The sequence below is a fragment of the Peromyscus eremicus genome, chromosome 4, assembly GCF_949786415.1.
Source record: "Peromyscus eremicus chromosome 4, PerEre_H2_v1, whole genome shotgun sequence".
Taxonomy (NCBI): Eukaryota; Metazoa; Chordata; class Mammalia; order Rodentia; family Cricetidae; genus Peromyscus; species Peromyscus eremicus.
This window is the reverse complement of record NC_081419.1, coordinates 132038824-132292546: the sequence shown is the minus strand read 5'-3', so window position 1 is coordinate 132292546 and position 253723 is coordinate 132038824. Positions and strand designations below refer to the sequence as shown.

The window sequence follows — 253723 nt, the reverse complement described above, 5'->3', positions numbered from 1 at the left end:
GGCTGTTTGATCAATCCTGCTGGGGGTCAGTGATATTTCCTCCCAGGCCCCCCCTGCCCTGCCCTGCCTCCCCTCCGCACCTGATGAACAGCGTGCCCCTGGACCGCTGATCACCTATTGATTTTCCAGCCAGAGGCTGCCTCGGCCGCCAGCTGCCATCTCCAGCCCTGTCACAGGGACCACTTGGTGACTAACTGATCCCTGGGTCCCTCCTAATTCCCCCGCCCCTCACTGCAGGCCCAGATTCCACAGCATTGCCCAGGCTTAGGCTTCTAGTTGAGTACAATTCTGCCCTCTCTCCAGGGCTCTGTATTGGGCTGTGGGTACCAATCAAGGCCTTTCCCAGTGACTGTTCCCACTCTGCCTTGGATACCCAACTTCATGACCTCGGACAAGTTACTTTAACCACTACTTTAGTTCCTCACATGCAAACCTGGGACAATGTAAGAATCCACCCATCTTGGCCAGTAAAATGACTCATTGGATAAAGGTACCCTTTTCCAAGCCTAATGACCCAAGTTCAATCCCTAGGACCCCCATACTGGAAATTGAGAACCGATTCCCACAAGTTATCCTTAGACCTCCACATGCACAACATTGTGTACATCACCCCCCACTCCCACTCAAAATAAATAAAAACACTGTAACTAAGCCAGGCGTGGTAGCACACACCTGTAGTTCCAGCACTCAGAAGGCAGAGGCAAGGGGATCTGTGAGTTCCAGGCCAGTCAGGGCTACATGGTGAGTAAAAAAACAAAAAGGTACTGAAAAAATATTAAATAAAAGAATCTACCCAGCTTGTACATAAAGCAGAAGCTCCCAAAGCCTGCTCTGGGTGATTCTGGGGATACAGAGCCCATTCCAGATACTGAATTTCTCTGTCTCTCTCTCTCCCTCTGTCTCTGTGTCTCCTTCTCTGTCTCTCTCTATCTCTCTCTGTCTCTCCCTCTCTGTCTCTTCTCTCTCCTCTTTCTGAAAACAGAATGTTTGAACTCTCAGTGGGCTGTCCCAGGAGCATGTGAAAGCACCTAACTTCGGCTGCAGAAGCAGATATGAAAGCCTAGCTGTCTTCTGCAGCAGTGTGGTGCAGCCACACTTCCTCCTGCATTTTGTGTGGGAAAATATAGATGCATCGTAAAAATGTTATTTGTGCTCATATGCATTTATTATTGCTCCTTTAAATAAATTACAAACGAGGATCATTAAACTTTCTATCTTAATTCCTAAAACAGTAATAGTGAGAGATACAAACAGCACTCGACAGAAGCCCACTGAGGTAGCTGGGGGTGGGGAGGTGGGGCGGGGGGGGGGGGGGGGGCAGGCACATGCAGACACGTGTGTGCAGACACCTGAGCTCACGTATGCATTCCACTACGGATGCCAGGGATCAAACTCGGTTGTCATCCCACAAGGGCCATCCACCCTGTTTTTCTAGACTGAGTCTCTTCTTGGGACCTGGGACTTGTCAATCGAGCTAGGCTGTCTGCTCAGTGAGTTCTAGGGATCTGTTTCTGTCTCCTCAGGGCTGGAATTACAAGCATGCCCCATCACTGCCAGCCTTTTGTATAGGGGGTGGGACCCAAACTCAGGTCATGTGCTGGTCTCAGACAGGATTTCTACTGCTATGAAAAATATCATAACCAAAAGCAACTTGATGAGGAAAGGGCTCATTTTAGCTTCCAGTTCCACACAGTCCATCGCTGAAGGAGGTCTGAGCAGGAACTTGGAGGGAGGGCTGATGCAGAGGCCATGCAGGAGTAGTGCTCACTGTATTACTCCCCTGACTTGCTCAACCTGCTTTCATATAGCACCCAAGACCACCAGCCCAGGGGTGGTACTTCCCACAGTGAACTGAGCCCTTCCACTTCAATCCTCAATCAAGAAAATGTACCACAGCCTTGCCCACAGGCCAATCTGGTGGGAGCATTTTCTCAATCAGTTACTTCCTGGCCTCCACACAGAGGGAAGCCTGGATCAGGCTGGAGCTCTAATCTTACAGTTATTTTTTTTCAAGATTTAAAAAGAAATATTCTTAATGATGTGTTCAGTATGTGCAGATAGCCATGGAGGCTCCCGCCTAGAGCTAGAGTGACAGGCAGTCGTGACCGTGGATGCTGGGAATTTAAGTTGGGTCCTCTGGAAGAGCAATACATGCTCTTAACCGCTGACCTCTCTCTCCAGCCTCCAATCACATTAAGCAGGACTCCTGGGCAGGTTCCCCTGCCTCCTGTTGCTCGGCCACTCCCTCAATTCCCTACTCAAGGCTACAGGAGGAATGTCTGTGGAGGACAGAAACCCTAGCTAGACCTGGAATGGTCTCAACATCCCACTGACTCTCAGATTTCCACATCCTACCTGCTTCTCCTTGTGCTGTGGCAGGTCCAGCCACTAACTCTGGAAATGCTTGCTGGCAGTCTTAGATTTCTGTCGTGATTATCACAAAATGGGGTGTAAAATGAGGGGATGTATGCATTCCTCTTGGAGGTGCTGAAGGTTAAGTTCATGGGCAATGTAATGTGCTAGGACTCCTCACTAGAGGAGCAAGCCTTAACTCTGGGGCAGCAATCCAAGTCTGGTTTCTACCGTGTGCTGTTTCAGATACACAAACATGGAGCGCCAGCGACCCCTGCTGGCCTGTAGGTGCAGCGCATGCCCCGAGCTTCAGCCGCCTCTTCTGTGTTGCAGACAGGCCAGACTTCGAGGTTGTGTATCTCCAGAAGCCCTGGACTCTAATAAGGGTCTGACCCTGCCCCACATAGGGAATGCAGGCTTACCCATCGATGTGGACAGCCTTGACTGGAGCTGCACCTGTCCTGAGTTGTCTGAGCCTCAGTACCCCTAACAGGGACCAAGCCAGGCAGGGACTCTCCCTCACCATCCTCGGTACACCTGCACCCTTGTCCTCGACCACGCCACACACTTTAACACCCCCTAGTCCCACACATGTGGACATTTCCTGCAACTCCAGATGCCAGGGTGTCGCTCTGACCTGGAAGAGCCTTCAGAGGTCACAGAATCTCAGGCTTTCACATCATCGTGAACTTGGCTTGTGAAGACTGACCTCTCAAAAGGTGCCTATGAATCACCCCGGAGCTGCACCTCCCCAGAGCAGCAGAGTTCTGAAGGTAACCCCTGGTTCCAGGTCCAGTGTCCTACACCAGCATGATGGCGCTCACTACAGCTGCCTCACACTGCACTGCAAAACTAGGAGACATACATTTTATCATAGTCACAGATGGGCAGGAACGGGCAACAGGACGGTTTTGCCTCTGCCCCTGCCCGCTGAGGATCAATCAGGCTGGGTTTGGAAGGGCTGGGGTGGGGAAGGACTGCCACTTCCACGGTGGCATTCTAGCTCCTAGGCAGGAAGGATGGTTAAGGTTGGGATCTTCTGGGACTTTTGTCCAGACCAGTCCATGGTCTTGCCAACGTTCTGGTATTACACCACTGGCCTGCTCAGAGGCAGCTCAGTGTCCCAGCAATGGCCTTTTGTGGCCCTGCCGAATGACAGCATCACTTCACATTCCTCCATGAATCAAGACAGGCACAAGCCTGAAAGACCCAAAGAAGGGTGATGGACCGAATTCTACCTTTTCATGGGAAGAGCACTGGGAAGTCTGTAGCTGTTCTTCAGAACACAGCATGTGGCCGGGCGGTGGTAGAGACATCTTTAATCCCAGCACTCAGGAGGCAGGTAGATCTCCAAGTTAGAAGCCAGCCCGGTCTACAGAGTGAGTTCCAAGACAGCCAGGACTGTACAGAGAAACCCTGTCTGGAAAAACCAAACAGCATGCTCAGGCACCAGCCCAGCTCTCCATTCTGGCCATGTGGCCTGAACAAGATGGCTCCTGGAACTTGTGCCCAGTTCCCACCTCCGAGTCCTGGTGCTCCCTTCTGAGCACAGAATTGGTTTTTCTGGGTCTGTGGGGGGGAAATGTCACTGAGAAATGCCCTGGACCAGATACAACAGTGGAGGGCTGTAAAGGAAGTGCAGCAGAAAGGGAGATGCTTGAAGAGTCAATGTGATTTGACTCGGCCCCAGGTTCTTGCATGTATGTCCACATGTGAGTAGGTACACATGGAGGACAGAGGGCAACCTCCGGTGTCATCCTCAGAATGCTGCCCACCTCCTTTGAGACAGTCTCTCAGGAACCTGGAGCTAACCAATCAGGCTAGATTGGCTGGCTAGTGAGCCTAGGCGTTTCCAACATCTGGAATTACAAGCCATGTGCCACACCTAGCATTTTCACACAGGTTTGGGGATGGACTCAGATCATCACACTGACAAACCTCCCACTTCTAAATCCAAGTACTTACAGACAAGGAAGGGGTGTCAAGGGCATGAACAGAATAAAGGGGAAATAGTTCTTCAGCTGCCTCTGTCCCTCAGTATCTGCTCAGAAAAGTAACCAAAACATGTCAGCCAAGACACACTTGACGACTACTGGCCAGCAGAGGGCACCACAGTGCCACTGAGCAGCATTAGAAGCTGAGCCAGCGGACAAGATTGGACAGGAGTTGGGGTGAATCAGAACCTTCACATTTCAGGTAAGGATGGGTTGCAGCCTGACTCACCACGTGAATGCCATGGGGGCAGGGGCTGTATCATATTGACTGTTATATTTCTCAGGCCATTTTATCTGAACGTTGGGATGAGTGTATGTGTAGTTATATCCCATATACGAGGCACTCGGTGTTCTAAATATCCGTGTGTCTGACCAGATAGGGTTTGAGGGTGTCTATACATCAGGCTTGTTCCTGGGGGCTTACAGTATTGTGTGTCTGTGAGAGGATCTGTCCTGAAACTACCGCTTGGCTCAGGTGGCCAGCAGCCCCATTTGGATGTGCTCCCCACGGAAGACCTGGTATCCTAATCACCAGGACCAGAGGGCCCCACTCTGGACCCCTGAGAATCCCTCCCAGACATACCCCTCTCCCTACTCGGCCCTGGCTAGCTCTAGCTTCTGCCCATTTAGATGGCCCATCATTGCTCCTGATTCTTTCCTGGATGTCCTATCTCCATATCTAATGTCCATCTTGGAGGAGACAGGCAGATCCTGTCACCAGGGAGTATGGGTTAGGTAATGGAAGAGAGGCAGGGGTAGTCTTCTAGGACACAGTTGGACTTAGAGCTTTAGAGCTAGCAGGGAGTCTTACCCACTGAACAACCTCAAGACTAGGGCTTCTGAAACTCAAGCTAGCACCAGTGTGGGGGGGGGGGGGGGGGGGGGGGGGGGGGGGCTTATTCCAAGTCATCACCCTCACTTGACAGAGAAGAAACCTGATCCAAAGATAATTGTGTGGAACCGCAATTCACACAGTAACTGTCCAGGTGGCCTTAAACCATGGACTTCTCACTGCAAAACTCTCCTTGCTGTGATAAAACACCATACAAAAGCAACATAGGCCAAGGCATGACTCACAGCCCATGGGTGAAGGCATGTCAGTAGGAGCAAGACACATCCTGTCATGAAGTGGAGAGATGAACACTCACACTTAGCACCCTTTCTCCTTTTTATTCAGTCTGGAACCCCATTCCAGGGGACAGTGCCACCCTCATTCAGGGTGTGTCTACCTTCCTCAGCTAAACCCTTCTGGAAATGCTCTTGAAGCCATAAGGCCGGTCTAAGTGACTCTCAATCTAGTCAAGCTGACCATGGAGAAAACCAACCTAGGCATGGGAGAGGTAATACTCCATTTATTAGGAAATCCTAGGGGGAAAAAAATGAATCCACAGGACTAAAACCAGAACCGTGGCACCAGAAACAGGGCACTATGACTACAGAAGATCCCCAAGAAACGTTTTAGGTGCCAATACTGCTACCTGATTCTTATAACCAGTGGCATGCACTATGTCAAAACAACCCAGTGGCTACCCAATGAAATGGGTGTTTATTATACGTAATTCTCCCTCATTAAAGGTCGGGGCTTGGAGCCAGCAAGACAGAAGGCTGGGTGTCTACCCGGGATGAAAGCATCACTTCCACCTTGAAGCTGCCATCCATTTTACTGCCTCCTGTTTTGGAAATACATACGGAGAAGCTGGACCCACAGAAATGGCACAAGCTCCCATCAATGCCAGTGATCTGTTTCCTGTGAGCTCACTCCTACCCAGGGGGTAGTGCCAGCCCCGCTGCTGTTACTGGCTTTCCAAGTGCAGGTGGAAACTAACCCCACCCTGGTGGCGCAGAGCAAGGAAACGAGGTCTCCCTAGGCCTGTAAACGCTTGCCAGCTCTTCCATCCATGGGCGATGCAACTCCTGCCAAGCTAAACTGTGATTCGGGAGCACACTACCGAGGCCAGTTCCATGATCCACAGGAGCCACCAGTAAACACCTCTGAACGCTTGGGTTAGAAGGATTGCGTCCCCAAATGCCGATCGACTTCCAGGGATTGGGGAACCTTTTGTCTGTACTCTGGTTTGTGGACAAGTGTGTGTATGGGTGTGTGCCCACATGTATCGCTGTATGCACATAGGCCAGAGAAGGTAACTCCAGGCAGTCAGTAAACACTAGCAATCCTGTCTGCACCCCACGCAGCACAGGGGTTGCAGGCCCATGTACAGCCATGCCTAGCTTTTTATGTGGTGCTGGGATCTAAACTCAGGCGCTTAGTCAGTGAGCCAACTCTCCAGCCCCAAGAGGCTTCTTCTTTCCCACATTTTTTGGTCTCAGCATTTCTATCACAGGACTTGGTTCCCCCTGCTTTGTCCATGCTTCTACAATCTGGGCACCACCCTTGTTAGGCCTGTGTTTTCAGTCTCAGCAAACAATAGTCACATCTGTTTCTCACTTACTGTATGTGGCATGCCGTACTTTACAGCACACTTCATGTCATCCTCCACATAGCCCCTGCACCCCCTCCACCCAATCCCCTGGAGAGGGGGCGCTGCCACATACCTGCTGTGGACTTGGGGAGGATATGGCAGGAATGCATCAGAAGCAGAAATCTGGGCCGTGGGGCATGCCCTTGTTGTGATGAGCTGATGAGTCCTCGACTCCAGTGCAGTGGCCTCCACTCAGCCAACCTCCTACTACCCACGGTCTGCTCATGGACCACGCGACGGGACGTGTGATTGCTGTTTCAGCGCGTTTCTCTGACGGTGGCCTGAACCTCTTGTTCACCCCTTTACCCGGTTTCCTACTGAGGTAGTCTTCCATTGCTGACTTGAAGGGTGCTTTGTGCCCTGACACCTAACCCTCAGCTGGTGTCACCCCACTGCAGACGCCATCTTCCAGCTCCCACACACATTCAGGCCCCTGCCAACTCCCAGAGCAAAGTCAGCTAAGATATGACAAGAGAATAAAGAAAAATGGAAGGTGAACTGCTTGTTCAAATCCAACATATTAAATGGAACAAAATATTTACAGAGCCATGAAAAAAAACTATATAAGCTCTTTTTGTACTTTAGTGTTCTAAACAAAAGAAATAAATGAATATAGAAAAGATCAACAAACTAAAATAACTGTTAAGGAAAATATTTGTTAAAACAGTATAAAATAAAAAAAAATAACCCATGTTCTTTTATTAAGAACTTCATGCTTTGGGGAAACGACACAGGGTCAGGTAGAGAGTAAAGGGCACAGCCCAGAGCAAGTCCAAATGGCAGCCAAGGGGCAGATCAAACACTACATGAGCCTAAGACTGTGCCTTAAAGCAGAGTGCTGGGGGCTGGGGAGATGGCTCAGCAGCTAAAACCATTCGCCCTGGAAGTGTGTGGACTTGAGTCCAGATCCCCTGAGCCCACAGAGAGCTGGACAGGGTAGCACACATGTGTAATCCCAGCACTCCTACAGGGAGATGAGCTGGGACAAGAGAATCCCTAGAGCCTTACGGGCCACCTAGCCTGACATACACATCAGAGAGCAAGGTAAGAGCCAACCCCTAAAGTTACCCTCTGACCTCGATGTGTATGTGCAGCGCGCGTGTGTGTGCGCGCGCGCACACACGCGCGCGCACACACACACACACACACACAGAGTAAAAACAAAGAACCAGATGAAAATGGGGTGAGAGAGCAATCAAGAACAAGGCTAAAGTATGCAGACGGCGGCCTGTTAAGTTCCTATCAGCCAATACTGCTCCTAGGGCCCCTCGTGTCCCGATCGATGCAGGGGCCACGTCAGGGTCACCAAGCTGAGACCAGCAAAGAGCAGGACCTTTGTATTCAAAGCCAGTGACTGCCGCATTATCAACAGACAAGGCCTCAGAAGCCTGAAGCAGGAGCCAGAACTGGGTCTTCACTTGGCTGCGGAGACTCCTGGGATTAACCACTAGTTAATCTAGTCTCCCACATCCCTACTCCCTCCAGTAGAGACTGCCAGCAGTAGAATGCATATGCAGAAGCAGAATGCTTAGGGGACCTGTTGTACTGGTGGCCACTTAAGCAGGCAAGGAGAAAGCTGGCCTGAACACGTTCAAACCATCCAAGAGCACCAGGTATCTCCACAATTCACCCCACCTTAGCCCCACTCCCTGGAGAAAGCAATGACTGAGGACCTGGGGGCAGTCCTCTCCGAGCTATCTATCAGGCAAACCCCAGCTACCCCATCAAATATGTCTGGCTTCCTTCCAGTTCCCATGACTTAAGAAACTCCAACAGAAAGCTAATCTGAGTTCCATTATCTGCTTCATCCTGAGTTGGAAACTGAGGAAATCCAGTTATGGCACTGAAGAGTGAGAAATGTTTGATCTAAAGGATCAGGCCCAGGACCAGGTAACATGAACTCCTCTAGGAGGAACAGACAGTCCCACACTGCTGGAAACCCATTTGCTCAGCGCTGGGACTACGTTCCAGGAGTGGTGGTGCTCAGTGTCCATGCCAGCTGGCCCACAGTCCACACAGCCCACACCCAGCAGTTTCCAGGCTCTGGGATTTCACTGTGTTTTTGTTTGCATTTTTTATTGGGTTTTAATTGGTTGGCTGATGTAAGACTGTTGGTATTTGTTTTTCCCCAAGAATGTTCTAAAAGAATAACAAAATAAATATAAAAATAATCACCATTCAGTATCACCATCATCCTACCTCCCTCCTGGTCCACTCCACAGCCTTTTGCTGACAAGCATCTCCACTCTCAAACCCATACCATGCACACAGTCCAAGGGCTCAAACAACATGTGTTGACTGACCCACAAAGCAGGCCAAAGCAAGGGTTCCAATCCACAGCAAAATCATCCGCAGAACAGGACCACAGGCCCATGCAGGTCACACACGGAAATGCATGAAGGACTCTGGGCCACGGTCTCCGATTCCGTACTTGCAGATCTCCTGATGGTGAGAAAGGCTATAATGCAGGGTCGTGTAGGACACAAAGCTGGAAGGCAGCTCTCAGTTGTCTGGATGGGGAGGTACAGAGATGACTATGTACTTGGGACCACACATGCAAAGACAGATACAGCAAAAGAAGGTGGTTTGTTTCCATCTACTCCCCTCTGGAGTACACAGCCTCCCATTTGAGATCTGTGGCCTCGAATTTGAGCGTATGACTCCTCTAGCCCTTTCCCCTCCCACTACAACATAACCTTTAAAAAACTATCAGGCTTTAACTTGCTGCTCTTGCAGAGGACCCAAGTCCAGTTCCCAGCACTCACATGGCAGCTCACAACCATCAGTTCCAATGGATCTGGCAACCTCTTCTGAACTCTGTGGTCACCAGGCATGCTCATATGCAAATACACATGCAGGCAAAACACATGAGATACAAATAAAATTAAAAAGTCTTTAAAATAAAAAAATAACAGAAAGGAGCTGGCAAGACGGCTCTTTGGTCAAGTACTTACCACACAACACAAGGACCTGAGTCTCAGTCCACAAAATCATGTAAAAAGCTAGGTGTGGCGGTGCACACTTGTAATCCTAACCCTAAGGAGGCAGAGAGGGGGAACCCTGGAGCTCACTGGCAGCCAGTCTAATTGAATGGGTGAACCCCAGACCCCATTGAGAGACTCTGTCTCAAAAATAAGGTGGCCTGTATCTGGGAAATGACACCTGAGGTTCACCTCTGGCTGCCAGATGTGTCCACATGGACACTACGGTTTGCCCGCACACACCAACAAAATATAATACTAAAACAGCATGCAGACCCCAGCTGACAAGAATGAGAATCTCTTCAGATCATCCTTTAAACAATGCCCCACACTTTGCTCTAAAAAGGTCTGAGAGCAGCCGGGCACACAGCGTGCACTATGGGGCTCTGGGTCGATGTGCACCCCACCCCGCCCCCAGATGCTTTACATGGCGGCATCAGGTATCTTAGCCACTTTCAGGCCTCACCTAGAATAATGAACTGACCCATCTTAAAATACAAACCGCAAGATCCACAGACAGGAGAGACACGTCCCCTCAGGTACAAAGATTTACTATGATTAACAAGTTACCACTGCTATTTACACATTTATAAAATGGAAATAAAAAGGACATAGGTTTGGTGCCAAAAGTGGCACATCCAAACTAAGACCAGTACAAAAATAAACTTTTAAGCTACGCTTTTAAAATAAACATCATTGAAACAGTAAGGGGAGAAGTCTATCTTGCCATGTGCTGAAGTGCCATCACTGTCACAGCAAAGCAGCCCTGGCTGGGCAGTGTGAACAGTGCCCAGGGGAGCTGCCTATGTTCTTGCAAGAATGCAAGCAAACGAACCAAGATAAATATACAAGAGTTATATTCCTGAGCTACACAAGTTTAGGGCATCTAAACTGTAGTGAATTCCTGCTAAAGAGGAGCCCCGTGGGGTCGAGGTTGATGAACTTTCCCTGGTGCCCAGACACTGGCACCAGAACATGGCATCGTGCTCTGGAGAAAGCTAAGCCCACTTGCAAAGGCAGTGGCTACCAGAGACGGGGGCTGTGGGTCCCGCATGGCCCACCACAGTGGCCCTAAGTTTCCTGCTCAGATGAGCATGGACATGGGCAGAGGAAAGGAAGAAGCTGCTTGGTTTGGGGCCCCTGTGCCTGACAGACCAGACTTTTGGTGATCTTGGCGGAAAAGCCCAGCATTTCCTTTTGTACTTACTGCACAGAGCAGCAGTGGACCTCAGCAGGCAAACACAGGCACCCAGAAAGCCCTGTCTACACAGGCCTTCAGTCCTCAGCGCTCCACTCTCCTCACCACGGAGCAGGACCAGGACTGTGCCTGCTGGAGTAGTGGGCTGGCTACTGAGAGTGAGCACTGAGCCCAGAGCACAGCTGAGCCAACTCTTGCTTGGCCTAGGTGCAGTGCAGCAGAACACTGGCCATGCTCAGACTCCTCTGGGGTCCCAGTAAGGATGGTAAATGCTGAGGGGAGCAGGAAGAGGGAGCTAATGCGCAGGATGCAGGCCACACCAGATCGACTGCCTGTTCCACCTGAGCTGGTGCCGGAAACCACACGAAGGAAGAATGCCAAGCCGTCCCTGCAGCCATTGCTGAGCTCCAATCACGGGTCCTGGACCTTGGCCCTCTTGGCTTTCAGGGACAGGTGCTGCAAGAGAAGAGACATCAATGGGGCTGTGAGACTGAGAAAGCTGACTCCAGCAGGTTCCAGTCAAATCCTCACCCGGGCCCACACCATCCCCAGGAATGCTGTGCCCCCTGGAAAGCTGTCTGCAGGCAAAAAGACCAGGTATAAGTAACACAAGAAGCTTCCTCACATCGCCATGGGCATCAGTTCACAAGACTGAGGGGTAAAAACACACCTTACGGTAAAGCCAAATTACTATAAATTCTCAAATGTGTATTTGAAGCAGAATGTATGAACAGAAGCTTCTAATCAGGGACCTCTCCTCACCAACTGAGGGGTACCTGACATCCTATCAATAACATAAGCCAACGAGGCACAGACCCCTCAGCTGAGCCACGCTAGCACCCAGAAGCTCTTCCCAAGAGGATGCTGCCCTCCCAACTGCTAGTGCCCAAACCCCACGTCCTAGCAAATCCAACATGACCTCACAACACCCCGGAGAACTGCCAGCCCTGAAAGAAAGCAGCACACTACCAACGACAACACGAGCTGACAGACCAGCAGGCCCCAGGCCTAACAAAGTGGCCAGATGCCAGGCTTTCTACACACTTGTGCCTGAGAGAGGAGAGCGCGGGTCCTCGAACAGTGAGGCCAGACACTCTCCCTAGATCACAAGGGTCTCTCTGAGGCAAATCTCTGTGGGCATGCTCGTGAGTTTGCTGCTTCTCTGAATTCTTTCCTCTCTGTCCTTCACCAGCCACGACCCTAAACTAATCCTGCACATGTGTGGCCTTATCCAGGGGTAGCCAATGACGCCACCTGCCTGTGGTGTGCCATTACTAGTGTGCTTTACTGAAAAGATCGCCAAGTATAAACAGAGTCGACTTTGAGCCATTTCAGGCTCTGCAGAGAGAAAGCAACTCTGAAAAACAAGCGATGGAAAGTCACCGGAGGCGCCAGGAAGAGCACGCTGACAGCCTGTGGGCTGTGCACGGCCCGGAGGCTCTGCACCGCGTCCAAGGCAGCAGACCTGCCCTGCATGGCAGCCCTGGGGAACCTGGCGTGACCCTGAAGAAATGGCTCCGACTTGGACCTCGATCAGAAGAGACACCAAGCTGCCAGGAAGGAGCTTTGGGGACCCCTGTCATACAGCGAGGATGTCCTGGGGGGTTTCTAAAGGCCCGGCTCTCCCCAACACTCTCACCATGTTGCAGGTGACGGGCTGAAAGGCAGACATTCTGAGAGAAGAATTGTCATTTTCCTCAACCTGCTGAAGCAATGTGCCCCTTAACTTTGTGGGTCTGACACAAAGAAACTAACTTTGAGCTGAGAAGGAAACTAACTCAGCTTGTCGGCCAGTTCTTCTCTCCAGGAGCCTCGCAGCCAGGGCAGTGCAGGGCCGCCTCCCTCAGCATCCTGCCACTGTAACAGGCCCTCTGCAGCACACCCGCTCTCCACTCACAGCCGGCCTCTCTAACCATGTCTTTGGCCTCCTGAAGGCTGCTGTTTCCAGATGAGATTTAGATGGAAGAGACTTTCTTCCACTCCAGCTAACCTGTTCAACCCAACAGAGCCGAGACACACTGTGCACCCAGCGGTCCGTGTAGTTTCTAGTTGAAATACCTGGGTCAGGACATGTAAAGAACGGTAACGGTTTCAACCACTTTTGACACTTTGGCATAAGAATTGAATACCGCAAGGGTTCAGAGGGCAACTTCCTTAGCTTCACAAAGAAAGAGGGATCGTTCTCCATGAGTGAAGCAACACACAGAATGGGTCTGTGGCACCTCAAAAGTGTCACCAAGTGCAGGCAGCCACTGCTCAACCCCTGCTGACCGCAACCACAAAGGGGTGAAATAAGGCCCACTTCACACACAGGACGGCCTAAGGATGGCCACTGGCCTCTCAGAGACACCGCACCCCAGATGGCAACAGGACTCGTTACAGTGTTAAGAGGAAAAACAACAACAGAATTCATTCAAGGCAGAAGAATCACACAGAGGAAAACTATCCTTCAGAAATAAAAACCAAACAATATGCTTGCAAATGAACAGGGGGGGGGGGGGGTGTTCCACCGCCAGACAGCACCAAATACACACTAAAAGACGTTCTTCAGGCAGGGGTCCACAGTGACAGTGGGAAACAGAAATGCTCTGCTTTTCAATCTGTTGAAGATGCAATTAACTGTTTAAAAATAATAACAACATAGTACCGAGCATAAACACGTGCAGAAATAAAATACTGACCAGCAACAGCACCAAGGATGCTTGTTAACAAACAAGACCCTGGTGTAGGCTTCTTACATTACAGCTAAGCAATGTGATACTAAGATCAACCATGGAGTCCCGAGTGTAAAAGGCCACAAAAAAATAAAACACACTACTAAAAAAATCATTAACTGAAAAGCAGTAAAATAAGTTTTAAGAAAGGAACAAACAAAAATTGACTAACCAGAAATAATTTCAAGGCAGCATGCTTAAAACAATCACCAGTAATCACTAGGTTCGATTTTCACCAACACACACACACACACACACACACACACACACACAAATAATTCCACTAACTAACTTACCACCCAATTAAAGCACACTGCAGACTTAATAGTATGTGGGCCTCATCCAGCCAGGAGGCCTGTGGACCCAGTTGCCGGACCCTCCTGTCTTCCAAACATGATCAACCATCTTTCAATCAAGTCATGTTAGAAGGATGCATGGACTTGGGGGGCAATGAATGGACTATTTTTGCAAAAATGAAGAATAAATCTGTTTTCCAAAGTGTAAGTGGCCTGCTATGGCGGCAAGGGCAAGTAGTTGACTGCTCAGAGGGTTTTAACCACCTTAGGCCTTTTCTTATGGAGTTGCAGGATGTGCTTTTAACTGTACTTCTCTATGAAGGTAATGAAAGTGGTTTCACTAGGAGGTTCTGGGCATGCGGTATGGTCTTACCTGTGTACTGTGTGTGTGTGGGGGCGGGGGGTAGGAATAATCTAGGGTACTGAGACGGAGCACACAGACAACACTATGAAGAGGCTGCTGTCTGCCTGGGGCCAGGTTCCATCCACTCCTACCGTTCCTTGTTGATAAAAGTGCGGAGCCAGCTCCAGCAGCCAAGCAGATTCTATGGCAGTCACGTCTCGCATGTAATACTTGGAGGTCTGGATAACTTCGTTGTAGATAACCCTGAAACAAAGAACAAAGAGAAACACATGCTGGCAAGTCGTCTCTGCTCTCACCATAGCAGGTGTAACTGTCTGCGTATGGCTCTACACACGGGCCCCGTGGCGGCTCACTCAGCCTCCTGACCCAAGTGGTTAGTCATTGTGTTTCACAGATGCGACTCTACATCCTACATGATTTCCAGGCTCTCCAGTTATCCACAAAGGACCCTTCCAGATCATGCCCTGCATTTGCAGAGCTCTGAATAGAACTTAAAAACTTAATTACAAAGTACAGAAATGGACTCAGTCTTGATTGTTCTAAAGGGACTGGAAAATGACTATAAAGACATACAAAAGAACCTTCTAGAGTGACAAAAATATTTTAAATGTAACTTTGCATGCAAGTTACACCTCTGTCAAAACCCATCTTTTACTGTCACAAATTATGTCTTAAGAGGAAAAAGACTTATCTAGGATTGAGGAAACACAGCCAAAGAGCAAGGAACACGTTCTCTAAGCCCTGGACTTCAGGAGTTCACAGAGTAAACACAAGTTTCTGAACTATGGAAAGAATTAACTCGGGGCATCCTTAACAACTACACACCTATAAATACAAAAGCCACATGGAGTTCGTCTCTCAAACACCAATAAATGAATCTCAGCAGACAGGAAGAAGAGGAGGGGCTGGGAATGTAACAGGTGCTTACCATACTCACAGCTTGGACGTCCATCCCTAACACAGGAAGAGAGGAAAAAAGAAAGGGAAAACGGAAGAAGAGAGAGGGGAGAGCAGGGAGAGAAGAGAAGATGGGAGAGGACAGGAGGGAAAAGGGGAAATGAATGGAGAGGAAAAGGGGCACACATCTAAGTCTGGGTTCCCTCTTGGACATCTATATACTCAGGGTGGCAGGGAAACAGCTATAAATCAAGCACTAGAGTCACACTCCACCTAGGAAGCTTCTAGATCTTCACTGGTTACAGCATGGTTTAATTCCTTGGTGAATTTAAATGCTCATCAGAAACACCACCAGACCTCGTTTTAACAGCGGGCCCTGCCCCAGGTTCTGATTCAGGAGGGCTGGGTGGGGCCAAGAACCTGCATTTCCAATATGGTTCCAGGTGATGCTGCTGCCGGCAGAGCAGGGTACTACTGGGGCCTGACACCAGGGCTCCCAGCCTCCAACCCTATCACTGCACTTTGCAACTTCTCGCCACGTGCTCCTGTCTGCCCCAGAGCCTAGTTCTTTCAATCAATTGGTAAAAGGCCAAGTGTTAGTGTCTTTAAAATCTCTAATCCTTTGTCAATCCATATTCTTGTAGAATACAGTATAAATAAACTAGAAATAGGAAATAAATAGAAAATACAAGCCCAACTTTGCACTGACCTGGGAAGACACAGTGTGACTTGTGAGAACACCATAAAAACACCTGCTGTCTCACAGTGCTGCACCTGCCTGTCTTCCAAGTCGGTGCTGTGGGCTGGAACCTCCCTTTGGTCACCCTTGACCAGCTCACTGCTCATCCCCACAGACACGTGCTTCCTCCATGTTGCCACAGCTTTGCCACCCGGTCTCCTAGGTATAACTGTCCTTTGAGTCCTTCCCTGCCTAAAAATGCCAGTCACTAGGTCGACAGCAAGGGTTAGCTTCTCCACGAAGCCAGCCTGGCTGTCCGGCACCTTCAGTGCCAACCCCAGCACTGCACACAGCCCTTTGGAAAAGCCACCTCCTACAGGAAGTCCATCTGTTTGCCTGTTAAAGAGTATGGCTGGGATCCAAGTCCTCTCTGCACCCCGTGTCTCGGACAGTAAGCCTTTAGTCAGTGGGTCAAAGTGAGCACCTATTGGGAGGATGAGTGAGGAGACAAACTGCAGTTTGCTTAAAGAGGTTTTTTTTTTGGGTTTTTCGAGACAGGGTTTCTCTATGTAGCTTTGCGCCTTTCCTGGAACTCACTTGGTAGCCCAGGCTGGCCTCAAACTCACAGAGATCCGCCTGGCTCTGCCTCCCGAGTGCTGGGATTAAAGGCGTGCGCCACCACCGCCCAGCGAGGTATTTTTTTTAAAGAATATTTTATTGAGTACAGTGCAAGGGAGCTGGGTAGTCACTGGAGTACTGTCTACCTTTAGGGGATCCCTGATAGAGCAGAATCCTGGCAACCTAGCACACCAAAGTTGCAAGCCTAGGCCAAGCCTTGGGACCCATAGATGAGCAAGACCATGCAGATGGGAGGGGCTTACCAGCGGGGTGGCTTCTCTGCATAGAGGACTGAGGCAGGGTGGATGTGCAGCTCGTGATCATCACGGATAGTCCTATGAGACACAAGAATTCAGCATGAAGCACACTGCATGCACTTACTATAAGACTTTGTCATACTTTACATATTTAAGCACCTTTCCACAAATGGGTTTATATCAACCCCCCAGGTGCATGCAGATTGGATTTCACATGGACAAGACACTACTCTCTCAGCACACCTCCACCATCACTACCACCCTAGGAACCATGAATAAATCAGGCAAGAAAAGGAAGAGGGCTGGGCATGGTAAGCACAGCTGTAATCCCAGCTATCTGGGATACTGAGTAGGAAGGATGTGGGTTGGGGGCAACTTGTGCAACTTAGCAAGACCCTTCTCTTTCTAAATACAAAGGTGTGAGTTAGCTCAGCAGCACAGTGCTTGCCTATCGTGCACAAGGCCCTGGACTAAATCCCAGTACCGAGGGAGGGGGAAGGGGGGCGTGGTGCAACTGTGGACACTGAGAACAAATCACAGGAAGAGAATGTTCTATCCACATTTATGTTTGTGTCTATCCCCCACAGATTCCCTTTCAAACAATCCCTTCCCAACAGAAACTGGGGTTCCACAGACTTCCTACTGCAGTTAAACTCTGACGACAGGCTACGGCAGGAGGCACTGTAACCAGCAAAGAAACAACTGAGGACTCCAAAGACACAGAACGCAGCCCCATGTGCCAGCCCATGTCTTACAGCCCTCGAGGACACAGAATGCAGCCCCATGTGCCAGCCCATGTCTTACAGCCCTCGAGGACACAATGAACAGCCCACTGGGGAAAGTGGCTTCTCTAGAGCACACCACTGTGAACGCTTCCCGCCATACTGAAATGCAGGTACCTGTGTACAGATGCACTGGGTATTAGGACTCTCCCAGAGAGCAAAGAAAATCTGCTGAAAGCTGGAGAGCCAACCTCAGTTTTGGAAGGATCCCTGATGTCAGTTAAAAGCTGCTTGATTTTTATCCCTGCACAGCTTTCTGCTGTCCTTCTCCAAGGAGCTTCAGAGTCTCGTTACCTGTATGCTCCAGAGGAGTGAAACCGTGCTGCATTTGCAAAGAACCCCGACACGATGCACCGCAGGACAGGGTCTGGATCACCTACACAAGGCAGCAACAGAATAAGAGTCAGCACCCCGGCCCCATGTCCCACATGCTGAGGCCTGGGTTATGATGCACAGAATCCAGGCCTAGCCCCTCCCCGATGCTCTGGCCACCTGAAACCATCTCTGAGCACACTCGGCCCTGTGCTCCCAGGTCTGACAGCTGCCCAGCAGCTTTAAGAACAAGGGAAAACTGCTCCCATAACTAGGACGTCTCCAACCAGCCGCAGGCCACAAAGGACTGGACCTGAGACAGCTGCTCCACAGACTGAGCAGTGAGCTCGGAGCACTGTGGAAAATGCTTTCTTCCCTAAGACACACACTGTGAAAGCACACTGTCCCGTCTCTGGCCGTCAGCAAGTTTGCAGTTCTCCACCTTCCACACATTCTGTTCCTTCTTAACTGACATTTCCATTGCTACAGCAAACACATCTTTCGTGAATAAAGCATCTCCACTCACTAGCTCACAGCCATGAGATGAATTCTAAATTACCATGCAGGGAATCATCATGTTTTAATGGCTGAAGATATCCCCTACTTCATCAGTTCTAAGCCATTTTAACTCACTCAAATCAAGACACAATTACAGCGGCAGCCATTCTTTTCTTAGTGATACATAAAATAATGATGGATACATATCTTAGCTCTGATGAAGAACAGTACGTGGGCAAACAGGTCCCTACAGGTGGTAGCCTTACAGGGCTCTCCAAACCATTTTACTGAATTCTTTACAGCAGGTTTTGGCAAGGAGAAGGGGCTATGCTACATCTTTTTATTTTTCATAAATTAAATTACTACTTGTGTGTTTTTATTTCTTCTTGGTGAATTTTGTACTCTACTCCTTTGTTTAACCCACCAAACAGGCTCAATAAAGTCACTCTATAATACACGTCGTTTTTAACTGTGTAACTGCGAGAATACATTCACTACTCTCCAGGCTCCCAGATGTGTTGTAATTTACGTGCAACTGCTTGTCCTGTCTGCCCGCTGGTACTGTTCCCAGAGACGCTAGCCTCAAGCCCGCATTCTGCCCACCACCCATCCAGATGCAGTCCCTCTCTCCAGATGGCCAGAATCCCCATGTACAGCATGCTTTGTTCTCAGGGCTTATTTCAAAAGGGGTAGACATTCCTGTAATAACAGTTGTGACCCTCAAAACTCAGCTTCATAAAATCATTCCTCAGCACTCCATCCCTCTTATTAGGAAGAATTTTAATTCAACATACCCCTCCCCCTGGGCAGCGGGTGATAATGACAGGTGAAGACACAGATGCAGAGGTGAGGCTGTCATTTATCTGCCAGGCGACAGGACCCCAGTGGGCAGATGCTCTCCAGGTGGCAGCCCTTGTAAGTGTCTTGTTTCAGCCCATGACATCAACATGGAACCCTGGGCAAGCTCTGGTGGATTTCTCCTTCCCTAGATTTATTTCTGCTACTTGCCACTGTCACCCATGGTTACTAGAGTGTCTACACTGTCACTTCTACAAGGCCCTATAGCCTAACACTACAGTCTGTCTGTCTCCATGACACCTCTCTTCACCACACTGGACTCTCCATGAACCAAGTTTCCGTCATTTTTCCATCACTTGTTATTGGTATAAAAGCAAACAGAACTTCCCAGGTCCTGACTCTAACAAGTTTCCTTTAGCCTAGGGGCCTCATTATTTTCCTTCCATACATGAGATAAAAGCAGCACACGTCTTCCGGAGTGCTGAGTGCATGGTGTGCATTCACACACAACATACTCAGACTGCTGCCCGGCCCAGCAGACACTGTCAGGAAGTGTCCACAGGTGCTTGTACAGGCACAGCAGGCTGCAAGACTGCTAAATGAGCTCAGTGTGTCACTTCCTACAAGACGGATCCTGGCCCTTTGGCTCTGTGGGCTACAAGCTATGTCATCCTGAGGGTCATGTGATTCCTCCCAGGACTCCTGGTTCCGCTGTAAACTAAGGACACCATCATACAGTGGAAGACAGAGAGAATGCAGAGACCGACATGGTGAAACCTACTGTGGACTCCACAAATGGGCACCTCAGTCACTGCTACAAGCCAGAACGTCTGGTACAGCCATGTCCTGCCTTACCCTTGGTGAATGCCTACACTAAACACAGTGTCTACTTTAATAACACTTGCATCTGAGAAGAAAATGCAAATTTTATGTAATACTACCTAAGAATTTCATCCATCTAAAAGTAACAATTTGGGGCTGTCAAGATGGCTCAGCAGGTAAAGGCCCTTACAGACAATACCTGAGTTCAGTACATTGTAGAAGAAAAGATCCAACTCTCTGTGCCCACCCAACACACACACACACACACACACACACACACACACACACACACACAATCCTAGCACTTTTGGAGGCAGGAGGATCAGAAGTTCAAGGTCATCCTCAGCTATAGTTAAGTCTGAGGTCAGCATGTGCTACATGAGACACTATCTCAAAAAAATGCAAATTTTTGCAACAATCATTATATTAATTATATGCGCAATGATGTGGAAGTTAACAATCCTTAAGCATTTTCATAAGCTGTAGAAGTCTGGGGGAGGGGTGACAGCCCAGAGAAATAAGAATGGATCTATCCACAAAGACACCCAGTCTAACTTTCACTACTGAAAGGGTGTATGTAGGCAGCTCAGAATGTGAAGTTGGCTGCAGATACACGGCCTCCTATCAGCCCAGCATAAGAACTTGAAGAATGCAACTGTGTGGAGCAGAGAGGGAAGCCACGGGCAGGGACAAGCCACACTCACCTTCGCTGGACATCTTGGGCACCTGGAACTTGACGAGGAGCTTTTTCAACTGTTCTCTCACGGTGGCAGCTCTGACAAGACCCTTGTAATTCAGGAAATGCTCCTGACACCACTGGGAGCTCTTGTTGTGCTGCGGAAGGGACACCCAGAGGAGACATTGCCTAGTCAGAGACGGCCCGGTCGAAGCATACCGTCAGCAGGGCTACTTTCTCTCCCCGACTTGTTGGTCTGATGAGACCTGCTCAACTCTATCTCTAAAGCAACCTGCCTGCTGCCCCACAGCCCCACTCTTCACACCAGCAAGCTCAGGAGAACTGAAGGACAAGGTCCATCTAAATATACCACAGGAGTCAGCCCCACCTCCCCATGGCTCTCGGTAAGTCTGTTAACGTCCCCCTCCGGTGGACTTACCTCTTTATTAACTATAGGGAGCAGCACAACCCGTGCAGAAATCATTTTCAAATCCCTATCTGCCCTCAAAGTGGGACTTTTTCTACCAATAGTGCCTTATTTTCTATATTCTTGAGTCCAATCATTACATCATGTGTTAAGTTTTTGCTAAGGAAATATACCTCTAAGATTACATTTTAAGCCAGGAAGGAAAGTTTTTCAAATAAACCTTTAACATAATAACATTTTTAAATGTAATTCACACAGGATTATTCCAGAAGGCAACCAGAGAATATCCAATGCAGATCTATGGATGCATCCTTCTGTAGTCAAATTCATCTTGGGATGGCACACTGTACCTACATCTTTAATTTTAACTAACTTAATCTGCATCTCATTTATTGAGTAATCACCCTCAAATCTCTGGTAAAATAACTTTGGTATTTCTCTTTTTAAAATGTTAAATTACTGAAAATATGAACTATTATCCCCTTTCGTTTATATTACTTTTTAAAGCTTTCTATCACTGTTTAGCTTTTAAGTGAGAATTTTAAGTCCTATTAATTGCTTTTAGTCCCATGGAGTACTCAGAATGGAAATCAGCACTGCCCATGGCTAACCAAGAAGAGAATATGTGGATACACGCAAGCCTCATTGAACATATTCTTGTGGAAGCTGGGATGCCTTTCAAGACTCAACCCACACAGTTGTGGTTCTCAGTCCAGTCTGGAAGAATTCCCATTCAAATGTTGCCCTTCTTTCCTTGTCCAGTGCATGTGGGACTCGGAGGTCAAGCTGTCAGCCAGCCTCAAGTGCAGCACACAGCCAGACAAAGAAAAGCAACATCCCTTAGCCTTCCCAGCAATATGGTCTCTTCAGTGGGAGGCTAGCAGTCCACCTAACTAGAAAACAGAGGGGTCTCTTGACCAGGTATTTATGAACTAACTTCTGACCTTGCTTCTAGGTCATCAGAGAGAGAGAGAGAGAGAGAGAGAGAGAGAGAGAGAGAGAGAGTGTGTGTGTGTAGGGTCCTCTCAGTGTGGCCATGCTTACTTTGATAAATGCTTCATATACATTGAGCATGGTGAGATGATCACCCTCCTCCACAGCAAATTTCCGGTGCACTCGAGTCTATAAAAGATAAAGTTCCATTGAGAAGTTGACTTCCACGAGCCTCTGTGCTGAGGGACACGGTATACTTGAGAAGGGCTGACAGCTTGACGTTCCCACGTCCTACAACCACACACCGTTCACCACCTCTTCCCTCTTCTTAGGCACCCTTAGACCCCATCCTTGAATTCTTCTTTCTGTGGCAAAGATCCTGAATAATGCCACTTGTTCCCTGGGGCTGAGGAGCTTCAGATACAATATATATAGCAAAGACACAAATCATTTACTTCAGAACTTTGTCCTTGAACCAAATGCCACATAATCAAACTACCTCCCTGCTTCCTTCCCTCCCCACAACAGACTTTTATCAAGTGCCTCTGTCGATGAAGCGCTGTTCTGAGCACACGGATGCAATCATGAACAAATGGTGGAAGAGAAACATTAAACTACATAAAAAGCAGAACTCATAATGTCCTAGAGGTAAGAAGCATGGCGGAGGCAGGGAAGGGCTGCGAGAGGAGACTCTGCCATGTTAGACAAAGGGTTTTACACTTCCACTCTGAGTCACCTGCATGAGGTGGGTCTTGAAAGGTTAACTAAAGAGACAACAGACAAAGCCACTCGGGTGTGGGTGACAGAATCTACCTCCACAGTGTATAGGAAGATATATAACGATGCTTGTGAACTCTTCCCACAATACACAGCATACTCACTCAACTACAGTCTCGAATCTTTTATACAACTGTCTTCAGCGGTTTCTAGGTGAGTTTTGACAAAAATGTGCAAGAGAGCAGTGTGAAGAGCTTGGGAGAAGCTGGACTTACTGCCTGAGATTTCTGGTTTGAGGGGAACACAAAGACATTCTGGATCTGCATCATGGCAGCGATGCTCAGAACCTCCTGAGAACAGCCGAAGTTCCCTAGAACATAAAAGGCGTGTTTGCAAACACCATGGCGATCTCAGGACCTCCTGAGAACAGCCCAAGTTCCCTAGAACATGAAAGGTATGTCTGCAAACAGACAGTGTAGCAACAAGGAGTGAAGGGCACTTCCCAATGCCTTCCTTGTACCGTGTTGTAAAATGTAAAATAAGATCATATTTTATAGTTCTTTCTTCAAGCCCCTAGCATACAAGTACTTACCATGCCATGAATGGCCCCATGTGTCCCAACTGAGGATTATTCCCTGCAGCGCTAAGGCTGAGGGCTCTTGATCCAGCCAGGGCGAGGCTACATTGGCCTGCACCAAGGGCAGGTCAGTGGCATGCCTGCTCCCTGCCTGCTATGTGGACAGCTTGAGTCCAGGTAAAAGCACAGAGGAAAAGGGGAGGATGTGTAGGGCTGTGTTCCTCCTACCGTCCTTCCACCCTACCGTCCTCCCACTCCTGGCCCATCTGTGGGGTGGCCGGCCTCTCCCAAGTACTCCTCTGCTCTGGGCACAAGCCTGTAGCACAGGCAACCAGGGCGGCATCCTGAGCTGCTGCTGCCTCCTGAGAACAGATTCTGCAGGAGCTCATCAACCAGGGCACTGGACAAAGTACTCCTGCCTGGCACCCACTGCTGCCTACCTGAAGCATAATGGATTCTGCTCTTGCTGCATTTAGAATCTGTTTCTCAGGGAAGGGGGCCTCTTAGAGCTAACTTTCACCATGCTACCTTTCAAACATGCCTCCATAAACTGCCACTTGTTATAACAGACAAAGGCATAAAATATTAACAGCACCGTTCCCAGGGAGCGGGGACAGCTCCTGTACCACCAAGATGTTTGTAACTAGAAAAACAGACTGTGCCCTAGTTCACATCCTCACAAAAATCGACAGAGAAACTGGAACTAACTCTGTATGCTGCTTCAGAATATAAAGTCACACAGCCACTGTGGCACACAGTGTGATGATTTCTCAGACAGTTGAAGTTAGCACAGCCATTCCGGAAAATACATGATGTTCCTCAGAAACCTAAAACAGAATGGCCACATGATACAGCAACCCTGCTTCTGCACATGCTCCAAAGAACTGAAATTGGTGTGTGGAAGGAAAACCACACTCTGGTGCCCACTGCAGAGAACACAAATGCACAAGTCGAGGAGGAATGGGGAAAGACAACACGATACATACAATGGGATACTTCTTACACACTCTTTAAGAAAAAGTAAACTCTGTCATTCAAGACAATGCGGATGGCAGTGGAGCACGTTGGGTGCAGTGAAGTCTGCCAGGCCCAGGGCACAAATGCACACTTCAGTTACACATGGGAACAGAGTGGAAAGCAGCTGCTGGAGGCTAGGGGGAAAGGGAGCAGTGATCAAGACTGGAGACGTTGCTTGCTTAAGGGATGCAGTTTCAGGCTGGAGGAGTGAGTTGTAGTGATCACCACGTTGTGATGTTCAGTTCAAATTGCTAAGGGGAAGTGTAAAATGTAATGATGAGCTAATTACCTGGACAGAGGCTTTCCAGGATAGGCATCAAATATTACACTGTCTTATAAACACACGTTCCATCTTTAGTCAAAAATAAATACTTTACTGCTGTTGTCACTTTTTAAACCATAATCAGCCCTTCTTCCTTTGGTGTACAGAATTCAGGGAAACGAGTTCTTTGGAAACGAAAATAAAGTCAAAAGGAGCTGTCAGGCTCCACCCACCTGATTCCAACAGCATCTTGGCAAACATGGGGTTCAGAGGAAACTCTGCGATTCTCATGCCGAGCGGCTCAGTTAGGCGGCAATCTTTGTCCAGGCCTGTTAGAACGGAAGAATCAGAAGGCATGTACCACTGTGCTGGAAGAGGAACGGTAGCTGTGAGAATAAAGGATGACTCATTGCTACTAAACCCAGCCTGACACAGGCGCCGTTACATTCAAAGAGAAGGGTCACACTGAGCTCAATGCCCAGTTTCAACAGCTGCTGCTTCTAACGAACTCTACTGGAGGACTTCATTACAGGCAGCAGCCTGCACTTCCTCCTGCTCCCTCTCTCTCCACCCCACAGGATGCTCCAGAGACCTCCCTCAGTGGGAACTGACAACTGGGAACACAAACATGGCCTCTGTCCGCCTCCAGCAGCAACTGTCACTGCTGACCACCTTCTCCTCACTACTCTCCCCCAGTCCCCATGACATGAGCCCCACTTTCTCACCTTCTGGATCTTACTCCCTAGCTAAGACCTGATATGCCACACATCTTCTAAGACAGTGCCTCAAAATCCTGCAAGTTTGGCACTCAGAATCTCAACTCTGGCCCTGACTCTCTCCCACTTGAACTAGACAGACTCCTCCATACTTCACCACTACCCCACCGCCACCTTCCCCATGGACCTCTCTACCAATCCCCAGTATCAGGCCCAGGATTCCAAGGTAGAGATGACCATTTCACCCATCAAAATAACTGCTCTGAAAGCTTGGAAGGAGCCAGAAAAGTTATGTCCTTTCTGCTCCAATACAATTGTCTTTTGTGAAACTGGGGCTTCCCCAACACGCTCCAGAGTGTTTACACTGTGAAGACAGTCTGCCCACTGTTCTACTTTCAGAACAACCCTTGCAGAGGATAAATGACACATAACCAGCATTCCTTGCTCCTCAGTACACACAGCCCCTGTCATACACTGAGAGCTGGGGACACAAACCCAACAAGACATACACTCTGAGCTAATGTCTGTGGCCCAAGCAGAAGACCTTTTGTCAGTGGAGAGCTTTTAAAGTCACAACTGACTATTCCTTCACAGAGAAAGAAGAAACCATAATAAATGAAAATGGACACACACACTAACCAGAACAGATCGCAGACTTAAGTACAAGGGTTAAAACTCCAAAAACACTTGTAAGTAAAACACAAGGAATATCAGCAGTGGCATTTCTATTCGGTTGTCTGGCTGGTGCTTGGAATACTAGCTGATGCACTAAAGGTCTCAAACACACCAAACACATGTTCTACAAGTGAGCGAGGACCCCAGCCTCACAGCAGTGTGTCCTTGACACAAGGACAAAGGCACAAGTGACAAAGAAAAGCAGGTGACAAGTCAAAACTGTGAATTACACAGGACACCTCCGAGAAAATGGGGCAAGCACTTACAATGACAAGGGGATCTATAATCAGAACATGTGAAGAACTCCAACTCAGTACTAAAAAGAGCACAAACACACACCAGCAAGCAAGCTGAACTAACAAACTGCTGAGCACTATACAGTGAATCTCCGTGTCTACGGATTCCATACCCTTAGATTCAACCAATTTCCACTGGAAATATTTGAGAAAACAACTGTCTGAACAATCACACCCACTCTTCTACTGCCATGGTTCCCGGAACAATACAGTAGAATAAACACTGACAGGGTATGCACACGGGGGTAGGTATAAGCCACCTAGAGACAGTTGAAAGCATATGGGAAGATGTGTGAGTTATGTCCAAACACTACATCGTTTTACACGAGACTTGAGTATCGCTAGATTTCAGGTATCTGAAGTAAGTCCTGGAAGGAAATCCCCATGGATACAAAAGGACTAGAGACACTAGTCTTGCAAACTGATTTGCTAACAAGCAGGAAGGTTCTCAATACCATAAGTCATCAGACATGCAATGAAATGAGACATGCAAATGAAAACTACCAGAAACCATTTCATATCCACTAGGTCCGCTGTGATTCAAAAAGACAGACAATAACAAGTGTTGGCAACAGTGTAGAGAAAGTGGTGGGGGATGTCCATCAAAGACTCACACGCTCACGCTGATGTTCATGGCAGCCTTATTTATACTGACCAAAAAGAAACAACTCACAACACCCACTAGCTAAAGAATAGAAAAAAATCATTATATGGTATGTCCATACACTGGAATATTATTTAGCAGTAAAAATAAATGTTATACTGATACTTGCTACAAGTGATACATGGATAACCCTGGAAAGAGCTAAGTGAAAGAATCCAGTCACCAAAGACAACCTGAGATCCCATTCTAAGCAATGTTTAAACGAGGCAAATCCATAGAGACAGCAGGTTAGAGGCTGCCTGGAGCCGAGGAGGACAGGAATGGAGAGAGAGCACTAAAAGACACACACTTCTTTTTGGAATGATGAAATGTTCTACAGCTGGATTGTACTGAAGACAAGATGACACTGTGACACCAGAAGCTCTCGAACAATAAGTTACATATTAATGAACTGTACAGTATATGATGTGTGCCTTAATAAAGCAATTTTTAAAATACTGAAGACAAATCTCAGGGCAAAGGCCTGAACTAAAACTTCCTGACAAACTCAATCCCCCACTCACAGCACCTCCCAAGAGGACACCACTCACAGGGCACAGAGCACAGAAGAGATGGTACCTCCCAAGAGGACACCACTCACAGGGCACAGAGTGTAGAAGAGATGGTACCTCCCAAGAGGACACCACTCACAGGGCACAGAGTGTAGAAGAGATGGTACCTCCCAAGAGGACACCATTTGCTCTAACTTAAGGCACATACTGTGCTTTCAAATGAACCAACAGGGCTTCCTCCACAAACAGGGTGCTCTTGCCCTAACAATACCACTCTGCCGTATTCCCACAGGGAACTCAGGGCTGAAATGAAGGGGGTTTCAGGATGGGGCTGGGAAAGAAATAGGGGCCTGAGAATGAGAACTGGGGTTCATAGAGATCTGCCAGTCTCTGGGTGTCTCTTAAGTGTGCCCTGGTGATGGCTGAAGGCACTCTAGCCAGCCCCAGCCTGGCAAACATGGCTCTAGCAGACCTTGCCTTTCTCCCCCATTCCCTCTGCCTTGCTAAAAACCATTAATTACAGTCCTGAAGCTAGCCCCCAAGGTCTATTCCTTTATTTGGCCACTTCCTCCTCTTGAGGCTGACTACCAAAGTCTAGCTATCAAGGTACTGAAGCCCAGCAATCAAAATCCCCCTTTGGCTCACCTAATTAACATGCCCAATTAAAATGAAACACCTCATCCTAACACAGGGTTTCCCCTTGTGCCATTATAAACCTCCATTTACCTGTGGGCCACATCTGTCTCCTCTCCATCCAGAGGCAGTCCTTTGTCCCCTGGGGACAAATATCCCTTCCCCCTCTCCCTTGTTCCCCTTCCTCCCCCTTCCCCCAATCTCCTGTCTTTGTCTCTTATTCCCTGCCTCTGGGGCAAATACATCTCCTTTGTGCTGGGAACTTGGTCTTAGAGGTCCTGAGCCATCCTTTTGACAGCCATCCACAGTTTCTGCCACACTTTATAAATTACCATATTGGCCATGAGTTACTTTTGTCTAATTTCTATTCCAACAGAGTAAATGTCACTAAAGAGATTATTCACAAGGGGAGAGCCAATCCCATTCCTAAAGACTCTAAAAATTCTAATGTGAATCCAGCTACCTATGCTGTGGACTATTAGTTAAAGATATGTTGTATTTGGTTATGCTGGAAACATTTATTTAAAGATGCAAAGTGGTGCTGCATTCTTTTATGTTACATTTGTTTAACTCTGTGTTACTTTGCCTGTCTAAAACACCTGATTGGTCTAGTAAAGAGCTGAACAGCCAATAGCTAAGCAGGACAAAGGATAGGTGGGGCTGGCAGGCAGAAAAAATAAATAGGAGGAGAAATCTGGTAAGAAAGAATGAAAGAGTGAGCAAGAGGAGAAGGAGAGGAGGATGTCAGGGGCCAGCTACCCAGCTACACAGCCATGGAGTAAGAAGCAAAGAATGGTATACAGAAATAGAGAAAGGTAAACCCCAGAGGCAAAGGTAGATGGATAATTTAAGAAAAGCTGGCTAGAAACAAGCCAAGCTAAGGCCGGGCATTCATAGAAAGAATAAGCCTCCGTGTGATTATTATAGAGCTGGGTGGTGGGCCCCCAAAAGGGTAAAAAGAACCAACAACATACCTATTATCATACAAGAGAACACATGAGAAATGGGCATACCTCCGAGAGCGTAGAGTAATTCCAAGGCTTGAACCATCGACTGTGCTGGCGGAGGCTGAAAAACACACGAAAGTCCTCCTAGATTAGTTTCTTTGACAAGGAGCTGAGAAAACGTGACCACTCTGGGTCACTCTCCCTCTATCACGCCTATCCACCCAGTCTCCACGCTGCCGGTACCTAAAACTTTGCCTCCCACCTCTGCAGCATCCTTGGTAGCGCTTTCTCCAAGACTTAACTGCTTTTCAAGCCGCCCTCCCTCACCCCCACTCCATCAGTGGAGACAGCCCCCTATTCTAAACCACCCCTTCACTACCTTAAGCTCCCTTCAGCTTTCTCCTGTACTGGGAGCTACAAATCCTGCAGCACAGGGAGAGTACTAAGTTCTACTGCCCAGGTCTTGCCAAAGACGAGCTAGTAACATGTTCAAATTGCTGAAAATACAGAGAACGTTAATACTGCAAAGTGTAGCAAGGCTCACACTGTGCCCTTCAATGGGTGCTCTGACACCTCTTTCCCTCTCTTAAAATGCTCGCTGAGAACCTTTGCATGCCAGGCATCAGTGGTCCCTTCTAGGGACTCAATTCCTAGTAAAGCAGCTAACAAGATCAGTACCTTTCCAGACTGCTCTGCCTCTCTTCTGAATTTGCAGAGCAGCAAATGTGCTTTAACTCCATTTCACAGATGAGGAAAGTACTGGTAAGAAAAGGTCATCTGAACAAGGCTTTGCAGCCCTTTGACGGCAGGGTCAGAAGCTAAACTGAGGCCTTTTTGTTGTTGTTTGCCAAAGAACAAAGTCAGCCTTTAAAAGATCTAGTGACCGACTAAATAGTCTTTACAGTGTGGGACTGATTGACTACACACAGGAGAGCCAAGGAATCACTGGGTGAAAGTCATGCAGCTTGTGAACCAAGCTTCCCTCAGCTATCACTGAATTCTTCAGAGAGGCAATGTACACACCAGCTCAGCCATCTGGAGATCTACTGTGAGAAAGTAACGGAACAGCAAGGCACCATGTTAGTGCATCCAGGTTCCTGTGGGCACACACGGTCTTGTTCTGTGTTCTCCTGCTCTGTCTCTTGCACTCACAGAAGCTCCAGGGTAATTACTTTGGATCACTACACAATACTCCACTAGTGTCATACTCTATAAAGAAGTCAATTCTTCTATAAGTCGGCAGATGACAAATACTCTCAGAAATTACTAACAAACATTAACAGACAAGTAAGCTTAAAAATTTATATGAAATATAAAGTGACCAATAAACTTTAAAAAAATCTACCATATGAGAAACAACCAAAAGAATGGATATAACATCTTTGCCACTGACCCACCATTACATCTGTGCACCCGAGAGAGAACGATGAGTGTAGTGAGAGCATCCAGGCCAGGCTGCACATGCCGCTGAGACCCTAGCAGAGCCAGGCAGCCGTGCATCAGGGGTCTACAGAAGGCCAATGACTCCACCCCTATAACCTGCCTTAGAAAACCATCATAGATACCGTGAGCCACAGGGTCCCTCCCAAAGCCTTGAGTTCCCTCAGCCTTAATACTCTACAGCTAGGCCCATTCACACCCTCTGGGTCTGATGATAGCTCACATAGGAGGAACGAACGGGCTGGAGGCCCCTTCCTTTGTCTCTCTGAGCACTGGTCAAGCTGCCCTGTGACTACTCACTCACTCATCTCTCCCCTAGAACAAAGGTCAGGAGCTACAGAGGAAGAAGAACTCTGGCTCTCCAGGCCGCCAGTTTGCCCCACACCCTGCACAGGACCAAGTGGCATATGGTGTTTCAGCTGAGGGGAAAGAAGATGATGGCATATCTTCACACCATAACCCTATGAGCTCCTCAGCCAGCAGCAGGACTTACAGACATGAAGTGGAACCTGAGGACATTGTCGATCCCTAGGGCTTTCAGCTGCAGGATGACGGGGGCCAAATTGCTGCGCTGCATCTCAGGGACAGTGGACTGAGGTAACTGGTCAAAGGCATCCTCTAAGAACAGGATCAGAAAGGGATCAAATGGGACACTCACATGTACCATATGCCAGAGTCTTCCTTTTCTGCCTTGAGCCAGAGCTCTGTGATTCTGGGACCAGGTACACAACATTATGATACAAAGTTGTTTTTACATTCTACTTCAAAAATATATTGAAAAATATACTTAAATATATACATACATACATACACACACACACACACATATATATAAATACACACTTATATTTATGTATGAAAATATACCCCAATAAAAAACAGGTTATTTTACTTCAGAATGATAATTTTCAAATGTCTTTTCATCAGTGAAATACAAAGCAGCAAGTATGTGCATAATCACTATCAGGCCCAGTTACTGTTAACTCTGCTTAGGGTAGGGTACATGAAGGAAGCAAGAACAGCACAAATAAGCAAAAAACAACATAAAAATAAATCACTAAAACTGCCACCAGAATCTGACGAAGGATCTAATTACAAAGAGCAAAAATTGTACAAATACAGCTTTTAAATCAAGGAGCCAAACGCAGCGTCACACCCAGGATCCTGTCCTTGCACATCCCACAGGAACAAAGGGAAACCTCAAACAGGAGAAAGCACCCCAAGGCAGAGAGGTAGGGGTGGAGGGAGGAAGACAGGAGTCAGTGGAGGACTTTAAGAAACCAGAACAAAGGGTGGGGAGAAGGAGGGCATGAAATCATTTCTGTGTATATCAGAAAGACCAGGGATTATACACGCCAAATCCTCCCGCCTAAGTCAACACTATACAGATGCACACCCTTCCTAAACACCAGCATCGCCCGCCCAGCCTCCATTTAGACCAGAAAGCTACAGCTAACTAGAGAGGAAATAAGCACACCAGAGTCTCCTGGAGAAACACTACTATCAACAGAACTTCAAAAGGGTTGTCTCTAAGAAAAAAGACAGCCAATATTCCGGACTGTAAACATAAACTGCCAAATGCATGGGTCTAGCTGGAAGATTCTAGATGGCAGACAACAGAAGGAAAGGAAAGTCCTTATTTATAAGAACACTGTGGATACAATACTGTTACCAGGACAACCACATTCCCCAAGTACACCACTGACCAGGGCAGAAACAAGTCATTAGCTGAGAGGCTGGCCCTACTGAGAAGATGCTGAGGGAAGCAGGTATTGATGCTCAGAGATGAAGACGTGATGGCACTCAGAAGCTACAAAGGCCCGGAGCACAGGCAATGCCCCGGGGAGTGTCAGAGGTAGGAAGGACCTGGATCAAGACCAGAAAACAGGCCCTACAAGGAGCAAATGCTCCTCCCATGAACCACTGGAGGTCAGGAAGGAGGACAGCAGCGACTGGGGGAAAGGCTCTACAGGGGCTGCTGTGAGCATCAGGAGGATCTGCTGGGCAAGGCATCAAAGGTATGAATGGAAGAAGTGGGAAACAGAGGGCATGTCTAAGAACAGAGTACAGCTGAGAACCAGTAGAATATAAGTGAGAACAGAGGAGCTGAGGAAAAGCTCGAAGATTCTGGAAAACGAAATGATCTGCACCATCTGAAAACTCAGCTAAGATCTGAAGGCTGGGCACTAACACACTGCTACTACCCCTGGCCCTTCCCAACTACACTCATGCTAAAGCAGCTACAGCTAAGGAAGGTTACTCAGTAACCTTCCACCCAAATGCACCTGCCCAGCTTTGGTCCATGTCCTATCACATGATTTCTTTGACACATGAGATGCTGGTACCCATTTCCACTTTAAAAATAATTTGAGTTGGAATTGGAGAGATGGGTCAGTGGTTAAGAGCACTGGCCGCATTTGCAAAGGACCCAGGTTCAGCTCCCTAGCACCCATGTGGTGGGACAGAATCACCTGTAATTCCAAGTCTAGGACATGCAACGCCCTCTTCTGACCTCCTCAGGTACCAGGCATACATGTGGTGCACAGACACACATTAAGGCAAAAAAACACAAACTAAAATTACACAAAACTAAAAGTAATAACTTGAGTTGTTGGGAATGGTGGCACACATCTTTAAATCCCAGCACTTGTGAGGCAAAGGTAGGGGAATCTCTGAGTCTGAGGCCAGCCTGGGCTACACAGAGAGACTCTGCCTCAAAAATAAATAAATAAAACAACTTGAGTTCCTTTAAAAGTTAAACACACAATTACTTTATCTACAACTCTGCAGTTCCTCAAAGAATAAAGGTTTTTCTGCATGTCTCAAGTCCACGCACACACTTATCCCCAGCACCACTAACCCCTAAAGCCTAAGAGAAACAGCGTAAATAATGAATGGACAGATTGTGTGCATGTACATAATGGACTGTTACTCAGTCATCCCATTCCCTCTCCCTACTGTTCTGAAACCAGTCTCTGGGGCCCTACCCCCTCCACTTGGACAGCCTGGGCTGCCAGTAAGAACGGGCTCAAACACTACATGGGCTGTGAGGCACTCCCTGCTCCCCAACTCCCAGCAGGGGAAAATGCACCCTCTCTGCTTCGATGGCCTCCTTTCCTCTACAGCCACTTATCACACCAGGGCATGTTGCTCTTTTCCTGGGTCTGCTTCTACCATCATACCATCTACAATGTAGCCACGGCACATGGCTTACTGAGCCCTAGGAGCCCAGGCCCCGATGACATGCTGGGGAAAAAGGAGGGCTAGGTGTGAAGGTCAAGGTGTAGTGATATTCTGAGTTCCACACCCCACGGAGGAAAAGAGAGAGGAGGACAGGCAGATACACATCAATGACTGTACAAGGATGATGGAAACAGGGAAGAAAGATAGATACCTGGCAGTGCTTAGCTCTCAGATTCTTAAGCAACTGCAGGTGGATACTGGATAGAGGAAGGACTAATGACTGGAAAATTCCATCTGCACACCAGGAAGACATGTGCAGAGGCGAGGGGTGGGGGTAGGGTCTCAGTACCACTCCCAGTGAAAGAGACACACAGAGAAACAGCAGCTCTGGAGCATCACAGTACCTGTGCTTCCCAGTATCAGCAGGCTGAGAGGAAAGCTCGTTAAGGGCCAGGACTGTGCCCTCAGAACCTAGCATGGCTCAGAGTGATCTGTTGTCTGTGAATGAGTCTCAGAACAACTCAGGAAAGACAAACAGGGGTGTGATGTGAGCGGCCACTGGATTCAGGAGTCTCAGGGTAAGAAGACAGCACATTAGACAGAACAGACGGGAGGAAGACAGCACTTGATGCACAAAGTCAGCTGGGGGTCTGACACGGGGCCCAACACAGGTTAAAACAGATGTGGCAGGTAGGCAGTGGTTCACTGAGCTAGCCTTGGCCAACCGGGAGTCCTAGCAAAGAAGACAAGAAGTGGTGGGGGCCCTGGGAGGGAGAGCTGGATTTTATGGTAAGTTCTGCCACAAGGGACAAATGTCTGCCCTATGATCCAAAGCCCAGGCTATGATAAGAAAATGCAAAGTTGTTAAGAAACACCATACATACCTGTATAAAGGCGGTAACACTTTCCAGAGCGGTTGCGCCCACCACGTCCTGCCCTCTGGTTGGCTGACGCCTGAGACACTGGTACCACCACCAAGCATTCAATAGCTGTCCTGGGGTTGTAGGCTCGGAGCTTCATAAAGCCACAGTCAATCACATACACAATGCCACTGATTGTGATGGAAGTTTCTGCCACATTGGTGGCCACAATCACCTACCAAGAAGAGAAAGAAAGCTAGTTGGTTCTTTCCACTTTAAATAAGCTTAAAAATCCGACAGATATTTTGATATTTCAAACATCATGATGTGAGGCAGGAGTTAAAGAACCAGGATACCGGGTGGAAATGGTCCAGTTCTACAACCACACACAGCTCCCTCAAGCTCCTGAGCCCCTCCTTCCTCATCTACATAATATGACCACCGCCTCCCCAGGGTTGTCGAGGGGAGAAGATCCAAACACAAAGAGATCAGAACCTAACATTGAGCACATGGTGAGTTCTTCATGTCTGTTTTCTCTTTCGCACAACCAGCCATCTCGTACAGCCATGTTCATCTACCTACTCACTATCTCTATGGCTCTGCATTTGACCAAGCGCTGTTGAAGGTGCTAGGAATGTTCAATGGAGGAGAGAGAGCCCTGCTCTCCAGAGTTCAAGTTCTAGTCTAGTGTGTCTACAGTGGAAGCACCTCTAACAGGCTGATAACTTCAGAGAGCAGCAGGTACCAGGGAGAAAGCACAACCCAGTAAGAGTATATGCTGTGCCACTATATGCTAAGAGCACACATTACACATTATATGTTATAATAAAGTGTCCCCTTCACATTGCTGTCTAGAGAAAACATCACTGAAAGATGAATGTGAGCTGAGGCCTACCATCATGAACTGGCCAGCCCTACAGAGACCAGAGAGAAGAGCCACAGGAAGGAGATACTGCCAACACAGCCACTGTGCAGAGCTTAGGGACAAAGGAGGCCGAGCTAGTGCAGCAGTCTCGGCTACCGCGCATACCTGCCAGCTGTCTTTGCCAGGTTTGACGCAGATGGGGACAGGTATATAAAACACACACAACTTTTTTTCAAACACTTCACATTTTATAAAATCATTTTATGAAAATCTTCCTACTTTTATATAATAGAGGGTTACAATTTTACACTTACTACAAAGCCTTCTATCTAAAAGCTGTTGCTGAGACAGGTGAGCTGGCTCAGTGGGTAAGGGAACCCTGCTGTCAAACCTGACAACCTGAGTTCAATCCCTGAGACCCACATGGTGGAAGAAAAGAATTGACTCCCATAAGTACACTCTGACCTCCGTATGTGCCATGGCACATATATGCCTGGTCCCACCCCACATAAATAAATGTAATAAAAATTTTAATTACATGTTCTACAGCTAGGAACTCTTGAGACCAGAAGCTAAGTAACTTAGGGCAAGGCACACAGCAACTCAAGATTAAAACCTGGCCTGTAGATTGGCTGACCACAGTTTGTGTGTGACTGGGCAGGTTCAGACTATTCCATGCCAAATGGTCTGAAGCTGGGAGTGGGTCCTCAGACCCAGACCATCCCTCACCTACTTCACCGGCCATATACTCCACATCTAGGAAGGAGAAAGGAGAGGAGGAGGGGCAGAAATCAAGCTCCTGGTTCCTCCCATCTAGTGCTTCTTGCTACCACACCCATCCTCAACCTAATTTCAAAGCTAGATATTTAAGTGACTTAAACTTGACTCTAAAAGCAAACTGGATTAGGAACCACTGCTAGTAACTTTATCTAGTTCTGACTGACCACAATCCACCACTGACGGTCTCTGAGGCTAAGGCAATAACGTGTCAAGAAAAATATTAGGCAGACAAAGAAAAGCTACAAGAAGTGAGCTGCTCTGGTAATTACTGTCCAAGTGGCCTTTCTCAGGGCAGGTTTGGAAATCCTCACAGCACACTACCTACTATGCATTTTTAGATCTACTGTATAGAAACACGGATCTCAGGTTTGAAAGAAAAGTCCTGCTTAGCAAAGTTCACTTTGATTAAAAAAATAAAACAGGTGAAGGGATAGAGAAATGGCTCAGCAGTTAGGAGTACTAACTGCTCTTCCAAAGGACCTGGGTTCAATTCCCAGCACTCATGTGGCAGCTCACAACTGTCTGCACCTCCAAGATCTGACACTCTCACACACAGAGACATACATGCAGGCCAAACACCAATGCACATAAAGTGAAAATAAATACATTATAAAAATAAAACACGGTCTGGGAGATGGCTCAGAGGGCAAAGTGCTGGCTGGGCAAGTGTGGGGCCCTGAGTCCCCAGAACCCACACAAAGCCAGGTAGGGTAGCATGCGTCTGTAATCCCAGAACTCACACAGTGAGAGGAGGCAGAGAGAGAAGAACCCCAGCATCTGTGGGCCTCCTAGCCTGGCAGACGCAGTAGCAAGCAGCAGAGACTGTCTCCATCAAGGCTGTCCTCTGACCTCAACATATGCACTGTGGCATATGCCCACGCTTACGCACATGAATACTCTCACACACACACACACACACACACACACACACACACACACACACACACGAGCACACATTAATACAAACACATACCAAAAACAACTTTGTGGTACACGACAAAGGGGAGCCAATGTGATTACAATGGCTGCAAACACCACTGGTCAGTAGGAGTCTCACCTTTCTGACGCTGTGTGACACCCTCTCAAACACCTTCATCTGCTCAAAAGAAGGCAGTCCTGCATACATGGGGAGAACCCGGAGGTGTTTCTTCATCCCCGTGCGAGCCAGAGCCCGTGCCTGCTCGATCAGCATGGATACAACGGTTTCTACTTCTTCCTAAACACAGAACCAGAAGCCAGAGAAGCTGTTCACGCCATCACACTGAAAGAACAAACGCTGACACATGGGCTTTAACTCTGGTCACTGCAGCAACCGCAGTGCTGCCATGTCCCACTCAGGACGGCAGCCAATCAAACGCTACCAAATAACAGTATCAAAGGCGAGAAACTGTAACTGTACAATTAATCGGTAAAACTAAACCTTCTGGAGTTAAGAGATGAGTTCCCATAAATAAACAATGAGGAAGTGGAGAGACGGCTCAGTGGTAAAGTGTGTACTGCTCTTGCAGAGGACCCGAGTTCAGTTCCCATCGCCCACGTGACTCAGGCAGCTTACTCTGCCTGTGACTCCAGCTCCAGGGTATCCCAACCCCTCTTCAGGCCTCCACACAGGCATCTGCACTCACTGCACATAGATCTACACAAATACATAATTCTTAAATGACTATTTTTACACAGCTTTTATGGACCGAGGCAAACAGCATTCCAAGTGGACGGACATGCTGAGCATTCTGTGCATGTGGACAAGCTGCAGCCTATGACGTCATGGTAAGCTTTCCTAAGAGAAGATTACTAACTATGGGAAAGTTTGGCAGTGGAAAAGGCTGCAGCTGGACGTAGTTCTGAGAAGAGCTATAACCATAAGAGAGTATTCTGGCTCATTCAGTTGTTTTCCACTATGTGGCCACTGGCCACTGCACAATGAGCTGGAAAGATGTCCAAATTAAAGGACCCACTCCTAACGTCAGGCCACTTAGGAAAGGGTACCCAACTTTTTGACCACAGGTTGGGATTGAAACATGCACAAAGTACAATGTACCTAGTGCAATATCCAACACTGGCAAACAAAACAGCCCATTTGATGTAAAACCTAATTTATTCTGAAATCACTGTAATACATTTAAAATATGGGGACAGGAGAGATGGTTCAGAGGTTAAGAGTATTCGCTGCTCTTTTTAGAGGACCTGGGTTCAGTTCCCACCACAGGCATAACCACCTGTAACTCCAGTTCCAATTGATCTGACACCCTCTTGTGTCCTCCATGGGCACATGCACTCACATGGTGATACACAAAGGCTCACACACATACACAAAAAATAAAATTAAAATAAAAAATGCAATTAACCCTCTATGGACAGAATAGGGAGGAGTTAATGACCCTCTGACAATCTAGATGGTAGACAATGACATCAAACCAACAATTTTTTATGCAATTTAGCAACTACAAAATGCAATTAAACATGACACAAGGGACTGGAGAGATGGCTCAGTAATTAAAAGCACTGACTACTCTTCCAGAGGACCTATGCTTAATTCCTAGCACCCACATGGCAGCTCACAATCATCTGTAACTCCAATTCCAGGCTACCTGACACTGTTTTCTGATCTCCTCAGGCACCAAGCATGCAGGCAAAACAGCCACACATACTTAAAAAAGAAAAAAAAAAAAAAAAAAGAAAGAGAGGAAAAGAAACAAATGGCTAAGAACAGAGCTCTATGTTAATTCTGGTATTGCTCTAACATGTCTATGCAGAGGGACTGGGTGGAGTTACCTGACCAGTAAGAAAGGCTAGTATATCTCCATCTCCCTCTGTCTGGTGAATTTTCACCACAGTGTCCACAGTTGCCTTGATATAATCTGGAACAGGACTGGAAAAAATACATGAGGAAAAAGATCATCACTGGAACAAGCTCATTAATCACAGATCCAATTACACTAATAACCTGGCAGCAAAACCTCATCAGAGTTAGTTTGGGCCAGCCCAGCAGGTAATTAGCATATGGATAAGTAAAATAAATGTGCACTCCTTTTTTTCAAATGCAGTAATCAAGAACTGATGGTGTATCTCAATGGTACAGCACTTGCCTAACATCTGTAAGGTCCTAGGTTCAATTCCCAGCACAAGAAAGAAAAAAAAATGACATTAAATGCAGCACTTCTGTACATAATTACATGTAAACAATGGTTTTCAGCTATATTTGCTAAGAAATAAAGACTATTCTGGAAGACAGAAAGTTCTGGAAGCATCACTGCTGAATTCAGTCTTGACTCTCCTGTACAAATTTATATGTATCTGTAGCCATCAGCTCAGCTGGAGAGATTAACGCAGTAAGAGGCTAGTAGGAGGCACATGCACATTATTTATCTTCAGCTTGCAAAGATGCCAAGGGCTTCAGCCCCTGCAGAACTCCATTGTCTTGGCTAGGGTATTCTATTCTGTGATGAAACATCATGACAAAAAGCAAGTTGGGGAGGAATCATGGAAGGAAGTCAGGAAAGGAACTCAAAACAGGGCAGGATCCTGGAGGCAGGAGCTGATGCAGAGGCCATGGAGGAGTGCTGCTTGCTAACTTCTCCTCATGGCTTGCTCAGCCCACTTTCTTACAGAACCTAGGACCACCAGCCCAGGGGTGGCCTCACCCACAATGGGCTGGGTCCCCTCCCATCAATCACTAATTAAGAAACCACCGTACAGCCCGAGCTTAGGGAGGCATTTTCTCTACTGAGGCTCCCCACTCTCTGATAACTCTAGCTTGTGTCAAACTGACAAAAACCAGCCAGCACAGCAAACCCATCATCTCCTGGCCAGGAACTATGGGTTGAGTGAAGGGAAATGGCAGACACTCCCTCCAGCTTGAAGGACTCAAAGATAAAGTTTACAACTCTCTGGATTTATCAGGCACCAGAAGAGGCCTAGTAACTAGGTACAGCAATTAGGATGGCCCCTTTCTTACTAGGGACATCTCCCAAAAGTGTAGGCCTTCTTGTAAGGACGTAGACAACAAAAGACGGGACTCGGCAGTGCTTCCTTACTGACGGCACCCTGGAAACCCCCAGTTCAGAAAACTGCCAAACTACCTCCCATCAGCCTACTATGGCTTTACTCTCTCCAGCTGAGCTGATGGCCACAGATGCATGTAAATTTGCACAGGCGAGTCAAGACTAAATTCAGCAGTGATGCTGGTCCAGCTTCCAGAACATTCTATGGATAACAGGCGCTGCACCATACCCCTCTCCACACCGCAGGCAGATGGCATTCTCTAATATTCTGCATGATAGGCGAGGTCCCATATCATCATCATCAAGAATCAAGCATTACCAAACCTTTGAAGGTAAAAGATATCCACTGGAAATGTCCGCCCTTCCACTGTAAGAGTCACACAGGTATCCCTGGCTGGGTCACTGGTTTCATTCTGGTTAAAGAAATCTCGAAATTTCTGAAAATAAATAAATACATAAAGATTACCCACATTTATCTCAAAAAAAAAAAAAAGAAAAAAGAAAAGAAAAAAGGATGGTTCATAGTAACCCACAGAAATAAAATATAAAACCGGCAGAGGTATGTGAGACAGTAGAATTAGACATATACAATGAAAATTACACTCGGAGGAATAGCTTATTTTATTTTAGAGACAGGATCCCATGTAGCCTAACTAGCCTCAAACTCACTACACAGCTGAGGCTGGCCTTGAACTCCTGATCCTCCTGCCTCCACTTCTTGAGTGCTGGGATTATGTATGTGCTATCACACCACACAAAGTGATTTTCTAAATTTACAATTTTCTTTTCTTTTACAGATCCACCAAGCAATCTCCCCAGGAACCAGCTTCAGTCTGTTGACACAGGGTCTTGAGACTCAGCTCAGACAGACCTAAAATGTAGCCCAGGCTAGACTCAAACTCAGGATCATCCTGCCTCTGCCTCCTGGATGCTGGAATTACAGGCCTATGCCACCACATTCAGTGAAATTTACTTTTCTCTTACTGAAACTGAAGGGAAATTTTCTTTTTTTCTTTTAATTATTTCTTTTATTTTAAAAAAATGTTTTATTCATTTTACATACCAACCACAGATCCCTCTCTCATCCCTCCTCCTGTTCCCCCCACCCCTCATCCTCTTCTCCAAAAGGGTAAGTTCTCCCATGGGGGGACAGCAAAGCAGGGAAATTTTCAATGACAGATTCTAAAGGTTTGATTACAAATAAGGGTTAAAATTCAATGACTCCAAGCTGCCACCCTCTGTGTTTTATTTAGCTGACAATCAGGTGTGACTCAGTTTGGTACAGGTTAAACCAGGCTGGTGGACAGCTCTAATCTGGAGAGCACATATCTGATAGCACAAGGTTGTCGATTCCTAAAGGGTTCCCTCTTGATGGTAGGTGTGTCTCTGATATGTAGTTACTGTAACTTCCCACCTTACTGTAATGTCAGGCCATCTGAGAGCATCAACAGTGTCTTCTCCAATCGTGTGCACATGCATGCTGACACAGGACAGGACAGGACAGAACCACTTCTTAATCAATGAAGGAACTGCCTCGCAGTGGAGATCTTGGGCCTGAATCACTATGACTATGAGAAAGAGGCTGGGACAGAACTGTACAGAACCAGCCAGGGCCAGGTTTAAACATTTCAGGCAGCTCAGAGACAGCAAAGGGGGACACAAGCAACATGGTCAAGACTGTCGCCAACACCCAGTGTCAGCTGAGCCGGGGGCCAAGGACGGACTGGATAGCCTTGAGGAAAAAGAGTGGAGATCCAAGACCCCGAGGACGGAGTGAGTGAGGAGGCAGGAAGAGTGGGGACAGCAGGGCCCAGGGCTGCAGGAGGAGGACTTTAAGAAGGGCTTGCTGGACACAGATACCACCAGGACTCGCAGAACAGTGAGAGAGGTGAAGCTGTGACAACCATACTGGATGGTATGGATGACTGGTCTCCAGATGTTGGAAGTGCTGACCCAGAGCTACTCCTTAAAGAACACTCCCCACATATTGAGAGACACAGAGTCTGTCTCGAGTTTTATCCGGTATCTTCATGAGGAATGTACAGAGAAAACCCAAAAACTCAGGCTAGAGAGAAGGCTCAGTGGTTAAGAGCTGCTCTTCCAGAGGACCCAGATTCAATTCCCAGTACCCACATGGTGGCCCCCAACTGCCTAAAACTCCAGTTACAGGAAGTTTGATGCCCCTTCCTGACCTCCATGGGTACACAGATAGATATATATAGATATATATAGATATATATAGATATATATAGATATATATATACAATATATATATACATATATACACATATGTGTGTGTGTGTGTGTGTGTGTGTGGGTATATACCAGACAAAATCCCCATACACATAAAATAAACAGTAATAATAAATTGTTTTCCTAAAAGGTCAATAACCTATTTCTCCAGAATACATGAATCCTGAGGCAGAATCAAGGAGACATGAAGTGAAGCAAGCCCCTCACCTGGAAAAATCTGAGTACGGTTCAAGAGGTGGGGCCACAATGACATGAGCAGAGAGTAGAAATGGAACAAGATGGAGAGGAAGGGGGACAGTCTGTGAGAGAAAATGGAAATAATGTGGACCTCTGCTGGGCCATCGGCCAGCTCACTCCAGCTTCCTGTCCTGGAGCTGCTCCCACCTGGCCTACACTAGAGAGCTCCCAGCACCCATGTCCATGCCCTCCCTAATCCCCACCCAAGTCAACAAGACTGATCTATGCAAACCAGTCCAATGTGAGAATCTGACCTCAGAGGACTCAGGATCCTTCACCAGGACTCATCAAAGAGAGAAATTAATTTCTCTACAAGTAATTAGACCTCTGACAAAACAACTGGAAAGGTCTGCAAGCCTTGAGTCTGTCAAGTGGACAGGCTCAAGTAGAATGCGATACAAAGGTAAAGGAACACTCTGCCGTCACACCTGCTGTGTGTGTAACTGCTCACCTAATCAAGCTTCTACAAACAGGACAACTCAACCGATCAAGGCAACTATCTGATCAGCCTCCAGCCTCTCAGCCACTTCCCTGCTGCAGACATTGGTGTCCTGTCTACAGGCTGGGCCACCCACCCAAGCGAAACCACAGCAGGTGGCCTGTCAGCAGTATTACACATCTGGGCAGTTGACATTAAGTTTGTCACCTATAGACATAGCAACTTGGGCCAGAAGATGAGTCTAGGGCATCCTTGGGCCTCCAGATCCAAATGCTAGGTAAGCCACACCTTGCCCTTGCTCACTTCCATGAAGTGGTCCTCTCTCCAGGACTCTTCAGCCCACTAACATCCTCTTCCTCTCACTTAAGAATACACACCCACGGCCGGGCGGTGGTGGCGCACGCCTTTAATCCCAGCACTCGGGAGGCAGAGCCAGGCGGATCTCTGTGAGTTCGAGGCCAGCCTGGGCTACCAAGTGAGTTCCAGGACAGGCGCAAAGCTACACAGAGAAACCCTGTCTCGAAAAACAAACAAACAAACAAACAAACAAAAAAAAGAATACACACCCACATGGAGCCACATCTACCCACAGCAGGCCCTAAGCCAGGAGACCCCATACCTGGCTGTCTCCCTTCAATGCTCCCCTCGGGGATGTTCGGGGAGGAAGAAAAAGAGGAATAAATAGCCTACAGCTGACCCTGGGCCCGGGTGAGTAGTGCTAAGTTCCAGCATGCCCTACACAGAACACACCATGCAATGACTAATCTGGACTCCGCCTTCCAACTCACAAAAGATTTCAGGAGAGGGCGGCAGTGGCGCATGCCTTTAATCCCAGCACTCGGAGGCAGAGCCAGGCAGATCTCTGTGAGTTCGAGGCCAGCCTGATCTACAGAGTGAGATCCAGGACAGGCACCAAAACTATACAGAGAAACCCTGTGTCAAGGAAAAAAAAAAAAAAAGATTTCAGGAAATTATCTACATCACCTACTACAGACAGAACTGAATGAGGCAATGTTTTCTAGTCTCTATGCCATACTAAGAGCCAATCTGTACCTAAGGTTCAGGGAACACTGTGGAAGAGGGAGAGGATTGTGGGAGCCCGTTTTCGGGTTCCTTGTGGCTTTACCCAGCAGGTCAGCATAGAGGATGATTAGGACCACGGGCCTGAGTGCAGGTGTCTGAGATGGTCTGCACTTGGCTGTGCTGGGGGAGGAGGTCTTTTGCTCCACCCCTTGGCGGCTCTATAAATACCCTGGGGCAGAGACAGTCGGGGCGTTGAAAAAGGTTCCAGGCCCTCTCGAGGCTATCCTTTATTTTCTATCTGTTTATCTCCACAATATTCTCCGCAATAAATCCTTCTATCTAATATTTCCTGCTGCTCACACTCAAGAAAACTCTGGGGAGCTGTGGGGTTGGTGGGTAAACGCCCCACAGAGGATCAGGGAGTTTTCTGTGAGACAGAAGCTACACCTACAGTCTCACCAACATGAATGCCTAACAAGGACAACAGCGGACATGCTAACATGGACAGGGAAAGACCGAGAGGCTTCAACTCTACACAATGAACTACAGGCAACTGAAGAATACCGAGAGAAAGACAAATAAGTCTTCTCTAGGGAAAAGCACACCAACTGATTTTCTAATCCAAAGGGTCAGTCCTGAAAACAAACATACAAGAAATAATATACAGACTAAGCAGGTTATATTTAGAAATATATGTGCATATTCACAGATGCATGTAACAATTAACAAAGGTCATGAATTTGGAAGAGAGAAAGGAGGATATATGGGAGGGTTAAGAGAAAGAAAAGGGAAGGGGGAAATGGTGTAAGTATATTATAGTATCAAAAAGAAAAGAAAAAAGGACAATGCAAGGTAGCAAGTAGTTCATAGTTACCAATTAGCAATGAGCCCACGGGGGTGGGAGGTGATGACTTGGACATTATACTTTTCACCACAACTAAGCCTGTTTAGGTCAATTTTTCAGTTTATAATTTTTAAGAGAGAAAGAAGGAAGAAAAAGATAATAGAGATCTGTACAATTGGCCCACAAAGGAGAGAACCAGGGCGGGTCAGACTCCTCCTGTAATGGTTCCCTTGACACAGTCTACAGTCACCTGGGAAGAAAGAGACTCAATGAGTGACAGTCTAGATCAGGTCAGCCTGTGGACATGTCTGTCACGAGGGGAGGGAGTGTCTTGGTTATGTTAACTGATGTGAGAAGACTCAAGCCCACCATGAGCAGCACCATTCTAACTGTACTATAAGTGGAAAAAAGGTAGGGCCAGCAAGATGGCTCACAGGTTAAGAGCACTGGCTTACGTGAGTTAAGAGGACCAGGGTTCAATTCCCAGCACCCATATGGCAGCTCACAACCAACTGCTACTCCACTCCCAGGGATCCGATGCCCTCTCCTGGCTTCCAAGGGCACTGAACACACATGATGCAGACATACATGCAGGCAAAACACCCATCTGCATAAAAGCAAATGTTTTTTCATTAATAAGTGTTTAAAAGAGTAAGGAAAAGATGAGCTGAAGTGAGCATATGTGCATTTATTTCTCCCTGAGAACTAAAATAAACACTTTCATTCCTAGCTGTTGTTTGTCAAGATATGTTATCACAGCATCAGAAATGCAATTACAGCACCTCCAGAGGACATTCCAGCAGACATCACAGTGACAGAGATGACAAGGAGCAGTTCAAACCCAGAGGTGATCATGGGCAGCCAAGAGCTCCAACAGCTTGTCAACAAGCTAGCCTGGGTACACAGGCAGACACCTTTTACCAAGTGAGTCTGCATTCTTCCACTCATAGGGAGACAGAGGAACAAGCCAGGGGCCAGCCCTCACATCTCAGCTGTGATACAGAGCTCCTGGCTGGCATTTCCATAACTATTCCCTATGTCTCTACACAACACAAGAATGATCTTCCTGAGTCCCAAATATGAGCAAGTCACTGCCCTACTTACTACACTGTGTAAGGCAAGAGGGTAAAATCATGAGTAAGACAGAGTCCCAATCTTCAAGGATTCAAGCAATTCCTGAACATGCATCTAAAATCAGTGCACCTGAAACACACACAAAGCAGTACAAGAGGACAGAAGCAGCAGGGGTGAGGCCTTAGGGGAAAGCCTCTCTGAGGTGGTGAGGTTTTCCTGGACCAGAGTAAGATGCTGGCAGAGCCATAGGGATGTCTGGAAGAAAAACTGACTGGAAGAACCCTCCCTCATCCCAAGGAGAAGCCTGGTTCTCTCAGAAGAATAGAAGGGGCCAGTGCGGCTGGTACACAAAGAACACTAGACAGAGGAGAAAGGAGATGAAGTCAGGACAGTAGCTGAGGATGGAGCACCCCTGAGGATGGAGTACCCACGGATGGGACACCCTGAAGATGGGGCATGCCTGGGGATGGAGTACCCCTGAAAATGGAGCACCTGAGAATGGAGCACCCCTGAGAATGGGGCACCCCTGATAATGGGACACCCTGAGGATGTTATCTCAAACCCTGCTAAAATGTGACCTCCTTAGTGACAAGTTCCTAAACTAAAAAGCAGCCTTCTAGGTTACCTTAACACACTGACACCTATTTATGCACCTCCTTCTCTGGACTCGGAGGATATATGGATCACCTGTAGTTAGCAGGGGCCTTAGCATACAGACTATATAAACAGCAAGCGGCCAAAAGAATGAGATAAATTGAACTGTGTTCTTCAAATAAAATACTAGTCATCAAGAGAGTAAATCAGCCATATAAAAACACAGGACCAAAGAGATGACTTGGTTGGTAAAGATGCCTACTGCCAAGCCTGATAATCTTGATCCCTGGGACCCACATGGTGGAAGGTCAGAACTGATTCCTCCAAGCTGTTCCAACCTCCACCATGGCATGTTTGCCCCCCACCACACATACAAAAAAATTAAAAAATCTTTTAATTAAAAAAGAAAAAAGAACCACTTAACATGAAAACTACTACATTACAGGAAAAACTTCCAATTGCATCAAAAACATTAAAATAAGAGTGTAATTTTCATAAATAAATTCAAGAAATATAGCCTCACACTGAAAAGTAACTAAAAAAAAACCTGCCTGTGTCAGGAGGAGGACAGCAGAGACAGAGACAAGGCAAGTGGGTAGTCATCAGCTCTCTTGGTTAATTACAGGCTAATTTCTACTCACAATTGAGAAGGAGCATCGTGTGGCATCCAGGGCACCAGATGGCCCCCAAATGAGGCAGGTCACTCTGCCAAAGACATGCTTTGGCTGGAGGTTTGTTCCTAAGGATGTCTGACAATTCCACTGTTTACACAGAAGAGGGAGAAGAGAGATGCCCTTACCTCTGCGTCCAGAGTGGCTGAGGCCACAATCAAGCGAAGATCCCCTCGTTTTTTCTGAATCTGAAAAAGAAGGCATCAGGAAACAATGGTGACAGTGGAACAGTGTACAATTCCTAGCCAGACTCGGTGACCCAGGCCTGCAAATTCCAGCAAGCAGGAGACCAGGGAAGGAGGGTCACTCACAAGTTTAAGACAGCAAGACCCTGTCTCCAAACAAAGAGGAGGCACATCAGTGAGACAAGAATGCTACAAACAACTGGCTGCTAATCTCACTGTGAGGTAGACCATTCTCCTGATTTTGAAAATATACAAAATTTTCTCAGTTATGACCTAATAAAAATTTTATACAAAATATAAAGGGAATTTAAAACTTTAACCATAACCCTACCCCACTGTCTAACTCTAACCCTAAATTTAAGGATTGAATTTGAAATTATTAAAAATAAACACTTTCCCTTACATGTGGGTTCTGGGGTAGTGTAAATGTATATATTCAAAGTCAGAAGTATGAAAGAGTACATTAAAATCAAGAAATAACAAATTGTGACACCAAGATAACAATATGGGCATTAATGGTTATTCAAAGAAAGTGGTCACTGGGCACAGTTCAGCTGCCATACTCAGGAGCGGCTGTGTGAGGCTCCTCAACACTGGCAAAGCCTGCACAGAACTGCCCTCGATCACACTATCCCCAGGTGGGGATAACCGAGTGGGAAAACTCCTCATTCGTATCAGAAAGTCGGATCATCAGCCCAGATAAAACAACAACGGCAAAAGCAGTAAGGTATTCCCAGTCATGTACCACTTCAGGGCTACACAAAGACACAAGGCTGAGGGGGTGGCGAGTGTCTGATCCTAAACCACCTTCCCTCACCCCACTGTGGACAGACACAGTCCCAGAGAACATCCTTTTCTCATCTGCACAAAGGTAAACGTATGGCATCATCTTAAGATCTGTGCTGCCTTATTTAAGCCTCACGACAAATTACAATGTCCAGCAAGTCTGCCCAGCAGACTTCCCCATGACGCAGGTCCTGGTCTGCCCTTGTCCAGGCAGCAGCCACTACCCACAAGTGGCTATGCAGAGCCTTTGAAATATACTAGCATGATGAAAAGATTAAATTGTTATTGTATTCCCCTTTCAATAATTCAAATCTAAACACCCACAGGTGGCTAATAATGGTTATAGTTACAATATAGGCTCATACCCACACGGACACAGAGATACTGGTTTAGAGATGGGTAAGTTTAGCAGTCAAAATTCAAACCCAAACAGTGAGTTCTTGGTCATCCCAGTCTACCATTTCTTTCTAAACTCTTGTCATTAAGGATATGTATAGAGAAAACAACAAATAAAAAAAAAAAATTCAATAATGTTAAGGGTAGGAACCAGAGAGTGGAGGTAACAGCTAAAACTAAACAATGAACAAGAAAGGTCATCATAAATACCTCTATCCTGACATACGTTTGAAATATTTTGAAGTGTTAAAAAGAGAAAAGAAACAGAAGTGCAATACATCTAACTTCAGGGTGCTCACTGCCACAAGACCTGACATACACTTAGACACACACATGCCTGACAGTGCAGGAAGAATATGGTAGACACCAGGAGCCACTGTGTAGCCACTGAAAACACTGTCTTCCGGGGCTTGGAGGTGGCTCTGTGGTTAAGAGCGAGCACTGGTTGTTCTTACAGAGGTTCTGCTCCCAGCACCCATAGCAGGCAGCTCACAACCACCTGTTACTCCACTTCTCGGGGACCTGACTCCCTCTTCTGGCCTCTGCAGGCACTTGCACACATGTGGTACACAGACATACACAAAGGCACATACATATTCATAACATAAATACAAATATTTAAAATAATAACAGCAATAACAATGTCATCAAAGACTATTTCACAATAAAGAGCAATGATCTTGATGTAATACTAAACGTGCAAGATACAAAATAGCACACATTATCCTATCCCACTGTGTCAAGACATATGTACAGGCAGGCAAACACAGACAGAGAAGAAAACACACCAATATTCGCCTCATGTTTTTCTCTGAATGGATGGATAGGACAATGGATAACTTTTTCCCTTTGTATTTGTTGGATTTTCCAAATTGCTATATTACTTTCCTAACCAGGGAGCGATATAAAAAGAAAACGCACAAAGCAAAATACTGACAGTGGAGTCATACCTTCTTCAGCAAGCCAATGGCAATGTCCGTATATAAGGTCCTCTCGTGGGCTTCGTCCAGCATGATGACACTAAGAATTAGAGAGACACTCTCAGTGAGCATTGGAGCAACACCCCACAAAATCCCACCCCAGCCACCAAAGAGACCTCTGGGTACTCAGCCATCATGTAATGATACCAAATCAAGAGAAAACCCAAGTCATACTTTACCAGTGAGGTCATTCCTAATCTCTAGAAACATGATTTCAACAACCTTTGTGAGAATGATGACAACACACTATTTGCAAAGACCTTCACCAGTCACCATGGATTCCAAAAGAATTTAATAGCTGGTTCTAACTGGTATGCACGACCTATAACCCCACAGAACACATTCAATAACAAAACCCAGCTACCTCAAAGATGTTAAGCCATGAGAACAGCCAAAGAGGGATGACAGATTTATGAAACACATGTGCCAAGGAGTGGAACAGGACATCATCTCTCAAATACCAAAGCTGCAGGGCAACACTAGTGCTCCCAGTGATGGCCAAAGACACACAGAGATAAGTCCTCAGCTGGACTTTATACACTGCATTCACCAGAACACTGGCCAGAGGGCAGAAGCCGAACACTTGCCTAACGTGTAGGCCCCAAGTCCCATCCCCAGCAGCTGGCTGGTCACTTCCCTGGCTGGGTTGTGGTTCTGCAGTTACTCCAATTCCTGGAGTATCTCACAGGCAAGATAAACACAGACAAGCCAGCAGGCAGACTAGTGACAGATGTCCGTGGGCCCACTTTTGTTCATGGTTTTGTTTGTATGCTTTATGTACTCACTGTTGCTGCCTGTAAGAGGCACCACTATCAAAATCTTGAAAAACTCCCAAGGGCAGAAAGAGCCACCATCAGGAAAGAGGACAGTTGAGAGAAGCTGAGCAGACCCGAATCTCAGCTGCTAACCCAACTGCTTCCCAGTGTACAAGTGAGCTTTGGAAACCTTAGAAAGTTAGACAGGAAATCACATTTACCTATATTTTGTTAACAATGGATCAACCATCATTTCCCTGACCAGCATCCCATCCGTAAGGAACTAAAAAGTGAAAATACAAAGATAGAGAAATTTATTTACACTGATGATTCAAGTTCAAGTATAATCTCTGTTCCTGTGTAAGAACAACCCAGGCAGCACAGTAAGGACAACACCCCAGCAGCTTTATTCATCTAGCAATGGAACGCTTTGCAAAAAAAAAAAATCCCACACAGGGCAGCAGACCTTTCAACTCCATCTCTGTGTGTGTTACCTGGCCTAGTTGCTAATGTTAATTAGCATCAACAGCAACCTGTGTATAATCAACAGTGAATCTCCCACTTATCATTATTTACTATGTGAATGCATTGAGTCTGGGCTGACTCCTCAGCATGTTCTCAACCTCCACTGACAGAGCCACAGTTCTAAGAGCATGGGCTCCAGAGACACCCTGCTTGAGTTCAGAGACCAGCACTACTGTTACCTGCTGTAAATACCCAGGTCAAGAGCTTATCATCTCTGAGCCTCATTCTTCACTTGCCAACTGCTTCCCAATTGAGGTGATATAATGACTGCAATGAATTACAGTGCAAACCAAGTAGGATTAGTGAACACTAACAAAACGCTTCAGAAAGGAGCAGTTAGCAAGTGGGTGCCATTATTCTCACCCCAAAACCAAGCCGGTGCATGAACAAGCTCTCCTTATCTCACTTTGACTTTTAAGAGTGGAATGTGTTTCTAACAATTTGCTCGGCCCTGGTTCCAGCTCTGTCTCTGTCTCTGTCTGTCTCTGTCTGTCTGTCTGTCTGTCTGTCTGTCTCTCTCTCTCTCTCACACACACACACACACACACACACAGAATGGAAAGTTCTATCAATGACAGTCTCAGCAGACAGAGCTTCTCATGGACCCAAAAACAGCCACATGACTACAATAACTGGTCTACATATAATTGAAGGCATAAACACATTCTCTTTACCTGACAATATGGGTAGCAAAAATTTGGAAAACAAAGCCTACTGGCTAATTTTATGTCAGCCTGGCACACACTAGAGTTATGTAGGAAGAGGAACCTCAAGTGAGAAAATTCCCTCACCAAGTTGGCCACTGGGCAAGTCTGTGGTTATTTTCTTGATTGAAGATTGATGGGGAAGGCCCAACTCACTTTGGGCACAGCCACCCCTAGACAGTAGTCCTGGCTGGTAAGAAAGCAAGCTGAGCAAGTCAGGAAGAGTAAGCCAGTAAGTGTTGCGGAATGTTTGTTTAACTACGCAAAGATGTGCTGCATTTGTTTAACTATGTAAAGATGTGCTGCATTTGTTTAACTATGTAAAGATGTGCTGCATTTGTTTAACTATGTAAAGATGTGTTGCATTTGTTTAATTACATAAAGTTACATTACGGTTTTATCTTGCCTGCCTAAGGCAACTGAATGGTCTAATAAAAAGCCGAACGACCAATAGTGAGGGATGAGGTATAGGTGGAACTTCTTGGCAGGGAGAGTAAGTAGGAGGAGGAATTTAGGTTCACGAAAGAAAAAAAAGAGAGACAGGGAGACATCAGGGGCCAGAAAGACAGACATGGAGGAGGCAGGAAAGTAGGACATAAAGAATGAAAAAAAGTAAAAAGCCCGAAGGCAAAAAGTAGATGAATAGAAACAGGTTAAATTAAGTTATAAGGGCACAAGGCTAAGCTACCGAGCATTCACAATTAATAGTAAGTCTCTGTGTCTTTGAGAGCTGGTTGGAGGCCCAAAGAAAATTCCAACTACAAGTAAGCAGCACTCCTCCATGGCCCCTGCTTCAGTTCCTGCCTTGAGCTACTGCCCTGATTTCCCTGGATGATGAACTAAAAGCTGTAAACTGAAATAAATGCACTCCTCGCCAAGTTGCTTCTGGTCGTGGTGTTTTATCATAGCAATAGAAATCCTAACTAATCAAGATCCATTTTCTTACAAATGGCTACAGTGTTCGCCTGGCTCATCTGAACAGTTTTAATTCCTGTGTTCCAATCTGCAAGGCACCTGGTCTAAGGACCTAGCTTCATGTCATCAGAGCACCTTACTCACAGCTCTGTTCAACACTGGTTCTAGCAGAGCAGGAAACAGTTCTCCGCTGAACTGATTATCACCAATTACCACTATGCTGATTACTTTATTATTAGCCACTAGGTCAATTACCACTGAGACAGAATCCATTACATTAGATGGTTCTAACTAGCCAACCACTGTGAATTCCACACTGTACCAGTTTATACCAGTTCACACCAGTTCACCCCGTGTTTGTCTGTACAGCTTTGTTTCTCAGCATGAGAGTCAGTAGAAAAAGCCAAGCACGTGTAAGAAAGGCAACTCTGCATCCTTAGACTGTCACCAGCGGACACAAAACGGATGAGCCGCTGACCTCCCAAGCCTCAGCACTGTCAGCTGTAGACCAGGGATAAATCTTACTTCTGTGTTCTTTTCTGGGCGAAGATTCAAGGACTCTTTCAAACTGCTCTGGTCTTCACAGAAGATGAATGTCCCCAAGGGACCTTGCTGCCCTGGCCTGCACACGCTTTACTTCCCCAAGCAATGCTCTCCCTCATCCACACTGGAAGTCACTCTAAGCACTTCACCTTAATTCTCGTCGCCAGCGGGTCGGTGCAGTCATCGAAGCGGATGCAGTAGCCCACCTCGTGGCCCAGCACTGCCCCCCTTTCATCAGCTACTCTCCCTGCAACCTTTGAGAAGAAAGAGCATGCTGAAAATAGAGACACAGGAATTACTGCACAGAGCACCCACTACAGAGAATCTATAGGTCATATTAAACAGCACGTGAACAATGAGAAGAGAAGGGACAGGTCATCAGAGAGCAGGGAATACTGACTGATCAACTGATAGAGCTCTCCATTCTCTCATGGTCTTGAGACAACTTAAAACAGCATACAAGGGCTGGGCATGGTGGAACAAGTCTTTAATCCCAGCACTGGGAGATAGAGGCAGGAGGATCTCTGTGAGTTTGAATCCAGCCTGATCCATACAGCAGTCTGAGGCCAGCTAGAGGTACACAGTGAGACCCTGTTTCAAAATCAAAACAAAGCAGAAAGCACACAAAATAAAAGAAAAATCACACAATGATCTTACAGCTCGGTACTGAGGAAACGGGGCTGAGTGTGCAGTTCAGTGGTAGAGTATTTACCTATTGGTGTGCAAGGCCCCTGAGTTAAATGACCAGCACCAGAGGAAAAAAAGGAAAAGAAAGAAGGAAACCAAAGAAACGACATGTAAAATTGTAAACCACAGATTCAAAGCTAAAGAGCTACCTCAGCGGTGGCGCAGTACCACAAGACCCAGGGGGGAGGTGGGGGGTGGGGACGACGGACCAGGATGACTAAACACAGAAGTGGGCCAAGTTCATCTTCTCTTTGGAGTCAAGCATGTACCAAAGGCCAGACATCTAACACAATTTTCAACCATACTTCAGCTCCAACACTCCTGAAATCAATGAAAACAAGAACTCGGTTTTGAAAACCGACAGGCCAGTGTCAGAAAAGACTAATGAAGGATCCACATGACCATAACAAAGCACAGGAGAAAACAAAATGCTGCAGTATGAGGACTACCCTATTACACCACAAAGGAAGGAAGGACTATGGTATATGCTGGAAACCCCTTGGGAAGCGGAGGCAGGAGAATAAAAAATTCAAAGTCAGCCTGGGATACACAGCAAGACTATCTCTAAAATGGGGAGGGGAAGCTGACGAGATGGCCTGGTGCTTTCCTTGCAAGCATAAGGTCCCACATTCAGAGCCTGGAATAGAGTATTATAACCCCAGCATGGGAGGTGGGTGGATTCCTAAGGCTCAGTGGCCAGCCAAGTGGCCTCCCAGTGAGCTCCAGGCCAAGGACAGACCCTGTCTCCAAAAGACAAGGTAGACCTGAGGAATGACACCTGGGGCTCTCTTCTAGCCTCTACACCCACATGTACACACACGTGAGCCTGCGCACAAATACACACACACACACACACACACACACACACACACACACACACACACACGAATATAGGAAAATTTTTTAAAAAATCCATCTAGCCAGATCCCTAACTATCTCAAAAAGACCATTTAAAGTTTACTAACTAATAGAAAATATCGGAACTAAAACCCAGGCAGTGGCTCATGCCTGTAAAACCAGCTACTTGGAGATGAGAGGATTCAAGGACACGGCCAGCCTGGACAACTTCAGAAGTCTCTCCCACCACCTCAAAAAAACCAGCATAAAGGGGCAGATACATTTACTAGTTGCTTTTTCAAAGAGTTTCAAATCTGCTATCTAAACATCCTGACTGAAAAGAACAAAGCTAAGCCATGAGGTTCCATGGCTCAGCACAGGCAGTCCGAGAAAGCAGGTGTGTGTGTCACCCTCCTTCCAGTCCAGGCAGCCCCAGACCCCACAGTCACTAGTGAGTTTGGAAAGCTGTTGCTCCAAGAAGGGTCTGAGGCGGCCCAGACTCAGGAGCACAGACTCCCTGCACTCAGCCATCCCCACCATCAGTGTGCAAAAGAAACTGACAAGCAGACAGAGATCAGAAGCAGCTCCGCCCAGTGCCTTGAAATTACAGATCTGACAAGATCCACTCCGATCAATCATCAAGAAGTCAGTCCATACCACGCAGTCTTTCAAAATGTCTTAGGAAACCAGAGATGCACCCTGCTTGGCTCTGCCTCTGGAGGGTGCATTTCCCAGGAGGCTTAGTTATCATGGCTGTTCTGAGCTAATCCTCCACACATCACATCTCAGAAAAAGGTACAGAGAATCTGTGTAGAGAAGCTGGGAACCTACAGGGAAAACAGGCTGGAAGAATGAGAACAAATGAGCCAAGCTCTTCATAAAACATTCATTTTGTGGGTATAAAAGTAAAGCCAAACTCTTCTGCTCTTGCTAGTTCACTATTTGTATAAGTATGCATTTTAAAAGTGTGTGTGTGTGCGTGTATGTGTGTGTGTGTGTGTGTGTGAGTGTGCGCACACGTTTGATCTGGAGAGATGGCTCAGAGATTAAGAGCATGTACTGTTCTTGCAGAAGACCAGAGTTCAGTTCCCAGCACCCATGTTCAGTGACTCACAACTGCCTCTAATTCTAACTCCAAGGGGACAAAAGCCTCTGACCTTCTTGGGAACCAGCAGCCACATATACACACACAATAAAAATAATAATTTTTTTTTCTTAATGTTTTAACTAAGTGTAATGGCACACATCTATAATAGCAACACCCAGGAGGCTGAAGCAGGAGGTCTGCCAGTTCCAGCCAGGCTGGGCTATGGGCACAAGTCCTCATCTTCAAATAAATACATAGATATATTAGCTATGTACATAAGATTTATTCTCAAACTTTTGTTTCACCATTTATAATTATACAGAGTTGTAGTCTGCTGGCTTTATTTATTTGCTTATTTGTTTTCTTATTTATCTATTATTTATGTGTAGTATGTGAGTATGTGTAGATATGTAGGTGCCTGTGCCACAACTTGTGGGAGACAGTTCTCTCCTTCCACTATGTGGGAATCAAACTCAGATCATCAGGCTTGGCAGCAAGCGCCAAGCTGCTAAGCAATCTGGCTGACCCTCTATTGGTTTTTTAACAGATTTTTACCTCTACTGTTTCTACACTGTGTTCTCCGCAACTCCATCCAATTCAACAGATCCCAATCACTGAACGACTGCTCCATGGCAAGTTAGACCTGAGTTCTCATGCAGCACGAAGGAAAGATACAGCAGCACTCTCTCGTGTCTGCAAACACACGGGTTCCACGGCTCCAATCCTAGCAGAGGAGGGCCAGTGGTCCTCCTTTCCCACTGCCTCTCACAGAGACCCAACTTCTGCAGTCTGTCCTCGGGCTCAGTCTGTGCACACAGCACGTCTCTGAAATGTGCCATTTTAATCGTGGCCGCTCACTGTCCCTCAGGGCTAATGTAATCATTCTCTGTTCTGTCCAGAGAAAGCCTGCAGTGGCACAGGATGTTACCTGTAGCTACAAACGTGGAGCTAAAATGCAAACTGGTTAAGAGCTGGGACTTCAAACCACACACAGGGAAAATTGCTCCAATTTTTAGCTGAGTCCTCTTTCAGTGACATAAAGAGTTAACTCAATGCAGATTCCAAACAATATATTCTCTTTCTTAAATTCTCTCTCTCCATCCTCATTCTCTCCCCCACCTAGTAATCCCAGCACTCCAGAAGTACAAGCAAGAGGATCAAGAGCACTAAGGCCAGCCTGAGTTACATAAAGACCCTGTCTCTAACGATAAAGTCTAATGGCTAGCGTGGCCAGAGGACAGGGACACACTGCTCAGCCACAGAAAGCTACTGTGGAGCAAAGTCAAAGGCAAGTTAGGGAGAAGCATCTCAGGTGCACAGGCAGGAGCCAGACTTCACAGCTGACTAGACCCACAGAAACTACTAACACTGTGCAGAGTCACAGGAAGTCCAAGAGAAGAGCACACAACTCTGGGGACAATACTCAAACAGACCAAGACACACTTACAAAGTGTGTTCAGAAAAGACATACAACAATTAGAACACAACAGTATACCATAATAAAACACAGAGAGCTGAGCCTGGAGATTAAGAGTTTATCCACACCTGGGGGAAAATAATCCATATTGTTTCTGAAAAGAAACCCATTACAGTAGGCAAAGCAGCCAGGAAGGTGGGGACACCCTACTGGACCTCAGTACCAACAGACGAAAGAGCAAAGTCTGCAATTTCCAGGAAACAAGAGATGAATCAAGAATTTCATGCAGGGACTGGGCATGTAGCTAGTGGTAGAGGGCTTTGCCTAGCAAGTCCTGGGCTCTGTCCCCAGCACAGAAATTGGGGGGGCGGGGGGGAATGGAAGGAAGGAAATAAAGAACTGTATATTAGGACCACATTCAAATATTCTCAAACAAGTTTTTTAGAAAATTACTAAATGTGGGGCTGGAAAGATGGCTCAGTGGTCAAGAGGACTGGCTACTCAACCAGAGGACCTGAGTTCAAATGTAAAACACCCATACACATAAGATAATAAGGGGATTTTTTAAAATGTGAATCTTAAAATGAAAACCACGGTGCTGCATCAAGGAAGGGAGGGAGAGAGTCCATCTCCTCCTCTCTCGTAACATACATTTAAAAAATAGGCCAGGCACAGCATCGCACATCTGTCTGGTTGTTTGGTGGTTGGTTTTTTTTTTTGACACAAGTGTCACTATGTATCCTTAGCTAGTCTGGAACTAGCAATGTAGATCAGGCTGGCCCCAAACTCATAGATCAGCCTGCCTCTGCCTCCTGAGTGCTGGGATTTAAGATGTGCACCACCACTTTTAGTACTCAAGACACTTAGGCCAAAGGATTGCTTAGTTTGAGGCTAGCATCAGCTTCATGAGACCCTATCTCAAAAAGAAAACAAGAGGGAAAAATTACTGTGAAAACAAAGGTTTTTTTGTTTTCTGTTTTCAAGCTTTAATAAACTCTCTCATGATAAGAAAATGTTTATCTAGAGTTTGAAGCCGCCCCATTTTACTATTTCAGTTTTCTCTTTTGTTATATTTAATACATGTAAACATGGTCATAACCCCACGCTTCTAAAGTGTTCTTATCTAACCACTCCTTATTTTGGACAGAAGCGTGGAGTGACCCTCACAAACTTTCACAAGGCTTCTGCTGGCTGATTTGTGCTTTACACAAATATTTTTACTTCTATTCCCAAATACTTTATTACTAAACAGTTCGTAACATACAGGCATCAATTCTGAGAAATTTCCAATCAGAGCTCTCTCTAAGCTAAATTCTTGAGGAGTAACCTCTACTCCTCAGAATTTTTTCAGGAAGTAAGAAAGGAGGTGATGAGGGAAACAGAAGGGGCAGGCAGGCACAGTCACAAACAAAGAGAGACTCACTGTCACAGCGGCCACTCTTCGAGGCTGGGTCACTCCAACCACTCGTCCTTCGGCTGTCCAGCCAGCTTCTGCCAGGTACTGCAAGGAGAACCACAGAAGGATTCATAGCTGACACCGCTCTCCCAGACAACCCTCCCTCCAGGTGACCCTGCACTGTGCTAAGTCACCAAGAAAGGTCACACTGCAGTGTGACAGATGACAGAGCTCAGGCTTGTTAACGTTAGGAAATCCCATTCACAGAGAAGCTGACGGAAGAACCAAGAGACAGACTGAGCATGAGGACTCCTCAGTCCTACAAATGTCTACGTGTTATACCTGCACCAAGGAAAAGAAACCATCCAGTCATGAGAACAGCACTCAATCTACAGAACAGAGAATTCTAAAGTACACAGAGAGGGCTAAACAGGAAGAATCAACCATTCAGCACATCTTAGTCAAGTGCCGGGCAGTGGTGATGCATGCCTTTAATCCCACCACGCAGGAGGCGGAGGCAAGTGGATCTCTGTGAGTTCGAGGCCAGCCTGGGCTACAGAGTTCCAGGAAAGGCACAAAGCTACACAGAGAAACCCTGTCTTGAAAAAACAAAAACAAACAAACAAAAAAAAAAACCCATCTTAGTCAAGTTAAATAATAACAATTGTTCACAACTATACATAAATATATACCATTAGAATATATTAGTAGATACAACTTGATTAAATATGTTTTCTGTGTATGTATTTGATTTGAATCGATTAAAACTCAACACGAACAACAGGTTATCAGACTTAATTTTCTTTTTATAAAACAGTGAATATATTACTTCTATAATAGAAAATATTACAATTGGAATTTCATATAAATATTCATTGGTTCAAAAGAAACAAAGATAATAGCCAGTGTGGTGGTGCATGCCTTTAATCCCAGCACTCAGGAGCCAGAGGCAGGCAAATCTGTGAATCGAAGCCAGCCTGGTCTATAGAGCAAGTTCTAGGACAGCCAGGGCTACACAGAGAAACTCCGTCTCAAAAAAAGAAATGAAAAACAAAAAGTTTAAAAGAAAAAAAATAGAAAGAAATTAAAGAGAATGGCTGTCTGTAGGGGTTAGGTAGCAAAGAGATGGGGGAAAGAGCAGTTGAAAGGGGGAGACAGGGATGAAGAGGGTATAAGAGCTCTGGATGGATCATCTCTGACACAGAACCCACTGTGTTCCATGTACTCTTCAAAAATCCAACAGCCTAAACCAGTCAAGACCTGGGGGAAAACAGAAAGAAAAACAAACACTACCAGATTACTCTCTGCACAGATGATAATGCAAACCCAGAAACACAGGTGGAGAGTGGTACCCTCACTCACCAGGCTGAGTGATGATGGAGAGTGGTACCCTCACTCACCAGGCTGAGTGATGATGGAGAGTGGCACCCTCAATGACCAGGCTGAGTGATGATGGAGAGTGGTACCCTCAATGACCAGGCTGAGTGATGATGGAGAGTGGTACCCTCACTCACCAGGCTGAGTGATGATAGAGAGTGGTACCCTCACTCACCAGGCTGAGTGATGATGGAGAGTGGTACCCTCAATGACCAGGCTAAGTGATGGAGAGTGGTACCTTCACTCACCAGGCTGAGTGATGATAGAGAGTGGTACCCTCAATGACCAGGCTGAGTGATGATGGAGAGTGGTACCCTCACTGATGCCAGAAGGCTGGACAGAAACTACCCTCAGTAATGCTGTGATCCCGTGGGTAAATATTGGTAAAATCCAGATGGGGGTAGGAAGCTGCAATTCTACAACTGTTATGTGGACATTGGAATCTAACAAACACGTAAACAAGCCCATGGTGACTGATCTTGACTCAGAGTGATCCATGCATGAGTTCATACCCAAAGGCATCCTGCTGAGATGCAGTGATGATACCTCAGCAGCAATAAGCACCTAAGCAGTGGATCCTGACTTCTCTAATACAAGGAAACAAAGCTCACACACAGACCACAGAAGATGAGCCACGTCTTGTGGATCTAGGAGGTTCAGTACTGGTCAAAAAAGGATGAAAACTTTTAGACAGAAAAAGCTTCTCACAGTCAAACGTGGAAGAATTTAAGCAGGAAGATAAACATGGTACACTGTGAAAATACAGCTATTCATGAATTATATGACTGCATGTAAGTAATCAAATAAGTAAATAGGAGAGAGATGAACAGTGCTTCTCAAAGAAGATTCCCTCTGAAGAAGTACAGAGAAAGAGGGACGTGTCACAGCTGCAGACAGGGCCTACAGGAGACATTAAAATTAGAAGGTCAAAGTTTAAACAGAAGAAGCTCTGCACCCTGATATTCCTCCTCCCAAGATATTTATCAACTGAGAAGGGACAGAAAATAGCTTTACAGGTGACAGCTGGCACCTTAACCAAAGTTGGAATCATCACTGACAAGATAGATCATGAAGCTTTGATACGATGTGCTCCACTATTTCTGTTGTTTTCTTGCAAAAAATGCACATGCTTCTAACAGAAGAAAGCCATTCTAATACAGAAATGAGAAATACTCTACGACAGTGTGATAGACACGAGAGGTGAAGGAAGTGAGGACCTCCCACTAGCTAAGAGGACTAGAGAGGAACAGTAACAGGATGCAGTGTAGGATCCTGGAACTGAAAAAGAAACCACTGGGGGACCTGGCAGGGATTTAAACACAGCCTACAGTTTAGCACCTACTGCCCGCTGCTAACGCCTGCGGTCTGTGACCGTGCTGTGAGTAACATGGGGAGCAGAGTGCACTATGTTAGCTTTGAGGACTTCACTCCTAATCTAAAACTAGTTAAAAACCAAGCTTAAAAGTGACAGTAAGGAACAAAGTGTTGTATATAATGTAAGTTTTTCACTATAAAAATTGTAGTGTCTCATAGTGGTCACATAGCACAAATACTGCCAACCACTCCAACCCACAAATACAGGCAGAATTGCAAGGACACAGCTGGAGTCCACTGAGTGAGTGCCTTATGCACATTCCCACATGACTAACTCTGCAAGGAAGACAGCAGAAGCATCAACAACATTCAGATGATGGAATACAGAGGTCCAGAACTTGTCTGAGGAAACAGACAAAAACCCAAGAGCTGGAGTTCAAGGCCAGCAAATCAAAGCCTTGAACACAGTCTGAAACTCTATAATCCAAATGTACAGAGACACACACAAGGTGTCTCTCAGCAGCCATGCTACATGAATGACACAAGTTTCCAAGAAAATAACCTGTCCATGAAGCTAGTCATCTCAATATACCATGCAATTTAAATTTAGATTCCAATGGAGGCAGAGGTGGAAGGGTCTCTGTGAGTTCAAGACCAGCATAGTCTACATAGCAAGCTCTTGCTATGAGCTAGCTCAGCCAGGGCTACTGAGACCCTGTCTCAAAAAAGCAAAAATATATACATATTTATAGTGTTCACTTACGTGTTCTCTATATATAATATGCTAAATACATTATAATAACATAATTACTAATGAATGGTGTTAGAAGCTGGAATGGAGTTCCCCTGCCTGTGTGTGAGCGGCAAGTAGACTATAGGGGCCACAGAAGGCTCCTGGAGTTCTGTTGTGTGTGTCTTCAACTGAGTGCTAGTAACAAACGTTATCCCCTTGTAAAAATGCTGTACACTCACTATAAAATCAGGATGTACACACTTTGCCGTGTACATTTTATACTTCAGGGGAAGAAAAGCCTGCACAGACTCTTGATCCTGGTCACTTGTCATTCTTCACCTGTCAAGCAAGGCCTTTCTGACCTCACAGCACACTTGTCCACCTGAGTGTCACAGCAGACATTCTTCCAATAAGACAAGTTCCATCCACAGCGATGTGTGATAACAGCCAACTTTACTTACTGTTCTAGCAGTATTCAACTGTGATTCATCAGAGACAGAGCTACGTAGTGCACATCTCTGCATGTGTCCCTACTGTTCTTTCAGAGAATGGCCACTCTTACAATTTTGGGAGTATAATAAATTGAAAACAATTACTAACTTTGTAATTAATAAAAAATCCTAAGTTCAATTTAACAAAAAATACCCGAGAAGAGTGTTTCTTAAGGAGCCCCTGATTGTGGGATGACAGGAAAGAGTGCTCCCAAGTTACAAAGTCCTCCAACTAAAATCTGCGTGGAAGTATATTAATGCACACTCACCTGTGGAATCTGGGTGCTCTTCCCACATCCCGTTTCTCCAACAATCACAACAGTCTGATAGCTTTCTACCAAGTACAAAATGTGGTTCCTAAGCTGGGAGTTAAGAAGACATTGTAAGCAACCATATTTTGTCTCAAAAAACCCAAGCAAACATACTTAAACTCTGTGAAATAAACTGTTTCCAGAGGAAGGTGAATTTTAAAAAGAACTCATAAAACGTGGCTCCAGTTCTCAGGGGCCACTGGTGTCAGCGTGAGCCAAGATGAGTACAAAACGATTGTGGAGTACGTTAGTACTCTCAAGTCTCCAGTTAAAGACTGCCACCTATAAGAAGTAATACTGTAGGCATACCAACATGCATACACACCAAAATAGAAGAAGTAATACTGTAAGCATATACATGAAATATATAGAATATACAAATTCACAGATACAGAAAGATTAGTCATTATCTCAAGATGGAGAAGAAAGGAATATGGAGCAATGATTTCCTAAGTACAGAGTTTCTGTTTTGTGTGATGGAAAAGTCCCACAAATGGACAATGGTATCAGGACATAATATCACAAATGTAATAAATCATATCATAAATATAGTTATTGAATGAATACCATGAATGTAATCAATGAATACCACAAATGTAATTAATATCATGAGTATAATTAATATCATGAGTATAATTAATATCTTGAATGTAACTCATGCCACTGAATTGTGAACTTAAAAAATAGTTAAAATTGCAAATATTATGTTCATTTAAAAAAATAAGGTGGAATGTAATCACCATACATTATATGTGTGTATGAAATTAAAGACAGAGATGTTCTAAAATTTAAAAAAAAAAAAATTTAAATAAACATTGGATTCCAGAATCCTAGCATGAAGAGAGTATTAAGATAGTTCAATATTCCTTTTACATGTTGATTACATGGTAACTGATACTTTTGGATATATTGGATTAAAGCATTGTTACATTTTTTAAAAAGTAATAATGTAGGCATATTAATACATGCACGCACACACAAGAAAATGTATTAAAAAAACCAAGCATGGTGGTACACGCCTGTAATCTCAGGACTTACGAAGTCGAGACAAGAGGATCAGGAGTTCAAGGTCATTTTTCAGCTACATCACAAGTCCAAGGCCAAACTAGACTTCATGAGACCCCGACTCAAAAACACAACAAAAAAGTATATAAACCACATTTGTTCCAGAATTGTCTATTATAGCCAAAACTTCCAACAACCTAAATGTTCATCACAACAGGTATGTGGTTAAATCAGTTATGAAATACTCAATAATGGTTGTTTAGAAGAACAAATGTCTACAAGATACACTAAGAAAAGAAAGCAAGGAACATACTAGTGTGAATGGCATAGATGTGTGTGCACAGTGTATGCACATGTGGGGGGTATGCAGAACAATTCACATGTGCAGAAGGACGGCAGGTGTCCTGCTCCATCACTCTGTACCTTATTCCCTTGAGACAGGTCTCTCACTGATCCTATAACAAGGCTGGCAGCCAGCAAGCCCCAGCCATCCCTCTGTCTCTATTCCCCCCCCCCCCCCGTGACACTTGAGCATAGGCACCGCTGTGCACACTTGTTCTGTGAACACACTGGATCTGAACTCAAGTCCTCATGCTTGTTCAGCAGGAGCTTCTTCCCACTGAGCATCTCCCAGGGCTGCAGTACTTGTACTTTAAAGGAGGTAACAGTGCTACATCCAAGGGGGGTAAAATGGTGAGGAAAGGGATGTGAAGAACTCTGGGTTTCATACAACACTTATGCATGACCTAACTAAAAATTAGATTTTACTCATTAGCATGGGAATATATGAAAACAAAATTCACAATAAAACATCTACAGGTAACTGAGCCTCCTGTGACCGCTCAGTGGGAGCAGGCTTGACCACTAAAAAAGCCCCAGAAATCCTAGTGTCCCATTTGCTTAGCTTCAGAAGGCATTTTAAAGCTCGTGGCTGATTACAGGGGTTTCATCACATCTCATTTGGAAGGAAACCTGCCTGAGGCTCCCTCTCTGATCAGGCTTCAGGTCATCTGTTGCCACACCACTGAGGCGTTTGGTGGGGCTAAGAAGTGGGATGCTGACAGATTCCATCTAGCAAACAAGGTCCTGGTTATTTGGGGCTTCTGAATTTGTTATGCCTGGATGTATATATGCAGTCCTCGGGCTTTAATGGGAAAGTCTTCTCGGAACATTTGTTAAAACTGAAGATTCCTAGCTCTACCATTCAGGTTTCTAAACAGTAGAGCCAGGTAGAACCCAGGAACCTGCATGTCCACATACAAATAAATAAATAAAATGCAATGATTTAATTAACAAAAAAAAAAAAAAAAAAAAAAAGCTGGGTAGCAGTAGCACATGCCTTTAATCCCAGCACTTGAGAGGCAGGGCCAGGCAGATCTCTGTGAGTTTGAGGCCAGCCTGGTCTACAGAGCAAGATCCAGGACAGGCACCAAAGCTACACAGAGAAACCCTGTCTCAAAAAACAAAAAAAAAAAAAAAAACCAAAAATAAATAAATAGAAGAGGAAGGAGGAGGAGGAGGAGGAGGAGGAGGAGGAGGAGGAGGAGGAAAGGAAGGAAGGAAGGAAGGAAGGAAGGAAGGAAGGAAGGAAGGAAGGAAGGAAGGAAGGAAGGAAAGAAAGAAAGCTTTGTGTGATGGCACATATCTTTAATCCCAGCACTAGGGAGGCAGAAGATGCTGGTGGATTTCTGAGTTTGAGACCAGCCAGGTCTACAGAACAAGTTCCAGGACAGCTAAGGCTACAGAGAAACCACATCTCAAAAGAAAAAAATCAAAAGGAAGGAAGGAGGGAGGGAGGGAGGGACGGAGGGAGGGCGGACGAACACTACTGGAGAGGACCTATGAAGAGCCCGTGCATCGAGGTGTGATGGCATGCACCTGTAATCCCAACACTTGGGAGAGAGACCATTGGTCCAGGTGTGGTTTAGCATTGAGTTGAAAGATGAACAGTTAGCTCTTCAGTGTGAGTGGCCTTGGATACAAAGCTAGAGGCTGGACACGGCCTAGGAGGCTCAGGAGGGTGCCGCATTTGAAGAAGATCAGACGCAGCATAGCGCTGTCCTGGACAGGAAGGAACCAAAGGCAATAACTCCAGCTTCCTGTGCTTTAGCCCAACATGGACAGACAGGACAAGAAGACGGCTAGTGTGGAGACAGGAAGAGACAGGGAAGTACTGTCACCAGGCTTAGCGACACTGGGAACGCCAGTGAGGACAGGTGTGAACTTCAGACAAGGGAGCTGGCAGACATAAGACAGACATCTTTCACAGCAGTGCCTATCTCAAAGAGAACTACGGCTACAGAGGGAAGTCAAGGGGAGGCTGCCTTGGAAACGGCCTGGGGAGTGACTGTGGCTGCTTCGGTAGGTCAACTGTTCACCGTGGCTGTGGCAATGCTGGGATCAAGGCCAGGATCTCACCACACTTCATAAAGCCACCTTTCCATTTGATCTGAACGGGAGAAAAGGTGAAGAACACTGTCCTTCTCACCTTCTAGACCTATCCCTACTATCTCACAGGAGTGCAGCAGCACTTGGGCTCTGCTTCGCCTTTTATCAGTAACACATTCTTCTCTTCATCTCTCGGTAGGCTCAACTTGTTTTTATTTAGGTTTCATTTCATTTATTAGAAAATGATGGGCAGTCAAGAAAGGTCAACATTTAAATACTCAGTAAACAGACACTTCCTTATTCTTGGGTATTGGTGTCAGGTACCTTATAAACACTGCACCAGTGACCTCGTCCAGGCCTCATAGCAATCCTACAAGGCAGGTACTATTACCCCATAGCACAGATAAGGAAATGGAAGCTTACAATAGTGAAGCAAGGTCACCCAGCACATGGTGAAACTGGGTGGGACCCTGAAGTCTACTCCAGGATCCGGACACTTCATCGTGGCTCAAAAATGGTGCCCTTCAGTGTCGAGGAAGCAATGGTAAGCCTATCATCTCATGTCCTGAGGGTCCCACCCATATATCTCTGTCACATGCAATGGATAATGCCAGTCACCTGAGGAAAAAGCTCAGACACTATCAGAAAGACTAAAATGTTTAAGGTCACCTAAAACACCAACCAAAGCAAATCTTAGCTAGATTAAGAAGGCTTCTGTTTTATGTCTACGTAGAGAAAGAACACATTAGTGGAAGGAATTACCAGCAGTATCTGAGTGAAAGGAAGCCCCAAGTCTAAGAACTCACTGTCTTAGTAGGGCTGGTGGGACAAGCTATTTTATTTTATTTTATTTTATTATTTTGGTTTTTCGAGACAGGGTTTCTCTGTGTAGCTTTGCGCCTTTCCTGGAACTCGCTTTGGAGACCAGGCTGGCCTCGAACTCAACAGAGATCCACCTGCCTCTGCCTCCCGAGTGCTGGGATTAAAGGCGTGCGCCACCACCGCGGACTTCCCAGTCTTAAAGGGTGAGTGTCCTCTCCCCGTCTCTAACTCTCCCTCCCCCAAACGCAAACACACACTTGCACGCATGCACGCACGTGCCCACACACACACTAGAATGGGGTGAGGCTCCTCCGGCTCCCTATGACTTATAGAACCATTCTATGGCAGTCCCCTTCCTTCAGCGACAAGCTCATGATGTGGGCCACAGACACACCATACCTTGAACACAGGCAGCTTCTGCCGCTGCTGCTCTATGGAAAGGGCAGCATAGGGGTTGTAAATGATGGTTGTCCCCGAGTTCTCAGTGACACTCTGTCTCTCTTCAGAGATGCTGACACCAGGCCCTTCTGTACCTGTGGCAGAAATGTTTTTTTCAGATTCTGATGTAGTAAACAAAAAAGGGTGTATAAAAGACAGATAAACAAAAGAAACAATGCTTTTGGTTTCAAACTACTAAAAAGTATTAAACTTTGGCATTTCAGAGTTTTAAAAAAGGGAAAAAAAAAAAAAGCTAGGGAGGTGCCTGTCAGAAATCAAAACTCATGCCGAAAGCTTCAGTGCAGAGTCTAGAACAAAGAAGACAGCAGTCCTGCTGGGCTATCCAGAAGTGGGTCCTATAAATTCTAAACAGAAGTGAAAGAAACCCAGTGGAACTCTGCCAAGGCCAAGGCCAAGGCCTGGTACTGACCGACAGCAAAACTCAGAGACAACAGGAACCAGGGGCTCAGGTTGCCACGGCTTCCCCCACACACACACCTCACCTCTGCACCTCTTGACAAGTTCAGAACCTTCCGGCCATGGGGTGGTTTCTCCACAGGCTGCTGATGGCCCAGAGCTCAGCCCACAGCTGACCACCAGTTATCCAGGCACCCAAGAACAAGACACACCGTGCAAATGCTCCCTGGCGGGCACTGCTCTAAGCACTAGAACCCAGCCCTGAACAACACAGGGGCAGGCTGACCCTGATGGATTCAATGCCTCACGTGCTGCCTCCCAGTAGAATGTAACCGGGTACAAGAGTGACAGGGAAGTGCCATGGAGTGAAATGAAAGGGACTTCCAGGGCCACGTGTATGATGTACAGGTAGTGAGGGGAGTTCTTTATACTGGACCATGGGGACTCGCTTCCCTCTTTGGTGCAAGGCCTAACATGATCCAACTATCCCAGCTGACAGAAAGGGATACAGTGATAGCAGCTGCATGTGAACCATAACTAGGGTAGTTACATGGAAAATGACCATCCCCAAAACACTGCAGGGCAGACTGAAAAGCAGACAGCCATAGCATCTAGCTCTGAAGAATGACAAATCGAGACGGCAGATCCCAGGACAAGTATGGGTTCCATACGATCAGCTTCTATTGCTTTTCATGCCAACTGGTCTGTGTGAGCCAAGGACAGAACTAGATTAAGATACAAGTGAGGCTGGAGAGTTGGCTCAGCAGTTAAGAGCACTGGCTGCTCTTGCAGAGGACCCAGGTTCAGTTCCCAGCACCCATAGTGGCTCATGACCATCCATAACTCCAGTTCCACAGGATCTGACACCAGGCATGCACATGGTGCACAGATACATACAGTCAAAACTCACACACACAAAAATAAAACTAATCTACAAACTAAATAAATAAAACAACAGGAAGGGGCTGGAGAAATGGCTCAGTGGTTAAAAGCAGTTGCTCCTCTTGCAAGGGACCTGGGTTCAGTTCCCAGCACACAAAAGATGACTCACAACCAACTGTCCATTAACTCCAGTTCCAGAAGCTCTAACGCCCTCTTCTGGCTCCACGAGAACTAGGCACATGCATAGTGCACATAATACATGCGGGCAAACACTCAAACATACAAAATAAAAATAAATCTTTTTAAAGAAAGTAAGATATGAATTAAATGACAGAGTTGAGAATTCAGCTCAACATAAGGAAAGCAGCTCTAAATGTCAGAGCTGTCCAGCCACAGAGTGTGCTGTCTTGTGAATTAGGAAAACCCCGAGTTCAGCCACCTGCACGGCCCCTATTGGGGGCATCTCAGAGACAACCACCAGCCTGCTGATCTCAGAACCTGCAAAGCCACTGAAAGATGGGAGCTTTGTGGTAAGGGTAAGCCCAGCGACTCCATCTGATTTATGTTTACATTTTGGTTTTTTAAGACAGGGTCTCCTTACATATCCCAGGATGGCCTTGAACTCCCAATCCTGCATCAGCACCAAGTTTTAGGATTAACAGGCATGTGCTACCACACCCAGCTCAACTCTACATTTGTGAAGGGCTCCAGATCTCCTTGACAGTCGGATGAAGGGTATGAACTCTCCTCCTGAAGAAAACATGCAAGAATAGAATCCATCGGAACAGAAGCTCCTGGGTCTGCAGACTCCTAGAACCAACTTCAGAGCTCCAGCAGCTTCATCTCCAGCCCTGTTTCCAGTTCTTCCAGGAACACAGCTGCCAAAGAGCAGGTAAGTGGGGCACTGATGCCTGTTTCTGCCAAAAGGCTAACCTTCCTTTCAAAGGGGAAAAAAGACAGAGCGGGGCCTGGACCAAAGCCTGGGCTAGAGAGGCAGGTTTCCGGTCCTCCTCTTACCACTGCTATGCCCCGACTTCTGAACTCTTTTTTTTTTTTTTTTTTTTTTTTGGTTTTTCGAGACAGGGTTTCTCTGTGTAGCTTTGTGCCTTTCCTGGAACTCACTTGGTAGCCCAGGCTGGCCTCGAACTCACAGAGATCCACCTGGCTCTGCCTCCTGAGTGCTGGGATTAAAGGCGTACACCACCACAGCCCAGCGACTTCTGAACTCTTAAACAAGAAAACTACGGCAGAGAATAGTGTACCCCCTTCTGCCCTGTTTTTGTTCAGAATAACCCCTTTCTTGAAACATTTAAACCATGCCATTATGTCTAGAGTATCTGAACACTCTCCCACACACTGGCTCACAGCCCCCAGGGCTTGGTCCCTCCGCCTCTAACCTACAGCTGTTAGGAACTTTTACAGGAACAGCTGCTGTCAATCTAGGGCCTTTTCTTCTTCTTACAAAAGACTTCATTCAGCCAAACAAGAACCCCAAGGCTGCTTTCCATTTATAAGGCCATTCTGTTTATGGCTGTTTTTAAATTGGGAGTGTGTGCCATGCTTCAGGGAGTAGGCTTTTTGCAATTTTCGCAAACCATTAATGCTTGGTTTTCTCCATCTGTAAAACAAGGCTCACAACAGCACCCAGTTGGAATCCCTTCAACCTAGGAAGCCAGAACGTGCTGGGTCCCCTAGAGCTAAAGTCATAGGCAGTTGTGAGCCACACAGCATGGGTGATGGGAACTAAACTCGGGTACTCAGGTACTCTACAAGAACAGCAAATGCTCTCTGAACCACTGAGCCACTTCTGCACTACACCACAATTCTTACCATGAATCAAGTCAAAACAAAAACAAAAATAAAACCCTCCAAGCAGCTCAATAAAGCTTTTGCAAGGCACAAGGTCAGACACCATTAAGTACTTGTTGAGTGAGTAAACAAAACTGGACGGGGTCCTTCCGACCCATTCATGTGTGCCAGCAAATAAAGTGAACATTTTTTTTCTAAGAAAAACCCTCAGGCGAGTCACAAAAGGATAGTTAGAGATCAAAAAATAGTAGTTTAAGGTCTCCATTCACACCACCAGGAAATGTTTCAAATGGTCATTGTTGTTGATCTAAGAGATGTTTCTTGTCAGTTTGGTTTTATTAGATGGGAGTCTTGTTATGTAGCTGAGGATAGCCTGAAACTCACTATGTAGCCCAGGCTAGCCTTGAGTGCTCAATCCTCATGCCTCAGCCTTCCAAGTGTTGGAATTACAGGCATGTACTACTACATGCAGAAAATATTTCTTTTTTTTTTGGTTTTTCGAGACAGGGTTTCTCTGTGTAGCTTTGCGCCTTTCCTGGGACTCACTCGGTAGCCCAGGCTGGCCTCGAACTCACAGAGATCCACCTGGCTCTACCTCCTGAGTGCTGGGATTAAAGGTGTGCGCCACCACCGCCCGGCTTAAGGTTGATGTTTTAAATGAAATATTTTCTGGCCGGGCGGTGGTGGCGCACGCCTTTAATCCCAGCACTCGGGAGGCAGAGCCAGGTGGATCTCTGTGAGTTCGAGGCCAGCCTGGTCTACAGAGTGAGTTCCAGGACAGGCTCCAAAGCTACACAGAGAAATCCTGTCTCAAAAAAACAAATAACAAAATACAAATAAAACATCAATCTTTATTTTCCTATTTGGGAGCCAAACTTAGGCATGGGTCTGTAATCCCACCTACTCAGAAGGCACAGCACGAGGATCACAGGCTAAGAGAGAATTCAATGCTAGCCTAGGCAACTGAGGAAGACCCTGTCTTTCAAAAAAAAAAAAAAATCTGGCAACTCTGAGCCCATATGATAACAACCAGGTGAGTGTGGTATCACATATGCAAGTTCGATGGCTCATCTCCACAGTACATTCAAAACCCTTCAATCCCATCACATATTATTCCATTACACACTTCCCCTTATGCAGTTTGTCTAAAAAGCTCCTGTAGTTATCTGAACCTGTGACTTTGGGCATAGAGGACATGCTCATGATTCCACGATTTAGCCTTATACTCAGTTCCAACCACCTCCCTGACCTGCCTTTCCCACAATCCAGTTCGTATCTTGAACCTGAGTTTGTTCATCTGTGAGAATACCAACTCATCAGAGATGTTGTTACTAGTTGATAAGATGTTGTAAATGAAAGTGACTGGCCCAGGGCTCAGAACCCACCGAGCTACTCAAATCTCTGTGAATGAAAACAGTCTACCTGACCCGGTGGGTCCCCAACTTTGATGCATGCTAGAAGCCCCCCAAATGTTTAAAACATACGTCTGCCCAGTTCCTGATTTCCTGACAACAGTAAAAGACACCAGAGGGTTCTGGTTTTCAGTTTTTTTATTTTGTTTTTTAGTTTTCTAAGTGATTCAATTATACAGCAAAACTTGAGACCCACTTACCCTAGGCCATCACCCCATTCACAACGCAAGGAGGTTATTACTGTCTTCACCTTCTCTTCTCTTTACCTCTAAAATGACTGATGGCCCCTCCTGTCATCTCCCAGGCTAGAATTAAGGTTCAACATCCATCCTGGATTTCAGTAGCAACCTCTCTTAAGAGTGGTCATGTTCACTATATTACTGCCAGGTTAAACTTTCCAAAGGAAATCTGGGTAATTTCCTGCTTAAAAGCAAGGAGCCCAATATTTATTTATTTGTTTATTTGTTATTTAGTGTGAGTGTGAGTGAGTGTGTGTGTGTGTGTGTGTGTGTGTGTGTGTGTCCACACACATGTATGGGCATGCATGCCAGGGTACATGCATGGAGGTCAAAGGACAACTCTTTAGAGTCAATTCTCTCCATCCACCCTTGCATGAGTTACAGGTATTAAGCCTGCTGAGCCATTTCACTGGCCAAGAAGCTTGCCAAAGACATTTCAAGATGAGGTACCTTCCTACCTTTCCAGCATCATCTCCTGTTAATACATCACAGTACTCCATTATTGGGGGCTTGGGGACATCCTTAAGATACAAATCCTACTTTCAATGTCCTGGAGAGCCATAAACAAACCATAACAAACTTCTTCACCCTTCAGAGTTCACTCCAAAAAATCACCATCTCCATGACGCGGTCAATTCTTCACACTCAGCCTTCCGTCCCTCTCTTATTCTTCTATACAATTATAATAGCTTTGCATCTAGTGCCAAGAGGTTTTCTTATGCATTGTTCTCATGTAATCCCCACAGCAATCCTCATATGACAAATCACAGATAAGGTAACAGGGACTCAGTAAGTGACAGGCAGGGAAGACACTGCCATCCAGTGCTGGAGCCCATCTTCTTCCTCACCACCTCTTCTGCCTTCCCTAGAACCTCTTCCAAAGGACATGTAACTTCAGAGTCAATTGTGAGACTACATCTTGAGAGCCGGGCCACAGGCATGTGTACTTGACCTCCTGACTACAGGAATGTACTCTCCATGAACTAAACAATGGGACAGACTCTTTAAGAGTAATTCCAGGCTCTTTAACCAAAATGGTACCCTGGTACCACATGATAAACTCTTGAACAAGTAAATGGTAACTCATTACTTAATGGGATGGACAATCAGCTGATGCCTGGAAAAGCTAAATCATCTGAGTGTCACCAAGATATAGATATATATAGATATAGATATTTGGTTGGTTGGGTTTTTTTGGTTTTTGGGGGGTTGTTGTTGTTGTTTTGTTGAGACAAAGTCTCTCTTTGTAGCCCTAGGTGTCCTGAAATGTATACCAGACTGGCCTCAAACTCAGAGATCCTCCAGCCTCTACCTCCCAAGTGCTTAAATTAGTCATAGACCACTATGACCAGTTCAGGTGGTTTGGGTTTTTTGTTTGTTTTAAGAATTAAGTGTGTCAATTGCTTGGATTTATTTTTCTAACACTCTGGCACATGGTCAGAATTCTGGAGACCACCTAAGACATCCTTTAAAAGCTGTTCCCTGTGCTTTTTCTGTCTCATATCATTCTCGTCACAATATAATGTATACATTCAGACCTTTTGTGGTGCATGTGGAGGAAAAAAAGAAAAATATATAATAAAAAGTAAGGGCAGGGGCTGATACCGATTAAGAAAGTGGGTTTTTTTTTGTTTGTTTTTATAAGCGGCATGGACAAAAGGAAGTACCCTACATGAGCATGGTCTGGTACGTATAACTCAATAAAAACCTGGTCCACGAGAAAAATGAAAAAACAAAGGATCCTGTGAAGGTAACTTATTAGCCTGCGAGACAAAAAGATGACAGCCACCAGGAAAGAGGATGTGCACTTTATGGTAAACATTCAGAGTCGGCAAGCCCTCAGCTAAAACACTGGAACACATTTTCCCTTTTATGAGCTATTAAGTCCGACCATGTCCTCCTGACTCCACGCCCACGGGACAGGTGTTTGTATCCGCCCACTTCACAGGTGAGCAGCTGAACGCATCGCTCAAGGTCCTCCGTCTACTGCTGCAAGGCAAAGCGGCAGACTTGAACCTGGCCAGACACTCTGACTCCTCAACCCACGCTTCTAAGGCCTTGAGCTGCACCGCCTGTGGATCCCCAGGGCAGCAGCAAGACACGCGTGGGCGCTTCGCGACTCCGCATCAGGACGTGCCAAGGAGGCTGAGAGGCTCGAACAAGGTCACCCGGAGCTTCCTCCCCAAGGTTGGGGAGGCCTTGACTTCCTCGGGACCACCGTGGGCTGCAGCATCCACGCTCGCGGAGGGGTGGTGCCCAGCCCTCCCCGGTCAGGCCCACGGCGGGTCCCCAGGCCCAAAGTCACGTCGCCGAATCTACCCAGGTTTCCTTCCGTGCCTTACCGGGTTTCCAGAACTTCACTGGTCCCAAGGGCGCAGCCATGCTGGGGTGAAAGGTCACGAAGAAGACTCCGCCTCGCTGAACGCACGCGAGTCCCTCGGGGCTCAAGGGGCGTGGCCCGCGAGCAATCGCTGCCTAGTCGGCTTGGGAGGTGAAGCCACGCCCCCTCGGTGCCCCGCCCACGTGACCCGTGGCTTCTTTAGGGCGGTATTTGGGCTCCTCCCCTTGGGCCACGTAATGCTGCGCGGCCATGTTGGCATGGCGCGGAGGTTAGCTGCCCTATCCTGCTAAGATGCCCTGGGCGCTTCTAGGAATTCGCTGTGGTGTTCCCGGGCTGCCGCAGCTCAGCAGCCAAGAGTGCGCGGAGGCAGTGCTTCCGTGGTGAACTGAGAGATGCTCATGTTTACACGCTATCGCAGCCGCGTCTCTTTTAGTCTCCGTATTTTCGTACGGAGATACAATGGTATTTGCCTCCAGCGCCTGATGACTCCGTTAGTATTTGTGTGTTCCCACGGACTGTAGTTTGTTTCCCAGGCGGGGGTAGAGCTGGCATGAACTGTAAGTGAATAAACGCTGGGTAAACAGTAGAATGATGCTTACTATCATCAAGTAAAACTGAAATGTTACAAGCATCTTCCGATCTTAAGAGAACTGTCAGTAAATGGGAACCGAGGAGCTTATTGGGTTGGAAGATGAGACTAGAAATGAGATCAGTCAGGCCTGGGCATTCGCCCAGTGTTTCCTCAGGTCGACTTTCTCTAATCAAATGCTTTTTTATAATTGCCCATCCAATCCCCAATCTACAGAGACAAAACCCAGTAACATGCATTTTAGGATGCTCCCAAATTCCCAAGTCCAGAAGCAAGCTTGGGAAAGATTATACATTTAATACAAAGGATAGCTAACTATTGCTCAACTGGAAATACAAGGGAGCCACAATTAAGAGGTTTTAGAATCTGTACATTTTTAGAGCTCTGAAGGAAATGGTATGCTTCGTTATTTGAGGAAAATGGCAAATTATGGAAAGCTTTGGAGAAAGCAAGTAGCCCTGATTCAGAATCCTAACCTTGACCATCATCACCTGGCTCCTGGCCGACATTTAATCTCAGTTGTAAAATGAGCTTTAAAGGAGTATTAAATGAGATGAGGTACAGAGTACCTAACATAATTCGAGACATTGCAGGCACCAGATCAATGTTCGCTCTCATTAGCTCAACTCCTAGAGCAAATACACCAAGAGAACAGAGTCTTCAGTTTACCTCACGTTTTGATTTGTTTCCTTAATAATTGAATGAAATTCAACACATGCTAATCCTTTTGTGGAGAATTCTCCGTCCATGCTTTAAAACCTTCAGATCCTTGAAGGACCCTCCTATATTCACTATCAAACATGCCCCCTGTGGACTCAGGACTTGCATGCCCACTTTTACTATATATATATATATTTTTTTGTTTAGTTGTACTAAAGTTAATCTGCCTCTTTTTTATGCTGGGAACTTCTTTTTTAAAAATTTTAAGTTATTTTATGTATATGGGTTTCGCCAGCTGTGTGTCTCTGTAGCAAGTGTGTGTGTGTGTGTGTGTCTCTGGAGGCCAGAAGAGGGTGTTGGATCCCCTGGAACTGGAGTTACAGACAGTTTTGAGCCACCAAGTGGGTGCTGGGAATCAAATCTGGATGCTCTGGAAACCTTCTGAATCAACTCCCCAGTCCAATGCTGAGAACTTCTTGAGGACAGGGCCTTGTCATACTTTCTGTATGTGTGTTTCCAATTTCTCAAAGCGACTATTGAGCAAATACATATTTTGAACACTGTGTCTCTAAGTTATTATAGCAATATTGGTGAGATACAGCAGTCTCACCCAGAACCTTATACCACTGAACTATAATCTAACACAGGCCCTCTACCATTGAGCTATAATCCCAACATCGATTCTTTTTATCTTTTCATTAAAGTCCTACATACAGAAAATAAGATTTATATATGAAAAATGCCACTCTGTAAATGTTTTTTTCCAACCCATGCCTTTGGGGGTTGTTTCTTTTGTTTTTAAAGGCTGCTTCCTGGGAGGATTAGATACCTCAGCTCATTAAGGATTCTTGCCATGCAATCCTAGCAACCTGAGTTTGATCCCCAGAACCCAAATGAAGGTGAAAGAAGAGCATGGACTCCACAAACTTGTCCTCTGATCTACATACCACATGTACCTACATGTCACATCACACAAACAAGTAATAAAATTAAATACTTCATAAACTTAAAAACATTAAAAAAAAATTCTGCTTTCCAAGTCTGGAACTCAACCAATCCTCCCGCCTCAGCCTCCTGAAGTAGCTAGGAGCACAGGTATGTATCACCAAGCCCAGCTTTATTTCCATGCCTTTGTTTTACTTATGGCTTTCAAAGAAATCTTCCTGTTTAAAAAGAGACAGCAGATTGGAAGTGCCCAGATTATTAGGTCGCAATCTTGAAGCTGGAGAATTTAGTCAACAGCTACCCTAATCTTAACATAGAAAATTGAGGTTCATGGAGGTTAAGAAAACTTAGGCAGAATCAGTGAGGGACTCTGTGTGTGTGTGTGTGTGTGTGTGTGTGTGTGTGTGTGTGTGTGTGTGTGTTGTGTGTTTGAGACCAACTCTCACTCTGAAGCCCTGGCTGGAACTCACTGTGTTGCCCAGGATGGTCTTGAACCACATAATTCAGGATGGCAATCCTGCCTCAGCCTCCTTACAGATGTGAACCTGATCACAGGTTGGTTTTTTCAACCACAAAGTGGCCATTTAGAACCATTAGAGCTAAACTCACCTACATGTGAATTTACCTGCCTCAGAATGTTCTCAGGGTCCCACCGTTCCCCAGGTGGATTGTTTCACTTCCACAGACTTCTACTGAGTAATACTGTCCACTCTGATGTTGTGGTTTTGTTGGTCTCAATAATCTTTCTGGTTAACTTTTTCAGGAAGAATGGCCTAAAATAGCTACTCTAAAAGTTAAGCGCTTTTTTTTTTTTAAAGACTCTCTCATTATGTTCTCATTAAGACATGCTCTTCCTGGATTGCCCCAAAATCATAAGCCTCCCGCCTAAACTTCTCAAATGCATTTCATACCTGCCAAGAACAGCTGTTTCTAAACAGAAAATCCAGAACTGATTTGATTCATTGCCAATAACACACAAATTTGATCATTTTGTCATATGGAGGAATATTTTGCAACTTCCAGGTGGCAGATTTTTCCAAAAAGATGTTTCCCACACATGGCGATCCCTTCAGTAGATTTTGTTTCACAGACAATGTCAACCTTTCAGACCAACTCTACCTTAAAACTAATCTCTATCTGAAACCGTCACAAGGAAATGAAACGACTGAATTTGAACACTGAGAAAAATGTATTGTTTGAGCACATGAAAGACAGGTTTCTGTGCCTGTAGTAATGTACTCTCGGCTCTGAAATACTTCTGGATTACTACTTCTGCATTGCCTGTGTTTGAGAAACATAGGGTTTAAGGGTTTGAAACTTTGTAGCAGTTGTGGATGCAAGTGATAGAAAACCCAGCTCATGACTTTTTGGAACCTATTCCCCATGCAGGGATGCCTCGTCCAGCCTTGATGCAGGAGCTTGGTCCTGCCTCAACTGATATGGCATGCTTTGTTTGACTCCCATGGGAAGCCTGCCCCTTTCTGAATAGAGGAGGAGTGGATGGGCGGGATAGACAGGAGGTGGGGGAGGAAACAGGAAGAGAGGAGGGAGGGGAAACTGTGGTTGGTATGTAAAACAAATGAAAATATTTAATAAAAAAAAAAAAAAGGAAAACCCAGCTCATCATCACTTCAGCAAAAATGGTTCATGCAACTGGACATGGTGGCACACACCCGCAACCCTAGCACTTGGAAGGCTAAGGCAGGAGGATTCCCAAGAATTTAAGGCCAGGTTGGGCTACATAGTGAGATCCTGGTCAACCTGGGCTACAGAGTGAGACCGTGTCTCAGAAGTGAATAAAAGCAGTTCATAGGTACTAAAGTCCAAGAGTATCTGACTTAAAGACATGGCTTCACCAGGACACATGTGGCACAGCCAGAACTGTGTTCTGCCAGCTTTGCACTCAGATGAAATGTGGTGACAAGATGGCCGTATCAATGTCCAAAATCCTTTTAAGCATTCCAGAAGGAAATTCCCTACCAAAAAAGTATCTCTAGCTGCCCTATGTATCCATCCCTGAATTAATCAGAGTGTCTAGGGAATAGGATGGACTGATTTGCTTAGGACTAGATCACATGACCCATCCCCAGGGTCAAGTGCAGGCAACTTCTCTAGAACCACACAGAGCACTGGGGACAGAATGGTTTTTAGAGAGAAATCTTGGCATGAGATTATCAAAGGATCAATTAATAAAGCCAAAATAATCTATGTCTACCACATCCATTTTGCTTGCACTACATCTTCAGCTTCTCAAGAAGCCAGACCAGAGAGATGTCCCCTAGAGAGATCTTTCATAGAATTGTTTTACACAATTGCACTGTACCAGGATTTCCTGTTGAGAGTCTGAAGTGTGTCTTCTGCAAAAAAAAATGTGGTACCATATTCAAATGTGCCAGGTTTGCTGGCTTTGCACACCAGCGATGATGTTCACATTGGTATTACTATAAGCAAAAGTGTTCACCCACTTCAAGGATCTGAATGCAGAGTTGTGGAGAGATCCACAGGAAAGACACTCAGCAACCAACCACATGGGTCTATATTGTGCTATGTGGGGGCTAGTCTTGTGTCAACACAAGCTAGAGAGGGAACATCAATAAGATCTGGCTAGATGCCATTCTCTTAATTTCTGATTGATGGAGAGGGCCCAGCCCATTGTGTGTGGAGCCATCCCTGGGCTGGTGGTCTTGGGTTTTGTAAAAAAGCAGGCTGAGCAAGCCATGAGGAGCAAGCCAGTAAGCAGTACCTCTGCATCAGCTCCTGCTTTCAGGTTCCTGCCCTGTTTCAGTTCTTGCCCTGACCTCCTTCAGTGATGAACAGTGATGTGGAATTCTCCCCAAGTTGCTTTGGTCATGGTGTTTCATGGAAGCCATAGAAACCCTAAGACATGATGGCTTTAGGAGCCTGTGATTCTGGGAGTTGGATGGGTTGGGAAGGCCTCCTTAGGACTGCAAGATACTTTCTGGCTAGCCTCAAAACTGGGACACTCCTGAGACTGAAAGGGAGTGTTAGAGAGATGGGATCTGGGGATAAGAGGCAATACTGGCAGTGCCAGGCTAACTGGGGCACCTATATAGGTTTGTAGCCCAGTGAAACCAGGCTTACCTAAATGCACTCAGCATAAAGTACATTCGTAAAGAGCCTTTCCAAATACATTCACCTCAAAGCTTCAAAAAAATAACCCTTTTGGAGTTCAGAATTAACTTTTTTGTTTGAGACAGGATCTCATGTATCCCAGGCTGGTCTCCGACTCACTATGTAGCCAATAATGAACTTGAGCTCCCTATTCTCCTTCCTTTACCCCCCATGTGCAGGAATAACAGGTGTGCACCACCACACTGGCTTTACAGTGCTGGGAATCAAACCCAGGTTTCATTAGATGAGCACTCTACCAGCTGAACATTTCCAGCCTCCACAGCAATGTTTTAATGAGAATATCCTTGTAAGAAATACATGTGTTCCCTTAGTAGCAGGAATAATTGTTTTCTTCACCTTGTGGACATTGAGTGGTGTTTCTAAACCACCTTCCTGTGTCTTGGCTACTAGAAAGTATCAATTTACATATTGCCCTACATGAATCTTGCATGTCCTAGCATGCACTGTTAGCTTCACGCATGATTCTAATTTGTATCTGTAACCTTGACTCTTTCATGAAATTTTTGATTTACACAAGGCTGTAGCTTAGGTTTTAATTGTTTTAAAGTTTTTGTTTTGTTTATTTTGTTTGTTTTGATTTTTCGAGACAGGGTTTCCCTGTATCATTTTGGTGCCTGTCCTGGATCTCACTATGTAGACCAGGCAGACCTCAAACTCACAGAGATCTGCCTGGCTCTGCCTCCCAGGTACTGGGACAAAAGGCATGCGCCACCACCGCCCAGCCAGGTTTTAATTTTAAAATTACATTTCTTTCTTTACTGGAGGCAAGCACATTTGTGCCATGGTGAATGTGCCATGGCATTCCAGCAGACGGTAGAGGACAAATTGTGGAAGTTGGTGGGTCCCTGGAATCAAACTCAGGTAGTCAGACTGGCCAGCAAGCACCTTTATCCACTGAGCCATCTTGCCCACCTGGCTTTTGGTTTTCTTGTTAGCCACTTTAAGTCCCTTCAGTAAAAAGTAACTCTCTAGCCACACTGCCCACATATAAACACAAGTTATAGCTTAATTGGTAAAGTTAATTGGCTTCTGAGAAATAGCAGTTAGGGTTGCTAAGGTGGAGTAGCCATCTCTTCAAAGGATTCCATGTTTTGAGAGGATGTCAACCCTGCAGATTGGGTCTAAAAACTATGTATATGGAGCTCTAACTCAAAGAAATCATCAGCAAGGAAAAGAAATAATGCTGTATTTAAGCATTGAACATCTGATGATAGAGAAAATTTTATTACTATTGCTTAGGTATAATAGTCGTAGTATGGTTATGTCTTTGAAGGTATTTTAGATTTATTTTGTTATGTATGAGTGTTTTGGTGGCATATATGTATATGTACCATGTGGCTGCCTGTGGAGATCAAGAGACATTAGATTCCCTGGAACTGGAGTTAAGGATGGTTGTGAATCCCAATGTTGATGCTAAGAACCAAATCTGGGTCCTCTAACAGCAAGTTCTCTAACCTCTGAGCCATGCCATTTTTTGTTTTTTTTAGTAAGTAGAGCTAAATGCTGGCGGAAATTTAGCTCCATGTTAGGCCATTTGCCTGTCATGTGTGACTTCTGGTTTGACCCTAGCACTGAGGGAAATATTTTGAATATTTACAGCTCAGTCTGTAGCTGAGTACGGCATCAAATGGATGGACAATTCTCACCCAGTCGTCAGCTATTGTGGGAGGGGAGTGCATGCAGGCTACTGAACCAAGGGTCTTGCACATGCTCTATCACTGAACTGTACACCATCCCTAAGTAGGCCAGCAGACGGATGCAGGTGGTTCAGATCTCACTTGGAGAAGCAGCTCTAGTGGTACTTTCCAGACTGAAGTTTGAGAAAGACTTGGTTCATCCTGAGACAGGACTATTTACCTCTTTTTTTTTTTTTTTTTTTTTTTTGGAGGCGGGGGTGGGGAGGGAGGAGCTTGAAACAGGGTTTCTCTGTGTAGCCCTGGCCATCCCGGAACTCATTATGTAGACCAGACTGGCCTCGAACACAGAGATCTGTCTCCTGAGTGCTGGGATTAAAGACGTGCACCACCACCACCACCACCACCTGGCTTCCATCTATCTTTTGTTCCTATTTCTAATTGTTGACAACACTTTCAGAGAATGATGATTGACTCTTGCCCAGAGAGAGGACAGTGTGGTCAAGTGTATGACAGGCCATGGACTCACCCTTCAGATTCACTGACACTTCACATGGGTAGTCTGAATAAACTTTTCAATTTATTGGTTTACAGATTTCTCAAAAACATGTGTGAGGGGGTGCATTTATGCACAGGTGCATTTGTGTGTAGGTGTAGATGAGTGAACAACCCTAACTGCTATTTCCCAGAAGCCATCTTTTTTTTTTTTTTTTTTGAGACAGGGTGAGGCCTGAAATTCAAGTGGTCTAGGCTGGCCGGCCAGTAAGCCTCAGGACCCACCTATTTCTGCCTCCTCAACACTGGGATCTCATGATCCCATCATGACATTTTTGTGGGTTGTGGGGATTGAAATCAGTGATTGCAAAGCAAGCACTTTACCAACTGAGCTATAACTTGTGTTTATATGTTGTGTGTACATGTTCATGTGCGTTTATACATTCATGGGGGAGGCGGAGATCAATGTCAGGTAACTTCCTCACTTTCTATTTTTAAAATCTTCTATTTTTGGTTCGTGTGTGCACACATATGCCACAGCACCTGTGTGGGAATCAGACACACTGCAGGAGTCCATTGTCTCCTCCCACCACATGGGGCCCAGGGGTCAAACTCCAGTCGCCAGGCTTGTCAGCAAGTGCTTTGACCTGCTGAGCCTTCTTGACAGATCCATCCACCTTATTTTAGAGACTGGACCAGTCACTGGATCTGATTAGGGTTAGACCAGCTGGCTAGCAAGCCCCAGGCAGCCTCCTGCTGTCTCCACCTCCCCAGCACTGGGATTACAGGTGCATGCCATCATGTCAGGCTTTTTTATACCAGTCTTCATGCTTATACAGCACTTTACCAAATAAGCCATCTCCAAGTCTATAATGTCTTAAGTGAAGGTCTATTAATAATCCTGTACAACACGGATTTAAAATTCCAATGGAATTTAAATGCATGATCACAATCAGGGCTTTGTACCTACATTTCTTCACGTGGCTGTTTCTGCATTAACTCCCACTACACAAGCAACAGGCTCGAAGGCCTTTATACTTAAACAATCATACAATAGAGGATCTGGACACCTGTCTTTAAGTTCTTACACCATCTTATACCAGCTTTATGATCTTGAGTAGGCTATTTAATTTCAGCCTGTTTCTACATCTGAAAATGGGATGCCAGCTGTCTAACCTTAGTCACTAGATAGCATGAGGATTTAAGGCAGCACATAAAATGATCTAAGTTTGCAAAATGTATACTCAAGGATTAGCCAGAGGGTTGACAGCCAGGCACGCGCCCGTGTCTTAACATGCTTGACAGCCACAGACTACAGCACTAACCCAGCAGATAACTTGGTCATGAGAGGAGTCCTGGAACACTCATGAAAATCTGCAGGAACATTCCGGATCTGCATGCATCAGCATTCTCCTTGAAGACAACACCCTACTTATTGTAGACTTCTGGGTTAGCAAGCCAGGAGGAAGCCACAGTTTAACTCTTTCCTTTTGTGTGTTTTTTATGAATGAGACTGACAAAACCAGGATTCCACAGCCATACCAATCCTGATTAGCAGGATATAGGAACCAGTTACATTGCCTGACACTGGACCAGGAATCTGGGATAATTGTCAGTGTCCTTTCTTGCCCCTACTCTAGGATATAGGATTGCTAAATCATTGACAATACACCCATCTGATGAAATTGGACCCATTGGGGCCACTAGAGTGAATGTGAACCCAGGAATGCACACCCAGGACTCCTTTGGTAGATAGCCAAGGTCCTCACTGAAGCAGCTCAGGCTTTTTCTTTGAAAACACAAAAGCAGAGGCACACACAAAGGCCTGCTATGCTGGCAAGACTCCTCAGGTGCACAGTAATGTCCGTTTTCACCATCCCAAGGATGGTTTGACCCCAATACCAACTCAAAGTCTTTTAACTTTTTTAATGCTTTGTTTTCTGGACAGTGTTTCCTTGAATAGATCATATTGGCTTCAAACTCAGACCCTTCTGTCTTGGCTTAAGTGCTGAGATCGGAGGCATGCGCCACCATACTAAGCTTTCTTCCCTCTCTTTTTTCTTTCTTTTTTTTTTTTTTTTCAAGACAAAGTTTCTCTGTGTAGCTCTGGCTGTCCTTGACCTCACTCTGTAGACCAGGCCGGCCTTGAACACAGAGATCCACTTGCCTCCGACTCACAAGTGCTGGGATTAAAGGTGTGCACCACCACTGCCTGTTTTCTTCTAATTCTTAAGTGAATACATTGTCCCCTTTACAATCTAGATCATTTACTTCTTTATCCAAGACTGTTTAAAAAAAAAAAAAGAAAAAAAAGAGAGGCTGGAGAGATGGCTCAGTGGTTAAGAGTACTGACTACTCTTTCAAAGGACCAGGGTTCAATTCCCAGAACTCCATATGGCACACTCACAACTGTCTGTAACTCTAATTCCAGGGGACCTGGCATCATCATACAGACATACATGCAGGCAAAACCCCAAGGTACATAATAAATAAATCTTTCAAAAACAAACAAACAAAAGAATCACACAAATACCTATATGGTACATTTATTTATGACATACCCTTAAAGATAAAGAAAAGGGTTCTAGAAAGAAAAAACAAACCCAGGCAAACATAAAGTTGTCTATACTTATTTAATGCTAAGAACATAGATATTCAAGAGAAAGTCAGTTAAGAAACAATGTTGTTTAACTTTTAAATATAAATCTGACCCTAAAAAGTAGTGATTCAAAGCACTAAGACAGCGCGCGCGCGCGCACACACACACACACACACACACACACACACACACACACACACAAACAGTATTTTATCTCTCAAACCAACCTTAAAATACCTATGTAGTCTTAAGATATAATATTAAAATAGTGCAAAAGGGAAAAAAAGTACCCATAGTGTTTAAACCAACAGATGGTTTCTACAGAACAAAAATAAAAATATCAGACAACGTGTAGTCTCAAACTCAAAGGTGACTCGGTGTCAGGTGAAAGAGGGTGGCTGGGGACACATGGCGCTTGGTGGAGCAGGAGGCTCTGCTGGCCTCGAGAGGGCTGGCTGAACCCAGCAGTCACTGATAGGGAGGATAAAGTGCTATGTCCCTAACAGAAACCAGGTTCATGGAAGCTCTAGTAAAGCTTCCAGGACTGTAGCTGAGGTAGTGTTCTGAGAAGAGTGTTCTCCTTGACAGCACGGTCAGCATCTGGTTGAGCCGAGACCTGATGCCAGTGAAGTGCACCTGCCGCTCTTTACTTAAATTTCTGAATGAGTCCCTCAGGCACAGATCCAGGTGGGGGGTGCCCAGACCCAGGTACTTGGGGTATCCAGGAGTGCGGATATCAGGGGCTGTTAGGGAAACATGGGAACTGACAGAGCTTGCCAGTGAGCCCTGGGAAGACATAGAAGAGGATGACCTCAAACTAGAAGATCTCGACACTGACATCCTGGATGCAGGTGACCCTTCTTTAGACTGGGCACCCTGAGGAAGGAAGCTCTCATCAGCTTCAGTCTGTGTGGTGGTGGACTTGGACCACACTGTGGCCTGGGAGCTTGCTGCCCTTGTGACTACTGTGGTTTGGATCCCAACACAGGCCACACTGGGACTGGTCTGTGTCCCCACCTCACTCAGGCTTACTGCAGGTATCTCTTCACCTGGCTCTGTTTGGGTAGCAGCATCAACTACCTTGCTATCCTCTAGTTGATCCTTGTGGCTGTAGAAATAGTCTTCATCGCTGATGGTAGAAGCCTCAGAGTCATGGCGCTGGGTTTTGGCTCTGTCTTCTGGCGGCACTTCTGGGCCCAGGTTGGTGTTCTTGGGCGTACTTGAGAGTCTGGTCAGCCGGATGCGCAGCAGGTTGCCCAGTGTGGGCTCCTTCGAATGTGGCTTTCGGTCAGCCAGATGGTCAAACTTGCCACTGATCTGGAAGTTGGGCAGGAGTTTGGAGCTGATGGGCTTTGACTGGGCGTACAGGATCCGGAACTCCAGATCAAAATGTTCAACCACTTGGCCAGACAGAATGACCAAGTTACTGCTATTTAATTTGCCATCGGTCCATGTGAAACTGAAGGGTTAAAAACACACAAACTGGTAAAGATAAAGGATCTCAATTTACGTTTTCTCAGTAGCTGCTATGTAAGAGTGACAACTTTGAAGTTAGCATGCTGTCCATGAAATAACAAATCCATGTGTCAGAAACAAAGGAGACAGGCTATAGTTTAACTGACACACACAAAAATACACTCCTCAGGCTCAGTTTTAGTCTAGTAAGAAGGTACACAATATTTAGGCCAGCAGCCTTGTTTTAAAGATTAGATAATCATCTGGAGATGCCAAAGTGGGAAGCTAGTGGCACTTCTTCCAGTTTCTCAAGTGGAGATGGCTACTCCACCAAGATGCCGGTACTCAGCACATTTTGTAGCTGATTAGTCTGGTATTCTTGACTGTCCAGCATCTTTTCCTCTTCCTCTGGAAACAGAACCTACACTTGTCTCTACCCACAAAATCTTACATGCCTACCCTTGCTCTAGTCTCAATGTGGTAGGAATATGGTCCAGGATGGCCAGTGTCTGATCCCTGGGATTCATCCACAGTGCATCATCTGTGACCCTACAAGGGCCAAGTAAGTTTTCAGAGATTTTTGTCCCTGCTTCAGGAGTCTCTCCCTTTGGGAAACAGCTGCTGGAGGTTGGGTAAGTAAGCAGGTCTTTGCCTTCAAAGGAAGAGGCTATCTAAGAACAAAGAGCAAGGCAGTAGTAGGAGACAGTGTTCTAATCAACACCCTCCAGGCCCAGGGGAGCTATAGTCAGCTGCACCTTCTCACCCTAACACCTCCATGAGCTGCTGCCTCACTCTGCACTCTGAGTTAGCCTCCTTCCACTGAGCTTTGGACCAGAAGCAAGCAGCTTTAATGGGAGACCCTGAAACTCAGTTTCAACTACTTCTTGCAACTAAGAACCATGACTAATACACATGTTGCCTGAGAACTGCTTTGGACCCCAAGAGTCTTTGGAATACCACAATGGGGTAACAGAAACAAGGGAGCTACCTGACCCCAGGGCTGTAGCATGTCACAACACATGGGCGTATTACTGTCATTGGTGGTAGGACAGTGCTTTTGTAGAGGGCAGTTTTTATATTGATAGGTTTTCAAACAGCCAAAAACCATTCAGAGCCAAGTTTCTTCGGTATAAATAAATCCACCTTGGGAGAGAGTGTAAGGCCCCTTGGTATTTATAAGTGCCTCGTAGAAGGAAGTCTTAAGAGCATGTTGTGCTCAGGTCTGAACAATGGTGCTACTGTGTGAAAAGGAAGGTTCCTCGAGCTACTTATCTCACTACCTCACCTGGCCCAAAACCTCTAAGGGATGTACACTCTACAAAACTGAGGTTTGTTTTTCCCCAAACTCTATACCTTGCACGTACCATTGGGCAATGTAATAGAGAGATAGCCAAGCACACAGCATGACACAGTGTGAGTAAGAATGGTACAACTTCCAGAGATTAGCATTACCAACTGTTACCTCAACCCTTCAGCCATCTTCCTGCTCTCCACCCAAAGATGCTATTGGCAAAGTGGGACTTCCACGGTGGGCCTGGAATATGCCCGGTGTTTTCTAGACTAAAGTATTCATTACAAGGCTTGTAGCAACCTAACAGTTAAGTATAAATGAGCAGCTTCAGTTCACCTATAACATTTGAAAATGTCCTTACCTTCAAGTAAGCAGGGTAGGTGGGGTCCAAGTCCCCAGGAAACCAGCATTTGAGGCCAATTAGCCTCCAGTTTTTCCCCAAAGGCCCAGGCCAAGACTTGAATGCAGGTCTCTAACTATGAAGTCTCAAGCTTAGTTTAACTTTTATTTTAGTTTTGTGGACCACTGGGAAAAGAAAATGACTCTTATCCCATCTTCATCCAACAAAAGATGACTGCGATGAACCAACTCGCACACACACAGGTCTGCACGCGGGTGGGGGTGGGTACTCTGTCAGAAGGGCTCTTATTGGCAGGAGCAAGCAAGCACTCACTCCTCTAAAGGGTTTGGACTAACTGGTGAGGCACCTGTTCAAAACATACCTGTAAGAGCCTGTGGCCACCCGAATGCCGTCAATCAGTGTGAACTTTTCATGAACCTTCCCAACAACCTTTGTTCCTGACCTTGCATAGTAGATACTTCCTGTAATAGTCCGCACTGTCATCAGCTGTTGGGCAGGGAGTGGGAGGGAAAAAAAATTAATGACCAACTCAGTGACACTATCCAGTGGGCTGAGCTTACTATTCCCAAACACACCTGGCTTAGCACGGGGTCACCATTTAGTGACAGCACACATGATACACTAGTCAGACATTGTTCAAGTAATGTTACTTCTGCATCTAGTCCATCTTTTCATATGTCCAGGCTGGTCTGGGACATGCAATCCCCTCGCCCCAGCCTCCCAAGTGCTGGGATTACAGGCCTGCACCACCACAGTTGGTTTATATTTAGAGACTCTTAGCTCATGTGGGTATGTACTATAAAGAACATTTGCTCTCTGGAAGAAACCAATAGAATCCAAAAACTGATTTTGAAACAAAGCATGAGAGAGAAGATAATCAAAGAAAGTATGTTAGTAATGACTAACACTCGGCAAGGGTTGAAGAACTCCCTGGCACTCCTACTTTTTGTTCCACTGCATCGATCTGGAGTAACAGCCCACTTCACTGACCTCTGCACGGGAAGGGTTTTGAAGCTGTAATCAGAGGGCAAGCCTCTAACACACCATGCGGGGATTAATCAGTCAGTTCACATTTCCTACAGGTACACAGTAACCAAAAACGTACACTATGTACACATGGATGCATAATTACTCCCATAAAGATGACACATACAAATACATACATAATAGCATGCAAAATATGAAGACAATCTAGAGCAGACTAGAAGTTATATATCATTATAAATCTTAAAGTGTTTGCCATGCAAGCCTGACAAGCTAAGTTCAATCCCTGGAACCCACATAAAGATAGAAGGAGAGACCTGACACACAAAGTTGTCCTCTGACCTCATGTGTATGCACACACACATCACACACATAATAATAATACATTTTACATTTTAAGTAAATGTTTAGGGTCATCTGAATCTTATTCATTCTATAAAAGGAGAGCCTCTCCCATGCACCACGCTAAACAGCAGAGGTACAGAGTTTATTTCTTTCCCTCAAAGACTAGAGAAAAAAGTAACTAACAACTGAAAACCTAAGCAAGACACCACATGGAGCAGAGGAAGGAGACTCTAACATCTGGACATATGATCATGTCTTTGGTATTCTTATCAAAATGCATGGGAACTGAACCACAGGAAGTATCTGATAAATACCAATTTACAGAGCAATGACTAGTGTTCTCCAAAAGTGTCAGATGCCAAACCACAAAGATGGTGGTTATAAGAGCCAGGGAGACTTCACTAGTGAATGCAAGGTGCCCTGCTGGACTGGATCTTGGGCTAGAGAAGGGGCAGTTGTGAAACACAGCTGATATTTATGAAGTGTGGAGATGAGATAGTGCTATACCAAACTGATTTTGGGGGGAAAGGAGAGGTTGAGATTAGTCCTGGCCATCCTGGAACTCACTCTGTAGACCAGACTGGCCCTGAACTCAGAGATCCGCCTGTCTCTGTCTCCCTAGTGCTGGGATTAAAGGCGTGCGCCACCACTGCCCAGCTGCTCCAAGTTGATTTTGTTATGTGTACTGAAGATATTAACATTTGAAGAATTTGGACACAGAACATTCAGGAATTCCTTATATTATTTCTGTAACTTCTTTTTAAGTATTTTAAAAATGATTTTTAAAAAATTTAAATTATGAGTATCTGTGTGTAAGTATACGCACATGAATATGTCAGATACTCTAGAGCTAGAATTACATGCGCTTATGAGACATGCATGTTGGGAACCAAACTCAGATACTCATCTCTATAGCCCTTCATAAATCTTAATTTCAAGGTAAAGTTTTTCTTTAAAAAAACTGGAATATTTCATAGATGAGCACATGGAATGTGCCAGATGGAGCAGGTGATGACTCCCAGATAAGTCAACACACAATAAGCATAAAAACAGCCTACCTGTAGGGCTAGGGATGGCTGTGTCCTTCCCTTTAACACATCTGAATGTTGTGGAAGCCTGTAATTGTGGACACAGCACTTTTCCACACCTGCCCAATAATATGCAGTCAGATTCTTGTAGACAGGATGATTCAAAATTCTGAACCACTCAGAGCCTAGGGCAGGGGCTGCCCCTGCGAAGGGCATAGACCCACAACACAGACAAGTCTAGGAGGGAACCTGGTGCCTACCTAGGAAGGAGATAACCCACTATAAAGACAAACTGTCTTTAAACTTCCTGCAGAGGCTCTGGACCACCATGAAGGCAGCAGCCAACAAAGTCAGCAATCATTCCTGGGTTTCCGCCTTGATGACGAAGCAGACCAAATGGCTTTGTCAAAGCTGGGGCAGTTCTGTCACTTTTCTGCTTCTGAAACTCAGCCTAATTACCCAAGAGAACCTTGAAATTATACCCTGGCACCTTCCACACTTCCCAAGAGCAGTTGTGGCCTAAATACCTGGCTAGATGGCAGTGCTCTTTACCATGCCCAGCTGGCATTTGCCTTGAGTCCTCCTAGACTCATATTCAAGTTGACTGCTGGGTCACATGGCTGTCCCATTTCAGTCTCAAAGCCCCACTCCCACCTCTATCATGAATTTGTGTCTTGTGGCACAAATGACAAGCTAGTAATGACCTTATTCAGCCCAAGCCTTGATTTGCTCATTAGGAAAAGCAGCCAGCAGGAACTCTGAAGGAACACTAAAGAGATGGAATTCTGTAAACCTCTCTGCCTGTTTACAGGGCACTAAGTCAGCCTCTCGGAGAGCATAGAGGGGCAAATGCGGACTTCTCTGCTGAATGCTGCATCCCTCATGCCAACAAGTGCCTGGGAGTATGGTGACAAATTAGGTTCTGACCTTCACAGCTTGCTCCATTCTTTAAAACGTGAATTCTATAACAAATGTCTCTCTTACCTCATTCCCGAAGAGACTAAGCCAACGCTGTGGCCTTTATTGAGATACTGACTTACTTTCATGCCAGAGAAAAAGACATCAACTCTGGTTCTGTCATGAGAAGTAAGCAGCAGTGGGTGACAGCAAGGACTCACATGGGGGTAAGAGGAAGGAGGACTCAGTCCAAGCCGGCCTCTCGGTCTCACCATGTCCCGACCCAAAGCATCAGGACCACTAACCTGACCGGGCCACCATGAGAGTTAGTGATGTCACATCTGTCAGAGCAGTGAGCAGTGCCAAGGACAGAACAGCAGCTCCAAAATGGCCACTGTGGCTAAAAGTGGAGCCATGGCGGCAGGTGGCAGCAGCCTCCAAGCCCTGGCTTGGGTATGAGCTGGTCTGTATTCACTGCTGGGAAACCTGGCAGCCATTTTGCCTTTTCTATTCAATGCTTAGTGGAGATGTAATTCATACATACACCACAAAATTCACCTGCTTAGTGTGCAAATCTGGACGTTTTATGAGTATACAGAACCATTTTTACAGTTGTAGAATGTTCTCATTACATTAAAAAAAAAAAAAAAAAGAGCCTGTACCCCTTTAGCTACAAACTTACCCATCCCTCTATCACATGGCCCTGAACCCAATGCTAATCTACCTTCTGTCTCTACAGCCAGCCCTGTTCTGGTCTTTCGTATACATGGGATCACATTGCATGTGATCATTTCTGTATGCTTCCCACACTTAAAATGTTTTCAGGTTCACCCATGTGGTGGCATGTGTCAGTACTTCAATCCTTTTGAAGGGTGGATAATATTCTATTGTTCTGAAGCGACAGTGTGTTATTTATCCACTTATTAGCTGATGAAACTTCCAACATCTATAAACAGACACGTCGTTGTGTGGACACGTCTTTCATTACCTAGGAATGGAACTGCAAGGTCACAGGTGGTGTTCATTTTCTGTGAGAATTCAGTTCCGTCACTTGTCAGTGGGGAGCCCCCACCACCACCACACTGTAGATCATGGGTACTCTGCCACATTGCTGACAGGGAGGAAACTGGAAATGGTGTCCCACAAACCTTTTCCTGCTCAGGATGAACTTTCAGATCCATACACATGTCCAAAAAGTGGGAGAGCAGAGCCTGGTCCAGAAGAATGTACACAGCCACCCCCCGTTTCTGACAGATCTCCTGTAGGTCTCGGAAGATGTCGATGTCTGAGAAAACGTCCATTACCACAGCAATCACCTATGAGATGAGGCAGAAGGAAGAGTAAGGAACTCCAGATAGCATCCTCAGACACTTCCTTCCTCAGCAGTGTGGGTCTCCCCGTCACCATTAGCTCTTTTCCACCCCCAAAGACACCCAGGCACCCATATCTTACACGTCTTAGCCTGGCCCAGCTAACTAAGGCTCCCCAGTGTCCCCCACCCAGCCCACTCCACACTGGCAAACTTCTCATTTAACGTCTATGCCATCACTAAACCCCACCTTCCAGGTTCAGTCTGACTAGCAAGCGGTCTAGGGTCTCAAACCAACACACTGGAATCTGGAGCACGCTGCTTTCCCAGTCAGGCTTCAGTTTTCTTTTCTTTTCTTTTTTTTTTTTTTTTTTTTTTGGTTTTTCGAGACAGGGTTTCTCTGTGTAGCTTTGCGCCTTTCCTGGGACTCACTTGGTAGCCCAGGCTGGCCTCGAACTCACAGAGATCCGCCTGTCTCTGCCTCCCGAGTGCTGGGATTAAAGGCGTGCGCCACCACTGCCTGGTCAGGCTTCAGTTTTCTATGTCTATAAGGTTGATACATAAAATCTCGGGGCTCGCAAGATGGCTCAGCTAGCAAAGGCACTTGCTACCAAGCCAGATGACCTGTATTCAATCCCCAGAACTCACATGGTGGAGGAGAAAACCAGCTCCTGCAAGCTGTTCTGATCTCCACAGGTACACCATACCACATGTATATGCACACACTTATAAATAAATGCAAAGAAAAACCCACCTCAGATTCTCTATGAAGCCCTTTTTTGGCTATTAATATTCAAGTCCATGGTTTTTTGGGGTTTTTTTACTATTGTCTGATTTTGGATCACGGTCTCTGAGTATTTTTACCTTGTTTTAGAAAGACTCCATCCATTACCAATTCATTGCTTGAAATGATCAGATGAGGCTCACAGCACCCTCCCCCTCTTCTGTTCCCGACACCACATACTCCCCATCAGTCAGGACAAGAATGGAAATATTTCCTGAAGATTCTGACCTTTGGCTCAGCTCTGTTCTTGCTTCTCCCCAGCCATGTGTGCCTCTTGATAAGAATTGATTTTCCATACCCCGCCCAGACCACAGCTAAGAGCCGACGCTCAGCCAAGTGTCCATGGGCAGAGTATCACTGTTTGGGGGTCTGCTTCCTAAGCTACAAAACAGGCCTGCTGTAAAACCTAAACAACGACACAAGTGCAGGGTCCAAGAGGCCCTCGGTGTCTCTCAACCACCCACGTTACCAGTGTGAGCTGCAGCTGCCTGGACAGCCCCTCACAAGGGAGGCACTGGCAGCCCCGAGCTTCCCTCCCTCATTTACAGAGGCTGTTACAGCTGGAAGAAGCAGAGCCTCACATCACCTATTTCAAGGGCCTGCAGAAACTCCGGGCAGGGAGGCAGGGCTGTAAAAACACCCAGGCTTAGAACAAGTCCCTACAAAGAGAGTCAGGAAGCCAGCATTTGGGAGCTGTTTTGCAACTGGGAGTGGTCAGGGCTTCTCCATCTCCTAGCTTCAATAGTAAAAGATCCCTTGTCTCTGAATCACATTAACCCTTTTGCTGAGCATTATGATTACTTTGAAATCTCGCCACCCCTTCCTTCTACTTCAGCAGAAGCCCTCAAATGGGATATTCATCTCCATGGTGGAGATCTTGGGACAGTAAGTAACTGGCAGTCTTTACCCCTTAACCCTTTAGGGTTAAAAAGAAACACAGAAGCCAGGTATACATAAGTACAAGCATATAATTCCAGCACTCAGGAGGCTGAGGTCAGCCTGGAAGAGTAAAAGTCTATCTTAAGAAACAAACTAAGAGAGGAAGAAATGCAGAGGCAATAGGACACTGCTGCTACCTTTCTAACTCCAGGGTTCCATCTGCTCAGATGAGTGACTTTGAAATGCTAGCTCCCAGAGAAGCAAGTGCCATCTGGGATGATCCAATATCTCTCTGGCTGCCTCCATCCCACTCCCTGCCTGACCTTCATAAAACCTCCTGAACAGTGAGTAGAACAAAAGATGCATTTTAGAATTGGTGGCATCTTCAGAAGCTTATTGGCTCCGATGGCTTTCACATGTTGTTTTGAAAGTCATGCCTACCCCGTTCACTTGGGGCCTGTAACAGGGTTTAAGGCAAAAGCCAGGGCACAGAGCTCAGCATGGCCCTCTGGAAGGTTTGGATAACAACAGCACAGAGTGGCAGGACTGCTGTGATGGTTAAGTAAGTGGCAGTCCGGAATGGGCTTAGCTCAGTTAGGCAGCTGGTGCCTGAGCCACTGCAGGCTGATCCTACCTGGGCACAGAGATGGCTACACAGGGCTGACAGAACATGGGATGAGGAAAGCAAAATGATGCATTCTGTGGGGAGCAGTAAGTTAGCTCCCTTGTGAGGGCAGGCACCTATAGACACAAAGAGACAGGAGGGAGGCTTCCTGGGAGAGGGAACATCTGAGCTGAACCACAGACAAGAATAAGATATGGAGCCATGCCTGGCTGCACAGATCTGTAATCTCAGCTCCTTGAGAAGTTGAGGCAGGAAGATCCCAAGTTCAAGGCCTGCCTGGGACAAGAAGCCATTGGAGAAGTGAAGGGCCCTCCGACAGGAAACCATGTGATGACAGAAGAGGCTGGGAAGGACAGGGTGCATACCAGTGTGGCTGGAACGTACAGTATGCAGGAAAGGGAGCCATGGGATGTGACTGGCAAAGAGGGATGTATAAGATGGTAGAAGGCTATGGAATCCATGTCAGTCCTTACCCCACATTGCCTCCATAGGTAGAGCATACCGAGAGATGAATCCAGAAGCTGGGAGAGATGCTCCTGCTGCAGAGTAGAGACCTGAACCTACTTCCTCTAACTCAAGACCAGGAGCCTCTGTGTCTGCAACCTGTCGGGATGGGGATCTTTGGGGCTAATAAATTTCTGCAGCTATTTGGAAGACTAGGGACTGAAAGAGGAAAGTCCCAGCCAGAAGCTCTGAGGCTCTAGGGGAGCAAAAGGAGCCATGGGAGAGCCCAGCAATGGGCACAGGGGCCACAGAAATACATACAAGCTGGTGAGAGATCTTTGAGCCTGACTCAGAGGTAGCAGTAAAACTTCCAGAGTGAGCTTGAATCCAAGGTGCCAGAATTGGAATAGAGCTCCTGGGGAAAGGCCAGAGAAAACTATGCAGACCTGCTGGCCTCTCTGGTGGTCAGTGGAGCCCCTGTGAGCGACATAAAGCTAGGTAATGGGCTGGTCCCCATGGTGAGAAGCTAGTCAAATGGGAAAGGAGGAGAACCCAGATGACGCAGAGTGATGGCCAACGAAAACACCCTAGGGGCTACTGAAACAGGGACTAGGAACCCAGCCCAGTTGGCAGGGTTGGAGAGGGCCACCAGAGGCAGAATGGGAGCAGGGCCCAGAGCACAAAGGCCTGCCAAACAGTTCTTGATTGCCCAATTAATAAAACAGGTGTACAAGCAACACTTTTGTTAGCTGATGAGTACTAATTTGCAGTTTAGTTCATCTTTAGTTTTAAAGCCTTAACCTTTCCCACAGGCTAAATATGAAGGCCTGTCTTACTCAGGGTATCTGAGAGCAAAGGGATGTTTTCCTTTCCTGACTCTCCAGCATCTAGCACATCCTCCTTTCTTACTAAAGTAGGACCCTTGAAGACTTGCCTTATCAGGAGACCAGTACTCCTGTGGCAACCTTCAGTAGGAAGCTCTTCCTCCTTCAAGGCCTGCCCTCCCTAGGCCCTTATGCATACCCGTTCTAGCCCTGCCTTCAGACACCCAAGTCCTACACAGCTGGAGCAGGCCTGCAGCTTCTTGCCTCTTAGAAGGGACAGTCCTTTACAGACCTGGTTGACCTAGCCTGTTTCACCAGTCCTGTCCTGCTTTCCAGGTGGACATTTCCACAGCAAAAGTTAAACTGATTAGTGCGTCTTGTTTCCCCAGGATTTTTAGGCTGGTGTCAGATTGCCATGTGGTGGGTTCCAGTCTGCAGGGAATGGTAGTCATGCACAGCACCTCCTTTGGCCTAAGTGTTCATGCTGCAGCATGCTGAGCCCCAGCAGAACACCTGGACTAGAAAAACAGCCCAGACGCCTGCCACTGAACCCACTCTCCCTTTAGGGGGTAGCTAGCCCACCCCCACCAAGTGCCCACAGCCACCCTAGGCACCACCTTCTCTAAGCCTGAGTTGCATGGAGCCGGCCCCTTCTCTCAGGGTTAGAAGTGTGGTGACTTCTGAGAGTCTATTATAGGCTCACGCCAATCTGCCAGATACCCATGGAGGAAGAAGCATCCAGCTGGCCAGAAGCTGGGGAAGAGGGGCATTCATACCACACTACCTGTGTTTCCTCAAGCCAGCACATCTAGAGGGGTCACCCATGTGTCCAGTCCCCTATCTTCAGCTTGAGTGACAAACCACAAGCCTATCTATCAGTTCCTTAGAAGAACCCCCCTTTCATCAACAGACCAGCGCCCACAAGTCGGAAGAACAGAGGTCACAGATCCTCAGAAAAAGCGTAGAGCCCACTCACACTACTCATTAGGCACAACTGGAATCTCTGCCTCTGCCACTTAGCCCAAAGCTCAAAAAAACTAGAGATTTCAAGGCCCCATTAACCATCACCCCCAGCTTACAAACTTGGAAAGGCTGGATAACAGACTCAAGGGATAATGGATTCAGTGCAAGGGTTGAAATGTCAACCCGGGTCTTTGTGCCCCAAAGCCCACCATTAGAAACATGCTAAGCTAAATATTGTTCCAGACAAGTCTAATGTGTGGGTCTCACAATTACTAAGAACTTACAGTAATCCTGAGGGAATCAGTAGAGTATCTCACAAAGGACAACTTATAACAAGATAATTGTCAAGGAAGGTTACAACTCCCCAGCATGCCGAGTGCCCTCTCTCTTCTGCAGTTCTGCTGACAAAGCCAGAGCTAGACCGAATAGGGGACCAGGTGAAGCTCAGCTGGCATGTAAACATGCTGGAGAACCAACCTGGACTTGGGTCCAGGCTCCTCCACTCTGCAGAACCAGGTGTGTGGTACATGTTAGGTCTTACTGGCTTCTAGAATATGCAAATAACACCTTTGCATAAAATCTCATACCCTTTGGTGACTCAGCCAATGAGAGAACCCACTACAGTTCCTGACTCACAGAAAAACCTCAGTGGTAGCCACTCATAGTCTTAGGCCTGATTCTGCCACTATGCCCGGACAAGACATTTTACCTGAGGGTTAGTGTCCTTGAAACAAGGCCTGCTCTGCTGTCACACACCCTTCATAAAGCTTCTCAGGCCTCTGACCAGGCACATGTACAGCCTGACGGGACCACTCATGGCCAGTCATTCCTGTTCCCATTCTAACAGGAAGCACACGTCAATCACCCCTTTCCTGTGTGCCTCAATTTCTCTCCCTTCCCACCCAGAGTCATAAAGGCAGATAAGGTGTACAGAATGCTTGGAATTCAGCCAAAGCTTTGTATACATTCAGCAATGTGTCAGTCTGGACAGCCTGGAAGCCTGGCCACTGCATTCTCTATGCTGAGCACATCACCGTCAATCACCTACTGACTTTCTTGCTAAAAACATCAAGCATACCGTTTCCTCCAGTGTGTTTCATGTTTTGTTTTGAGATAGGTCTTGGTATTGGCTCAGGCTAGTCTCAAATTGAAGGTACTCCTGCTTCAGATAATTACAGGCAGGAGCCGCCACTTGTTACATGTTTTAATGGGACTAAAACTGCTCATTGAAATTAAAAAAAAAAAAAAAAATTATTTGAAGCACAGTGGTGGTAACACACACCTTTAATCCCAGTACTCGGGAGGCAGAGGCAGGTGGATCTTTGAGTCTGAGGCTAGCCTGGTCTACAGGGGTTCCAGGACAGCCAGGGCTACACAGAGAAACCCTGTCTCAAATAACTGCTTTGATATAATCTTCTGGGTTTAAAAAAACAAGAGAATGCAATTTCCATAGCAAAAGTTAAACTTATTAGTGTGTACTGTTTCCCCCAGGATTTATAGGCTGGTATCCGATTGCTATGTGGTGGGTTTGAGTCTGCAGGGAATGGTAGTCAAGCACAGCGCCTCTCTTGGAGGTCAGTGGGGCAGGAAGCAATTTTTCACTCAATTCCACTTGGCTGTACTTCTTCACTATTGTTCCAGCCTGGGAAACAGTGGGAAAACCATGCAGCTTTCTTTCTCTTTCTTTTCTTTTGAGTTGGGGGATGGGGTTTGTTTCTGAGCTTTAAGTTTTTAACTATGTAAAGCATTTTCCTGTTCCAAAATGAAATCTATAAAATAAGGTATGCTCCCTCCTATTTTTCCTTTCCTTCTCTCTCCATTAAGGTAATAACTCCAATGATCTGTTTTTAGGTTATTCCATTTTTAGTATAAACAAGTATATGTAGGAATATACAGCATTGTGTGTTCACATCATCCATAGAGAAAAGGACGTACAGTGGTACATGCTGCTCTGGACAGTGTTATCCAAGAGAACCTGAGATGACAGAGGAGTTAAGTTTTCAATTTAGCTTTAATTTATACAAACTTAAATGACCACATGCAGTTAATAGCACTCAAATTGGTCCATGCAGCTCTGAACACTTTGGATCAGAGTATAGAGCTTGCCTTCATTTGTCTTGAGAGCCACAGGCTCCTCCATGGTGTACACATCCTAATTTCTTCCCTGTCCTCTACTGTGATATGCTGGGCCTTTCCTATGACCAGAGCTACAACAACCAGTATGACCTCGACTCCTGTTTGAGCCAGTGTTTCTGTGGAGCAGACACAAAAGTGGAACAATTAGGTCCATGGAGACGACAACAAAAACCTTCCTTCTAGAGGCTGATATCATTTACATCAGGACCTCTTTTGCTTGTTTTTTCAAGACAAGGTCCTACTGTATCCTCAGGCTAACCTCCAATTCTGGATCCTCCTGTCTCAGCCCTCAAGAGCTAGAATAACAGGCATGTACCACTATACCCAGCACATCAAGGCTGTTTAAAGCCAGTATACCCACTATATTCTGTTTGTATGGTGTTTGCTTTTTCTGAGAGAAATGAACCCACATATATAAATGGCTCAGAGAATAATCCTGCAGCTTCCTTACTGACTGATGGATGCTTAGCAAAAAGAATAAAGAAAGCCAGGCATGGTGGCACACTTAGGAGGTAGAGGTAAATAGATTTCTGTGAGTTTAAGACCAGCCTGATCTACATGACAAGTTCTAGGCCAGTCATGGCTACATAGTGAGACCTTGTCTCAAATACCCCTCCCAAAATTAATAAGAATAAACAAATGAAATGGCCGACAAGGAATAGTGGGGGACTATGGAATTACTGTTTAAAGGTAGTACTCAATACATTCACAATGCTGTTCAACCATTGCTACTGTTTCCAAACTTTTTTGCCAGCAGAATGGAAATTCTGACGATTAAGCAGTAACTTCTTTTTTTTTTTTTTTTTTTTTTTTTTTTTCCCCCGAGACAGGGTTTCTCTGTGTAGCTTTGCGCCTTTTTCTGGAACTCACCTGGTAGCCCAGGCTGGCCTCGAATTCACAGAGATCCGCCTGGCTCTGCCTCCCGAGTGCTGGGATTAAAGGCGTGCGCCACCACTGCCTGGCAGCAGTAACTTCTTACTGTCCCTTTGCAGACAAGTTTTGAAGGTCATGACTACTTGAAGGAGAGAGATGCTACTAGTGTCTAGTAAGTGGGGACAGAGATGCTCAATGTCTTACAGTGAACAGGACAGTGCCCCCAGGACAAAGAACCATCCACTCCAAATACCAACAGTGGCAAGGTTGAGAAAGCCTGTCAGGTTGATCCAGGCATCTGGAACAGGAACTGATCCCACAGCACAGGTTCTATCGTAACACAGGGGAGGGTTGAGCAAGCTCAGGAGAGTTCAGTCCTTCAGAACATCCTCATACATGCCAGGGGCCTCCAGCAGATTCCTTAGCTACTATTCCTCCTGGCTGGACTCTTCCGCGATGCAAAGAGTGCCATCACTAACGCTCTGGTCATTTGGTCAAAAGGATGCCCAAAGGTGTGGTCACCAAAAAAGTGGCCTCTTTGGACCAAAAGCACATAAGGAATGGCAGCTAGTAAGAATGACAAGTATGAGTGTGAAATCTGGGAGGATGAGTTTGGCCTATGAACTCCCATCCAGGAGCCGGAAATATCTGGGCACCAGAACATATTACTGCGTGGGAGGCTGAGGCAGGAGGATCTCAAGTTCGAGGCCAGATTGGGCTACACGTCAAAACCATCTCAACAGGAGGGAGTGGGGGGAGAGAAGGCAGGGAGATGGGAAGAAGAACAAGCAGCACCCTGGGAGAGCTGAACAAGCACATTAGAAGCACCTGACTGGGACACTTCCGGACCATAGCTCTGCCAAGTACTAGCTGGCAGAAAGAATCACCTAAACTACTTAGTTTACCTTTCTACCTCTCCATTCCCCCTCCCCCAAAATCATGAGGCTGAATGAACAAAAGACCAAAATTACTGAACACCAACTATGTGTCAGATGCCCAGGGTGACTCTATATGGTCAGAGAGCTGCTGGGAAAACCCATCCCAGAGCCGTCCATTCAGAAAGATAATCCTGACATTTGGCAAATGCCCCTGGCATCCTAGGCTGTATGCTGATCACAGAACCTGGCATCTAGGCTCCTTTCAGACCCACCACAGAGAATGCAGGCAGGTGCTCAGATCTCCTCACTGAGGGCAAATAAAGCTGCAGAGAGACAGCAACTAGACCTGACCCCAGTCCAGTGCAGCCTGGTCCCCACCTCTGGGCTCACTACATGGGACCTTCCACGTGAAATTCAAACTTCCTTCATTCACCCACCAGATTTCTACATTTGTTTCAGATACTAGAAATACTTGCTTGGGTCTGTCTTGCCCAAGACAGGCAAATGCATAGTAATTTATAAAATCTAAACATCAGGAACCTATGTTGTCTTAAGGTCATGAACCACCTTCCCCAGTGGGTCTCTGCTGTGTTGATTCCTCCTCCCCTTGAAACAAGCCACCCTAGTCTTCCTTTCCACAATTAAAACAAACATTTGTTTGTTTATTTGTTTGTTTATGTGTGTCACTGCTCACAGCTCCACTGCTCACAAGTGGCCTGGAGGCAAGCATCTACACCTGCTGAAACATCTCCTCGGCCCCAAGCATCCATCTTCTAAAACAGCCAGCTCTTGCCATCATCATTTTCCTTTTATAAGAGATGCAACATGGGAACTCGGAGTACAAATCTTCAGAAAACTGTTTAAAGCCTCCAGCCTGCTGGGAAGCAGGAGGCTGTGGAGAGTAGCGATTAAATGTGGGTCCTATGTGTGGCATGGTGGCACACCCCAGCCCTCCAGAAGCTGAGGGAGGAGGAGGGTGAGTTTAATGCGAGTCTCATCTCACATAGACCCTGTCTCAAAAAAGAAAAACAAACGAGCAAGCACAGTGTGGGCCCTGGAGCCAGGTAGACTGTAGCCTGAACGCAGCTCTGCCTCACAATGGTCTCCGACAAGCTACTTGACCTAGATGCAACTGCTCTGTCCTTAAGTGCAACCTCCTCTGGCCACTGGGCGGACTTCAAGGTAATCTGGTAAAGGACTCAATTAGAGCCTCCAATGCTTGCCATCAGCAGATGGCATACAGACGAGGCATCTGAAAACACCTGACATGCCCCGTCACAGCCCTCCCTATCACGAGTAATGCACTTCAGAGGACATGGCCAAAGTGACACAGCCACTCCCAGTACCCATGCACGTCTTTACAGGCAGCAATTATTGGACGGCCAGCAAATTAGCCCTCTAATCCCTCTCGTACCCATAGTCTCCCTCCACCTGGGGACAGGACACAGTAGTTAGAACGGTTAGAGTAGGCCGGGCAGTGGTGGCACACGCCTTTAATCCCAGCACTCGGGAGGCACAGGCAGGCGGATCTCAGTGAGTTCGAGGCCAGCCTGGTCTCCAAAGCGAGTTCCAGGAAAGGCGCAAAGCTACACAGAGAAACTCTGTCTCAAAAAAACAAAACAAAACAAAAAAGAAGGGTGAGAGTCTGCCTTGGGCAGAGAGGCCTGGCTCCATCACTCCCTGGAGGCAACCTAGCTTCTCCACACTTTAGTTCATCCTCCGTAAAGAGGACAGAATACTCACAACTATTTGAAGACTACTAGAAATATTGTCGGGCAAAGAGGAAGCCAGTTTTTTTGTTTGAGACAAGGTCTCGACATGTAGCTTTGGTTGGCCTGGAACTTGGCAATGTAGGACCAAGCTGCCCTCAAACTCATAGAAATCTGCCTGCCTCTGCCTGCTGGGATTAAAGGGGTGTACCACCATGCCCAGCTGAGAAAACCATTTTTATTGACTGATTTTTTTTTTTAAGAGATGGTCTCCAAACTTCAAATTCATTGTGCCTCGAATTAAACCTAACTCACATCCACAACACTCAGTCTCCACCTTATTTTCCTTCCTGTATTCCAGCGTAGTATCATCACTGCCTGTCCAGACTAATAGGTCTCAGCCCCAGCCAGCGTGGTAGAGCACACCTTCAATCCCAGCACTCAAAGGCAGAGAGAGGCAGGCTGATCTCTGAGAACTAGGAGGCAGAGGTATCAACTTCCTTCACTTGTGTTTCTTCCCCTTGCCCCCTCTGTGTGTACTTGAACCCAGGACCTCAAGCATGCTAAGACAAGCATTCTATCACTGGGCTACACCTCCAGCCTCCAGTCTTCCTCGTGTTCATACACCTTCCTCTCTTGACTTTGCATTCCAGTTCATCATATCTCAAATGCAAACAACTGCCTAAAACTCTCTTCCTGCCTACCCTGCCTTAATACAGGCTCTTTTCTCTCACAAAGATATCTCTGGCCTCCTTGCGACCTCAGCCCTCTTAAACCTACACTCCTTAGTGTCTGAATTACTGCTGGGGACACAAATCTGACCATCACTTTCCACTTGTGGTCTAGTCCCTAGCCTTTCCATAGGCTAGTTCCACCCTGCTGGGTCCAACTAAGTTACCATCACTCCAGATTTTCTTCTAGCCCCTTTCTCATTACCCACAGCAATCTCCCCATCCCCCATCCCTCACAAGCTAAGAACCAGCTAACGACCACACCTCTACCCCTGTGGCCTCAGCCCTGGCAGTGTGTCAACCGGGAGGTTCTATGTAAGCATGCAATTTGGCATACATACTAAAAACGCTCATTGGATTTAAAGTAACATAGCACCTTTAAAGTAGCACAGCACAGCACAGCTTCCAAATACAGAATCTAGGCGAGGGTGTAAAGGAACTAGGTACAGAGGAAAGCAGAAGGCCCTACCCAGGAATGTGCTCCAGATTGCCGGAAAGATAGGGAAGTCTCATCTGCAGCCATGATCCCTTTTAAGGCAAGTCTGTCTTCTGACCTCTGGCTCTAGTGTCCCTTTGCCCAAGCCGGCAAAGGGTTAGAGCAACCCACATCTCTGCCCTTCCTGGAGACCAGTTCTGTCCTTTTCAAGGTGTCCCAAGTGCTCCAGTTCTCTTCGCAGAGGAGAGCTTTAGGCATGCACACTTAGTTCACAAATGAGCCTCTTCCAAAAGCTTTATAAGCTTTGTACTGAACCCACAAGGAAAATGTCATCAGCATCAAAAGGATCCTCAGCCCACCCAAAGTTACACAAGCTTGACACTACTCTAGTCAGAGCCATACCATGGCCCAAACAGCAAAGTTTGGGGGGGGGGGGGGGGTCGGGAAACAGTATCAGAACATTGGCTTCAGCACTAGGAAGGCCAAGGCAGGGGGATTGCCTGGAATTGAGGCCAGCTTGAGCTACATAGTGAGTTCCAGGTAAGCCTGGCTAGAGACCTTGTCTTGAAAAGAGAAAAAGAGAGCACAGACTTGCTCCTAGACTTGGCAGTTCCAACCTGATCTTCACCCGGACATATAGCGGTACCAGGCCTACCAAGTCTTGACACGGCCTGGGGTTTTGCCTACTGTGTTCCTGGCACAGCCACAAAGTCTGAATTGAGCAGTGCTCACCAGCATGCAAACTTGTAGCCACACCCTCCCAAGTGCAGCCTTCTTCCTCCCTGATCCCACTGCAGCGGTTTCAGTATGGCAGGCTTGACTCTTTACCCCCCACCCCTACCACACCAGGCCACTCAGGCAGTTGGCGTTAGCTAAGATAAAAATCCATTGTAAACAGACGCTTATCTAATGCAGAAGTATTTGCATTTTGGGTTAAAGCAACCTGGAACAGTCCCAGGCATTGGGGGGAGAGGGCGGGTGGGAGGCGGAACACATATCTCCCACCAGACTCACTCACAGAAGAATAAGGAGTCAACGGCCTGGGCTCGAATTTATCCGCCTACAACATTAAGACGCGTGGGAGTGAGTGGCAGTAACCGATTCCCAATGTTTTCTGGGTACGATCTTTTGGGTAAAGCGACTCTTTAGTAACGCGTGTCTTAAGAAGCTCCTGAAAGTGCAATCTATTTACCAGCTAACGTCCCGGGTATTCTGCAATCCACTTTGGTCTGAAGTAACAGTCAGAAGTGGGCCCTGTTCCAGGGGTACGAATATTAGGACTTAGAACTACGACACGACTCCAACTTCTGAAGGCCCAAGTTCCTCCCCTACTTCCCCCGTAAGGGTAGCTGGGGGTCCGGTATTCAGCTCCAAAAGAGGCGAGTCCCCTCCAAAAGAGGGGACAACCGGGGGCCGCTCACCTCTCGGGCGGAGCGCAGCTGCTGGCGCAGCGCATCCTTGCAGCCGTACGGGCCACCCGCGCCAGCGCCGCGGGGCTGGAAATGCGCCTCGACGCGCGTGACACCACGGTAAGCGCCCCGGTAGAAGGCGGGCCAGCCGAGCTCCAACGCCGGCGGCTCCAGGTCCGACTGCTCGGGGAAGTAGGTGCCCGACGAGCAGTCGTGAGAGGAGCCGAACGAGTCCTCGGCCACCGCCGCGCCGTCCTCGCCCGGCCGCTCGGCGGCACTCAGAACGGCTCGCACCTCATCGGCGTTGAGGAAGCGGCCCAGCCGCTCGCGCCGCAGGAAGGCGGCCCAGGCGTTGGGGCCGCCGGCCAGCAGCTGCTCGAGAGCCAGGCGCCGCGCCTCGCTGAACAGCTCCGCGGGGTTGGGCGGTCCGCACGGCGACAGGCAGGCCGCGGGAAGCTCGTCCAGCAGCTCACAGCGAGCGGCCATGGCGGCGCTCAGCGAGGGTCCACGGGTGTGCGATGGTCGCCCGAGATTTTTATAGGCACCTTTGAATCAAACCAGCCCGCGCTATTGGCTCGCCGCCCCGCCCCGGATCTCCCATTGGCTGTCTGCCTGCCAGGCAACCCAAAGGCTCCGCCCCCTTGTTGCTATTGGTTGCTCTCTGAAAACTGACCTGCCCACCCCTCCGCTCTCACTGCTTGATGGCTGAGCGAAATTTAAATCTGAGCTTACCCCGCCCTAGAACGGTCCCAACAGGAGACAGAGCCCGGCACTGTCCCAGCGCGCCCCCTGCCGGCTTCCCCACAACGTGCGCTCCAAGGCCCAGGACTTGAGGCTGGGACTTGCTCCTTCCTGGACATGCTTCTGTGTGGTCAACTATATTGCCATCCTACCCTGCATCTAATCATTCATTTATTCATTTAAAAAAAAAATGGAGACTGGAGAGATGGTTCAGCAGTTAAGAGCACTTCCGGAGGATCTGGGTTTGGCTCTCATCTTGCTTGATGACCTGTAATTGTTCCAGCGGATCCGATGCCTTTTCTGGTATCCACAGATACTGTATGCACACGTGGTGCAGAAACATACTCATTAAATAAATAAAAGTAAATGTTTTTCCAATGGTGCAAAGCCGGGGGTGGTGGCACACTCCTAGCACATGGACGGTTGGGGCAGGAAGATCTGGAGTTCAAAGACACCTTGTGCTGCAATGCCAAATTCAAGTTCATCCTAAGCTACGTAAGACCTTGTGAGCATACACATATAGATCTATATATGTATGTGCACACACATATGCACACACGTATACATCTATATACTAATCCACTTTGGTACTCACTCCCTCACTGATGGTCTTCCTTTTCTATTTTTTTCTTCTTATTTCATGGTTTTTCGCAGCAACACCTCAACCCCACTTAAATCCCACTTTCCACTTGCATCCAGACAACAACCATAGAGAGAGAGAGAAGGAGGGAAAAGGTGGGACTGGGGTTGTTGACTGACTGTACTTCACATTCATGACCTGAAGCATGATTTTAAAATTAGCTACTAATGTAATCATACTATAATAATAGGTTGTTGGTCTTTTTTTCTACTCTTTTTTTTTGGGGGGGGGAGATACCACCCAGCTCCCAAATAAATCACACATGGAGACTTATTCTTAATTATGAATGCTCGGGCCTTAGCTTGGCTTATTTCTTGCCAGCTTTTCTTAAATTAACCCATCTGTCTTTTGCTGGTGGGCTCTTACTTTTCTCTATTTCTATACATCTTTCTTTCTTACTTGTTGCTGGTTGTGTAGCTGGGTGACTGGCCCCCTAAAAGAGCAATAAAAAAGCTAACAACACTTTGGCATACCAATGTGAGGTTCTCAAATTTCCATAAGGCCTAAGAAAGCTTGAAAAGAAAAAAAAAAAAAAAGGAGGATACAGCTCCTTTGAGAGTTTCTGCCTGCTGGTGAGCCCTTGATCAGTCAGTAGGTTAAGTAGGAACAAAACACTAAGTAAAAATTTTGGATTTACTAAGAAAGGATAGATTATGGAGTATTTTCTTTAAATTTACCAGACACAAATGAATTGGAATTCAGCACATTGTGAATTTAATCTTTACTTGATAGTTGTTTTTATTGTATACAGTCTTACTATGTTAAAGTTAAAACCTTTCATTTTTGTTTAAAAAAAAAAGGAGGAAATGTTGGTGAATATTATTTTAAGGTGTGTTGCTTTTGTTTATGGTACCCACTCCCTCACTGATGGTTGCATTTGTTTCTCTGCAAAGCTGTGTTGCTGTACTTGTCTAAAACACCTGGTGGTCTAATAAAGAACTAAATGGCCAATTTCAAGGCAGGAGAAAGAATAGGCGTGACTGGCAGGCAGAGAGAATATATAGAAGGAGAAACCTGGCAGAAAGAGGAGCACTCCAGGGGCAAGCCACCCAGCTACACAGCAAGCCACAGAGTAAGAGTGAGATTTTACAGAAGTAAGAGAACAGGAAAAACCCAGAGGCAAAAGACAGACAGGACAATTTAAGTTAAGGAAAGCTGGCAAGAAACAAGCCAAGCTAAGGCCGGGCATTTATAAGTAAGAGTAAGCCTCCCTGTGATTTATTTGAGATCTGGGTGGTGGGCCCCCCAAAAGAGAAAAAACAAACAACAACAAATATACATGTACAAAAATGTCATAACAAACCCATTATTTTATATGCTAACTAAAAATAATAAAAAAGAAGAAATGCCTGTTGCCCTTCGTTTCTGTCCTTCATGACCTTTTCCTGTGTCCTTTCTCTCCTATTTCACTGAGAAAATATTTTTACAGGACATAAAGTCATAAAAGAACGTCCACAGGTGGTCATCATGTTTCTCTCCTGTTTGCATGGGTATGCTATGCCAGACTCTGACCAACCTTTCTGCCTGGGCAATAACTTTCAACCCTTCTACCACTGCCCTGTAGATCTCCAGCAATTCCTTCCTCTCTCCCACACCATCGTTTTTCCTGCTAAAATACTGCTTATTTTGAGACAAGGTTTCATATGGTGATATTTTATTTTGTACTAAAATATTATTTGTATGTTAATAAATAAAGTTGCCCAGGGGTCAGAGCTATTAGCAAGTGGTGGTGGCGCACGTCTTTAATCCCAGCACTTGGTAGGCAGAGCTAGGTAAGTCTCTGTGTGTTCAGGGATACAGCCAGCATTGGAGACACACACCTTTAATCTCAATACCAACCATAGAAGATCTGGAGGTCTGTACAGAAAGGCAGTGACGAGGCAGTCATGTGGTTGGGTTTACAACCAATGAGAAGGCAGAACCGAAAGTCTTTATAAAGACTTTAACACAGGAAGTAGCTCTCTTTTGGAGAGGTAGGACCACCTCAGGAGGAAGGGTAAGGTTTTAGCCTTTAGCTCTGACCTCTTGGCTTTCTTCTTTGCATTGGTTCTGTTTCTTATTTAATAAGACGGTTGGTTACATCTACAGTTTCACTTTGTTGCCCAGGCAGTCCTTGAATTCTTTTGTTGTTGTTGTTTTTGTTTTTGTTTTTGAAGACAGGGTTTCTCTGTAAAACAGTCAGTTTTCTCAGTTCTTTCCTCAACTCTCTCTAAGCAGATTCATGCCACAATTGCTGTACCCAAACCCCTGACAGGGGTCAACAAGAGTATCACTGTGCCAAATCCAGCCGACAACTTTGTGCAAATAAGAAAGCATTGGTACCGCTACAAAGCACTATAAAATGTGATCTTTGTTTATCTTTTGATTCAAGGCTTCATGTAGCCTAGACTGGCCTCAAATTCACCTTGGAGCAGAGGAGGACCTTGCCTTTCTAATCCACTGCCTATACCTCAGTAAACTTAAAACAAATGAATGCTGTTGTTAATATCTCTCTCTCTCTCTCTCTCTCTCTCTCTCTCTCTCTCTCTCTCTCTCTCTCTCTCTCTCTCTCTCTCCATCCTTTCCCAGCCCCAACCTACTCAAGAAAGTTATTCAAGCCCAAGTGTGGGGCCTTCAGTGTGTCCCTACTCTGGCATCCAATGTCCAAAGGCTACAAGAGAGCAACCTTCACGACATCAGCTCTTGCATGTAATAAGGACAGGGGCCATGGCCTGGGGCTGTACAACCACACAGTGTATCTTTGCCTCTATTTCCTGGGTTAAAAGTGAGAAGAATCAGAGTTTACCTGCGGTCCTGTTGAATGAGGTAGAGCTTCATCATTGTTCTCCACTATAAGCTAAATGAGAAAGCCCAGAGGGAAGCATGGAAAAGTCCAGGACAAGCCAGTGTGTCCCGAGTACGGAACAGAGGACGGGGGCACCCTGGTAACATATAAATTTGTCACCAATCAAACTGTAAAATATATGCTGCTGTAGGGCATCATGTAATTTCAAAGAGGATGTTTGGCAGAATAAAGCCCAATGCTAACCACCTGGAATTCATAAGTTCTCACCATCTCCCAATTGAGAAAGCCCTTCAGCTCCACCTATGAATCCCCAAAGCTCTTCCTGTCCTGGGGACCTCCCGGGAGAGCCTTCTGGGTGCAGGAAGGTCTGGGAGCCCCCCTGGCCCCATCTCTTGTAGAACTCAAGTCATCCCTAGACAAGTGAGCGCACAGCAATAACCACAGTCAGACCAACAGGTGTTATTAAAAGGAATTTAATAATCTTAATTAAAAATCCATAACAGCGAATTCCGTCACAGGCCTTGGCAGCTGGAAGTAACTCCAGGGGCACAAGCCCCTTGGGGATATGGTCAGATCCCATCTTGGAGGCATGGAGCTACTTTAATACAATATCAAAGATCCATGAGAATTTTTTTTAAAAAAAGTTTTAAATATATTAGACTCTTTTGATTGCCATTTTTACACAAAGCTGCTGATACAGTATACAGAGTTTTAACTTTTTTCACATAAAATACATTTTTTTTTTCTTAAGTGTTCTCTGTACATCAGTGGCTTCTGGTCTGGTGAGTTATTGCGGAGGGCTGGGTGTCTGCAGACTTTTCCTGGGTGCGCAGAGCCAGGCCCCGCACAGTGGCACGTTAAAGGGCCCGCAAGAAGCAGGCCCTCTGGCCAACAAGGGACTCCTGCGGAGGAGAGGCCTGGGGCTCTCTAGGAAAGTGGTGGGTCACTTCAGTGGAGCTGTCCCCTGGCCATGTGACCCTTGGCTTTTCTGTGCCCTGGGGAAGGGGAGGGTGTCACCAGGCTACAACTAGCGAGCGTTCAGACAGTCCTTCTGGCATCATGTAAGGGTGGCCCCTCTGGAAAGCATCCTGGTACTCTGCTTTGGGAGAGCAGGTAGGAGAGAAGCTCAGGGTCAAAGGGTATCAGACACTAAGAGCCAAAACTCTCACACTGTTACAAAGCTAGAGTGTGCCAGGCCAACCAGGGAGCATATTTTATTTTTATTTATTTATTTGGTTTTTTTGAAGACAGGGTTTCTCTGTATAGCCCTGACTGGCCTTGAACTCAGGAATACACTGCCTGCCTCTGCCTCCCCAGTGCTGGGATTAAAGGCGTGTGCCACTATGTCCGGCTGGGTGCCACACTCTGGCAACCTTTCCAAACATCTAAAAGTTCATCAAACAGTGCAGAGAAGCTTCGTTAATGCTGAATATTTGATAAAGAATTATATCCCCAAAGTCTTCGGTAGACCTGGGCTTAAGATTCATTCCAATTCCCTGAGCTACTGGCCAGAAGTTCACAATCTGGTGATAGCTACCAGTTTCTAGTTAGTTAGGGAGCATAAGGTGTGTGCAAGGACCACAGCTCATAGGGACCTGCAGGGCACCTGGTTTGGAAATAGATGTCTTCAGTTTGCCAAGAACGGCTATGAAGACACAGGTTCCTGGTAAGAGTGGGGCATCTGGTCAACTTTGCCAAGCTTTCCCTAGCCCCTGGATCCCCTCCTCCCAGGGAGAGAGGTTGACACACAGGGAAAGGTTTGCTGTGAATAGGAAGGAGTAGTTGTTCTCACTCCCAATATCCACTGGGGGGAAGGAGAGAAGACTGTATGATTCATGCACAAAGATGAGCTAGAGATGACTGTAAATGCTAGGGATGCTTTTGAGAGCAAATTGCTAACTTCTAATTCTTCCAGACACTGACCTCAGACTGCTGTTGTATTGCTTTCCAGGGCTGCTGGCCTGAAGGTTACCTCTGAAGGCTTCTAGATGGACTGGTGTGGTGTCTGCCTGGGACCCAAGATCTACCATCTGCACTTAGTGGCAAATGTTACCTCAGTGTGGTCAGAAAGCTGCATCCCAACTAAAGAGATTCACACTAAGAACTGCAGGAGCTGCAAAGCACAGGGGTACTGGTCTGGGATGCAGGCACTCTGATCAGAAGAATGGATGAGTCTGGGGATGCCCACAGTCCTCAAGGGATCCAAGTCCTTGCTGCCTGGCTGGTCCATCATCTGCAGAAACGAACACCACGCCTGGTGTGTCTCAGCACCTCAACAGGTCACATGAGTGAATTAGTGGGTGGCCCTGGCTCATGCACTGGAGGTTATTCCTCATTGTGGCTCTCATTATTCCAAAGAGTCACAGGGAAAGGCCCTGGGGACTTGAAGCCCAAACAGGAAACATTTGTTGATCCCTGGTGGAGAGCATGGACAACAGCCCATGAGTCCACACTGTTTGAGGCTAGCTCCCATAGAAGGGGCAGCTAAGTTTCCCATCCCTCAGGTAGCCAGGGATGGCCCAGGAGGCAGGAAGAAGTGCTGGGGGTGGAGGAGGAACGACCTGAATGGCTCAGAGAGGGCAATAAATGCCTTCACTCTCTGGCTCCTGAGCAAAGATCTCAGAAACCCTGGGCAGCTGACTCCTAAGAGTATGTGGCTGGCTGCCTGGGCACTGCCCACCTTGTGGCTAAAGTCAGCTCCAGAGACATTTCAGTGTCTGTCCGAGCTAAATACTGGTTTCAAGCCACAGGTGTGTGTTTTGATCATCTCCCCTTTCATTCATGGGCTGTAGAACCTAGCTAAGGCCCCAGGGATTCAAGAAACTGACTTTGGTCTCCCATGCTGCCCCACCATGCCGAGTTGCATTTGCCCTAGAGTTGGAGAGGGGGTGACCCAGTGTTGTGCACCTCCTTCTGCATCCAGCAGCCTCCAGGGCATCTGGCCCACACTCCTGATCCTGATAAAGCATCACCCCAACCTACAGGTCCTGATTCATCTCCAGTCTACTGAGGTCCCAAGGCCACAGGGGAGACAGAGACCAACTAATGACAACGCTCACTACTAAGGTTGTGGCACAGGGGGCCATAACTGTGTGGGTATCTGTCCCTTACATCCGAATCTAGACTTAGGGACCCTCTCAGGGCTCTAAGAGGTAGTTTATGGACAAATAAAAGGGGCACAGAGCAAGGAACAAGCTTGCAGCTTGCCAGTTACACCAGAAGATTCTGGTGGAGCCAGTGTGTCGCACCCAAGGTATGGAGCACAATTTCAACGGGAGAGTGTGGTAGCGAAGTGGTGTGGGCTTCCTTCTCCAGGATCAGGAAGACAAGGGCAGCAAAGCAGTACAGCTGGGATGAAAGCCAACTCCAGCCATGCCACCCTCTCCTGAATGCAGCACAGGATAGTGGCCATGGGCACCGTAGTTTGCAGCTTTGGGCATTACGACTCCAGTGAAAACGGTCTGGGAGCTTTGAGACCTCCTGGAGGGAGCTAACAAGTGACCTTTGGCAAACACGTCTTACATAGCATTACAGAAAAGGCAAAGCTTGGAAGGCCACGGGCCTGAGCATTCACTCTGCACACTCGACTGTGTATGGTGGGAGGGTGGCGTGCAGGCAAGCCTCAACTGCTCAGTGTGATGGCTCAGACTGAGAAGGGCTGGCTGAGGTGGGCTGGACCAAAACAGCCTGAAAACCACAGCAGCTAGGGTGCTGTGTTAGATCAGCGTTAACCAGGATGTCCTCAGCAACACACTCCCCCTTTCCCTGGGAGGCACCCCCCACGGAAGCTCCCAATGAAATTCATTTTTCAAACACCAGACAATAAAACCCAATCGTGACACCATCTTGGGAAAAGGCAAATTCAGTTACCTCCCACCTGGAATTTTACAGCCTCAAGGAATGCTTTAACCAAATGCAATTTAGAAAATACCAATGTGCTGCACCCTACCCAACTCCTGTGCTTCCGTACAAGACCCAAACAAGATTTGGTTTCTCCTAAGAGTGGATGACCTGGTTTTCAAGCTTGGCCTTCGAACAGTCACACACCTGCCTACTGACATGTGCACGAGAGAGGCTCTCAGCAAGGCTGTTGGGAGCAGGCCTGGACCCATTGATCTGATCCACATTGAATCCTGGCTCCCATGAACACAGAAGACTTCCTGTCCCTGCTAGCTGTGGGTGGTGGCCTAGCCTAGTATGACTCAAAGCAGAATTGTGGGTCTCAGCTGAGCAAGTATGCCCCCCATGGAAGCCGATTGGCATGCCAAGACTGTCTTGGACTCACTCTTCTGGGAATAACCCACAAATTCTCAGCCCCACCAAGAGCTCAGGTATAACATTCCCACATACTAAAGTGTGTGTGTGTGTGTGTGTGTGTGTGTGTGTGTGTGTGTGTGTGTGTGTGTAAGGGGGGTGGGTGTTAGTCCTGGTCCCGAGAAGCCTTTACAAAGTACAGAGCCGAGATTCACAAGCCCACCCTCCCTGAATCAGACTGCAGAGTGAGTTGGGGCCGCTATGCTTCAGATGCAGGCGTTGAGGCAAGAAAGCAGCACGGAGGGAAGTAGGGACGCTATGGGCAGCTGGGCATGAGGTAAGGTCAGCATTCCTCTGGAAAGCAGCCCCCACCTCGGCCTGACTGCCACCTGACACCTCCCCAGCCAGGGCTGGCTTGGATTCCAGGGACACCGCTCCCGAGGCAGTACTCTCCTCCAGCTCACAGACACTAGGAGATCCGGCAGCAGCCATGGACTTTCTCCTCCATCTCCTCCATGGGGGCCTTGAACTTCAAGAGCGGGGGATCTCCGCTGGTAACCGTGTAATACACTGAGGTCCCGTTGCTGCTGTAGGGGGAAGTTCTGCCTCCGATCAAGGGGGCCTTGCCTTCGCTGCTGCTCTCCCCTGACCTGGCCACACTACTGCCCAGGTGGGTGCTTAAGAACGGATGACTGAGCAGCTTGGCTGCAGCCCGCTGCCTCTTCAGCTCCAGGAGCGTTTGGGGGCTCTGCTCCTTGAAGCCGCTCCAGGGTGGGGGGACATCAGCCACACTGGGGTTGCCATAGGCCATGCTGTAGTCAGGCATCTCGTGCATCTTCCATATGTCCCCATTGGCCAGTGCGTACTGGTAGGTGCTGACAGGAGCCCGGAGGCCATTCTCCACAGGCCCATCCAGTTCCCCCCGTGAGATCTTGGTAGAGAATTCTGAGAGCAGCACTGGCTTCTCCAGCCTGGGGTTCTGGAGGGAAGGAGAACAGCATCAGTACCACCTCGAAGCTAGAGGGCCTGTACCCACCAGCCACCTGCACCTCTGCTGAGGGACTTGAGTGCTGGAACCCATCCTCCATCTGTTTCTCTACCTCCACGTAGCTTCCGGGCATTTGGGCCTGTGTTCTGATAGGGCAGACCAAAGCCCACCCCAATCCCAGGGCTGAAGCTAATGAACATATTTTATTGCGAGTGTCCTGGAATGAGTTAATAGAAATGGAATCAGTGAGACTCAACATTGAGACTTTTGCTAGAACAACTGGAAAGATGTTTCTGTAAGAACCACAGTTGGTAAAGATGCTGTAAGCTGTGGGCTGTAAGCACAGGGTCAAAGGTGTTTTCTCTGCTTGTAAGAGAAGCTGACACCAAGGAACATTGGTCACAGGGAGCCTGACCTCGTGGTGTATTCTGAATCCCTAGTTCCTGCTGGGCCCAGACCTTTCCAGTTTGGTGAGACAATAAAATTCCTTTTTTGTGTAAGTCAATTTCAGTTAGTCCCCCTACCCCAGTCACTCATAACCCCCTTTTTTTTCCAGCAGGTCTCCACTTCATGTAAGAGTCTCACCTAAGGATCCTATACACTTAATAGTCCTTGAATAATAAGAGCTTGAAAGGTAGCTAATGTCCAGAAACTATAAACAAAAAGGCAGAAACAGCTGATAATAGCCAAGAATTAACCTGCTGTGAAGTCACCATGAACAAAGTCATGAGACACATGTTTAAAAAAAAAAAACTGGAAAATCATTCGTGACACGAATGGCAATAAAAAGAGAACGATTTCCCAAATAGAAAAGAATCAATTGGTTGATTGATTGGGTTGGAGAGCTAGCTCAGGCATGGTGGCACAAACCTGTAATCCCAGCACTTAGAAAGAAGGCTGAAGCAGGATCATGGGATCAAGGCTTGTGCATAGAGCAAAGCCCTATCTTCACACACACACACACACACACACACACACACACACACGCACACACACATACACACACATACACACACACACAAAAGAGAGAGAGAGAGAATATTTTACATGCAAAACTATCTCTATGTACAGACTTTTCTTCCTTCTCGGCCTTTATACGGCACTAGGTATTAAAAGTCCTCTGTTAGAAGCAATAGGAGGATGTGTGTAGATTATGTGCAGACATTACCCCGTTTTACACATGGACTTGAGCATCTGCAGATTTTGGTATCTAAGGGAAGCCAAGTCCTGAAACTAACACCCCACCACCACCACCAATGAGCACTGAGCAACAACTGCAAGTATTGCCACTTAAAAACTACAGATTAGACGATCACAACTACACGACTGTGGTGGTATGAAAGAAAATGGCCCTCACAGGGAGTGGTACTATTAGGATGTGTGGCTTTGTTGGAGTGTGTGTGTGTGCCCTTGTTAGAGGAAGTGTGTCACTGTGAAGGTAGGCTGTGAGGTCTCATATATGCTCAAGCCACACTCAATGTTTCAGACCACTTCCTGTCACTTGCAAGATGTAGAACTCTCAGTTCCTTCTCCAGCACCATGTCTGCCTGCCTGCCACCATGTCCCACCATGATGATAATGGACTAAACCTCTGAAAGTGTAAGCTACCACCCAATTAAATGTTTTCCTTTATAAGAGTTGCTGTGAGGGCTGGAGAGATGGCTCAGCAGTTAAGAGCACTAGCTACTCTTCCAGAGGACCTGGGTTCAGTTCCCAGCACCCATATGGCAGCTCACAACTGTCTGTAACTCCAGTTTCAGGGGATCTGATACCCATGGCAAAACACTAATGCACATAAAATAAAAATAAAAATAAAGAGTTGCTGTGGTCATGGTGTCTCTTCACCATAACTAAGACAGAAGTTGGTACCAGGAGTGGGGTATTGCTGTGATAGGCCTGACCATGTTTTGTTAGAGGAATTTGGATTTTGGTATGTTGGGTTAGGAAAGCAGTGGAATGCTTTAAGTACTGCATAATGGGCCATACTAGTAGGAACATAGAAGACAATGGTGCTGAGAATTATTTGAACTGTGGGGGACTGACTCAAGAGGTTTCAGAGGAGAAAAATTTTAGTATGTTGCCTAGAGATCATTCTTGTATTATTTTGGTGAAGAATGTGCCTTTTGCCCTTGTCCAAGGAGTCTACCCGAGGCTAAAGTGAAGAGTTTTGGATTAATTCTATTGGCAGAGGAAATCTCAAAGTAGCCTAGTATAGACTCTGTTGTGTGATTATTAGTGGAAATTCTAATGAAGATTAATAATGAAAAGAAGCAAGCTGAGCAGGATAAATTACAAAACATAAAATTTGAGGAGAAAAGAAGCACCAGGAAGTGGAATGGAGCCAAATCCCGTGTTCAAGGAGATAAACAGATTAAGAAATAGAATAAAGGGAATGAGGACCTCAGGGCAAAATCCTACCCAGATAAATTCTAACTTGTGAAAAGGAATTAAAGAAAAGCTTAGAGTCAGGTGTGGTGGTGCATGCCTTTTAATCTCAGCACTGGGAAGGCAGAGGCTGGAAGATCTCTGAGTTTGAAGCCAGCCTGGTTTATAGAGCAAATTCCAGAACAGTCAAGCTTAGGCAGTGAATGAAACCACTGAAAACAGAAAGCCAGTGAAGATGTAATTGAAAAAGGGGCCATGTTACAGCTCCAGTAAGCAGTAGAATTTGGCAGCTTCAGCCACATGGTTCTGTAGTTAAGGATAGAAGAAAGGGGCTAAGAATTTGCCTCTGAGACTAAGGAAAGCTACTGAGGCCAAGCATGTATCAAGTGTGTCCCTGAATGGAGGCCTTGAGAGGCCATTGCATGAAGCTGTGAAGTTGAGGCCTGGATTGCCTTGGAGACACCAAGATATTGGAGATGTCAGAGTCATGGGACATCTCCTGAGGAGAGCTGCTAACAGGAAGTGGAACCAGCCCCAGAGAGAGAAGTGTGTTGCAGTCAACAAGGCAGAAAGAAGTTGGAGATCTGACGAGCGTTTTGACGTCAGACATGGAGACGTAGAGTTTGGAGTTTGCCCAACTGGTTTTCAGTCTTCCTTTTGTCCAGTATTTCCTCACTAGGTTCCCTTCCCTATCTTCTGAAATAATAATGTATATCTTGTGCCATTATATGTTGGAAGTATGTCATCTATTCTTTGATTTTGATTTTACAGGGGATTATTGTTAAGAGATTGCATGAATCTCAGAAGAGACTTTGAACTTTAGACTTTTAAATAAGTTTGAGACTGTTATAGACTATGGAGACTTTTGAAGTTGAACTGAATGAATTTTTGCATTATGATATGGCTACAAGCCTTTAGGGGTCAGGGAGTGGAATGTGGTGGTTTGAAAAAAAAATGGCCCCCAAAGGGAGTGGCACTATTAGGAGGTGTGTCCTTGTTGGAGTGGGTGTGTCCTTGTTGAAGTGTGTCCCTATGGATGTGGGTTTGAGGTCTCATATATGCTCCAGCCACACACAATGTCTTAGTTTACTTCCTGCAAAATGTAGAACTCTCAGCTCCTTCTCCAGCACCATGTCTGCCTGCATGTTGCCATTCCCACCATGATGATAATGGATTAATCCTCTGAAACTGACAGCCACCTAATTAATGTTTTCCTCTATAAGAGTTGCCATGGTCATGGCGTCTCTTCACAGCAATAGAAACCCTGAGAAAGACAATGACTTTCTAAAACAGGCAAAATTCTGAAAGCATAAGATCATCAACAACACGCATACATGCGTGTGCACATGCGCACACACAATTAAATAGATAGAAAGTTGTCCTCAGGTTCAATTTCATTACCATTTTGCATTCATGTGCTGTCACAATGTGCTCAAGTGGGACACTGGGGATCTTCTGGGACAGTGAAAGCATGTTGCCTGATACTGTAACAGTGGAGTCCACAGATGGTGCAACACAGAGTGAAGTCTGGTATGATGTATGCATCAGCACTGGCTCATCAGTGACAGCACATGCAAGTGCACAAGTGCAAAATGGTAACGAAATGGAATCTGAGGGCAATTTTCTACCTATTGTGTGTGTGTGTGTGTGTGTGTGTGTGTGTGTGTGTGTGTGTGTGCATTGAGACCACAGGTCTCTCCCTGACCCTGAAGCTCACCAATTCAGCTAGACTGACTGATCAGAAATCCCCAGAGGTCCTCCTGTCTCCATCTCCCAGGCACTAGGATACACTAGGTGTGTTTTTCGAATCCAACTTTTTTTTTAAGACAGGGTCTTACCATGTATCTCTGGCTACCCTGTAACTCACTTTATAGACCAGGCTGGCCTTGAACTCAGAGATTCCTCTGCCTCTGCCTCTGCCTCCTGAGTGCTAGGATCAAAGGCATGCAACACCACACCTGCCTGGCTCTTTTTCTTCAATGTGTGTGCTGGAGACTCATTCTCATGTCCCCATGTTTGCATGGCAAACACCTTCCTGGCTCAGCCATCTCCCCAACTACTCCACTTATTTTTCGATAAACATAAAGTTGCTTCAAATCTCAGTCTATTATTGAGAAAGAGAAAAAGTATGTATTCGACGTCTGAGTCCACTGATTCCCTTTGGAACGTCATTAGAGTAAGATAAGGGCTCATTCCCTGCTACTGTTGGGGAAGCAGACACTTTGTGAATTCAAGATTCAGCTTTGCCCCTACCCCATCACCACGGCCAGGGAAGATGTTCCTGGCTGGAGGTGTGATAGATGTCAGTACTAGGGTTGCTGAAGACTGCTCTCATCTACAACTCCCAACCTATGGAATTCAAGAAGCTGCCAAAGACTTGGACAAGCGCCCAGTCCATCTCTGTGTGCTCACACACATCTGTGATGAACTTACATATGTAAGCATGGAGAGGTCCTTGTGCTGAGCACCAAATCAACCTAATTAGGGTTGGTGACAAGGAGAAACTAGAAGAATGGGCAAGCCTGTGCAAAACTGATCCAGACTGGAAGCCCTGTGGTTGTAGTTACATAGTTATGTTGTGATTAGACTATGGCACAGAATCAGAGCAAAGAGGTCATTGAAGAGCACTTCAAATGCAAGCAATAAAATTATTTGGCTCAAAAATAACTATGAGATTATATTAGATTGGGATGGGCCCTTCTAAGAGGGGCCCTAGGAAAATGGCTTGATTGGTGAAGTGTTTGCCATGTAAGTGTTAAGACCCGAGTCTGGACTCCCAGCATCCACTCAAAAAGCTGAGTGTGGTCCCTAATACAGAGTTGGCAGGGACAGATGGACCTCTGGAGATCACTGGCCAGCCTAGCTAATTAGTGAGCATTCGGTTCAGTAAGAGAACCTGTCTCAAAAACAACAACAACAAACAAACAAACAAACAAACAGTGGCGAGTGACTGATGGATATATCAGACATTGGCCTCTGGCCTGCACACACATGTTCACTCATATGTATATACCTATACCTGTAAATACTAGATAAACAAAAGTATGGTTTAAATAAAAAGAAACGGAGGTATACACATACACAAGGAAAAGGCTTGTGAAGACAGAGGTGGAGATCAAAGTCATACTAGACTGAAGGGACACCCAAGCCACCAGAAGCTGGGAAGAGGCCTTGGCGCAGACCTCCCCTTCAGGAACACCAAGAGGAGCCAACTCTATCGACATCTTCATTTTAGATTTCTAGACTTCAGACCCCTGAGTGTCTCCCATTTTAAGCCCTCAGTGTGACCTCTGCTATCACCGCTGAAGAAGACCTCACACCATCTTCTGAGAGTGCCCAGAACCCAGGGCCACTGGTTAGTGCTGGAGCAGTTTCTCAGAGACTGTCTCAGAACCCTACTACATTTTTCAGAATACTCCTTTCAACCAGATGTCACCTTGATAAACACCATTCTCAAATCTTTGTCCCCACAAAAGAAGGTCTTAGCCCTTAGCTCCTAGGGTAACTATCATGCTAAGCCTCTCTTCTGGGGAATTCAGGATCAGATTATTAGGGGACAAGCAGACCTACAGCAGTCACTCTGTCTCTGCCAATCATGAGCCTCTGGCACGTAAAGAGGTCTTAACTCTGACGAATATACCTAAGGGTTACCTCCTTAACAATATTAGCCACCACCGTCAGACAGGAGCTAGCTGTTTGAGGGCACTACCCAGCTGTTTCCCTTCTGATGGTTCTCAGATGAGGAAGTGGGACCAGGCTGGGCCCTGTCCTCTTCACAAGGTAGTGGTCAACACTAGAAGGCAAGAGGTCCCTCACCGGGTCCTTGTTTTCCTGGTCTGTCCTGGTCTCCCTGATGTCTCCATTGTAGGTGGAGGTACGCTGGTCTTCTGCTGCACTCCGCTGCTGCCACAAGATGGCCTCTCCCTCATATTCTTTCCGGTACAGGTTGGTTCTGTCTGACAGGCTAGCTCGACGCACCACCTTCCTGAGAGGGACAGAGGAGGTGCTGGGAAGGAGCCCTGTACAAGGAGCCACAGGCAGGCATGTGCAGGGGCCCCTGGTTGCCCTGTACCACTCACCCACGGCTGCCTGCACTGGATGTCCTCCGGCTCAGGGATGACTTGTGCCTCAGCTGGGACTTCATGATCACGTCATGCTTGTGTTTAAGCTCCAATAGCAGGACCTTGAACTCCTCCTCCTCGCACAGGTCTGAAGAAGTACAAGAGTCAGTTGCAGAAGGCAAGGCAGGGACTCCATACCACAGGAGCTACCATGTGAACCCACCAGAAGCTCTGAGAACCTTCTGGGGCACAGATGGAGGGAAGAAATCAGCTCCTGCTTATTTCCTTAGAGGAGTGTGGGAATGGGAGACCTGGGCCTCCGAACTCCTGAAGTTCCCAGCTAAGACACATACCATGCTGGTAGGCTTTGTCAACTTGACACAAACTTAGGCGTATCTGGGAAGAGGGAATCTCAACTGAGGGATTGCCTCCATCAGGCTGTCCTGTGAGCAAGTCTGTGGGGCATTTTCTTGATTAATGATTGATCTGGTACCCCTGGGCAGGTGAGCGTGGGTTGTATAACAAAGCAGGCTGAGCAAGCCAAGGGAACAAGCCAGTAAGTAGCACCCCTCCATGGCCTCTCCTTCAGTTTCTGCTTTGAGTTCCCTCAATGATGGACTATGACGTGGAAGTGAAAGCCAAATAAACCCATTCCTTCCCAAGTTGCTTTTGGTCTGGGTTTTAATCACAGCAACAGAAAAGCAAACAAGACACATACCCTTGATAGTGTCTGGGAGAGTCATAAAGTCTCCCTGGTGTGAGCATTGAGAGAAACAAGCAGATCCCTCAAGTGGGAAATGAAGTAATGATGCTGGGAAATCTCCCTAACCCCACCAGCCAATTGACTGAATCTCTCTATCAACCTGTCCATCTACTGGATAACCTGGTCATCTGTACATAGGTTCATCCTCAGCCCACCCATCTACTTATCTATCCATCTGCCTATACATCCATCATCCACCCATCATTACATCCCACATCACATTACCTGTCTACCTTCATCTATCCACCCATTCATCTATCTATCTATCTATCTATCTATCTCTATTATCTACTTACCTACCTACCTACCTTCAGTATGCAGCCATATGTTCAACCATATGTCTACTCACCATCAAAAAAACTGCTAAGTATGTACGTACGAAGCATTAAGCTGTCTTACCTATTGGCATCTCATCCATGGATGTCCTGGCACTGAGGCTAGCTCCATGGGACACTAACAGCTCTGCCATTGGCATCTGCAACACAGGAAGAAGTTCATGTTCCCCGTACTGAGGCCTCAAGGAGCCTAGGAGCTAGAGAGAGTACTCAAGACCTTTTAGGATGTGACCCAAAGAATGGTGGAGGAAAGCTGATTCCCAGGGAGGGCCCCAAATACTGAGATACCATGAGATAGCCCTGTCAAATACGATGGGCTTGACACCTCCTCCTAGCATGTCTGGGTTACTACAAGGAGGAGAAGCAGGAGGAGGAGGAATCGGTTGTAATTCCACAGCTGTCGGGTGTCTATGGTTGGCTACACAGGCTGCGATCACATTTAGGAAAACACACTCTGGAGAAACCACGCAAAGCAGAAATCAAGGGGATTTTCTCTTGGGCAAATTTGAGTCTTATTCTGTTAGGATGTTTAGGCCAATGTGTTTGCAACCTCCCAGAGCTGTCTCATCTACATACTCACTGTAGCCAGTGCCTTGAGTGGGTCCTTGTTCTCTTGCACCAATTGCCAGCCTAAAGAACCTTGAATCAGCAGTTTCACCTTGTGCCTGATTATAGGGGGTGGGAAGTACCTGTCCCCAGAAGGCTGCTGCATGCAGAGGCTCCCAGCCATCCCAGTCCTTCACATCCACACGCACTCCATGGTCCAGGAGGAGTTCAGCTGCCCACAGGTATCCATTGGCTCCAGCTATGTGTAGCTGGAAGAGAGGAAAGAAGTCCAAGTGAGCATTCCAAAGGGGGCTGGCTCCACATTTGGAGGCAGGGTGTCATTTCTCACCCCAAGCCTCAGAGCATCCTTGGGGCCAGAGAATGGAACAGAATGAGGTGGTAACACCAGCCAGGAAGGTTACAGGGGACTACTGAGTGTGAGATAGAGAAGTACAATGGGAGGCAGAGAGATGGGCTCTTTACCCGAGCCACAGAGAAGGGGGCTCAGAGGTTCAATATGGTCATTTGAAAATATACCTACCTATTCTTTGACATATCTTCTTTTAAAATGTGGAATCTGATTGCTCTGCCTTTGAATGTAGACCAGATTGGCTCACTTCTAACTAACCAAGAGGATATTACAAAGTGGCAGTGTATGATTTTTATGAGGCTGGGGCATGACAGGCATTGCTGCTTCTACCTTACGCTCTCCTGGATTCATCTGGGAGGAGGCAGTCATCTCATGGAGCCCTGAGGAGCAGTTGTGAGAAGGCAAGAAGCTGAGGCCTTCTGCCAACACTGACATCAGCCGTGCAAGGGAACCACACGAAGGAGACCAACGTCAGATGTGACTGTAGCCCTGGTCAGCCTCATGGGAAACGCCAACTCAGAGTCACCCAGCTAAGCAATTCCTAATTCCCTGCTGCATAGAAATGTTGTATCTTTCTATAACTTGGCCTGTATGATTATGTGGTATACTTGTAATATGCTTTATATTGTAATAAGCAAAAAAACTGTTTCATTTTTACCAGAGATATATGCTGGAGCATTGTCAGTTTTAATTTGTGCAGGTATGCCCATGATGGCCATAACTTCTAGCAAATGAGTGATTACAGAATCATCTTTTTCAGAACTCAAAGCAGTTGCCCATTGAAATTCTGAATAAGTATCAATGGTATGGTGTACATATTTCAATTTTCCAAATTCTACAAAGTGAAACACATCCATCTGCCAGATTTAATTTCTCTGAGTACCCTTTGGGTTACACCTTGCTGGTAATGGAGTCTGATTGTAAAAGGAATGGGTCATTTCCATACAATTTCCTTGGCTTGTTGCCAGGTTATAGAAAAACTCCTTTTTTAAACCTTTACTATTGACATGATTTTTTTTTTATGAAATTGTGAGGCCTCCAGCATATTTCCTCTCAAGCTGCTGACAGAGACAGCTGAGTTCCAAGGATCAGTAGAGGTAACTAGGTGGCTCTGAGAAAGAGAGGAGGCCTCTGTCATTTATCTAAGGACTAGTAAAGAATGTGGCATGGAGGTGGTCCTTATAACTATGTGTTAACTGTGTAGCTGAAGTTTTCCTGGTCCTGCCTGGCTCCTGTGGCCCTGTGGCCGCTTGGACCCAAGTAAACACACAGAGGCTTATATTAATTAAAACTGCTCGGCCATTAGCTCAGGCTAACTACTGACTAGCTCTTACACTTAAATTAACCCATAATTTTTATTTATGTTTAGCCACATGGCTTGGTACCTTTTCTCAGTTCTGCCTTTACATCTTGCTTCCTCTGTTTCTAGCTGGTGACTCCTGACTTCCACCTTCCTGTTCCCAGAATTCTCCTCTCTGCTTATCCCGCCTATACTATACTTCCTGCCTGACTACTGGCCAATCAGCGTTTTACTTACCAACCAAATCAGAGCAACACACATTCATAGCATATAGAAAGGCATCCAGCATAACTGGATGGATGGCCAGATGGATAAATGATGGATGAGAGATGGACAGATGGATGGATGGATGGATGGATGGATGGATGGATGGATGGATGGATGAATGGATGGATGGATGAATGGATGGATGGATGAATGGATGGATGGATGGATGGATGGATAGATGGATTGATGGATGGATATATGGATGGAGTGATGGAGTGGTAGATAAAATCTGTTACAGTGACCTCAGGGAAAGATGAATGAGAAGGACCATGGTTTTCCAGGGCACAGTAGGCAGGGAATGGATGATACAAAGCAAGACTATGTGTGTGAGTGAACAAATGGTGGTCCTTGAGGAGAGTGTAGGTACTGCCATGGAAACAAAGCAGATGGACATCAGAGCCAAGCCCTAGAGCTCCTGATTCCCAGCCCCAGGTGAGAATGGCCAGAGTCAGAAAGAGACTGGACCCCAGCCTCAATCATCTATATTCCAGGAGCAGCAGGGGTCTAGAGGCTCAAAGTCACAAGGGTATAGGATTAATCTACCAGGAACCAGACTCAACTCAGCCCTAGTTGGTCTTGGTTCTGGTACTTGCTTCCAACCCAAACCAGCCTGACCCATCTCCTCACCAGTGTGGCACCCTGGGCATCTATCCAGTCGAGATCCTGGCCTGCTGCAATCATGCAGTGAATGTCTGATATCATCTTCTGCTCGGGAGCTGCCCGCATCTCATTGATTTTCTCCTGGGTGATGCCTGCAGGGAGGTGAGACATTACTCAAGAGTGTCAGGTCCCGGGTCCCAAGCAGACAGGGAAGGCATGGCTCCTGCTCCCCAAAGTTTGCCAGTCACCCAGTGCACAAAGATGACAAAGATCATTGTCCCCAGGCCTGATGAACACAAACACCATGGGTCACGGGACAAGGACCATTCCTTCCTGGCAGCTAGTAGGCTTCTTATGAACATCACTCACTTTCTACATGCTCTTCCATTGGCTAGATTGGAGCACCTGCCCACTCACCTCCAGTTGCCCCAAGTGATACCTGCCTCATTTTTTGGGTGCTGACCATGTCACCTCCCCACCTGGTGCCCACTGGCCACCCCTTCTGACCAGGGCCTGTTGGTTTCCTTTCTCTCATATACCACTGTGTTTTCAGCACCATATGCAATAGTTAATACATTCTTTTGTTGTTGTAAGAATGGCTGAATCAGTCACTATATTACTTTCAAATAGAAGGACCCAGAAAGACTTTTGCTTTTTGTTTTCTGAGACAAGGTTCTCACACTGTAGTGCAGGCTGGCCTCTGACTTGTGACAATTCTCCTGCCTCAGCCTCCCATATGCTAGGATTACAGGCATAAGCCATTCCAGTTCCAGAGAGACATGATAGAGCCCAAAATCTCTGGCTGACAAAAGTGTACCTGTCACAGGTGGCTGCTGATTTAAGGAGAGAACACAATGCCCTATTTAAAAAAAAAAAAAAAAAAAAAAAAAAAAAAGCCCATGGGATCAAGTTTCCTCTGGAAGAATTCGGGGCAATCTGCAAACTTGAAGGGAGAAAAAAAGGTTACATGCTTATTTTGACAAGCCTTCCCATAAGTTAGTATTTGCTACCACAACAGAACAATCAGCAGTACCCGTGAGCCTATGGCCAACAGAAACTCCGGGTAATTTCATACCACCACGTCCTATCATGGAAAGAATTAATGGCTTCTATATAGCACACTTAAAAATACTGTGGTAGTTTTGTTGAAAGATGACCCAGCTGGCTTCCTTCATACTCCGGCAGCTTTATAACTCCATTGGGGAGTCCATAGTTTCACCAGGTTGGCACAAAAGTTATTAAAAAACTTTCTACAGGAAATGAATGGGGAAAATGCAGGTGCCAGGGAGCGTGGAAGCCAAGTCAACAGTGGCCACAGAGATCTGGGGAGAGGCGCGGTGAGGACCTCGCAGGACCCTGGGACACAGCTACGGGTCTGGATTTAAGACCCTTTTTACTAGAGAGTGCTTCGCAGGCATGCATGTAGGGAGCTGGGACCGGCAGGTGTCTCTTGCTGTTACACGTGCTTCCCTCTGAAGCTCACTGTGAGCCCAGAACAGCCCACATCTTGTTTATCCGGGCCCCTGGCAGGCAGCTTGGTGCCTGGCACCGAGCAGCACCCGCCAATGTTCTTGACTTCTTACCATGTTCCCAAATGGGGACACATCTTTATGGTGAGTGTTAACTGAACTGAATTGTCATAGCCGACAAAGAGAAGAGGAGGCCAGCTGAGGCCGCCTGCGTGTGTGGGTGACAGTGAGAACAATATCTCCCTCCACATGGCATGTGTTCCAAGGCCCTTTTGTGTCCCCATCTTTTAATCATACAGATGACAATAATAACAAGGACCTGTCCCAGTTATCGGGAGCTAGGCACGAGGCTGGCAGGTACATAGCCAGCTAATGTGCTGTTCCCATCCACTGAAACCATGTTCACTGCAGTGCCTCACTGTGCCCATGGTATAACATAGTGCTCCCCCTTGCCTTGGTATGCCATGCAGGTCTCAATGACATCCAGGGTGGGTTCATCCTCACAGAGGTCATATGGCATGTTCCCATCAGAGTTGACAGCAAGCAAGTCAGCCCCACTGCAGAGAAAAGGTCGGAGTGAGAGCCAAGAAGGTATGTCTGGGTTAGTCTGACTATCTCCATCATCTGGCTTCCCATCCACAGCCTCCCTGCACTCCCCAGCAGCCATGACCCCACCAAGGTGTATCCCAGATAAGCGATACCCTTCCCTTCCCACCACATATCCCGGGAATGCAGTGTTTCCGCATTTCAGGGTCCCAGCAGGAAGGGACCAAGGTCTCAGATGAGCTCCCTCAGCAGATGGACACTTCCAGGCAGATGTCAAAGCCCTCTCAGACAACAATAATAAAAATGATGGAAACAGGAGCAGGACATCTCACCGGCTGCCTGCTTGCAACCAGGCTAGATGTAAATCCTTTGCACACATTACCTTAAGGAGTCTCCCCGGAGGGGTGCTACTGTGGGCCTCACCTCACTCAAGAGGAGACAATGACTCAGAAAGGCTCTCAATCGTGTGCCTCAGGCCACACAGCTTGGATATGATAGGGTCAAGCTCCAAACCCAGGTCTCTCATGTGCCAGCCCTTTTTACTCCATGGTTGCTATGCCAACCTTCACCAGTATGCATATCCATCCTCTTTCAATCCCTCAATTACTCAAAGGACCAGGACATGGGAAGAACAGAGCCCTGGGGCACTGTGGAAGAACTCACCCTCCAGGCCAATAGCCCCTGTGATGGGTAATTCTAATCTGACATGGCCTAGAATCACCTGGGAAGAGTCTCAGTGAATCCTTGACTAAATCAGGCTGATCTGTCTGTAAGCATATCTATGGGGGATTGTCTGGATTGTTTTAATTATGTGGAAAGGTCAGGCCCCAAAGTGAGCAGCATCATTTCCGGATGCGAGGCCCCGGACTGTGTAGGGGTAGAGAAAGCCAACTGAGTGCTAAACAATATATACAGTCATTTCTCTCCACCCTTGACTGTGTGACTAACTGCTTCAAATTCTTGCCTTGATTTCCCCACAATGAGGGACTGTAACCCACTGAATAAGCCCTTTCTCCCCTAAGTTCTGTTCTGTCAGTATTTGTCATAGCAAGAGAGACTAGAGCAGTATCCAGGTGTGGCTGTACGGCACGCTATGACAGAAATATCTTGGGAACCAGTGAAACAAAATGCAGCTCCATGGATTCTTTCCACTACCCCAAAGAATGCAGGGGGCCTGGGAACATGTATTTTGCACTCATGGCTCGGGTAATTCTAATATAGTCCAGCAGGAAAGCACGTGAAGCCAGGTTGGCATCACTCCCTGCTGACTTCAGGGCCCTCCTGAGGAGGCACCTAATGGGTCTCTCATGCTCTGCAAAGACCTGTGTGAGTGGTCCACCTGCTCTCCACCCCTTATCCTGACTCCCTGCACTCAGATGCTGTCAGTCTCTAGGGTCCCACCCACTGGTCTTGCTTTCCTATCCCATGTGCCCAGGGCCTGGCACAGGACCTGTTGGTCAGCATGTAAAATGGAAGGGGAACTGGGAAAGTAGATAAATCCCTTTAAAAATTAAAAATGGCTACCATATAGCTCAGCAATTCCACATCTGGATATATTTCCACATCAATGGGAAGCAGGGTCCCGAAGAGAGATCTGTGCACACATGTTACAGCCAAAGGGTATCAGCACCCAGTGCTCATCAATGGACAAATGGATGAACGGTTTCTGTCTCTGAGCCCATTACAACATGGATGAACCTTGAGGACATTATGCCAAGTGAAACAGCCCAAGTCATGAAAAGATAAACATTGTTCATTCCCACTAAATGAGCAGCTGCATCAGAGAGAGGCAGAGAGGGCGGGAGTCATGGCTGTTTGGGGCTAAGGGAGGTACAGATGGGGATGGGAGGAGTCATAGTCAAACAACTGTGGCCTGTGCAAGGTGAAGCAAGTTCTGGAGACGGATGGTGGTGAGCACACGACAAGGTGAATACAGGGAATAGCATGGACTGTACCCTTAAAATGGCAAAAAGTATCAATTGTATGCTATTGGCATTTTGACACAAAAACTATAAAACAAGTAAACACTGAAAAGAAAGAAACAGAGTAGAAAAGACCAAGAAATTGGGAGTGATGGAGAGAAAGAGACAGGAAACACAGAGAGAAAGGGAATTTAGGGGAGGAAAGATAGAGAGAAGGGAATTGATGGTGGGGGAGGAGATGGAGGGGGAATGGAAGGGTAGGAAGGAAGGGAGGAAGGGGGAGGGAGGAGGGAGGGAGGGAGGGAGGTTGGCAGGGAGGGAGAGAGGGAGGTTGGCAGGGAGGGAGGGAGGTTGGCAGGGAGGGAGGGAGGGAAGGAGGGAGGAAGGACGGACTAATGCATATGAGAAAAGCCATCTGTGGAGGGGAGGGCAGGCTGCCCCAGGGAGGGAGGATCACGTACTACTGAACGAGGATCTTCACCAGGTTGATGTGGCCGCAGGTGGCTGCAGCATGCAGGGGTGTCCACAGCTCATTGTCCTTGGCATTCACGTTTGCACCATGGGAAAGCAGCAGCTTGACAATTTCTTCAAAGTTGTCAATGCAGCACTGGGAGAGACACAGAGGCCACAGAGTGAGGCCAGGCATGGCCCAGAACCCTGATGGGGACACACTACAATCCCCACAAGAGACCATGAGCAGGACGGTGGAGACAGACAGCCTGAGTTCGAATCCAGCTCTATAACTTTGGGCAAGACACTTTACCTCTTAGAGTCAGTCTCCTTGTTGAGTAAAAAAGAAGTTAATAACATGCAAGATAAAAACAGCCTTGGCAAACAGCCCCAGTCAGCTATAAAGTGTTTTTATAAGAGTTAGTGGAGCTGCATTCAAGTTGAATGAGCTTTTAAAATCCCAGATGGCTTTCTCCAGGCAACATCCTAAGAAGAACTCTTAAATCACCCTTCAGCTCAAGCAGAATTGCTCAGATGTGTTTGGGGTCCCGGCCCACACCCTCCTTTAGGGTACCGGCCTCTAAAGTATCACCCTGCATCGCTGTTTGAAACTTTTAATCTCTGACCTGGGAATGCAAATCTTGCAGAGGTTCCCAAGTGACTAAGTCTCCTCCCAGCAGGCCCTGGGGGCCCTGGCAGAGTCACCTCAAGGAGATAGCCTGTTTGTGCTCCTACCTGGATGGAGTTGTGGGCATAGGTGGGTGAGCCCAAGTGAGGTGGGAGGGTCCAATTCTGCAGCTCCTCCAAGAGAATACAGGTTCTGGGGACAGGGAGTGAAACACTCCCCAAGGGACACTCACCCAGGGAGAACAGAGGTGGGAACAGAGGATGGTGACAGTGGCCACTCTGTGGTTATCAGAGGACACGAGCTCACCCTTCCTGTCCAAGTAAGCCAGGTTTGGTCTCCAGAGCAACAGGAGGCAGGGGTGAACTGTACTCTTAAAAATAGCACAACCTGACTTGTTTTTTTAAAAACAAAACCAAAAACCATTTCACTCTGCTGGTTCCATGTGGAGGATGGTGTGTGCGTGCGTGTGTGTGTGTGTGTGTGTGTGTGTGTGTGTGTGTCTGTATGTCTGTGTGTATATGTGTCTATGTATGTCTCTGTATGTGTGTATGCTACCGTGTGTGTGTCTGTGTCTATGTGTGTCTGTGTGTATGTGTATGTCTACGTGTGTATATGTATTGTGTTTGTGCATGCATACACACATTGAGAAGGACAGAGAGAATAGATGTTGAAGTCACCTAGTTTAGGGATGGTGGTGGCCTGACCAACATAAGTAACTACATATATGTGAAGAAGAGCATGGAGGTGAGCAGAAGGCACCTATGTGAGCCCATGATCCCAGACGATTGTGGAGTAGGACACCACCACAGCTCCCCACATATCTCCAGCCAGCCAGGACTCTGCACCAGCAGAGCACGCAGGAAAGGAGCAGCTGGGCGCACAGATGGTGCCAGAGAGCCAGTTCTTCCTGCTAGCTGGTCTAGCATGGCTGGGTCTGCAGGTACTTTTCTGGATAGACACGGTAAGAAAGGTACAGCCCATTGGGGCTGGACTGTCTTAGGAGGGCAGGAGAACCACGCAGTGGCATAACATAGCCAGTAGAGGGAGGCACAGGCACTGGAGCCAGGCATAGGTAAAAAGAAGAAAGACCTGTGTGGGCAGCCCCCTGTAGGAAGGAGACAGGAGGACCAGGGGACTGCATACCCAGAGCTGTGGAGTCTTGTGACAGTGATCCCAGGGCTGGCACAGGGGTGCACATGCTGACTGGCATATGTGGCAGGGATGGGAGAGCAGGCTCTGTAGTCACTATGGAACCACAGCGGGACGCGGCACCTGCAGTGGGCTGACTCCTTCTGCCTCTTCTCTTCCAATACAGAGCCAACTGAGTGCTTGTCTCCTAAGTGTCTGTCTCCATGCAGTGATGCACTGCGTCAGCTCTACCTCCAGATGCCCTCAGCTTTACTGTATCTAGTTTTGCAGCCTGATGTCTGCAAACCTCAGAAGGTTCCCCTTGCTCAAGAGAAGCAAACCTGCACTCCTTGGCTAGCCTCGGAAGGCTCTCTGCAGGTGCCCCAGTCTTCCCTGTTGCATGCAACAATGCACAGCTGGGTGACGCCAGCACCTCACTTCGTTATCAATAGTAATAACTGTTGCTTTAGGAAGACCTACAAGAGCCAGGCACTAGGATTCGCTTTGGCCATTCACTGCAGCATTTAACCCTCAAAATGGGCCTGAGGGTCCTCTCCTTCCCATTGGCCCAAAGAAGCACAAAGTCACACACATAGTAAGAAATAGATTCACTCAAGATTACAATCCAGCAACATCCAACCATCTCAGTACTAGGGAGGAAAGGCAGAAGGATCGTTAGTTCAAGACTAGCCTAGGCTACATAGTAAGAGCCTACAAAAATTAAATAAATAAAAACACAAGGTACCCACACAATAACAAAATCAATCCACAGTGTTGAATTAAAAGTGAAACAGTCTGTGTCCAAAGGCCCTGTTCTCAACCTGGCCAGTCCTGCCTCCCACTATGCCTTCTAGTTACTCCCTCCAACTCAAACTTGAAAGGCTGGGTTGCTTTCGCATGCCTCTGTGGATGTTCCCTCTGCTCTAACGCTGTTCCTTTTTCCTTCTGGCAAATTCTTTCTCACACTCCTACAATACTCATCCCCCTGCAAACTCTTACTTCAAGCCTCGGCTCAGGTGTCCTTCCTCTTGGAAGCCTGTCTCGGTTCTCCTTTGAGGCAAGCCACCGCCAGGTCCCAGCTGCAAGCTCCTGCTCCCACCGCGGGAGCGCTGACCACACTGCGTTCCCTCAGCTGTTGATTTCTATGCCTGTGGTCACATCACACCACATCGTCTGCAAGCACAGACACTTCCTAACTTCCTGTCCACCATCGTAGAGTATCTGACACAAGAGCAGGTGGGCAAAAAGGGACTGCTGCATGGGTGGGGATGAGAGTCCGTGGGCCAGTGGGGGTGGACGCAGCCCAGGACCATCCCAACACGGAACCCGAGGCCCAGGACTGTCCCAGCATGGAACCCGAGGCAAGCGTGGTGGTGGCGGTAGAGTCAGGGGTGAGTTCCACACAGCTAGGCTCGAAGCCTGGGGAGTTCTTCCCTCCTTATGTGCTCAGAGGCCCAGTGGTCTCCCAGGAGAAACTAGACCTGAGGAAGTCATGTGATCAGCAGGAAGAAGAGGAGGTGGAGTGTGAGAAATGGAAGGAACCCCAAGCCCAAGGAAGGGCCCCACAAAAAAAAGTTCATGAAGGCAAGAATAGCACCTGGAGGGAGCCCATGGGACTCTGCTAACCACTGTATCTAGACAGTCAAGGCTACTGATGTTAACCCTAGCTCAGCCACGACTTAGAACCCTGAGATTTCACATCTAACACAGCCAATCTGTATTTAAATTGACTAAAATCAAATAAGAGTTAGAATCTAGTTCTTGTCACATTAGCCACACAACTCTATGGCTACTTTGCTGGTCCACACAGACACATGGCACATTTATTCCCATCTTTGTGGAAAGTTCTACAGAATAGAGGTGCCCCTGAGCCTCAGTTTCTTGAGACGTAAAATGGGAACAATGTTGTAGAGGGTTGCTGTGAGGATCAAAATGAGATATACCACTGAAGTGCTTTATGAAGTAGCCATATGATGAACTGTAATCATAACTCAAATCTTTTCAAACAGGTTATTTAAAACCTTTAGTTACATGTGTTTGTGTATGTGTAGGTATGTGCATGTGTGCATGCAGGTGCTCACGGAGGCCAGCAGAGGGTGATAGATCCCCTGGAGTTGGAGTTACAGGTGGTTGTTAAGTCTGACACAGGAGCTAGGAATTGAGCTTGGGTCCTCTGCAAGAGCAGTATGTGTTCTTAGCCACAGAGCTTTCTCTTCAGCCTGATTACTGCATATCCCATGGTAAGTGGTGCTTGCAAAGGTTTTTACAGGTGATCATTTAATCCTCTCTACAACCTGAGGAAACGGATACTATATTTCTCTTTCACAGGAGAGAAAACTAAGGCACAAAGAGCTTAAGGAATTTGTCCAAGGTCACATGCAAGTGAGTGACAGTTCCAGGCCTCAAATCTGACTCTATCCTGATGGCCATCCTATCATAATGCCCCTGGCTAATACTGCCCAGCCTCAGGGGTTGCCTTCTAGGTCTCAAATCCAGACCAAGGATCTTGTCTCAGGAGCATCCTCAGCATTCCAGAGTGAATGAAGCTGGAGTTTGGGTGACTTCCCATAGGCAAGATCCATGAGGTTGCTGAGGTGGTTGCCTATGTGTGGGTGCCTGAGGCCCTGGAGGATAGTTAGGGCAAAGAGTAGATGCAGACAGCTCTAAGGCTTGGAGTTGAAGGCTGTGGGCAAGACCTGGTCCCAGTGTCTTATGGGTAGAGGATGTGTGGCTTGTCTCTGTCCATGGGGTTCCAGTGGCCTGGTTTCTCCATACCAGGCTGCACTCAAATCCATCAGCTCAAAAACTCTGGTGATGGCATGGGGAAGTTTCAGTGTGTCCATTTACCAATTTCATTGTACACATGTTAAGTATCTACCATATGTAAGCACTGGAAAAGCCTCTGGAACACAATGGGCTAGAAGATACTGCTGATGGGGTGACCTCAGCCTGCCACCCTAGTGCTAAATGATAAGAGAGGAGGGGTCACTTGGAAGAATAGAGTGCCTCTGTCACAGCCCAGCTCTCAAGATCCTCCTGGGGACAGAAGCTAGTAAGTGAGCACACAGAGCAATGTAGAGCAAATGGTGGGGAGGAGACCACGAGGAAAAACAAGGCAGTGACCCTGCCTGGGAGCTGGGGGAGGGGCAGAGACTGGACAGGACAGACCTTAGGGGTCTTGTGCAGAATAGCCGAAAGAAAGAAGACACTGGAGTTCTGACCTTGAGTAAACTTTCAGCCTTCAGAGAAAGACTTACGGCAGGACTCAAGTGAACACTGGGGCTAGTTAGGAGTCTGTGCAGACAAAGCCTCCATGTGGGTGGTGACAGCCAAGGCTGTCCCCAGGCAGGGAGGGCTGTCACCACACTCCCTTGGAATGGACATGTGTTTGACAACACGTGTTTCATGGCCATAGTTCTTGGCCATGTGACCTTAGACAACACAAGTCAGTCAGCTTTGTCCTCAGGGTGAGTGGGATGTCCTGGTGGCTGTGAACGCACTTTGTCAATTCTCAACTTCTACACAAATTTTCTCTGCTGGCTGTGAGGACACAGTGAACAAAGGACCCCTGTCCTCAGGGCCTGTCACTGTGTGTGTGTGTGTGTGTGTGTGTGTGTGTGTGTGTGCGTGCGCGCACCAAGGGGCTCCGAGGGCCTGTTTGTGACAGACACACACATCTCCAAAGGGCAAAAGCCTTTCAGCTGGGTGCTCAGTGCTCTTCTCTCATCGTCCCCTCTTCCCTGAGGATTTGGGGCACCAGTTATCAGGGAGCAGAGAGGACAGGGACCCCAGAGTGACCTACTTACCTGGTGCAAGGCTGTGAGTCCATCTTCATTACACAAATCAGGGCTGACCTTGTTCTTCAGGAAGTAGCGTACTGCAAGAGGAAGGGACAGGAGTGAGGTTCCTGTCACACACTTGTGGGAACCCAGCAAGACACCCTCTCCCAGACCCCAACACAAAAGGTCTTGCTTACTCCCAACAGAAAGATAATGGGATGCTAACAGCATCCCCATTTCACAGATGAAGGAACTGAGCGCAGAACCTTTGGTCCAGGATTTCCAAGAAGTACCTGTCTTATCCTGGGCCACACATACAAGGGTTGACAATTGTCACATCTTCCTCTGGGCCAGTCACTGATCTGAGCTGTTTGGGAGTTTGTTCTTGGCAGTACTGGGGATGGGACCTTAAACATGCTAGGCAAGTGCTCTACCACTGAGCTACATCTCTGGTCTTTTTCTGTTTTGAGAGAAAGTCTTGCTAGCAGCCCAGGCTAGTCTGGAACTTGCTATGTAGCCCAAAGAGGTCTCAAATTTACAATTTAGAATTCTCCTGCCTCAGCTTCCCTCCAGAAGAGCTGGATCACAGGACCACTACTCCTGGCTGAGGTGAGCAGCTGGCATGGGTTGTCAATATGGAGTACTGTTTTGTCCCTAAAGCCACACCCTGAAGTCTTACTGACAGGGCAGTCATGGTCAACACACGTTCCTCTCTGTGCCTCAGTTTCCTCGCCTGTAAGTGGAAATGATGTTGACTCTACCACACACACAGAGTTATATGACATCAATTGAGCCGTGTCAGGGACTCAGCACAGTGGTCAGCACATGGTTGGTAGGTATCTCTGGCTGTGCCTGGTTTTATTATCATAGCTGTACCCTACACTCTCAAATGTCTTCTTTGGCTCTACCTAGCCTTGGGGAAAGGTGGTAGAGGTTTTCCTACCCCCTGCCCTAGACTTTAGGTGCCCACATGCACATCACACGCAGGTGTGGATGTGTGTATTTGTGTGTATGCCCAGAGGTGGTGGGGGGATCCAGGAAGTGAGGAAAACCAGAGAATACACGTAGTATTAGAGAGCCCCTGTCCCCGCCCCTCAGTGTCTTTTCTCTTCATCCTGTCCCACCCAAGGTCACAATGTCAGCTCGAAGCCATGTGCAAAGGATAAAAAGAAGAGGGTGGCCTGTCTGTCAGCCTGCAAGCTGCTTTTCCAGGCTCAGCAATGAGGGCTTCCCCTGCTCAGCACCAAGGGATTCCCTTGGCCCAGCCGTCAGCTATGACTCTCCACGGAGGAAGTCACTCATGAGGCCAACAGCAGAGTCCACTGGAGCCCACAGCCTCTAGACCTTCTAAAACACTACGTGGCCCTAGCCAGCAAGGCTGTCCCAGCTCATGCTTACACCCAGTTTCCCTAGGCAGAGCAGTGAGTAGGCAAGTGGAATTCTGGGCCAGAGGGCTGGACAAGGGGCAGCTGCCTGAGGACACGGAGGTGAGCTGTATATACAAGCTGCTTTGTGGGAGAGGCCACCGTCATGGTACTAATAAAGAAGGGGTATGAGACCCTGCGAGTGAAAGGAGCAGGCTGGCCACACCCTGTTGAGCCTCCTCCCACCCACATTAACATGAGCCAAGGCCACATAAACCCAAGGTAGCCAATGTCTCCAGTCATGCAGCCGGGCAGGGCCAAGGAAGTCTCCTCAATAATGTGCCCCTGGAGGAGGGAGCATGCTTAGAAGAGAGTGTGGCATTCTGTAGGACAACAGTTAACCAACAGCCTCAAAGGTGCCAGGGAAAAGACAGGGATGGACACTTGTACAGCTTCAAGTCTTCAAGGAGCAGGAGGTGGAGCAGCCACTTAGCTCCATCCTCAAAGACCCTGCCCCTAGACCACACCCAGTACACCTTGGCCTCAGCATGAACAGAGACCTGTGTGAAGGGGAAGTTGAGGCCTCAACCCAGCAAGAAAATGTCTCCAGCAGACTTGGCCAAGATGCATTGCACAGGTGTGACAGGACTTCTCCCAGTCCCAGCCAGATCCTTGGAGCCACAAGCCACATCAGGCCATGGTGGCCAGTTAAATTGGAATTAATAAGAATGTAAAACCCAGTGTCCACCACTCTGCTCAGCAGCCACATGTGGCACAAAGTAGAAAGAACAGAAGTCAAGCGTGCCCATCTTCACAGAAAGTTCTAGGGGGCAGTGCTGCTTGTAGGCATTGCAAATGGAAATCAGCTTCATCCCAAAATGCTCAAACCTTTCTCTGCTCCCCCGCCACAGTGCTCTGAGAATAGCATCTTTTACCCCTGCCTTGGATGCAAGGTCTTGCACGATATGGTCCCTGCTCCAGGTCACGGCCTTGCCCGATTCCACAGGGCGCCATTCACATTGTGGTTTGGAGACTTGCTCCTTCTGAAGCTGTGCAGTGAAGGGCTTGTGAGTTAATCCTGTCTGTCTGCCTCTCTACCTTCATTTCTTGAACTCCCAACATTTTCTGCAACAGTAGTTTGTGTCAGCTACAATAATCACTCTTCCTCTGACTGCTAAACCTCTGCATAGCCTATTCTGGTTGCCTAGAAGACTCAATTATCTCTCCATCCATGCATATATCCACAATTCAGGCATGCATGCATGCATTCATCCATCCATCCATCCATGCACCATAATCTAGGCACCCTCCCTAGCATGCATCTGAGCACGTGTGCAATGGTATACAAACACACATGCATGTGTGCACATATCTGCCTCATTCCTCCTTTAGGTCTCCCTCACACTCTCTGGTCCCTTCCTGTTCTACATACTCATGGATCCCAGCATCTCGTGGACAACCACATCACAGTCACACTCGTATAACTGGGTAATTACAGGTTTTGTATCTGTCTCCCTGCTGAACACTAAACCCAAGAAAGCAGAAAGATAGCCTGGTGTTTATGACTCTGTTCCTAAAGTCTGACACACAATGAATCCTCGGGAACTCCTCCAGGACCTTGACATTCTTGGCTCAGCTCAAAGACACAGTCTCAGGGCTGGAGAGATAGCTCATTGATAAAAGGCACTTGCTGCTCTTTGCAGAGGATCCAGGTTCAGTTCCCAGCACCCACGAGGCAGCTCATAACCGTCTGTAATTCCAGTTCCAGGGGATCCAGTGCTCTCTTCTGACATTCTCAGGCACCAGGCACACATGTGGTACACAGATGTACATGTAGTCAAAATACTCACATAAAATGCAAATAAATAAATATTAAGAAAATAATATAGGCTCTTCATCTTAGACCACCGCAGACCACCTTGGGTGCTAACCCCAGGGGACAGACATCTGCTACAACAGGACGTTCTGCCCACACGCAGGTGCCTCCTACAGAGTATAGGAGGTATTAGTATGTGGTTCTAGCCCAGAGACACTTGAGGAGATGATGAGAAAGTCATCTCCATTGTTGACTGGATTTGGAGTCACCACAGAAACATACCTCTGGACATGTCTATGAGGGCTTTTCCAGAGATGTTTAACTCAAGTGGGAAGACCTATTCTGAATGTGGACAGCACTATCTCACAGGCCAGGGTCCTGGACTGAATAAAACAAAAAGAGCTGAGGACCAGGGTTCATCACTCTCTGCTTCCTGGCTGTGGATACAACGTGGCCAGCCACCTTCCTCTCCTGCCACCACGCCTTCCCATCCGGGATGGACTGTACCCTGTAGGCCAAACCCTTCCTTCCCCATGTTGCCCTGTCAGATGTTTTTGTCACAGTGATAAGAAGCTACTAATACAGCCACTGAGCATCCCAGGCCCAGCTTGTATCTCAGCTGGTAATGTTAGGTGCCCTGAGCCTAACAGGTGGTTCTGGGGAGAGAAGCGGCCGCTATGACCCTGCCCGGGAAGTGTTTCTAGAAGGTTCTGCTCACATGAGCAGATTTAGGTTGTCTAGAGTGGATGATGGCTCAGGCTTGCTGTCCAGAAAACTCTCTGAGGCAGAAAATAAGCATCAGCCGCCAAGAGCAGCATTTGCACAGTAATTATCGGGGGGCTCTCTGCACTGTGTGGGAGCCCAAGCCATGTAATTACCCTGAAGTCGGGCAGTTATTTTCATCCCAAGAAGTGGGACAAATCATCTCCAGCTCTAAGAAACCCTTAATACCCACGAGCCAAGGCTGCCTCGGCAGCTCTCACTAGGAGGCCAGAGCCTGGCTCTGAGCCCAGCTCCCTGGAGCAAAGCCCCACTACCCAGCACACAGCCAGCTTCCCTTTCTCTGTGCTCAGCAAGAAGAGGGACTCTGTGCTTGTCTCTCAATGTTTTGTTGTTGTTGTTGTTGTTGTAGGTGCTGGCATTAGAAGCCAAGGTCCTACTACACAGCCCCATGAACCAAGCTGACAGCTACCATGGGGAGGAGGGGGTGCTTCTGAGGCCAGCTGAGCATCAGATGACCTCTTACACACACACACACACACACACACACACACACACACACACACACACACACCCTTCAGACAAAAGGGTTCCAGGACCCACAAGCAGGACAGAAGAAACACAGCCTGGTGATGGGTCACTTACTCTGTGTTCAACCCAGAGTGGCAGAGCCAAGTGTCACAATAGACTGAGCGGCACCCACTACACATCCTGTGTAGCAAGGTCTGCAGAGGCTTGGTTTTCAAGGACCCACAGTGTGGCCCCACATAGGACTCCCATCTCAACCAACTCAGAGGCCAGATTATTTTCATCATAGTCTATGTGAATGGCAAGCTTTGTAGTTGCCCGCGGCCTTCTCAGCCATGCTGAGATCTTGCATTGACCTCTCTGGGTTCATGTCTTACTCTATGAGCATCCTGAACAACATAGGGATGCAGACTGGGGTCTAAGGGTTGACAGGGGCTCAGAAAGCACAAAGACAAAAGGGACGTGCTCTCTCCTCTAGCCAGGGGTACCAGCTTCTTTCCTGGTTGCTGCACTTGGGGTTCCTCCTTGCCCACCAGTTTATCAGAGTGAACACCTGTTCCCAAGCACGTGTTTAGCTATGGCCTTCGGCCTTCAGGTCCTTAACTATAAAGTGGGGAATCAAATGAGGACTTCTTTTTTAAGGTGCTGTGAAGATTTAGTAAGAGAAGGTCTATGTGCTGCTATTATCAGTTACTAAGAGAATAAACATGAAAATAACTGGTGAGCTACACCTGGGTCCTAACTGAGCTGGGCACTAGAGGCTCATGGGCACTGAGATTCACCCACAAGCTTTCAAGCCAGTCCTCATAGATGGAAGCAGCCGCTCTCCAGGGAGCTCTAACAAATACTGGTTGAAGACCACAGAGAGGCCTTGGAGGACATCCCTGTTCCCTGGTGGGCAGAACATCAAGGAGATGGCAAGAGGTGGTTCATGCTCTCCTCCCCCACATACCCTGCTCCTGGCACCCCCCTGCACTCCACCCACACCTCCCAGGCAATCTGGCTGGAATCTGGGCCAGCAAGGCCATCTGCTCTTTCCCTTTCCAGCTGCAGTGAAGGGCTGCATGGGGCCCTTCTCTGGAGGCAAAAAGTCACCGCTGAAAAGATTGTGTTTTTCTTTGACATCCGACCCACCTTGTCCCCTAGAGCTTACTGCTTGACCACGAGCTGGTGAGTGACTTTCAAGATCAGGGGTGGGTCCTGCTCCTGTACCTGAGGACTGAAGCAAGGAGACAGCAGGGTCTGCCCACCGCAGGTGGACCTTGAGCAAGATGTCCAAAGCCCACCTGCTGCCATCTAACTAGATGACTGGACGGCATGCTCGCCATCTCCTCTTCCCTGCCACTTCTTTTCCACAGCCTCAAGGTGCTGCATGAATCAGTCCTCACTTCACCCTCCAAATCTTACCTGCTCCCCACTGACTGCTTGCTGATCCTGCAGCACTGACTTCTGCCATTTTTCAAACCAACCGAAGCTGGACTCCCAGGCCCCAGGCACATGAATATCCCCTGCATCTGAAGCCTTCTTTCTTTCCACCTTGGGCCAGCAGATTCTTCGTTGTCCTTCAGATTGCAGTCAAATGTCACCTCTCTATGGCACTCTGTCCTTCCATACTGCAGGAGCCTCTACGTCATGCCTCACACAGCCACTTGCCCCTGATGGGGATTGTTGGATGGGGATTATTTCTCATGTTGTCTTGCAGACATGAGGCTTCTCAGGAAGGGTAACTCAACAACCAAAAAAGCAACAATTAGGAGCTAACAGAAAGCAGGGAGCAAGTGCTCCTCCATGGTATCTCCTATCCATGTGAGGGGATCTGGAGGCTGACCTCAGGAGTCATCAGCCCCACCTCACATGGTCTCTACTCCAGGCTGGTGCCAGGCCACATCATTTCTGCTCCCGAAATGATACTCCTTTCTCTCTCTGATGCCGGGCCCTTACTCACTCCTTCTGTAGCCCAGTACTGTAACGATTATCCAAATTATTCTATTATTAATAAAAACTCGGGAGTCAGATAGTAGGGTACGAACTTGGTCACAAAAAGTGACGGAGAAAAGCCCAGCTGACCTTCCTCTCTGCTTTTCCAAGATCCGAAATGGCCCACAAAACCCCTAAGCCCCTCCTCCTTCCTCCTTGTGTCCCTCTCTCTCCATCTGAGTCCGCCAAAAACCTCTGTGGTTTATTCTGGTTAGCTGAGTGTGGCCACCGTCCTCTGAATCAAGGTTCAGTTTATTGACAGTTTGGGGGGCCGAGCGAACAAATCTCCGGCAGCACAGTACCAACAACGCAGAGCCTGTGCTCACCACGTGTTTTCCAGGCGTTACATCAACCAGTCCTCACAGTGCAGTCAGCAGGATTTGTGAGGCATGGCTATGACTGTACCTTTTACAGGTGGGAAACAGAGACTGGGATTTGGGCATGGGAGATGATTGGCCCAAGTGGAGCAAGGAGGAGGGAAAGGCTTGATACTGAAAAGATGTTTCTTTATTGAAAAGATCATTTTCTTCATTGTTTTATTATTATTATTATTACTATTATTAATGTGTGTGTGTGTGTGTGTGTGTGTGTGTGTGTGTGTGATGAGAGTGGGCATGAATGCACCACAGTGTGCACATGGAGGTCAGAGGACAACTTCATGAGTTGGTTCTCTCCTTCTACCTTGACATGGGTCCCGGGGTCACACTCAGGCTGTCAGGCTTGTAAAACAAGCACCTCTACCCCCTCAGCAATCTTCTCATCCCAAGGCTTGGGATTTGAATGGACCCAGGCTTGTTGGGCTCCAAAAGCCTGCCCACTGAACCACTCTGCCAAAACACTGCCAAATCAAAACCATGGACTAGATGGCAAAAAGTGCAAGGGAAGGTCAAAACTGCTGACAACAGAGCCGGGTGTTCTAGAACATCACGTGGGAAAAAAAGACAGCAACGATGACAGCAGTCACTGCCGGAGCCTTGTTATTACCGTTTGCAAATGAGGTCCCCAGGTACAGAGGGTGACATTTAGCCTGAGGTCACGTGGCAAGGAGAGGCGGCTTTGCAACTGAGCTCCAACACACAGTGCATCTTCTTGTTGGTTTTTTACTGAGCAGACCCCATGCCACGCCTAATTCCAAGCACCTTGGTGTCCTTCCCCCGGCTGTCATGTGCCATCCCACCCACAGTGATCCTGTTTTCCTTCCTCATCATGCTGACAGGATTGCAGTGATCCCAGCCCTCGGCCCGGCACACTCAGAAAGCAAAGGTATCCTGGCTTTCATTTCACCGTGCTTCCAAAATCACTCCACTGAGCAATTTCAACTTCCCACCCACCATTGCTCGTCCCTGGAGCAGAAGTAGCCAGAAATAGTTGCTTCCAGGGAAGCATGGCTTCCTCAGGCCAGGGGCAGAGGCTCAGTCGAGTGTAATGGTGTAATGGTGGTTTCTCAGTGACAGATTCAGTAGGGCCTCTTCTGGCAGTTTCCTGGGGTCCTGGGTGATGGTCAGCCACGGGAAGAATAGCCCAGTGTCTTAGTTAGGGTTTCTACTACTGTGAAGAGGCACCATGACCATGGCAACTTTTTTTTAGATTTACGTATTTATTATGTATATAGTATTCTGCCTGCATGTCTGCCTGCAGGCCAGAAGAGAGCACCAGATCTCATTACAGATGGTTGTGAGCCACCATGTGGTTGCTGGGAATCGAACTCAGGACCTCTCGAAGAGCAGCCAGTGCTCTTAACCTCTGAGCCATTTCTCCAGCCTGCCCAGAGCAACTCTTATAAAGGAAAACATTTAATTGAGTGGCTTACAGTTCAGAGGTTCAGTCTATTATCAGCATGGCAGCATGCAGGCAGACATAGTGCTGGAAAAGAAGCTGAGAGTTCTACATCTTGATTCCAAAGCAACAGGAAGTGGTCCAAGACACTGGGTGGGGCTTGGGCATATACGAGACCTCAAAGCCTGCCCCAGCAGTGACACACTTCCTCCAACAAGGCCATACCAACTTCAACAAAAGTCATGCCTCCTAATAGTGCCACTCCCTATAGCTTATGGGGGCCAATTACATTCAAACTACCATACTTAGGAAGATGCCAGCTTCCCTCAGAATCATATCCTTAGGCCCAGAAGCTCGTCCCTTTTCTCCTAGACATTGGCCATTCTAGAAGAGGAAAGATCAAAGAACAATAAGTATCATAAGTATCAGTGATCATATGGGGTGACTGCAACTCTCACCCACTGCTGGTAGGATGTGAAGGGGTGTGGCAGCTTTGGAATAAATTACAAAATGACCACATAACCATATGTTCCAACAACTCTGCTCAGTAGACTAAGCCTGTGTGTCCACACAGAAACTCATGGATGTGAGCAAGGTGAAGTACTACATGTCAGTAACACCAGAATTCAGGATGATCATGATTTCCAGGCCAGCCAGGACTACTCACTGAAACCCTATCTCAAACATCTCAAACAAAACAAACTTATACACTCACGTTTACAGCAGCACTGTTCGTGGTAATCCCAAAGTATGAATAACCTGCATGTCTATCAGCTGATGAATTGATACATGGAATCCCAAGCAATGGAATATTATTCTGTTGCACAAAGAATTCCGAAAGCATCATGGTAGGCCACAAAAGCTAGATTAAAAAAAAAAAAGACCTCATGTCGCCGGGCAGTGGTGGTACATGCCTATAATCCCAGCACCGGGGAGGCAGAGCCAGGTGGATCTCTGTGAGTTCGAGACCAGCCTGGTCTACAGAGCGAGATCCAGGACAGGCACCAAAATTACACAGAGAAACCCTGTGTCGAAAAAAAAAAAAAAAAAACAAAGCAAAACAAAAAAAGACCTCATGTTACACGATGATTCTGTGTACAGGTCAGGAGATGTCTGGAGCAGGCAGGTGTGCAGGAGTGTGATTGGATTGGGGGTCAGGCGGGCAGAATGAAGTAACTGCTAGGGGCTGGAGTCTCCTCCCTTGGAGATGATGCACATGTGCCAGAATTAGACAGTAATGACAGCTGTGGAAGGCCTTATACTAAAGACCACAGGAGCGCACACTTCAAAAGGTCTGCATTCAATGGCATGTGAGCCATGCATCAGCTTGAAGAGATGAGGAGGGGGCTCTAAGTCAGGCCTGGAAGTTCCACGAGATCTCAGTAGCATCTTTTCGCCTCATTACTGTACCCAGACGGCCAAGACAAGCCCAGTACACAATGTACTTGGTCCCCAGGAGCCTCCAGGATCTGGCCTCTACCTACATCTCCCAGCATCACCCCTCCAACCACCATGGGCCCCTTTCAGGACCACCCAGGCCCCACCATCTCTGTGCACCTCTGGGCCTTCTCAGGCACTGTTCCTTCAACTTGCCTTTCTTAACTTCCTTAACTTTATTAGTCATCACTTAGCCTTCAGGTCCCATCTTAAATGTCACTCTGTGAGGACCCTGCCACTCCCACCTCCCATCTCCTGGCTCCTGAGCTAGCCAGGTACCTTTCCAATGTGCTGCTTCTGTCCAGTCCTACAAACACAATGCCAGATGTGCTGTGTATGAGCCCTTGTCTTTGCTAGGCTGTCAACTCTGGAGAAGGGCGGAGTAGGACAGCTCTGGAGGCAGGCGGGGTAGGAGAATCACCTTTTGCTACTGTAATGCAGTTCAGGCTCCCGGTCAATAACTGAGCCTGCAAGAAAAAGGGCCCAGGTAGCCTCTGCCAACTTGCAGAACTGACTGCAACCTGTTTTGGGGCTACTCTGTCTTTCCTATGGGTTAGAAGTATCCCCTAGACAAAGACCCAGACTCTTCCATCTCAGAGAGAATCTTCATCCCCTGACTTGTGCCAAGAGATCTGTTTCTCTCTTAGCATCTCTGATACTCTTAATATAATCAGGATGAGATGCCAGGACCACCCCAGGTACGTACCTACAATCTGCTTTCTGGAACTTGCATGTCCAGGATATGTGGCTATACTGGACAAAGGGTGTTGACAGACATTAATAATGGCCTCCAGATACCTCTGCCTATGTGGAACTTACACCTAGTGTCAGGGGTGTGCAAGGAAAGTAACCGAAGCCCCTATAGGAGGTAATCTTGTCTATCTTCTGTTATTGATGATTGATTAATTGATTGATTGGTTGGTTGATTAAAACAGACTCTTACATTGTATCCCAGACCAGTTTTGAACTCATTTTGTAGGCCCAACTGGCTTTGAACTATAGCTCTGTTCTCCATGCCTGTTGAGTTTCTCCCCTCCCAAGTGCTTAGGTAACAGATGTGCACTATGATGCCTAGCTTTCTTGTCCGGAGAACCACCTTGTGGGGCTAAGGGCTCAGAAACACTTGACAAAGTTCAATTTCTTTCTCTTCTAAAAAAAAGTACAGGTGAGCCAAGCTGGGTGGTGGTGGTGGTGGCGGCGGCGGCGGCGGCGGCAGCAGCAGCGGCAGCGACGCACGCCTTTAATCCCAGCACTCGGGAGGCAGAGCCAGGCAGATCTCTGTGAGTTCAAGGTCAGCCTGGTTTACAGAGCAAGATCCAGGACAGGCACCAAAACTACACAGAGAAACCCTGTCTCAAAACAACAACAACAACAACAAAAAGTACAGGTGAAGATTTCCAGTAAGTGGGAATGAAAAGTTTGCAGTTCTTTCTTCTTGGACATGCACATTGTCTCTGAAGCACAGGGCAGGGCAGAAGGGGAATTGCTACTGTGTGTGAGAGCCCGCACCAGATCTCCGTAAGTGGGAGAACCGCATCCAGAAACTCAACAGGCATGGAGAACAGAGCTGTGAGGATGGCCTGTGCCTGCCTCCTCTCCTCTCTCCCTCTCCCCCACCTTCTATCCACTAACCCCCCCTTAGGCATCCTGCCCCTCGACAGCACTTAATCTCCAAGACTCCGGCAGGGAACCATGGGTCCTCCAACACAAGCCCGAGGCTTTCCCCAGTCCCTTCAGGAACCCAGCCAACCTCAGCATCACCAGCTCCAGTTCCTCACTGATTCCAGCCCCAGATCCCCACCTCACCCCCAGCAGCTGCTCAGCAGAAACCTTTCTGCCCCAAGCATGGTCTGCAGAACCTCTAAGCCAGCAGCCAGGGAACTCTCCAAGGTTCTACACTTGCTCAGCTCTCCTCTCCCAGATAGTCCATGGTCAATCCTCTTTCCGCTCCTTTTTGCCCTCCCAGTCCCATCTCTCTTAGCACATGTCTCTTTCCAACGCTCCTGGATTTTTTAAATGGTCAAATTATTTCATATCTTCAGGCAAGGACTAGATAAAAATATTGACAACCTTCCAGGTATGAGATACATACATATAGACCCCACTATGACCTCATGGCCCCCATAACAACATCTAACACAGGTTGATTACTTTCCAAGACACCATGCTTAGATGCTAGTGCCCCAATCATTCTCCAAAATGACCCCATGACTTGGATGCTGCAATCAGCCCATTCAACAGAGAACTGGCATGATGTGTCCCAGCTTGTTTTGCTAGGAAGTGTTGAGACTCGTTTTTAATCTGGCCGATTCCACTGTAACTGGTGCCAATCTCCAAAACCCCAGTGGAAAAGCCAGGCACTGGGGCTGCAGAGATAGTTCGGTGATTAAGGGCACTTGCTACTCCTCTACCGGTTCCTGCCAGTGTTTAAGTGCAGGAAGCAACTGGCTTCTGAAGGGAGCAGCTTCTCCAGCTCCCACTTGTCCACATGGAGTCTTGGCTCTGGCCCCATTCCACTGTCCCCTCGACATCTAGCCAGGCCCTCCTTGTCCATCTTTCTGAATCTCAATTGTGTTCTCTTCCAAAGGAACTAACAATGCCTTGCATCTCGGCACTGTGCTACATGACCCCCAAGCCGACCCAGCCCTGGGCTTCCACCTGTCTGGCTGAGGAAATTAAATATGATTTCTAAAACATTTAAAGTTAACCACATGAGGAATTGAAATCAAGATTTGTATCTTCCTTGTTACCTACAGAAAAGGTGAGAGTAAAGAGCAAAGAACCTGGTGAAGGAGATGTCTCAGCCGGAGGGCACAGGCATGAGGACCTGAGTTCATTCTCGAACTGGAAAAGCCAAGCACTGGGGCTACGGGGACGCTCCAGCAATTACAGGTATATGCTACACTTCCAGGAGCTCAATACCCATATAGGGCAGCCACAATTGCCTGTAACTATAGCTCCAGGAGGTCTGAAGCCCTCTTTTTGTTTTTGAAGGAACCTACACACATACACACACACACACACACACACACACACACACACACACACACACAGGAGAGAGGGGGAGATTTTAACATTTAAAAATCCAGGCACAGCCAGGTGGTCTTGGCACACACCTTTAATCCTAGCACTTGGGAGGCAGAGCCAGGCAGATCTCTGAGTTTGAGGCAAGCCTGGTCTACAGAGCGAGATCCAGGACAGGTACCAGAACTACACAGAGAAACCCTGTCTTGAAAAAACAAAAACAAAAACAAAAATCCAGGCACAGTGACATACACTTGTAATCTCAAAACTGGAAAAGCAGAGATAAGTAGATCTCTGGTGCATGCTAGCCAGTTAGCCCAGTCAAACTGGTGAGCCCCAGACCAGTGAGGGACCTTGTCTCAAAATTAAGGTGGATGAGGCTGGAGAAATGGCTCAGCAGTTAAGGGCACTTGTTTTTTCTGGGTTCAATTCCCAGGACCCACATGGTCACGATGGTCAGGGATCTAACACCTTCTTCTAGTTCCTATGGGCACTAGGTAGGCACATGGTACACATATATGCATGCAGACAAAACACTGGTACACATAACATACCAATATAAAACAGAGAAGCAAAAACCAAGGTGGCCAACTCTTGAAGAACTCAGGTTGTCCTGTGGCCTCTAAATGCAAGTGTACACACACACACACACACACACACACACACACACACACACACACACACACCATAGATTTCCCTGAAGTCACTAAAAGAAAGAAGTAACAATGAAACCCAAACACATCAAAGCATAGAACATGATGACTCCAAGCCAAACGTTCACATTAGCATAAATGCAACAGTCTCCCCCCCCCCCCCCCCCCGCTCTAAAGACAGTAAAGATTTGCTTGCTAAGAAGGAAAAATGTTCAGTGTGTGCTGGTAACAAAGAGCAATGGCATAAACACAACAACACAGAGGCTAAAAATAAAGGAATGTTCCAGTATAAAACAGGCGGACGCAAACACGGAGAAAGAGGGGGCGGCAACATTACTATGATGCAGAATAGAATTCTGGGAAAATAAGGAGGCAATGAACTTGAGGTTGATCAAAACAGACACCACGGGATGACAGAGTCTCCCCTTGTGGAGGCAAAGTTAAGTACAAACCAGAAAGCAGATCAATGGCTGCCTGGGGCCACCGGTCAGAAAGTCAGTCCTACCAGTTAGGAGATTCTGTGACTTGCACAGTCAGCCAGTACAACAGAACACAGCAGGGCAAAAACAGTTAGTAGTCAAGAGCATGGGTACAGACACACAGCCTGACGAAAAGATTGGAGAATGGGACTAGAGAGATGGCCTGGCCGTTAAGAGCAGAGGACCCAAGTTCAGTCCCAAGCAGCCACCCCAGACAGCTCACAGCCACCTGTAATTCCAGCTCTGGAGGATGTGATGCCCTCTTCTGGACTCTACAAGCATCTGCACATGTGTACATACCTATACACAAACACACAAATACACACAATTAAAAATAAAAATAAGATCTTTTAAAAAAATAAAGTAACAAGAATAGCCAGATATGGGATCAGTAAGATGATTCAATGGGTGAGAGGGCTTGCCACCAAGATCCTGGGACCCACATGGTGGAATGAGAAAACTGATTCAAGAATGTTGTGCTCTGACCTCCACAAGTCCACGTCATATTTACACACACTCCACACATAATAAATACATAAATGTTATATATATGTATATATACATATATATAAATTTATATATAAAATTGTCAGAGATAGACAGACACAGCTGCTCGAAGCAGTACTGTTTGCCCACATTGCTTACCATCCAGGCACCTTGGGAGCAACCTGCACGCCTAAACAATAGGACATCGATGCCACAGTGTGGAACATCATGCATTGGGATAGTGTGAGCTGGTATCTGAGGGGTTTTTGATGGCCCAGGAAAATGTTGACACATAACAGAACGGAACCACAGGGGATTCAAACCAACACACACGGCGCGGTCTCGGCTGGGGAAGCAGCATGTGTTCCACACATCCACACACTCATTGCTGGAAAAAATGAAGACACAGAGTCATCTGTGACGTGTATGCTACGGTTGCCAGTGTTTTCCCAGCATTTTGAGACCTGTGGAGATGCCCTTTAGAGTCAGAAATTTTCATTTTCACTAAATGACGAAAACCCTCCACAGCATAGGCAAGAGCTAAGAACTGTTGCTGTTATGCATTACTAGAGTAGAAATGACATTTCGCGCTGACTGATCCCTCGAAAGAGGAGACAGAGCTGAGACTTCTGTGTTGGGCAGGAAACTCAGCAGCAATGATAAAACGACAACAACAAAAACCCTAATATGTTTGTGTAATGCAGGGGTCAACAAACTGCAAACTCGGATTAGGCCTGTGAACTTATGCTTGTATCAGCTGAAAAGTTAAGAATGAGGACCCCAGAGGGTTTAGTAGAACACTCAAGAGACTAAGGAAGAGGATTAGGAGCTGGAGGCTAGCCTGGGCTATACAGTGACTTCAAGACCAATGAGCCTACACATGGAACCTGCTGTGGGATGTTCTGTATGGCAAATGTGTTGCTGATTGGTCAATAAATAAATCACTGATTGGCCAGTGGCCAGGAGGAAGTATAGGCGGGACAAGGAGGAGAATAAAGCTGGGAAGTGGAAGGCTGAGTCAGAGACACTGCCAGCCGCCACGATGACAAACAGCATGTGAAGATGCCAGTAAGCCACGAGCCATGTGGCAAGGTATAGATTTATAGAAATGGATTAATTTAAGATATAAGAACAGTTACCAAGAAGCCTGGTACGGCCATACAGTTTGTAAGCAATATAAGTCTCTGTGTTTACTTGGTTGGGTCTGAGCGGCTGTGGGACTGGTAGGTGAGAGAGATTTGTCCTGACTGTGGGCCAGGCAGGAAAACTCTAGCTACAGGAACCCCTGTCTGAAATAAAGCAGAGCAAACATGAAGAATGATTTCCATTTGTGTGTCTGTCTGTCTGTCTGTGCATGTGTGTTAGCCAGAGGACAACCTCAACTGCCATTCCTTGGGAATCATCCCTTTTGTTTTATTGAGTTCAAGGTCTCTTACTAGCTTGGGACTCTCCCATTAAGCTAAGCTGTCTGTCCAGAGAGCCCTGGGGATCTGTCTGTCTCTGCCAATGACAGGCTTATGAGTGCATGCTACCATGGCCAGCATTTTTTAAGAGGGACTCTGGCGATAAAATTCAGGTCTTCCTGTTTGTAAGGCAAATGCTTTACTGACTGAGCTAGCTCACTAGTTCCGGGTTGCTACTTTGGAAGTGGTTGAAAACATCAGACAGAGTGCTGTGTGATATATGAACAGCCTGTGAACGTCACTGTGGTGAGCTAGCTGGAACTGGCTCTAGGTTCTCACTGCCTTCTGTGGCTTTTCTCTCCCGCAGCAGGGCTCAGGTGTAGAGAGACTGCACGGCACACACACACAGCCTAAAAGATTTCTTATCTGGTCCTTTAGAAGAACTTTGTTGACTCCAAGAGTCATGCTTTGCACATAACAAAATAAATTCAAGGCCATGGCCTAATCCCTCAAGTACAACAATGGTCTCCCAGGTGCAAGTAGAGGGAGAGAAATTGGTTATCTGTCCCAGATGAACCCAAGACGGAGGTCAGGCAGGCACAGGTGGACCAGCCTTGATTCTTCACCTTCTAGGGAGTGCCGGCTTTGGGTTCGAGGGCTCCTGCTGTCACTTGTCTTTGTCACCCATCTCTCTACCCTCAGACCCCCTTAGCCACCTCTCCCCTCTGCAGCAGCCGCATTTCCTGTCAAGAGCAGGGTTTTCTGAGAGCTAGATGGCTCAGCTGCAGCTGCAGAGGATGGTATTTTTATCCAGCCTCTGCTTCCTGTGTGCCGGCTGAGGGGTTTTGTTTGCTGAAGTTAGGTTTAGCCATTTCTGATAAAGACTGGGCTTTCTTGTCACATCAGAACCGAGAAGATGGCCTCCTAACAGAATCTGCTGCCAGCTCCCCGGGTCCCTGGCCCACGCATCTCCCCTCCTGCCTCACAACCTCCTGTGGCTCCGAGACAGCCATCTCAGCCTATGCAGGAGCAGAAACCAGGGCAGCTGGTGGGCAGAGGGGAAACCGGGGCATCTCTGCTGCAGGAAGTGGAAAAATCCACTCTTGTCAGACAGGAACAGCTAAAGACACACAGCAGCCTGCGGGCGCTGCTGCAGCCTGGAGGGGAGAGCAGCCTGCAGTTCCCTGAGCTGCTGAGTCCCACTGTCCTCAGCCCACCCTGGCTCAGAGACAACAGGAACCCAGATGCAGGCATGGTCAAGTGCAGGTCTCGGATGGGATCTGAGAATGCCCTGAGCTCTGGAACCTGGAGGATCGTTTGGATGCTCCCAGCAACAGACAAAGATGGCAGAGTCCTCAGTCTTCACGTCCTCAGAGCAGAGTCAGATGCGGAGACAGAGACATCAGTGACTGACAAGAACTCACATTTATTGAGCGCTTGCTGCATGCTCAGCCCCATGTCTAGCACATGTATAGATGGTCTCATATAGTCCCTTCACCAACCTCAGGCAGGATCGAGGCAGGCTTAGGATGTATTCCTATTTCTAAGCAGGGAAATCGAGGCACAGGGGATTTAATTCACTTATTCCAATGTACTATCCAGCAGGAAACTCCAGCACCCGCCACAGGGCTTAGAGCCACAGACACCACAGCCCCTAACTTTCTCCTTGCCCACAGTTGTTCAAATGGCCCTTAACTGGGGAATTCTTCTCAGAAGCCTCCAGCTGACTCAGGGTTTGTTTCCACCCACAAGGCTGAGATGTCCACACGCATCACTTTGCACCTGTGTCTTTCTGGTTCCAGCAGGGTAGCTCAGGCTTCCCACCCTCCTGAGCTTGAGGTCGCTCAGGCTTGGCAGGAGAGAGGCTGTCAGCAGCTTGTAGGAGCTTCTGAAATCACAAACCTGGCACATTGCTCTCCTGTCTAAACACCTCTCATAGTGTGTGTGGAGTGAGATGGCTCAGCGGGTAAAGGCACTTGCTGCCAAGCCTGACACCCTGAGTGGGACCCCCAGAACCCACATGGTGGAAGAAGAGAACTGACTTCTAAAAGTTGTCCTGGCCTCCACACACATGCCATAGTACATGCATGCATGCATGCAGGCACACACACAAGCACGTACACATGCACACCAATAAATAAACACTAAAGAAAAAACAGCTCCCAACTGCCTTTTCCTGCCCTGGGCTAGCTTTGGTAGTCCATTTATATATATATAATTTTTTTATGTGTTTGGGTGGTTTGCCTGCATGTATGTGTACCACATGTGTGCCTGGTGCCTAAGGAGGCCAGAAGATGGCCTTGGATCCCTGAAACTGGGGTTACATACAGCATTAGTCCCGATGTAGGTGCTAGGAATTGAACCTGGGTCCTCTGCAAGGGCAGTAAGTGCTCGTAATGGCTGAGCCATCTTTCCAGGCCCTAGCCTGTTGGTTCTTAAAATAGGGTCATAGGACCAATGACCAGTAATCCCAGCAGCAAAAGCAGTACCTGAAATTTGTTAGGAATATAAAACCTATGGTCCCACCCCAAACCATGAGCCAGGAGCTCTTGGGGTGGGTCTACACTCAAGGTGAAACCCTCCTTGATCTCATGCCATCAAGTTGGGCAACAGTGGCCCTGACTCTGCACTGACCAATCCCCTCTGAGGGCCCCTCCTCCTCTTCATCAGCAAGACCTTCTCCACTCCTACAGCAGAGCAGTGCAGCAGCCATTTAATCCACATCTGCTGAAGATCGACAAGTGTATGAGCAAATGAATGAACACGCGCACACACACACTCATACACACACACACACACACACACACACACACACACACACCTCACATAATCAATCTTTCCTTGATCCTGACCTAGCACCCTCAGCAGACAGTGTCTGGCTCGGCCAGCACCTGTCACCTTCCACAGCATCCCCAAGACCCTTCAGGGCCACAGTGCACCAGCTAAACATGATCCCCACAGAGATGGGCTGGGGTATTAAGCCTACACTGGACTTTGAAGATTTGCAACAAAAATAAACCAGTGTACCATGCATCATTTACAATCATTCTCTGGTTTTGTGCTGGAGAGTCTTGAGTTCAAGTATTCCGGTTCCCTCACCAGCTCCCTTTCCCCCACAGCCTGGCTAAGGAGAGCTTTAAAGTTCCATATGAGACTGATGTTGCTTTTCTATTGGCTGGAGCCAAGCTAGATGGTCACATGACTTTGGGCACACCTACGGGCCGGATGAGGCCTCTCCAGCCTTCATCTGTCCCTCTTCCTTTCATCCCTCCCCTCCTTCCTGTTTCCCTTGCTCCCTTCTTTCCCTCTTCCCTTCCCTCCTCCTTCATTTCCTCTCTTCCCCTCTTCCCTCCTGCAAGCATTCACTGGACATTTGCTCATGAACCCACCAGCAGGCTGGACAGAGTAGATGCAAACAGTGTCTGCTGAATGAATTGACCAACGCCCGCCCGCCCGGAATGCAGCTGACCCAGAAGTGACCCGAAAGTGCCGCCCTCCTCTCCGGTTCCACCTGCCTGCCTGTCTGGGTGTCCTTTTCCCATTTTAGCTCAAAAGGAGCCAAGTTCCAAAGACACCTTATGTAACTCAGGAGTGGGGTCAGTTTTCTTCCTGTGCCCTGGGCCAGGTGCACTCATGTCCTGGGGCCAGGGCACTGCCGTAGAACACCTTGTTCTAGTAGATCCAAGAGGCAGGCCAGGACACTAACCTGGACTCCATGCCTTGAGGCGAAGTTCTGCAGTGAGGAGGGGACACCAGGCCAAGCCTGGGAAGAGGAGGCTCCAAAGATAACGGATACAGGCCTCAGAGTGTGCCTCGGGGTAGAGAAGAGTAACATCAGTCACACTGTGTCCTGGGCTCTCTGGGGCAACTGGCCCTGACCCACTCCCCAACCCCAGCTCTCAAGTCTGAGATGTGGCAAGACCCTGAGAGAAGCCATCCTGTCCCGGCCCAGCTGTTCCTCGGAGCTTGAGAGGCACCAAGGAAGTTGGTGTGGTATCTATACGTCCTGGGTTCCCCTTGCAGCTCCCTGCCCACTGGAGTCATGCCTCTCAGGCCAGCAGCAAATGACCAGGGACTCCCTCTGCCCCAGATCCTAACTTGTGCCATTTATCTTTATGTTTGGACCTTCTCTCTTGGCAGGGACTCACATGATCTATATGTCACTTTCTCAGAGAGATCTGCTCTAACATGTGTCAGTCTCTGTCATTTAGTCTTCTTTTTTTCCCTTTAATGCCATGCTGGAGATCAAACTCGGAGCCTCCCGAATGCTGGGCAGGTGCTCTGCCACTGAGCCAGTCCCAATCCCCAGTCACCTTTCGGTTAGTTACAGGCTAGCAGCTCTCCTACGGGTGATGAGCAAAAGTGATGGACTGTACACCCACAAGGATGGCTATAGTAATCATTTTAAGGGAACAAGCCAAGCATGGTAGCATAGGCATACAATCCCAGCACTAAGGAGGGAGAGGCAGGAGGATCAGGAGTTCAAGATCATTAGCTATATATAGTAGGTTTAAGGCCAGCCTGGGCTACATGAGTCCCTGGAGAGAAGGGGCGGGGTGGGTGATGGAATCACAAGTGCTGGTGAGGATGTGGGGAAATTGAAACTCTGGGCGTCTGGGTAAGTATAAATAGTGCAGGTTAACAGAAAAGTTGCCACAGTGATGAGAAACAGAGGCTCAGGCAAACACCTGTGTACCCAACCACAGCCACCAAGAATAGAGACAACCTGAGTCCCACCACGGGCCTGTGTGAAATTGCTGCACAGCGTGGCAAACACAGGCCTGATTTTGGAGGGAAATGCCAACTGACAACAGATGATGACATGATTCGGAAGCTGTCTCTCTGTCAACAATTACTCTAGAGCAGGGCCTCCCTGAGTCCCAGTAGACCCCTTTCCAAAACAGGGAAACTGAGGCACAGAATGATCCTTCTGAGGTCACCAGGTGGAGCTGGGATTGGAGCCCAAATGGTCTCGCTCCAGAGCCCAGGGTCTGAACCATGTACCTTGGTGATTCCTGGCTGGACCTCACAGGAAGCTGGTCTTCAGTACAGGGGTAGATCTTTAACTAGCCCATTCCCCAGGGCCACACCCACCTCAGCCTCATCAGCCACGTATCTACACATTAGTGGCTGAGGAAGGCAGAGGAGCCAGGTACAGTGCCCTTTAGAAACATCACTTTGAATTGACCAGACATTTCTCAAAAGAGGTGCAGAGCCAGGAGGTGGTGGCACATGCCTTTTATCCCAGCAGTCAGGAGGCAGAGGGAGACGGATGTTTGTAAGTTCCAGGCCAGCCTGGTCTACACAGAGTTCCAAGCTAGCCAGTTCTAAATAGTGAAACCCTGCCTCAAAAAAAAAAAAAAAAAAAAGTAAATGCTCCATCTCTGAGAGAACCAGAGGCACTGTGGGTCCAGAAGGCCCCTCCTCATACCCTCTGCCTCCATAGTGAGAAAAAGCTGGTAGACTTGCAGCAGCCACTCACCCACGAAGGCCAAGACACCTTCTGTGGCATCCCATCCACCCCTCCCAAGAATGTTCAGAAACATCCTTCCAGGACCCCAGTTCTAAGGGCTCAGGAAGCCAGTGGCGAGGTCCCCACATGTACACGCTGCTGCAAGGACGGCACATTCAGATTGAAGGGAAGCTGGTCTTCAGTACAGGGGCCCATAGCCTGTAATCACCTTCCTTCTGAAACCAGGAGCAAGAATCAAACCCTACATGCTTCTGAAAAGCAGGCAAGACGTGGTACCCTCACAATAGAGGCAAATGGAGATTGTGCCAGAAGCCAGGAGCCCCGAAGGTCAACAGCCTGCTGTCACTTGTGGTCTGGGAGCTGTGACAGCCACAGCTGTGATGCTGCATTAGGAATACAAGGTGATGCATGCACAGGTGTGCGTTTGGGTTGGTCTGCACCAAGCTCTGTGTTGTGGCCATGCACACTTCGGTGGAGCCTTCCAGGTGGGTCCCTCACAGCGCAGGGCCATCTGATGCTTGCCCTGCTCACCCTGGATTTCTTGGGCTGGGAAGTGGGTAAAGCTGGCCTCCTGCTCCACAGTGCATTCGGAATAGCGGCTCACTAAGGGGACAGAGCCCAAGAGGCAGACAGTCCCTGGGGACAGGAGCTGAGGCCACTGGCATGATTGCCGGGTGACCTAGCCCATTTAATGGTACATTCCCAGCCGGAAGCAGGCCATACTAATTAAGTGGAAACCATCTTTCTGCAAATCGATTTCTGCAGCCTGACAAGAAACCCCAAACTGGGTCAGAGATGCCATCAGGACACGCCCATTTCTGGCCTATAGCTCAAAACCCAGCTCTCTGTGGGTTCTCCCTCCCCACCCCAGGCCAGCCAGGAAGACCCTGAGAAAAGGGGGACTAAAGCCTTTCTGGACTGAGGACGTCTTATGGTCCCCTTGGTCAAGCCCAATGTGTGACTTCTAGATCTTGCAGTGGGGTGACTCACGGCCCATTAAACACTGTGTAACCTTGGACATAGTGCTTTGCCTCTCTGTACTTGCTTACTGTAAACTATAACTAATCATTCCTCATTCCCTTCCTCTCCCTGCTCCCTAAGTAACTGCTAATCTATTTTCTGACTTGCATATTCTTGAAATATGTAAATTAAAATATAATGATACAATAAGTGACCTTTTGTGTCTGGCTTCTGTCACTAAACCAGGCTCAGACTCATTGTAGCCATGTGTCAATACTCCATTATTTACATGGTAGAATAATATTCCATTGTGTGGATATACCACATTCATCAGTTGATGAGCATTTGGATTGGAGTTATCATGAAAAATGCAGATAAGTTTATATATGGATACAAGTTATGGAAATAGCTGGCAGTAGGACTGTTGGTTCTTTATGCATTTAATATGTTTAATAGAAAATCCTCATCCATCTCTCTGAGACTACCCCTTGCTGTAGGCTAGTCACTGTTCCAAGCAGGCTTATGTAAGTCATGGTTTCATCAAAATGGCTATAACTGATACCATCACTGTCCCCACAAAAAATCTGAGGTCCACGGAGACAGAGTGGATGTGAGAGGTGCCAGGACACAAGCCAGTAAAGGTCCTTGTTCTTTCTGTCATCACCCTAGAGTCAACGGGGCAGGGGTGTAGCCAAGGATAAGGGAGGGAACTGAACTATGGGAGACCTCCTTCACACTAGTGGCAAGGACTCATGTCTGCTCATAGTCACCCAGGACAACCTGCAACAGGAACATCAGGAGACAGAGCAAACCCACCAAGTTCATGCTTTACAGGCAGGAGGGGAAATCAGAGGCGCCAGGTCTCTGTGGTCAGACATGGTGATCTAACCACCCCACACCCTACGCAAGCCACTGCTGGAAACACCCTATTTGCACACCTTTGCCTTCCTGAGGTGTAAGTGCAGAGAAGCAGCTAGCATCAGGGAACAAGCTGACTGCCAGGCAGTGTGCCCCTCAGGGTCACCATGTCCTCAGCTGGCAGAGCACAGCAAGGCTCTCTGCTCCAAGCCCCAGGGCACCAGTGAAAGCTCTTAGATCAGCCCACACTGAAGCTCACCCCTCTCCGAGGCCAGAAGGCCCCTGCCTGTCCTCTGCACCTCTGAGCATCAGCAAGTCTGCAGCCGTAGCCGTGGAAGGCAGGGTCTGGGTGAGTGGCAGTGGGTCTACGCTCAGGCTGCTTGGGATGGCAGCAGAGAGGAGGAGACCCTGTGTGCTCTCCAGAAGGCAGATACACACCTGGCCTGGCCTCAGCCACTCAGCCCCTCCCAGCCCCTCTGTATCAGACTGGCATTTGTTTCATCTTGCCTGGATCCAGGAGAAACCTTCATGGCTTCTAAGGATGGTCAGGGTCATCCACGGTACTAAAATCTTTTGCACAAAGCGTCAGCCTGTGTCTCAGCCTTGTGGGCTCTTCCCTGTGCCTCCCGGCACCAGGTCCATCACTGTGCCAGCTGTCAGTGTGTCCTTACACTCTCTGCAGGGTGCTGGGCTGCACTGCAGTTCTGAGCACAGACTTGGTACTCTTCAGACTTTAGGCCCAAATCCAACTTGAGCGAGAAGCCCCAGGTAGGTCTTTGAATCTCTCTGTGCCCCACTTTCTCCCGCAGCGTCCCAGCATTACCATCTGCCCCCTCTTTCTCACGGTGTCCCACCCAGTTCCACGTCCAACCCACTAATGCTGTTCGTATCTACAATTCATCTGTTTGGGGACTGGCTGAGGGTTGGTGGTCACCTGACATCCATTCTTCACTCCTCATATAACTTCTCTTGGTGCTCTCAGGCTGTCAGCCCAGTCCATGCAGGACTCCTGATGGGGCCAGGAGAGGGAGGCAGCAAAGGTTGGGCTCTGCTCAAGCACAGGCTGGATTGGAGCTTTCCTGCAGGAACCCTGGGCTCGGTAGGGTCCAACAGGAGACCTGGAGTGGTAGGGGGCAGGCGTGTGCAGAAGGAGACCAGAGGCCACTGTCCTGGTCGTTAGATGGCCAGTGACTGGTTGGAATAGGGAGTAAAGCAGAGCAGCACAGGTCCTCATCAGGACCAAGCTGAGCTTCTTGCAGGCAAACTCCCAGACTAGGCAGTTAACCGTGGCTCTGAATGGGACTGTTGTACTGGAGACACTCAGGTATGGTCCTGTCCCCACCCTCATCCATGGGCATGGTCTGGTCTTCTTCTAGCATCTACCCATCTCAAATAGCAATGGGCATTAGTCCGCAGCTGGACAGAAGTGACACAGGCATGGGCCACCATCCTCCAATAGCTCTGATTATCCCTAGGATCCAGAGAGGTCAAGCGACTTGCCCCAAGTCATACGACAGGCAATTAGTAGAACTTGGGCTTGAATCTGAGTCCAGTGCTCTTAACGACAGGCTCCCCATTCCAACCCCTGCCATAAGAGCAGGGAGCAGCAAGAGAGAGATCATGGACTGCAGGGGGGTGAGAGAAGGGTGGGTTGTTAGAGCAGATGGCCTGTGGGAGGGGCAGGGACGTTCATCCACACAGGACCACCTGGTGTCATCCCCTGCCTTGAAGAGTCTTTTCCAGCTTTGTAGGGAACCCTAGCCAGGGGTCATCAAAGAAGCCAGTGTTCGGCCCAACAACACATCTGCTGAGACCTAACGTCTCCCCCAAAATCTCGTATTAAGGCCCTAGTCCCCAGTATGAGGATATTCAGAGACAGGTCTTTGCCAAGTGTTAGTTTTGGATGAGACACCAGAAGAGATACCTACAGGAAGAGATACCAGAAGCTCTCTCTCCTGGCCATGAGAACACGCCACAAGTAAGTGATAAGACAAGAAGAGGGGTTGGGGATTTAGCTCAGTGGTAGAGTGTTTGCCTAGCAAGCGCAAGGCCCTGGGTTCGGTCCTCAGCTCTGGAAAAAATAAATAAAAAATAAATAAATAAGACAAGAAGAGAAGCTTCCCCAGAAACCAAGTGCCTAAGACCTTGACCCTGAACTAGCCTCCAGAACTGCCATGCTCTGAGACCCTGGCTGTGAGCTTCTAGCTTCCCCAGAAACGTAATGACAATGTCTGTCACTGCACCCAGGCTATGGCAGTCCCAGCTGACACAGACAGTACCCAGATGCCTTAGCAGGTGCCTTAACCAAATCCACTCAAAGATCAATAGACTCAAATCCCCTGGGGATGCTGGCTCCTGTTGGCTATGTCCTGAGGACACCCAGGTCAAGGCCATGATCAGCCACCCAGTGCCATGACTCAGAAGCTACAGACTAGCTGGAGCACACCAAGACCAGAATATACTTGCCAAAAATGGAACTTTAAGGCATCTACAGAGTTGTGTGGGTTTTAAGGATGTATTTTCAGCTGCAGAGGCAAGGAGGGTGCACTCGGCTCGTCCCCAAACCTACCTACTTGCTCTGTTTACATCCGGTCCAACCCCCTTCCATTAATCAGTGCTTAACCTTAAGACTCCCTTAGTGAAAAACAGTTTTGCCAGTCACCAGCTTCCTGGTGTGGATGGCTTAGCTGCTGAAATGGGGAGTGGGTGGGCTCTTCGGGACCCACAAGCAAATCCGTTCCAAATTAATGTTTTTCTAAGGCCTGGAATTATTCTTAGACAATGATTCCAAGAACCTGGTGTCAGAAGACAGTAGTTTGTTTTGTTTGAGGCAGGGTCTCATGTAACCCAGGCTAGCTATGTAGCCAAGGATAACTCTAAACTTCTGACCCTTCTTACCCAGTGTTGAGATTACAGGTCTGAACCATCACACCAGGTTCACATGGCCCTGGGGATGGAACCCAGGGCTTCGTGCATGTTGGGCAAATGCTCTATCAACTGAGCTACATCCCTGGTAGGAGAGGACGAGCTTTTGCAGGCCAGGCTGGCCTCCAATTTGTGATCCCTCTGCCACAGACTCCCCAGGGCGGGGATTACAGTTGTGTGCCACAAAGCCTGGCTGAGGATGTATTTGGAAACGTCAGCGGAGTGTGACCTTTGACATGGCACTGGTCTTGAGATGTTCAGAAGGACCGTGTCAGACAGAAGGGAAACCGCATCTCTTAGATGCGGGTGACGGAAAGTCACCCAAGACTATAAACATCTCCATGCAAATGAGGCCCGAGGGAAGCCTGGCCAAAAGCTTGACTTTATGTGACAGGCCTCCCCGGGGATGGGTCTGTGTCAGTGAGGCCAGGTGGCTGCACCGCTGGGCAGATGAGGGCTGGGAGCACTGGGCTTGTTCCTCCAGCTCCTTGCTTAGGCAGGAAGCTCATGCTGAGCCTTTGCTAGCCTAGACCTTGCCAAGTGCAATGATCTAGAGAGGAGGCACACTGGGCTTTAAAGAGAGAGGAATGTCCCATGCATGTGTGACCAGGACTGCAGCATTGGGCATAGAGCGCAGACCTCAACAGCAGACTTCTCCCAGCCTCAGACTGTCCGTTTGGAAAGTGGGGCCATGAGTGGGGATTAGAGAGTTGCTAAGAGCGTCAGTGGGCTGGTGTGCAGTGACACTGGAGCAAGGGGCTGGGAAAGAGCTCAGGGGTAGAGTGCTTGCCTAGCATCCTGAAGCCCGGGGTTCTCTCACTAACACTACAAAATCCAGACACAGGGGTGCACACCTGTAAATCCTGGGTGGAGGCAGGAGGATCAGAAGCTGAAGGTCATCCTCAACTACATAGAGAATTCAAGGCCAGCCTGTGGTAGTACCTTATCAAAGAAATAAATACAGTGAAATGAATGGGGTCAGATGTGGTGTCTCCCACCTTTAAACCCAGCTCTCGGGAGGCAGAGGCTAGTCTGGCTGTATAATGACCCCTATCTCAAAAAAATAAAGGAGGGAGGGAGAGAGGGAGGGAAGGAGGGAGGGATGGAGGGGTCAAGGGGATGCTGATGAAATGAAGGTGATGGCCGAGCTGTCTTCAGAGCACCTTCCCCAAGGTGAGAGCCTCACCCAGTCACAACACATCCACCTGCCACAGTCACCACGCAGCCTGGGCCAGGAGAGCTACACACCACAGGCAGGCAGCAGACTGGGTCTTGGGCATCAACTTTGATCCAGCAGCCAGCCCTACAAAAGGAGGTCAATACATAAGGCAGAGTAGCCTCTCCCACCCGGGCTGCCCTCAGCCACCTCAGCTCACACTGACCCACTCTCGAGCTACTTCCTCTCCCCAGGTACTCCTCTTCCCAGCTACTCCCTCTCTCCAGCTTTTCTCCTCACCTTGTCTGCTCCTTCAGTGGCCAATGCTATCACACACCCCTCCTGTTCCTCATCAGCTACTCTGTCACCTCCAACTTCTTCTCTTACCCGGGGCAGTTACCTTCTAGTTGAATGCCACTTTGGAACAACCAAGTGGATCCTGGCTTTAGTGGGGACAAACACGTCCTATTCTCTCCCTGTGTGGAAAACATTGGCTCCTCCAGCCTGAGCAGCTGGTGTGGAGGGACATCATGTCCTGCCTACTGTCTCTGAGGCCTTCAAGCTAGGTTACAGGGAACAAGACAATGGACCCTACGTAACACAGGCCACAAACACACCCGCAAGGCCATCAGGGTCTGACTCATGGCAGGAAGATACCCATGGCTGCTTGGCATGGTGCCAGCTGTGATGCTCCGGCTGGAGGCTCCTCCCCCTTGCCAGGTCCCACCCCTAGGCAGCCCTTGGCTCTAGAGGATTCCTCCAGAGAGCTGGAAGAGCTTCGCTATGGCTCTGATTAAATCAGAAGGAATCTCATTTCAGGCTTGCCAGAAAACAAGTTATTTTCAGTAGCGTGGGCAGCAAATGGAGAAGGAACCCATGAGCCGGAAAGAGTGACTGCAGACACGGAGCCCATCCAGGCAAGGGTGGCCGCCATGTCTCCTTGACAAAACACTGGGTGCCAAGCGACTTGGGAGAAACTTATATAAAATCGTCCAGAGTTGAGGGTTCTTTTTAACAATAAGAGAGTAGATGGCATTGGCTCCAAAAGGTTAGAGAGAGCGATTTACAGATGCTAATTAGGGGCCTATGAAAGAGCTCTTGTAATTAAGATAGGTTTTAAACAGCCACACTGCTGGCCAAGCCAACCCAAACACACAGCTCTAACCAGCTCAACAGATCAGAAGAGGTCTATGGTATCAGTCAGAAGTAAGTTACGGGGTGGGTCTTTTCGTTTTGGGGACCCTGGAAGGACTCCAAGGCAAGCATATTTTAAGTGACACATTGTGGGGGGCTTGGAGGGGGTCAAATCTTTCCGTTTCCTTCATGTTTACAACGTAACCAGCTACAAAACAAAACAAAATGCGGCCTCTTTCCACTAACATGATAGTGACTACAGTAAGAGAGCGCTCCACACGAATGAGTGACAGGTCAGTAAGGAGCAATAGACTAGATACGGCGAGAGGGTGAACAGCAAAAGGAGGAGGAAGAGCTGTTAACTTTGCTTCTGGCTGACAGAGGCCAGCAGCAAACAACAGCAATGCTTGACTATGCTCACTAGCCAGCCTTCATCTCTGAAAGTTTACAGCTTCCTAGCAGCTCTCTCTGGTGAACAGAGGAATCTTGAGTCCAAAAGAGGTGACATAAATTTGCCCAAGGCCACAGAATAGATATTAAAACTTAGATCCGTACAATTCCATGGTCTCGGCCTTCTAGGCCTCCCGTGGCATTGCCCTCCCTCACTCCGGGCCCTTTGGTATTCACTTCCCCAACATCCGTTTCTTGAAAGCTGTTTTTATCACCAGGCGAACAGCATCTGTGAACTAATAACTCTTTCCATCTGGCTGTGGATTACTGCTTAGTCCTGTCTGCTTCATGCTGACCCAGCCTTTGACCCCAGATATTGCGTGTTCAATATAATATTATGAGATCACATAAATCACTGCCCCTGCTCTGCAGCTAATAAGCAAGAAAATCAAATAAGCACACGCCATGCTCAGTGCCAAGTCCTGACTGCCACACGGTTTTAGAGCATATGCCCAGCAGATCCTCAGCATCCCCAACTCGGGGTCATGGCATTCAGATCACCCAGTAGATCCCAGACCTTCAGAGGCAACCACAGCAGACCATGCCATTTGGCCAACTTGACCGCCAAGAGGACTCCAGTCTGAAGACAAGCTGCCAATTAGACTCAGCCTAGCTGTCCATCGAGGGAACTGATGAGAAAGTGTGTCAGAAATGCACAATGGAGATTCCTTAGCCATGAGATGAATGAAGGTGGCTGGAGAGATGGCTAGGCGGCTAGGAGCAGTTGCTGCTCTTTTGGAGGACCTGAGATCAGTTCCCAGTACCCATATTAGGTGGTTCACAACCGTCTCTAACTCCAGTTCCAGAAGATCCAACATGTTTCTTCTGGCCTCCATATGCATGTACCTGTACACACACTGACACAAACTTACACACAAACAGGAGATGAATAAATAAACTTTAAAAATAATTTAAACATTAAAAAAAAAGAAACAGTGTTTGCAGAAAAATAGGCTGAATTAGAGATTATTTTATTAAGCAAAACAAACCAGACCCAGAAAGACAAATAGCGCATGTTTTCTCTCACATGTGAAACCTGTGTCCATATATATGCATACGCATATACATATACATTTACATATACACATGTCCACGTATGTTAATTACATGAAAATAAAAGGGCAACTATTTAGGAAGAGTGTGGAAGGGAGCAGGGAAAGGGACAGGGCAAGAATATGGCCAGAGTACATGATACATTTGAGCAAAAATGCCATCACGAAGCCCATCACTTTGTACAACAAATACACACTAATAACATCTTTTTAAGTCTAGAATGAATGGTGGATTATAACAATGGTGGCCACCAGTGAGTGATGCCTTTCAGCACATGTGAAATATATACATTCCTCCCATATTGGTGCTGAGGTTGGCCATGTGACCCATTCTGTCCAATGGCACCAGCAGACATAATACAGGCAAAGGCTGGGTAGACACTTGTGCACTGGGGTTTGCCTTCTTGGAATCCTAAAAGCACCCAGCTAGATGAAGACCACATGAAAGAAGAGGCTAAGTCATCCTAGTTGAGCCCAGAACACAATGGCCTTGCAGCTAATTACAGCCAAGGCAAGATGTGTGTATCAGCATTGCTGTGAAAAAAATAAACTTAAAGAGGAAAGGGGCTAGCAAGATGGCTCACTGTGAAAAGGGTCCCTTTTGCCAAGCCTGATGACTTGAGTTCAATCCCTGGGCCTCACATGGTAGATGGAGAAAACCAACTCCTCTAAGTCGTTCTCTGGCCTCTCTACACATGTGTGCATGCACACACACACACACACACACACACACACACACACACACACATACACACACACATACATAAACTAAACATAAATGTAATAATTTTTTTTAACAAAGGAGCAAAGATTGACCTTGACTCATGGTTCCAAGCTCGGCTGCTTCCATTGTACCTGGGCCTGTGGTGAGGCAGAACATTATGTCAGAAGGGTGTGGTGGAGCCAAGCTGCTTACCTCATGGCTGCCAGAAAGCACTGAGAGGGAAGGACAGATGAGCTTGTGTAAGAGCACAGAGGATCAAGAAAGACCCTTTAAAAACTCACCACCCCAAATGACCTACTTCCTCCAAGACTTTGCCTCCTACATTCTCCAATGCTTCTAAGAAGTCCATTCAACTATGAACCCATCTGTGAATTAATCTATCAATGAGATCAGAGCCCTCATGATCCAGTTACTTTCCAAAAGCCCCAGCTCTAAACTATGTTGAGGACTAAGCCTTCAGCACATGAGCCTTTTGGGGGGACATGCCAAATCAAACCATACTACAAGGCCACCAGAACTGCTCAAGGAGTCATCGAGCACCAATTAACAGAGTTGGGGGAGGGGCTGCTCGCCACAAGAGGCAACTCAGATGTAGGACTGCCATTACTACCCTTGTGGGGTCCAGGGCACTCATGGTACCTCAGCCAAAAAGCCTGTGTGCAGAGTTTCTCTTGAGGCACTGGAGCCCTGTCCATCAGGGTTTGATCTTTCTGTTTCTGGGTCTGTGAGAAGGTACATTTTTCCTCCCTCCCTCCCTCCCTCCCTCCCTCCCTCCCTCCCTTCTCAGCCATTTTCTTCTACATCCTTTCTCAGTCCTCACCATGGCTCTGGATGCAACTGTGTTTGCTAGATGGAGGACAGGCAGGGCCCAGCTCTGCTGACACAAGTAGGGTGGTTGTGCTGGTGGAGGATACTCTGAGAAGAATCTAAAATATTCTTCTGCTCTCCAAACCCAAGCCGTTCTCCATGGGGCTGTTTGATGATGGGAAGTTGAAAGAAGGCCTGAAGATTCGCTCATTTTAAAGGCCTATAAGGGGCTTAGTGGTGGGGTGAGTGAAGTCAGCAGTCACTTCTACTGGCCGCTCCCAGCATGAGGGCCAACATAGACCCAAAGCAACAGGACCGACTGACCGTGGATGAAGATCTCTGAAACCAGGGGCCAAAATGAACATTTTCTCCTTTCAACCTGATTGTCTAAGGTATTTTCTCATGGCAATGGAAAGCCAAGACGGAAGCTATCTGGACTCTGTGGACATGTGACAAGCCTTACACATGTATCCTCACTAATATCTAGGAGCAGGTGCTGGTTGGGAGTCACAGCGATTTGAGTCTAAAACAGTACCAAGGAAGCTCCACTGGCTCTGTCTCCCCAAGGACCTGAGACAGTACCTTGGTAACTGGCCACGGTTTGCCAGATCACTGAAAGTGACTTCTTTCCCCAGGAAGAGTCTCCCATTACCCGAGATGAGAGGCTACACCAAAGCACAAGGCTGGCACCACAGAAGGACGGGAACGGCCTTGTGTACAGGAGCTCATCTAAGCTCGATCAGCCCACTCTGTGTGGGCAGACCTGGCCAGGGAAACAAATCATAATCAGAAGGTGGCAGGGAGGTCCATGAGCACCTTCGTGTAAGTGGCACAGAGCCAAGACAGGCAGAAGGCTCCTTTCTCCAGCGAGAGTGTGCCTAGCAACAGGATGGACATCTTCAAAGGTGCTGGTCACAGTGCCCTCTCCTCTGGAAAGCATGCAGATGGCACTGCTCATGCACGGTCTGCTGGCTTCCTTTTCCTGGCTGGCTGTTCTTGACAAGGTTCTCTATAACACCTCCATCCACAGGAAAGCACGTGGATGCTTCATTCTGTTCAAGGTGACTTGCGCTGGATGCTTAGCTCCAAAGCCTGGCACAGCTCACCACTCACTCACTACCAAAGCAGCAGGGCCAGTTTGGTGACAGCCACAGAGTTCTCTGCCCATATTTCAATGCTGTCAGTTTGCCGAACCCCCAGAGAGAACACACCTGAGCTTTTGCAGGGAAGGAAGGCTCTTTTCAAAGTAGAATCTCTTGCTATCTTCTCCATATACCAACTGCCAGTTAGTTGCATGCCATACACTGCCACTGCCACAGACCGACTGGGCCGTTCCCGTCACCTGGCCTTCCCCACCAACATGGACTGTGAGTCACAGTAATCCCTCTTTTCCTTAAGTTGCATCTATCAGGTACTCTCATACAGCAATGAGAAAAGCAGCTAATACAACACGCAGTTGTGGTCTGGTCGGCATCCACATTCTTCCCTTGCTTCCAGACACAGCATCTCATTTTTTGGGCTTAGACATACCAGAGCCCTGATGTCAGCCCAGTACAGGAGGAGAGGATGCCAGGGTTGGGCATATGCCTTAGACAGGGGCAATCACAGCATTGCCTAACCGCACTGCCGTGACAAAATACTTTAGACAATTAGGTTGAAAGTAGGAAATGTTCGGTTGGGCCCCTGGTTCCATCCATGGTCAGTTGTCCTATTGCTTTGGGCCTATATTGGCCCAGTGCCTCATGCTGGGAGTGACCAGTTGAGAAGGCTGCTGACTCCACCCACCACCAAGACCCTTATAGGCTTTTGGTCTAACCACTGTGATTGACCCAAAGATAGTCCAAAGACCACCTTAGGCAATGAGATTCGATTCTGGGATTTGCTGGGCCTGGGACAGTGTGATTGCTGAATGGACAGGATCTACACTTCACAGACTGCTGGGCTCATCTACACAGACAGCATTTGGTAAACCCCTGTCTCCACGTGTCCTAAAACTGTGATCTTCATGTGCTTCTCGGTACGTGAGCCCGTTCTGCGTCAGGTGATTGTCACTGGTGACACGAAAGTCTTAATTTATCATTCAAGAATCTGAAATTATCTGAGCAGGTGGATAATGGGCTCAGAGCTCAACAAGATAAATTTAGAGCCTTGACTTCGATGTCAGAAATCGGGTGTCAGGAAGGTCTCTGGGTGCTGCTGACATTCTGCTTTTGCTGGGAGTGAATGTTGGTGTCATGGTGCTTAGCATATGAAAGCACAATTGGGCCATGCTTGCTTCCTGCAGGAAGAGGCTCACTCACAGCTGGTTCTTAGAAAATCAGGATTTGAGGATGCTGAACTAATAGGAAAGTAACTTGGAGGCGTATTCTGTTATAATCTATAAGTCAACAGTAGCTATGAAAGAAGTAAGAGGGGCCGGGCGGTGGTGGCGCACGCCTTTAATCCCAGCACTCGGGAGGCAGAGGCAGGCGGATCTTTGTGAGTTCGAGGCCAGCCTGGTCTACAGAGCGAGATCCAGGAAAGGCGCAAAGCTACACAGAGAAACCCTGTCTCGAAAAAGCAAAAAAAGAAGTAAGAGGAAGGGGGAGAGAGAGGAGGGAGGGACTTACATAGGTCAGTCCTTGTGCCTCTGCCCATGTAGTCTCAACTATTAGAGAGGCTGAGGAAGGGGGACTACAAGTTCAAGGCCAGCCTGGGCACCAGTGAGTCCAAGGCCAGATTGAGCAATGAAGCCAGACTCAGTCTCAAAATAAAAAAGTAAAAAGAGGGCTAGAGACAAAAAGTGCTTGCCTAGCATATAGGAGCCTCATTTGAGACACACATAACACACACACACACACACACACACACACACACACACACACACCACATCACACCACACCACACTCACATACACAAGAGGTGGGTGGAGAGAGGGGAAGAGAGAGAGAAACATACCCCATACTAAGAGACAACACACACATACACATGCAAACATACATACACAAACACACACACACACACACACACACACACACACACACACACGAGTGGGGGTAAAAAGGGAGAGAGAGAGAGAGAGAGAGAGACCCCATACTAAGAGACAAAGTTGACTGGAAAGAGAAAAGTGATTATCACTCACTCCAAGGACAGCCAGATTAAATTCTAGGGAGGACACAGTCAGTAGAGGATGTTCACAAGCCTCAAAGCCACATGTCACTAAATATATATGAATGTCCTCAGCAGCTCAAATACATGGATGCCCATATGTTTACCATATACACATGCAGGAGGAACAGAAGTCTGCAGAGAAAAGAGAGCCGGGGGTATGGACTGAGCTGATTCCCTCCTGATCAAACTTTACTGACAAAGAATGTTCTTTTCTACATAGAAAACCATGGAGAATCTGCTGGAAAAAACCAAATGGAGACAAGGTGGCTTGATATGACATTAATATACAAAGCCCCAAACCTCTCCTTTCAGGAAGAAAAATGATACTTTTACAGAAAAAGAAAAAGAAAAAGAAGACCGCTCCACCTCCAAATTTCTAATGAATGCAAAGTATGCCCAAAAGAGAAGCAGCCTTATTTTGTTCCCCTCCACCCCAGACCTATTCAGAAAAACCTCACCACAGCAAAGATGGCAGTTTGGTCCAAAGTAAATCTATTGGTTATTATAGCACCAACTGATACCTCCCAATGTTTGACGTTTGGAGAGAAACTTCACTGAATAGTCCTAACGATTATATGAATGCCCAACAAGAACCAAGAGTTTTTTGAAAGAGAAGACAAGGAGAACTAACATGGCCATCAAGCAAGTTCTCCGAGTCCTGTTTAAAGAGACTGAAAGAAAAGGATAAAATAATAAGGAAACAAGGCAAGCATTCACAGATTTGGTACATACAAATTAAGACTTCAAAGCATTAAGAAAAACTCCACCATAACCATAGCTTGGAGTGTGGCTGAGTGGTAGAACCCTTGCCTAGCATGCCCAAAGCCCTGAGTTCGAGTTCCAGCACTGTAAGAATTGAACTGTACTATTAACACAGTTTTAAAGAGTACACAACTCAAGCATTACGCCACAGTTTAGAGCTCCAGGGCTCGGATAATGAGCTTGGCAAGTTCCCATGTTTGTGGAGGAGGCCCTGGGGCACAAAAGCAGTGTCACAGTCCTGAGGGGAAGCAAGGGATGCTGGGAAATTGATAACTCTTGGAGAAGAAAATAGAGACAGATTTTCATTTACTACTTTATAATAAAATGAACTCCAGAGGGATTACATATTTGATTTATTTAAAGAAGGTCATGGAGACCTAGAAGAAAATGCAAGTTAATAGGTATTTCGAGTTGAGGAAATGCTTTTCACTTGATTGACGTTTTCTTATGAAGGCCGAGAGAATGAGTAAACAGTCTCATCTTTGTCAGCCATATGGATTCAGCCACAAACTCAACTGTGTGGCGGCAGCCACGGATGATATGCAACTGAGTGGCCGTGACTGTGCTCCAAGGAAACTTTGTTACAAAAAGTCAGTGGGGAGAGTTGGCCTTCAAATCAAATTTTCTGAATCCGCCCTCCATTAAAGATTAGTCTATTTTATGTTTCATGTGTACGAGTATTTTGCCCACATGTATATACAGGTACCATGTGTGTGCCTGATGCTCAGAGAGGTCCAAAGAGAGTGTTGGATTCCCTGGAACTGGAGTTACAGATGGTCATAAGCCACCATGTGGATGCTGGGAACCAAACTAGGATCCTCTGGAAGAGCAACAAGTGCTCATAACCACTGAAGCAACTCTCCTGCCCCCAAACCCTGTTTTAATGGTATAAAAGCAAAGAATAAAATAATACGAGAATGAGGCAAGCAGTCATGGGCTTTATTACATAAAATTAAGAACTTCAACCACAAACACAGCTTTGGGTGTGGCTCAGTGGTAGAGTTCTTGCCCAGCACCTACAAATTCTTGCTTCAAGCTGCAGCAGTGTGAAAAATAAACTATCCTATTAACATGGTTTTAAAGTGAGCACATAAATGTACATACTGCAGAAAATACGTGAACCATGCCTGACAGCAGAGGGCTGCCATCCCCCCCCCCCTTTACTGTTCTTGTCCATCTTTCCCTTCTCAAACATGAACAGCCATTGAACCCAATTAAAGAAAAAAAAATGTTAGTAGAAAATATGGGCTAAAAAAATAGGCAACTCAGAGAAATCTAGCCATGGGTAATCAGTAAGATTAGGAATAGTTTCTCAGCCTTAAATAGGTTTTACAGAAGGATCAGCAAATTCCTACAGGTGAAGGTGGGTGTCTTAGTTACTTTTCTATATTGCTGTGAAGAGACACCATGGCCAAGGCAACTAATAGAAGGCACAGTTTATTGGGGAATACCATTTCAGAGGGTTAGATTCCATTACCATCATGGCAGGGAGCATGGCAGCAGGCAGGCATGGCGCTGGAGCAGTAGCTGAGAGCTCACATCTTGATCCACAAGCACAAGGAAGAGAGAACTAACTGGTAAATATCATGGGCTTTTGAAACCTCAAAGCCTATCTCTAGTGACACACCTCCTCCAACAAGGCCACACCTTCTAATCCTTCCCAAACAGTTCCACCAAATGGGTGCCAAGCATTCATACATATGAGTCTCTGGGGGCCATGTCAATCAAACCACCAGTGTGTTTGGTGGCTATCCACTGAGGATTTGCAAGGCAGAGGGCAAGGCAGGCCTGGCAGAGCATGGCAGTAAGACCCCACTGGAGATCCCATTGGAAACTTCACAGGATTTTATGTCCTCACATTCAATAAATCTCTAAGAATTCACCCTAATTAATTACCCAGGCTGAGGCCAAATACTTCCATACACTGATAGCATACACGGTTTACATTAGGAAAATAACCTGAGGGCTAAGCTCAGAATGCAGTAAAAAGAGAGACTTCACTGAAGATGGTACACTCAGATTCCCATACAGAGGTCAGCACTAAAAATCTGTTTGCTGGAGGATGTGATCAAAATGCATCATGTACATTTAAGAAGAAAACCCTAAAAGAGGTAACTAGGGGATGCTCGGCAGGGCTTGGCCTGCAAATCTCACTATGCTGAATACTAGAAAAAAAAATGTTGATCTATTAAAAAACTGTTTTCAAAGACTCTATAAAGACAAGACTGCCTGGCGGTGGTGGCACATGCCTTTAATCCCAGCACTCGGGAGGCAGAGGCAGGTGGATCTCTGTGAGTTCGAGGCCAGCCCTGGTCTACAAAGCGAGTTCCAGGAAAGGCACAAAACTACACAGAGAAACCCTGTCTTGAAAACAAATAAACAAACAAGACAAGACAAGACATGGTATCTAACCACATCACTCAAGAGCATTTGACTTAGACAATAGCCTTTTCTTTTTAGAAAGGCCTCCACCCCCCACCCCCACTCCCATCTTCTAGAACACTGGTTTTATCCTCATCTCCATGGCAGGCGATTCTTAGTCTGCCTTTGGATCTCTATTAGTTAGGGTTTTATTGTTGTGAAGAGACACCATGACCATGGTAACTCTTATAAAGGAAAACATTTAATTGGGGCTGGTTTACAGTTTCAGAGTTTTAGTCCATTATCATCATGGTGGGACATGGTGGTATACAGGCAGACATGATACTGGAGAAGGAGCTGAGAGTTCTACATCTTGATCTGAAGGCAGCAGGGAGAAACTGCCACACTAAGCCAACTTGAGCATTTAAGACCTCAAAGCCCACCCCCACAGTGATACACTTCCTCCAACAAGGCCACATCTCCTAATAGTGCCACTCCCTGTGGGCCTATGGGGGCCATTTTCTTTCAAACCACCACCGATCTCCTCTTCTGGGCTTAGGATGTACCTACTGAGGTGCCCTTGGCTTCCTCCCAGGCTCGTTCCTTGATGTCTCTTATGTTTCTATGGCTTCAGAAACTCTGTGCTGGATACCAACATGTAGTAACCCCATGATTACTCTGCTGAGTGCCAGGTTTCCTTGCTCACCCATTTCCCCAAAAACTCCACTTGAGTGATAAAAGAACCCATCTCAGACAATCCTCTAGAAGCCCTGGCTCTCTCCAAATCCCAGCCTCCCCTACTCCAGTCAGCTTCCCACCTACTCCAGTTAGGCTCTCCCTACTCCAGTCAGCCTGTCCCTACTCCAGTCTTCTCCATCTCAGAACAGGGCACTACCAGCTATGTGTGGCACATCTATAACCACAACACTCAGGAGGCTGAGGCAGGAGGATTGTGAGTCTGAAACCAGCATGGACTACACACACAACCCTAAATCCAGAGTAAACAAACTAAAAAAGAATACAGCATCACCATTCACTTAGATGCCACAAACCCAGGAATTACTGAGTCACTTAACTTGAGGGCATGCTGAAGGGGGCTCCTCCTCACTACAGCAGTTAACTGCTGATGCTAGCCAGCCTGGGTGACCGTGACAGCTTCCTGTAGGGGCCCACTGCCCTCATGCATGCCCCTTGAACATGCATCAGGGTCTTGTTGGTGAGCTATATCCCCAAACACAACATCTAGTTTCAGAATTTACATGGACATCTGGAGCCTGTGGTTTCTTAGGACCTGAACTTTCTGAAAGGATTCATGCTGAAGTCTATAAAAGTTTATATCACAGAGTGAGATGTACTAACCTTAGGGATCTGAGGACCAGTACTTTGTAACAGATCAAGATGTGATGTTTAAAAAAGTATACTTGGGTAAAGAGCCATTCAGATGCAGGGTGGACCAACAGATTTAAAATGGTTAAAAAAATTGTAGTTGAAATTGAAATGGCTTCCAATTTCACCTTACAACCAACCATGAAGAAGCCACCACTGTTGAGTGTGGATGTCACCATGAAGAAGACATCACTGATGAGTGTGGATGCCACCATGAAGAAGCCACCACTGTTGAGTGTGGATGTCACCATGAAGAAGCCACCACTGATGAGTATGGATGCTACCATGAAGAAGCCACCACTGATGAGTGTGAATGCCACACTGCTTCAGAAGAGCAGTTCAAAGGCTTCATCCATTTTCCCAAGGGTACACCCCTGTAGAGTAAAATCCTCTGCACTGACTTCACCCAGGGTAAAGGAGGCCATGTGAGCTGCGTCTTCAAGTGGATCCTCCAGCCCCATGTGAACCTCGAAGTGGCCACATCCTAAGGGAGATCCTGGCCAGAACAGCCCAGCTAAGCTGGTCCTGGGTGCTCATGGAAGGTGCAGACACTTGTTTTAGGCAGGTAGTTGATGGGCTGCTATTGTGTAAAAGAAACAGATACAAACCAACAGGGTACAGCTGTGACTTAATGACCAAAGAAAGTTGACCCCTAGGTTTTAATTTCTTCATTTGTCTCAGATTTATTTATTTATTAATTTTTTAATTATGTCTCTGTGTGGGTATGTGCACATGAATGCAGCTGTTCAAGGAGTCCCAGAAGAGGGAGTTGGATCCCCTGGAGCTGGATTTAACCCAACATGGGTGCTAAGAACTGAACTCGGGTCCTCTGAAAAAGCAGTCGATACCCTTAAGTGCTGAGCCATCTCTCCTGCCCATTTGTTTGTTTGAGACAGGGTCTCATTATATAGCCCAGGCTAGCCTCAAACTCATAATCAGTGAGCCCCAGACTTCCAACGCACTGTAATTACAGGTGAGTGCTTAATCGATAATATGATAGATATTCATAACAGACCCCAGCTAAACAAAAGTTCTTCGGGTTCTCAGCTTTTAAGAGAACAAAGGAACTCTGAGATCAGAAAGGGGGGACCTTGGCCCCAAGCCCTTCATGTTCCACCCCTTATTTAAACTTTCCTCCAATCACCCCATGGGAAAGCACCATGTAGTTCCTAGATAAAAGACCAAAATATTACCTGAGGCAGCCAGCGTTCATTGTATGTGTGAGTTTTATCTTCTTAGTGTTTCCTTTTCCTATAGTTTTGGAATACTCAGCAAGAAGGCATTATTTTTAGAATGAAAGGAAAAGACAATTTCCTGTTGAAAAAATCACCAAAAATGAAAATCAGAGCCACTTCCTTCAGATAAAGCTGGAGCCTGTGTGATACCTCACAGAGGCACCTGGGCCGAGAGATGTTAGCAGGGCTGAGTGGATGAGGGTCCTGCACCTCCAGCTAACTCACGCTGGACAGCCTTTTTAATATTGTTGTTACTACATTGTGGGGTGTGTGTGTGTGTGTGTGTGTGTGTGTGTGTGTGTGTGTGTGCTGGGTCATTGCACACATAGGCAGGTCGCCCTGTGGAAGGTGGTTCTTTCCTTCCACCATGTGGGTTCTGGAGAGCAAACCTAGGCCATCAGGCCTAGCGGCAAGTGCCTTCCCCCTCTGAGCCATTTTGCTGGCCCTAGAACAGATCTTACAACTATTTTACATATTCCGTTTCTGCATAATGTTTCATTGAATTAAGTTTCCATTGCCTTGATGAGTGGAAAGCAACTGAGCTGCGTCCATACACTGAAGCACTGTAAGGCTGAAGAAAAGGAGCAAGCCCTCACATAAGCTACAGCCCAATGGTTTTCTAAAGCAATGGCTGCATCATTATCTTTTCAAGCCTGTTGACAGGGCAGATTTGGAAGCTCAGAGAGTTTAGGTCACATGACTTTCATGACAAACCCAGGACTGAACTCAATCTCCCAAACCCTCAACTTTAGCTATCAGACTGACCTGTACCTCTTACTTTGGGTTTTCCCTATAAAACAGAATGGCTCATCTGTGGTTGTGATCTGTGCTCCTCTGGGCTGTACGGACCCTGGTGTTTCTGCTGTCCTTAGGGTCTTGGCTTTTGGGGTCCCTAGATAGATCCCTTATCCCCAGCCATGGTGGCCCTGCCTGCTCTGAAACACTTAGAAAACCATTAATCTGTTTCTTAATAAGTTACATAGATATGTACCACGTGACCCAGCAACCCCATTCCTGGGTAACTGCACAAAAACGATGGATAAATGTCCACATAAAGACTTGGACACCTGTTCTTAGCAGCCCTGATCATCAATCCAAAATGGCAAAGATGCGGATGTTCAGCCCGTGTAGAGTGGAAAACAACTGTGGTACAGCCATCCAGTGGAGCGCTAGAAGGCTGGAACAAGGGAGCAAGAGCTCACATACGCTTCAACCTGGCCAAGCTCAAAACTGCTCTACCGAATGAAAGAAGATGATCACAAGAGATCATACACTGCATGATTTCAGAGGAAGGAAACATCCAGAAGTAGACTCGAGGTTGCCCGGGACTGGGAGTGGGACCTGGGGATGATTTCTCGGGAGGTGATGAACAAGTTCTAAAACTAGAGTGTGAAGATGGGCAAACAGCTCTGGGGTTTTGTGGGAAACCCCTGAACCATTAAAAATGGGCAGATCTTATGATAGGTAAATGAAACCCCCAAGTTACTTTTCCAAAATAGGGTTTGACTATCCCAGCTTCAGAGAGTCGCTGTGAGGATTAGGTGAGATGGCGTGTGCAAAGCAGCCTGCCTGGTACACAGTACCTGATAAATAATCATGAAGGTGAGAGTCAGAATATATAATGAGGAGAGCTCACGCAAATGTGGAATAATAGATACCACAGAAATAACAGCTTCTGCCACTTCCCCACTTCTAACCACACCTCTTCGGCATTTACCAACTCAAGTCAGCCCCTCAACTCTATGTGGCAGGGGTTAACATGCTCAAGTGAGGAAGCTGAGGCCTGGGAAAGTTTGGCTACTGTCCCCAAAATGCACAGGCAGTCAATGGTAGAGCTGAGATCTCAATTCGGGAGCATGAACTGCAGTCTACACTCCAACCCCCTGGTTCTCTGCTGCCTCTCAGGAGACACCGAGGTAAAGGGTTTCTACGCTAGTGATGGCTAGGACGCCCAGAGACCTGTGGATAGCTCTCCTTGGGAACCTGAAGAGTTAGAGAGGTTAGTCCAAGAAAGTGGGTCAGGTGAGGGAACCACTCACCAAGAGGTGCCGAGGAGGCGAAAGAACTTAGGGGATGTGGGGAGATCCTGGTGGAGGAATCAAAGGATGCTGAGGAGTGATGAGGGAGGGCTCAAGCAGGTCCTAGGTCAAGGGCATTAGCCAGAAAAGGACCGCTTTTCTCTGGGGGAAGAACTCTCACACACCCCCACTGCAGGTGGGGAGGTTGACTCAGGATGTTATGAGCTCAAGGGAGTGGGGAGCTGCCACCCTGTGCTCCCACGCCACTGTGAGCTAACACCCCAGCAGCCTCCCAAACACCAGCTCAGCCAGCAAGCAGAAGCGGTTCTCAGCCATCCAGGCACAGGCGGGCTCTGTCAGGCTGCCAGGGAGCTGAGCAGAGCTCTACAAGTTCAAGGGTTGACTGATGGCAGCCTTCAAACCCATCCACCTGTGGATCCCCTTCACACAACCCCTACAGCTTTCCACACCACAAAGACACCAACCCAAAGGTCTTTTCTCATTCAAATTTAGTGGCTTCCATCCAGCTCTCAAACATGTTTCCACATTTGTCCAAGATAAATACTTAGACATGGGCCCAAAAGTTCACTGTGCACAAACAAAACTCCTGGGCAAATTTTAGAGATGCTGGTGACACCAGATACAATACATTACACAGAGAACCACACGAGTCTGCTTGCTGCGTATGTTCTGGCACACATAACTCCAGGACTTCATACTGGGGCAAGTGGGTGAAAATCTGAGTCATGTGACTGGGACTCCAGGATGCCTTTGCTTGCATAAAAGCTTAAGAAAATATGAAGGTCTATGGGCCTCCCAGTCCACAGAGAAAGAAAAAAAATCACTAGAAGAAAACACATCAAACCAACGAGCAGGGATTGGAGGGGAGACAGGAAGAGAGGAGGGGACTTGTTACTCTGCACAACTCTGTATTGTTTGATTCTAATAAGAATTCATTTGTATGAATTTGATGTTTTTTAAGCATTAAAGTCTTTTTATCTGAAGAACTATTTAAATTACTGCTGTTCCGACACAGGGTTCAGGGTAACTTTCAAAGGTCAAGGATGTTTTGCTGTTCTGTTGAGACTAGGTCTCATGTAGCCCAGGCTGGCGCCTTGAACTCAGTATGTAGCTGAGGATGCTGCAGAATTTCTGACTTTCCTGCCTCTGGTACTGGGATCACAGGTGTGTGACACTATGCCCAGTTTACATAGCACTGTGAATCAAACACAGGGCCTCACACATGCTAGGCAAACCCTCTACCAGCTGAACTACAGAAATCCAGAACCAATTCTAATTCCTGCCTCCCTCCCTCAAAGCCAAGCCCTTAGTGCTCCATGACACAGATTTTAGAAATTGAAAACAAAGAGGAAAAACAAATTGTTCAAGGCCATAGGCTAGGGATGGGGTGGAGGAGCATCCTTGAATTCCAAGCCATGTTTCTTCTAAGCAGCACCCTTAACAGTTGACAAGGGATGATATTTGGGTAGCGGGCTAGGTAGGCGCCATCTCCCTGGTGGCTGTTCTGAAACACACAGCCAACTCTGAAACCCTTCAAAGCCCCTTGGGAAGAAGAGTGTAATCGACAAGTTGGGAGAGAGCAGTTAGTGAACTGCCACCCCCACCAAAAATTAGACCTCGTCATGAGCCTGCCAGCCACCCCCTGAGTGGGATGGGGCCGCCACGTCACCCAGCACACCAAACCACACGTGGGAAGGAGCTTCAGGGCCACATCCCCAGCCTGAGCCATCAAGCCTCTCAGGGGCTCACTGAAGCTCCCACCTGAGCCATTTGAAGCTCAGTGGGTCTGGGACCCTGCCCGGGCTCATGTCCTAGAGCCCCATATTACCAAGATCAATGGGATGGTGCTTTCAGGGTATTCTAGAAGTTGAAGGGTAAGGTGAGCACAGGTTTGTATCTCGTCTGAAAGGCTTGTGATGAGGAGTGTTTGACATACTCTGAAATACTCACGATGGCACCTCAAGGACAGAACCCAAGTCAACCTAAGTTCACTTCTGTTTCCTGCATACTTGCTGCGGGCATCTTGGGCATAATTTCTAGCCCACCTGCACTTTACAACCCATCCCATGAGGTCAGGTGTGTTAGCTTCCATGTGGGACATCTATGTAGGTGGCCCAAATGCTTCAGATTTCCATGGTCAGGGATGCTCAGCCTATGGAAGTCCATGTTCTCTTATGTTCTCAGTGCCACCAGCCCTCAGCTCTTCCACTGACTGTTTAATGCCTAATACCAGGAGAAGGTACTGGGGGGTCCAGGAGGCATGCCAGGTCTCTCCAGGGGTAATGCAGATGCTACTGGGTGGTCCAAGGGCATGTGCACAAACTTCAGCTATAATGAGCAGACACGAGGATATGCACAGAGAAGGGGACCTGGTCAAAGCTTGAGTCCTCCAGCCATTCTAGGTGTAGAAAGCGCAAACCTGAAAAGCCATAGGGTAGTATCCTAGGATTTCCAGTCTTGTTATCTTACCTGGGCCAAAGTTCTGAATCTCTCTTAGTCTAATGTCCCTATCTATAAAATGAGTGTTATTAATTGTAACCAGTACAGGGTAACCGTGCAACCTGGAAACTGTATGAACCTGCATTCATTTATTTACACAGTTCAGAGAGTAAAACCATCCTGGACAATGTGATGTGTACTTGTCTCTGCTTCTAGACTTAGGAACATCCATGACAAGAAAAACTATACGTTTAATGAAATAAAAGGTAACAACATAATAAGACACGTTGATACGTCAGCTGTGGTGGTTTATACCTGCCATCTTAGAATTTGAGAAATGGCCAGGCGGTGGTGGCACACGCCTTTAATCCCAGCACTCGGGAGGCAGAGCCAGGCGGATCTCTGTGAGTTTGAGGCCAGCCTGGGCTACCAAGTGAGTTCCAGGAAAGGCACAAAGCTACACAGAGAAACCCTGTCTCGAAAAAACCAAAAAAAAAAAAAAGAATTTGAGAAATGGAGGCAGAAGGATCAAGAACTCATGGTCATTTTCAACTACACAGAGACTAGCCTGGGCTACCTGACAGCCTGTCTCAAAACTCAAAAAGCAAAATTAAGAAAATTCATAACTTCATGCTTAACATGAGGGGCCATGTCCAAGATACTCATGGGTATTACTCAACTGAATGCTCACAAGGCCTTCATGAAGGTGCTACCGTCTCCCCCGTTTTGGACAAGTCTAAGGACAGAGAACAAAAAGAAGTTCTCTGTGCCAGGGTCACATAGGGATCTGCACAACCAGTTTTAAACCCAGCTGTCCACCTCCAGGGTCTAGATACATTTTTAAAATGCTATCATTTTTATTTTATGTGTATGGGTGTTTTGCCTGCATGTATGTCTGTGCATCATATATTACTGTGCACCACACGTGTCTGGTACCTGGGGAAGCCAGAAGAGTGTGTCAGATCCCCTGGAACTGGAGTTGCAGCTAATTGTGAGCTGCCATGTGAATGCTGGGAATCAAACCCAGGTCCTCTGGAAGGGCAGTCAGTGCTCTTAACCTCTGAGCTATCTCACCAGCCCCCAGGGTCTAGCTCTTAACCACCCTCCACCACGGATATGGCAGTGGAAAGTGAATTGAGAACCGAGTCCGGGATATGGTTCTGGGATAGGGTGCTGGCTCCTTCTGTAAGGCTCTGGGATCCCTCCCAGCATGAAAAAGAAGATACCAGAACAGCATGCCACAGGCTGAGTGAGGACCACAAAGAAGGGTTTGAGAAACGCAACATCCTGGAGTATCCAGCTGTTGGGGTCGGGGGAGGAACGGGATACTGCTTGTTCGTTACTCTGCACAGAGTGCCAGTGCGCAGGAAGCAGGCTGTCAGTAAATATTTGTGGGAGGGAAGGGAAACTGTTATTGTATTCATTAGCCAAAAGTCGGACTCATTGTCTCCAACAATGAAAACAGCCGTCTAAGATAAAGCCAAGGTTGGGGGTGGGGAGGGCTGTGTGGTGGCTCCTGAGAAGTGGAGGCAGGAGGATTAGAAGTTAAAGGTCACACTCAGTTGCATTACATGTGGAAGCCACCCTGGGTCACACGAGACTGTCTCAGGAGGCCTTTCCTAGGGCCATCTTCTTCCTAATGTGGACAGATGGGGTGGCCCACACTTGACCTCAGGAGTACCAGTGTAGAAGAAGAATTTGCCTGCTTCTGCAACAGTCCGGGTTCTGGAGCAGGGGACCTTACCTTCTTCGGCATCGTTCCTCAGTGAGGCTTCAAGCAGCGCCACACTGGCCTCAAAGGACACCTTCTTGCGACGGCCACCTGTGCTGCGCTTCCGCTCATGCTTGCGCTTCCGGTGAAGCAGATCCTGCTCATACTGCGCCCACTTCTTCAGCTGCTGCGCCCGGCGCTTCTGGGCTGCGCGCAGGCGCTCCAGCGTAGGCACCTTCTCCAGCAGCTGCAGCTCTGTGAGCAGGTCCGCGTGGCTGGCCATGGCCCCGCGCCTGCCCTTGCCCTGCCTGGGGCTAGCACGGTGCGCCCGGGGCCAGGGGAGCACGGGGGCTCCCGAGGGGCTGGGGCCTCATGGTGGGGCCTGGAGAGGGAAGACAGACATAGATGGACTGGTCAGCCCCGAGAATACACATCGCACGGTAGAGAAAGCCACCCCGACCACCCTGCCCAGAGTTCAATGCTCCTTTGAGGTTTTCTTTGCATTTGTGCCAAAAGCAAACATACAGATCCTTAAGAGTGGCGTGTGAGTCCCAGCAAGGCCTGGCTCGGCTGCGAGCTGAGGCAGTGGTGCTCACACACATTTGCACTGATTGAAGTAAAACAGTGTAGTTTCACAGCCACATCTGAGTGCACACTTGCTAGTGGTTCCCATGTTGGATACCCAGATAGAGATCATTCCATTATTCCGGAAAGTTCTGCTGCATGATGGTGCCTGCCCGCCTCTCAAGCCACAGTTAGCTAACAAGAGCCTGATCTTTGCAGCTTTCTTGTACAAAGGCATCCTACTTCAAGAAGTAAGTCAGGTGATGCTGGAATCAGAGGGTATCTTGGAGCTCAGGATAGCACGGGGGCTACCAAACCCAGGAAACTCCAGGCTGTACAGCATTCAAATAGAAGCTCTGGGGGCTGGGAACAGGGGTCAGCTGACTCCTTCCTTGCCTGGCAAGAACCAAGTCTGGGTTCCAGCCACAGCGCCGTACAAATAGGATATGGAAGTGGATGCCGGTGATGTGAGCACTGGGAAAGTCCAGGCAGGAGGATCAAAAGTTTGAGGTCATCCTTGGCTACATAATGAGTTTGAGGCTAGCCTGAGCTATGTGAGACCTGGTCAATAAATAAATAAATAAATAGATGAACAGGCAACAAATAGACGCCAGGTCCTCAGACACGTGAATGCCAGGCACTTAAGCTTCGCTAATTTTCTCCACATGACATGCATGCTGTGATGAGGATGGACAAACAGGACTGGAAGGAAACGAGACGATATAAGGTAGGACTGCAGTGGTTCTCAAAGTGTGGCCTGGGTGCCCTGTGGAGGAACTCCCCATCCCCACCCCCCAGGCCCTTTCAAGGCTTCCACAAAGTCAAAACTATTTGCATAAACGGAGGAAGACACTGCTAACCTTTTCCACCCTCCCTCTGTCCCTAGTATGCCATGGTCCTAACGCTACCCATCAAGGGACTTAATGACAATCAGGGGGAGAGCCCAACAGAGAGAGCTGTGTAAAGCTTGAAACGGCAACTCTCTATTTTTGTTTGTCTTAGGACAATTGTTTTTTTTTCATCAAAATGTCCAGCATGGTTATAACACATGATAGCTTTATACTTCTTTACATTTTATTTCTTTTGTGCTGTGGCACACGGCACCACGATGCACATGTGGAGGTCAAGGGGATAACCTGCAGAAGTTGGTTCTCTCTTTCCATCATGTTCTGGGTTCTAGGAATCAAACCCAGGTCATCAGGCTTGGTGACAAGCACATTTACCAACTGAGCCAGACCTTGGTTTAACTTGAGGCCAGCCTGGGCTATATAGTGAGATTGTCTCATAAAATAAAAAAACATTAAAAATAAGCAATGTGCATAAACAAAAGAGCTTTAGGATCCTAATTTCAAGGGTTAAAGTGCTTCCCAAACCCAAAAGTTTACTAACTGCTGAACTATTCGACCTGGAAACTTATGGCTTAAGTCCCCCTCACCCCACACACACCTTGGAGAACCTTCAAAGGAAAAGGACATACATCTGCTCTCAGAGTTTGAACCAAGTGGGCTTCACATTAGCACAGACCCCTGGGTTCTCTGAGGCAAAGGAAAGAGGTCTGTGGACAATCACTTGAGCCTCTTGAAGATTATATTCTCATCTGCAAAATGCTCTGTCCCTCCCAGAATTCCCAGGGTCCTCAAGGAATAAAGGAGCTGGCCACGGTTGCACACCTACTCGCAAAGAAGAAGGGATGGATGAGGCGTGAAGGCAGGGCACCCTCGACCCACCAGGCAAGGCTGTCTCAGGTTGCTGGGAAACATGGAAAGATGGGTGGGTCCACATTTGTAAGATGCAAAATAGATAGATAGACAGACAGACAGATAGATAGATAAATGTTGCCTTCTCAGGGAAATCAAACAAGCCTGAACTTCAGGAAGACATTGTTGATCTCCAGGGTCCTTTGCTTCTATATCCTCCCTCCAGACTGCCTTTCCTTCTGAGGGATCTCCAGTCCAGCCCCTTAGGAGCCAAGAGGAGGTCAAATGGGCCTGTCTCCCTCAATCCCTGACACCGAAGATAAACCAGCAGCAGCTGGAGAGGGAAGAAATTGACAGCGCCAATGGGCCAAGGCTCCAGGGGCCTGAGTGGGCCTAATCTCTGTTGTCAATCAACCAAGGTCAAGATTCAAGAGGAAACATGCTGCTTGGCTTTCATACTCTTTGCTTTGCTTTGGTTTTGGTTTTAAGTAACTTTGAGTTGCTGGGCCTGGGGGCAGCCTGCCATCCCAGCTACTCGGGAAGTGGAGGCAGGAGGAGTTCAAGTTCCAATCCTGTTTGAGCTACAGTGAGTTCAAGGCCAGCATAAACCACTTATTGAGACCCTATCTCCAAATTAAACAAGCAAGCAAACAACAACACAAGAGAGAGAGAGAGAGAGAGAGAGAGAGAGAGAGAGAGAGAGAGAGAGAGAGAGAGAGAGAGAAAGAAAGGAAGGAAGAAAAAAAGAAAGAAAGAAAGCGAGCTGGTATGGTAGCATACACCTACACCTTTAATCTCAGCACTGGGGAGGCAGAGGCAAGTGGATCTCTGAGTTCGAGGCCAGCCTGGTCTACAGAGTGAGTTCCAGGATAGCCAGGACTACACAGAGAAAAAAACCAAAAAACCAAAAGGGGGAGGGTAAGAAAAGAAAAAAAGAAACCCTGGGACTTTAGCTCAGGAGTAGAATGCTTGTCTGGCATGCATGAAACCTGGTTTCAATCCCTAACACTGTAAAAAAATAAAATAAAATAAAATAACATTTTTTACAAGTCTTACAATCCTTTTGCAATTAACCTTTTATTTTGAAAACGGACACAACACACACACACACACCCCCAATTGTAATCCATGTTCCCCAGTTATGGATTCTTATTTGTAGGTTTCCTCTAAAGTAATTTCATCAGTGCGTGCCACCACAGTAAAATGTCTACCGCTTCTCAGCCACAAGCACGCCCCCCACCCCCGCAACCTCCCAATGGCTCTCCTAAGCACCCCCAAACCCACTCACATCCCAGCCCTTGGCAATAATCTGTTCCGTCTCTAGGCTTCTGTTCAAACAACACTATAGAAACAGGAGTAGAAAGCAGGGAGAGCTGAGGACTGGCTTTCTTCACTCCACACGGATCGTTCCTTTGAGGTTCATTCAAACTATCGTGTGTGCCAACAGCTCCTTCCTCTTTATTGCTATCTAGTAGGCCACCGCCACCATTCATTTGTTTCCCCATCCAGCTCCTGGAAAAGATCGGGGTTGTTTCCAGTTGGCGGCTATGAAATCCATGGACAGGTTTTTGTGTAAGCATACGTTTTCATTCCTCATGGGCACATGCCCTCGGAGCACAACTGTCAGGCGATCTGGTAATTGCCCCAGTTAGTTTTAAAGAAATCGCCACTCTCTTCTCCAGAGGGCTTGTGCCTGTTCTTCCTTCCTCCAGGAAGGCGTGAATAAGCCAGGCTCCCTGGCAGCTCTCAGTATCGTTCCTACTTCGTGCTTCAGTCACGGACATAGATACTGTGGCCGGGTTTTTTGAGCATATAGAATGGAGTTGAATGCACCAACACACGGTGTCATGGTGACATGGGGCCTCACTGGAGCTGGATGACCAGATGTTAATTTTGCCTCTTCTTCTTCAAATGAACACCTGCCCCAGGAATAGCCTGATTCAGAGGTGGATGGGGCGGGGGTGGGGTGGGGGGGGGTGAACTAGCTCTCCTTTCTGGAAGGTTCCTGCCTGTCAATCAAAAAACCCACCCAATCCTCTCAGCAACTTAAAGAAGCAGGCAGTCATGTTTGTCTTCCAGTAAAGAAAACAGAAAGATAAAGTCGTTTGCCCAACTTCACACAGCTTAAAAACAGAAGCGCTGTGGTCTAGGAATGTAGCTCAGTTGGGCTGCTTGCTAACACACACGAAGCCCTGGGTTCAAACACACACACACACACACACACACACACACACACACACACACACAAACACACACACACACACACACACACACACACACACACACGCCCTCTGGAGAGGACAGGGCTGCCCAGACTAAAGAGATCAAGAAAGTTTGAGGTCCGAGAGGTATGCTTTTTGACTACAGGACAGACTTAATCAGTAAACCTCCTGTAGTCCATTCATGCTTATCAGTCTGCTTGGGGTTAGCCCATACCATCTTCAACATCTCAATTAATTACTCACATTTAAAACTTGGAGTTTTTATATCTAATATCAGGTATTTAGCTTTTCTTAGAACACCTCAAGATCGGCCACACAGACTCACATGGCAGCCACCAAAAGTACAGAGAAAGGCCGTACCCTATAATGGAACATGTACCTTCTAATTCATCCCAGTCCCTACCACCATCCTACCCAACCGGACCTCATGCTAAGTGTCACCCATCACTAGCTCCTGTAGTTACTGAGTCTGGAGCCCTGTATTAGGCAGAGGGACACGGCAGCATCCAAACATCAGAGATCCACTCAACACAGAAAAGGAAGGCCATCTTGGAATCTCCACAACGCAGAGCAGGACATAGCTGCTTACACCCTACAGCATGGATAGGCCTGTGAGCTGCCCAGCAAGCCCTCAGCAAAGGCAGCAGACTGGCATGCTTACATCACTCCCTGGAGGAGGAGTTTCCACTGGCGACCAATTCACCTAAGTGTTCTGTGTCTTCCAGTGCTCTGGCTACACACACATCCACGTCTTCATTATCAACGCTGATCACACACTGGTAGGAGGGCCCCAAAACATGCCAAGCGACAGCAGGATTAAATCATACAAGGCAGCTACATGCCAAAATGCTCTCCATTTCTCAAACACCTTCCTAGCTGGGTATGGTAGCTCAAGCCTGTGATCCAGCACTCAAGAGGCTAAGACGGGCCAGCTCCAGTGAATCTGAGACCAGCCTGGGCTACACCGTGAGTTGCAAGATCGTCTGGGCTAATAGTATAAGACCGTAACTCAAAATAATAAATAAGAATCAAAAAAGAAACATTTCTCAGCCATCATTTCAATCAGGAGTTCTAAGCATGGAAAAGGAAGTGACTCAAATGAAAGCCACTATTTTGTACATTTAATACACACTAATAAAAACTGTTGACACCAAACCTGGTAGTACAGGCCTGTAATCTCCTCTCCTCTCCTTTCCTCTCCCCTCCCCTCTCCTCCTCTCCTCTCCTCCTCAGTCTGATGCTCACAGGTGGTAACATCTTTAGAGCCATGCCAGGCCCCCTTGTAAACACACAGCCAGTCCCCCTAGGTTCCCAGCCTGGGGCAAGGGGACAGCAATGGTATTTAGATGAAAATGTAAAAACATCACTTGGTTTTCCGTGGATTTGTTTTCACAGTTACTGTTTATTTATGGCAGTGACATGAAATTTCCTTTTTTATATAACTCCATTTCAATCTACAACTAGTAACTTGGTAGTAAAGAAAAATGAAATAACGGCAGAACTCAGTGTTGGCAGGAGATGGAAGTCACTGACATTTGGGGAAGCCGCCTCACAGTGACAACTGGTTCTCATGACAACAGTCTAAGAAGAGAAGACGCACACGGTGGGGGCGGGGCGTGTCTTGTGGTTCAGTTTTAGCTGGGAAGGAACTCAAGACGTTGCATATGCTCACCAAGTGCTCCACCACTGAGCTGCAGCCCCGGCCCTAGAAGGATCCATATGCACTCAACAAATATTTCCCAAGCATTTGCCACATGCCAGGGCTGTGCTAAGCGATGAGGAGAGATGTGGCCCCTGTCCAGCTGAAGGATGACAAAATAGGCAATGGAGTGCAGAATGGGTGGCAGCTTTGTCACAGGAGCCTGACTTCCGGCATGGTGCTCCCTCCACAAGATGCAGACAGACAGACAGCCAGAACGTGCCACTGCCCTGCCCTCTTTGCTCTGGGCCAAGAAATTAAGGACAGTCACCCAGCCCCCTAGAGAAAGATAAGGACAGCATCTCCCCAGAGCCAGTAAAAGGGGCCAGGGCATATTTTCTGTGTCTTTGCCCATCAGCCCCTCCTACCTCACCCCTTGGGTTCCCTGGAGCAGCGCCCCGGGACAGCTCCCTCCTGACTGCTAGTTTTCAGGTGACCTAGTTTCCCCCAATAGACCCACACACCTCCTCCACCCCCATCTGAGAAAACCCTGCTCAGTCTAATTAAAGAATTGCCTGGTGCGGCCAACAGCAGCCAAGCAGGCCCCCTGGGAAGGGCACTGGCCTGGGTGCTGGGAGAGCCCAGGAATCCGGGGCTCTACTGAGCTGGAAAGTGGCGTCTTCAAGAGACTCTTGCATCCCAAAGCACACTTGGACAATGGAAACAGTGCAGGGTGCCAGGCCCTGGGAGAACAATAGTCTCAGTACTTTAAGGGGAATCCCCAAGGAAGCCAGGCCTAGAGGTACCCAGGATGGAATAGAAATATTTTAAGCCTCGTGTGTGGTGAGAGTACCAATGGACTATCACACAGGCCTGTTGGACCCCTGCTCATAAAGGGGACTGGGCTAGGGCTATGAGCATGGGAGGGGTCTGCACAGGCCAAGGCAATGAAGTCATCCAGGAAGTATGTTGAGTGTGAGAAGAATCGGAGGCCAGGGGAAGTAGGGTGGGGCACTGAACTTCCCCAACATCTGGGCCACGTACCAAAATAGTTCTATTGTGACCAACAGGAAGTTAAAGGCCAAGGTACTGGGCCCTGGGAGAAGCAGGAACAGGCTGCTAAGGTGTTGTCACCTTGCCCCTCAGACCTTGAACTTGCCTATCATCTAGCAGAGTCTAAACTTGGCTCTTCTCCATGCCTGAGCCCAAACACGGAGATTGGCTCTAGGTTAGGCATGTGTCCTAAGGTGGCCCAACCAGAAACCTTTTCTTCCCACTGAGCCAGAAGACTGAGGGAAGGTGCTGCTGAAGGCAGTCTTCATGAAGCCCATGCTTGGACAGCACAGGACATGAAGGGGTCCTATAATCACTGAGTCGCTGGATTCCAGCTAGCCAAGCCAACAAACCCCATTTATTATGTAAGGCAGTTACCGATAACCCAGAACATCCTAACACTTGGCAAGGATGCTTTTAAAGATGCAGGGCTATTACCGCGATGTTACTGTGCTTTCTCCTACAATGGCCGTTTCTGGTTCAACGGGTCTTGATGGAAGGCCAGCCTTGAGGGAGGGCAGAAGGTCAAGGCTGGGCTCCTACAGTAGCCATGTCTGTTGAGTTGGGAGAAAGGACCCTCCCTCCACCTCCCACCCCCACTCCCACTCCCCCACCCCCACGGGAGCAGCTGATTGACACATCTTTGGAATCAAGCCTACTGGTTTGAGAAAAACAACACAAGGGAAGGTGAATTCAAACTGAAGAGACTTTCAAGCATGAGTCAGAGAGAGAGAGAGTTTCAAAGTTCACACTGTTAAAGAAAATGTTCGGCATTTTTTCCTGGTTCTCGGCTATTCTTCTCCGCTGTCTTGGCAGGCTCCGGAGGAAGGGCCATGAGTGCTTTTCTCCCGTGTTTCCTGCACTGCTGAGCACGAGGGGGAAAGAAAACAAAACAAACAGCCCTGGTGCCTCCTCCCAGCTCTCACTCGGGACCTGCTTTTTCTCTTAAAGGATGCGCACCCCCACCCACCCACAGTCCGTCTGAACAACAGCATCAATACGGAGACGCTCCACTCGTGAGCAAAGAGACTTCTGGGCCCTGGGTGCTCCAGATATCTGAATTAGAAAGTACCCCTGTGCCTCCGGGGCCCCGTTTTCAGGGGACTTGTTACACTGATTGTCCTACTCCTGTAGGGATGACCCTTTTAGACTCTGGGCACACTAACCATACACAGGCCTCCTGGTTCTAAATCTGATGAGGGACTAGGGTCCTCACAGGCTTGCTCCTCAACTCCCTTCTCCCAGGTACATTCCTTTATTCCAATCTCTGTATTGTGCCCCAGACCCTTGGCCTGAAGCCCATTTACAGGGTTTCAAATGTATGAGCAGGATCCATAACCCACAGGAATGGAGAATGGCCAGACAATCCATGGGCCGAGCTGTCTCAGGAAACAGAGCATGGTCAGCCATGGGGTACTAACGGTCTTTGTCTGGACTATCTGAGAATTCTGGTCGCTCCAGCTTCAGGCAGAGTCGGGCTCATGGATAGGTGGTATAAAAAAGCAGCATCAGCCTGGCATGAGAAAACCTTCTAATGCAAAAACAGGGGCCAGCCATGGAACCATGTTGGGGTCCCCAAGAACTCAATAACCACCCGTTAGACTGCAAAAAGACAAGAGCCAGTGGGGTGGCAGACAGGTTGCCCAGGAACCCCAACCCTGGCTGGACTGGGAAACCATCCTATCAGGAGAAAGGATTCTGCTGAGCACGTCTGGAGCCCCCACAGTTGACATAGAAACCTGTCAGGTCCATTTCAAGCAGAATGCTGTTTGATGTTTGGGATTGGCTCTCCTGTAAAGGTGACAAGGCCTCCTTAGGCTTCCAAGAAAACTTCAAAGGGGCCGATGGTCCAGTGGACGCAGGAAGCCCGCGGACATATCAATCTTCCACACTGGGCTTCTCATTAGACACTTGAACCCAGAGAAGCCAGACCACTTGTAGGAAAGAATGCCAGTGTGGGGAGGGGAACAGGGGACACACAGGAATGTGCAAAGGCCAGGGACACAGGGACAGACCTAACAGAATGCCTGCAAACACCCCATGTGCTCCCGTCAATCACACTCACCAGTCTCCCAAGGAGGCTTCTAGAATAGCTAAGTAGGAGGAAGTGGGGGTTGTATTACAAGCACAGTTCCTCCAGGATTGGGGGTGTCGAACCCCCACCCCTGTGCAGGAACAGAAAAACTCCCTCCGAAGCTAGAGGGAGAAGCTAGAGGGATCGTTTTTTTTTCAAAGCAGGCCACCTGTGGCCACAGAACATCCTCCTGGATCACAGGTCGTTAAACAAGGGATGGTTGTTAGTGATGGCTGTCAGTCTTGTCTGGATCACCTCCTCTGCGGTCCTCTCCCTCTCCTCAAAATTCTAGTCCTTGGTGTGGGTATATGGCTTAGTAAGCAAAACACTGTCTGCACAAACATGAGACCAGAGTTCTGATTCTTAGAACTCACACCAACAGTGCTCTGGAGGTGAAGACAGGGGACCCCTAGGTCAAATTGACTAGCTCAACTGGAAAGCTCTAAGTTCAAGTGAGAGGACCTGTCTCAGCATATAAAGTGGAGAGTGACAGAGGGAGACACTCAACACCAACCTTTAGCTTCCATGTGCACCCACATGCACATTAACACGCATGCACACATGTGCGCACACACACATATATACATGCAAACCAGACAGAAGGGCCTCTCAGATCCCAGGATCTCATTTGAACAATACAGAATCGCTATCACTTCAGAGGAGGACAAGAACCGAAGGTATCTCCAGCTCACCTACCCCTAGGGGCAGAATGAACTAGGCTCCATCGCCCTAAGGTGCTCAAGGCCAGGTTCTAGAAAGTGACTTCTTGAGCCAACTACAACAAAATGGCAGTACATACAGCCGACTGCCTTCTCTCCTCATACTGTCCCTGGAGGACAGAGACACAGCGTGTTGTTGAAGGCCCCCCCGATACCCTGATACCCTTCTCCATCTGGATGCAGAGATCCCTGGCTTGTCCATCCTCAGCACTGTGGGCTGCACAGGCTCCCTAGCAAAGAGGAAGAGCCCTCTGGTCCAATCACTAACAAGACTACTCTCTCTACTGCAGGCTCCTGGGAAACAGCCCTAGAGAGCTGTGGCACCCCCACCCCTGCCCCTCCTCCTGCAGCCAGGGGCAGGCTCAGCCAGTTGGGAAGTTGCCGGGATGAGGGTTTTACAAGACTTTTCATATGAACCATTTGCTGAGGTGTGTAGAATAATGCCAAGGAAGCAGTTGAGTTTGAAGATGGTCCTACCTGGAGGACTGGATGGGAGAGGGAGGGGCCAGAGTGAATCCAAGTTGATTCCAGCTTTCTGCCAGTCAGTGGCCCGATCTGGGATTCAAATGCAAAGTTTATGCACAAAAACAACAGCGGAAGGAAAGAAGAGAGACTCCCAAAGCACCTAAGCATTTTAAAAGATCGTCCACAGGAAGCACAAGATTTTAGAGCCGACAGCATTAGCAGTGAGACAACTAAGAAGACATATTGGTTAAGAAAGCAGACAGACCAATTCGCAAGCGAGAAGGTAACTGTCAGGATCGTTACAGAGTGAAACACACACTTAGCTCAGCTAAAGGGAAGCCTTTCAGGGCCTGTTATCTGTGCCCATGAAATGAACCCATGGAGAAAGCACGCCAAGAAACAATGGCAGCCTCTCCTCGAATTAGCACCCCTCCCCACATCAAGCTCCACCGTAACATCTCCTGGGAGTAGTGCGACAGTTCTGAAGATGTAGATATTGTCTCCATTTCAAAGAGGAGATGACTAGGCTGCAGCTATAGCTCAGCTGGTAGAGTACTTGTCTTGCATACATGAGGAGGCCCCGAGTTTGATCCCCAGCACCTCATACACTAGTTATGGTGGTACACACCTATAAGCCTAGCACAGCAGAGGTAGAAGCAGGTGGATTCAGAGCTCAGAGTCATCCTTGGCTATATATCAAATTTGAGACCAGCCTGGAATATATGAGACAGTGTCTCGAAACAAAACAAGAACAGAAAACAGACTGGGAGAGGTTAGGGCACTTGTAAGCAGGGCTGTGTCCCAGCTCTTCTGTGTCGGCCTCTCTTCTTTATCAGCTTGCCATCTGCTTGATGGATTGGTGCCTAAACCATTTGCTTGGTATGTTTAATATCTCCCCTGCTGGAAAATAAAAGGGAAAAAAGGCAAGCAAAGAAGATGAGCTCTGAAGTCTGACTGGTGAAGAACAATTCTTGTTTGTTTACTGGTTTTTGTTTTGTTCTGGTTTTTGGCTTTGTTTTGAGTCAGACTGACTAGAAATTGACTATGAAGCCAAAGATGACCTTGAACTCCTGATTCTCCTGCCTCCACTTCCCAAATACTGGGATTTCAGGCCTGGACTCTATGGTACTTGGCTAGAAGAGGGATTCTTAAGGGAAATAGATGAAATCCATGAAGAGTGAGAAATAGTTGATTCGAGTCAGAACTTCACTTAGTGTTAGAACTGACTGAATTTTAGGCTCAGGCAGGAAACAGTGTCCCTCATTCCAACCTTCATCTCCTGTCCCTTTCAAGGCCCTAGGGGATCAACCTCCATGGCCAAATATTCCCTTTCTGGTGAGTGACTTTTCATTCTCATTTCTCGGAACAACTCCTGGACCAGATTCACAACAGTGACTGTCTGATCCTCTCTTGCCTGGGACATGAAACAGGAGATTTCTAGAACCTCCCCAGTCTGATGAATTTTTTTTAATCCAAATGCAGGTTTTGAAGTTTCCGGGCACTGTACCTGTGACCTCCTGAGTTACCATGCAGAGACGCACGCGGTGGCGGCCTATGGGACAGCACTTCTGTCCCTCTCCTGTGATCTGCAGCCAGAGTTCTCCCCTTTGATTCCCTCCTCCTGCGCGTGCAGAACTCCAAGCAGACCTCGGCTTCACTATTCTCTTTGAACCTGAAAGTCCCATTGCAGGAAGCCGTGTTACTATAGCAATAGAATTCAGCTTCCTGAGTCAAAACCCAGGGCTCACTCTATTAACTATGGTTCTTTGCACTCAGATGTCTGGGGCACTCTCATTTCCCCTCAAATGATGGCATCTCTCTCTAGTTCCTATCTCTGGTCATTAACAAGTAACTAATTTGGAGGGGTGTGTGTGTATGTGTGTGTGTGTGTGTGTGTGTGTGTGTGTGTGTGTGTGTGTTGCGCCCGCACACGTCATGCTCACATACACATGTAGGGGGAAGGAGGGAGATCAGAGGTTGATGTCTGGTGTCTTACTCCATCATTTCCCACCTTATTTTTTGAGACAAGGTCTTTCACTGTGCCTGGAACTCACTGATTTGGCTAGACTGGCTGGCTAACCAATGAATTCCAAGGGTCCACCTGCCTCTGCCTCTCCAGCACTGGGGTTACAGGTGTGTGCCACCATGACCAGCTTTCACACAGGTTCAGGGTTCCAAAAACAGGTTCTCATGTGCAAGCACTTTACCAATTGAACCATCTCCACAGCCCTAATTTGGGGTTTTGTTCTGGCAATTTTCTCTGCCGATTCACTTTTATTTTCAATGTAAAACCTTATTTACTTAGTCAGCAAATGAGTGTTCATTGTCATCCACTGCACCAGAAGCAGGAAGGTGGGTGGTTCTGTGGGCTCCTGAATGGACAAAGCTGTGTTCAGCAAGATTGTGTAACAAGCCAGGGTAGTGCACTCCTGTTGGACAACCTTCCTGCCTACACACAACTGTGAAACCCTAGACATTACCCGTTCACCCTCCAAAGAAGAGCCTACTGGAAATTACCAAAAATCAGGCAGAAACTGGAGGGGACTGAACAGTTAAAAGACAGAAACAGCACAAGGCAACTTGTATTTTTTTAGCTTTTGAATGCGAGGGAATTTCCCTCCATCAGACCTGTGTGTGGCAGCTAATCTTTGTTTGCGTAAAGATTGCTCTCTTGTGACTTAAGCAATTAGAGGGCAAAATTCAGTCAGTGGCAGCTGGGAGGTGAAAAAAGGTATCCCCCTGCCTCCACCAAAAGATAGCGTTACAGGACAGCAGCCCTAAGCATTAAGTAGTGTTCTCATGGCTGAGCACGTGGTAGCACACACCTGGAGAGGGAAGCAGTAATTCAGGGTCACCATCAGCTCACAGTGAGTTTGAAACCAGTCACAGCTACCTGACATTCAGTTAAGGCAGAAAGGGGGCTGGGAGAGAAGCAGGGTGGGAGACTGTACCCAGTGCTTCATGGATGCTAAATATCCTGGAAAGATGCCAAGCAGTGCAAATCAGGCTCAAAGAAGTGACCAAGATCTCAGCTGTTGCACACTGTGCTGGCTCATTTTATGTCAACTTGACCCAGGCTAGAGTCATTTGAGAGGAAGGAACCTCAGCTGAGAAAATGTCTCCATAAGATGAGCTATAGGCAGGCCTTAGGGCATTTTCTTAATTAGTCGTCAACGTGGGAAGGTTCAGTCCATGGAGGGTGGTGGCCACCCTGGGCTGGTAGTTCTGGGTTCTGTAAGAAAGCAGGCTGAGCAAACCATGGGGAGCAAGCCAGTAAGCAGCACCCCTCCATGGCTTCTGCATCAGCTCCTGCCTCCAGGATCCTGCCTGCCTTGTTTGAATTGCTGCCTTGGTTTCCCTCCATGGACTGTGACTTGGGATATATAAGCCAAATAAACCTTTTCCTCCTCAAGTAGCTTTTGGTCACGGTGGTCACCACAGCAATAGTGATCCTAACTATAGTGCCTGCCCGGGGGATGCTGTTTGGAACTGGAGATTGGGCGAGCTAGTGGCCAGTTATTTAAAAATCTTTCTTTTCTGAGAAACACAATAGAATCCAGACTCTCTTCAAATCTTTACAAAACTCAGGATGTAATCTAAAATTACTATAACGGGGCTAGAAAGATGACTCAGCAGTTAATTGCACTTGCTGCTCTTCCAGAAGACCCAGGTTTGGTTCCCAGCACCCACATGGAGGCTCACTACCATAGTAACACTAGTTCCAGGCGGATCTGAGGCCCTCTTCTGGACTTTGTGGGCACCAGGCATGGTGCACATATGTACCTGCAGGCAGAACCCTCATACACATACAATAAAATTTAAATGAATTTTTTTTTTTCTGAGACAAGTTCTCACTATATAGCCCTGGCTGGCCTGGAATTTGCTACACAGACAACACTGGCCTCGAACTCACAGAGATCTACCTACCTCTGTCTCCCAAATGCTGGGATTAAAGGCATGTACCACCGTGCCTGGCTAATCACTCTTTAAAAATAGATAAACATAAAATAAAACTACTCTAAAATTAAAAATTGTTAAAAAGCCAGGAAAACATGACCCAAACTCGTGAGAAAAGGCCATCAGTGCCGTCTTCTCAAAATGAAACAGACGTTGAAATCAACAGGGATAAGGGTCCTTAAAGCAACCATCCTAGCTTTGCCCAAGGATGTAAAAGAAATGAGTGCTTGGAAAAAACAAGCGGTCTGAAACTGTAGGTGTATTAAGTAGGCAACGGTAGCACATGCCTGGCCTTCGCACACTGGAGAGGCAGAAGCAGGGTTTTGAGTTGAAGATCGTTCTGGGTTAGATAACAAGGCCTTGCCTCAGAAAGAAAGGAAGAAGGGAAGGAGGGAGGGAGGGAAGTGGGAGAGAGGGGAAGGGAGGGGAGGGGAGGGGAAGGGAGGGGAAGGAAGGGGAGAAAAAAGAAGAGAAGGATGATTAGGAGGAAGAAGAGGAGGAAGAATCGACAGAGAGCCAACATTACTAACCCTCCAGCTCCGCTCTCCTTTGTGCCTGTGTGAGCTGTGTTCCTCTCTAAGGACAGTTCTGCAGTTCTGCTATTCACTTTATCTTTTCTAGGATCTTCCTAGCACCTGGCTCTAGGTAAGCTTTGAAGAGCAAAACTACACCATGACCCCAAGTCAGATTATCTCTGATGGTATTTAGGCACACTACTAGTTACCTATCGTCTTCCCATCCCAGACAGGCCTTAAACAGGAAGAGACTTGAGTCTTTCCTGGTCTCTCCCCAGAACTTCAAAGGGCTCCAGCTCAGTCTCCAGAGCCATCCTGATGAGCCAAATGCACACAAAGCACACTCCTGAACATTCCCCTTCTCAGCAAAACGCCTTTCTCCGTGGAACTCCAGGCCAGGTCCATAGCGAGCTCCTGCCACAGGCGACCCTGCAGCCATTCCTCATTCCTGCTAACACTTTTCAAACCAAGCACAGCTCTGCCTGAATCACCTGGAGATGCTGTGAGTACACACCCAAATCCGGAGCAAAACCACAGAAAACAGCAACAGTTCTGCACAGGTTCCCGTGCCCTGAGTGGGGTATACATTGGTGCAAACACATTCTTAAAGACACTCAGCAATATCTTACAAATGTGAGTAAACACACTCCTAAATTCAGCAATTCCATCCCTAGAACAGACTCAACAGAAGGTCCTACGTGCAGTCGCTAAAGGGCGTTTATCAGAAAGCTGACAGAGTCATTTGTAATAGACCCAAAATATAAACAATTCAAAATGGGGCTGGGGAGATGTTCAAGAGCACTGGCTGCTCTTCCAGAGGACCTGGGTTGGATTCCCAGCAATCACGTGTCTGCTCACAACTGTCTACAACTCCAGTCTCAGGGGAATTCGGTGCCCTCTTCTGGCCCTCAAGCACTCTGCACACGTGTAGTACACAGCCATGCATGCAGACAGAACATTCATACATTAAAAATAAATAAATAATCCAAAACATCCAGCAACAACAGCATAGTGGGTGAGTGCTGTATCCCTGTAATAGAGTGTCATACAGCAGTGGGAATGAACACTATCCAGTCATCAAGAATAGGGGTGAGGCACAGAAACAATGTTAACCAGTATTTTTTAAACACATAAAGGATGCCTAGCGTATGATTCCCCTTATGTAAAATTCAACAAGAAGAAATAACTGTTAGCAAGCAGGAAGGTAGTGTCAAGGAAGAGTGACTGGACAGAGGCAGAACAGCTGGGGTACTGGGAATGTTCTATGTCTTGAATAGAAAATGAATGACACAGATGTGTTCAGTTTGTGAAAAATCCACTTAAAATGTATATCTTTCCTAGGGATGAAACGGGTATTAAAATGTATATATTTTCTGAATGTAGATACTCATCATTCATGTTGTTTTTAATACAAAAATAAAAACTTAAAAGCCTAAAGCCAGTGCTGGGGAGGTAGAGACTAGCAGATCTGTAGAGATCATGTTCATCCAGAATAGCCAAAACCATGAGCTTCAGGCTCAGTGAGAGACCCTGCCTTAAAAAAAAGAGGTGGGACTGAAAGCATAAAGACAATCGGATATGTGGCCTCCACACACATCCACAAACATGCACAAATGCACATCTGCAGACAGACACACACACACCACTGCTGGCTTGTTCTTGTCATTGTTGTTTGTTTTTGTTTTGCTGTTATTGTTTTTCTTCATTTTAAAAAGAAACCCAACAAGATGGCTCAACAGGTAAAGGCACTTGCCACAAGTCTAGTCATCCAATTCCAATCCCTGGAGCGCAGGCAAAGGAGAGAAGCCACGCCACAAAGTTGTATGTATTTTCCGCATTGCTTTTCTTTTTCCATAATGAATCATTACAAGTTTTAAAAGAACACTGGTGTGTGAGAGTGCCACCTTGGCACATTCTAGGTTAATGGGTCTGAGGTACAGCCAGGAATTGATAGGTTTAAAAGTTCCCCAGGTGGGTGTGATGTGCCTCCAAGAACCACCATGTCAGGACTTGGCAACCATCCCTGCTGTTTCTTAGAGCAGAAAGTTCTAATTCCCCAGAAGGTCTAAAGCAAGACCTTTCTGTAGAACATGAAGGGCACCAGAGGATGCTAATGTGTTCAATGTGGAAAACAGGCTCCATGATGAAATAATGTCCTTGTCCTTGGAATTATCACCAACTGCATTCCTGACACCAAGCTGAGTGCTTTACCTACTCTGTCAGATTTCGTGCTTATAACAGGCCTTGGAGAAAGGTACTTTTTTTTTAGTTGTGTGTGTGGTGGTGCACATACATGCAAGCACACCCAAACACGGACGGCAGAGGAATACATTGAGTGTCCTGCACTTTCACTCTCCCCCACAGTCACTCGAGACAGGGTCTCTCGCTGATCCTGAAGCTAGGCTGGTACCAGCAAGTGCCAATAACCTTGCCTCTGCCTCCCACAGTGCAGGTCTTACAGGTGTACAGGGGCATGCCTAGATGGGAATCCAAACTCAAGACCTCATTCTTACACAGTCTTACTGTTCTTACACAACCTCTTACCTCTTTGGAATTGGTTCGTTTAAGTTCTTTGCACCCTCATCTCTGACAGGTTTAGAACAGCTCTAGTTTCGTGTTGTATTTGCCCTGCCTTGGTTGTTAGAATAAGAGCAACAGTTTAAGACTCTCAACAGTCTTATCAGAGGCAGCACTTCCATTTATTGAGTCTTTATTTTATGTTTTGTGTTTTCATCTTCCCAGCCTTTGTGTTTGTTTGTTTGTTTTTGTGAGACAGAGACTCACTATGTAGTCCAGCTGGCCTGAAACTTGCCAGGTAGACCAGACTGGCCTCCAATTCATAGAGATCTACCTGTCCTTGCCTACCAAGTACTAGCATTAAAGGTGCATGCCACCTCTCCATGCCCAAACTTTCATTCCTAACCACTGCTCAAGCTGCCTCTGCAGTCGGGGCTTGACTGCAGAGCTTAGAACCAGGACCTTCGTCTTCTGCTCAGTATCGGGGCTTTACAGTGAGCTCTGCATCATGGGCCGAGCAACATCATAAAATAACAAGTGGGTTCCCTTCCAGCTGATATCCTCAGCTGCTCATTGCCTTGAGCCATCCCAAGTGAGTGAATAGATGCCTGAAACCGGGAAATGTCTAGCTCAGGCTTGGCTGCCTCTGAGTATGTGAAAAACCCCCCTCCAGCTGGACAAGCCCCTTCTTTTTGCATAGGAGGCCCCTTTAAAAACCACAGGAAGATCTCTGATACTTCTTTACTGAGAAGTGCTCTGTGCTTCTGATCCACCAGAGTCAAGCATACCACCCACATCCAACCTTTGTGACCTCCAAGAGTGTGAGTTTTGAAAGCAAGCCCTCTGCTCCCCCAATCTCTGTCTTTCTGGACTAGCGTATGGTTCTTCCCACATGGGAGGGATAAGAAATCACTGCAGGCTTCAGATTTACCTGCAAAACCTTTCTCAAATGAACCCCATTAGCAAACGTGGAAACCACCAAAAAGCCTAGTTTGGAATTGTCCCTTCCTAACTTCCTGCCTTGTCTGCTGCTCCCCAGGTAGCCGCATCGTTTCTTTGATTATCATCAAGAGCCCCAGCCCCCACCCCGACCCCTTCCCTATTCCCTGGGGAGTTTGAGACAGAATCATAGTTGGCCTTGATCTCATGATCCTTCTCAAATGCTGGCATTATACAGGCACACAGCCTTCAAGTGGTTTCCTTCTGAAGATGTCAACCCCCTCATTCCAGGTTGACACCGTCCATGCTATGTCTGGTGATCTCATAGGCACGGACCATGAAGCTAGGGCTGATCACTAGCAGCTGGCTTGGCACACTCGTGCCTGTGGTGCAACCTGAACCACACTGTGTTGCTCCTGTTTTATTCGCCCACCTCTGCCAACCCTAGATGAGATCAACCTAAGGGCAGATGCTGGCTTAATTTAATTTTATATTTAATCTGAAGCATAAGGACAAGTGGAATGAAGTTAACCATCTTTATAAAGGCATCATCCAATGGTCAAAAAAAATCACTCCAAAACCTGGCTCAGGTTAATTAACAGGTTGAGCAACCAAATATCCAAAATCCAAAATGCTCCAAACTCCAAAGCTTTTTCAGATCTTCCACGAAACCAGAAAGGGATAGTTTCACCCTTGACCTCCGAAAGGCTACAGTCAAACCCTGCGCACCAACCGTGTTATAATAGATTACCTTCTGGCTTTGTATACAGTGTCTATTAAAAACAGACAAACAAATGTGAAGCTAGGCATATGGTACAGGCCTGTCCTCCCAGCTACTCAGGAGGCTGAGGCAGAAGAGTCACAAGTTTAAAACCATCAAGGCTACTTATCAAAACTCTGTCACAAAATTAAAAAAAAAATGTAAAAGGGGTGCTCAGGGGCTGAGAAGACGGCCTGGTCAGTAAAGTGCTTGCTGCCCAAGCATGAGGACCTGAGTTCGATCCCCCAGCATCCACGTAAAAGCTGGCATGGTGATCTGGGCCTATAATCAACACTGAGGAGGAAGAGTCAGGAAGGGTCCTTGAGGCCTCTGGCCACAATCTGACACAGTTGGTGTGCTCAGCTGAGTGAGAGACCTTGTTACAAAGGTAAGGTAAAGAGTGACTGAGGAGCAACATACTGGATGTTGACCTCTGGCTTCCACATGCATGTATGCCCACATGCTCGAGCGTGTGTGTGTGTGTGTGTGTGTGTGTGTGTGTGTGTGTGTGTGTGCGCGCACACACACACACTCATAATGAGGGGTGGGTTATAGCTCAGTAATAGAGTGCTTGCCTATGTTCATTAACCCTAGATTCAATCCCAGTACAGAAGAGAAAGGAGAAGGAGGAGGAAGGTGAGGAGGGGGAGGGGTAAGAAAGAAGAAAGAGAGAGAGGAGGAGATAACAAATGAATTCATGTTTGGACTTGGGTCCCATCTGTAAGGCATGTCATTGTGTATTTGGAAATATTCCAAAATCTGGGGAGGGGGATGCAAAACACTCCTGGCCCTGGGCACCCCAATAAAGTTTCCCCAGCTGGTACCTATGAAGAAGTAAAGCACATAGTATCCGTGTGGGAGAAGGCAGGGGCAGCAGCCACACAGGGGGAAGGCAGGGGCAGCATCCATGCAGGGGGAAGGCAGGGGCAGCATCCACACCAGAGGAAACAAGTCAGCTAGAGCTGGCCCAGTTCTAACTGCAACAACATTTGCTTATGGGTGAATTAGGAGTGCTGTGCAAAGAAAAAACCTGTAGAAACCAAGATGCCACAATATGCTCTTGCTGCAGGAAAAGAACAAAAAGCCGTTTTTACAGATTTATGTGTATTCATGTCTGTCTGTCTGCATGAGTGTGTGTCCAGTGTGTGCCAAGTGTATGCCAAGTGTGTGCAGGTTCCAGGGGGAACCAGGGAGCCCAGTCCCCTAGAGCTAGAAGTTGTGAGCTCTACATCTACATGTGGATGCTGGGAATCGAACCCAAGTCCTCCAGAGCAGTATGCATTTTTACCCACTAAGCTGTCTCTCCAGTCCCTAGAAGCAATTTTAATCATCAACAAGGAACAACAAAATAAATGAGGGTGGATTTTTACCAGTGAGATTCTTCCTAACCTTCAAGACTCAGATAGACATACATGTGTTGGCATGTGCTCAGACAAGTTAGTTGAAAAGGAAATCTCAGAGGAGTGTGACCTAGATGTGTGAAGAAGAAAGAAAGATAAACATGTAAATGAATATGAGTTTGTGTGTGCATAAAAATGTACAGAAAGCTAAGCACAGGGGGATTCCTTCCGGAGAAGGGGATGAGAGTCTAGGGAGAGCAGTTGGGAAGTTTTACTTTACATTTTCCACATCTCTGTAGTGTTGGGGTTTAATGATGTGTTTGTATCTATGTATAATTAAAAAGCATAAAACATAGCAATAATAAAAAACCTTAATATTATATGTCAAAGGGAAAAAGAACCAAATGGAATCTTGGTTAAAATCATTCCTATTTCACTATAAAGCAAGAGGCTGTGTCCATCACGTGACATTCGCTCTCTGTCCTGTCCACAGGACAGCTGAGGATGTTAGTGATTCTAGAAAGCAACCAAGAAGGGCCAGGGGTGCTGAGGAGAGCGTGTGTTAGCGTGAGTTGCTTTTGCTTCAATTAGATGACAAGAAACAGAGCCAGCTCTGAAGGAGACACTGAACTAAGAGCTCACTGGACTGGCCACAGGCACCAGGGCCTCAACAGTACAAAAAGCAGGGCCCAGGGGCTGAGGATGCTGAAGGAAGCCATGACCATCAGCAACCTGGTGAAGAACAAGAATGACCCAGTCCCTGGGACATAACGACACAGTGTTCCCTGTCCCTCCGCGCTACAGCCATCCAGGACACACAGAAGCCCATGCCGACAGTAAGCCTGCGGGATTAATTTATTTATATCCATACATCCTGTTGCTGGGCAGACTCAGTATTTAATCATCTGCATCACATATTATTGCTATGCTTTCTTTACACACAGGGAAACTGAGGCTCGGCTATCCAAGACAAACAAGGAACATGCTCAAGATTGCAGTAGGTGGTGGAGGCAGGTGTGTCACCAAAGCCAGCCAAGGTCACTGCTAGTTTCCCCAGTCTGAAGAAAGACTAGAAGAGACTCACCCTGAGTGGGATGTCCCCACAGAGAGAAGAAAGCATTTTTACACAGCAATAAGCCAGAGAGTGGGAGCTGGGCATGTGGGTACAGTATTTGCCATGTAAGTGTGAGAGACAGAGTTTAGATCCGTAGAGCCCATAGGAAAATGAATACAGTATCGAGTGTCTGCAATCCTAGCTGGAGAGAGGAGGCAGATGAGAGAATCCTCAGACGCTTCCCAGCCAGCTAGTCTGGAGCATGCATTGGCAAAAAACAAGAGACCCGGTCTCCCAACAAGGTGCAAGGTGAGGACAAACAGCTGAGGTTGTCCTCTGACCTCCACATTTCCACATTCTCTCTCTCTCTCTCTCTCTCTCTCTCTCTCTCTCTCTCTCTCTCTCTCTCTCTCTCTCGTCAGCACATGTGGTAATGAAGGACAAGGGCTTTGAAGCCAGATGGACTAGATTCAAATCCTAATTGCCATTTGTTGGTAGTGTGACCTTGGGGATGCCATTGAGCCTCCCTGCCCTTCACTTTCCTGAGCAGTAGAGTCAGAATAGTAATACTGCCCTCACTTAGTTGACAGAGGACTGAAGAGTTAGAGGCATGCTCATAAAAACCACATGTTCATGATCAATTAAGAAGCAGGTGTCCTTCCCTCTAGGCAGAGACAACCCTGCAGGGCACAGAGCTTGGCAAGCAAGCACAAGCTAGATCCAGGCACCACTTTTAGCCAGGTGTCAATGGGCTGTGCACAACCCTGCATCAGGATCCAAGCCCTGCTGGACACCTACACAGGGTACCCATCCCCTCCGCACCCCCAGCTGTGAATCAGAATCTCCTGGAGTATTTTCAAACATACAGATTCCCAGGGGCCCGTTCGGACTGACTGTGGCACAGGGGAGAGGTGCTGGGGCCCAGGGATCTGTGTTTTTGGAAAAACCCCAGGTGACCAGATGGCCCAGGAGTGGTGCATCCCTAGACAAGTGCTTTCGGAAGCACTGTGAACTCAGTCACACCAGTTCTGGCTACTTGAGTTGTTCCCTGAGCCCAAGCATCCTGTCACTCGCATCTGGTCCCAGGCCTGGGCATACTTAACATCTGTGACTCTGAAAGCAGGCAGCAGAGCAGATGGCTGTGCAAACAGGCACAGGCTGAACTGTCTTTTGTGCTTGAGTGGTCCACGCCAGGAACCCTCACCTGTAGACTTGGGGTTCTCCAGATGCTTGCTACTCAGGAAAGTTTGTAAATCAGTAGTTTGGCACACACCCTCTCCCAGGAGCCTGTTGAGAGACGCAGCTGCTGAAGCCTGAGCCCAGCCAAATCAGACTCCTCTAACCCAATCAGTTTGAGGCATATACCCAGCAACCCTCCCCCTCCCTGAATTAAGTTCTAACTTCTACTTGAGGCAGGGAGGGTGTATGGGAGTAGTATCCTCTCTGTGGTCCAGGTTCCCACTCAGCAACCTGTGTGACTGAAAGTGAATCTTTGCTTTAACAAGCTGCTTATTTCAAAGTCCACATTAAAATAAGCCTTCCCAATACATTAGAAAAAGAGACAACACCGGGCTCAGACAATCCTAGGGCATAAAGTATGTCCTTCTTTTGAGCAGCCATAACCCCTGCTTCCTGCCCAAAGCCATCCAGAGACATCAAACAGCCCAAAGAAAAAGCGTGTCTTCCTGCTGGCCAGGCTTCAAGTTATCAGGCAGATTTCACACTGTAGCTTGACCTCATTAATCCAGGGCCTATCACATTGCCGTAAATGTCAGTGGAAAAACAGCCATTCAGTGGGTTTCCTTCATTCCACCAGAACGGGAACAAACAGGAAGCTGACAGCAGCTGCGCCCCAGCCTGGCAGATCCCAGGGCTCAGCTGACAGGGCGGTTCTTGTTAGCACCTATGGCTCCCTTTTCCCAGCCCACTTGAGAATCAAGATGGGCCTTGTGTCTGGCACAGCAATACAGTGGTAACACAGCCATGAGCCGTGAATTCAGGCCCCTGTGCACCTGCTCAGGGGGAAATAGCGTGCGCACTCTGAAAGTCTTTGCTCTGAATTACCGAGCGGCTGTTCATCATGCAGGTTCATCTAAATCTCTCCTGCCCATTCAAAACATCCTGTAAGCCAAACTCCTGGGACGCCAGGGTGCAGGAGGCCTTCCAAGTCCTCATTCATTCCTTTAATGCATATGGATTGCCTCCCAGGCTTTGAACATCACACTGGACAACTGGGGACACAGATGAATGAATTAGATACAGTCACTGACCTCAGAGGACAGAAAGTCTAGTGTAGCTGATCTCAGCCTTGACACTATTAACATTTGGGAGCCAGTAATTTTTTGTTTTGGGGTGCACGCTATGCACTTTAGAATATCCTATAGCCTTCCTGGTCTCTGTGCACTAGATGCCAATCATTACCCTTCTCTGCTTCTCTCCTAGCTAGTTCGGACAAACAAAACAATCTCTAGACACTGGCCAAAACCCTCTGCAATGGAGATCTACAGGTCTAGTGGCTAAAACAGAAGACTAGGGGCTGGAGAGATGCCTTGGCTGCTAAGAACGCTGTCTGCTCTTGAAGAGGATCCAGGTTTGATTCCCAGCACTCACCTGGTGGCTCACAACCATCTGTAACTCCAGTTCTAAGGGATCCGACACCCACTTCTGACTTCTGCTGGCATCAGGCATGCATGTGGTGCAGACATACATGCAGGCAAAACACTCATACACATAAAAATCGAGTAAATAAATCTAAAGAGGGAAAAATGTAAATAATTTAAAAAGAAAACTAAAAGGATAATGATCATTATATACTCTAAGTATGATTACAAACAGACCATAGGTAAAAATTTAGTAGCCATTATACCAATATCATGTACAGCTTTAAGAAGTCACACGAGGCATAGGGGTACGCCCCTATAACCCCAGTGCTCAGGCTGAACTAGGAAGACAGAGTTCAAGGCTAGCCTCAGCATATAGTGTGACTCATCACAAAAAAAAAAAAAAAACTTGGAAGCCCTTCACTTTACATGGGATTAAAATCCTTAGGAGAGCTCAGAATTCCTTATGTGTGTGTGTGTTGTATATACAGTATATATGGTCTGTATTCCCAGATGAAGAAATTGGAGCTCAAGGAAACAGAACTATTGCCCAAGGTCTAAAAGCTGGAGGAAAGCAGAATCAGAGTTCGAACTCTGAACTTAAACTTCTATCATCATGGAAAAGGAAGAGTTAAACATTTGTTTGGATGTCGTCTGTCTATAGGCAGGATCTATAGTCACATGATATTCTGGGCAGTCATCCTAAAAGACTCATTCCTCCCTGGGGCCACCTTGGGGCTTGGTCACCACCTGCCCCATCAATCAAGCTGCAAGGCACATCTGTGGGACTCTGGTGGAATTCCTTCTGGATTCTGATATATCCAGGAACACATCCCCCCACAGTCACTTGCACTCAGCAGTTTCCCAAAAGTCAGGGCAGGTTCTAAGAGCATACCCTACGGTGACCCATCATAAGAGGCCTACTGCCCAGCACCAAGGGGCACACAAAGTCAGAGAAACTATACTCTGTGCAGCCAGCTTACATAGTTACAAAGAGCATGTAGGAGAGCACATGACATCCTTTCTTTTTCTTCAAGGTCTTACTATGTAGCCCAGGCTGTCCCTGATTTTGCTGTCCTCCTGCCTCAACCTCCGGAGTGCTGAGATTACATACATATCCCACCAGGCCCAGCTGGCCCATAGCATCTTTGAAGACTTTGGCATGGGGGAACACATTAGGCAGAGGAAGGTAAGCTCTGTGCTTGCTGGAAGGAACCAAGAAGTAATAGAGAGAATGCTTCAGCACAAAAGCACGGCCCAGCTCTTCCTCCCATGCAGAAATCAATCCTGAACTTTCCTGGGTACTACAGTCAGACAACCTTTTGCAGGGAGCCTCCACCTGACAAGGCCGTGGAGGGCCGCTTCGGGTCAGCGAGCGTTGAACCATGCACCGCCCCTGGCGGGATGACCTCTGACTCCTTCCCCATGTTCCTACCAAGACCTGCATCACACTGTGCTGACTGGGCTCCAGCAGCAACTCCCACCCACAGCTCCCCAAAGCCATCCAGAGCTTTCCAGCCTGTACACTCTAACACACACAGTTCTCCGTGCATGGGTACCCACCCCTCCATTACCCACCTCTTAAAAATTAGCACTGAAGAGAGCAAATGTGCTCCCACAGTAAATCTAGTCCACCTGTTATTGGTAATAATAGACTAATAATAATAGTAACTAACATCTGTGAATACTTATTCATACAAGGATAGCCCCAAGCTAAGTCTTTACCTACGGTATCTCTTTTCTGCTCACTTCACCGCCCCTAGCAGGCAGCTTACCTGCATGGGAGAGAAGTCACCTATGGGCACCCATTGACAGGCACAGTGTGATGACTCAAACTTGCTCTCAGTCCCCACTTCTTACTATGGAAACTTTGACCCCACCAGGCCCTCTGTCTCTGCAAGCCTGCCTCTTCCCCTAGATGAGAAACCCCCGAGCTGCCTTGGTTATGAAAACCCTTTGCTAAGCACAAGGTATGTACAAGGGACCCGGGAAGAGGTCATGCAGAAGCCTAATTCCTAGGACAGTGCCCACTTCCCAGGAGACAAGCTGAGGCTTTCTCAATCCCAAGAACTTCGGGCAGAAAGAAGTGCTAATTTCCTGTAACAGGGGAGGAGGCAGGGTCCTTGAGGGCCCAAGAAAAGGAAGAAACAGAGGTGCTAGTGACGAGAGTCACTTCCTGCCTGCCTACCGGCACTCCACTAAACACTTCTACGTTCTATTATCTCACACAGTCCTTGGAGCTCCCATGAAGATGACAATTGTGGGATTCTTATTACCCAGAGGAGGGGCGTGGGGTTGACGAGAGAGCTTTACACAGAGTCCCAAGGCTTTTAAGCTTAGAGCTGTTGTTTCAACTAGACTCACACAGCTTCCCTGATGTTAGGTACTTTCATACTTTGATAGCTTTCTGTGATAGGTTTGTGCATGCTTCCCCTCTCCCAAGGCTGATCTCTAAGATGTGTTGAGACAAGGGCTGTCCTGGTCTGTGATGGCGGGTGTCAGTTGGGACCCACTGTCTGCAATTGCTACAAGCCTGCTGGGGGCTGGGAGCACAGGGAGTTAGGTTGGGAGAAGGGGTAAGGTCAGCAAGAGAGGGGGTCTTGAATCCAAACCCAGCACTTGAATCCAGGCTGCCTCTGCAATCTGCTGACCCGTGTTCGCTCAGTTGCTATCGGTCAGAACCAGTTCACTGAGGCTTTAGAGCTGGGTTTCCACAACACAGGACAGATGATTAGCTCAAAGTAGCCCCACAGGAAATCATTTCCCTGCCTCAGCCTCCCCTCCCTGGCCCTTGACTGGGGCGCATGAGAACACTGTACAGCAAGATTAGAATTTAACCTCTCCTCCTCTGGCTCCCTGGCTCCATGAACACAGAGTGCAAAGTCTGTGCGGGCACCAGACACTGGCCTTGTTTACCTGGTACTTCTAGAACAGGAAACATCCCATCACAAGGGGACTTTCAAGGAGCCTTTGACACCTGAGCCACAGATGAGGGTCAGCTAGAAACCAAGGAATCTTCTTAAAGGAAGCCATTCCAATGGCTGGGAAGAGGTGGGCGGTAGACTGTTAGGTAGACTCGAGTTGACAGTCTAGTTGGCATCTTGCCCGCAGCATCCCAGGGACTGGGGCAGAGAAGACGGGATCTGGGTGACAGGTGGGAGAGAAGGTGGTGGGAATGTGTGTGGGAAAGGCCTTGCAAGCAGGCAGCTCGCTGGAAGGAGTCACCGCTCCCCACCGCCTCCTGCAAGCTGGCTCTTTGTGACATAACTGAGGGAGGAAAAGTGGAAACCCCACCCCCACCCCAGCCCCTGCAGAACCACCCACCAGGGCTCCACTTCTGCACCTGGCTAGGGGACACGCCCCGCTCAAACCCTTACAGAAGGCGGGTTTGCCTAGAAGGGTCATCCATGATGCTCCGCTGCACCAAGAGCTTCTTCACTCGAGGCCTCTTGGTTACCCTATCGCGACCATTTGCCCCACTTCTTACAGATCAGTGGTGATGGGGAACCCAGTGCCGGGCCCGCAGGCAGACGACAGTTTCCGGCTGAGCTGGGCTGAACTAGCCTGGAAGGAGAGCTCACTCTCCATGGAGGTCGTTTCACAGGATAGGGCGCACAGGGAAGTCCCCTCACGCCACCCCTGAAGGCCCGGGGCTACCGTCAGCCCCTTCCCCAGAGAGCCTGGAGGGAAACGGCGCCTGGCACTGTCGGGCTCCGGGTCCTCCACAGAGGGCGATTCACAGGCCGCACCTGGTGCTCCCGGCCGCCGGGGAGCTGGTGGGCGCTTCTGACAGCAAGAACAGGAGCCCTTTATGAACAGCGTAATCACATGGCGCGCAAGCACGGGCTTTCGGTTCTGGGAAGCTCTGTGCAGCCGCATCTCCGTCCCTCCGCTCTCCAGGTTCCAGGGAGCATTGGCTCCCAGGCCTGGCCCGTGGTGGTGGCGCCCCACTGGCTTGCAGGGAGGGCCAGAGTCACGGCTCACCTAGACTCGATTATCCGCCCGGGACTGGGAGCTGCATCAGCAGCATCTTCCGTAAAGCAGGAGGCTGGGCTGGGAGGGGAGCGCAGAGGAAGAGAGTCTGCATCCGCCACGGAGGCGGGTAGGCGCACCTCCCGCTCCTCGCTCCCACCCGGGGCGATCTGGGCGCTCCGTATGACCTTGCGGGAGACCCCTCAGTCGACCTCTGGGGTAGGGCTGCGCCGTTTCTGCCAGTCCTGGGCGCTCGGGGGCGCTGCTCCCTGAGGGAGAGGATGCGCGGGACTCCCGAGGAGTGGAGCGCTCCGGGAGCCGGCGACCCGCAGCTCGTACCCACGCAGGGCGGCAGGCGGAGAGACCCCGCGCATCCCTTCTGGGAACTACCACACCAGGGGCTGCCGGGACTGACCGACACGCTCTAGGGGTGGGGATCCCGCATTGGGTCAGGTTTGCCCGCCGGGACGCCTGCCCCCGGGACTTTTCCCATCCCCGGAGCAGCGCTCCCTGCGCGCTGCCGCTGCCTGCCCAGACCAAGCGCCGCCACGCGAGGGGGCGGCGTCCCCATGCCGGGCTCGTAGACCGCGCGCCCCGGGCGTCTGGTGTTCTACGGCTCCACCACCCAGCCCTGTAACCCCTGGCAGACGGTAGCCCAGACAGACCACGAACCTCACAACGCCCCCAAGATCCGGCCATCACAGACCCAACCAACAACCTGCCAATATACCCCCTACACCAGCCTTTTCATCAGAGAACGAGACATGGGAGAATGCCCCCACTGTAGCCCAACTCCCTAGCCCCGCACCCTCGGTACCCGCCTTTCTAGCACATCCCACCACCCCAATTATCTTAAGCCACCCGCCGGTGGCCAAAGCGCCCCTCTCCGCCAGCCAGACTGGTAGGGGCCGAGACCACCTGCCCGCCAGATCCGCAGAGCACAGAGAGGAACACAGCGCCTTTCAACTCACCCGCTCTCTCGAGCCCTGCCCCGGGCGGCTCCGGCCCCGGCTCGGTCTGCAGGTCCCAGAGCCGCAGCTGGTGGTGCGGCGACAGAGCCAGCTCTGCTGGGTCGCGAGCCACCGCGCAGCCTCTTGGCTCCTCCCCTAAGGCGGGGCCTAAACTCCCGGGAAAGGGTTGGGCCAGTGCAGCCCCCAGGGGGCTTGCCAACGCGCGCGCGCGTACACACACACACACACACACACACACACACACACACACACACACACACACACACACACACACACACACACACACACACACACACACACACACACACACACAACCAGATCTAGATCTTAGAGCCTTCCGGATGGGAACCCCTTTTCTGAGCTGTAGGATATTGGAAGCCACTGAGACACAGCCAGAACTCAAAATAGTTCTCCTGGGCTCTGTCCCACCCCTAACCTCCACTACAGATAGGAAGAAGCCCGGACGGTATTTTTGTTCCCATTTGACAGGCAGATCTAGTGAGACCCAGAGAGGAGTAGTAACCTACCCAGGGTCGCACAGGATGGGGCCAGTGCCCGAAAGTCAACTTCCTACCTTAAGGTTAGTCTGAGTCTGAAGGTTTCCCTGGAGCCAGGCCAGGCCTTGTCTAGGGGACAGGGCTCTATGGATAGTCTTCCAGCTGAAAAAAGCAGTAGACAGTGGCCTCTAATGTGGACTCACATTGCTTCTTCCATCTGGAAAGAGGGGAGGTGAAGCGAAGGAGGAAGGAAGTGGTCATGTCTAAGCTGATGTCTACCATCGTCTTAGGTGCAGAGGATCTAGACCAACCTGCTTCCTTGAGGTTTCACGCTAAGAACAAGACCCAAACAACCTGGGTGTCTGTCATGTAACCTAGGCGGCTGCTGGACAAAAGACCCTGCAGTGTGTGCCTTCTCTTGAGGGCAATGGGTTTAACTGCTGCTCCTTTAAATTCCCCCCCTCCCCCCGCCCCGGGAGCGGAGAGAAAGTCGACAAAGAGAAAAACCCCATCCCAAACATTCTCTGGAATCCACATTCCCTGAACACTGACTTTAGAACAATGAGGTTCTCTTCTCCACAAAGGGCTTTGTTTCCTGCACTTTCCCAGCCTCCAGATTAGAACCAGAAGCACCCCAGGGCTAAGCCACTAGGGAAGCAGGCAAGGTTCATAGTTAGTTTTGGATCCTGTTTGAAGCACTCAGGCTAGAACTCATGACCCCATCAACACTGACTGTGCTGATTTCCTTTTTATCTTCTTTTAAGACAGGGTTTCACTATGCAGCCCTAGCTGACCTGGAGTTTGCTCATTATGTAGACCAGGCTGGCCTTCAGTTCACAGAGATCCACCTGCCTCTGCCTCCTGAGCGCTGGGATTTAAAGGTGTGCGCCACCACACCCAGCCCCCGATTTCCTATTTGCTGAACAAACTCAGTTACTTTTCTTGGAGGAGTAATCCTGTGGGTTGGGTTAGGGATGTTGCTCAGTGGGTAGAGTGCTTGCCTAGCAGGCCCCCAAACTCTAGGGTCCATCCCCAGCACCACATCTGCCAGATGAGGTAGCAAACACATGTCATTTCAGCACTGGGGCAATACATATGAATTTGAGGCCAGCCCGTGATACATGAAACCTTGTCTCAAAATCAACAACAACAAAACCTACCACAGGTTGGATCGTCCCAAGCCTTCCCAAGTCTGAAGTCCCCCAAGGCTTCCCCTCAGTTCATTAATAATCCAGTTGTGAATGACAGGGTTTCTGGTGCGATTAGTGACAGCAGAGCAGGTGGGGAAAGACTTAGAGTGATGTTTAAAATAACCCATGGGGGCCGTTGTTCTCTGCAGAATGTTTCCACTGATTGATAATGAAGAGCTGTGGGCTGAGTGGGCGAGGGAACCATCTCTCTAGGCATGCACTGAACTTCGAGTCTGTGTCCCGGAAATGAGGTCTTTACCAGGGTTAGGGGGTACCAAATGTCGGTGTCATACAGTTCATTTACACCTCTCACAGTGCCAGACACCAAAGGGAAAGTATACTGCGCTCAGAGGACTCTTGCCCCCTCCTTTCAAGACTGTTTCTTCTTCATCTGTATGTTTGTTCTTTTTTTTTTTTTGGTTTTTTGAGACAGGGTTTCTCTGTGTAGCTTTGCGCCTTTCCTGGAACTCACTTGGTAGCCCAAGCTGGCCTCGAACTCACAGAGATCCACCTGCCTCTGCCTCCCGAGTGCTGGGATTAAAGGCGTGCGCCACCACCGCCCGGCTGTATGTTTGTTCTTAAAGCTACAGCAATCGGGACAAAATGGCAAAGCTTTAAGGACAGACATACAGATGAATGGAACAAAACTGAGACTCCAGATGTAAGTTCTTACATCTGCAGCCAGCGCCTTTTCAACCAGAGTGTCAAGGCACCTTAATGGAGAAGGAACAGTCTGTAATAAATGGTGCTGAGAACACTGGAGAGCCACATGCCAAAGAATGAAGTCTGACCCCTACTCACACCACAGACAGAACCCAAAATGGATTAGATCAGATGCAAGAGCTGAAACTCTAAAACTAACTTACTTGCTTCTGGAGTTATGGAGACACAGTTTGACTCTATAGTGCAGGCTGTCCTGGAACATGCTACCTGGCTAAGGCCGGTTTTGAACTCCAGATCCTCCTCCCTGCTCTTCAAATGTTAGGGTACAGACATGCATCACTACTCCTGGCTCCCAAACCCACCAATTCCATCTCAAACTATAGCCTACAGAACCAAGGAAAATAAATCTCTGTTGTTTAAGCCATCAGTCTGTGATATTTTGTTATGACAATCTTTTTTAAGATGTATTATTTATTTAGTATACCGTTTTCTACTTGCATGTATGCCTGTACTGCATGCTAGAAGAGGGCACCAGAACACATTATAAAGGGTTGTAAGCCACCATGTGGGTGCTGGGAACTGAACCCAGGACCTCCGGAAGAGCAGCCAGTGCTCTCAACCTCTGAGCCATCTCTCCAGCCTCCTTGTTATGACAATCTTAAGTGAACCAACAGTGACCTACAGAATAGGAGACAATATTTGTATCTATGTCTAATAAGGGAGTTATATCTATATCATATAAGAACCTCTTAGAGCTCAATCATAAAAAGAGAACTCAGTTAAGAACAGGCCAAGGAGGCACCGTGTGGTTCCACATGCTTATAATCTCAGCATTTGAGAGATGGAGGCAGGAGTATCAGGAGTGCAAGGTCATCTTCCACAGAATGGTGGTTTGAAGTCAGCCTGGGCTACATGAAAGCCTGCCTCAAAAAAAAGGAGAAGAGGTTAGACATGTCAGCAGAAGGTCCAGGGAGTCCACTCATGTGTGGACTGGAGAGAAACAAAGCACGTGTCCTCACTAATATTGACAAATATTCACATTATCTTTATGGCAGCCAACAAAGCAGGAAAGAGCAAAAGCCCATTAAATGACTGCTAGATAATAAAATGTGATCTACCTATACTAATCAATATTATTTCAGAATCCAAATGGATAAGATGGGGGCTGAAGAGATGGCTCAACAGTTGGGAACACTTGGTATGTAATCACAAGGCCCAGAGTTCAGATTCCAGCATTCAAGGAACAAGCCAAGTGACCTGCCAACGCCTGTGACTCTAGCTAGCTATGAAGCTTCTGGCACCCTGTTCACACACACACACACACACACACACACACACACACACACAAACGCATGCACACATGTGTGCACACATTCATATATAAAATAAATATATATTTTTTACAGGATGCATGTCAGATGTTTACATTACAATCCGTAACAGTAGCAAAATGACAGTTATGAGGTAGCAATGAAATAATTTTATGGTTAGGGATCACCACAGCATGAGGAACTGTGTTAAAGGGTCATAGCATTAGAAAGGTTGAGGACCACTGGGCTAGAGAGAAGGCTCGGCAGTAAAAAGCACTAAATGCTCCTCCAGAGGACTCAAGTTCAGTTCCAAGCACATACACTGAATGGCTCACAGCCAACTGTACCTCCAGCTCCAAGAGATCCAATGCCCTCTTCTGACCTCCAAGGGCACCCCCCCACTACACACACATACCTACTTGTATCCCAGCACTTGAAGTATACACAAGAAGATTATCTAAATAAAAGAATAAATCTTTTTTCTTAAAAGGTTGGGAGCTAAAGTGTTGGACACGCCACTACATAAATGAAGTTTTTTTAAATCTCTTATTTTTTATATTAATATATTTATATTATTTCTCCCCTCCCTCTTAGCCCTCCAATGTACTCCTCCTTGCTTTCTTTCAGATTCATGGCCCCTTATTCATTAATTGCTATTACATGCATATATGTATATACATATATTCCTATATGCATATATAGTCCTAAATACATAAATACAATCTGCTGAGTCTGTATAATGTTACTCATATGTCTGTTCTCAGGGCTGACCCTTTGCTATTGGATAACCAATTGGTGTGCTCTTCTCTGGGGAAGACTACTTCTCCCACCTTCAGCCTCTCTAATTGCCTGTAGTTCTTCGTGTGGAGTCGAGGCCTCATGGGCTTTTCTCATTCATGTTGACATTTCTGTTGTTGTCTTTGTTCAGCTCAAGTTTAAGCAGCCACATTAGTGAGACATAGGTGAATTTTTGAGAGCACAATTCTATGAAAAAAGCAAACTTCAAGGTCACATGCCACATGATTTTGTTTAAGATGTCCAGAACAAAGAAACCCTGGCTGGAGACATAGCTCAATTGGTAGAATGCTTGCCTGGCATACACAAGGCCCTGAGTTTGATCCCCAGTGCCACATAAACCAGGCATGATGTAATCCTAACATTAAGGTGGTGAAGGAAGAAGGATCAGAAGTTCAAGTTCATCCTCAGCTACACAGTGAGTTAGAAGCCAGCCAGGGATACATGAGACCTTGACTCAAAAAGCAAAAAGAAAGAAAAAAACAAAGCAAAGACTCACAGAGACAAGAAAATGAATGGGTCCAAGCTGGGAGGGAGTGGCTGGCAGCAGTTGAGGGGGTGACTGGTAAAGGACATTTCTCTTGGAGGTGATAAATGTTCCTCAATGGTGCACGCCTTTAATCCCAGCACTTGGGAGACAGAGGCAGGTGGGTCTCTGAGTTCTAGGCCAGCCTGGTCTACAGAGAGAGTTCCAGGACATCCAGGGCTACACAGAGAAATCCTGTCTCAAACAAACAAACAAAAAAGATAAAGAACAAAATGTTCTTCAGTGGATTCTAGTGATGGCACACAGCAGGGGTTCACTGAAAAGTGACCCAGTCACATCCTTCAAACGGGTGGACTACATGACAGGTGAATTATAACCCAATAATGCTTTCTTCCTTAAAGTAGCTCTTGAATGCAGAATGCTAGGTGTCTTCCAAAGCCCTCTCTTTGTCCCCAGGCTGGAGCATCCGAGACATTCATTCCAAGGTCATCTGGTGGAATGTTTATGAAGCCTCAGCGCTCAAGGCCAGTGAGTGTTGTTTGTAAGAGGCCACCGAAGATGTTTGAGGAACCCAAAACAAATGAATTGTCTCTCACATGTAAAATCGGAAACACTGATATTTATAAATGTAGACTAAGAAGCTGTATGATGTTAGCTCCCCTGCACAACCGCAACCCAGTCAACTGGAAGTAGCAAATGTTTGGTATAGTGTCTACGTTATGCAAATAACAGGTTATATGACGTGAGTCCTAGAGGCCACAGTTTCTGGAAAAGGCCTTAATTCCAGTTCCCAAAGGGGTTCATGCTACAGGTCATTTGATCCACTAGTGCTTAATGCCGGCCAGAAGGTAGGTGCTGGCCTGGCCTGTTCGTTCACTCCTTCACCATCTTCAGTCCAATCAGTCCTGGAGGCAGCTTCACGCGAGCCTGCCTAGATGGCTCTTGTTCCCCACGCTGATGACTCTGGCGATGATGCTGGCCCCAGGCCAGGCCCAAAAAACCAGAGAAGCATAGAAAGTCCAGATGTCACGTGGTCTGAAGCAAGGGAGGCGGTAGGAGAAAGGCATCCCTGTGGTGCCCCTGCTTTGGCAGGAGCTGGTTGGGCGGTCCTTTCCTCTTCCCCAGGCCCATTTCCTGCTCAGTAAAACTCCAATTGTATAATACTCTGTGTGTGTGTGTGTGTGTGTGTGTGTGTGTGTGTGTGTGTGTGTGTTTATTTCCCACACCCTCACGCTTCTGAGGGAACTGACCTTTCCTCTACCTCTTGAGCCTGCTCCCTGAAGCCGTTTACACACAGTGGGACTGTAGTTGCTGCAGAGGGATCCCCAGGTGACTAGTGCTAATAGGCAAACACACCCTATGGTGCTGCCAGACGGTGGTCACTAAGGGTTGAGGTGAACTTCTGTTTATATTTCCCCCCCAGGTTTGTTTGTTTGTTTGTTTTCTGGGGGAAAAAAGCTTTCTTCCAGGTGTGGCAGCACACGCTAGAAACTCCAGCACTGGAAGCTAAGGCAGCAGAGCTATAACGTGGAGACACTATAGAAAACAAAAAAGAGAAAGGCTCTCACTATGTAATCTGGGTAAGCCTTGAACCTGCAATCCTCCCCAACAGCTTCCCAAGTGCTGGGGTTACAGGTGTGTCCAGATGTGTCACCAAGCTGGCGGCTTCAGGCTGCCATGCTCAAGCTATGCTGCAGACCACTGCAATTAGACTCCTTGGGTGTTGAGGTTTTAGGTCCACACACAGATTTTAAAAACCTCAGATATTCTACAAATGCAACGTCACTTCAGGAGCCAGCGTTCAAGACGGCTGCCTGAGTCCCTATTCTCCCACACTTGGCTGAGCACAGAATGGTTCAGGGGAGAGCAGACAGGCCTGGCCTTTGATGCGTCCCCTCCTTCTTTGGTATAGGACGGAGCCTAAGGATATGCATTTAACCAAGACTAATAAACAACAGGTCTTAGCTTGATGGCTACACCTCAGAGCCCCCCAAAAGCCCTTAGGTGAAAGACCATGTGTGATGGTTTGAATAGGTAGGGCCCCCATAGACTCATGTGTGTAAATGCTTGGCCCATAAGAAGTGGCACTATTAGGAGGTGTGCCCTTGTTGGAGTAGGTGTGGCCTTGTTGGAGTAGGTGTGGCCTTGTTGGAGTAGGTGTGGCCTTGTTGGAATAGGTGTGGCCTTGTTGGAGGAAGCGTGTCACTATAGAGGTGGGCTTTGAGGTTTTATATGCTTATGTCAGGCCTAGTGTAACAGTCTCTCCCTGCTGCCTTCAGATCAAGATATAGAACTCTAAGCTCCTTCTCCAGCACCATATCTGCCTGCACACTGCTTTACACCATGACAATAATGGACTAAACCTCTGAAGCTGTAAGCCAGCCCCAATTAAATGTTTTCTTTTATAAGAGTTGCCGTGGTCATGGTGTCTCTTCATAGCAATAGAAACCCTAAGACACTGTGTGCAATGCTTATTAAAATGCAGGTTCTGGGGGGCTGGAAAGAGACAGCTCAGTGGTTAAGAACATTGACTGCTCCTGCAGAGGACCCAGGTTCAGTTCCCAGCACTCACTTTGGGCAGCTCACAACTGCCTGTAACTCCAGCTCCAGAGGATCCTATGCCTCTGACCTCCACAGGCACCTGCACTCATGTGCACAATATACACAAAGAGACACACATTATACATGCACATACACATAACTAACTAAACATAAAATAGATCTTAAAATGCCAGTTCCATTTTGCTATAATCAATACAATAATTGATTAAGGGGGAAAAGAGTCAACAATAAATGCTAGAGCCATCAAACGAAGAATTACTAGATAAGAGAATATTCAGTTGTTTCAAAACATTGCAACAAGTCTGGGCATGGCAGCACACACCTATAACCCCAGCACTTGGGAGCCTAAGGCAGGAAAATCTCAAGTTCAAGACCAGCCTAGGACACATAGAATACCCAGGTTCAAAAAACCAAAACAAAGAAACTATCTTAGGGTTTCTATGATTTCTATGAAACACCATGACCAAAAAGTAATTTGGGGAGGAAAGGAATTATTTGGCTTATACTACAGCTAACATTTCCACATCACTGGTTCATCAGGGAAGGAAGTCAGGACAGAAACTCAAACAATGCAGGAACCTGGAACTAGGAGCTGATGCAGAGGCCATGGAGGGGTGCTGCTAACTGGCTTGCTTCCCCATGGCTTGCTCAGCCTGCTTTCTTATAGAACCAAGGACCATTAGCCCAGAGATGGCACCACCCACCATGGGCAGGGACCTCCCCTAGCAATCAATCACTAATTAAGAAAATGCCTTACAGCTGGATCTTATGGAGGCATTTTCTCAATTGAGACTCCCTCCTTTCAGATGACGCTAGCTTGTGTCAAATTGACATAAAATGAGCCAGCATATCACCCACAGATTATTTACTAATTTAAAAGGGGGCACATGCACCTTCACAACAAAAAGATGTATCTGTCTCCCCCTAAAGGCTCAAACTCAGTGTCACTCGGAGAGGGACAGTGTGACATTGTTTGCTCTCTGACACGATGCAGAGACTACCCAGCATCTTCAATGTCATTTCCTTGCCAAAAATACTTAACCTGATTTTAATCATGAGGAAAATTTAGACAAATCTAGAATGTGGGACATTCTACAAGCCTGGAATCTCTTAAAAGTTAGTAGGCTTTGTTAAAGGAAGGAGTTATTCTAGGTTAAAAGAGACTAAAAAAAATTACTCACTCGTGTGTGTGCATGTGCGTGCATGTGTGTGTGTGTGTGTGTGTGTGTGTGTGTGTGTGTGTGTGTGTGTGTGTGTAAATGTATGCATCTTGATTAGATCCTGAGCAGGAAAAGGAAACAGCTAAGACAGGAAGGCAGACAGCTAGGGATTCAAATATTCTCTGTACATGAGGTGATGGCCAAACCTGTTTTGCTCTGTTTTTGGCTAAAGTTTTATTTTGTTTTGATTTTAAGGCATTTATTTTTATTTTATGTGTATGAGTGTTTGTCTGAATGTGTGTGGTACTGGAGGAGGCCAGAAGAGGGCGTCAGATCCTCTGGAGCTGGAATTTTAAGAGGTTGTGAGCCACCTGATGTGGGTGCTAGGGACTGAACCTGGGTCCTCTGGAAGAACAGTGAGTGCTCTTAATGCTGAGGTATCTCTCCAGCCCTGTTTCCTTGAGGAATTTTTAACTTCTCTGGAGCTTTGAAATGAGAAAATGGGAGGTGAAGATTGGGAGTCTATGGTCCTGGGATCTGCAGTTTTAAAAGGTGCTCAGATAACTGGCATCTGGAACAGGGTGCCACCACCTCCAAAGTCATCTTAGATGTCCCCAAAGCAACCTGTGCCAGATGCGCAGCCCAACAATGCCATCTCATGGCATCCTCTCCCCTCTGCCTGGCCCACTGCCCCCCACTTCTTTCAAGTCCAGGTTCAAATGTCACTTCCTCAGGAAAGGCCTTCAAGAGCACACTCAGAGACAGGAGAAACAGCTCAGTGGTTATGAGCACTGGCTGCTCCTCCAGAGGACCTGAGTTTGATTTCCAGCACCCACAGGGCAGCTCATAGACATACATGAAATAACATTTTTAGCTTAAAAAAATAATAGCACACTAGCTCAAAGCCCTAGGAACTGGGCTGTACTTTTGCATCCAGTTGTGACTACTGAATTAATGTTGTCCTCTCCCATTAGACTGTGACATGGCTGAACTGTGTCCTCCCCGACCTGCACTCCAAGGCACGTGCTGACGTCCTCACCCTCAGCTCCTCAGGATGTAGCTTATGTCTGGAAAGAGGGTCTTTACTGTGGCTTGAATACATGTGTCTCCCCAAAGGCCAACTTGCCAAATACATGGGTTCCCTGGGGGGCACTACTGGGAGTCATCAGGTCATGGGTCATGTCCTCACAGGGAACTGTGGGAACCTGGTCTCTTTCTCATGGTGTTCCTTCCTGATGTGTAACATAAATGGGTTTGCTCTGCCAGATCTTCCTGTTCTCATCTGTATAGTGAGTTTGAGGCAGCCTGGGCTACATGAGACTTTCTCTCTTTCAAAGAAGAAGAAGGAGGAGGAGGAGGAGGAGGAGGAGGAGGAGGAAGAGGAAGAAGAAGAAGAAGAAGAAGAAGAAGAAGAAGAAGAAGAAGAAGAAGAAGGAAGAAGAAGAAGAAGAAGAAGAAGAAGAAGAAGAAGAAGAAGAAGAAGAAGGAGAAGAAGAAGGAGAAGGAGATAAAATGCAGCCGAGTAATATTTTAGAAGTTATTATATGAGGCTAAAGTTTCTTTCCTCTCGTTTTTGCTGTTGTGATTGCTGTTGTGATTGCTGTTGTGATCCTTGACTCTCCAACCATCGTCGATTGTCTTTTGCTGCTTCTCGGGGAGTCGGGATGTCACGTCCTAGCAAAGAGAAATTGTTCCCCAATCCTAATGTGGGACATCTACAGCAGGCGGAAGCCTGAAGGTCATGATGCTTGTCATGTTCCTGCCTGCAACAAGGGTGGCAGAAGAAGGCCTTCGGAGTTCTTAAAATCTGGACTTAGGAAAGACACATGCAACACTGAGGTGGGACGGCAGGATGCTTATCCCCAGACAGCAAGCACACTGAAGAGCGGCTCAGCTTCTGACCATCAGGAAGTTTAACTAAAGCCATGCAGGTAAGGTCACAGTCACGTGATAGAGGTCTGCTGGGGGGTGTCTTTCTGTACACTGTGAATATATATTGTTCCCGTTGGTTAATAAATCACCCACTTTGGCTTATGGCAAGGCAGCTTAGAGGCAGGCAGGAAATCCAAGGAGAGAGACAGGAAAGAGAAAGGCAGAGTCTGGAGAGATGCAAGCCAGCCACCCAAGGAGCAATGTGTAATAGGACACAGGTCAAGCCACGGAACATGTGGCAATACATAGATTAATAGAAATGGGTTGAGTTAGACTATAAGAGATAGGTAGCAAGAAGCCTACCATAGGCCATACAATTGGTAATTAATACTAAGCCTCTGAATGATTATTTTATAAGGTGGGACCAGAGAAACCTTCTGGTTACAGAGGTCTGCCAGTGTTCTGGCAAATGAGGACTGTGGAACCTTGGAGAAACATGACGTTATTTAGGAAAGTTGGATGCACAAGTCTTGTGACCCCAGCAAGCAGGCTTTAGGATGTAACTCAGTGGGCAGGATGTTTGCCTAGCAAGCACAAGGCCCTGGGTTCAATCCCCAACACAGTGGTGGTGCACACCTGTAATCATAGCACTTAGTTGGTGGATGTTAAAGATTAGCGATTCAGTGTTATCCTGAATTCAAGAATAGCTTGGGCTACATGAAACCCTGTCTCAAAAACAAAAGAAAACCTAGGAAACAACCATGTCTGCCTGAAGAAAAATCCCCACCTATGTAGTAGAACTGATATCTGGCCGGGCGGTGGTGGCGCACGCCTTTAATCCCAGCACTCGGGAGGCAGAGCCAGGCGGATCTCTGTGAGTTCGAGGCCAGCCTGGGCTACCAAGTGAGTTCCAGGAAAGGCGCAAAGCTACACAGAGAAACCCTGTCTCGAAAAACCAAAAAAAAAAAAAAAAAAAAGAACTGATATCTGAGAGTATTCATCACAGCTTTATCTGTGAAAGCAAACACACAGCAACCTAGATGGCTGCCAGCAGGGAAATAATGGAATTCTAAACAACAGAAGTGAACTGAAATAGAGCTGCCTGTAGAACGTGCCAGGTGTGGACAGCACAATGGAGAGGAAATAAAACCAAATGCAAATGACATGCACAGTGGGAGCTTCCTGTTCTGTGTTTTAGAAGTATGATGCCACCTGTGTGTGATAGACACATGTGCAGCAGAGGGCTAGAACAAGGTGGGCTGGCTGTCCTCGATGACCCCATTCAGGTCCATTCATCCTCCCACATCACCGGGGAATAAAACTGCAAAGGTCACCGCTCTGCTGGCTTCTTGCTGGGTTTAGTCAAAGGGAGGTCCCAACAGAACAGCAAGAAATATGAGGCCATGTGAGTTGATTGTGTCCCTCGACTGAAGGCCCCAGACGCTGTTGGTGATTCTTCTGGGCTGTGGCCATTTCTCACTCTCCTCACCTCAGTCTCCCTAACCGTAAAATGGGGGTGATAAAATCTCTCTTAGTCATTGTATGGAATGGGCCAGTGTATCTGGTGGGTTACAAACTCCCAGCAAATGTTAGCTACTTACTAATATTGCCCACTCTCTATCACTGCAAGGAAGCCTTTTTGTCTCTCTTACAATAAAAACTTAGTGTGTGTGTGTGTGTGTGTGTGCGCACACGTGTAAGCGTGCACGCACATGCATGAGTATGTGCATGTTGAGTGTTGGTGCTCTCAGAAGCCAGTAGAGGGCATCAGATTCCTTGGAGTTGGAATTACAAGTGCTTGTGAGCCACAGGACATGGGTACTGGGAACCAAACTCAGGTCCTCTACTACAAGAACAGCAAGTGCTCTTAACCTCTGAGCCATCTCTCCAGCCCGCCTTCCGCAATTTTTGAAACATAAAATTTTCATAGAGTCTTTGGTGTGTTGTATTATGTGTTTGTGTGTGCACATGATTGTAAAAGCCAGAGGTTATAAGTGTGTTTCTCCATCACTCTCCACCTTGTGTGTGTGTGTGGCCTGCGTGTATGTATGTGCACCACATGCGTGTCTGATGCCTGCCAGATGAGAGTATCAGAGTCCCCGGAACTAGAGTTACTGGCATATAGTAAGCCACCATGTGGGTTTCTGGGAATCAAACCTGAGCCCTCTCTCCAAGAGTAGTAAGTGCTCTTAATCTCTGCACCATCTCTCCAATCCAATCTCTGACTCTCTCTCTCTCTCCCCTCCCCTCTCATGAATCTAGAGTTTATTGTTGTGGCTAATCTGGCTGGCCAGAGAGCTCCGAGGATCTTCCTGTGTATCCCCAACACTCACTAGGGTACGGGTGCATGCTGCCACACCTAGCTGCCACACGGGTGCTGGAGATCTGAACTCGGGTCCTCTTGCTTACACAGCAAACACCTAACTCGCTGAGCCATCTCCCCAGCTCTCGTGAAAGTTCCCTCATCTTCAACAATCGGGTCCAAATGGGCTTTAGAAGTGTGGGGATTTTAAATTCAGTGCACATGCTCTGTGCCAGGTGAGCGTGAACAAGCATCGCTTTGAGGGTCCTGGGAGCATCAATGGCTGGAGACATGGGGGAGGGGCTGAGAATTTCTGTTTCTCACTAGATACTGAATGACTTGAAGACTCTCCCTCTTGCTCTCACTCTCCAGGGTATAGCCCTTCTGGGAAGGTCCTTAGCAGCACCCCAAAATGAAACATTAATGGTTCCCCATGAAATGAACCACCTCACTCATCTCAGATTTTTAGCTACTAACTTTCCACTTTCAGGGAATTTGGGATCTGGAAGAGAATGGATTTGTAAATAGAATCTCACGATCATAAACAAAAGTTCACAAAACCTAATCCTTTGTGGTTGTCCATTTGCTTGAGGCAGGTTACACCAGGCAGTCCTCCACACTGGACTGGTCTCAATCCTCCTGCCTCAGGCTTTTCAAGCGCTGGAATTACAGGTGTGCATCACGAACCTGACTATAGTATATATTTTTTTAATTTTGTCTGTATTCAAACAAAACATTATTCTATTTTTTTTTTCATTTTTGTATGTGTAGTTAGGTAAGTATTTGTGTGAGTGTGTGTATGTATGTATGTGAGCGTATATGCGTTGGCCACAGCCCAACATCTCATATATTCTTCACTCATTCTACGTATTATATGATCTTTAAAAAAATATTTGGTTTCATTGTATGGGTATGAGTGCTTGCCTACCCATATGTACATGCACCATGTGCATGCCTGGTGCCTGTGGAGGCCAGGAGGAGGCTTCAGATCCCCTGGAATGGGAGTTACAGACAGTCGTGAACAGCCACGGCCATCTGCAAAAGCAGCAAATGTTCTAAGTACTAGCCATCTCTCCAGCCCCATGATGTGTTTTTTAAAACAACACTTAACCCTCAACAGTGACAGACTGTGAAAGTCTGTGGAATTAATGAATGGATGGAAAGCTTTGAAAAACAGCAGTTCTTGCAGATCTTGTTGGCCACCAGGTGGCAGCATCCACTTTCTGTCAAAGCTGGGCGTGTTCAGTGGAGGCTGATGAGCTGAGGGTGTTGCTGTGCTACCTGGGCTAGCCTTGAACTCCCATTCCTCCTGCCTCCACTCCCAAATGCTGGGATCACAGGCACATGTCACCATATCTGACCTTTTTTCTGGTTTTGTAAGCCAGAGCCAGGCTGGTGGGAGCTGCTTCTGGAGTGCCATGGGGAGGGAGTCATACTGCTGTGAACCTGGTGGAATGTATTATTATTCTCACGAACTCTATGGGTCCAAATTTAGGAAGGGAGCATCAGGGACACCTTGGCTCTGTCCCACACATCTGGGCACCAGCTAGAAAGACTCCATGGCTGGAAGTGGAATCACCTGGAGACATCTTCACTCAGGCTATCACGTCCATCACCCAAGTGTCTAGTGATTAATGGTGATTGCTAGGGGAACACCTACCGTGATCTTTCAGGATGGCCCCTTGAGACAGGTTAGTGCAAGCTTCCTACTGCAGGGCAGCTAGGCTCAAGTGCAGCTTCAAAATTAGGAGTCGTGGTGTATACCTTGAATCCCAGAACTCAGGAGGCTGAGGCAGGTGGATTTCTGTGAGTTATAGGTCAGCTCAGTCTACATAGTGAGTTCCAGGTCAGCCAGGGATAGATAGTGAGACTTTGTCTCAAAGTAATAATAATAATAATAATAATAATAATAATAATAATAATAATAATTTTAAAAATAAAAACTAACAAACAAAAAAGCATGGGCTTCTAAGGCAGAGGACACAGAGCCCCTCTCTGGGTCACATATCACTCAATAAGTTTGGCATGACTGTTGTGGCAATCACAGGCAGGCTGATTTCTCTGGTTCTGGATATTAGAAATCCAAGGTCACAGTAGCAAGGCCCACTCTCTTCTGAGGCCTCTCTCCAAGCCTTGCAGACGGCCCCTCCAGGGCATGTCCTCACAGGACCTTTCCTCTGTGCACACGTGCTGAGGCATCTCTGTGTTCAAGATCTCTGTGTGCAAAAACAAACAGCAGTCAGAATGGATTAAGGCCACTCCAACAGCCTAATTTCAATTTAATCATCTCTTCCAAGCTCCTGTCTCCCAAAATAACTCCATGTTGTTGGGATCCTGGGATCCTGGGCTCCGGGCTCCGGGCTCCGGGCTCCAGCATATGAACTGGATGGAGCACAATTATGCCCATTATAGTCATGATGGACGATTATGGAGGATGGGATGCCTTCATCTTGGGGAAATGCAATCCATCCTGGCGTTCTCATCCAGAGCCAAATGGTTAAGTGCATTGCCACTCTGACCTCAATGCCTTTGAACGAATCCCTAATAAAGGGTGGTCCCCACAGGAGGCTGGCAGGCCAGACCAATCCCTCTTGTCCAGTCGTCATGAGCCCCCTGCTCTCTGAGTATCCCCAATGTCTATCCTCAGCTTCACTGGCCACTGCCATCTTACGTCCCTCCTGTTACACCAACCATGCTCTCTGCCAGTTACAAACTGCTTCCCTTTGCCAGGAGAAGCTCTTGCTAACTCATTTAATTCTCAAAACCTTGCGAGGTCAGTTGCACAGATGAAAAAACCCAACACTGAGGATGTGGAGGTCCCTGGCCACAGAGCTGGTGAGCAGCAGAGGGAAGACTTGAACCCAGCGCCACCTGGCTCCCAGGCCGGTGTTTGTGAGCTCTTGCCACTCTCTGGAAGCACTGGCATTGGCTAACCCCTTCCTCTGTGCTGCCCCTCCCCTGATCAGTCCTCTCATCAAAGCCTAGCCCCTCAGTAGCTCAGTCTACACTGGATCTGGCCCCACATGCGTGGGCGTGGCCTGCCTAAAGAAGCTCCCTCCACCCCCAGGTCCTGGGCTTATGAACAGAAGGTGAACAGGGCATGCCTTGTTCCTCACACCATAGCACCATGATGTCCGGAAGGGCTGAGCTTCCCCACAGCCAAACACACTGGTGTAGGACTCATCCATGGGACTTGCTTTGGCCAAGGGGTCATCAGCAAATGGGATATAGGCAGGAGCTCAAAAGACACTCACATTGAGCCTGGCTTTCTTGGAATAGTACCGCCTTGTGCATAAAAACAGAGTCGAGAGGCTAAGGGAAAGGGCTCAGTCAAGGAAAATGCTGGCCAAGCAAACATGAGGACCTGTGGATTCCCAGCACCTACACAAAGGGTACATGTCGTCCCAGCACTGGGAAGACCAGACGGGATGATCCTGAGACTCCCTGGCCAGCCAATCCAGCTAAATTGGTGCATTTGAGGTTCAGTGAGAGACCCTGTCTCAGAAGCTAATGTGGGGAGTGGTTGAGGGAGACACCTGAGGTTGACCTCTGGCCAACATGTGTACATGCATGGACACACCACCACCGACAATAACACAAAGCAAAAATACCCTACTGTACGGGGCTAATAAGTTGGTTCAGCAAGTAAAGGCTCTTGCTGTCAAGCCTGACAACTTGAGTTCAATCCTGGATTCCACATAATGGAAAGAAAGAACTGATTCCTGAAAGTTGTCCTTTGACCTTCACACATATGCCATGGCATGTATGTACACACACACACACACACACACACACACACACACACACACACACACACACATGTATGTATACACACACACACATGTATGTACACACACACATGTATGTACACACACACATGTATACACACACATGTATGTATACACACACATGTATGTATACACACACACACACACACACACACACTGTAAATTATAAAAAGAAAAGCCTAGAGTAGATTTTTTTTTTTTTTGAGACAGGGTCTCACTATGTACTCTGGCTGGCCTGGAGGTCACTGGTTGCATCTCTAATTAATCAAGTTTTACCCTGATATCTATCATTATTTAATAATAGAACAATATAAGCAATCACTTCAGCCAGGTGTCCACAGCAGCCGAGAAAGGTGTCGAGCTACATCCCACAGTCATGGTGGCAGTGTGGTTACTTGTGGCCTCTAGCCAGGGGACAGACAAGCAGTGATGCCCAATTGAGAGCAGTGTAAGGAGAGGGTTATGGTCATTTTATTTCTTGCTGTGATCCCCTCCCTCCTAAATACCAAGCCCAGGACCCACATTAGCTTGTTCCAGTGTGGTCCCTGAGTTTATCCTCAGATTCGCTTTGATGTTTTCATGGTAACACGCTGTTCTTCGATCTGCTGATTTCTTTTTTTATATTAGCATAGCCTTTATATTTACTTGATTTGGGTTTTTGTGGGGTTTTGTTTGTTTATTGGAGGACAAGGAGATAGGTCTTTCTAGATAGCCCAGACTGGTCTAGAATTCACTCTGTATCCCAGGCTAGCCTCAAATTTGCAATCCTCCTGCCTCAGCCTCCTAAGTGTTGAGAATGACAAGTATCCACCACCCACAGCTTGCTTGCTTGCTTCCTTCTTTCCTTGTCTTTGAAACAGTGTCACTATATACCCCAAGCTGGCCTCAAAGTTGTGATCCATCCAGCCTCAGCCTTTGGAGTGCTGGGATGCCCCACCAAACCTGGCTTTATTATTCAACTTTTTTTGGTCTAGCAATTCCATTTGTAGTAACACCATTCCCAATTACACACCCAGATGCATATTTGTGCCAGGATATTTTTTGCAGCACTATTTATAATAGAGTAAATTTGGAAACATTTATTCAAATGCCAACCAAAGGTGGAATGATTAAGTGAAGCATGATGGGATACAATTCAAGTGCTAAAATGAGTGAGAGGTTTCAGGAGAACTGTGTGGGGACCCTGTAACTAATCCCTCTAAAATATGTTATGGAGACGAAGGCCTGGCTGATGAGAACAGACGTATTTCACTAAGGGCCAGAAGGTTCAATAAAGGAAAGATACTGCCTTCTCTCTGAATCTACAATAATATGCACATCAATATACCAACAGGATTGTTTTGGAACCCGACAAATTAATTCCGAAAACATCATAGAGGGAAAATAGAGGGAAAACCAATCATAAAAATTAAGCGGGGGGGGGGGGGGGGATGGCTCAGTCAGTAACGTGCTTCTGCACAAGCCAGAAGTCCTGAGTTGGGGTCCTCAGCACCCATGTAAACAGCCAGGCACGGTGGCACATGCCTCTCACCTCAGCGCTAGGGACACAGAGATGAGCAAATCCTTGAAGCTTGCTGGTCAGCCAGTCTAGACAATCTGCTAGCTCCCAGGTTCACTGAGAGTCCCTGTCTCAAAAACAAGGTAGAAAATCAATTGAGGAAGATTATCACAATGTCAGCCTCTGGCCTCTACACCTGCCATCACAGGGAAGAGCAACTGTAGGCATACCTGCACACTCAAGGGGGTAAACACGCACACATACACACTACTAAGGTAGACAGCAATCAAGGAAGACATCTAATGTCAATCTCTGGTCTCCACAAGCACCTGTACACAGGTATACACACACACACACACACACACACACACACACACACACACACACACAAATAATCATGGAAGAAAACTAAGAACAGTATTGAGTATAGAGAAGAAGGAATAAGGGAAAGAGGTAGGGGAAGGAAGGAAGGCAAAGAATTAGAGAGACGCACAGAAAGGTCTGGGGAAAATATTGTTTAAGATAAGGTTTCTCAGGCTGGCCTCAAATTCCAGATCCTCCTGACTCAGCTTCCAGAGTCCTAGGAACACAGGCTTGTGCCACCATGTGTATATAGTGACCGATGAAAATCCTTGGTGAATTCAGAATTAAACAGAGATGAGTAGAACGGACAAATGAGTCTGAAAATGGACCCGGATATGTAAATCCACAAGCAAGGTTTAAACAGTGCAGAGGAGATGGGTTGCTTGGTAGACTGTTGGTCCAACTGGCTAGTCCTCTGAGAAGACACCCACTTGAAACTCCACAATCCTACACCAAGACAAATGCCACTTGGATAAGTAAATTATGCCACACACAGCCAAAGCAGATAGGCTAAAGAAAAAAGCTAGACCCTTTAACCCATTTAAAAGATAAGGAAGAGCAAACCAGAGCTCAGGCAACATTGTCTTGGCAATGCTGGGGATGGAATGCTGTAATAGCCACCTGTTTCATTCCTAGGTCAAAATCCCCAACACAAGCAACTTAAGGGAGTATTCATTTTTACTTACAGTTCCAGGAGGAAACAACCCATCACAGTGGGGAAGCCATGACGGTGGGAGCCTGAGGCAGCTGGTCACATTATGTCCAAGTCAGGAAGTGAGGAAGGCGGGTCTTCAGTTTGCTCTCTAAGACCCCAGCCCATGGATTGGTGCCACCCATATTTAGGGTGGATTTCCTACCTTGGTTTACCTAGTCTAGATGATCCTTCACAGACATGCCCCCGAGACTTATTTCCATGGTGATCCTAAATCCCATCAAGTTGACAATCAAAATTAATCACCATGGGCTGAGGGAATGGCTCAGTGTAGAGCGTGCTTGTCGAACAAGCATGAGGACCAGATGGATCCCCAGAACTCATATAAGAAGCTGGGCAGGTGTGGTGGCCCACCTGCAATTCCATTGGTCAGGTGGCAGAGATGGGGATTCCCAGAGTCAGTGAACCCCAAGATCAGTGAGAGATTCTACCTCAGTAGATAAGTGTCAACCTCTAGCCTCCACATGCATGCAAACACACATGTGAACACACGTCTCTCTCTCTCTCTCTCTCTCTCTCTCTCTCTCTCTCTCTCACACACACACACACACACACACACACACACACACACACACACACAGGCGCGAGCACATTCTAAACACTGAGCCACACCCAGCCCAACATGGATGAAGACTCTTTCAAGATTTAGAGGCACATATTAGCATGGTGCTTTAATTTGGATCTTGGATGTCCCAAAAGGATATGTCAAAGCTGTGATCCCCAGATTCATGTTACTGGGAGGTGGTCAAAACTTTAAGAGGTGTGGCCTATTGAAAAGGCAAAGGCCACTGAGTGTGTGCCCTTAAAGGGGATGGGGAAACCACAGCCCCTCCCCTCCCATCTTTGCTTTCCTGGGCAGCCGGTGACATCCCTGCCTCCCTTCCAGCACTCCCCGTCCCATGAACTGAAAACTGCAAAGCTGTGAGCCCAAAGCAGCCTTACGGATCTGCATCCCAAGCTGGGTGACCTTGAACTCCTGGCCCTCCCAAGTGCACCTTCTAAGTGCTGGAATTACAAGCATGCATCACACTATCCAGTTTGAACCCAGTTTTGGTTTTTAAATTGTATTATCATTGTGCACATGCATGAGTGTTCATCGCGGCTTAAGTGTGGAAGTCTAGAGCTCTCATTCCTCCTTTACGTGGGTTCAAGGGATCAAACTCGGGTTGTATGGCTTCCCGACTTTACCCACTGGGCAATCCTACCAGCCTGAAACTAGTATTTCTGAAGAGAAGATATATCATGTGTTCATATTGGAATCTGCAATTCTAATTTAGGGTAACCCAAGTTTCTTTCATTTGATTTTATATTTTTACATCCTGCCTCACTGAAATGTTTGGTTCCTAACATTAGAATATTTATTTGAATATAGACATATATTGATCCTCAGAATAACCATATTGTGCTATTATTAACATAATTATGAAAAGATTCCTTTGCCATTTCTTTCTGTTTTAGAACACATCCCACTAAAGATACACATTCAACTATTTTTTCCTCAACAACTGTGAAAGTCACTTAAAAATAAAGTGATCTACTTAAAGTCATTTAAAATAAGCCCTTCTGTGTAAGCCACCAGTTACATAACTGGGCTGCCTGGCTTCTGCTGGCTTCCCTTTTGATTTATGGATTGTGCTCTTATTTGGGTTACTTTGTCACAACACATGACTCCCAACTCCAATGCACAAGGCACACGTAGGTTGGTTTGGGTTTCGAGGCTGGGGATGGAACTCCAGTCTTGCACATACAGGGCCAGGGCAGCATTCCTGAGCTGAAGTAACTAGCACCCTAAAACACGGATTCTTCTGCTTTGGGTTTTAAGACAGGATCTTGCTATGTAGCCAGGCTGGCCTCCTAATCAATGGATCCTTCAGTCTTCTGAGTACTGTGATGATAGGCATGTGCCACCACACCTACAGAGAATGTACTAGGTAAAAATGAGACCTAAGGAGCTGGAGATGGCTCAGCTGTTAAAAGTGCTGGCTGCAACTGGGCAGTGGTGGCGCACGCCTTTAATCCCAGCGCTTGAGAGGCAGAGGCAGGAGGATCTCTGTGAGTTCGAGGCCAGCCTGGTCCACAGAGCAAGATCCAGGGCAGCTACAGTCTGTTACAGAGAAGCCCTGTCTTGAAAAACCAAAACAAACAAAAAAATCAATCAAACAAACAACCCCCCCCCAAAAAAAAAAAACCAGGGCTTCGTTTCTAAAAGCAGAGGAACACACAGGGAGGCTATTACCAGGGTGACATACAACCAAGCCACAGCGACAATTTAGGTGGCTGTTTTCCTTTTATGGAGATGGACTCTCAGACTGGCCTCAAACTCACCATGTATCATGGATGACTCTCCTGCCTCCTCCTCCCAAGTGCTGGGATTATGAAACCACGTCAAGTTTATTCTGTGCTGGTGATCAAACCCAGGGCTCTACATATGCTAGACAAGCATTCTACTGAGCCACGTTCTCAGCCCAAAAGCTCTTTAAAAACAAGACAATAACAACCACCAGAACATGGTTTGTACAGAAACCCAGGTGGCTTATATGATTTTTTTTCACATAGCATTTCAAACAAACTCAAAAAGGATGAGAATCATGTCTTTCCATACAAGAGCTCATCCTGGAGCTGAAGGCAACGTTGGACCGCAAGCCATCTCCACTTGAGGCTTTGTCACACCAGGCTCTTGGAACCAGCTTCAAGATGTTCTCTGGAGCACTGTTTTGCAGCTTGCAGGGAGAAGGGAACACTCTTTCTCGACAATCAGTAGGTTCTGTTTTCTGGAGGCCACTCGGAAGAATCCCACAGGAAGAACAGAGCAAAGGGGGCAGGCTGGGAGTTGAGACTGTGCAAGAAAAGCAGCACACTGACCATTCAAAATCCTGGTTTTACCTCTTTCTTTCTCCCAATAGCTGAGGCTGTCCTTGAACTCTTACCTTCCTGGGCCTCCATCTCCCAATTGCTTGGATTACAGGCTCGAGCCACCACACCTACTTGAAATTCTTTAAGAATCTTCCACTATGGTGCCAAACACTCCCTGTCCCAGAATACATCTGTGCTCTCAGCCTCCTCACCTACCACTCCTAGGGAAATCTCTTTCAAATTTGGCCCTTTTCCAAATTGTGCATGGTGGTGCCATCATCGCTAACCCCAGCACTGAGGCTGGGGTGGGAAGATCTACTGTCTGAAGCCAATTTGGGCTACATATCGAGACCCCGCCACAAACAAGGGGTGGGGTGGGTGGTGAATGTGGCAGGATCCCCTGAGAGTCCCTGGGGTCTGAGTCAGCATCACTCAGAGTATACCATGCCTTTACCAATAAATACAGTCCTTTCCCAAAATCAGCCTGAATTCAGAGAGCCTACACATTTGCAGCCGTGTCACTGTGGCTCCCCAGAAGGCCACCAGGTGGCACCAGAGGACCTGCTGACTCATAGCCTATTGCCACACTGAGTCAGTGCTAGGATTGACTGACATGTATGTTCCTAACTTTCCAGTGTAGCTCAGGAGTACTATAATGCCCCTACTCTGGGGGCCAGAATGTGGGAAAGGATGTCAAGAGCAGGAGGCAAGCCTTTGCAAACACTCTGATCAACTATTACCATGTGCTTAGAGAATGCACACTCCAGCATCCGAGAATGCCTTCCCCAGTCTCAAGAGCTGACCGGATGCTATCAGGGGACCCCAGTCAGACACCTGTATGTTCTTTTCTGTTCTTATCTTTGTTACCATGGACTGAAGCCAGGCCATCCTGCACACTAGGCAAGAGCTCTATTACTGAGCCATACCCTTAGCCTGCAATGTTCTATCAGTGATCATCAGGCATGGGGATTACTGATCCAGCTGTCAGCCTCACAGATGTCACACCACTTGTGAGAAATCCAGGGCAAACCCACTGCTTGGGAGTGTAGCTCAGTGGTGGAGCACTTGCCTAGCAGGCACGAGGCCCTTGGTTCATTCCTAGCAGTGAAAAACAAAACAAAACAAAACAAACCAAGAAATCCAAAAGGTTCTCTAAGCCATCACCAGCCAGAGAGGAAGAAGGTATCTTGCTGCCGTGTTCCCAGGGGCACCCAAGCACTACCACTCTCGTCAGTTAAGGCTTTCAACTGCAAAACTCACTTTTCTCAATTCTAGAAGACTACTGACTGAATGTATTAACACGTGCTGAGGTTAGAACAGATGTAGCAGTAAACATGTTAACATCTAGCAGGCCGGGGTAGGGGCTTTACATCCTTATATACATGTGAAGTGCTAGAGGATGAGCCCGATGCGGGCTGCAGGAAGTCAAGGATGCACGCTGTCATTGAGAGGAGCCCCCAGCCACTGACACAGGCAGAACCAAGTAGCAGGAAGTCAAGGATGCACGCTGTCATTGAGAGGAGCCCCCAGCCACTGACACAGGCAGAACCAAGTAGAGATGAACCAGAACTCTGAGAAATTAAACACGGCTACGTGATGTGCTATCCAGGGAATCTGGAGCTGTGACAAGCACCTCTTCTGGGTAGAACATGTGGGAGCCAGAGGGGCCCCTGTCCTCTTTCCTCGCTTTGTGCTGAAGTGGCAGATCCACCGTGGGAGAGTATGTGGAGTGAAGGAAGTATTCTGTCCCCCTCCCGCCATGCTGATGGGAACCCGACACAGCATAGGATGAGAACTTTGCAGTAAGCCTCAGAGTCTGGCTGAACGTGAGGACGAAGACTATCACATTCCTGGAAGGAAAAGAAAGGGAAAACCTCATGACACCAGACTTCACAATGATTTCTTGGATGTGGCAACAAGGGCACAGGCCACAACCTTAAAAACTTCTGCCAAGCCGGGCGGTGGTGGTGCACGCCTTTAATTCCAGCACTCAGGAGGCAGAAGCAGGCGGATCTCTGTGAGTTCGAGGCCAGCCTGGTCTAAAGGACCCAGGTTCAATTCCCAGCACCCACATGGCAGCTCACAATTGTCTGTAATTTCAGTTCCAGGCGACCCGACATCCATGGCAAAACACATAAAATAAAGATAAATTTAAAACTAAAACTGAGAAATAAGAATTGGTGAGGATGTGGAACCAGAACCCAGGCCTTCTGATGGGATGTAAAGATGGCCGCTGCTCTGCAAACAGGTTCCTCAGACATTGAAGTCCAGCTCCCACCCAATCCAGCATCCATGGTCAAAGGCAGGCAGGCTGTGGCCTTGAGTATTCAGAACAGCTGAGCACAGAGGTGACCTACATGTCCAGCACATGGACAAAGCATGTTACAGCCAGGTGTGGTGGCACCACGTCTATAATCCCAGTATTCTGGAAGCTGAGGCAGGAGGATTGCCACAAGCTTAAGGCCAGCCAGCCAGGTCTACATAGTGAGTTCTAGGCCAGCCAATGACTGCCAGAACATTTAAAAAAAAAAGAGGGAGACGTGAGACAATACAGACAGGGGTGCTCTGAAGGCCTTGCCATCTGTGACATCACGAACCTGAGGATATTACGGCATCATGCTAGATGAAACCGGCCACTTACAAGATAAACACCGCATGATCCATGCTACTTTTACAGGATGCCTACAACAGTCAAGAGACAAAAGCAGTGACCGCCAAGACTCACCACACCGGCTTACTTGGTGAACCTTTGCTGATGTCTCCTGGGTGGGGACGAGTTACAGCCTCTTGTGTGGCCTTACCACTTCCCACCTGGCCACCTGTACGTGTTACCAAGGGCTGCCGTGACAAATTATCAAGGGACGAGGGGACAGAACAAGATGGTTCTTCTTTTGAAGCTCTGAAGGCCAAGGCCCTAGCACCTCTGAACCGCATGAGATATAGGGAAATGTCACTGAAGGGACCAGCCAGGGCTTAAAGCCCACAGTACATGGGGAACACTGGAGGGAAGGCCTAGGAAATCACAGGTAGCAAACTCCTGGCCAGCTCTGGGACCAGACAGGATTCCCCAAGGGCCATATGGAGGCTGAACATAAAAGGCCATGGCATACTTCACAAGGACAAAACTAAAGAGCTCAAGGCTTAGCCCCTTGGCCCATCCCTTCGCTCAGGTCCTGTCTCCTCCCCTGCTGATCACCACCTAAAACCTGAGCAATCCCCCTAACAGCATTTCACTGTGTCAAGTGCCAGGTTCACCTGTCTAGGACCCTTCACGATCCGTCTGACTGCCAAGACAGTCTCGCGACCCTACCCCTGCTGCTCGGGTTGTTTAAACTATAGACTGAAGGAAGACTGAGATGGCCACTGGTTAGCACCATCTGTTGCCCTGGATGGTGCTGCGAAGATTGGTCCAGATTCTTCCTGCCATCCCATCAGCCCTTGGCCCACCAAGCACAGCTGACGACCTGGTAGGAAATGCCTTAGGAACTCATGGACCGGCCGCCGACCCTCCTCATAACCCCCAATCCCAGCCCACCCCTTCTGGCCTGCAGTTTCTCAGCCCCTGAGAACTGGAGATACCGATGATTTAGGGGGAAATGAGCCAAGAGGTTGTGTGTGGTGGGTGATAATTGAAGTGTGCTGAGGTTCCCTGAGATCTGGACATATGCAGCTCTGGCTGAGGCTACCGGGCTCAGTTCTTGGGTGTGTCTGAGAGTTAGAATTCTTACCAAGAATCTATAAAAGGTGTTTAGTGGATGTGTGGTGCATCACCAGGAAGGCTGAGGCAGGAAGACTGAGTTTGAAAGCAGCCTGAGTTGTGCAGTGAGAGCCGAGTCCTAAGCAACAGAAAGGGGTAAGAGGGCACCTACCTGTTCAAGACCACACTGTAAAGACTAGCCCTCGGCAACATGAAAGGCCTTGGGATGGACTCTCCTCCATCAGTTCTGCAGAGTGGCCGGAAAAGGGCATGGAGCCAACAAACCCACAAAACAGAAGAAAAAAATTTCTGGCAAGGCCTCATAGAGTGAAAAAGTTCCCAGCAAAGGAAATAGTTAAACGGCTGGGTCACAAGCACCACTGTCCATTCAGGACAGGCACCAGGCAGAGAACGGGGTGGGGGCGCGGTCTTCCCGCTCCTGAGACTCAGCGGATGAGCCCTCCACAACCTCAACACCACCTTTTGAACCCCTTCCAGGCAGTCACGGGACCATGATACATGCAGAAGAAAACACTACACTGAGAACTCTAGAGCATTTTTAAACAACAAAGGCTTTCAAGTGCAGAGAAACACCTTGTGCCTGTCCACTTCTAGCCTCCACCCGTCTCCTCTCACTGCTGAGGAAAGCAAAGCCCCAGCTCGTCCATGGTTCTCCACGCCAGAGGCCACTCTGTCCTTCACTGAGGCAGATCACCTGATGTCCTCCGCTGTGCTCCCAGGAGGAATCCAGTCAGTAGCCAAACAAAGCTGGTGGCCTCGGGCAGCAAAGTGGGTGCCGTCCTTGTCCCAAATGCTGCCTACATGTCATGGGTGAAGTGCACAGCCATCCCGGAGTCCCCTCTGCTAGGCCTGTTCACCAGCTCCACTTCCACTGGCCCCAGAGCCTCTCCCGGAAGTCTGGGTCTCTGAGGCACGTGAGGCCTGCTTAGGCAGGCGGATGGGGACGTAGGTGTTGGAGGCACAGTGCTCCTTGAGGTACTCGCCCCCCTTTTCTTCATAGTCCTTCCTGGTGACCCAGGCTCCACTGTCTTCTAGGTGATCCAAGGCCCAGTCACGTGCACCATACCAAGCATCCAGCACAGGGTTGGAGGCAAGCTGAACCTGGAACAAGAAACAGATGCACTCTAAAAAGGTATCTCTACAAGAGCTCTAGGCCCAGGAAGGAAGGTTCTGCAGGCCCAGGCACACCTCATCCCTGAATCATCAGACACATACAGAAGGGCCTGGGTGGTGCCTGCACTGTGCAGAACAGCCCCAGCACCCTCCAGACAAAGCTAAGCTGACATGCACAGCCTCTTGGAAAGAACACTTAGCTGCATAGGGACCAACTCGCAGAGCCAGCTTCCTGACTAAGGCATGCCATTTCAGGTCAGAGGGAACAGCAGCCAGGCCCCTGCTCTGTGATGCTGACAACCACAAACTATCACAAGGAGAGGGGTGACCTGGAGGTCATTGATGCAGGGTAGCTCTGGCCATGGCAGCAAGAGAACCTGGGAGAAAGCACAGCAGAGCCGGTGACCAGGAACTCTGTGACACTGCCAACGCTCACAGGCAGAGCAAGGCTGAGGTCAACAGCCACCTGAGGCCAACAGCCACCTGAGGTCAACAGCCACCTGAAGCCCTCGTCTAGCCTGGCCTGAGAGTCACAGTAAAGCCCTTGCTTTGAACAGGTCTCTGATTCTGGAGTCTTTGCCTCAATCCCACCCCACTTCCTCTGCCAACCACAGTCCTAAGCTTGACTGGCACCTCTGGAGTTTCTGGAAATAAAGCACAGGCCACACAAAGAAACGCAGGCGGGCACAGGCTGTGGACCACAGAGGTAGCACAGGTGCAAGTCTGGAGCTGGCAGAGTGGCACATGTGGGAGACAAGAATGATGAACTCCATGCCAACCTCAGCACAAAGCAAGACCCAACCTCAAAAAAAGAAGAGAGAGAAGGAAGAAAAGGAGGAGGGGAGAGGAAGGAGGAAAAAGAAAAACCAAAAGTAAGTGCAAGCTTGGGCACGAGACAGCAAGGACCTGTGCAAAGGAGCCTTCCACTCTGATGAGATGAGAGCCCTGCTCTGCCTTGGAAAGCTGGCGAGTACAGGCCTGGTACTCTGCCTGAAACAGAATATCTAGTCAGTGGCAGCTACTGTGACTAATAAAAACTGCAGTGACACCCATGGTCACAATAGAGTGCTATACAACTATGAAAATCATGCTTTGGAAAGTCATAAACTGATAAACCCACAATAATATGAAAGGGGAAAAAAAGCTACAAAACAATTGTTTTATTTGTCAACTTATTACAACAACAACTTTCTATTGGTTAAAATTATAAACATGACAAGAATATGTCCTGAAAATAGACAAATAATGTTGGTCACAAACACTAATGAACCCGCCATTTGATTTAGTTAAAGATTTATTTATTGCATGTGTGTCCATGTACCATGTACATGCCTGGAGGCCAGAAGAGACACTGGATCCCCAGCAACTTGACCTACAGACAGTTGTAAGCCATCATGTGGGTGCTAGGAATCAAAACCCAGGTCCTCTGCAAGAGCAGAAAGTGCTCTTACCACTGAGACATCTCTCCAGTCCCTAAAATCTATTTTTTTCCTTTCTTTTTTGTTTTTTTGGGGACAGGGTCTCTCTGTGTAGCCCTGGCTGTCCTGGAACTCGCCCTGTAGACCAGGCTGGCCTTGAACTCACAGAGATCTGCCTGTCTCTGCCTTCTGAGTGCTGGGATTAAAGGCGTGCACCACCACCTCTTAGCCTCTATTTTCTATTTTTATTTGCTCAATTAAATTGTGATACTTAGTAATGCTTTAAAATGATTTGAGAAAACACAACTGGACAGGGCTAACTGGCAGAGTGCCCGCACAGAATGTCAGTGGCTCTGGGCTCCACCATCAGCACCACAAAAGGAACAAATACCATAAAAACAAGCCAAAGAAAAGCCACAATTTATCCTGTTTGTATCATACTGGAGACTGAGCTCAAAGCCTCAGGTACCCAGACAAATGCTCCACACTGAGCCCCACCCCAGCCCTAGCCTAGAGTCAATAAATTAAGTATAAACAACTAGACGTGAACTGCTGCTGCATCCACCCCGTGCACTTGACTGAGGGGTGCTGGTGTGACACCCACCGCCCTCCCCATCAACAGTGCAGCAGGAAGGTGATGGGGGAGGGGCACGAGAGGCAGTCCTGTACAACTGGGTCTCTCACAGCATCACGGGAGGCTGCTGGGATGGCCACGCTAGAGATTTTGAACATTCCAAGAGCCTTTTCCCAACATCATCTTCTCCAGCCACCCTGCCGCCTCAGTCAAGCACAGGCTCACACTCTGCAATGCCCCTCCTAGGTGTCAGCACGGCTCTCCAGCTGCCTCTTCTCTATTCCACTGCGATGTCCTCCATCGCCCAGGGGCCCTTAAGGGCTGGTATTTAGGGCTTGATCCTTGGCGCTACCTATCTCTCAGTGGTATCCCTGAGTACCGGTGATGGCACCTCTTACCTGTTCCCCGAGTGTTTAACCACAGCTACCACTTCCTGTGGAAGCTCAGCACATCCTGGGACAATTCAGTTTCCTCCACTTCAAGCCCATCCATCATTCCTAATCTAGTGAAAAATCCCCCCCATCCCTAGCTTTCTGAGACTGAGCCTAGTAACAGGCTGACTGAACTCACTAACTAGTTAGTACAGGCTGACCTTCCACTATCTTCCTAAAATGTAAAGTAATCACATGACCACCACCCCCTAGCCCCGCAACCCCTCCCCCCCCCCCCCCCCCCCCCGCCCCAGCTCAGGCTCCTTCCTGTTCCCACATGACCTAAAATAACAACTATACAGAGAAGAGGCAACCAAGCACTCTCCTGGTACCCCAGAAAAACAAGACCCTGCCTGGAGATAAGTAAACAATCAGACAAGCTTCCCTGTGAGAAAACTTCAGATGCTCTCCCTGCAGTTGGTGAGAATCCTCTTATGCTGAGGATGCTCTTTCCACTCCAGTATATGCTCAGTCCTGTCAGTTAAATAGAACAGAGCGATATGCAAGCAAGATTCCCATCCTATATCAGCTGAGTGAGGTTAAAGACAAGGCCAGTCACTGAACCTCTGCAGTGGGTGATGGAAGTGCAGAATCCCAGTCACTCACACCTTGGCTTTGGCAGTCAGTCACCACTAATGCAGGGTCACCACTAATGCAGCGGTCAGTGCCTGGATGCTAATCACAAACAGTGGGCAGGAAGAGCAGTCAGTACCTGGAAAGAGGACTGAAAGGGCCTCATCTCTAGCAGCTCCTTCTCCATTCTAGCCTTCATTCCCGGATACATCACGTTCCCACCAGTGAGGAAAACATTCTGGACCAGGGTATCCTGAACGGCCTTTGGGTACCTAGGAGAAAGAGAGAAAAGATGCTCCAACTTGGCTGCTAGAACACACTAGACAGTCCAGGAAAGGCAAGCTCTTGGTACAACAGTCAACTTATCACTGTCTACATGACCAATTAGAAGATAAACAAAACCAGTATTCTGCTTTTCAGTCATAGCTCTACAATACGCAGTCCAAAGATTAGAATGTTTCTGCTTTTGCAACACTTTTTCTAAGCTTGAGGATCATTTTATTAAAGTTGGGGGAAAAAAAACCCACAGGGCAATCAAGCTGTAAATCTCAGCAGCTGCCTGGAGAGGAGAGATAAAGGAGAGGAGAAAGTCATGCCTTCTGAGATAGTTAGCTATAGAAAGCAGGGACAGGTCTTTAGAGACCAGTGAGAAAGCCTAAGGATCAGGGCAGCCATGTTTAGGATCACAATATCCACTGTTCCACCCTATTAGGATCAAAAGCAAGCAGAGTGCAACAAACCACAGCCTTTCCTCGCCCAACTGGAGTGAAGGACACTCACTGTGGGAAAGGCCTGAAAGAGTGGCAGACGCATTCCTAGAGAAATGTAAGCTCTATATGAACACATGCCTACAAGAAGGGGGAAGTCTTTCACAAGCACTGAAGAATTTGGGGAGTGATCTAAAAATCACTAGTCTTGTTGAGTGTGGTGGCACACATCATTAATCTCATCATCAGGGAGGCAGAGGCAGGTGGATCTCTGAGTTCCTGGTCTACAGAGTGAGTTCCAAGGCACTCGGGGCTACACAGAGAAACCCTGTCTTGAAAAACCAAAAACAGAAAAGAAATTAAAAAAAAAATCCCTAATCTTGGAGCTGAAGAGATGGCTCAGTGGTTAAGAGTACATACCACATGCACACTGGTTATCCTTCCAGAGGACCTGGCTTCAATTCCTAGCACTCACATGCTAGAACACAACCATCTGTAGCTCTGGCTCCAGGGGAGCCAATTCCCTCTTCTAAGTTTCAAAGCACTAGTCACACACACAGTCCACATACAGACATGCAGGCAAAACACTCATACACTCACACAGACACATTGACACAGACACACACACACACACAATTTTTTTCTCAAGAGTACATACACACTGCTATTATTGCAAGGGACCCAAGAGGTCCCTGCACTCATGTATACATAACACCACCCCCATAATTAAAAATAAAATTAAATGTAAAAAAATCACTAGTCTTGCTGGATATGGTAATGTACACTTATGATCCCAGCTACTATGGAAGCTTCAAGGCCACTGAGTACATAAGGAGACCTTATCTCAACGAATACATAAGTGTAACAATCACTGGTTTTTTAGTAATGTCAAGTTTCACATGGAAGCCAGGGTGCTGTCTCTGTTGCTCAGACTCAAAGGTTCACTTTGCAGAGCTCACAAACGAATGGAGCCCCACCGGTTCCGCCTGCAGGCCTGGGTGAGAACAGACGACCTGAGCAGAGCCAGCAGTGGCGAGAGGGGCAGACCTCCCCAGCGTCCATCAGTCCCCTTTCCCATGCAAAACCCAGAAGAGGCTCAGGTGAGGATGGGGTGGCCTCACTGCTCACCTGTCCAGAACGTAATGAAGGGTCTCTGCAATCCCCGCCTGCTCTTCTCCTATGAGAGACGGTTGGAAAATAATCTCTGGAGCACGAATCCTTTCTGTCCCAACAAACAGCTGATGGTACGCTGCCAAGTTAAACACGGGCTTCAAACCCAAGGTTTAAGAGATGATTTTAGGCTATAATGACAATTCCCTCAGCTATCAGTTTTCTCAAATCGCATCTCTAGCCCAGCTTCCCTGTGCAGGCCGGAACCACCCCTCGTCAACTGTCTCCACTTCCAGACTCTGCCTTCTACCTTTGCTCAACCTCAGAATGACGAATCCCCAGACACTGTGCCGTGCACAAGTTGCAGGAGGGGACTCTGGAAGCAGCAGTCAAGAGACCCAGCAGGGAACCTTGTCTCTACCCATCCTGGCTAGCACCTCCTCCCACCGAAGCCTCAGATACAGTCAGTTTGTCTTGCTGCCACCACCATGACAGGAGGCACAGACCCCAGTGAGGATGATGATGTTGGCTAAAACGTAAAGGGAACCACTGAGAGCCAGTCTGTAGGTCTGGAGACCTCAGTCACCAGACAGATACCTCTGCTATCAGCCGCTCACACTCAGGGTGGCCCCAGCTCCTCAACCACCCACCAGGGAAAGCCTCTGACTGCCACTGAGAATACTGGTGCCCTTGCTGAAGCACCCCTGGGGGTTCCGATGCTCCCAGAGAAGCAGACTGGGCCAGTCACTTATGCCAAGGACTTCAAAATGTATGTAGTCTTGGTAGCAGTAGTCAAACCTGGACTGTGGTGACCGGCTTCTCCACTTCGGGTGCTTCCTCTGAGAACAAGGGCTCAAAATCATTGATGTTCTCCACATCCTCCAGGGAGGGCTCCAGTTGTTCCAGGTCAGGGGTCTGAGGACAGAACAATGCAATAATCAAACAGCAGAGAAACCTGTCACCAGCAAACCTCAGCTCTGATTCTATCCTGAAAATGGATGGAGTCTTGCCCAGTATTCCAAACACCTGTCCAAAAACTAAACACTCTTCAAAGCAATTCACATGGGAGGGGGGTGGGTGTTAACAAGACTAAAAGACAACCAGTAAGATGTCTCAAAGGGTAAGGGTGCTTGCCACAAAACTGACAACCTGAGTTCAATCTCTGAAACCCACAAGGGGGAAGGAAAGAAATAACTCTCAAAAACTGTCCTCTGACCTTCATGCTTGTGTGTGTGTGTATGCGCGTGCACACACACACTCGCACGCACACAAACGTGCACAATTTAAAAACAAAAAAGGTCAGGTGTGTTAATCCCATCACTTGGGAGCTAGAGGCAGGCAGAGTTGAGGCCAGTCTGGTCTACAGAGTGAGTTAAGGACAGCCAGGGCTTCAGAGTGAGACCCTGTCTCAAGAAAAGAGAAAGAATATTAACAAAGTCCAAAGTCTAGTCCTTATAGCATTCTCATGAGAATAATTCAGCATTTCAGGGGCCACAATGGATTGATCTGCAGGAAAAAAACAACAAACACTAGTGAATGCTGGCTGAAACTTCCAGCTGCATTAGCAGTTCAGCCTTTACTCCATAGCTGGGTTTCGGTATACATTCTGGAGTGCCCACCTAGTCACTTCATTCTCACTGAATTACACTGGGGGGAAATACTAAAAAGTAGACCAGGTTAGCCAATGTCACAGCCAAGCTTATCCCAGGAAGGAGAACTATAATTCACCCTACTCACCAACAAGGCAGACTGACTGTTAAGGGATTTGGTGACAGACTGATGAACCTGTTGTGGGATAGTCTTTTTGTACACTGTGAAGATGTGTTTGTTCTACTTAAGGCACCTTCTGATTGGTTTAATAAAGAGCTCAATGCCAATAGCTAGGCAGGAGAGGATAGGTGGGACTTCCAGGGAGAGATAGGAACTCTGGGAAGAATCTGAGAAGTGAGGGATTCACCATGGAGACTCAGAGGAAGTTGGACATACAGTTCTGAGGAGAGGTAATGAGCCACATTGCAGAATGTAGATTAATATAAACAGGTTAATTTAAGTTTTAAGAGCTAGTTGGAGACAAGCCTAAGCTAAAGCCAAGCTTTTATAATTAATAAAAAGTCTCCATGTCATTATTTGGGAACTGATAGTCCAAAGAAAGACCCACTGTATACATCAAATTTGCTATAGAAAGAGCAACGTGTGTGTGTGTGTGTGTGTGTGTGTGTGTGTGTATGCACATGTGTGCACGTCACTGTACATACGTGTGGCCAGTGAGAGACTGAAGTCTGATGTCTTCCTCTACTGCTCTCCATCTTACTGTTTAAAAAATTTATGTGTCTATGTCTGTGTGGGGGTGTGTACGTGTGTGTACAGGTGCCCAAGGAGCCCCAAAGCATCCGATTTCTGGGAGCTGGAGATACAGGCGGTTATGAGCTACCCAATGTGGTTAGTGAACACTGAACTCAGGTTCTCTCAACGAGCAGTACAGCTCTTGGCAGCTGACCCTCTCTCTAGTCCCCACTGGAATGTTTGACAGCCTCTCTCTGACCCTGATACTCCCTGGTCTGGCTAGACTGGCTGGCCAGCAAGCTCTGGGGATCCTTCTGTCTTTGCCACCCTAGGGCTTGGATTACAGGCACACTCCACCATGCCCAGCCTAAGTATTGGGGGTCCAAACTCAGTCCTCATGCTTGAGGGGCCAAAGTCATCTCCCCACCCCACTAAAACAAGCTTTTGAAATGTCTGAGACCTTCCCCAGCCTACAAAGATCGGCTGTATGTCTCCAGAGCACAGACAAGGTACAGAAGTACTGTGACGAGATGGAGGGACGCTGAAAGCATAGCACATAATGAACTATCTGCTGGAAATTCTGCAGGAAAAGAAACACAGGACAGCAGGTCTCCAACTGCCCCGGATCCCACTTTCAGCTGCTTGTTTTTCCTTTCGATTCAAAACCTGCTCTCTGCATGTGACCCTGTGGTACTTCCAGGTCTTACTAATATGTTAACCTGCTCTCTGCATCTGACCCTGTGGTATTCCAGGTCTTACTAATATGTTAACCTGCTCTCTGCATCTGACCCTGTGGTACTTCCAGGTCTTACTAATATGTTAATGGATGAATGCACAACAAACAACACGGTTCCAGAACATAGCATGAAGCCTAGAAAAGCAAATGAAAACGCCCAATGGTTCAGTGGAAGTTGGTCTGGGGTACCCAGGAACAGTGAGGAAAGCAGAGGTCCCCTCTTCCCTAGACTGTAGTATCCAGAGCAAGCCACCTAGTCCCATACTTACACAAAGCAGTGTTCTCAACATTGGCCACTGTAAAGTTAAAGCACTGATCAACAGAACTACTGAAGGTACCCGGCATCCTATAATATCAACTCAGCCAGAATTTAATTCCTACGTAAAAATAAATACACCCTTCTCATTAGCACGCAATTTTGCTTTCATTTAGTAAATGGCAAAACCGCACCTACACACCTGGGTTCTGTAAAAATTTCTCTGGGTTCAGCGGGGTCTAAGCAGAAAAGGTCTGAAAAGGCTGCTCTCGAGCAGGCAGTGGGCAGGGAATGTAAGGCTGAGAGCTGACGCTACGGTGAAGATCCATCCGGGAGCCTGTGCTGTACCAAGCGCCACACTGACTCAAACACAGCTGTGACGTCACCCATGTGCACTACCCTGTACCCAGCATCAAACTGCACCGACCCTGACTTTTCCACAGCACCGTGTCTTTCTAAAAACACCAGTAAGAAAGAGTTTAAAGCAAGCTGTCTTGATGGCTGGAGAGGTAGCTTGATTGGTAGAGTGCTTGCCTAGAGTTCACGAAACAGCCCCAGACTTGATTCCCAGGACCACCTCAACTGGACACGGTGGCAGGACACACTTATAATCCCTGCAACAGGGAGGTAGAAGAAGGAGGGCCACAAGTTCATGGTCATTCGTGGCTACATACTAGGTTCAAGGTCAGCCTAGGCTGCTATATGAAACCCTGTCTCAAAAAGAGAAAGCTGAAGGCTGTAAAGATGGCTCAGGAAGTAAAGGCACTGGCAGCCACACCTAAGGACCCGAGATTACCTCCCCAGGCCCCGTCACCTCTGGCTTGCTGTCCACCACATCCACCTCGAGGCTGGCTTCCGCCTGAAGGATTTTCTGCTTAGCCTGCTCCACTGCCAAGGTGAGCTTCTGTATGTAGGACTGCAGTTCTTCTGGGGAGTCCATGTTCAGCTCTATCAGAGCTTTGTGAAACTGGTCCATCTGGCCATCCTCTAGGAGCTCCTGAAACCAGAGCAGGCACAATCTATTCTCAAAGACAGGTGGGGGAGGGGTGTTTCTGGGGTTCCCTAGCCAGCCCCCAGCAGAATCACCCCTCCAGTTCCCACCAGAGGCTCACACATGCCCTCCTCTCCAACTATCTGGGCTAGCTAGCAATGCATACTGGATACTGGTTTCAGCACCAGCTAATTAGTGAAAACTAGTCTACAGTGACAGACATCAAAGGTGAGTGGGAAGGTGTCACCGAGAGGAGAGGATGGGAATGCTGCTCCTCCATATCACAACAAGAACATGTACACGTGTCCCTTTGTGAAGCTCACTGAGATGTCCACCCTAAGATCTGTGTACCACACATGCTGCACTTACATAGAAAAGTTCGAAAGCAACAAAATTAATCAATAAACAGAGCTGGAGTCCACAGCTCAGCACAGACACCCGCTGCTGTGCATGTTAATCATCTGCTTGATTCTGGTCTCTGGACTCCCAATTTGAAAGGTGACTTGATGGCCAATGCACGCTACGGCCCAGGAAAGCAGAGGAGAGGAGAACGTGCCGGGAGCACCTGGCTGCCCTCACCTGCACATACAGCAGCCGCTCCAGCCGCTCCTGGTCCAGCTGCAGCTTCTCCTCCCGCCGCCGGGCGTTGAGCTCTTGCAGCCGTCGAAGCTGCTGCTGCCGCCGCTCCTGCTTCTCCTCGGCCGTCAGCGTGCTGCCCAGGAGCTTGCTAGAGAACGGCAGCTGCATCTTGTGGACATTGTTCTCATAGTAATCAGGACACCGCCACTTCTGCAATTCTGCAAAGAAACGGTTTGGGGACTTTAGAGATGAAAGCCCTGTTAGCAGTGAAACAGAAAGTCGATGCCAGGCACAAGTGACACTGAACACACTCAGAACCTCTGAATCCACCAAATGCAGCTGTAAAACCCAGGCATACACAGACCTGCTCTGAGGGTCTCCAGACAGAAATCATACAAGGGGGAAGCTGGAACAGCCAGAGTGAAGGAAAATCTGTTAAACACACGAGGCTAACTGCCTTGTGAGTCACTTAAAACATGTTTCATAACTTGAACTAAAAATAATAACAGCATCACTGTCTGATGGGCTCCCAGTGTTCACAGGTTTAGCATGTAAGACACTGATACAGAGCATAAAGAAGTCCTACTGCTAACATTGCTACCCGGAGTGATCACTACTGCGTCTACACAGATGAGGAGAAGTTATACTCTGCTCTCTTCTCTAGAGAAACCACCTAAAGAATACAGTCCAGCTGAGTGTGGTGATGCACACCTTTAGCTCCACCTTTTGGTTCAAGGATCTCTCTGTTCAAGGAAAGCTTGGACCATATAATGAGCTCTAGGCCAGGCAGATCTGCATAGTAAGACCCTGCCTCAAAAATAAAATAAAATAGAAATCCAATAACCTAAAAGGCAGAGAGAAAGAGAAAAAGAAAACAGTAGTCCTAAATTCAAATACATTAACTGCAAATGGTCTTGGCACCGACAGGATGCTGCTGAGGAGCACAAAGCCTGAATGCCATCTCTGATTGAACAAAGAGTAATAAACATTTAGTGTAATATAACCACTACAAGCTCATCTGGAGTATACTGATAAGGAACTGAGGGATGCCAGTAGGGAGTGATGGTGTCTGCCCCTAATCCTAGCACCTGAGAAGTAGAGGAACAAGGATTAAGAGTTCAAGGCTTTCCTCAGATAATCTAGGAGTTTTAAGGATAGCTTACCACATAAACCCTATTTAAAAGAAAGCTGGATTGGCTTTGTTTGTTTGTTTGTTTATTTTGAGTCAGGATCTCACTATGTAGCCCTGGCTAGCCTGGAACTTACTAATAAACCAGGCTGGCCTCAAACTCAGAGATCCATCTGTCTGCCTCCTTAGTGCTAGAATTAAAGGTGTGTCTCACCATGCCCTGGTAAAGTGACTCTTAATGTTCAAGTAGCCTTCAAAGCAAACAAATAAATAGCTAGAATAAAAAGGGACACCACATAATGATAAAAGGTCAACAGACAAGAAGATGTAACCATGTTCAAATATGTAGCTAACAAGACAAACCCAGATAAGGAACACACACTGACAGATCTGGGCTGGGAACACAGCTCAGAAACAGAGTGCTTGCCTAGCATTGTAAACTCTGGTCCTCAGGTAACAAAGAAAGAAAAGAAAACAACAACAAAACACAAGCGACCAACTGAAAGGAGAAACAGGGATACCCACAATTATATCTAATGACATCAGTAATCTTCCCAATTATCAGCAGAACCAGTAGAAAGAAGGTGCTATCAAGGCTACAGCAGTGTTGACCACCACCACCACCACCACCAGACACCTGGACACCTACCCATGGACGCCTGAACACCTACCCATGGACGCCTGAACACCTACCCATGGACGCCTGAACACCTACCCATGGACGCCTGAACACCTACCCATGGACGCCTGAACACCTACCCATGGACGCCTGAACACCTACCCATGGACGCCTGAACACCTACCCATGGACGCCTGAACACCTACCCATGGACGCCTGAACACCTACCTACCCATGGACGCCTGAACACCTACCTACCCATGGACGCCTGAACACCTACCCATGGACACCTGAACACCTACCCATGGACGCCTGAACACCTACCCATGGACACCTGAACACCTACCCATGGACACCTGAACACCTACCCATGGACACCTGAACACCTCCTACCCATGGAGCACAGTAAATGCCCTTCAAGTGTATAAATACGACTACATGCCGGGTCCTACAATAAACAAGTTAGCTGACATCAAACAAAGCTCTTTCACCAAAATGGGATTAAACTAAAGGTAAGTCACAGAAAGGTGTCTCACAACATATTTCTAAACAATCAGTTAAAGAAGCAGTCTTGAAGAAATTAGAAAATATTTAAACTCAATAAAAATTAAAATGTTTCAGAATTCATGGGATGCAGACACAGTAGCAATGCTGAAAAGTGAACTTCACAGAATTATATGCTATTAAATTTATTTTACGTGCAGGAATAATTTTGCCTGCATGTGTCTGTGCACCACATGCATGCAATGTTCATGGGAGCCACAAGAGGGCATCAAATCCCCTGGATCTGGAGTGATAGGTTTGTGAGCTAGGATTACATAGGTACATAGTGAGACCCTGTCTCAAACAAAAGAAAAAAAAAAAGCTAATCTAATACCAAAGTTTATCAAGGAAAGGGAACTCACAAACTTTCTCTCCATGTCTATCTCCCCAACTTCTTTGTGCCTCATAATCACATGTGCTTAACGAAGGTGTTCTGAGAACACAACTATGACCACCCCTCAGCTACCCTGATACAGTTAAGATGAATCACGCAATTGGGAAGCTGAGGCAGGAGAGCCGAGAGTTTGATGTTGGGATGGGCCTCCATAGGGAGACTGTCCAAAAAAGCAAACGATTTTTTAAAAAAAGAAAGGGGGAAAAAGGCAGATGGTAAATTTTATGGTCTATAGTTTTCACCACAATTGAGGTTGAGCTTTTTTATTTTCTTTGTTGGGCTTTCTGTGTACTTGTGTGTGGTTGGGGTTTTTTAAATCTTTGCCTACTTGTGTGTTAAGGACACTGTGCACCTGCCTGATGCCCATGAGGCCAGAGGAGGGCAGCAGATACCCTGGACTGGAATTAGGGATGGTAGTGTGCCACCATGTGGGCGCTCCAAATGGAACCCAGGTCCTCCGCAAGAGCAGCCAGTGCTCTGTGCCATCTCTCCAGCCTCCAGGTCTGTTTCTCATATAGTCTATGCTGGCATCAAACTCACTGTGGGGCAAAGATGGCCTTACATATATGACCCTCCTACTTCTACCTCCCAGGTGTGCTGGCACTGCAAGTCTGTTTCATGCATCTGATTCATTCTAAGCTAGGGATGGAACCTAGGACAGCAAGTAATCTACAACTGAGCTACATCCCCACCCTCAATCTTTTTTTTTTTTACATTTGTGTGTATATGTGTATGTGTGCACATGTGTGGAGGCATGTGCACATCATGGCGCACATATGAGGTCAGAGGACAACTTGCTAAAGTTAGTTCCCTCTTTCCACCTTGTGGGTTCTGGAAGCAAGCACATTTGCCCAATGAGCCATCTCACAGGCCCCCCTTTTCTTTCAAAGATAACACATTTGGATGCAGGCAGTACTCCTGTTACCTTCTAGCACTCTGTCCTTAGAGTGTACTAAATAAGCTTTCTGTTCAAAGACTAACAATCAAATGAAGGAATTATATTACTTTTGCTTTTCTAAAGCTTAGCAGCAGTCAGCTGAAGGCCAGTACCTTTAACGACCACAAGAAAACCCAGTCACACACTGTGGGAAAAAGAGCTGTCTTAATAATGCTACTGACCATAGCTGTTGGGTTTTATCTGAATCATTTACATTTGTAAGAAAGACATTATTCATCACATCTGTCATAAGCAATAGTAACCAAAGTATATCGAAGTAAAATACAATTAGAAGCTCAAGATACTTAGAGGCCAAGGCAGGAACATCAGGATCTGAGTCTATACTCAAGTAGTGGCCAGCCTGGGCTATATAAGGAGACCATCTCAAAAATAAAAGTTCAAGATACATTGAAACCGAAGAGGTATTCTGACATCACTCTAGGGATGTTAGAAAAGCAATTTCAATTGGTCTCAAACTTTTTTTTTGTTTTGTAAAGACAAGGTTTCTCTGTGTAGCCCTGGCTGTCCTGGAACACACTCTGTGGACCAGGCTGGCTTTGAACTCAGAGATCCCTCTGCCTGTGCCTCCTGAGTGCTGGGGTTTAAAGGCGTGCACCACCACTCCCAGCTGGTCTCCAACTTTGTAAGCTGGCACATTGTGCTTCCTCTCTCAAAAATGTTAACGTGTAAAACAAGCGGAAAGTTATACCGGAGGCACATTATAAGAGCTATGGTGTGTGAAGGGAACCTGTTCATGACAATGACTTTGCTGAATAATCTCACAAAGAGAACACCAAAGACGGGAGATGGATGCTGAGCAAGCAAGGGTCACACTGGTAACAATGTGAAGAACCCTCAAAGGCCAACAGAGCTGGAAAATTGGAGCCAGGTCCCCTGAATCACCTGCCCCTCCCCTGAGTCACCTGCCCCGCCCCCAGCGTCACCTGCCCCGTAGTCCTCAGCAATGTAGCTGTGCTCCTGGAGGATCTCCTCCATGCGGCTGAGTGTGATGGCTGCGAGGTGCCCCGGATACTTCAGCTGGAGGAGCCGCTGCAGGTAGCCAGCCGCCTGACTTCCTCCGAGATTGATGCGTTTGCAGTTTTTGGCATCTAGCCTACACCAAAGTAGTAAAGAACAACACTGAAAGTCTGTGCAGCGTAAAAGACAGAATGTGGAACATTGGGGAAAACAGGAATTTAATGCAGACAAAGAAGCAGACTAATGGAGGGTTGGGGCATCTAAAACCCCATATCAGGAAGGTTCCCCTGTGCAAATGTTCACCCAAGACCAGAATTCCTACTGCACACCCAGACATGTGGCCCTTTAACTTCTGGCCAGAGTCTCAGAGTCTCATGGTGGCGCATGCCTTTGATCCCAGCACTTGGGAAGCAGAGGCAAGCAGATCTCTTATAAATTCCAGGCCAGCTTGGTCTACAGAGTGAGTTCCAGGACAGCCAGGGCTCTTACACAGAGAAACCCTGTCTAGAATAACAAAAAAACAAAAATGACTCCAGAATACCAAATGGTCTACATTAAATGTTTTCAAGAGACGAGAGATGGCTCCACTGGTAAAGGCGCTTGGTGTCATGGCTGAGGACTTTGAGTTCAATTCCTTGGGACCCACGTGGTAGAGAGAAACAATGTCCTTATGTTGTCCTGACTCCACATTCCTGCCAAGCACTCTCAGGTCCACATACATACACACAAACACAAAAATATTTGTTTGTTTTTTGAGACAGAGTTTCTCTGTGTAGCCTTGGCTGTCCTGGAGCTTACTCTGTAGATCAGACTGGCCTTGAACTCAGAGATCCACCATCCTCTGCCTCCCCAATGTGAAGAAGATTAAATGCTGTAAGATGGTCCTTCTGTGCGCTGTGAATATGTGCTACTCTCATTGGTTAATAAAAAGCTGACAGGCCTGTATCTAGCAGGAAGTTAGGCAAGAAAGCCAAACTGGGAATGCTGGGAAGAAGAAGGGCGGAGTCAGAGAGTCACCAGCCAGACGCAGAGGAAGCAAGATGATAATGTCGTACTGAGAAAAGGTACCAAGTCACATGGCTAAACATAGATAAAAATTATGGGTTAATTGTTAATTTCAGTGTAAGAGCTAGTTAGTAATAAGCCTGAGCTACCGACTGAGCATTTATAATTTATATTAAGCCTCTGAGTGATTATTTGAGAGCAGCTGCAGGACACAGGAAAACTTCTGTTTCCAAATAAAGTCATGTGCCACCACTGCTGGGTTAAAGAGAAAAATAAATATATTCAAATAACCTACTCAAAACATGTTTATTGAATGTCTAATATAGGTAGGTACTGTGTTAAGTATTCCCCCATAAATCAAAATTATAAAATTATCTGTCAGTTAGACGTGAGACCCACTTGAACTCCCTCCAAGAGGTCCCGAAAGACAGGTAAAATAACTTACGAAGTCACACACTGATGTAGGTCTCAGCTAAGCCCAGTTCAGGCCATCATCTAGCACTTGCCAGACATTCCCAACAGGTACCTTTACATTCCAGTTTTCCAGTGGCCCTAAATCAATGCTTCTTAAATGCCACTTAAATGCCACAAGCGCAACTCACCTTCCTTCCAAGATGGGTAAAATGTGTGTACATTGGTAGCCAGATGAAATGATGAGGCCGCTGGAAAGGGCATTCTTGGGCATGTTGTGGTAGAAGCTGAAGAGGCTGTCTATCCCATAGGCAACCTTCGGGATCCTGTAGCATTCAAAAAGGAGCTCGGACATCATTTGGCGGGAATAAAGTGGGTTGCACACGGCCTCTGTCAAAACTATGGGATGATCAACGCAGCCCTACTTCGAAAGAGAAGCACAAATAGATGAATGAGAACAGAACATGCATGAAATGCAAAAATAACCCCAAATCCTTGTTGCAGGGCTGAATTTGCTTTATATCTCTAATTAAAAACCTAACAGGGGGCTAGAGAGAGAGCACTGGGTAAGAGCAGAGGACCCAAGTTTGTGTCCCTCATCAGGTCCACTCAGAACCACCTGATTCCAGCTGCAGACGCTCCCAGGCCTAAGGCACCTACACGCTTCTACACTCGCACATACAATTTTGAAATAATAAATCTTTAAAAAGGCGATCAAAAGCAATTATAAAGCATACATTTCATTTTTGGAAAGCACTAACATGTGGTCAACTTAAGCTTTGTGTTTGTTTGGGATTTTTTGTTTGTTTGTTTGTTTTTTGATAGAGTGTTTTTGTGTGACAGTCTTGGCTGTCCTCTAACTCACAGCGATCTGCCTGCCTCTGCTTCTGGAGTGCTGGGA

The 253723-nt window shown here is 47.5% G+C and overlaps 4 protein-coding genes and 1 long non-coding RNA gene across 7 annotated transcripts in view; 1 reads left to right on the top strand and 4 right to left on the bottom strand.

Moving 5' to 3' along the window:
* Positions 1–10342: 10342 nt before the first annotated feature.
* On the bottom strand, positions 10343–74661 carry Dhx35 (DEAH-box helicase 35). Its single transcript, XM_059261831.1, has 22 exons — positions 74531–74661; positions 67391–67524; positions 62735–62827; positions 58578–58655; positions 53276–53380; positions 50661–50722; positions 49655–49724; positions 47466–47525; positions 40527–40639; positions 38974–39070; positions 37259–37417; positions 34581–34791; positions 31007–31131; positions 29140–29194; positions 24885–24980; positions 23071–23165; positions 22190–22267; positions 20747–20876; positions 17907–17988; positions 16837–16908; positions 14511–14622; positions 10343–11461 (listed from the first exon to the last, which is right to left on the bottom strand). The coding sequence occupies exons 1-22, from the start codon at positions 74568–74570 to the stop codon at positions 11417–11419; spliced, it is 2112 nt and encodes a 703-aa protein (XP_059117814.1). The 5' UTR covers positions 74571–74661; the 3' UTR covers positions 10343–11416.
* On the top strand, positions 32119–41191 carry LOC131909910 (uncharacterized). Of its 2 annotated transcripts, none has more exons than XR_009378952.1 (3): positions 32119–32531; positions 37879–37968; positions 41000–41191. It is a non-coding gene; the product is annotated as an uncharacterized LOC131909910 (long non-coding RNA). The 2 variants fall into 2 exon arrangements; XR_009378953.1 differs by lacking the exon at positions 41000–41191 and adding an exon at positions 39036–39505.
* Positions 74662–84810: 10149 nt separating the features above from the next.
* On the bottom strand, positions 84811–105521 carry Fam83d (family with sequence similarity 83 member D). 2 transcript variants are annotated; one of them, XM_059259718.1, is made up of 4 exons: positions 104978–105498; positions 92114–92281; positions 88073–88197; positions 84811–86063 (listed from the first exon to the last, which is right to left on the bottom strand). In XM_059259718.1, the coding sequence occupies exons 1-4, from the start codon at positions 105449–105451 to the stop codon at positions 85073–85075; spliced, it is 1758 nt and encodes a 585-aa protein (XP_059115701.1). In that variant the 5' UTR covers positions 105452–105498; the 3' UTR covers positions 84811–85072. The 2 variants fall into 2 exon arrangements, with proteins under 2 accessions (XP_059115701.1, XP_059115702.1); XM_059259719.1 differs by lacking the exon at positions 84811–86063 and having other exon boundaries at positions 88121–88197; positions 92110–92281; positions 104978–105521.
* Positions 105522–109588: 4067 nt separating this feature from the next.
* Positions 109589–208541, bottom strand: Ppp1r16b (protein phosphatase 1 regulatory subunit 16B). The gene is made up of 11 exons (XM_059261830.1): positions 208239–208541; positions 181241–181589; positions 134950–135020; positions 129399–129544; positions 126923–127026; positions 125028–125152; positions 122607–122732; positions 121982–122057; positions 120838–120967; positions 120575–120743; positions 109589–114364 (listed from the first exon to the last, which is right to left on the bottom strand). Exons 2-11 carry the CDS (start codon positions 181488–181490, stop codon positions 113855–113857), a joined length of 1707 nt encoding a protein of 568 aa, XP_059117813.1. The 5' UTR covers positions 181491–181589; positions 208239–208541; the 3' UTR covers positions 109589–113854.
* A 28010-nt stretch (positions 208542–236551) lies between these two features.
* Actr5 (actin related protein 5) overlaps positions 236552–253723 on the bottom strand; it is an 18163-nt gene continuing 991 nt past the window's right edge. The window contains exons 2-9 of the mRNA XM_059261829.1: positions 253014–253243; positions 251373–251542; positions 246807–247024; positions 246051–246233; positions 242760–242876; positions 241980–242119; positions 240284–240416; positions 236552–237136 (exon numbers count right to left, since the gene is read on the bottom strand). Coding sequence (XP_059117812.1) covers positions 236879–237136; positions 240284–240416; positions 241980–242119; positions 242760–242876; positions 246051–246233; positions 246807–247024; positions 251373–251542; positions 253014–253243 — 1449 coding nt within the window. The 3' untranslated portion in view covers positions 236552–236878. The remainder of the gene's footprint in view (positions 237137–240283; positions 240417–241979; positions 242120–242759; positions 242877–246050; positions 246234–246806; positions 247025–251372; positions 251543–253013; positions 253244–253723) is intronic.

Coding starts and splice junctions, on each gene's coding strand:
- Dhx35 (XM_059261831.1), bottom strand. CDS start 74,570: ATGGCTGCGCCCTTGGGACCAGTGAAGTTCTGGAAACCCG. Junction 67,525..74,530: donor AGTGAAGTTCTGGAAACCCG/GTAAGGCACGGA, acceptor TTTCTGCCACAG/GTACAGAAGGGCCTGGTGTC. Junction 29,195..31,006: donor TCAGGTTCCACTTCATGTCT/GTAAGTCCTGCT, acceptor TGTGTTTTTCAG/CCTCCGCCAGCACAGTCGAT.
- Fam83d (XM_059259718.1), bottom strand. CDS start 105,451: ATGGCCGCTCGCTGTGAGCTGCTGGACGAGCTTCCCGCGGCCTGCCTG. Junction 92,282..104,977: donor AGCTGCGCTCCGCCCGAGAG/GTGAGCGGCCCC, acceptor CTCATCTCATAG/GTGATTGCTGTGGTAATGGA. Junction 88,198..92,113: donor TTCATCCTGAGCAGGAAAAG/GTTTGTGGGACA, acceptor CCTGCCCAACAG/CTGATGACAGTGCGGACTAT.
- Ppp1r16b (XM_059261830.1), bottom strand. CDS start 181,490: ATGGCCAGCCACGCGGACCTGCTCACAGAGCTGCAGCTGCTGGAGAAG. Junction 127,027..129,398: donor GTGAAGATCCTCGTTCAGTA/GTACGTGATCCT, acceptor TTTTCTCTGCAG/TGGGGCTGACTTGCTTGCTG. Junction 122,058..122,606: donor CAGCAGCCTTCTGGGGACAG/GTACTTCCCACC, acceptor CCTGTGTTGCAG/ATGCCAATGGCAGAGCTGTT.